We start from the raw sequence: 236,882 nt of genomic DNA, 5'->3' as shown, positions 1-236,882 counted from the left end.
GGCTGTTGCAAGTACAAATATTTGGGTAAGTTACTAATTTACCTGTTTCATTTTTGTGACTCCCCTGAGTAGTGCTCAGGAGAACAAGGAGTTCTCAGACATTCAGAGCTGGCAGGCAGTTCAATGCAGGAGCCTGTGGATAAGATGTTACTTGGGTCCTGTAGTGCTGGGAATTATCTGAGGTATCCCAGCATGCTTGGAGGCCTCTAGGGCAACATGTGGCAACAATGAGACGGTTGGGAGGATTTTCTCCAAGTCAGCACCTGGCACTGCTTGAGGGACCACGTAGTGATGGATGCTAATCCTGGGTCATGTACATGCCATGCATGCACCCTAACCACTGCATTATCTCTGATTTCATTTCTCCTCACTTCTCTCATAATGGATTATTATCTAAGAATAAGGAGGTCAAGAAATAAGGAAAGGTTGTTATGCTGACCGTAACTGTATATCTTAAAGGAGTTTCAGGATATAATTACTAGAATTTATCTAGAGTAGATTTTATTATCATTTGTGTTCTTTTCTCTCAAAAGAGAACTGGCAAGGTAATTCATCCATAAATAACTATGAAGAAAATTTTCCTCATATCCCATAAATATAATTTGTTCCTGGAAAAAAGGCTAATGCAAAAATAGACAAAATAAGGAAGGTGGCAATTATGTGGTCTGGCTCATATCATCTTATGATTAACTTATGGTTTATGGGGAGAAAAGTTGAAAAGTCAGAGTGTGGGATGATGTTAGAAAAGGAACCAAGGTATCCACACTAATTGCGTGACCTTCCTTCCCAGTAAATTTTTTTAAAAATCACATTTAATTAATTATAACTTATTGTATTTTTAAATCCTGTTTACCAACAATTTGTGATTTGTGATTTGTAACATTCTGCCACTTGGACTTTTCTCTAGTTTATATCTCTTCAAGAATATTGCTTTAAAAGAAAACCTAAAAATGTAATTAATTTTCATCCTATTTTAGTGATTTGATGAGATGAAATGAAATTCAATGAAATCAAATTTCCGGTATTTCTTGGAGAAACTGGAGAGGCTCTCAGATTTGCTGTAGGGTTGTGGTTCTCAAACTACAGTATATATTAGATTGCTAAAACCTCAGAGTTTTGGGTGCAAGATGGGAAGATAGGGATTGCATTTCTAATAGATTGCCAGGTTTTGCTGCTATACTGGCTGGGTAGCAGTATTCTGATTTTAACAAAACTTACCTTACCACCTGTTTTTGATTATGAGCTAAGCAGTGCATTTTTAAATTTTTTCTTTCCTAAAACCCAACCCTCCCTACCCTGAAACTTAACCTAAATCATAACCCTTTTCAAACCTTACCAATTACCCTAAATTTAGCATTCACCTAATCCTCATTCATTTACAGTTTTGACCACAATCAAACCTAAACTTGAACCCAAACGTGAATCTTAACACTAGCTCTAATTCTAACCCTTATTCTAGCCTGGACCTTGATCTAGTGATTACCTAAATTTAATATTTGCTCTAAGTCTTTCATTTTAAACTTTGACCATTGCCAACTTAAACCAAAATCCTTAACCCTATTACTCAGCCTTACTCAAGGCCAGACCTAATCCTCTAACTACCCTTAAATATTCATCTATTTATAACTTTCAGTTTCAACTTCAACCATAATGACAATAATACCCTAACCCTGTCCCTAATACTGAAACTTGACCTAGCATAGGCATAACCCTACCGATTGCTCTAAATTTAACATTCACCCTGCTCCTATCTTTCATTTTCTGCTTCAATCATGGTCAAATGTAAACTCTAAACCTAACCTGTATCCTAATTCTAACCCTTAGTACTAGTCATTACTCAACCCTACCAAGTTAAGCAAAATTTAACATTTTCCCTAACTTTCACTTTCTCCTTCAACCATAGCCAAACTAAACCCTAACTCTAACCTGAACCAAAACCCTAATACTAACTCTTGTCCTAGCGTAGGCCTAATCCTACCTATTTACCCTAAATTTAACATTCACTCTATTGATCAGGGCATTCTTAGGGACTGATTTGCTGCTCAGCAGGGGAAATTGTAAAACCCACCCTTAAGAGGCAGGTACTGCTTTCTGGTGTCAAAGTTAGCTTATTACCCATGATGCCATGTTTTTATAATTTCAATTACAAAATTCTTGGATTATGACCAGGTGTGTTCGATATGCTAAAAATGGTAACAAGTCTCACAATGGAGACATTACTGGTGCCCGCTCGAGCAAATCGATGAACAACGGGATGACAGTGATACAGTGAACCATAAACATGAACATTTTATATAATTTTTCACCACAGGGTTTTTGACAAACTCTTGTTTGTTTCAGTCTTCTGCATAATTTTTCCCTAATAACAAATCTGTTTGTAACTCCCAACATGATCCAGATCAAAGTTTTCCAAAATTTCCTGGTACATGGTTTTGTTAATTTAGCAACATTGCAGTAATATTCTCACACCTTCTATGATGCCAAAGAAATACATAATGGTTCAGGTGACCAAGTCTTAGTTTGATCCAAATAACTAAAGAGTAGTAGTTATCCAATGAGATACTACTTCATGCCTGTGAAAATGGCACATATTGAAAAGTCTGGCAATAGCCAGTATTGGTGGGGTTGTGGTGAGAAAGGACCCCTCATCCACTGTTGCTGGAAATGTCATCCAGTTGAATAGCTATGGAAAGCAATATTGATATTTCTTTAAAAAAGTGGAATAGAACTCCCATATGATCAGCAATATCACTCCTTAGCATCAATCTTCCAAACACAAAAATGTTAATTTAAAAGGATATATGCACACCCATGTTCTGCACTTGATATATTAGCAGCACGTTAGTATAATAGCCAAGACATGGAAACAACCCAAATGCCCAACTACATATGAATGTTTGGAAAGTTGTGATATGTGTGCATAAAGATATATATATGTATATATATTGCATATCATGACCACAACTAGAGGCAATAGGATACTATGCAGAAAAAACAAAATCATGCAATTTGCAAAACCATGGATAGAAGTAGTGGATATCATGCTGAGTGCATCAGTCAGAGGAAAGGGACAGATACAGAATGGTTTCTCATGAGGAACTTGATACATGATGAGGTAGCAAAAAATATGTAAAGGCAACATAAGGGGAGAACTGATCCATATAATTGAGTTGTGGGGTCTGAAAGGGAGGGGGTTTGGAGTCCTTTGGGGAGAGAGACAACTACAATAGTGATGGACATGGTGTTGGAATTCTGGCCATGAGAAACCATCATTAATAGTATTGTATACAAAAGTAAAAAATAATTAGGTTAGGGCTGGAGAGAGAGTACAGTGCTGGCAGGTGCTCTGGTTTGGTTCCAGCACCCATGTGGTGCTCAGAGCACTGCCAGAATTGACCCTTTAGCACAGAGCCAGGAGTCATAGCCCTAAGTACTGCCAAGAATGGCCTTTAAACCAAATAAACTAAAAATCAGGGTGCCTTTTGTTGTTGTTGTTGCTGTTAAATATTAGGAGTTCTATATATGTTCTATATATATGGCAGAGAGTCTTTTGCCTGCACGCCTGGCTGTCTTCCCCGGGGCCCCTCGGAGGGGATGGGCTCCAGCTTCCCTCCCCACTCCAAGCAGAGCTCCCGGCAGCCGAAGACCACCGGAACCTAGCTACAGCCATGCTCGAGGGCCCTCTCCACACTTTCGGAATGACCTCACGCATGAAGGTACCGGCGGAGGAACCCAGGTGTGTGTAATCCCATCAAGGGCCAACATCCAGAGACTTAAAAGCAAGCTCCCAGAAGCAATATCTTGTAGCCTACTTCTCCCTCTGGGAGAAACTGGCAAGCTTCTGAGAGTTTCCTGCCTGATGCTGTGAACCTTACTTTACTCAATTATCCCAGGGATAACTGCTGTCCAGTTTTCTGCTATGTATGCCCCAGTATTGCATTTAATAATTCAACACAAATGATGGCAATATTTATATTTATTTTTGCAATAATTTGATAAAAATTATTTTTAGAAGGTTGGTAAGGAAGGTGTTATCATAAACATCTTTAAAACAAATATATTTTTCTATTTTTCATAAAGTTAAAATTACATGTCAAAACATTTAATCACTGAAATAACAAAAACAATATCAGAAGATTTGAGGTGTAAGAGAAAGATAACTACACCATTAAACTACTACACAGAACTAGAAAATTTACTCAGTAGTAAAGTATAAAAATCTACAATTATAAATATAAATTTGGTCCACAGAGACACAATATCAGTATTTACAGTATGAGATTATATCTATTTTAAGTGAATACTGCAGTTGTAAAATGTTGACTAATATAGGGAACAGCATTTTATTTACAATCTACTCTATTAAAAGTTATGTTCTAGCAAACCTGATGATGGTTACAAATACAACTAAAAATCTAACACTAAAACAAACACATTTTCTATTTGGAATTCCTAACACCTGTAAATTGTAAGGTTCTGTTAAAACCACTATGAAAAAAAAATATCACAATTCCATATTTTTAGAAACACTGTAAAATTCTATTCCTTTAGTTGAAACACAAAAAGTAAATTACAAGAAGTTTTTCCAAAAAAGGCACACATTGTTAATGATGTCAATTTGGCAGCAGAATTCTATGTCATGAAAGTTACAGTCGGGTGATGAGCAGTAAACATAACAGAAGAACTGAACTGACTTTGCAGTCTACTTTCTGGGAGGGGAAAACAATGTTCAGATATAGACTCCCCTTGACCCTTCTGGTGTTAAACTAAAGACTCTAGGCTTTCAGCTATATTTCCATCAGGCAACGCTGCACCATTACTGTCCAGAGAGGTGGATGGATTCTCTTCTTGCCTTGTACTCACCAGGCTGAGGACCGCTTTATAGAGAAACTGATACTGCTCCTAGAGAACACGGAATGGCAGGTTACATGCAGGAAGCTCAGCAAAGACATAGGTTGGTAACGAGAACTATTTTCAGTCACGCTGCTGTACTGTTTGTGGAAGGACATGTTGGAAATGTGTCATCTCAATGGAGGCTTATGATCTATAGTAAGGGCTTTTTTTTCCCCCATTAAATTAAAAATAACTTTCAATATTCATGGACCTAGAAAGCTGGTCCATATACATTTGCCAGTCATAACAATTTCATTCCTAATTCATTTATTTCATGGAATGAGAAGGTGATTGTGTGAAGAATTCTGCTACCAATTTATCAACCTTTCAGGGTTAAGTACCTGTAACCTCACTCTTCTCAAGTTGTCATTCTCCTGTGTCAGGTTGTTAGGAAATCCACTGGGTTTGTCTCTCTCTGGAAATGTCTCAGGAAGGACTGCAGGAACTGCACGGGGACTTGGGCAGAATGCAGCCTCCTTTTACATCTGTTCACCAAGCGTATTTCACTTTCTACCAGGCGGATGCGTTTTGTCATGTGCTTTGCCTTGAGTAAACACGAGCATGTGGCTTTACTATGGTTTCAGAGTAGAGACACACGGGAGGGTCAAGATATTTTTTTTTCCCCTTACAATTTGGTTTGTGGTGAGTGGGGGGAGGTAGTTGCTGAGAAAGTGAGCACACGCTTGATACAGCTCACTGGGTCTGAATGAGACATTTAGCAGGGGCTCCTGCACAATGTAAGTGTTCTGTGACAGAACGTGTCATATAAAGTGCATGTTTACATTCTGGCCAGATGGCCCTGGCTGGAGCTTTGAAGATAGATAACGTGTAAGATTCTCATACACACAGAACAGGACACTCGGAAGTGACCCTCTGACTACAGCATCTACTGAAACTTTTCTCATGAGGATATTTGAACTAAGTTTTTGTTTTCTTTCTAGGCTTTGATTCTACAACAAAAAGAATTCTAGTTATATTCATGACTTTTTATCTCTCCAGATGTGCTTGTACTCTTGATTGTATAAACCCCTCTCTCTCTCTCTTTCTCTCTCTCTCTCTTTTTTTTTTTTACTTTTTAGCTCACACCCAGCAATGCACAGGGGTTACTCCTGGCTCATATACTCAGAAATTACTCCTGGCTGTGCTCGGGGGACCATATGGGATGCTGGGAATTGAACCCGGGTTGGCCATGTGCAAGGCAAACGCCCTACCCACTGTGCTATTGCTCCAGCCCCTCCCTTTTAATAAAGTGCTCCCATATTAACTATTTGTTAACTTCAGAAATTGAACTGTTTTGAAAAAATGTGAACACAGATCTTTGAACTCAGTCTTTTGATTATTTTCCAGGGCTAGAGTGAATAGCTATGAATATAATTGAATTAAGTCAGATGGTGTGGTACTTCTACTGAAGAGATATTTTAGTACACATTAAATTTAAAAGCTCTTAGTATCAATTTTTGAAGATAAAGTTTGAGTGCTTATTGTTCAAGTTCTATGAGTTGTGGGAAAAAACTTGCAATTCAGCTTGAAGATTGCAACCAACAGTTAACAGTTGATAACTGTTTTTGAGTGCATGATACAATTAACTTGGTATCCTCTAGGATGGGAGTGGTACTCTAAAAGAGAAAGGTTTTACTCTCTGCCTTGTTACTTACAATGTCCGCAAAGACTCCTGGCCTCATCAAATTGATCATCTTGGCTACCTGGTAAACATCCATAGAATTTTCTTTTTCTAGTTGGTGCATAAGGGTCGTCAGAGCACAGAAAGTTCCCGCAGTCACTCCTCCGTGTCTTGAAACAAAGGAAAAGGAGGAAGATTCCATTCAGAGGCCTCGAACATTCACATGTGGAGCTTCCAGAACATGTAGCTTTACTGCTTAAACACTTGGTAGTAAGAATTTTTTAGTGTGTGTGTGTGTGTGTGTGTGTGTGAGGAAGTCGTTGGCCATACCAAATAGTTCTCAGGGCTTATTCCTGCCTCTTTGCTTAGAGATCATTCCTGACAGCACTCTGGGGACCTATATGGGATGTTGGGGATCAAACTCTGGTGCCTTACCCTTTGTCTTATTTTATTTATTTTTTTTGGTCACACCCTGCAATGCACAGGGGTTACTCCTGGCTCTGCACTCAGGAATTACTCCTGTTGATAGTAATGGGGACCATATGGGATGCTGGGAATCGAACCTGGGTTGGCTGTGTGTACAAGGCAAATGCCCTACCCACTGTGCCCTTTGTACTATCTTGCTGGTCCCAGAATACAGACATTTTAAAATGTATCACTTCTTTTTTGTGCATAAGACTATGCTTTGATTTGAGACATTAGCAAGTGCTCATGTTAGTAGTATCAGGATACTTTATATAAGTATAATATTTACATGTACAGTTATTACTTTTCTAGGGAAGGGGCTTCCAAGTGGTGCTTGGAGAGCTCAGGGGCCCCTCCCAGAGACTCTCAGGCATTCCGAACGGTGATTTAATGCAAAGGCCTGAGGATGGGGCTCCTCAATACTTGTGATGCTGGGAATTAGCTGGAACACCCCAGTGACAGTTGGGGACCTCCAGGGTTACAACCAGTGAAGCTTGGGGGACCACTGGTGCTGGGTACCATATAAGAGTCAGCCACATGTAAGACTTGTGCCTTAATCACTGTACTGTCTCTCTGTCTCCTACATTTGTGATTTTAATATGACGAAAGAGACTAACAATAAATCAAAATAAGCTGAATGAGGTTATACCATATGTGATATCATATGTATCATATATCATACATATATAAATCCAGTTTCCATTTTAGTTGGTTCATAGTAAAATATTAAATGAATTATTGGGTATAAATTCTAATTTCCAGTAAAAGTATCTCAATTTTACTCTTTCAGAAAGTTGTAATTGAGATATGTATCTCTGGTTACATCTGGAAAAATTCAAGTGAAACTAACCCATCTTGCAAAGTGTTCTCAGCAGATAATGCAAAGCACAGGTTGTAATGATGCCTAACCTTCTGACTGAAATAGAGACCTCAAGAGAAATGGAAAAACTGTTCTGTTAACCTTGTCGGAAGGAATAATCCACTCTGACTGAAACACCACAATTGGTTCAATGCTTTCTATTAGTATAAGCACTGTAGCACTGTTGTCCTATTGTTCATTGATTTGCTCAAGCAGCCACCAGTAACGTCTCCATTGTGAGACTTGTTGTTTCTGTTTTTGGCATATAGAATACAACACGGGTAGCTTGACAGGCTCTGCTGTGCAGGCAGGATACTCTTGGTAGCTTGCCAGGCACTCCAAGAGGGACGGAGGAATCGAACCTGGATCGGCTGCGTGCAAGGCAAACGCCCTACCTGCTGTGCTATCACTCCAAAGATAATAGATATCTACATAAATTGAGAGCACTCAGGAAAGAAATGGTTGAAAGTGTGAAACTTACTCATCATGAACAATCATGGGTCCATCCCTGCTGGCAGCTTCTTCTTTGATAATACTTATAAGTTCAAAAGTTTTACTAATGGGGCTATCTGGATTGGGCCATTTGGGACACTGAAAATGTCTCACTTCGAGTACATAGTCATCCTAATAGAAAAAAAAGGAAAAAAGATTTTTAAAGAGTCATATTTGTGGGTGATGGTTTGTTGTTAGTGTAGTATTTGGGGAAAACTCAGCAATCACAGGTGAGTAATAAAACCAGGAAACATTGAGCAGCCTAGATAGATAGAGGACAATGCAATCCTTATTTAACAACCCTCCAAATAAGTCTTCTGTTTAGGTCTGTTCTGCCAATCAGACCAAAAACATAAAAACCAAAGATGAGTCTGAATTGCTAAATTCAAGCTTACAATAAGGTATCTTCAATATTGAAATGTTATGAAATAACATAGATGCCTTCAAATATCAGCATGACTCAATAGTAACCAAGGGAAGAAAGAAATTGCAAGATACCATGGGTAAAATGATGTCAATGGGTGCAGATCTAGGTTCAATCCTAGTTTCTAGTTCTGGTTGTCATCATTTCTTCTCTAGTCCTGTTTTTAGCAGTGCATGTGCGGGACCATGTAGTGCTGTGGATAGATCCTGGGTCTCCCACATGCAAAGCATGTGCTCCAATCCTCTTATCTATTTCTCCAGGTCCCTAACAGTGCTCAAGAGGTTCAGGGGACCCACCAATGATTCTCAATCAAAAGGGCTGCTGGTTAAATAAAAGATCTGAGGATGTGGCGTCAGGGATGCTTCAGGTCCTCTGGGACGGCACCAGGGCCTCACAGAGGCTGCACCTCAGGGAGCAGGTAGTGTCAGAGATAAAACCTAGGTTGGTGCAGGTGAGGCATGTCCAAACCACGACACTATCTTTTGATCTGATTGTGTAAGATTTCAAAAGTCAAAGCAACAAATAAGGTAAAAATGGATTATTTGGGTAATCAGCAATTTGAACGAAATAATAGAACTTTAAAAAAATATGTAGGAGAGTTCCCTAAATTAATGCACAATTAACGTGTTTAAGATCTTACCTGTGTAGCTTCTAAGATAAAATCTTGAATTATAAGTTTTTCTTCATTAGAAAGACATTTGTGTTCTTCAGTCATCAGAGTGACTTTAAAAGTCTCACAATTTATAGGCTCATCTTTATTTGGCCAGTAAACAAATTCGTCTTCTGCCTGGGGAATTAAAACACAAAGATTATGGAATTCAATAAAACGTATGTCAGAATGTGAAATAAACCTAATTGCCAGTCAAATTTCTCTTTGAACCTCAAAATTTTCCCTTCCTTAAAATTATGAGTCTTAAACCACACGATGTGTAGAATAAATCCTTATACTTAAGAAATTAAGCTATCATTGCAGCTAGAATGATAGTATAGTGCACAAAATGCTTGATTTGTATGTGGCCAACCCATGCTCAATCCCTGGCATCCCCAGTGGTCCCTCAAGCTCACCAGGTGTGAGCCCTGAGTACAGAACCAGGAGTAAGTCCTCAACACTGCCAAACCAGCCCCCCTTCCCACATACACAATAGGAAAAATAAAGAGACAAAGTTAAAGTAAAATAACCAAAATACAGAAGCAACACAATGTCTAATATTATAGATGAATTGATAAAGAAGTTATCATATATCCCCAATGAAATACAATGAAGCTGTAAGGAAAGATGAATTCTTGCATTTTGTTGAAACTGGGATGGAAATGGAAGGTATCATATTAAGAGACATGGGCCAGAGTGAGAAAAAACAGCACAGGATGATGTACCCTCACGTGTGTATACAGGGAACACAAGGGAATAGACACCAACTGACAACAAATCCTGGGTATTGGGGTACGAATGGAAAACTCCAGATTAGAGGGCAAGTAGGTGGAAGGGAGGTAACACAGGAACATGGGGAAGAGGGTCTTGGGTCCTTTGGTGGTGGTGAGATGACTAGAGATGCCAAGTCCATACAGGTCAACACCATTGGAAATACATGACCTTAATTATGTTAAATAAAGGGAAAAAACTGGGTTTTTTTATTTCCTTAATTTATCAATAACAATGGTAAGTTGTTCACTGAGTAGAGAAATTCAACTGCGAAAAGATCTTAGCAATTTTCAGTGCCTTTTGGAATATTCAGTGTAACTTGACAAACAAGAAATAAAACCCCAAATAAAGCTTATAATTAAACTACACAAAAGAAATCTTTAATGATGTTCTGGAGGTCAGGGAAATAGCTTAGGGGTCAGGGGTCAGGGGTCAGGGTCTAAATTATTATTATTATTTTTTTTGCATTTTTACTTGGCGATGCACAGGGGTTACTCCTGGCTCACGCACTCAGAAATTACTCCTGGCAGTGCTCGGAGGACCACATGGGATGCTGGGAATTGAACCTGGGTCGACTACATGCAAGGCAAAAGCCCTCCCGCTGTGCTATTGCTCCAGCCCCCAGGGTCTAATTTTGATCCCTGACACTTCCAAGTTCAGGGAGGTGGTCCCGGAGGCCCCCAACCAGTATCAGCACGAACCTGGTGATACCCAATCACGGTGTGGCCCAAGTAGTGCCACATCATGAGTTCCTAGCACTGAATTATTCAGCCTGGTTAATAGAAACTGCTGGGGGTGAGCATTGCGTGGGTACACCCCCCACCAAAAAATTTATGGATTTCCTTCAATAGAGGAACTATCAAATTTTATTTTTTTTAAGTAAACAGAGACATAAAATCTGACTCTCATTCATGATTTAAAATCTGATTTTCTTTTTTTTTTTTGCTTTTTGGGTCACACCTAGCACTGCACAGGGGTCACTCCTGGCTCATGCACTCAGGAATCACTCCTGGTGGTGCTCAGGGGACCATATAGGATGCTGGGATTTGAACCGGGGTCGGCCGCGTGCAAGGCAAACGCCCTACCCACTGTGCTATCACTCCAGACCCTAAAATCTGATATTTCCTTCCTTTTTTGAAGGGTGAGTTTGGGCCACACCTAGTGATGCTCAGGGCTAGTCCTGATGATGGACGAGGGACGAGGAAATGTTGAGGATAGAATCTGTGACTCTGACACATAAAGCCTGCATTAGAGTCCTTTGAACTCTCTCTCTGGACCATCATTTTTCCTTATGCAGTCGCACAAGACACAGAAATTTATTAATTTATACCTACTTTTGTATTTTTACTGGCAGTCTAATTCAAACCAAGTCCAGTAGTACATAAGACCTAACTTTAATGACATTATCTTATTAGCTGATTTAAAAAATTTTTTTAATTAAAATTTAAAATTTTAATTAAATTAAAATTTTAAATTTTAATTAAAATTATCTTATTAGCTGATTAAAAAATTTTTTTTAATTAAAAAATTTTTTTTAAATAAAAAAAATTTTTTTTAATTAGTGAGTCACAGTGAGGGTACAGTTACAGATTCACACATTTTCGTGCTTGTTTTTCCCTCATACAATGTTTGAGAGCCCATCCCACCACCAGTGTCCATTCTCCACCACCAATGAACCCAGTATCCCTCCCACCCCCCAATCTCATCTCCCCCACCCCACCCTGCCTCTGTGGCAGGGCATTCCAATTTGTTCTCTCTCTCTCTCTCTCTCTCTCTCTCTCTCTCCTTTTGGGTGTTGTGTTTTGCAATAGGGGTATTGAGTGGCCATCATGTTTAGTCACTAGTCCACTTTCTAGCTGATTTATTTTTATTAATTTGCATGCTGAACATTTTGCTAAAAACAGCTTTTTGGTCTTTTTTTTTGTTACTTTCTCCTATAAGGAAAGTAACAAAAATGATCCGAGAGACTTACCATGTTTTGACCATCTGGAAGCATAACTACCAGCTGGGCATTATGGTCCCATATCATTCTCCAGAAATCTTTGATGGTATGGAGAAGGGGATGCTGGGTTATGATGAATTCATTGCTCTGATAATAGCCCTACAAAACCAAGAGAATAGAGAACAGATTCCTGATGTATGACTTTAATCACTGAAAGAACACCTAGAAGTAAATGAACCATAAACCAGCAGTGTCTTTAGATTATGTCAATATCTATAAATAACAATGTGATGACTCCATAGGAGCGTTATGGGATACTTTCTACATGCCAGAGACAACACAGACTTAGCTTTCCATCATCTATTCCTCACAACAGTACTATGAGAACGTAACTGGGATCCTGATACTTTAGATGATAAAACTGAGAATTGCAAAATTAAGTGTTGTGCCCAAGTTTACATAGCTAGCAGCTCTCGTAGGTTTACCAAAATGGAATGTGGACATGTCTTCATCTCTAGAGTATGTGGACATCTAGAGATTGTATTTTTCATTTTCTTTTTATTTTATTTTATTTTATTTTATTTTTCATTTTCTATGTCTCCTGATAGCAGAGTGCCAAAGTCTACACCTATTATCAATCAAACACCTTGGGTGTCTAGACCCCCTCCCACCTCTACAGAAGTTTCAGGATGCACCTTGCAGATTTGTTGCGGAAACCTGGAAGTTGGGACCATTGGAATAATCATGATTTCCATGTTACTGCTTACTGAAATCAGGACTAAGTTAGCTCCTTTGCCCTAGGGTCATTCAGTTCTCTTTCCTATGCTCCATAATCTCAATTTAAGTGATGTGTATTTTTAGATGACATTATCATTAAGTCTCTCAGTTTCTCCTATAGATATTCTTTCTGGGTTAGAAGGATGAAATACTTTTGGCCTGGAAATTAGAACCTGTATAACTAAAGTCAAACACCATGATTGGTTGACACAAAACACAGCAGTGGCAAAAGAATTCATCCTCCCACAGAAAACCTAAATACAGAAGAAAGGTATTGTATCTTTAGAAATCCAGATCCCCAGATGAATGCAGTTCACTGGGTGAGAACTGTAGGTCAAGTCTGAAATGTCAAAGTCAGAGAATCTGGGCGTGTTGCAGCTGATATATCTTCCTTAGGAAATGAAACGGATCCTCTTAGATTGTATGTTTTGTATGGTGCTTCCCAACATCCTCAGCTACTACTTCCAGCAGCCAATTCTGCCTTTGTTTCTGGTAACACACGGTGGTGGGCAGATTTCTCTGTGACTCCTTGCACGTACCATAATATAGGAAGCATTGATGTAGTCTGCGCCTTCCCCACTCAGAGATGAAATGCCAACTCTTGATCTTTCCACTGGAACACATCATAGAACATTCTTTGTAAATAATCATGTGTACAGACTGCCCCTCCCCCATTCCCTCTGCCCCTCAAACTGATGTCTCAAGTTAAGCATGATCCTAAGCCTCCTTTTTCATATGTATTTTGAATAATTAATAAGAGCCATTGGGGTTTAAGGGTTGTTTTAAATGGTCACATAATTTAAAATAATTTGATAAAATGTCACAGTACTGCTTGTGTTCCAAGATGTGCAAATAGCGCCAGATTGTTCCCAGGGTTTTGAATGAGTGAAGGTCTTTTGAGGACTGGGAGAGCTCAACAGGGTGGTATGGATTTCAGGAGACACAGGTTCAGTGATTGGCACCCCATGGTTCCTTGAGCATCACCATTAATAATCCTCAAGTACTGACTTGGAATTAGACTCTGAGCACTGCAGGTTGTGACCCTCAAACAAACACACAAACGAAAAGGTTGTTTGGGAGGGTGGGGAGGTAGCATAAGGTACTGGAGCTAAAAGCCTTGAATGTGCTAGGTTCAATTTCTGGCACAACACGGTCCCACAACATGGCTGAAGTGACTCAGTGAGGTCCCAAAGAACCTCACTGGGCCGAGGGCTGAGTATTGCCTAGAGTGGCCTTTGGGTTCTTTGTGCACTGTTTAGGAGGCCTCCCTACAAGTAGGAAAATATTTGTTTTTTCCCCAAGATTCAGCCTGACCTACCCGGGATGATGGAAGAAGTTCTGTTCTTTTCCCTGTTGCACTGCTTTAGTGCTGTCGAGTAGTCGCTCTGTTGTATATTTGATTGACTCAGGAGCTGAGAGAAGGAGGGAGAAAGTACAGATCATTTCATTCAAGTCACTCAAATTACTCCAACACTCAGATGCACACACACGACTCATGGCATGATACTTAACAGAAATATATTTGGCTTGTGTCTGGAAATTGCTTCAGTAAATCTTTGGTCTTGGAATATAGAACCAAGGATCCAACAGTGGGTCAGTGGAGGGGGGGAGGAAAGAGACCAGACAAAAAGAGAAGAAGGGACAGCAGTGGAGGATCATGGGAACTTGAAGGTTTGGAAGAGTAGTAACTCAACTGAACATTTTATATATATATATATATATATATGTATTTAGCATTGTCATCCTGTTGTTCATCGATTTGCTTGAGCAGGCACCAGTGATGTCTCCATTGTGAGACTTGTTGTTACTGTTTTTGGCATATCAAATATGCCACGGGTAGGTTTCCAGGCTCTGCCGTGTGGGCGAGAGCTTGCTGGGCTCTCCAAGAGTGATGAAGGAATCGAACCCAGGTTGACCACGTGCAAGGCAAACAAGGCTGTGCTATTACTCCAGTTCTTTATGTATATGTATAATGATTATTGAAAATTTATACATAAATTATTAAAATTATAGACAAAATCATTCAAAATTTATATGTAAATTATTCAAAATTTATATATAAATAATTGAAAATTATACATCTATTTGGGGAAAGTTATCCCAGCAGTCTAGTATTAATGCTTTATATTTACCCTGTTTCTAGAATTCAAACCACACATTTTTCTTCCCTTAAAGTGTTCCCTTATGATTTAAGCAGCATGGCTAAGTATAAAATTTATGTCTTCCTGTTGGCAGGCTTTGAATTCCCCATTTATCATTCATATTTATCTTACTCCCTCCAAAACACAAAGCTGTTGACCGAGAAGGCAAAGATATGGGAGGGGTCTCGCAGTGATTAATAGTCTATGCTGTAGTAAAGAAGGAAAAAACAGGGTGGAGGAGAAGTTTGCAATTTCGAAGTTGTTAACACTCCTGGGTTTTTCTAGGATGTTTTGAATTCTTGCCATACAATCTTACTGCAGTAGAGACCCGCTTCTTTGCGATCCTGGGAATTCTAAGAGGTTAAAGCAGAAATAGTGTTGAGCAAAAGAATTCTGCCTTCATTTGTCTGGAAAGCCACATCTCTGCTACTCCCTCTCACTCAGCGGCTGCTTCCAAAACAACTCTCTATATTCTTTGCTCTCTGTTATTTTTTCTAACTGATGCCAGAGAGCTGGTTTGAGAAAGGTACGGTATTGGGGGTGAGGGGTGGGGGTGGGGGACAAGTTTTCCTCTTTTGTTCATTGCGTTGCAAAAAGGTGAGTGGGAGAGACTGTGGTTGAAAAAGTTATTGTTCCATTGTGGCCTATTGGGGTCCAGAACCTTCAAGTGAGACCAATTTTTTTCCTTCCAAAGAGTAGCATAATAGCCTGGAGTCATAGCAACTCTTGGTGAAGAAGTGTCTTTTTTCAAAATAATAATAATTAAAAAACAACTCTTACATAATCTGTATTCTAAGTTTGGCGCGTTCTTTCTGTTGTACTACATGCCTTCCTTTCTGGGCCAAGTTTGCATTTACAGAAGTTAATCCAAGGTTTCTGAGAACTTTTCTGCCTGTGACTCAAAACTGAATTTTTCCTTGGAATTTACTGTGCAGCTCTGCGACCTATTGTGCAGAACAGCACAAAGCCACTATGCCAACAGCACTCTCCACTCACCCTCAAGGCCCTGTTGACTCAAAAGAAAATATTCTGGAACATTTGATTCTATGGAGGTAGCCAAGAGACTGTCAGGAGAGCTCACCTTGAATTGCTTCTCCAGCTTTGTCTTGCCCGTTGGCCCAGGAATGAGGAGTGCATTGACGTAGGCATGAATGTGAGTCTCCGGCACCTCCGTTTCTTTACTAAGGATGGCCTCAACCAGTGCATCGTGAATGAAGACATACTGTTCCTGGCAAAACACAATCACAACAAGAGACAGGAGTTCAGAATCAAGAAGTATAGATGTGGATATGTATATACATATATGCATCTATTTATATATAGTCACCTTTTTATATAGACATCAATTTATATATATTCACAAACATACAAAACATATGCACGTGATATATAAATAAACATATATCTGCGTGTATATATATATATATAAACATATATACATACTTATATATGGTCCCCTGAGCACTGCCAGGAGTGATTCCTGAGAGCAAAGCCAGGAGTAAACCTTGAGCATCACCGGTTTTGACCCCAAAAGACCAAAAATAAAAAGGGCATCATTTATGTGGTACAGATGATGAATCAACAATTCCCTGGTTAAACTACATCCCTCAAAATATAAGTTGAAGCCTCCCAGAATCTCAGAGTGGGACCTTATTTGTAAGCAGTGTGGTTGCAGATGTAATTTGCTAAGACATGGTAGTGTCTGGTGTTGTACCAGAGAAAGCAAATTTGGATATAGACACACAGGGAATACACCCATGTAAGTTACTCGACTTAGCACAATGCTCTCAAGATTTGGCCTGGCTTCTAGACTTTACTAAAGACAACCAAGGTCTATTGCTTTAATCTATTTGACTGGTTTAAAGTAAATTATTATAGGAGTCCCATTAGACTAATAAATGGTAATTCAAGCTGTGACTTATGCAGCTTTAGCATTTGGATGACTTTTCCAATTTTCAGATTAAAAAACAATCCTTTCGGCATACCTCAGTTTGAACCAAATAATTTCTCTGTGAACGAATGTGTTTCAAAAATCCAAAAATGTTGACAGTTCCTTCATGTTGAAGTTGTTGCAACATGCTGTCTAGCACAATATATGTGCCTGTTCGTCCAACTCCAGCGCTGAAGAAAATACAAACAATAATTTCAATGTCAAGAATACGTTACATTTGAAGATAGTTACTACTGGCTTCTTTGTCTATTAAAATAATCTCCTTCTCCAAACAAATGAGCCAAAGAAGTATTTTAACTCAAAACGATAAGCAGTATAATCACTAATCATAATGCTTCAAATTACAAATATAAGTTAAAAAAATGTTCTATAGGTCAAACTGCAAAACAACTTTCCAACTGGACTATTACAGTTTCGACAATTATAGTTATTATTCACAATAAATGATACAATGACAATATTATGTGGCGGAGCACAACAAATAACCATTTAATTGGAAGAAAATGAAAGCCTCAGCATCACCAAACTCTGAAAAGAAAAGGTCCCTGGGTCTGTACTGCCGAGAAACATGTTTGTAAAGGTTTCCACGTTAATGGGGGAAAGAATTTGATAAAACGTTCAGCTGAAAATATCATTGCGGTGAGGAATAAAGCATAACTTCAGTCATTTCTAAAGGACCATTATCTCTAGTCTTCTTCAAAGCAGCTACCGGAGAGACAGAATTCAGAGCCAGGGATTCTTTTCAAATGCTCTGACAAGTAGGAAGTGCTAGAGTGGAAAATTAGCACCTGCTCCGCACAATACCCTGCTCCTTCTCTATTTGCTAAGAAACAATCTCTGACCTTCAGAGCTATTTTTCTTGCATCTTCCTGTTTCCCTCGGCTTGTCGTCAGACTAACATGAAAAAAAAACCTCAAGATGGGTCTCTCAAACTTTGTCTGAGAAGTCCTGATATAGGTAATTAGAATGTGTCAGATAAGCTGCATGTCAAATAAAACCCTTGACTTCTGCAACCATCCAGGCGCTTCTTCGATAAAATACTGCACACAGGAATGATTTTTAGTTCTGTGTCTGTAAAGCGGAGGCAATTTTCTTCTTTCTTTGATATATTGTTATTTCTATTCGTCCTCCTCATTTTGGAAATTAAAGGACCGAGACAATAATGAATGGACGACACAGACAATATCAGAGCATTAGGAAAATGTCGAGAAAATGGGGATGGGATTTTGAATTTCTCCCAGTGCCTCACAGTATGTATGCTTTGATTTCTCTAATACAAATATAATAACCCTTTAATTGACTGCCAACTCCCAGGAACAAGGCTTATGTCTCAAGCAGTTTTATTTCATGATTTTAAAAATGTAATGAATATTTGTTTAATGACAAAACCTAGTTCCGCCTGTCTCACAGTTAAAACCAGAGATTCAAAATAACAATCAAATTGACAATAAAAATCTTTTAAAAAATAAAACCTCCAGTGTTTCATAATATTCATAAATCCAATTCTGAGCCGGGCACACTCACTTCCTGATGACTAATACTCAGGAGTGTTAGTTATTTCACGTCTCTCATTCCACGGAATTGCTCCCATTTTGAAAAGTCTTTGATTTCATTTTTATTAGAAGAGTCAATTGTGTGGTTCCTAACAAGTCCCTAAGAGACTCACCTGCAGTGGACAACAACAGGTCCCACTGCATGGCGCTTGGCGTGGGAGGCCTTTCTCACAAAGGTCAGCACAGGCAGCGAGTACTCGGGGACGCCCATGTCAGGCCACTGAGTGTAGTGGTACTGTGTAATCACACGTCCACTGGACCTTCCTTTCTGGGAGCCCTGGAAAAGTTTAGAAAAGAGAAAAGTTAAGACACACACCCACACACAGACTTCTTAAATATGAACTCAGGATTCATAGCTGAGATCGTTCGGTCATAACTGAACATACAAAAAATGTTGTCATTTGTGATGGCTAATTTGTCTCGGGGTTTGGTCAAATACCCAACGCATCCGATGTTACTGTCAAGGTATTTTTGAGATGTGACGGATATTGTCAGTAGACTTGTTTGTAACATCTTAAGCTATAGCATGCAAGTAGGCAGCACCCAGTTAGTTCAAGGTCATAAGAAAAAAAGTATGAAAGCTTTCCTAGGGCTGGAGCAATAGTACAGCAGGTAGGGCATTTTCCTTGCATGTGCCAGTCTGGGTTCAATTCCTGGCATCCCATAAGGCCCCTGAGCATTACCAGGAGTAATTCCTGGTGCAGAGCCAGGAGTACCCCTGAGCATTGCTAGTGTGACTCTAAAACAAATACTTTTTTTGTCCTTTAGAAGGAATTTTCCTTAAGACTGAAACAGAAACCCTGTTTCTGATCTACTGTTCTGATTGGACAAAGATCTGCACCAACTGTTGTTTGACTATTAGGCTGCAGGCCAGCCTATGAATTCAGGATATGTAGCTCAAATAACCACCTCCATAAAAATCTCTGTCTCTGTGTTTCAGTCTCTCTCGCTCCCTCCGTCTGTCCCTATCTATCCCCAACCCCTCAGCTACTGCTGCTATTTCTCTGGAGAACAATGAGTAGAATATACCATTGCTCTGTTTGTGTTTCCCTTCTCTTATTTCAATCTCAAATATTTTTAATGAATATGCATCCATCACACAGGTTAGGAATTCTTGTTTGCTTATCACATCTACTGTAACAATTCAGCTCCCAAGCCAGGTGGTCATGGAAAGACTTGCAAGAAACCTTTGGGATTGAGGTAAAACTGTGATGTGAATAGTAAAGATTTTAGTTATATATATTTTACTCTGTCTTGTTTATATCACCCACTCACTAAAACAGGACCAGAAGTTTTTACTTAAACAACAATGCCCATATCTTGTGGACTTACCTTTTTAATTTTTGTGTTTCTTAGAGTAAAATACCTCACAGTATAATAGGCAAGCATTTGGACACTCTTCTGAGTGACCAGAAAGTTTCCATACTCTTCACTACCATCAACAGGCCAATACTGGTCACATTTTCTCTGCAAAAGAGAAAGGAAAGGTGCTATTTCCTTATTTCAAATGCTGTCTTGGAAATTTGTCAGGGTCTGAGAACAGAACAGTAAGAAACTCCCTTAATTTTCTAGGTTCTCCCCCCTCCTTTTTCAATATTAGTAACTATCACAGATTAGAGGAAACTATTCTCTCTCTCTCTCTCTCTCTCTCTCTCTCTCTCTCTTCTCTTTCTCTGCCTCTCTCTGCCTGTCTGTCTGTCTCTCTATCTCTGTCTCTGTCTCTGTCTCTGTCTCTCTCCACACACACATGTATTTATGAAGCGATAGCACAGCGGTAGGGCGTTCGCCTTTCACAGGGTCTACCCATGTTCGATTCCTCCATCCCTCTTGGAGAGCCCGGCAAGCTACCGAGAGTATCGCACCCGCACGGCAGAGCCTGGCAAGCTGGGCGTGGCATATTGGATATGTCAAAAACAGTAACAATAGGTCTCACAATGAGAGACGTTACTGGTACCCGCTCGAACAAATCGATGAGCAACGGGATGACAGTGACAGTGACATGAGTTTATTCACAGGGCAGGGCTGAAAGCAACTTGATATATTCTGGCCCAAATGTCCCTATATCAGATAAGGAAAGTGAGGTCAGATATAAGGAATCAATATGAGAATTCAGGTCCTGTGATTTAAGGATTTCATTATATGACACTTTTCAATGAGTCCCATTTAGCATTTTCCCACTGTGCAGAATGTATTTCATAAATAGCTTGATTTTCAATGAAAATGAATGTGAATATCCCTTTAGCACTCATACTTCTTTGACAGAATTTCTTACTTTAAAAAGTTTTCAAAAGCTTTGCTGCTTCCTAACACTTATGCTACAAAAAGCAATTAAAAGCACTGTAAGTCATTACTTTGAAAGATATGTAACAATTTTTTTCATACCCTTCCTTTCTCTACCAGGTTGGTTATCATGATAATAACTTCCACATTATGCTCCCATATCATTCTCCAGAAGTCTTCAGCTGTGGATTTCAGTGGTCCTTGGGCCGCAATGTAAGCTTTCGGCCTGTTGTACCCCTGCAGAGTCAAGTGACAAATAGTTCTTACTAACTGACTTATAGGTTACTTTTAACTGTATCACACTTTAGCTTTAATGACAGTACTTTTTTTAATAGAAAATAAAATCATAAAGTAAGCACACAGAGATGGAGAAAATAATACTAGCAAAGACAGAAACACTTCTTAACTTTTCAATTTTATACCAAGAAAAGTTCTCTTTCTCTGACATAAACATAATTCTCATCATCTTTAGTCTAAGTGCATTTAATACAAAGCTATTTTATATTCTTTCTATCTAGTCCTTAGTTACATTTCACGGAAATATGTTTGAAGACTTGGGCATAGTTGTCTGCAACCATTTGGAAACCTCTGGCATTAACTCCTCATGGTGTTTGGTGATACCATTGACTTGTTAACCAACATGCTTTATAGACATTGAACTGAATTCTTGACCTATGTAAAATGGAAGTATCATCCTTAAAATGGAGATGAGATCATTGGAGAGGAGCGAAGTGACTTTCAAGCTCCCATAACTAGTTGATGGCAGAACTAGGATTCAAAACCATTTCTAACTCTGAAGATCATGCCTTATCACATATATACATGTGGATTTCTTTCAGAATAATAAAGTGGTTGCCTAGAGCAAAACCACTGGATATTTGTATTTGGTACTCAAAGGTTTTAGGCACTAGTATATATGTAGCATAGCAGTATAGAAATTGCGATGTAATTTCCATAAAAATTTCAATTAAATCATGCTCACATCAACATAATTGGCGTTGATATAATCAGTCAGTTTGCCATCTTTTTCAGCAAGTTGTGCAAGCTTAACCCTACTATGATCATCTGTAACAAAAGAAAAAAAAAACATTTCACTATAGAAGGCACTACTTTTTAACACAGAGGTCATTTACAGAAAAATTTACCGAATACGATTTCAACTATCACAAAAATAAGTCACTTACTTTCATAGGCTTTGGTGGAATACAGATAAGAGCATGATAAAGTTACAGTTAACAAGAGCCTCTGTTTTGAAGAGGGTTTCCAACATAGAAGGTGTGAGAGGAATACATACACAGAAAATAATGCACAAGCATCAAATAGAAAGGTTCAAATGGTGAGGGGAACACAAAAGTTCCAAAGTGTTATTGATTTGGGATAACAAACATTTTTGGCTTGCTCTTCAAGCCTGTGTTCTTCCTTGAACAAGGATTTCGCTTGCTTCTCTCTCTATGCTTCTTTGCTTGCCTGTTTCCACTCTGGAGAAGCGTTTGTTCTCTCTTGAACACACACTTCTGCTTTTCTTCCCTTTCACGTCTTTCTAAGTAACTTTCAATAAAAACTACCTGCACTACACAACTAAACAAACATTTTCACAGAGGTGGGATCCTGAACTGGTTATCGATGAAGAGGTTCTACAGTAGGGCTGTGATACCCTAATAAAGGGATTTGCAACAGCCCTCACTGGTTAAGCTCCCATTAGAAAAGGGGTCTGGCTGTGATGGTGCCATTTCTTAGGACACCTTTGGATTCATCATGCAAACAACAACGCTCTGGTCAGCTTCTGACAGCATTCAATGCCTGCTAACTGTTTTAGACACTACCAATGTGCATCGTTGACAGAAACACTGCTTCCTTCTAGGTGTTCTCAAAATAGTTCACTATTTCCTTGACCCAAAGAAACCTACAAAACCATGAAAGTCTAGAGGTTCAAATCTTCGTGTTCACTTAAAGGTCACTTGGGAAATCCCGAAGGCCCATTCAAGGCCTGCATGTTTGAAGAACCACAGAGTAGCTGAAGAATGGGCGTTCTTCTCCAGAAGCAATGTATGCCATTCCATCTCTTATGATCATGGAGTGGGTAGGTGTGTCCAGGGTGCACAATGGGGACTGTGGCACAGCAGCAGCAGGGTACATACATTGCAGTTGTGAGCCCCTGTGTTTGACTGCCAGCACAGGAAAAGAAACAAAAAAGCACAGCAATGGCAAAGAAGTCAAGGATGGTTTAAGGTTATACTTACAGGCAACGATATTTATGTACCGGTTCTTGTGCTTATTGTCTGGATGGTTGGAGCTGTCTGCTGTAATACCTAAATCAACAGTACAGCTCTGCACTTCCTGTAAAAACATTGTAGGTATACTTTTAAAAAAATGCATCCTTTCAAATAAAGGGACTTAAATAGAATGATGAGGACAAAATAAAATAATTTATATAAAAAATTTAAATACGTTACAACTATGGTCTTGGCTAAAAGAAAATGCAGTGAAATAATGCCTTACCTGGTAAAACTCTTTCAGTGTCTAATGAGGGAATGAATGCCAAAAAAGTAAAGAAATCAAATTCCACAGCACACGACAAATGAGAAAAAAAAGCGTTCATATTAGGTTTACAATGGAAAACTATGATCATGCAATAAATACATTTGTCAAATACTAACAAAACAAGAACGTTTCAAACAGTTGCATGCAAATCAAAACATCTAACAATTTGGAATCTTACATTTATATGTAATAAAATAATAAAGGACAGAGATACAATAATACAAAATTCTTAAATTCAAATAAAAAAAACATGTTTGCTCACGCTTGTTGGATTTATTGATATCCAAATAAAATTTTCTTTGACCATTGAAGCACTATTTGAAACTATAAATTAGTGAGTTTTTTTTTGAATTTTTCTTTTGTTATTTTTTTCCAGAATACTTTGAAAGAGAAAAAGCTTCCTATTAGGTTGTTTATAACAATTAATCAAGGGCAGTAATGTTTAGACATTATAAATATTCTAAAGTTTTAGTAGATATATATAATTAGTTTTAACAAAATTTAGAAACAAAATGATACATTTTACCAATATTTTCTAATATTTAATTAGTAGATCACGTTTTTGAACATTGATGAATATGAAAACATTCTTTTTTTTTAATCAATCAATAGTACTTCTTTTCTGATATATTTTCTATATAAACATATTAGTTGGGATTTGTAATTATTTAGTTAAGATTATAAGAGGAAAGCCTTATAGTTTTTGAGAAAGTATATCACTCAAATATGATTCTGTTAATTAGCAAATGGCCCAATCTCTCTTCTCAGGTTTTTAAGACCCTTGTTTATAGAAAATCATTTTGGCTCTTGAATTACAAGCAAGTTAATACAAGAGCGACTTAAAAGGTTACAGCATTATTAGTTATTACTCCAATTTTTATGTTAATGAAAAGCTTGCTTAAATCATTGTAAGTTAAAATATTGGAATTACAACTTTTAAAATTGAAATGTGAGGTCATTTTATTAAATTCATTAATATGCACTGTTACATCATATAAAGATTTTAGTGTTGTGAAAAGCACAACTCTGCTTTGGCAATACCTACTAGCAACTTTATTAATATATTGTCCATTTAACCTTGGGAAATATTTAAATTGAGCCCCATCCTTGACATATTCTCTTGCTATTATGATTTTGTTTGATGTGTGCCTAATAGTTTTTGTATTAAACCACAAAGAGGGCTCCAGATTAGTTAAGAATAGATCATCTAGTCATTTTAGTCTGTAAGTCTACATATTATTTGACTTTACTTAGGCCTTTCCTAATGATTTCAAATCTATGATTTTCCCCTACTCTGTGTCTTGGTGGATGTGATTACAGGCAAGCAGTAATTAGAATCAGATGCAAGGAAATTTGTGGAACAATCCATCCAGGTCAGGGTCAAAGGTCAAAGTACTTCAAGAAGGAGACGCATAAAGTACTTGAGAAGCTTGGGCAAAGGAAATGGCAGAAAAGTCCTGAGCATCTTCATGCAGGGCAGGGCGAGCAGAGAGAGGGAAGGAACGGGAAGGCATGGATTTTAAAATCGCAGGCTTTGGGTAGAATTCCTGTCCTATACTTATTAGTTGTTAGTTAATTCAATGAAAGTGCTTTTCATCAGTAATCTGAGTAAAAATGAGAAATCATTTCCAGCTTGGGTGAAGGTTGTATAGTGGAAGAATTTAGTACAAAGATACAGCACATTAAAGAGTGCTCAATTACAGTTCCTATAGGTATTGTGGCTGCTGTTGCTAATTCTAAGTTTTTGGTACCCTCTATTGAAAAATCCATTTACCTTATAGTTCAGAAAGCCGCCTTAAATTTGTGGTGAATTTCCCTGATCCTTTTAAGGTATTCTATAAAATTAAATATTAATGCACTAACTTTAAACATTAAAGAGTAAAGAACTAGAAAATATTTCACAGATGGTGAATTTCATTTTTTTAAAAGAAATTTTCTTGAGAAATTGGGATTTCATCTTATGTATTTAAAATGTTATACAAATGCTTCAGCATTTACATTGAAATGCTTAAAACTAGGAGCTTAAGTGTAACTTTTATATGTGCTGAAAATCATGAGATTTAGTGGTTTAGTATATAACTTATATAATTTAGAAAATTAAAAAGAGTCAGGATTACTAATTCAGATTTCTTTTTAAAAAATACTGGGAATTCATATATCGGGAGAGAATAACACTTTTTAATTTTCCCACTAGTACAACCTGATATTTATAGTAAAAAACCAATTTTCTAAATTATATGATAAACAAAACATATTTTCTAAACACATAAATGATATGGATCTAATATTTTGGCTAGAAGTGAAAATGATTTCAATGACTATGTCAGAAAATAATCTACTGCTGAATTTTAAAAATTATATTCTACAGTCTATAATTAAATATCCTAATATCATACCTCAAATTCTTCAGTAAACCCACTACTTGCATGTAAATCTGCAACATGCTTTGGAAAGTGCTTTATTGGAATTGCTCCAACATCATCTAAGAGAATAAAAAAAAAACTAGGTTGGAAAGGATGTTTCAATGAAAAAAAAAGTGCCCATCACTTATAAGTACTTATAAAAGTGCCTTCTAAACAATCTCAAAGTTACAATTATTTCTATCATTTCTACTGACTCTCAGCTACTCAATAAAACAGTTAGCAACTACTAACTTTTTCAATATTTACTAGTAATAATAACCCTGCATATAGAAATCTGATTTGATCAGCAACCTTCCTTTCAGACTCTAAAAAGAAAATTAAATTTCAATGTTAATTCACAAATACCACCAAGACCTCACTTATCAATGGACTGTATCTCTTTCTTTTCTTGTGGTGCCAGGAGGATCAAACCCAGGGTCTCACATATGCAAGGCATGTGCTGGTCTAGGTTCCATCCTTGAACAGGTCTGTCTAGATGCACTGTCAGCACTGTCGTTCCATTGTTCATTGATTTGCTCAAGCGGGCACCAGTAATATCTCCATTGTGAGACTTTTTGTTACTGTTTTTGGCATATCGAGTACCCCATGGGTACCTTGCCAGGCTCTGCCGTGGGGGAGAGATAATCTCGGTAGCTTGCCGGGCTCTCAGGGAGGGACGAAGAAATCGAACCCGGGTCAGTCATGTGCAAGGAAAACGCCCCACCCGCTGTGTCATCGCTCCAGCCCATTAACATGGTTGGGAACTGTATATAAACTCTGGGGTAGAATACTGAACTAGTATATTTCCAATTGTATCGGGTCCATATTTGATAGTCCTATTTCAGTTTTTGAAACTGAAGTCTGCCTTACAAATAGATTTAAAAATATTTTTCCCTTGTCATAAAAAATAGAAAACATCTAGATATAGACTAATCATTAAAGATAATGTTGAAAACTTTTGGAACTTTTAATTTATAAAATTTCAAGAATTCTAACTTGAAGATATGCTATGTAAACAAAGTCATTGGATCTGTTAATTAATCACAAAGGGGCCAAATTATTTTAACTGTTCTGTCCCCTCCCCCTTGCCCTGAACACACAAAAAAAATCTTTCTTAGATTAAACATATTACTAGTTCACAGTATGCAATTTCACAAGTGATTTCTCTGACAAGGAAACATCAAACACATTTCACTAGAAACAAGTTATTTACATCAACAGATGTTCAACATCTAGGCCATTTAATATTTTAAAGCTTCAGTTACCAAGCATTAGCTGATTTAGAAAAAAATCAGAATCCATCTGTTCTCTCTCTTAGATGAGTGTACCTGAATACTAAAATTGAATTAGCCTGTAAGGCTGAATAAGCACTAAACAAAGGTGTAATTCTATCTTCACACCTTTAGAAGAATCTTGCCTTGAAGAAGCTTTTATGATTAGATAAGAAAACAGAAATAATTTGTCACATCTTAATCATTAGTTCTAGAAATGTCCTTCAGAGCCATCGATACTGTCCTGAGCAACTAATATTTTTTCACAAGTAAACTAACAATTTTTAATTTAGAGAATGGTATTTGGTGATTTATGAACTGATGAGACTATGATACATTAACTTTTCTTTCCACTTTCTGATCTTCCATGGAAATGTGAATATTTAGGTGAGCTAGAGTTCATCTCTGAGAGTCAAACAAGTGAATAGATAAACAACTTTGATGACTCCTTCTGAGAAGTGAAAACAAGCTATTTTGATTTTTCTGGACAAGATCTTGATTATGGATTATTTCAGTCATTGTTAGTAATTACCTATGTTCGGATTTGGATAATTTATGACTAACTTGCCTATCTACGCTGACAGGATGTGGAAGTATGTTAGAAAACGTGGGGAAGAATAATGCAACAGATTACTGTCAGTCTCAAATTTTTAAGTATGAAATGAGAAATTGTGTTGTTCTAATAAGTACAGAACTTTCATACAAATAAAAAAAAACAGTGGTGGTAAAGGACATAGAGGAAAAAAACAAAAAGCATTTTAATTATAAAGAGCATACCCACCTTTTCCCCCCTGAAATTTCATGTGGATAGCATGTAATATTCGGGCCCTCAGAAATAATTTATGCGATATCAGACAATGTTAAATTACACAGAAATGAATTTTTCCTTTTGTTTTCTATGTTTTGGTGAATTTCTGTATCTTTCTCTTTTTTCTCTAGTGAACCAGTAGCTCACAATTTCCTAGGTAGTTCCTTTATTGTTCTAAGTTTTTAATATGAAATGTTCAAAAATAATAATTGTTATTTTGATTATAATGTGAATTCTAGGGCCAAAGAATGCTTTTATCACAGTGACTCTGGAAACTTTTGAATGTTGTTAACCAGGTAAGTTCTGATAAAAATTTGTTGTCTTCTCAGGTCTTCAATTGTTCCACATTAAAATTTTTAAAAATTATTATTGAGGTAGCAGTTACATTAGTGTTAATGTTTATGCTCTTGGTGTATAAAGTTACCACATTTCCACCACCACCAAAGTGCCAATAACCACCCAAATACTGTTTGTGCCAACTTTAGTTTTCCCCAAACCTTCTTCCACCACTCTCCTCCCTTTCTCTCACCTAGTAACTTTGAACTTGGTAACCTCTGTTCTGATGTCAGAGTCCAAGGGCTTGTTTTCATTGGATATTGTTCATTCCCTTGTCTTGTTTATATACTACACTAGTGAGATCATGTGGCATTATTCTTTTTCCCTCTGACTTATTTTGCATAACACGATACCATCTAGTTCTACCCAAATTGTTTAACATTTTTACGTGGAGTCTTTTCAGCTTATCTTCAGGCTCACGTTTTACTTCTACCCCCATGATTTTAGAGATATTTCCCCTTCAAAAATAGGTAAGAAAACATAGACTCAGATGACTATCAAGGACCTAAATTTTTTTTTGTTTTTTTTCTCTTATCTACACTTACCACGCAGATTTAGTTTTCCGTTATTCAAATTTCCACTGAAAGTACTTACAACAGAATATGAAATTGGACTGAAATTCAGGAATGATAACTAATATTTTATTGCTACGATGTCCATATTATTTTACTGCATGATTTAAAATTATTATGCCAAATCATCTTTAAGACTGAGAACATTTAAAAATAATACAAAAAAGAATAAATACAGAATCCTGATAGGTGATGTAACAAATATTTTGAATAACAGGAATATTTACCAACCTGTATTATAACCCTCGCACAATGCTCTGATAAGAACAAACTTCCAGCATCGTGCTTTTTGTTCTCTGTCAGTCAGCTACTACTCATGGTCACACTTTAAGCTATTACCTGAAATTGGAAATATAGGTGTTGGAGGTGTGGATATTACTCGAGGAGATGTACTGTCTTCTAAATAAAAGTGTGCAGTCTGGAAGCATTTCCTGGAAGGAAAAATAAAGCAATTTATACTACTGGCTGCCATGAAGAGCAAGACAACTTCTGAGCTGCTTCAAAATTATGACTGAAATCTCAAGAAATGAAACATACTTGGAAATCCATATCCGTCTTACAAAGCACTAAATATTAAAGAACTTCATTTTTTTGCAAGCCTTCTAATTTTGTCTCTTTTGCCTGTCTCAGATGCATAAGGAGAGGATATGAGACACAGAGAAAGTAAAAATAGCATCTGAAGTTGCAATTAGTACCAGTTAGTAATTGGCTGAGATAGAACACCACAATACTAAGTTACTTTTTCATGGATGCAGTCTACCAATATGTCCAGACACCTTGGACAGGAGCAGAGTGAAAAACAAAGCACCTCTAAAGCGATCTGTAATCTAATATCGAAATGGTCATGCTGTATGGGTATGTTCTACTATTATTAGTCAAAGGTGTGAGGTTACACTCACACAGAAATGAAATTGCAAGGTGGTAACATTTTGATGGAAACAAGAAAGCAGGTCTATACTTACAGTATAATACAGCAGTGACAGAACTTGAGTGAGGAAATAATGAGTGTACCACTAAAAACGGGGGTGATTTTCTTCCCAACAGATGCTAGCTTTGTTGATGAGGGTTTTGAGAATGAATAGATTTGGAATCAATGACAACTATGACCTATAATTTCACCTGCATTTATTTTCATTCAGATAGTAAGAGTAACATCTGGTGAGAGCACACTACAAACTATTGAGAAGAGCAAAGAACCAACTGCTGCTAAACTAATGAAACCATCCTTAATTACAAAAATTTAGATAATTAAACCTGCTAATGACATGCTTTGATGTGGGTCACTTAATTTATTGGGAATTTTACTCCTGAGTGGTTCAGTTGCTAGAAAGAGCTGTTTGAATGAAAAGACCACTGTTGTTCTTCATTTAAAAGATTCAAGCTATGAGGCATTTATCCTAGCGAACTTTTAACATAACAGTGATTCTTGAGGCTGGGGAAACTGTTCGAAAGGCTAGAGCACATGCTTCTACCCAAGACTCTGAATTTGATCCTTGACACTGAATAACCCCTGAGCATCACTGAAAGTGCTTCCCAGCAGTCTCAGTGCTGCTGTATCGAAGCATCACTGCAGTGCCCAGGCACTGAAGCATTTGTCATGGATGGCTCACTAGAGCTGGCTATGCCTTCCAGCCCTTCTGAGCATTGCTTGGGTAGGGGGGAGGGAGAGGGGAAGAATATCCATAGTGTTCGTTCCTGCATCACCCATCTAGAAGGTAGACATTTTTTAGTAATCCATTTTCTGTGCAAAATTTTTGAGTGATTCCTTCTGGAAATAGTATGACACTCAATGATTTCAGCAAGGACTATATAAAAAACTCCCACGACCTAGTTCTGTTTTAGCTACCTCATCTTCCACAATGTCCTTCTTTATGTTCACATTGGTTATCTCTTTCTCACTCAAAGAAGCTCAGAATCCTGCTTCTTCCCACTTCCCTGTCCATCTATCTCCACCTCATCATTCTTCACATTGGGCTAATGCCACTGGCTATGGGTCAGTTTCCCTGACAAGTGCTAAAACATCTCCCCATTGCCCAAATGTACTTGTTCTGGTTCTTATGTGTGCTCTGTAGCACTGAACTCTATCTGAAATAACTTACTAATGTATTTGTCTTTCTTACATGTTTTGGTCCGGTTCTCTCTCATGAGAATGGAAGTCCCACAAAGTCAGGAAACTTGATCTTCATGGGTGACATGTTAGTCCTCACTGCTAAGAAGTATTCATCATATTGTAGGTACCCACCCCCTTCATTGATGCCTTAGATTTCTCTGCAATTATTGGAATAAAATGATGTCATCTAGTTATAAGCTTAATTTAAAGTAAACAAAATTCAAAGGCATGGGTGACTCTCAAAATGAAGCCCTCCCAATGAGGTTGCCCTGTCTTTAATAATCAAATCTCTATGACATAATAGAGAGAACCTAAGAATGCCTTTATGAGGTAACCATGCTAAATAAAATAAGTAAGGGAAGGAAGGGCAATTATGAAATGTTTGTAAAACATTTCATAAATAATATAAATAAGAATATACATTTATTTATATATAAATATATAAGAATATAATATAAAATTAATTTATATTCATTTCATAAGAATATAAATAGCTAAAGTAAGTGAACTTGCAAAGAGAAAAAAAATACCTAACTCCTCTTTTTTTTTTTTTTGCTTTTTGGGTCACACCCGGCGATGGTCAGGGGTTACTCCTGGCTCTGCACACAGGAATCACTCCTGGTGGTGCTCAGGGGACCATATGGGAGGCTGGGAATCGAACCCGGGTTGGCCGCATGCAAGGCAAACGCCTTCCCCGCTGTGCTGTCGCTCCAGACCCTACCTAACTCCTCTTCTCAGTGCTTACTGGAGGAAAAATGAGTTCATATTGAGAAGTGTTTTTTTGGTGGTGGATAACATCAGCATGTTGGTAGTGGACTATTAATCTATACCGTGAAATTCTATAATGTAAAGAAATGATAAATCAATTTTTAAAAAAAGAAAGAGGAATATTCAAAAAGGGAACAAGTAGATGGTTGAACAAAGAGAAGGGAGATGAGAGGCTACAAGAATCAGAGGATCATAGCTAAGATCAGAGTTTAAAATAAGTGAGGAAAGGGCAGACCAATGAAAAATGGGTAGAGGAAGGGTTACAAATTCATGATAAGGAAAGTATCCTGCTGAATGCAAGAAAGCAGACGGGAGCGAAACAACGAAGTTCAGCTTATCTCTGCACCACTGATGAAGTCCTGATATGCTGATGGCAAAACACCAGTTTTGATATTTGTTTAAAAAGATCATGGAACTAAAGTCCCTATGATTTTAATTATGCACTAATACAGCTGCGTATGCCCCAAATGGTTTCCCTTTGTTTCTCGGTGAGTCTTAGAGATGTAAAATGCTTAAAGGAACAGAGCTGTTCCAAGAATTTCACAGCATCTCTGAAATAAAAAAGCCCCCATTAAATACCTTCGTTGAAAAGACTCATTATGAATTATCTTTCAATTATGTTTGTATTGGTGCCACACCCAGTGGTGCTTGGGGGGCCATAAGGTGCCTGAGATTGAACTCATGACTAGTACATTCTCTGCCCGTCTCTACCCCTTGGTCTACCTTCCAGACCTGTCTGTCCTCTTTAGATTCCTTCTTATGCCAACTCAAACTGTTCCTTTTAAATATGTCTAAATAGTGCTCAGAGAGGACGCATTCTCTTCCACTGCTTTCCCCCCTACTGTTGATATCTTTCTCGCTGTGAATCGAAATCTATCCCCCTATTATGCTGATTGACAGAGTTGTTATTGACAAATTTTAATATTTTGGTGCCCTCTATCACTTAATTATTAAACTCTACCTGTGACCTCCACTCATTTTTTGGCTTTTCTCCTTAAGTTTCATTCCTCCAAGTATATAGATAAGTTGAGGATCCTTGGAACTCTCCTTTTCTATCTGGATTCAACATTTCTCCTCTTTTAAATAAAGGATTCCTGACCCAACACCCATGGACTAACATGCCAGGTAAACACTGTCCTTACAGACAGCTGTGCAGTGCCCTAACTGTGACAGAGCCTCTCATTTCCTTACCAGATGCAGTGCTCCATTTTCTCTATTTTTTATTTGCATGACACAAACTTTCATTCACATTCACCTTTATAAAGATTGTTTGAAGGGACTAGAGTGATAACATAGTGGTAGGCCTCTTGCCATGCATGCAGTCAGCAAGTTTGATCCCTGGCAACCTCTGTAGATCCCCCAACTCCCCCTAGGAGTGATCCTAGAGCACAGAGTCAGGAGTAAATCCTAAATACCATAGGGGGAAAGGGAGAGAGAGAGAGAGAGAGAGAGAGAGAGAGAGAGAGAGAGAGAGAGAGAGAGAGAGAGAGAGAAGAGAGAGAGAGAGAGAGATTAAACTAGGGGCTGAAAATGTACTGGGGTTAGGGTGCATACCTTACATGAAGCTGACCCCAGTTTGATCATGGCACTCATATGCAAACCCTGAGCATGAAGCCAAGAATAAGCCCTGAGCACTGCTGGTGTAGTCCAGTCCCCCCCCCCCACTAAGCCCTTTTTGCTGCCAAAAAAATGATAGATATCCAAGAGTGGACTTCAGTTTGTGGAAATTGTTCTGGTTCTGTCATTTTACTTTTAATTTCTTTATTCGTTGTTAGAGAAAATTATTTTGCCATATGTTTGCTTTGTGTTTATAGTCTCAAATATCTTTTTCTAAAATGGGGCCATGCCTTTTGATTTATATAAACCCAAGTTTAACAATAATGTCAGGATGATCACTGGTGCTAAGTTTGAATGACAAGACAGATCTTCAAGAGCAAGTAAGCCATACCTATCATAAATTAGTTACACATTATCTCTTATTTTTTCTTGCCTTTTGGGCCACACCTGGTAATGCTCAGGACTCACTCTGGCTTTCTGCTCAGGAATTACTCCTGGTGGGCCTCAGAGACCACTTGGGATGATGCTGGGGATAGAACTTTGGCTTACTGCATGCAGGTCCTACCTGCTGTACTATCATTCCAGCCCCTTGAGCTAATTCTTTTCAGTTGTCTAGTCAGTTACTTTTTGGTTTCAGAACATAAGTCATACCATATTGCTACTTCCTTGCACAAATACATTAAAAAATCCTACAGGGAAATATATAGAAACCTTGTAAGCAGAGGATACATTTTGGTGAAGTTCACCTCAAGGGTGTTTTATAGTACAGTCTTTCTGGAAGTGAGATTCTGCTGTTCAAAGGCAGCAGCATAGCAAAAGGCCTTTATTATAAGTTGGCAACTAACATCAATGACTTACAATCTGAATTTAAGATAAGAGAATTAATACTGTTTTTCTTTCAGCACGCCCACTCCTATACCCCAAAATCAAACAACTGTGTTTGTAGAAAGTTCTAACATTGGTCTTGATGGGTCACTATTTTCTTGTATATACCTTTGGTATCATTTAGGTTGTAACTTTGAAACAAGCACTCAACAATTTACCTACTGTCTTCCTTAAAAAGAACATTTTGAAGTCTTCCTTACTGAACAAAATTTTTCATCTTAGAAACTTATGATTTGGCTCATGTAAATTTACCTTAAAACATCTGGAAAATAATTTCCAGGCATATTATTTAATGTATGACAAGATTCAATATCCATAGTCCATCTGTTCTGTATAAGCAGTGAGTGTCTGCACGCTTTATGTGCTAAGTGTTGATAACTATGTCTCCTGCTAATTATCACTCAGCCATGAAGAAAAAAGTGATGACTGTTTTAAACTTGAAGACATAGGTCCTATCAATCAATGTTAATCTGATTATTTAATTTACACCTTCTCATCAAGTAAGTATTTAGAATTGAAAGCTAGAAATACGTAATTAATTCCATCTTTACATCCTCATACTCATATGAAGCAATATTCATCCTATATTGTTCATCGAATACACACAACACACGATGAAGAAGGTTTTATTGTAATGATAAAGATTATCTGAGAACCCTCTCCTCTAATGGAAGAAAGAAGGAACTCATTTTAATGCAGGTGACGTGCACCTAAGATCATTGAGCTAATGCCAATCAATACTGGGGAAGAGACTCAAATTTCAACATCTTGAATTTGTTCAGTCTTCGTGCTAGCACATGATTTTTCTCAAGGTTTGTACAAAACACAGGAGATGCATTAACTTTGGTAGATTAGACTCACATCACCAAAAGAGGATTTATTATATATATATATCATTTTAAAATCATATTTTCTCCCTCCTCCCAAATTAGGATAAACATGTTCAATATATAAACTTGGAAAAATTAATAAGGACCATGTCATTTTTAGGGCTCTTAATAGTATATATCATTAGATTATTCAGATATTTCCATAAAAAAACTAGAATTTCTAGAAAGGAATATTAATATGCTTCTATTTTTGGCTACATGTTATTTATAAATGTGGCTAAGCTAGAATTGAGTAAATCACACAAACTTTGAAAAAAGCACTGCCACTTAATTTTGTGGCTCAGTATATAAAAATTTTAGTGTGTTACTGATCTAAAACATTACTTTGTTGTTGTTGTTGGGTCACACCCAGCAATGCACAGAGGTTACCCCTGGCTCTGCACTCAGGAATCACCCCTGGCAGTGCTCAGGGGACCATATGGGATGCTGGGAATCGAACCCAGGATGGCCTCGTGCAAGGCAAACGCCCTACCCGCTGTGCTATTGTTCCAGCCCCTAAAACATTACATTTTGAAGTAAATTAATCTCATGGGTATATGTGAAGTCAGATAAGTTAAGTTTTGAAATGGACACATAACTGTAAAAATTTCATCAGTACATTTAATAGAAAAAATGAAAAAATATGTATTTAAGACTATCAGAGTACTCAAATATCAAACATAGCCTTTGTTTTCTTGGTACATAAAGTGCTACTCATGAAGAAAAAAATCATACTGGTAAATTTCACATTATTTTTTAAAAATTCTTTTTCTTGACACACTACATATGGTTCACCCACTATTAATAATGCAAAAACCACTTCAGATTATAATTTTTTCATGGAATATCAAGTCACTAAACTATTGCTTTCCAAATTTGTTGAATTTGACTGTGTAATAGAATAAAAGACTACTTATTTCACTCTTATGACTACAAGCACATATTTTAAAATTATTTTTAATTGAGATTCTATGGCTTAATATTGTTAATGGTTTCTCATGCACATAATTTCAACACCACACTATCTGAAATATTAATTATTCTAGCACATTATTTACTTAAAGGTAAAATTTTGTCCTGTTATTCACTGAATTTATTTATTTTGGGGATCCTACTCTGACAGCACCTTGGGAACCAGAGTGATGCTGGGGATTGAAGCAGGGTTGTTCATATGTAAGGTAACTGCATTCATCCCTGTATTATTCCTCTTGGACCTCCATTTTATTTAAAAATTGCTTAGCCACAATTGGCATTACTTTCAAAAATTAGTTCGACAGGAAAAATGTGATTAAGTGTAAAGAAGTATTCTGAACAAATATGATATCCATAACTAGTAAAAAGTTAAACCAACAAGCTCAGAAGGGAGTAGGGAAAAGGCAACATAAATTCTGGTTGACCAAATGCTTATAAATTATATGTTCATGTTACTCTAATGAGCATGGAATATTTTGCAAGAAGAGTCACTGGCAATCATAGGCATCAATGAGGAAAGAAACTACTGTCTTTGCATCTTAGGAACAAAACACCCCTAATATGTAGGGTAATAAATTAAAAATTTGATCTCTATCCTTGGAAAATTAAATCTGTTCTGTAAACCACAGTGCCATGAATACTGAATACTGCAAACATGGGGCCCAAACCACAATAGTTAAACTGAAAAATGTGCCCGTTAGGGAGGCAGGCTTGGGGGTGGGCAGAAAACTGGGGAACAAAGTTGGCTCTGGTGGCAGAATTGGTATTGGAATATTGGAGGCCTGATACTTTGTTATGAGTGCATTTATAAATCATGTTGTCGAAATAACCGTGTTTACTTAGAGCACATTTCAAAAAAAGAAAACTAAATGTGAAGTACAGTTGGTTACAAAAACATTCTATCTCAGTCAACAACAGGGCTTTGCGTCAATATCAAAGATGCATCAACTTGTTTGTTATCCTGCCCATGTGTCCCTTTCTGCAATACCCCCCACCTTTAGCTCCAGTTTCCTACCCAAGCAAACAGGATTTACTCCATCCATTCTGGCCTGAGTAGCAAGCTTCTTGTTCTTTGACCATCTTAGCAGTAGATGTCAGCTGTACTGTCATCTTTTTTTATGCATTTTTTTGCATATGCAATTTTTATGCAACACTGAACGAAAAATATTACTTTTGGGGGGAAATAGTTTTGTGCAAAATTTTCAAGAGAAATAGGTTCTCATCAATAAATACAAATTTCGTGTCAGCAATGATTAGTTTCTTCTTTCTTTCATGTTTAATATTTCCCTAGAGTAGTTAATTCAGTAATAGGCATATGGGAACAGTCAAATAAAAAAAGAGAAAAAAAGCTGGGTTTTTTTTTGGGGGGGGCGCATATTCTATGGTGCTCAGGGGCCACTCCGACGGGCTGCTGTGGTATTGTTCCTGATAGCACTTGTGGTACCATTTGGTGCTGGAGATCAAACCTGACCCTATTTATTGCATGCAAAATCTACACGTCAGCCTTTTGAGCTATCCCCCCAGCCCTAAAGAAGCAACTATTTTCAGTTAAATGATGGGCTATATTTTGGGTATTTTATCCTTAAGGAACATGATTATGAATTTTTAAGTCCCATACACTTTAATACAACTTCAAACCATTTAATAAAACTTTGTTATTATAACACCATAATAAAATTATATTTATGTTTTAATTGCTTGATTTTATTTTTATGTGTGGGTTACATTTTTAAATTTATTAATGCACAATTGATGTGCATCTTCTAGAAAATTCTGTTAAGCTATTAAAATCACTTTCTTACTATATTGAAACACAGAAGGAAAACTTTTGAAATTACAAGGGCTGTAGTATTTAGGCTGAGTTTAGATTTTTGTTACATTCATGATAATGTGTGAATATTAATTAGATTAATATGACAATAAAAACCTATAAAACTATACAAGATATTAGCTAAAGTCAAAAACTCTTTTATTTTTCCTTTGTTGAACTGAAAAGAACAATAAAATACTTATTTGTTTATTTTATACTCAGAAGTCCACCTCATAGTCACCTGTATAACTTAATGGTAGAAGTAAAATGAATTTTAAAGATGCATTAAAGACCCTTCAATTAAATAGAGACAAAAATCTGGGCTTTATGAATTACATTTCCAAAACAAACACTGAACTTACCTCCAGTAGATGAGAATACCCACAAGAACCACTAGACAGATAAAAGTCAGGGCTGACACGATCACAAGGGGTATAACTGCCTTCTTCTCGGATTCCAACCCCTCAGCTAGACCAATACGAGACTCATGGCTACTATTACTGGCCTCTGTAGTTGGAGAAAATTGAGAGAGTTGATATTTAAAGCTTAAGAACAAGTCAGTATTTTTCAACTAATTTCAACTTTCATTATTGCTGCTTACCTTTAAGCTTTTGACTCTTTGATGAAAAGAATGCCTATAATTATGAGGCAATTTAAGTAAAAACAGTTTAGCATATATGACAGGCAATAGGAACTATGAGGAACTAGAATATCCTAACAGGTACTGGTATATCAGTTGGGGATCCATAAAAATAAGTGAAAAGAGGGTCAAGGAGATAGCTTAACTTATAGAAAACATTCCTAGTATGTGAAAGACCCTGGGTTGGATCCAAGGTATCAACATCACACCCCTCTCTCTCACACATCTTTCCCCCATCTCCCCAGTTCACCCCCGACCTAGTACTTCCAAGTGCAGCACCACCAGTTCAAACATGCATAGCTAGGTGAGCTGAGCACTGGTGATGTGAGCCCTATGAATAAATTAGGATAGAATTTTAAAAGGGGAATGAAAAAAATAATTAAATCCTAGTCTTTAAAAATAATCAGGGAATTAAAATTAAGACCTAGTTTTTAAAAAAATAAGATAACCAGGGAAAACCATGCTACTTATTAAATCATCACATGCAATTTGGATTTTCCATAATTAATTAAAAACTTTCAAAAACCCTGCAAATGGGTAAATTAGTAAGACCAATTAATAATTTCACGTAGAGGAAAAAGTATAGCTCTTTGTGTTCAAGCTTTAATCCAGCAAACTACTGAAAATTGAAATAGAGTTTGTGTCTGAAATGTCATCTGTCCTCGTATTAATTTTTACAATCCAATGAACTATTTTGGCGTCTGTGTATATTATTGTTCTAGCACTTGCAAAAATCCTTGCAACTCTTGGAGCTCTTCTTCCAAGTTAAAGATTTCAGAACTGCATGGCAGCGGTCAGTGTCTGTTCACAGTCTTCTTCTTGCAGGTGTGTGTGGGCAGTGGGAAACCAAGACAATTTACCACTGAAACCGTTCTATGCAATATTCTGACTCTGCTGTAAAGTAAGTGCCCTTACCTACCTCCCTGCCGAAGTCTTGCAAGAAGTAAATTTTGGTTCCCCATCAGAATATACTTTGCTTTCTACACAATGGCACCTTTACTGATTTTATACTACAGGTAATATAAAGCAAAGGAAGTAAGTTTAGTTATAAGTATTTAAGATTAATAAATTTGAGAGTAGCACACATTGGTAAATATGTCAATAAATATACTTAGTTGCAGAAAAGTAAATATTAAAAAGAGCAGTTTTCTTCTGCAATGAGAAATAGTGCAGAAAGTACTGAGACAAAAATCCAAAAATCCAAGTCTATGGAGATGGCTCAAAGAGCTTGAGTGCATGGCCAGCAAGCAGGGGTCGAAAGTTCTATTCCCAGTTCCACATGTAATCTGAAACCACCAAGGTGGATCTGGTGGTCTTCAGTACTAGCTTGGCAGAGCTGCACTGGACAGAATATCACTGGGAGAGGCCCAAAGACCCCTGAACTTACTTGGGAGACAACCTTCCTCCACCCCATCTACCCCCCACCAAAAAAAAAAACCTAAGAAAACCTTGAGTGACTGAATTTAATCCAGTCACTCAAGATTTTATGTGATATTAAAGAGAAATACATATCGCCCAATTTTCCTGATGATTTTTCCTGATAATTATGAATACCCTTGCTATAGGAAAGTATAATTCAAAGGTATGAATAAATATCATCAAATTGTCTCAAAAGTGGAAATATTGTAAGTCAACTGATCCCTGAGGGGCAGTTACCATTCTTGTGAGAAAAGCCGAAGCTTCATATTCAGTATGCTAATCATATGCCCTGCCCTCTCTCCTTTCTCTCTCTCTCTCTCTCTCTCTCTCTCTCTCTCTCTTTCTCTCATTCATCTAGAAGCCTATGTAATCTGATGGTGCTTACACTGACAAGGTCTTTATGAAATTTTTGAAATATCTGTTTTTTTAATTTCTTTTTTTTTTCTTTTTGGGTCACACCCAGCAATGCACAGGGGTTACTCCTGGCTTTTCACTCAGGAATTACTCCTGGCGGTGCTTGGGGGACCATATGGGATGCCAGGGATCGAACCCAGGTTGGCCGTGTGCAAGGCAAACGCCCTGCCCGCTGTGCTATCACCCTGGCCCCTGTTTTTTAAATTTCTACCTTATTTTTTAATTTTTTAAATCTCTACCTCTTTTTTTTATTGTAATGTTGGTATCTAGTAGAGAGCTTGTGGGTAACAAAAGAAATAATTCACTTAAAATATTTCTATTAGCCAGAAGTTACAGAAGTTAGTTATTATTATTATTATTATTATTATTTAGTGTCAGTCATTTTTCCAATGTGGTCTCTAAGATAGTGGCTTCAGCCTCACCTCGAACTCACCAAACAACAATTTTAGGGCCACAGTCAAAATCAGCCCTCAACTACTTAGAATATTTATGAGTAAGGCTCAGTCCTCTGCATTAATAGGTGTAGCAGAATTCTATAGGTGATTCTGAGGCGCATTCAATCTTCAAGTCAGTGATGCATATCAATGTGTAAACAAAATGAGCTCAAATAAGTTTACAGGTCTTCAGACATCACAGTTACTATGGCAATATACATGTAAGTGTACATGTAGATACACATATGCCTCATTTGTATAGATATGTGTGTATACATATTAAATGTCTAATCACACATGTGATTTATCTGTAAGAATATAAACACAAAATATGTAAAAATAATCATATTAGTAACACTATATACATATTTTATACACATATGTGCATATAAGAGACTTTCCTCACAAATTCTCTAGGTCTGTGTTTAAAAGAAACTTATTCATTCAATAGTTAAGGGAAAACTCAATGGCAATTATATAATATAAAACCTATGCATTTTATTTGAGGCATTATATTACATGAAAGTATAGAAAATATAATTGCTACATATACTATAAGAAACAACTACTCATGTTGATTTTCACATTTATTAGTTGAGGCTAAAATATCTATTTTTGTATATGCTCAACTTTGTTATAAAACGATATAACAAGTCAACTCTATTGCAAAATGATAAAACAAGTATCTACTATTTAGAAAGTAAGCAACTAAGATTACTACTTAAGAATATATTTTGACATTAAGTATATTTAATTAAATTAAGTATAATTTTGAAAAATATATTAATATTATGTTTCTTATTGTCCTACTTCATGAAATTACAGTCTCTAAGAATTAATGTCTGTCTTCATGCCTTTGGGTCAAAGAATGTATATCTTTTTTCTAAAAATTCCTAAATTGTCATAATTGATGTTTGCATTATCTACATTATTTTGAAGAACATGTCATATAATTTCTAAATTCTAGAAGTACATAATAATTTTTTAAGCTTCAAAATTAGTCTACATTCACTTGGTAAGAAACCTTATTAACTGTTGAACAAAACAAAATACATACACAGTTTTACAGGAAGTTTAAAAAGAGAAGATTCCCCCTTTAATTTTTGTTTGATCTTATTTACTTCATGAATTATATTGCTACTTTATGATGCAAAATTTTATATTCATATGGCTTTCTTTTTATCAGTGGTTGGACATATTAAATAAACAAATCTAATTAGTTATTTGAAAAGAAAATGCTGAGTTTTATCTAGCAATTCTGGCTCTGGCATTTGTAGTACATGGCTTTCCATAATAACATAATTTAGCATATCAATGATGTTACTACCTAGTAAGGTAGAAAAAGGGATAATTCCAGATATTTCCCATGAATTGAACAAAATTTAAAACAGTAAAATTGAAGTCATATTAACAATTAATATATGAAGAATAATAATACTAATGGATAAAGAGAACTATGGACTCATTCATTCATTCATTCATTCTCACATATCAGAATTTAAGTATTTAAAATGCAATGCTAAATAGGTTTCAAGTCAGAATAAAAGAAAAATTCTGTCTAAATGTAAAAACTCTAGTGCTCTTACAATTAAGTAAAAATTTATGGCTAATTGAAAGTATAGAACCACAAAGAATAAAAAGCATCCTAATGAGATGTGTGTCTGTGTTATGAATTATACTACACTTGATCTTAGCCAAAAGACCGAGAAGTGATGTGCTATGACTTATAAGCATCCACTTTTATGCAGTAGTTGTATATGATGTTACAGTAACCTGTCTTGTGATCTACTGCTAAAATTTAAACATTTTTTATTATTAATCTTAAAAATGCCTAACATGTAATAAAAGCAAATTATACAATTTACAACTAATTCAATAAAATTAGGAAATTAGGTAGCATTTCATGGTCTTAATGATACTGAATTTCTGTTCTCTCCCTGTTGGCATTTAAAGAAAACATTTGTATTGTATCCACCATAAGTAACCTGCTCTAAGAAACATCTGGCCAATAAACTAATTTGCATAAAATCCATGAACAAAAAAATGCATTTCTATAGAAATGTTCTAATGTTTACATATTATAATACAATATCTATACATACTGCGCATACTAATACCCATTATTTAACTTCTTAGAAATGGAGTATAACAGTAAGCACAAAGTCAATGTATTTTGTTAGTTCACACTGCCCCCTTTAGGCAACATTAAGGTATGTTTAGGCAACAGTAAGGTAATCAAAGATCGTTCTTAAAATTTAAAACCTTAAAAATGATCATTAATTTTTAAAATATAACATCAGAACTATAAAAATATCTCCCAAAATTATGTGATTTAGCAAATTTTCTGATTCCTTTTTCAGATAGTTGGTCAAAGAGAGGTGTTTAATTATATTACTGCCAAACTATCATTCATTTTATAACTCAATAGAATTAGTTTTGAAACTGATTTTAGAGCATAAAATAATAGGAAAATTCTTTCAAAATACCATACTCTATAATACCACTTAAAAAGAGGCATATAAGAATGAATTATGCACAATCATTCTCTTATGTAGCTAAGAAGATGAAAAATGACAATAAAATAGACCATTTTGTTGAGAATTATGTCAGGGACTGAAACATACTGAGCATTCATTTAGAATAATGGATGAAATCATACTTTAAAATCTGTAAGTCAATTTGTTGAATATTTTGATAAAAACAAGGTGTTCCATTTTTTCAAGTTTCTCTCCATGTTTGTTTTTTTTTGATGAAGAAAACCACCACACTTCAACCTATCCTTTTGATTCATAACTAACCTGCTTCTGAAATGTTGAACACTTCTGAGTGCCTACTAGTAATAGTTGATGTGGAGGACTCTGAGGATCCCGGGATTAATTCTGAGTCCCCTGGTTCCAGGACCCCATTGGCATCTCTTTCATTAACTTCTGGAAAACTGAACTCTGTGGAAGTCTCGTTATCATTAAGGCTACCTGAGGTAGTTTGCCCTGATCCACTTTCTTCATCGCTTGTAACAATTTTTCCCCAGGCTTTAGATCGTGGGGTGAAAGGAAGCAGGCCAAGCCCAGTTTGAATATCATTTTCATCTTTCTCAACATTGTGGTACTGGTGTAGCGTATTGGTTGGTGATTTATCAGGACTGGCCATATCAGTCTGACTGTCTGAGGTGGTACCTGTTACTGTATTTTCTTCTTCAGAATTTTTAGGATATACAGATAAGACTGGGTCATTTTGATCCACAAGACTGTTTGCTTGGGTATCTGAGTCATTCATGACCTTTTCCGGTGGTTCTCTATTGGGGAGGCATGACATACACTTATTTACAGGTAAGCCATTGCCATCTCTGTCATTGTACCCATCATCACCATAATCATCATCACTATTGTCACCACCACCCCCTTCAGTGTCAGATCTGACTCCATGCATTGGCTCAGCTGTTTTAGAAGGAAACTGCCAGTTGGTTGTGCTCATGGAACTATCACTGTTGGGAGAAACAGTAGACATGGCAACATACACATTTCCTACAGGAACAGAATGATCAGTGGTTACAAGCGTTTCAGAAACAACTGTCGGGGTACCAGCAAATACCTCATCGGGAATAGAACCTTGGGTGGAGGTGAAAAGTTCATCAGAATATAAACGGTTATCAATACGTGTATTTGGTGGTACATTGATGGATAAAACGGGAGTAGCCAATCCATGCCTTCCTTTGGTTGGAAAAGCATGGTTAGTCTCCAAACTGGTGGACTGGAACAATTCATTATGACTGTACAACGAAGGCACCACTTGCTGGGAACTTTTGCTTTTAAACAAAACGGGTTCAGAATATTTCTCACTCGTGTAAGGAATTGTTACACTTTGATGCGAGGCAGCGAGCATAACAGAAGGCGATACAACAAACACCGGTACAGACGCAGAGCGAAGCATGTTTTCATTTGAAGCAGAATTTGATGCCATGAGATGCAATATCGGAGAACTAATTTGATCAACCTCGGAGGTTTCAACCAATGTTAGATCACTAGGCACAGTTGGAAGAGCAGTTTTAAGCAAGGTGTCAACACCAGAGGCCTGCAAGGAAGGTTGCAGCAAGACTTCAGTATTAAAAGAAGCTGAGGCCTCATAAAATAAAAGCTGAGTTGAAGGAGATAACATTTCTCTAGAAGCAGCGCTAGAGGAATTGGACTCTAAGCTTGTGCTAAGCACAGGTTTAACTGGCGTGCCACCAGATGTTTGTGAGACAGCCTGTGTATGCTGAACAGAAAAGAATTTTTCTGGAACGTGACTAATTTCGTGATCAAAAACCTTAGTGGCAGTATAAGGAAGAGTGCCGGGAGTTTTACCCCTGGTACTATCAAAGGAAACAGGGGATTCTTGGACAGATGCCTTCGACTTACTGATAGACTCATATAGGTCAGGCACAGCAGTGCTTTCAGAGTGGTAAATCGTCTCACTGAAAGAAGACATTTTCAGTTCCGTCTCACTTCCATAGATTATGTCACTTTTAGAAAGCGGCTTAATCTCATCACCAAATACAGAGGTTGTAAATTCAGTTATAGACATGGGTGAAGAAATATTAACTGCTGCCATATCATCTGTGTTGGGCAAAAGAAATTCACTGTCAGAGGAGCCTCCGGACCACTCCCCATCACCAGAGAGGCCAGGAGTCGGCTGCAGCAGTGAAGCGGAAGGCGTTATGAATGAAGCCTTGGGCACTGGCATGTGGCTAAGGCTGCTAAATATGGCACCCTGATGAGATACACCAGTAGGATCACGCACAGGTATCCCAGAACTGGAAGGAACAGTGACGAGAGGGTGAGAGCCCTCATCCTTAGACAACACATAAGAGGGTTTGGGCCCTGAAGATCGGGTATGCATCATGACATCACTGCTGGATGCTTCAACTTGAGAAAACATTAGCGTTTGATACAGGCTATGAGATTCACTACCACCGAACTCCAATGTCTCTGGAGCTGCACGCGCAGTGGTCTGATGAGACACCACATCAGAATATTGAGCAAGGCTGGGCTCTAAGAGCGCATCACCCCCAGCCATTGGCAGAGACGCATGCAAGGACACCTTATCACTCTCAATAGCTGCAGTGGCTTGCGGGAGGATTTGAGAAACTGTATACAGATGGTGAAACATTTCACTACTGAAGGAAGCAGAGGAAAATGGAAGCAGAGGTGCACCCTCAGAGGAAGACAGGATGGACTCAAATGACATATCGACACTGGGGAATACAGGCGCAGCATGCAAGGCCGAATCACTACTCGAAGCAGCAGGGGTAGTGTTGAGGATCTGATTGTCAAGCAACAGAGGGGTGACTAGAGGAAAGACTTCACTACTGTAGGAAGGTTGAAGAGGTGGCTCACCATTGTAGACTGGTTGAGTGGTCTGCGAATGTACCAGGTTGACCGTGGGAGCCAAATCATGCTGTCCAGAGGACGGAGTGAAAGCATGAGGGGTTACCTCTGTGGGGAAGTAGGTGAATGTTGAAAATGGTGGCATTTCCAGATCCGTGTCTGAGGGCCCCTGTGATACCAGTGGACCTGGGGAAGAGGATTCAGTGGTCTTCTCAGCTTCGTCAATATGTTTCTCAGTGTAATTAGTCTGGGGAAGTCTCTCTCTCCCCGAACCAGCATCGGGCTGTGTGGTCCCATCTATACTGCTGGGAAACCACACGTTTCCATCAGTGGAAGGATCCTTTAGAGAGTCTTCAGAGCCTGAAGAGGCTGAACCTTCTGAAGCATTTCTCGAAGATTCTGGTAAAAGGACATCATAGGTGATTGACTCTGGGTTTTCTGAGGAAAATACATACCCTTGGGATATAGTCTCAGAGCTGAAGGGGAGAGGAGATGTTACAGGACTAGCACCGGAAGAGTCTTCAGTTCCTGTATCCAGCTTGAAACTGGTCAATAAATTCTCTTCCCCACTGATATCAGTAGACACTTCCTGAGAGTCTGTTATGGAAACTGTCTCGAAAGACTCCACAGTCCCAGACAAATTCACCTGTGGGAACCTGATGACAGTTTTCGAGTTGTCATGTAAAGAGTCAGAAGTGCCCGCCAGCGTGGATGGTAGTGGTTTTGTCACAATCTGGAAAGTGGGGGAAACCTCTTTTTCTGGGGCAGATTCAGTGACAGGGGGAGACGTGGAACCTAAAGGTGCATTGGGGACATCTGCTTTTGCAGAGAAGTCACTTCCTCTTGTTGGCGATCGGTTTGTCTTGGCCTCGTTGGACTGAGTGCCTATGCGGTTGGAGTTTGTTGTGGCAGGAACCTGGGGTTCCTTTCTCCTTATCTGGTTGGTGGTAGCGTCTCCACCAGGGTTCACATCAGCATCTTCTTCCATGTCTTGCTCCTCTTCTTCCTCCTTCAAAGAGCAAACAAGATTTAATGAGACATAAGGACAGAAGAAAGTGTTAGTTTATTTTGAAGGTTTGGGGGTCACACCTGACAGTGCTCACAGCATACTCCTGGCTCTGTGCTCAGGGTCATTCCTGGAGTTGCTCAAGGGAATTATGTGGTTTTAGCAATCAAACTTGGGTTGACTATGTGCAAGGCATCCATCTTATTGCTAGACTAAACCTCTGACTCCTTAAGCAAACATTTTAAAGACAACCTTCAACATATGTGCCAAGTACTAGTTCCCCTTAGAGACACACTCTCTCATGAATACTTCATCACTAAGATGGTTATGAGACATCTGACTATAGGTCACCAAAGATGCATGGTTTCTGTTTACTGTTTTGTTCTATAACATCTTGCTTTATAACATGCCAAATCAAATGTTTAGAAAATGAAATGGTCAGAAGCATCAAGATATGACAATTTTTTTTCCATGTGGGGACCTAATTTTGTCAGTTTGTCAGTCGCATTGTAGGATCACTTGTCAGCCCCTTTAAGCTGGTGTCCCCAACAAACGACCTGGCATCTGAGCTGCTTAGGAGGAAGAGAGTGGTGTGGAATGCCTTCAAGAGTGTTGAAGAAGTTGTTAAGAGGACGAAGAACTTCCGGTTCTGGGTACATCTTTTCAACTCCACTGTTCTTCCTTCACTAACTTATGCCTGAGAGACCTGGGCCCTATGCAAACAGGATGAAAACACTATTTGTGTATCCCAAAGAGGAATCGAAAGATTCCTATGTTTGGAATATCACATTTCACTCAAGTGAGAGAAGGAATCTGGAGTTCCAATCTCCGTCGATGATCGAGAATCAGGGATGCTGTCTTGTTTGCCAAGGCGTCAAAAATCAGATGGGCTGGACATGTAATGTGATTTGGAAATGACCGCTGGACTAGAGCCGTTGCCGACTGGATTCCACGGGACATCAAAAGAATGTGTGGCCACCTACCTAGAGATGGTCAGACTTCTTTGTCAAGATCCTGAATGAATGGTTTAAGGCTCTTTGTGCTCCTGGAGTGAGCAGATGCTGTTTGACTACACTAGCATGCAACAGGGACGAATGGTGACATTACTGGTGCCCACTTGAGCAAATCGATGAGCAACGGGATGACAAGTGATACAAGTGACACAAGGTTACACTAACTTTCTTAGGAATTCTCATAAATACTTCTTTTATTATCTAATCCAGAGATTATTAGGGGTTTATGTTAGGCTCAGAGTTAGGGAATTTATGAACTTTTTTGTTAATCTAGATAATTACTTCATTTACAGATATCAATCCTGACATAATTCTTTGATAATTTTTCCCACTCTATTAAGATCTATTTTTCCATCATCTTCTTTTCAGTAGACAATCTTCCTTTAACAAAGAAATGGGAGTTAAAACCAGCCCTTTTTCTAAAAATATAGACAACTGGATCCACCCCTGCTCCTATCAATTTGTTCTTAAAGAGTTATTTCTTTACCTAGTTCCTGTATCTATGTTTTAATGCTGTTCTTTATCATCTTAGATATAATTTCTCTCTCTATATATATATATTGCTTTTTGGGCCACACCTGGCAATGCACAGGGGTTACTCCTGGCTCTGCACTCAGGAATTATCCCTGGCCGTGCTCAGGGGATCATATGGGATGCTGGGGATCAAACCCGGGTCGGCTGTGGGCAAGGCAAATGCCCTACCCGCTGTGCTATCACTCCAGCCCCATAATTTCTATATTTTTTAATTCTGCTCTCTATCATCTTATTAGAATAGGAACAGAATTACTTTTGTTTTGTGTTTTTAAAACTAGATGATTGATACTAGCATAAATAATCAGACCATTCCTATTTAAAAGAAATAAGGAACAATCTAATTCTACTGTAATCTTCATTCTACCACTTTTGTTCCCTTCATAGCTAATGTTTCAAAATGATATGTTATTTGTATTCACTGTGTGATTAAACAATTTATCATCTCCAATAATTATAGTTTCTCTTTTGCTTATATTCCCTAACAAAAATATTTTCTATCATTTTATAAACTGTGTAGATTTCTGTAATTTTTCTTCAAGCCTAGCACTACTTAACTTTTTTTTGGTGAAAGCAAAATAGCTCTGTTTTAAAAAACTTACTTAGAGAAATATTGTAAGATAAGAGACAGAGAAAGAGAGTGAGTGAGAGAGAGAAAGAGAGGGAGAGAGAGAGAGAGAGAGAGAGAGAGAGAGAGGTGTGTTCAAGAGACAAGGTGAACTCTCCAAAGAGGAAAAAGTCTCATTTTTTAATTCTGCTAGAACTTTGGCAAGAAATTTACACATAGTCACATGTATTCTTTTTATTTATTTTCTACTTAATTTAGAATTCAAGAGATTCATATATCTTACAGAATTTGATGAAACCAATAGTCCTTTCATTAATCCTTGCCAACTAATGCCTGTAAATCTCTAAGAGTTTATATCATCGAATGTCAGCATTTTATGAATATACGATCATGGTCTATGAATAGTTTATACATAGCTGAACCATAGCTATTTCAACATATACTGATATTTATTATTTTTTATGGATAAAAATCAGTATATGTTACCAACCATTTTTGATACTGGTTTGAGTCACAGCTACTATCTTTCACAACTAATGTCTATTAAAAATATAATGTACAGCCATTATCAAGCAGGAGATAATTTGTCTTTCAAATCTATGCATTTCTATCTGAAGAGGACATGAAGAATAGCATCAAGCAATTCATTTCTATACTTAGGATAAAAAAATTTACAGATTAATTTTAGGTATTTACTCACCTCCAACATTCACTTGTGCATGGAGAAATGGAAGTGATCAATGTGTTAAAGACTCAGTGAGTTTTCCCAATTCATATGCTAAAAATCTACTCCACAAAATGATGACAGATATTAGAGAATGGGGGACTTTGGGAGGTAATTAGAATTAGATGAGATACCCCGGGGTGGAGGGCTGCCTCATGATTTGAGATTAATGTTCATGAATGAATTCCCTACTTCTGCTCTATGTTCCGCCAAGTCACTACACGAAGAGAAAAGTTTGAAAGTTTGCAATTCAAACCAAAGTTTATAACAGAGCTTGGTTGTGCTTGTATCTTTTTCTTTCAATTTATATATTTTATTTATTTTATTTTATTGAATCATCATGAGACAGAGTTACAAAGCTTTCATGATTGAGTTTCAGTCACAAATGATCGAACACATATCCCTCCACCAGTGTATGTTTTTTCACCACCAATGTCCCCAGTATGCCTCCTGCCACCCTCCCCTTACCCTCCCTCTGCCTCTATGTCAGACAATTACCTTCTTACTTTCTCTCTACTTTGGGGTATTATGGTTTGCAATACAGATACTGAGAGGCCTTCACGTCTGGCCCTTTATCTAATTTCACGTCCTGGCATCTTGTGCCCAGGTTTTCAGTCTTTAGAACAGTGAGATGTAAATTTCTGCTGTTTATATGCCACTCAAGTTATGGTATTTTGTGAAAGCTGCTTGAATTTAAATACTAACAACTAAATTTAATTTACAGTGTAAGAATAATTTATTTTGCTTGTCTTTGATTTGATTCTGGTCATTGTTTCTAGGTATATACTTATCCAAAATAGTGTGCATGTGCACATGGATTTGTGTGCATGTGCATGCACATATGTGCAAACACACACAGGAAAAGATATCCTTAGCTAAATTTTGTGAATTTCCATTAATACCTGAACTGGGTATTTTGGTAAACAGTTCTTTAGAAGAGAGAATTGTCACAATATATAAATATGAAGGTAATTGAACACATAAACACATAAAATAATTAATATTTATTATTAATAATTACCTTAATTTCCAACTTAATCATACACACATATGAATATATTCATACTATCATGAATAATTGCTTTGGGGCTTAACTAAGCTCAGCTATGTGGGTCAGTATACTAGAATTCAGGATAAAATAGAGCGCTTTTTCTAGTTAAAAATTAAGACAATGTTAAAAGTGATAAATAGATATAAATATTCATTACAGAGGAAGTTTAATTAGCAAGAGAAATTATGTGTTAAATACCCCAAGCATAATAAGATTAATGGGCAAAAGAGTAAAATTTATATTTTGATTAAATGTATGTTATCTTTTGGTAACAGTTAAGAATGTTATAAAGAGAAAACAGCAATATTAAGACATTATTAGGTAGTAGAAAAATCTAAAAGCTGAAAATTTCAAATTATTGCAGTAGATCACCTTCTCATATTTTTTATTTCTGTTTTCCTTTTGTTGGGGAATGGGTACCTGGCTATGCTTAGACCTTACTCCTAGTTCTGTGCTGTGTTCACTACTGTCAGGCTTGGCATATCATTTGAGATGACAGGGATTGAACTTGAGTCATGCAAAACAAGTGCCCCATACAATGTACAATCTTTATTTTTATATTTTAAGTTCACTTTTTTTTTTATAGGCTGGAGCGATAGCACAGCGGGTACGGCATTTGTCTTGCACGTGGCTGATCTGGCTTTGATTCCTCCGCCCCTCTCAAAGAGCCTGGCAAAGCAACCAAGAATATCTTGCCCGCACAGCAGAGCGTGGCAAGCTCCCCGTGGTGTATTCGATATGCCAAAAACAGTAGCAATAAGTCTCACAATGAAGACGTTACTTGTGCCTGCTCAAGCAAATCGATGAGCAATGGGATGACAGTGACAGTGACAGAGTTTTTTTTTATTATCTTACCTTTATTTTTATATTTTAACTTTATTGTATTTTATTGGGGGCTGGAGTGATAGCACAGCGGTAGGGCATTCTCCTTTCACGTGGCCAACCCGTGTTCGATTCCTCCGCCCCTCTTGGAGAGCCTGGCAAGCTACCGAGAGTATTGCACCCGCACGGCAGAGCCTGGCAAGCTACCCATGGTGTATTGGATATGCCAGAAACAGTAACAATAAGTTTCACAATGAGAAATACTACTAGTGTCCGCTCAACAAATCAATGAGCAACGGGATGGCAGTGACAGCGTGTTTTATTATTGCCAAACCCTTTCTGTTATTATCTAGTCAAAGTGTCTTTCAGTTTCATAAAGGAATCTTGGCTATGCAGGATAGAACCGCCCATAAATCCCAGGAACTAGTTCCACAGTAAATAATACAACAAGAACTTTTACCAATGCATCTTATCCCTAATCAGCAATTCTAAATAGACTTTGAAATTTTAAAACATTGGAATCTTGGGACCTGAATAATAGTACAGTGGGTAGAGTGCTTGCCTTGCACACGGTCGATCCAAGTTTGATCCCTGGCATTCCACATGGTTTTCCAAACACTTCAGGAGTAATTCCTGAGTACAGAGTCAGGAATAACCCCAGAGCATCACCAGACTTCACTCCAGAACAACAACAACAATAAAACTCATCCCCCAAACAAACAAACAAAAAATCCAAATATTGGAATCTAAATAAAGGTTTGATACCTTGAATATTTCTTCAGTCCCAATTAATTCAGGAAAGAGGTCAAGTCCTGGAAAATTAAAAACAGTATTATTAAAAAGTTTAGTCTATGATTTCAGTCCTTTTTAAACCGTTGGATTAAAAAAAGAGGAAACAGATAAGAAAAGACTATTAGCAATGAAAATATAAAATTTATATAAAAATTTTAGTTTCAGTTTTCAACACAACAGAAACACTACAGAACACCACACTTTGTAACACACTATATGACACTGCACTCAAAATTTCATTTTTATTCCGCACTCCAACTCCCTTCCCTATCTCCACACCCAAGTGACTGAGCTAAGAAAGAAGGGGACAGTGAGGCTGATATGAGTACAAAAAAGCCAAATACATTTTTTTTAACCAATACAGACTTACCTGCATCCTTATTAGGATTAGACAAAAGCAAGTTAGGAAGATGCAGTGATTCTTTTGAGATTCACAGGGTTGATTTTCTTACTCGACTACTTCTTGCTTAAGTTCTGCTTTTCACTGTGCATCAAATAATTCTTTTTTGCCCTTAGTATTTGGGTCTGTGTCTATTTGTTCAAAGGATGCTGTACCAGGTAAAATACTAAGTGTTTTTCCATTAGTCTCTGCCTGGCTTGGCAGCTAGTAGGACTGAAGAGAAAGAATTTCCTGACTTCTCCCAAGAAATTCAGCAAATACAGTCTATGCAATGAACACAAAGCCAAGTTCATAGGCCTGTTTTTTTTCCCAACTTACCAGAATCAACATATTTACAATTCTTGTTAGTCCCTATACTAATACAAGAACTGTCAGGGAATGCTAGAAAAGACTAAGATCTCAGTCGCCTTCTCCAACAAGGAATCTAACCATGCAGCAAATTACGAAGAAGTCAAAAGAACATTTTTCTTACATTTCAGGTGCGGCCTAATATTAGAAAGACAGTGGCAGGATAACTGGAAGAGATTGAGTGTTTTTATAATAATGCTCCTATTCTTTAAATGATATTATTATTATTATTATTATTATTATTATTATTATTATTACTACGGATTGGAACCTTGGTCTCACACATGCAAAGACTGTGCTCTACAACCAAGACACATCCTTTGCTTTTTTGATTATTTTATAGATTCTTATTCAAGTGGCTAGAGAGATAGTACAGGGTTAAGGCTCATGCCTTAAACACTGGCAACCCTGGTTTTATTCCTGGCACTAAGTGGGCCCCCTGAGTATCACTGGAGGTCCATGAGTACCACCAGGTAGTCCAAGTAATCTCCGGCACCATAACTCAAATATTTACACTGAATAGCCAGCTCAGCAGGCTCCTACAATTTAAGAGCTCCCTGGAGCCCCCAAAAGATATCATTTGAAGATATCAAACTTCAAAGTTTATGCTTTTTAATATCACATTGATACCTCTGTTCTATTTTATGGCTCCATGTAGCCTAAAAGGAAATATATTATGTAGTAGAAATCTCTAAAACATAACTACCACCAAATTCTTCTCAACTGAGGCTTATTTTAAAACAGATTTTCTTGAATCCATGTTTATCAGAAAATTTCTAGGTATTAATGAACATAAAGCCATGAATAATATAGTTGTGGGCATGAATTTTATGCAGACTATAACAAGTAACATTTGTAAATGAGTTCAAATCTCAAAATGATTGGGGTTAAGTTAATAATGTTGCTATCTCAGTTACTTAAACTTTTATATTGATTATTTGTGCTATAAAAATTAAAATACTACAGGGCTGGAGCTATAGCATAGCGGGTAGGGCATTTGCCTTGCACTTGGCCAACCTGGGTTGACTCCCAGCATCCCATATGGTCCCCTGAGCACCGCCAAGAGTAATTCCTGAGTGCTGAGTCAGAAGTAACTCCTGTGCATTGCTGGGTGTAACCCAAAAAGCAAAATAAAATAAAATAAAATAAAATACTAGAAAAGCTATAGCACAGAGGGTAGGGCATTTGCCTTGCATGTGGCTGACCCAAGTTCTATTTCCCCATCCCTCTCAGAGAGGCTGGTAAGCTACCAAGAGTATCCCACTCGCACGGCAGAGCCTGACAAGCTACCTGTGGCGTATTCGATATGCCAAAAACCGTAACAACAAGTCTCACAATGGAGACAATACTGGTGCTCGCTTGAGCAAATTGATGAACAACGGGACGACAGTGCTACAGACAGAGCTACTAGAAAAAAACTGAAGTATTATTTTTTCACTTTGAGTTATTTTGTTTTCCTCTTAAAATTGATCATGAAGAGATTTGGAAACGCTAATGTAGATCATTAGTATTCTTTGTTTTTACTTTTTTGTCTTCATGAAGCTCTTTTCTCATCCTCTTTTTAATTTTTTTTGTATTTTATATCTTTCAATTGCCTGAAACAATAGAGTCTGTAGTTGGTTAAAAACAGACTCTTAAAACTTTAAAAATAGGATGAAAATAAACAGTGATAAATAAGAAACTAAACAACAATATTCTAAAAACTATAACCAGAAATGCCCATGTACATAAAAATCTTCAAATTCAATATGATCAACAATCCTTAATTTTATTGAAAATGTTTTTAAATTAACTATTTCCTTTTTTGTGGCCTTTAAAATTATTTTTGGTGAATAAGGAAAAACCAGACTTAACTACTTGTTAGTGATACATAAACTATAGTGTTGGTTTTTCTCTAATAAGAGACTATGGAAAAACATGATAACTCATATTTCTTACTATGAGATAAGAAGTTTTAAAATTTAAAAATTTTAAAAATTAAAAGAACTGCAATGATAACATAGTCTTACTTCACCCAATGTCTTACTTCTAATGGACAAAGATCATTTAGTTTTGTTAGGGTTGGGGTGGGTTACATATACTAAGCACATTGAAGACCGGTTTTCTTTTCTTTCAGGGGTTCCTGTTCTTTTGCATTTGGTTTCTTTCACCCAAGTATAAACAACTATGTTTCTTTATATGTTAAAAGACATGATTATTAATATCATTATTGACTTTTGAGCCACACCTAGTGGTAGTCAGGGCTTATTCTTAGCTCTGGGTCAAGAAATCACTTCTGATAGGGCTTGGGGAACCATATGTGGTGCCAGGGATTCAATTGGTTGAACTAACTGGAATAATATCCAATAATATTCTTTAGGAGAGCCTTGATCTCAGTTACCAATGAAATCCCCAGAACTGTTGAGAATGAGAAGAAAATATGAGAGCAAAGCCAAGTTGAGAACCTACACAAGCTTATGTAAGAAATGTGGCATAAGAAGGTTAAGAAGCTGATGATACCCATAGGCTGGGGTCTTCAACATGCGCCTTCCGACTAGCACCTGTGACTAAACAGCTGACCTGAAGTGGGTCATAAAAGCCCAGGCCCTTCAGGAAAACTCTGCAGTGGACTACATGACCAAGAGACACCTAGAGGGCTGGTGCAGTAGGCAGAGTCCTTTCCTTGAATGTGGCTGACCCACGTTCAATCCCTGACTTCCTATATGGTCCCCGAGTACCACCAGGAGTAATTCCAGAGTGCAGAGCCAGGAGTAATCCCTGAGTATTTCTTGGTGTGGTGCCAAGACCAAACCCAAACCAAACAAACAAAAAAAGAAAAAACACCTGGAAATCAAACCCTGAACACCCTGTCGTAATGGCACTGTAGCAGAAGGCAGAGGACACAGAGATGACAAGGATGCCAAGGACCTACGGGTCTGTTTGAGACCGCACTGCTCTCCCCTGGCTTCTCAGATCTGCTCTAATAGTATCTAATAGTCTCTTCTGGATGATCAAGCAGCCTGTGCACTGGAGATGATGTGACAGCAGAGGAGCCCAGGGCTACCTTTCCTCGGGTGGTTTTCCCCTTGATGATGATGAGGATGCACTGCACATAGAAGAAGTGACAAGATCTTTCGATCATGGACATGTACCCCATGGTTCTGTCTTCTGGCTATCTCTGCTCTGGAGTGGGTTATTTTTGCTTTGTTTTCCCAACCTTGTCTTTGCTATGGCAGGAGAGGGGATCTCAAGCTTTGTCTGCTCCCACATTTGTAAACAAGCTGGGATGTCCTGCATTGGTTTTTATGTATTTTGTTTGCAATTGAAGTTTATAAAATAAAGGTGAAGCAGTTTTATACATTTTTTTCTTTTAAAGAGTATCAGTGAGTTCCACTATTAATTAGTTTGCTGCTTGCCAAATGTACGAGTCTAATGTCCTATGTATTGTGGTACTCTCACGGCGGGGGGGGGGTACCCCAAGTATGGCACCTTCATAATGGTAAATATAAACCCAATGTGAAAGATCTTTATTCTAACTTCCTGTGAGATCATTAGAATGGGCTGAAATTCAGGGATTACCCAGGAATTCTTTAACCCCACTCCACGCCACCATATAACCCAGTAGTCTTTAGCTGAAATTCTTTCAGAGGATAAAAAATGACATAGTTGAAAAAGATTTAAAAAATAATTTTGGAAGACCAATTCTAACTTCATGGAGATTGCAAAGCCATGCTTGCAAAGCATTCAAAACCATGGCATTTGAAAGTCCTGCTGCAGTGACAGACTCAGTGTCGAATACTGAATACCACTTGATCTGATGTTTAGCCACTGGTCTGACTTGGACATTACTGATATAATAAATAATTCAGAAGTCATACTGGTTTACAGAATATCCTCACTTTATCAAAATAGATTTCAAAAAATGCTACCACAAAGTCTCATAGTGAAGATTGTCAAGGTTCTTCTTTTTTTTTTTTTGTCGATACTTAGATTTCACATTAGTGTAACAGCTGGACAAAAATTATCTGCTGATTCTGGTTTTGCTTTAGGAACACACATGTAATGTTATATATATATATATATATTTAAAGAATATGTCAGAACACATTAATATTCCATAACACAAAAAAGCAACACTGATACATGTTGGCATGCAAGGCATATTTAATTGCTTGAAAGTAAGCCAAGTTTCACAGTGCAAAAAGGAAAAGCAATGTAGATTTCAATCTTCTCAAGCTGTGATTTTAAGCATCATTATATAATAACAACACTACCATAGGATGGTACAGGCAAAGTAGGACATATGTATAGCGACTTAACAAAGACAACTGTTATACAACTGAAAAACACACAGTAACAGGCAAATGCATTGATCTAATTCATCATGCATTTAAATGTGTAACACACATATATATCAGGGTTCTAAAACCTTTAGATACATAATTATATTACAGCTTTTTAACTGTTGCAGAAAATAAAATTATTTTAGTTATGCCAAAAAATGTTTGTGACTTACTCCTTCATAAATATAATTTTCTACAAAGTAATTGAAAATGATAGATTTTTATTCTTAATCTTAAAATGCTTTTCTTAAAACCTTTAGTTCCTGCTGTGAATTTATGTATTTATTTAGAAACAAATTTTAAACAATATCTAATGGACAATAATTTATTATACTATTGTACACACATCCAATATAATTGAATAAGAAATAGATTAATAAAATTAGCAAAGATTAAGTGTGCATTTAGAATAATATGTTTTATTTGACAATTATCAGAAAATTTGAAATTTGTAATTGCAAAAAAGAGGGCAGTTGTTAATGAACTTTTTTACTTCTCATTTAACAAATAATACGATATTTAGAATTAACTTATACAAAATAATAACAAAATACTTCAGAATACATTATAACATTACTAAGTAATGGAATGATTATTAACAAGATGAAATGATGCTAACAAAAGGAAAGCAGAAAACTCGAAAGTCAATTATATTTATATTAGTCACATGAATCATAACATTACAAATTTTATAGGTACCCTGATGCTAAATCACAAAAAAATACTACTGTCAGGACTTCTACTATACTATATTTACCATAGAACAATATTTCAGATAATGCAAGTTCAACAATTAATTGCAAACATAGAGATTAAAATGCCATGCAGCAGTGAATGACAGAAAGGATTAATTCTAAGAAAACTAGTAGCTTTTAGTTGAAATGAAAAAACTCCCAATAGGCTAAATTATACTTTGTTGAAAGAAATTTTGATAGGAATAACTAAAGAATAATCTCTGCAAATTTTTAACCCTTGATTTTTCAGTGTATATTATAACAACACATCAAATCAACCAAACACATTATTGAAACATCATTTTGGACAAAATTCTTTATGAGACTAAGACATCCAGGAGAATTAGAATCTGTGTTACAAATTAGCATCTCATCATCATAATATTCAGTAGCATCCTCCTGACTCCTTGGATGAACAAAATTTAGTGTATGATATTCATTATCTGTACCAATGTAAATGTGCTACTTACGATACATGAATATTGAACTTTGTGCAAATATAAAAGGATTATATAGAAATCACTTTGATAGAAAATACGTGCTTGATCTTTTCTTTCATATGCAATAAATTTTCTCAAAAAATATTTAGAAAACTAAGAAAATGCATAACTATAAAACATAAAAGTAATTTTTTTGAGTAAAATGTCAAGTACAGATATTATAATAATATAACACAGCGGTTGGGCGTTCGCCTTTCACACGGCTGGAGTTCAATTCCTCCGCCCCTCTCTCGAGAGCCCGGCAAGCTACGAGAGTATGGAGCCCACTCGGCAGAGCCTGGCAAGCTACCCGTGCTTATTGGATATGACAAAAACAGTAACAATAAGTCTCTCAATGAGAGACGTTACTGGTGCCCGCTCGAACAAATCGATGAGCAACAGGATAAATAAATCAAGATGTTAATATTACATACTACTAAGAAAAAATATGCTACACATAATTTTGATCTTAAAATATACATTAGGAGTAAAGATTTTTAAAAACCATTACTTCATTGATTCACATCTGACACCGCCACCACGGTCAGTGCTGTACTGTTAAAATGTCACTGCTGGGGGCCGGAGCGATAGCATAGCGGGTAGGGCGTTTGCCTTGCACGCGGCCGACCCGGGTTCGATCCCCGGCATCCCATATGGTCCGCCAAGCACCGCCAGGAGTAATTCCTGAGTGCAAAGCCAGGAGTGACCCCTGAGCATCGCTGGGTGTGACCCAAAAAGCAAAAGAAAAAAAATAAATAAAAAATAAAAAAAAATGTCATTGCTAAAATGTACTGGGCCAGAGCAATAGTACACAAAGTAGGGCACCCGCCTTGTTCGGGGCCTTCCTGGGCTCCATCCCTGCCATCCCATATTGTCCCCCAGCCCTCCAGGAGTGATTCCTCAGTGTAGAGTCTGGTGTAACCACTTCGCAAAGCCAGGTGTGGCCCAAAACACAAAACAAAAACTCTAATAATAATAAAAAAATTTTTTAAAGTCATATAGTGATGATCAATAAGAGTAACATTAGCGAGGTCTAATAGTCAATGGAGGAACATAACAGAATATTATTGAAACCACAGACATTTAAGGTGACACTCAGTGCTCAGGGCTTACTCCTGGCTCTGCACTCTCAGAAATCACTCCTGGTGGGCTTGGGGGACCATGTGGGATGTTTGGGATCAAAACTGGGTCAGCTCTGTGCAAGGCAAATGCTCTAACTGCTGTATTATTGCTCCGGCCCTGATGATGCTCATTTTTAAAATAAGAATCAGAGTTCACATACTACTTAAAAATAACCTAATGTTGAAAAATAATCCTCTAAACAAGAAACAACAGGAAGTATCATATGCCCAACCACTAAGGGAGGTCATATAAAGTCAAATAATCATATTTCTATAATAATAATACTAGTACTATTCAGTAGCCACTGCTATTTTAATTTGGGAAATATCTTGGAAAGTTTATAGCCTATACTTTTGAGGGATACAACTTCTAACACTTACTGCTCTGATCTATATTACTTAATATAAAATATCAACTAATCAGAAAATGCCTCAGCAAAAACAAGCTCATATACAACTAAAGTTCTGTAATGTCTTATAGATTGAAAAAAATTATGACATTAATTTTTATTTATATATAAAGCTGGAATGTGCTTTAATAAATATAGTCTATAACTAATTATTTCCAGTAAAAGTGCTAAATGTTTTAGTAGGTTATCTTATGATGGGGATAATAGAAGACTATGGATGTTTATATAAACAATATATGTATATTTGCATATACAGACATAATTATCCATGTATATGTGTCAAAAATACATATATATGTGATTCTACTGTTAAAGCTACTTCTCCAACAAAAGGAAAACTTTAATTAAATTTGCATACTGTCAAATTTTGTTGGTCAACACTTTACTCAATTATTGCATATGCATTAAGATCAAAAGATTTCTCCAAAATACCAATGCATGCAAACAAGATATAATTTAATGAAACTTTTTGTTTTGAATGAAACAGTACTCAAACACCACATAAGAGGAAAACACTCTCCTACAACGACCAAACTAAGAAAAAAAAGTAAAAATATTTAAGATAAATTCTTGAGATGCTTTGTGTAAATATTTCAAAGTAACTCACTTGGTCCTAGGAACACGCATATACTTACTACATAATACTTTGGGGGCTGAAAGGGAAATAAACACAAATGAAACCAACTCTGAATTATGGGAAACATTTCTTAATATGAAGAGAGTGATTTTCACTTTGTGTTATGATAGATATTGCCACAAGTCTTACTATTATTATTCTGCAAATGGAGACTTGAGTATTTAAAAATGAATTTATTTATTGTCTTGCCCTGGAGTTCCTAAAAGAGAAATGGGTTCCATGCTTCACAAATTACCTGATGATTCAGATTGAAAAGGAGATGATTTTGTTTCTTGGTCAAAAGAATGTAAAGTTGGAAGAAAAGCACCAAAAGGACCCAGCAGTTAGACTCATCATCATTTAGTTAGTAGCATAGAGATGGATCTGGGGAACACTTACCAGGGTCATTGGAAGGCATGTCCACTATTAACTGGTCACTGTATTTTCCATATAAGCCATTTGTGCATATAGCTACTATTTGAAGAACGTAGCTCATATTGGGCAGTAAATTGTTGAGAATAGCACCCTAAAACGAGGATGTCAGTAATTACTACATTTATTTTACTTCTAGGAGTACTGAAATTGTTGCTCTCTGCTCTTAGGAAACATTTTCTCATTTGTCATTGGGAAGCATTTACATTTTATTCATCTAAGAAAACGTTTATGTGATGTTTTTAAGCTCCATTTGTGATAGTTGTGATTTGTGAATATGGAGAAAGTAGATACAGTTTTTTTTAAAAAGTCTTATTTAGCTTTACAAAGTTTCATTTGTAATTGGAACTAATCAAATACATTCATGGACTATGCCAAATTGAAAATTTACATGTATGACAAATAAATGTGTAACAACAAAGGAGAAAATATATATAATAAAAAAGAAAATCTATTGCCTTATCTTATATAATGAAATGTAGCTTATTCCTAAGAATTCTACAACTTTTTCATGCTATTCTATGCTCTGTTTTGGCAACTAAATGTAACTGTTGTTCAAATTTTACTTAGCATTTCTTGTAGTCAAAGCCACTACAACAGGTCAGTGTTTATTTGTAAACACAGTTTCCTCTAACTCACATCTGGGACTCAGGCTGTCAGAATGCCCAGTACAGAGTCTTTTGAGCTGCAGTGGGGGTTTACTTGAACCACACCCCAATAAGGCTTACTTCAACCATACCCCCCCTTGATGACTAATTCTCTCCTATCCTACTCTGATGCTTTTTCTTCCCCAAGGGAAAGTTGCATATAGTAAGGGATTGTTTTTAAGTTCTTACCTTGAAAAATAAACTAGAATTTGATCAATGTATAAAACATTTGGCCTTATAATTACCAAGTCTTGATAACCATCTGTCAGAAATTCATGCTTGGTTTGGTCTTCTCCTTCTAGCTGCTGGTAAAGAACTGCAAACTTCTCAATCATGGTTTCATAAACTACTCGAGGTCTCTCCCACGTCACCAGAAGGCTGGTATAATTCTCTGGATCAGCTTGGACATTTTCCGGTTCAGAACTACAAACTTTGGAGATTTAAAAATAAACAAACAAACAAACAAACAAACAAAACAAAACAGTTACTGATAGGCCTCTTAGCTTCCAGAATTTTAAATTTCTAACTTTTTATTTTTTTTTTTTTTGCTTTTTGGGTCACACCCAGCAATGCACAAAGGTTACTCCTGGCTCTGCACTCAGGAATCACCCCTGGCAGCTCAGGGGACCATATGGGATGCTGGGAATCGAACCCAAGTTGGCCGCCTGCAAGGCAAACACCCTACCCGCTGTGCTATTGCTCCAGCCACAAAATTTCTGACTTCTAAACCTCTGTTGTAATCTAATTCAATTGAAGAAATGAACAGCTATAATTTTGAACTGTTTAAGTTTCAGTTAATACCACTTCTATTATTTCAGGTCCTACCTGGAAAGGTCATGGTCAAACTTGATTCCTCCATTTGCAATGTCTGATATCTGACAAAGTAGCCTCCCTTGTTTTTAATATTTTATTTTGTTCTTCAAATATTATTCTAAGAAATGTATATTCTCTTATTGTTTGCAAAATGGGTCTTAATTTCTCAAACATAACATAAACAGAGGGCTAAAATGTTTTTAAAAACATGACCTTAAGGCACTTTTAAATTTAAATGACAGTATATTTTTTTTGTTAGAAAACCCTAAACATGATTAAAACTTCTCAGAAAAACATACGTGAACAAAGAAAGCTATCACTTCAGTAGTTTTCAAATATGCTAGAGGAGAAAAAAAAGTCTCACCTTGGAATAATAAATAAATGAAGCAATTAATTTCAGGGAATTAGAAAATCAGTTTATCCTCATCCTAAAAAGTTCTATTTCAAAAAGTCATTAGGGAGTTCAAGCCTATTCTGGGAACCATGCCAAAAATGGAATCTCATCAGAAAGAATACTCTATATCTTCTGCAATGTATTTTACACCGATAGTTTGGGCTGTGAAATAAAAATTATAAAGCTTCAAAATACTGTTAATGAGTCAATAATATAACAAATATAACCTCTTTGTAGACCAGAGAGATTAGAGAGGGGAAGAATTATAAGGTCAAAGATTAATTAACACGCTTCAAGAATCCAGGCTGAAGCAACAAAGCTCCCAAATGAGAGCGTGCAGTTGGCCCAGGGTAACTAATCATTGCTGCTGCAAAACTAGTTCAAGGACCCAATAAAAACAAGTCAGCAATAGCATCAGAATGAGTCAAAACTCTCATCTACACCAGTCTGTGGTTCATTTTATGAACACAAGGGGGCACCCTAAACTAACAATTGGCCTTGAAGTGAAAACTAAAATTTACCACAATTTAGCATTTGCAATGCTAAAACATGTATGCTGTACCAATAACGCTTTGTTCACTGCTGCAGAAAAATTTAAATATACATCTTAGATGTAAATGTATATGTGGTTATAGGAATTAAAGACAGGAATTTTCACTGTAGAAGCAAATGGGTGATTTGTTTTTTAATTGATTGAAGATTTTGCATGAGATGCTGCCTTGTGAATAAAAAGAAAATTCTTGTATTGTAAAACCCTTAAATTCTGCATAAGAAAATGTATTGAAGTATAAGGCATTGATTTGTTACTGTCTCATGACACTTCTACTAGTGTCCACCAGATGGCAAAAGATCATCAAATCATGAGCTCAAAATTGAGTTTTAGCACAGTCTACATCATCGGAGGCTCAGACGGCCCTATTCTTGAATGCAAATGAATTTTAGTCTTTTGAGAAGACAAAAGTAGATTTGTCGACCCCAAACCAAATCCACTTTCTAGAGAGTGGGAATAATTTAACGAGAACTGCATTCAAGTTTCATGCATGCAGAAAATAGAACAATTTTTTGGAGAGCAAAACAAAAACCAAAAATGTTTTACACTTCCAGTGGACAGCCCCTTCCTCTCTTCACTTATGTGAATTTACATGCAAGTGAATAAGTTTTATGCAGAATGTATGAGACTTGTGGAGAAAGCAGCAAGAGATTAATAAGCAAGGTGCAATCTTTGGAGGGAAAAAGAAACTGTGGACAACAAAAATGAAATAAAATAAAGTATCTGTGCAAACATGAACACTTTAGTTGTGACAAGGGTCTCAGCTCATGTTGAAAAGTGATGGAGACGGACAGCAGGAGAGAGAAGTCTACTTCTGCCTTTCTTGCTCTTCCTGTGTCAACGTTGAGCGAAGGGCATTTTGCCCTGAGGAAAATGGTCTGTCCTCAATTTCAAAGACCGAAAGTTAAAAAGTGGGTGGGAGAGAAAGGTGATGATTCTTGGAGAGTGTCAGAGAAAATATCACAATTTCCCAACGTGTCATTAGGCTGCACCCAGATATTTCCCACGAACTGGATATTTGGTACAGTTTCACACAGCTCAAGACAAGAGTGCTTTGTGAATGCCCACTGAAAAATCCACCACATCCTTGTTTGAGGTTTACACACACACACACACACACACACACACACACACACACACACACACACACATAGACACATAGAAAGAGAGAGAAAGGGAGAGAGAGAGAGAAACAAATACTTTGATAGTGACTATAAAAGAAGCTGGAAGATTTACAGATTCTGAAGGCAACTAATATTAAGGTTATGATTTGCCCTCAGGGAGGAACAGATCTAAAGTAATTAATGTAAAAGTCCCATAAATGTTAAAAGCAATATCTGGAAATAATCTGATAGTTTTGCACTTATAAATGATTACATCGTGCACTTTAGGTACACAGTCAGATGAAATCTTTCCAATCCTACCTGAATCAATCTTTTTTAGGAACTCACATAAACTTTATCCACACTTCAATTAGAGACATATAAACTCAGAAGTAAGTAATCATCAGAGTTGGTGGTTTTTTGTTGTTTCTGTTATATAGTTAGAGCACTGTGCTAATGCATATATGCCCTTAAGGAATGCTATTTCCAGCTACTGACCTTCAAGAAGGTGAAAGTACATCATAACATTTTCAGAAACTACATCGTAACATTTTCAGAAATTAGAGAAAATTACTCATAACTCAAATACACATTATGTTCTAAAATCTTCTTTCTATTCTACTGTCTTGAAAGTATCCTGTTTTATTAGTTTAAAAAGCCTTTATTAAATTTATTTCAGTTCTAGCAAATTAAATTTTACATGCAATTGTAAGATTATTTAGGGGGGAAAAAGAGCTTTCTGGGTGTAGGGTTAGCTCAGTGGCAAAAGTACCTGCCTTCCAACCACGAGGCTGATGATGAAAAGAGTATGATCCCCTGCATTGTCCGAGTGGCTCTACTATTTTGGAGCAATCACTAGGGTTCTGACCACATGTGTGGGTACCACAGTTAGGTGTTTGCAGCCTTTCATTCTTCATCACAACAAACATAAGAACAATAAAAAGGAAGGAAAGGGACTTAAAAAATATCTGATAAAATAAAAAACAAAGCCTAGTGTTGAGATTTCAACAGTACCAATTACTTCCATGATAACTTGCCTCTTGATATTATAATAAAAACATGTATTATAAGACATATACATAAGCCAAATGAAGTATATGTATATTGCATATATTATAGAAATACACACAATATTTGTACACACACTACAATTGATAAGAGTTATATTTGTGGGCACATTGTACTCTGTATTGCTTTGCAAATTTTCAGACCTTAGAAAAATGCTCTAAGGTGACTGTCATTGGTGGGGGGGAACATCCCAAGTAGTGGTCATTGGGGACTGGGAGAACTCTCGGTGATTCTTAACCAACTGGCTGGACAGTTCAGTGCTAGGGGCCAAGGATGCTACGATGCTGCTGAGGCACTGACATGTCTCTTAATCCCTCTACTATTTCCTGCCCCCTTTAAGCGACCATTTTAAACTCTACTTTTAAAATTGAAGAAAATTAGGCTTCCAGAAGACAAACAACCTAACAATTTATATATAACTTCCCCCCCCCCAGCGTTCAAAGTCTACTATTGGCCTCAGTTTTGAAACCAAGAATCTACTAAAACTTTTAAGTTATTTCCCACTGAGTTGTGGGAGGCGGGAGGCTTCTTAGTGGAGGCACCCACTCTGGGCACTGGGGGCTGCAGGAAGGTAAGGTCTGCCTCAAAGGCACAGGATGCAGTTGAACTCACTTGATAGTCATGCTATTATGCACAACTTCTTCATGATCTGAAATACAGCTTTTATTGATGACATGAGAATCAGATGGTTCTCTTAGAGTCTGTGATTCTTAGGAGAACCAGTGTTCATTCCATAATACCAAAATAACCAGCTTCCTAATACATGTAGGCCCCTTATAAAATTGCAAACATTGGCTGAGGATCTAGTGATATATGTGTCGATTCATAAGCATTTATTGTAACCTATCCACTAGTGCAAAGACAAGGATGTGGGCTGGAGTGACAGTATCGTGAGTAGGGTGCTTGCCTTGCAAGTAGGTGCTTGCCTTGCACACTACTGACCAGGCATCAATCCCAGGATTGATCCCTACTTTTTTTTTTTGCTTTTGGGTCACACCCAGCGATGCTCAGGGGTTACTCCTGGCTCTGCACTCGGGAATTACTCCTGGCAGCGCTCAGGGGACCACATGGGATGCTGGGAATCTAACCCCAGTCAGTCGAGTGCAAGGCAAACGCCCTCCCTGCAGTGCTATCACTCCAGCCCCCTGATCTCTATCTTTAAGAAGTTTTCATGGATACACAGATCTCACAAGGTCTTTTACAATCATTGGCAATGGATTCTGAAAATACATTTTCCTAAACTGTACTTATAGAGAGCATAATTCTGACAAATTTCATGACACTTCTTCTCCCTTGCTCAAAATAAGGATGTCAGCTAGTTATTATAGATAAATAAATGGCAAATAAACGTTCAAAACTAAAAAAACTTGTTTAACAAATTGTTATATACATGAATTACATGGAATGCTACATTAAAGATAAACTTGTATTACAGAGTAAAACAAAATGAAGATACACATTTATCAAATACTATCATTTCTCTAAAATAAAATGACATATTTATTTTATGAGTGAACATATTCCTGGACATCATCACAGAGGGAAATAAATATATATGCCTCTCAGAGAGCCCGGCAAGCTACCGAGAGTATCCCGACTGCACAGCAGAGCCTGGCAAGCTCCCCATGGTGTATTCAAGTGTGACCAGTAACAATAACAGCTCTCATTCCCCTGACCCTTAAAGAAGCCTCCAATTGTTGGGGAAGACGAGTGAGGAGAGGCCACTAAAATCTCAGGGCTGTGACGAATGGAGACGTTACTGGTGCCAGCTCGAGTAAATCAATGAACAACGGGATGACAGTGATACAGTGATATTTATTTTTGGTTTGGGGGCCATACTCGGTGGTGCTCAGGGTTTATTCTGAGCTTTTTACTCAGGGATCATCCCTAGAAGTGCTCAAGGGATTATATATGGCTCAGGAATTGAGCCCAGCGCAGCCACATGCAAGGCTAGCACTTTATCCACTGAACTATCATCTCCCTGGGCTAGAATATTATTTTTAATAATAGAGAAAATACAGAGAATTTTCACAAAATATCCATTACCATGATCTGAGTAGCTAAATTGAATAGGGTTTTTATTTTCTGTGATTAAATTTTCTAACAGTACTCATGTAATTAGAATTTTCCTGATTAAATTGAATAAGGATTAAATCCTGAACACAAGTGCAATCCTCAAATCTCATTCTTAAAGTCAGTTTCTGAAAGTAAAATGTAGATAGTAAACCAATTAAGGAAAAAATTCAATCACATGAATACGCATGAGGCAAAAAAAAAATAGTGTTTGATAAATGCAAATATGCATGAGGAAAAAGGCAAGAATTTAGTTGTAGTTTTTGAAGTTAGCAATACCTTTCTTTGAAAATTCCCTGTATTTGAAGTTATAGTTTTCATTATAACAATGTTTCCTCATTAATATAATGCATAGTGGAAAAAGTTTGGATTTTAATCTGAAGATTTTAGAATCAAAATGGCCTGGGATCAAATAGCAACTCCATCCCTTTATAGTTTTGAGAGCTTGGGTCAGCTTCCTATACCATATAAGTAGGAAATGGGCCAAGGTTATGGAGAAAATACTGAATCAGTATTGCCGATGCGTGATGAACATGCTGACTCACCTTCCGCCTGCTAACCACTACTGCAACTCCGTCTTTTATCTTTCACCACATAATTGCAAAAACAACAGTTACACATGCAATGAAAATGCTACAAATGGGTTTATACACCAGAGGACAACCATCAAGAATCACCTGCTATGAATCTTATTATAGGAATATGGATTCTTTTAGTCACTCGATGAAAATTTGCTGAATGAGAGGTTTAATTCAGCAACAGAGTCAGAAGGACAAAACAAGAGAAATCTAAGTTACTCCCTTCATGGGCTTCAGAATCCAAAGGGAAAGAAAATAATCTCAAAAGACCATGACCATACTATGGTCTTTGCCATGAAGTTAGGGGCCACAGATGGAGAACAATAGGGCGCATCACACAGGACTAGATGAGCATCGTTTTTCTTGTCCTCTATGGGTGTGGTACCTCTGCTGATGGCCCAGCCTGGGTCAGACTCAGTGGGCTGGAGTTAGAATTCTCCTGGGGATATCAGGGGAAACTCGGGGCATGAAGAACAAAGTGATATCAAGAAGAAGGAACAATGAAGAATACACCATGGAGAGGAAACAGCACGTTAAAATACAACTGGAGAATGTGACCTTGTCTCTTCTGAGGGCCTGGGAGAGGTGACTGTGAGGGAGGGAAGCTGGTGGAGGAAGCCCCATGGGATGTGCGTGTGATCACTCTGAGGTTTTAATAAAATGGACCTGGTGAAAGGACATGACAATAAGAATGATGTCTATTTGATTCGTTATTTAGTTTGTTATAATTTAGAAATGGAGATGGTAAAATTGAGCCTCCCTTTTTCCTAAATCAATTGTCTATTACTTACGAGAGAGGGTTTCTAGGATCTAGTACTGTTGGTAGAGACATAATTAAGTCTCCTCCCTTTGGGATAATTTAATTCAGAACTTAATGTCACATTAAACACAGCCATTCATCACTGGTGTCTTGGCACTGTATTTTTTTTTTTGTTTGTTAAATGCTTTTCCCAAATATCACATTAAAGTAATAAAACCTTGCCATTTTAAAGCCCACTTTTGAAAAGGGTATAACTATTAAATTAGAATAATACACAACTTCATAGTCATTTCAGGGCTGACAATCAAAGAAGACCACCTCCTTGAAAAGTTCTATGTCTCCAAAGCAAAGTTTTATGGCTTCAAAATTTCAGACTTGCCTGAATCAGTAAACCCTCTACAAACCAGAAAGGACCAGTTAATACAGACATTGAAGCCAACAGTATCTTCAAAGATGACACGCCACTGGCCAAGATAGGCCAGTGAAAACAGGGATAAATAAATGGGACTATCTTAAACTAAGAGGCTTCTGCACCTCAAAAGGAACAGTGACCAAAGTACAAAGACAGTCTACAGAATGGGAAAGGATATTCACCCAACACTCATCCAATAAGGGGTTGATATCAAGGATATGCAAGGCACTGGTTGAATTCCACAAGAAGAAAACTACCAACCTGATAAAAAAAATGGGGTGATGAAATAAACAGAAACTTTCTCAAAGAAGAAATCCAAATGGATCAGAGGCACATGAGAAAATGCTCTTCATCACTAATCATCAGGGAGATGCAGATCAAAACAACAATGAGATATCATCTCACACCACAGAGATGGCCCACATCAAAAACAACAAAAGCAACCAGTGTTGTCGCGGATGTGGGGAGAAAGGGACTCTCTTTCACTGCTGGTTGGAATGCCAACTGGTTCAGCCTTTTTGGAAAACAATATGGACGATTCTCAAAAAATTAGAAATTGAGCTCCCATTTGACCCAGCAATACCACTCCTGGGAATCCGAAGAGGCAAAAAGGTATAGCAGAAATCACATCTGCACTTGTATATTCATTGCAGAACTGTTTTCCAAAATCTGGAAAAAACTGGAGTGCCCCAAAACAGATGACTGGTTAAAGAAACCCTGGTACATCTACACAATGGAATACTATGCAGCCGTTAGAAAAGATGAAGTCAGGAAATTTGCATATAAGTGGATCAACATGGAAAGTATCATGTTGAGTGAAATGAGTCAGAAAGAAAGAGACAGACATAGAAAGATCACACTCATCTCTGGAATATAAAGTAGCAGAATAGAACACTAACACTCAAGAGTAGTAGACATAAGAACCAGGAGGTCTACCCCACAGCTTGGAAACTGCTGGGGGAAAAGGCAGCTGAGATAGAGAAGGGAACACGTAGTAGAGAATGTTGGGAGGACCCATTCGGGTTGAAAGCTGTGTGCCAAAAGTAGACTATAGACCGAACATGATGGCCATTCAATACCTCTATTGCAAACTACAACATTTAACAGGAGAGAGAACAAAAGGGAATGCCCTGCTGCAGAGGCAGGGTGGGGTGGTGGGGGTTGAGGTGGGGGTGGTGGGAGGGATACTGGGAACATTAGTGGAGGAGAATGGGCACTGGTGGAGGGATGTAAATGAAATGCAAGCATGAAAGTTCATAAGTTTGTAACTGTACCCCACAGTGATTCACTAATAAAATTTTTTTTTTAATAATCAGACTTGCCTGAATCAGTAAACCCTCTACAAACCACGAAGGACCAGTCAATAGATGCAATTCACTGTGTACATTTAAGAGTTTCTGACTGCGGAACCAGCTTCACAAAACACAGAAGTCACTAAGAAACTTTCCTCTGACTTATGCTGGCCAGGTTTGAGCAACTTAACTTATTTTGAGCAACGCATTTATAAGGGCATACTTATTTATATTCCACAAAGAAGAATCTGGGTGACAGATTTACCTTTTAAGTATTAGCAATGCATGGGGCTGGGTGTCTTTGCTGAGGTGACAGTATAGGGACACCCAGCCCTCACTTGCTCCTTGCCACTAAGCATTGCTGGATGTAGTCTTTAAGGATGCTACAAATCGTCGAGGTGGCTCTGGTGGTCCCCAACATTGTAGAGCCAGAGTAGCACTCTTGCTTTGAACTGCTCCTCCAGAGCACCCTTGGGAGGCCCTTCCACTGAGTATAAAGAAATCAGTGCACTTGGTTTGTGGGCACTAGGTTCTTCATTGGGAATTGCCAACAAAAAGCTAAGCTCTTTACAATGCTATCAAATGTCAAGATTTGGGTCAAATGTGATTCTCCCATGAAAGTTCCCTGATCACTAGTACCAGAGTGTAATGCTTCTAAGTTTTAGAAGCATGCCTGCATACCTCGACTTCTTACCCCATTCTCTCTTTTAATCACTCTTTATTTTTTCATTGTTTCTTGTTGGAAAATCCTCTAAAATTTTCTTGATGATATTACATTGCTCTGTAACTATTATTGTGCATTGTAAGAAAAAAATCACTTTCCGGGCCTGGAGCGATTGCACAGCGGGTAGGGCATTTGCCTTGCACGAAGCCGACCTGGGTTCGATTCCCAGCATCCCATATGGTCCCCCAGCACCCCCAGGAGTAATTCCTGAGTGTAGAGCCAGGAGTAAGTCCTGTGCATCGCTGGGTGTGACCCGAAAAGCAAAAAAAAAAAACACTTTCCTTAGAGTCTCAATATTTTTTATCTTCCAATGAGATGTTTCATGTGAGAAGAATAAAGTTTTGATTTACCATTTAAAACATATGGCAACTGAGATTCAGAGAAGTTAAAGAGTTTACTAAGCTATTAATCTAAGAATCAAAATATTTCTAGAAGTCTAAGGGCTGCACATTTTCTATTGCACTGCAATCGCTTTTGATAATTTTGAATCTGTAGAGTTGTGAGGAAATTATATTTTAGCACATACCTGCTTCATGAATCTCTTCCTTTCCAGTATATGAGGAGAACACCTGCCTAGAGAACTTATACTGTTGTTCTCGAAAATTATTTTGCACGTAGTCCATCAGCATGACATAACCCGATTGCTGCATAGTAAGAACTTCACAAAAAACCGCCAACTGGAAAGAAGAGGATTTAACAGAGAACTTAGCATATCTGTTGCAAAGGCATCATCAGGCGAGGCTTTAAGGTAATTCTTCAGTAAGTATTATAAAATAATTCTTTTTTAAATAGCTTCAAATAACTTCACTGACTTTCTAGAATTACCTGGCTTTCAGAGATGCTAACTGTATCTTTAAAAATAATCCAGTCCACAGTGTCGGTGCAGGGAGGAGAGGTCAGCGAGCCATTGTAAGTGTAGTACTTGTCAGTTGAGTTTGGCAGAAGGTTCAGCAATATAAATTGATCTAAGGCGGCCTGCTTCCCTAGAAAAGTAATAACATAACGTCTCATCTAGAGTCTCAATGCTGGAACGTAGCTGTTTAATTTTTATAGACAGTAAGACTTAAGCTTTGCTATAGCTTTGATTATAACCAAATTTCTCTTTTTTGGGGTGGAGGCATGATTTCGTTTTTTTGTTTATTTGTTTTGTTTTGGGTCACACCTGGAGCTGCTTAGGGTTGATGTCTGACCTTGTGGCTGGGGGCTGATCTAGGTGGTCTCAGGGAACCCTGATGAACTTAGGGCCAAACCCAAGCTGGCCCCATGCAAGGTATGTGCTTAGACTCCTAGGCCCTATAGGGACTTTGAAAGGAAGGAGGGATGGGAATTAATTAGGTACATGTAACAGCTTCTAGGGCATTTTAGAAATATAAACTATTAATTGAATTGGTGTCATTTAGATATAATCTAAATTTTTTTTTTATTTTTGGGTCATACCCAGTGATGCACAGGGATTACTCCTGGCTATGCACTCAGGAATTACTCCTGGCAGTGCTCAGGGGACCATATGGGATGCTGGGAATCGAACTCGGGTCAACCTCATGCAAGGCAAACACCCTACCTGCTGTGCTATCACTCCAGCCCCTTCTAAATCTATTTTTAATTTTTTTGAAAACTCAAGTTATAATTGGTTTTGTGAGTTATTTGTGAGTTAATTAGTTATTTTCCATAGTATATTTTCTCTTCCAGTATCAAAACTGGATGACTAGAATTCAGACTCTGCTTTCAGTGCTCAGAAACTTAGGAAAATGTTTGTCTTTAATTATACAATTGTGTCTCCATTTTATTTTATTTTATTTTTTTGCTTTTTTGAGGCCACAGTCAGCAATGCTCAGGGGCTACTCCTGGCTCTGCACTCAGAAATTGCTCCTAGCGGTGCTCGGGGGGCCTTATGGGATGCTGGGGATAGAACTTGGGCGTATGCAAGGCAAACACCCTCCCCACTGTACTGTAACTCCAGCCACTGTGTCTCCATTTTGATATGAGAATCTTTTGTGAATCATTTCCTTCCTATATTATGGACCATACATGTATATATTGTTTTTTCTGCTGATGACAAAATTTACATGAAAATATTATACAGATGATGACATTTTCAATTAAACAAAGAACCAAAGATGAACTCATTGCTAAATTAGACAGGGAGATATTTTGATATCAAAAGAATTAGAGAGCATAAAAGGAAAAACAGGTGAGACCTGAAGATGTTGGCAAACTACAGAATTTTTTCCAAATCAGAAAACAAATTAAATGGGGACAGAGTCCAGAAGCATAGAAAGAATCAGAAAAAAAGCTTATGATTTTTATTCCTTTATTTCATTATGGGTATGGATTTATGCCTTTTGGAGGTGAGAGCTATTCATATACATATCCTAAGTTTTTTCTCTCTTTGACATTCCAAGACATTTAATTTTTATTCAGGTGCCACTGGTCATAATACTTTTTATATATTTCAGGAGTCTAGTTTCATACTGTAAATGTATACAATAAACATATATGCAATATGCCACCCATCACCAAATTTCTAGTAGCATTTGCCACTATCGAGTTATTCCCCCTCACCATTCCTTACACTCACAGATTATTCACTTGCAGTTGTGCTTTTCAGATACTTGTTAAGGAATCAGAAAACTGGCCGGAGGTGGTTTTTGTGGTTTGTGAAAGCAAGTTTCATTTTAATGATCTCACTATTGCTAACACATGAGAATCACACCTGAGCACTGCTGCTCTATTTATAACCAGCCACTCAACTGCCCAACCTTACTCATGAACAAAAAAAATCATGATTAAATAATCAACCAGATCCCCCTTTACAAGAAGGAGTGAGCTGGGGGAGGAGATATGGGAGAGGTAGATATAGAAAGATAAAGACAGTACCATGGCAGGTTTAAGGAATAAGCCACTGAATACCTAAAACCCAATTTTATTCTATAGGCTGATGGCACTTGAGATGGGGCATGTTAAGTGACTGGAGGGCTGTTCAATGTGCAAATTTCTAGATATTTGTAATTAAATGAGTACTTTGACTCATTCTGTTTGGAACTCCTGTTTGAAAAAATCACTGATGACGTGACTTGGGGTGTATTTCTTCCTCTTCTAACAAAAAGATCACAACTAACAGTTCTCCCTTTCATGGACTTTGTCCAGTGTAGGGAATTAATGTGCTGCCTTTATGTCATAGCCTCTTGACCTTCTTTCACCACTCCATGAATAGAACAATGCCTAGGGGAGAGAAGAAAGGGTGGAAGGAAAGGGGGAAAAACATAAGAGGTTGGAAAGCTGGAAAAGGGTTTGTCTCTTGGAGAGGAATATTGGAAAGGAACAGTCAGCTCCCACTGTTCCAGAAGAGTTCAATTCGGCTGATGTCTGAAAGTGTTCTTTTCATGCCCATCATTCTCTGTGTAAAATATCAAATCTCAGCTATTGTTTGACTAATATCAAATACCCATTCAGATACATGGACCATTTTTATTTGTGTTCTTAAACACATAGCTGGTATAGTACAAAGGTCCCCAAACTTATTTTTGCCTTCTTTCCAAATAAAAAAATTTACTCAGCACCCCTTACTGGAAATGTACCATGGCAAAGTGAACAAATAGAAAGCTCCTCCTAATTGCATGCAAGGCTACTACCGCCCCACTTTGAAATGATCCAGATCCTCGATCCCAGAGCAGGATCCTACCCTTTCTTTGGGAAACACGGATGAGAGGGACAAGTTTTGTGGAGAAATTAGGATTTAATCTGCCTCTCAGACTTCACAACCGTATAGTCCCAGGTGCCCTGGTAATGAAGACAAGAGGGTGGGGGGAGGGGAGATGGATAGATAGATAGATAGATAGATAGATAGATAGATAGATAGATAGATAGATAGATAGATAGAGACAGAAACAGAGAAAGAGAGAGTGCACCAAAAGACTAAAAAAGGAAGGAATTCATATATGACTGACTTCTGAAATGTTTGGTCAGTTTGGGGCCCCACATATGACTGACTAAGATGAATCAATTTTAGGCCCAGATTTTTGTTTTCTATTAAAAAAATGAACTCTATAAGTCTTGCTTCTAATTTTAAATTTTCCAGCCAACCAGAAGGAATAATATTCATTTTAAAAATAATTCAGGGGGCAGAACAGGGCAATGTTTTTTTATGTGGGAACAAACAGGAATGACAGCTATATTAGTGTTATTGTCTGTAGTCAACGTTATCAAAAACATTTAGTGTATAAAGGAAAAGATTCACAAGGCAGTAGGTAGAACAATATCAGGACATAATGTTTCTTGTTCTGTGTAAATGTTCACCTTATTCTAAAAACCCTGTCATTTTGGCAAAGTAAAGGGAACTACATTTGTGAGAAAACTACCAGGGATTTTTTTTTTAAAATTTCGGTTTTGGGATGGGTGACACATGGCTGTGTTCAGGGCATACTCCTGTCTTTGTACTCAGGGAACCATATATAATGGGGGAATAGATTGGGTCGGCTGCATGCAAGGTGAGTGATCCCTAGGGGCCCCAGGAGTTAAACTTTAATTTCATTAATAACTCCTTGTATATGTTAGAACACATGTTTTATAAATCTTGTTTTTCTTTTTGTTTTTTGGGTCATGTCGAGTAGTGCTCATGTGGCCTTGTGATTCTGTACTCAGGAATCACACCTGGAGGGCTCTGGGGATCAAATGAGATGCAGGGGATCAAACATGTGTCGACTACATGTGACCTGTTGTGCTGCCACCCCATCCTCCCTAAAATAAGATTTTTATATATCTAATTGGCCTCAGACTATATTAATCCTTAAGATATACAGTAGAAAAAGAATAGACGAAATTTAAATGCATGAAGTGATTACATCTTTTTCAAGAATAAAGCTAGAAAACTATTTATATTTCCTGACTTTCACATGATGAAAAATGCATGAAAAAAATTTACCTGATGAGAAATTTGTAAATCATTAAGAGTGAAAAGTGAGATTGTTCCTTGAAAAATATTTTCCCTTTTGCTTATTGAAAATTTTTTTTTTGGTAAAATGTAAAAACCACATGATTCAAGGAAGATAATCCTAATATCTTACCAAAGAGACTAACACTCTCAATTCCATCAATAATTGTTTGGTAATCCAAATTTTCTTCCAGTCCAACCTGTTGAAGAAGAATGATATTCTAAAATTGAGCTAAAATATTTGCTTAACTATTCAATGTAATGTAAAGATTAGAATATTCCATTTTAAGCATTAAGTATAAAAAAATGTTCTCTAAATGCACACTTTCTTCCTAAAGGCAATGTAAAAGAAATAAATTATTTTCCACTAAGAGAAGTACATTTTAAACATTAAAATTCAAAATTACTGCTCTATCATTATGACGTTTTGAAGTACAAATAAGCAAACTTGTGCATTCACAAAACAATCTTGTCCACATAGAAGTAATATAAACAATCAATGAACACAAGAATCTTTTTTAAAATAGCAAAGGGTCAATAATGTTGAAAATGACCACATGCTTTTATTTTGCTTGTGAGCTCTTTAATTTCTTGGTAAGATTTTACATATTCAAAAGAGGAATTAATGAATCAATGAAAAGTCCTATATAATGATTACCTCAAATAAAATCGATAAAGCTCTTAACTTTCCTTTTCCTTTAACTGCGTCATCAAAACTCGAAAACTGGTCAGCATCAAAACAGTAGATTTGCATCTATAAAGGCAACAATATTGAATTTATTATATATAAAGACTTTACAAGTCAGAAGAGAACTCTAAGAAAATATTTCACCTTTTACCTATTTAGTAATTCAATTTGAAGAATTCTATAAACTGTATGAGTCTATGTTCTGTACACATTATTTTTATTTATTTATTTTTGATCCACAACTCATGGCTGCTTCTCCCAGAAGGGAGCATAAAATGAAGCCCCATAATCATGTCACCGGACCCCCGCACCAGACTGTTTCTACTCGGGGAGCCCCAGATGGGGGTGGTGAGAGCCCTCCCCGCCCCAAGGGACTCAGCCCTGACAGCCGACCTCCACTACCTAACCGCCACCATGATCCAGGCCGCTTTCCACACGCTTGGGCTGAGCCTCATGCAAGAGCAAAGTCCCAGGGAACCCAGGTAATTCGGAACTTTGTGATCTTGGACTCTGGGCTCAACGGGACCGGGACCAGAGATCCTCTGCCTGCTTCCTCCAATCTCAGTGGACCCAAGAGTCACACCCATAAGCCACCTCCTGACTGCACCAAATAATCTCCTCATCGGCCGCCCTCCAGAACTCAAGGCTGCTTCTCCTGAAAGGGAGCATAAAATGAGGCCCCCCATAACCATGTCACTGGACCTCACACCTGCCTGTTTCCACTTGGGGCACCCCAGAGGGGTGTGAGTGAGAGCCCTCCTCACCCCAAGGGACCCAGCCTCAGCAGCCAACCTCCACTACCCAACAACTGACACGCTCCAGGCCGCTTTCCACACGCTAAGGCCGAGCCTCATGCATGAGTGAACCTATTCCTGGACCATCATCATAGAGGGAAATATATATATACATACATATGCATATGTATGTATATATATTCACATACATATACATATATGTGCCTCTCAGAGAGCCTGGCAAGCTACAGAGAGCATCGTGCCCACACGGCAACACGGCAGATTCTGGCAAGCTCCCCGTGGCATATTCAATATGCCTAAAACAGTAACAATAACAGGTCTCATTCCCCTAACCCTGAAAGAGCCTCCAATTATTGGGAAAGATGAGTAAGGAGGGGCTGCTAAAATCTCAGGGCTGGGACGAATGGAGACATTACTGGTGCCCACTCAAGCAAATAGCTGAACAACGGGTTGACAGTGATACAGTGATTTTTCGTCTGTACCCTACTATGCTCAGGGATTACTCCTGACTCTGTGCTCAGGGATCACTCCTAGCTGGGCTAAGGAGCCGATTTGCAGGGATTGAAACTGGATTGGCAGCATTCAAGGCTACTACTGTCCTATTTTTGGTCCCTCTGTACATTTTTAAATGATTTTATCGATTATGTTTATATCACTATAATACAGTATTTATCATCCCTCAGGAAGAGAGGAGGGCTGGAGCAATAGTACAGTGGTTGGGCGTTTGCCTTTCACGTGGCCAACCCGAGTTCGATTCCTCCGCCCCTTTCGGAGAGCCCGGCAAGCTACGGAGAGTATTGAGCCCGTGCGCCAGAGCCTGGCAAGCTACCCGTGCATATTGGATATGCCAAAAACAGTAGCAATAAGTCTCTCAATGAGAGATGTTACTGGTGCCCGCTTCAACAAATCGATGAGCAACGGGATGACAGTGACAGTGACAGGAACAGAGGAAATACCAAGTTATATTTATCTACAATTGAAAACCCCAAGTTGTGATTATCCAAGAGGCACAAGTAATACTTTACTATCATATGTATTACCAGTATGCTTTGGAAGGAGCACACTGGGAATGCTCAGGGATCACTTCTAATGGGGTATGGGGGGCCATATGGGATGGAGGGAATTGAATCCCGTCAGCAGTGTGCAAGGCAAGCAGCCTACCTGCTCTGCTGTCTGCAGCCCCTACCAGTGTACTTTCAGTGATTTTGCTAGAATTCTTTCAAGCATAGTTTACTGTTTTTCTTAAATGGACATGGTTTTCTCGATGGTCCTCAGTTATCATCTTTAGACATTTATCATGTTGTTGTTTCCATTAATAGTGAAACCTCTAGGGTTCTGCGTCTACCAAAAATATATCAAAGAATCATAGGTCTGTCTTGTCTTTCTGCTGCAAGGCTATCCCGTGCTAATTTCTACTCTGCTATTTACCTCTTAACAGCCTCAACTCTCAATCAAAATTTGGCACTTCTCATGTCACGGGCTTGGGAATCAGACCACTCAGGCGCTTCTGAAGTCCAATTAAGGGCCGAGCAGAAAGCCTTTGAAACCGTTATGGAGCCATTGGGGCTGTGATCAGAGAAAGCGTGTATGAAGCAGAGGGCTGGCAGTCACACCTGACTGAGTGGTCACTGAAGGCCTTCCAGAGAGAGGATTTATTTCTAATCTAATCCATGATGAGTGAGAAGCTTAAAAGATGGCAGACCATAAGGCAGAAGAGACGGATCAAGGCAAGAAAGTCTGAGAAAAATGAGGAGTTGAATGTTAGTGGTGATTTCAACGGAGGTTCTGTGAGAAAAAAAAAAAAAAGAGCATGAGAGAGAAGGCTGGAGGGCCAGCGGGCACTTGAGGAAGGCCTGGAGGGTGATGTTGAAGACAATGAAAGGAAGTGGTTGAAATACAGGAAATGGGGATGGGTAGGAAGAGAAGGAGTAGGTGGGGAGAGATGAAGAGATTGTGAATGGAGCGAGGCATATTAGGTTAGAGACCTTTAATAACAAAAGCAAAAATGAATGATAACTTGAGCATTTTTTTTTTCTGACTCATCCTGTCTTTTTCAAGCAAAATTTAAAAGATCAGTTTGTGGGATGAGAGGACCAGAAAAAAAAAAGAAACGAATTGAGTTTGTCTTTCAGTTTTCCCTGTTTGCACAAATACAGAGAGAATTTTGAAAAGAACCAACAATGAACAATTTGTCTTAGGAATGATTTGAGGGCCCTTTGAATAGAAAAATATCCGAGGTTCAGAGTAAGAGCTTTTGTATCATTTATTTTGGTTCCAGGATTTGTATTATAATTTTAAGATTTTTTTCTTGAGATTCCTTTCCTGTTTATTTATAGTATCTTAATTGATAACTGCCTTAAACTGAGGAAATTAAGATTTAAAATGTTTGACAGAATGTATTTCTATTTCGATTTTTTATTGAGTAATATTGGTTTAGATGATTTCATATGTTTCAGAAATGTTTATTTCACACCTTATCAGAAGTAAGTTGGTATAACACAAACACCACACAAATGCTGAAATCCCTCTATAGAATCTCGTATTAGACACCCATTTCAACCCCTCCATCTCCGTTTCTGGAAAATTGAGTTCTCTACTCCGAACTCAAGGTTAGTTTTTGTTTTGTTTGTATTTTGTCCACATCCTGCAGTGCTCAGTGCTACTCCTCTCTGCTTATTTTTATACACACTGCTGAGCTTTATGATATATTTGATATATACTTATTGTCCTTTGATATTAGTTCTTGTCAGGTATATGACGTGCAAATATTTCCCCTGTTCAATAGGATGACTTTACATTTTATTCGGGAGTGAGGGAGAAGTGGGTCACATCCAGCTACACTCAAGGATTACTCCTGACTCTGCTCAGGGATCACCCACGGGTCGGGCTTAGAAGATCATATTTCTTCCAGAATTTGGGGGATACTATAAAATGCCAAGGATTGAATCAGGATTTGCCACATCTAAGGCAAGTACCCTCCCCCCCCCCCCCCCCCGCCCCATACTATCTCTCCAGCCCCTGACATTTTAATGCTGGTTTCTTTCTTATGCAAAAGCTTTTCAGTATGATGAATTCCTAGTTGTTAAATTTATTTTTTAGTTCCCTTTGCTGTAGGGTAAAGTCCCCCATAACACAGGTGAAGTACTACAATGAATAGTGGTTAAAGAAGGAAACTTATTTTTCTACCTGGTTTTAGAGAAAAACATTTTTAGTATTTTGCCATTGAGTATGCTGTTGGTTGAGGTTTCCACAAATAGCATTCTTTAGCTTTAGGAATGCTCCCCTATCTTGATTTCACTGACCATTTTTATCACAAAAAAGATACTGAATTTGTCTAATGTTTTTTTTCTGCATCTACTGATATGATCACATTTATTTTTCCTTTTTTGGTTTATGTGCTACATCTGGCTGTGTTCAGGACTCACATCCGACTCTGCCACTGAGGGCTCAATCCTGGTGGGACTTGACTCTCTAATAGGTTGGTGAAATTCCTCCCCATCCCCAATACACACTCACCTTTTTTTCTTTAATTTACTAGAATGTTGGAAATATTTATTTACTCACCAAGATTTTTGAAGATCTATGACACTCAGGATTACCAGGAAAAGGAAAATCAAACGTTGTTCTAATTTAGTTTAGTGTGAAAGGCACATAGCAATCAAGTAAAAATATAATTATGTGAATTATAAAATTTGAAATATAATTGAACCAAAATATATGCTAAATGAAATCTCATAAATTTAGAAAATGAAATAGTAATCAGTGGAACTATAGACTTGCCTCAAGTGGAAATTTCTGTCCTTCTAAACTGTGTTCTGATCCATCAGATGACATATTGCATTTTCCCCAGTGAAATATTATCTTGCTTGCTTTGAAGACCATTTCAGAAACCCCTCCACTGAGTCGGTAGTCATTTGTAAGATTAATTTCCACTAAAACAAAAACAAAATACATGAAAACAATGAAATTGTATCCATATTTCTGAAAATTAAAATGAACAATTTAAATTAAAGTTTCTATTATTAAAGATCAATTATGAAATTTATTTATTAGATAAATTAAAAGACTAAGTCTCTAATAAAGACTTCAAAACTGTTAATAAGATGGGATTACATATTGCATGTATTAAAACAATGACATATGTAATAAATATATTAATTCAAAACACACCTATTGCTGCTTATTACATGTCAGACACTGTGTAGAAAATTTTCTATCCACATCGGACTTTAAATTACTAAATTCATTGAATTATATTACCAAAATAAAGAAAATACAGAAAAATATCACCCATGATAAATCACCCCAATATGTCTACTACCATAATTTTGAAAATTTTCTGATTCTTTTCTTATGTGTTTTGTCTTTACAGAATTTTCTTATTTACATACAATTTTACTTAAAATATAATATTCAAATATAATGGTGCTTATGTTTTGTAATTATTTTGTCTATCATTTTTTTAATTGAAAAGTTTATACTATAGAATTTTGTATGAATTTTAAAGTTTCTCTCAAAAAATAGGCACTTATATGGTCATATTATTTTAAACTTTGTATGCATAAGGATAAATGATTTATTTTCTTATCATAGAATTATAGCTGTTCACTCTTTTCATATCCAAATATTAAATTTAGCATGAAGGCTGAGGAGACAAGATGAAGCAAATCTGTCTAATGAAAAAAGTTATTAAGTGACTACTCAGTGATGACATTTGTTTAATTAACTATATATTTCATTTTAAATGTAAACTCTCTTATTTAATGCATCATTATTATTATATTACCAGGGAACATGATATGATTGCACCTTTTTATGCAAAATATTATTTAAAATTTCAGTTTCCTCTTGTACATTGGTTTCTTATGCCTAGTTTCCCTCTACCAAATTCTGCTTTACTTAAATACAATATAAATGAAATTAATCTAAATATCTAGGTCTAATAAAATTAAAGTCATAAACAAAATGTAAATATATTACCTGTTTTGCCAGTATTATGAATGAACGTATTTTCCAAAGATGGTTTATCCCAACCCTGAAATTTTAGTTTCCGAAGATTCACATTTACTTGTGTAAGATCTTCATCAATATTGATAGGAGACTGTTTGGGGCTATTGCATGTTGGATATTTCTTTCCCCAGTTTTTTGGATTCAGTGCTCCTATAAAGGAAAATGTGGAAAGTTAGTCTCAAGCCACCAAACAAAGTCTAATGGCCTTGTTACAATATAGTTAACATATTACAAAAATAATAGTACAGCAATGTGAAAAATTGGGGTACCTTTGGTTTAATCCATAAAATATTATGCCTACATTAAGATTCCAAGTTTGAGTATAAGAAGTTTATGGATTCCCCACATCGAGTGCAGGATTGTACAGTGACTCCGTTTGGCCATGAAACGTCTTTCAAAGCATCAACATTCCTAATTGTCACAATAGACAATTTTTATCTGTCTTTGACTACAGTTTCATATCGAAAGGTGTCCAGATGACAGATATAAATTCCAACTTCCTTACCACTCCCCATTGGGTTTAGAATTTTGCCCCCCTCCATCACTGCTAAACGTTTTAGCTGAATTTCAATTTGTGTCATATTTTTATCATTAAAGCATAATCACCAGGCTTCTTGAAGTATCTTCTTCTTTACCCCCATTGTTCTTCTGGTGATAAAACTTACCAGGTTTTATTGCTTATTAATTTAGCACTGTAGCACTGTCATCCAGTTGCTCATCGATTTGTTCAGGTGGGCACCAGTAACATCTCTATTGTGAGACTTGTTGTTACTGTTTTTGGCATATCGAATACGCCACGGGGAGCTTGCCAGGCTCTGCCGGGCGGGCAGGATATTCTCCGTAGCTTGCCAGTGTATCCAAGAGGGACGGAGGAATAGAACCTGGGTCGGCTGCATGCAAGGCAAACACCTACCCACAATCTTGTTTATTAACAAGAATAATAAATCAGAGATTAGTTATAGACAGGTTTGCTTATTAAAAAGTGATAGGGGGTGTCCTTGGGACATTGGTGCAGGGAAGCAGCACATAGGACTTGGGTGTGGTACTGGAATACTGTATACATGTGATTATTTTTAACAGTATTATATATGTAAAATAGAAGTGGGGAAAAATAATTCCACCACTCCCCTACGTAAGGTGAATTCTTACTCTTCTTCAGTAAAAACAGTTGTCTAAACTGAACTGTCCTAGATTACCTTTATTTCATCCCAACTTGAAACCATAAGCAATTTCTCAAAACTCCATTTTACTTTACAGTGCTGAGAGCAGGTATGTTCTATTTTAAGGTATATTACAACACAAGTGTCTGGTCTTAAAGGTCTTAACCTATTCTATTGTTAAGTATAAGCACTCCTGCAGCCATCTTGTGAAAGAATAGGATGATATTCATTTTCAGATTCTAGCCTTTAAATTGAGTTTCCCTCCCCTCCCCAAGAAGAGCCCGGCAGCTGAAAACCTCCAGAACCCAGACACAGCCATGCTCAAGGCCACTCTCCACACCGTCAGACGAGCCTCACCCATGAAGGAACCGACAGAGGAACCCAGGTATGCAGGACCCCGGGACTGAGATCTCCAAGCCTGCTCGGATCGGGACTGGGCCTCCTCCGCCCAGATCCCCAGTTTTCCAGTAGCTTGGCAGTCACACCCACAAACTCTCCCTTCTCCCTGTGTAATCTCATCAATGACCAAGATCTAGAGATTATTAAACAAAGCTCCCAGAAGAGAGCAATACAGAATCTCGCACAGCAGAGAAATCTCTTTTTTAATTTTTTTTCCCGCATGGCAGAGCCTGGCAAGCTACCCATGACATATTTAATATGCCAAAAACAGTAACAACAACGTGCTCTTGGTGTTCCTGGAGTGAGTAGATGCCACTGGGCTACACTAGCACACAATAGGGACAAATGAAGATGTTGTTGGCGACTGCTCTAGCAAATCGATGAACAATGGGATGACAGTGATATAGTGATCCTTTCAAATGCTTCTCATTCAGAAGGTGAATATGGATAAGGCCATATTATATTTTACACTTTTTTTGTTGAGGGCATTTATATGTAAAACATACCCTGCATTAATCTGCACATCTTCCTTTTGTGATAAGGGAAACTTGTGGGATGACCCTCACACAAGTTCCCAAATGTGACAAATCTAACTTTGCATCAATTAGTTCAGAAAAAAATAGTTAGGTGACATCACAAAGTTGTCAGGAAAATTAGACAATTCATCACCTAGTGAGGATCCACGAAGATCACTAGGTGCTAAAAACTTTCTTTTGAAGTGTAGCTTTCTTCCTAGAAAATGTGGAGTCTAATATAGATTAAAATGGACAGTGACACACATTTTGACTTTTAGGTATGTCCTTAATGATACTAGTAATTATATATCAATTTCATCATAAAGAACATTGACAGGGGTGGGAGCAAGAAAACGCTGCTTACTTTTTAAATATCAATCAAGAGAAGTAGAGAGAAACAGCAGCATGAATTAATAAGGTCCTTTCTATCGCTTTCATTGTAAAATATAGTATATTCAATCCCAAGCATACCTAGATACAATTTTGTCTCCAATAACACTGCGTATGATTTACAAGGTCTGCATTTTCCAAGTATTTAATGATCAACTCTATGTGGGTTCTTACTTGGAATATTCTCCAACGGTTACCTGACCTTTGCCTTAAAACAGCTCTTCCTACAATGTTTGCCATCCCCTGAACTTAGAAGTCATTCTGATATGGGTTTCTTCTTCAGCAAGCCAACTGGGTCTACTTTCAAATTGGTATCCCGAATCAAATCATTTCTTATCTCCCCCATTTCCACCGTAGCCTACGCTACTGTCTTTGCTAGTTTAAGTCTTGCTATGTCACAAGCCACATCAACATCACCTAGATGATTATTGGGAATGTCAGACCCATACTGTGTAGCCCACCAGACCACAATCTCCATTTAACAAAAATCACCAGGAGAGTCATATATACACTGCATTTGATGAGCAAAACGTAGACAGCTCCAGGGCCAACCAAAGAAAAGTTGTTTGGTGAGTACAGAAACACAGATTTGTAAGATGAAAATTTTCTGGAGGTTCCACAATAACATGAACAAACATGACACATAAAAAGTGGTTCATATGGTGGATCTAAAGTGGGTAGGGAGTTTGCCTTGCATGAAGCTGCCTGTTCTTTGATCCCTGCATCCCATATGGTCCCTGGAGCCTGGCCAGGAGTGAATTCTTAGTGCAGAGCCAGGAGTAACCCCTGAGCATTGTTGGGTGTGACTCAAACAACAAAAACAACAAAAAAGGTTCAGATCTAAACTCTAGGTTGTGATTTTCTTAAACCATAGTAGAATAAAATGGTTACGATGGCTAAAAACAACAATTAAAGAAACAAAAATACTGGGGACCTGGAGATCAATTTTGCAATTGTCGGAAGTGAGCTCTGCCAACAACCTGCACTAGCTTGCAACAGGATCCTGGGCTTTAAATAAAAACACACCCTGTTGCTGCCTTGATTTTAAAGCTAAAGGACCTAGCTAAGTAGCCCCTCCTCTCCAACACTGGACTCACGGCAACTGTGATAATACACGGTGTTTTAAAAACACTCAATATGTGGTCATTTACTATCTAGCACAAGAAAATTAAAACACTCTAGTGGGTAAAGACATCTCTAAGATATATTCTAGATGGTATGCCACTCATTCTAAAACATTTTCACCTCAGAATAAACCATAAAGTTCTAACCATTATTGCGCTCTCTTGTGTGACATTAACATTAACCTCTTCCCTGATCTTCCTGCCAATCTGTCCTGAGTTCTCTACTCATTCTGCCTTCTTCTCTGTTCCTTGAGCATGCAATGTCTCAGGGCTTGGAACTTGCTGTCATGTCTTCCAGGAACGTTCCCTTCCAAGAAGGAGAGAAACTCTCATTTCCTTGCTTTTCTGAGATCTCTGCTCAATTGTACCTCACTAGAGAGGCATTTTGATCATCCCGTTTAAAATGTATTTTCTTTCCTCAGTCTCCTCTCTTCACTGGATTTTTTTAGTTCCTAAGTTATTAATTATGTTTATTTTATTTATTGATTCCAGACTCCAGAACCTAGAAAAGAAACTTGTATGTAGTAGATGTTTAATAAACATTTGTTGAGTGACTGAACCAGATAAATAAAGCATAAGATTTGTTTTATGAGTCTGAGTTCACAGATACTAACAGGAAATGGCAATGGTAAAAAAAATAAAGAAGACATGTTTCTAAGCTTGATGTGATGCCATATTTGACTTTTAAATGACCTTGAGTATTGCCTACTAAACTATTTCTGAAGAATACCAAGAATCATCTGATCTCCAAATCGTATATTGTCTGACATTTTAAGGAGCTGATCTTTGTCTGAAGCACATCATATGATTACACTGAGACACAGTTTTAAATACTAGATCATGGAGCCAAGTAGTTCATAGCTTTGAAAAGCTGTCCTGACTTTTTCAATTAAAAGGTAAAAGAAAACAAAAAAAATCAGAGGATTTTAAAAAATAGAAACATAACAAAATTTTTTAAAATATATGTATCTATATATATACATATACATATATATTTAACTTCATTTTGCAAGGGATATTTTTGTTTGTTTGGGGGTACAACTCAGTGATGCATAAGGCTTATTTGTGGCTCTCCACCCAGGAATTACTCCTTACAATGGTTGGGGGACCACATGGGGTGCCAGGGATTGAACCCAGCTCGGGTGTGTGCAAGGCCAGTTTCTACTCACTGTACTATCTAGCTCTCCAGCCCCAAATTTTGCAAAGGATTCTAGAAAATAGCATGTTTCAAACAATCTTACATAGAAAGTCAAGGGAAGTAAATTAATAAAGTGTTCAATTGTGCACAACGTTGAAATATACAGGGCTCTATTTTGTCTATCTTTAATAATGAAACACACATTTATCTATTGAACAACTTCAAATTCCCCAATTGTTGTTTTCTGTAATAAAATTGGAGACATCAGTCCATGAGGTGGTTAGAGACAGGCTGATGAACCTAAGGAAGCAGATGTAAGGAATTTATTTGAACCACATTATATACGCTTAAATGTTATTAGTGACTAATGTGAAGGGAGAATTAGGACACTCCTCAAAATTGCAACAGAAGATTATCAGGGCAAGTTTACCCATAAGAAAGCCTACAGAGTACAGTGTCAGCTCTAGAGAAGCAAGATAAATTTACTGCTTACTTATTCATCCATTCTTTCACCCATTTATTGACCCACCTGAATTAGTACCACTCCTATAAATTTCCTGTGTTTACCTCTATTGGAACACATAGCAGCCTGTACTTTGTTGGCTTATCTATTTCATGCATATCTTATTACCAAACTCTGAATCTGGCACAAGGTAAAAACAAATTAAATGCTTGTGAAACGGACTTTGTGCACCAAATGAATGCATTGACTATGTTTGCACGCTGCACTCTTTATTCCAAACAGAACGGAAAGCAATTCTAGGTCCTTTAAAAGATGCATGAATTTGGGGAGAGGGAGAGAGAGAGAGGGAGAGAGAGAGAGAGAGAGAGAGAGAGAGAGAGAGAGAGAGAGAGAGAGAGAGAGAGAGAGAGAGAGAGAGAGAAGAGAGAGAGAGAGAGAGAGAGAGAGTGAGTGTGGGTGGGTTTATTTTCTCCATCCCAAAAGCATTGGCATGTTAAATCTAAAGTAGGCAAATGCCCCCAAAAATAGACGGAATGAAAAAAAGGAAATGTGTATTTCAAAATTATACATTGTAGGACTTGAGGGAAGGAGGGAATCTTAACCTACAGAGAGAGAATGCAGAGAGTGTTTGATGTCCGCCATGGCAGAAAAGTGGAGGTCATGTTAGAGGAGCGAGCAGGCCCGCTGGGCCCAGAAGGGAAACAGAAAGGCAGTCTCTGATCAAGGCCCCTGGGAAGCTAGCGGGAGGCACAACGTTTTAGAGAAGTACAGAACTTGCAGCGCCTCATCAGAGCATAAGTGGCCAGGAATGTAGCTGGGCAGAACTGCAGAGGCCAAGGGATTAGTTTCAAGGCATCTTTTGTCTCCGACTTAAAAAAAAAAGACTAATTCCAGTACAAAGAACTTTCTAAATGGTAATTATTATTATTATTTTTATCTCTCTCCAAAATTCATGTTGAGGCCTAATTCTCAATGGACTACAAAGTGTTTGGAGGTGGGGCCTTTAGGAAGTGACTAAGTCCTAAGGGCAGAGCCCTCCTAAGGGAATTAGTACCTTTAGCAGATGCCCTAGGGGGATCACCTGGCCCATCCGTCAAGTGAGATTTGATAAGACAGTGGTCCTGGACGGTGTTCTCAACCTCGGGTCCATAGGCTGGTGCTGGTCCACAGGTGCAGAAAAAAAGGTGGAAACCCACTGCTTTCCACCTTGCTTATAACGTATGGCCCGGGAGGCAGAATAGGGGCTAAAGAATGCGATTCTAGGAAATCGCCCTCACTGGACTCCAAATCTGCTGGTGTCTTGATTTTGAACATTCATAAATTCCTGATAATTTCACTTTTGGTGGTGAGGATGGGGGCACATCTGGCAGTGCTCAGGACAACTACTGTTTCTGGGCCTAGGAGTCACTTCAGGTGGTATTTGGGACCATTCACAGTTCTAGAATTCAACAAAGGTTTCCTTATGCAAGGAAAGTGCCTTAACCCCTGCACTATCTCATTGGTTTCAATTTCTATTGTTTATAAGCCACTTGTCTATGTACGACATATTTTTTTTTCTTTTTGGGTCACACCCGGGCTTCCTCCTGGCTCTGCACTCAGGAATTACTCCTGGTGGTGCTTGGGAGACCATATGTGATGCTGGGAATCCAACCCAGGTCGGCCTCATGCAAGGCAAATGCCTTACCCTCTGTACTATCACTCCAGCCCCTATATATGGTAATTTTTTATGGCAGTCCAAACAGACTAAGATAATTGTAATTTCTTGGACTACAGTATGTTTCTTATATATAATTTCAGCTGCTTTTCGGAACCTGGCACCCAAGGATTAAGTAAATGTTTCTTGAATCAATTAGTGCCTTAATATGATTTTTGTAGTTTCTTACCAAAAGTGTCCAAAAAGCACACATCTTGATCAATTAGAATTTAAAATAGAAGTGCAATAATGAAGACATTCTGTGTGGGAAAATATTCTATCATTCTCTAACGAACATATCAATTGAGAAAAAGGTAATTTAAAAATGATTCACAGAAATATAAAAAAAAATCCCAACGTTGGCTTCATTTCAAAGTTACCAGAAATTAGTGCTCTTAAAAAGGTTTCAGGAATATATCCCAAGGATGCAAATAAGCACAGTAGAAATGACATCTGTATCTATATGTTCATTGTAGCACTGTTCACAATAACCAAAATCTGGAAACAACTCAAGTGCCCTAGAACAGATGACTGGTTAAAGAAACTTTGGTACACCTATACAATGGAATACTATGAAGCTGTTAGCAGAGATGAAGTCATGAAATTTGCTTATAAATGGATAGACATGGAGAGTATCATGCTAAGTAAAATGAGTCAGAAAGAGAGGGACAGGCATAGAAGGACTGCACTCATTTGTGGAGTATAGAATAACATCACATGAGGCTGACACCCAAGGACACTAGATACAAGGGCCAAGAGGATTGCTCCATAGCTGGAAGACTGCTTCATGGCGGGGGGCGGGGGCGGGTAAAGAAGGCAGGTGGAATAGAGAAAGGATCACTAAGAAAATGATGGCTGGAAGAATCAGTCGGGATGGAAGATGTGTGCCAAAAGTAGATAATGGACCAAACATGAAGGCCTCTCAGTGCCTGTGTTGCAAGCTATAATGCCCAAAAGTAGAGAGAGAGTATGGTCAATATTGTCTGCCATAAAGCAGGGGGAGAGTGGGAAAGAGGGGGGTATACCCGGGATATTGGTAGTGGGGAATGTGCACTGGTGGAGGGATGGTGGAGGGATTAGTATTTGATCATTGTGTGATTGTAACTTAAACATGAAAGCTTGTAACTATCTCATGATGATTCAATAAAATTAAAAAAAGTAAAAACATTTTTAAAAAAAAGGTTTCAGGAAAAAAATCAGGAGCTGAAAAAGATAGTATAGTAGGCATAACACTTGTTTTACACAGTCAACTCTGGATTCCATCCCTGTACCGCTTATGGTTCCCACCAGGAGTGATCCCTGAGTACAGAGTCAGTAGTAAGCTCTGAGCATAACTGGTTATAACTTCCTCCCCCCCCCAAAAAAAAAGTAAAAGAAAAAACTATAACAATAGACTAAGAATTGATCCTCAAATAACCAACATATTTCTAAAATATGTGCAGTTTTTAATCTTATTTGTATTATTTTTGGGCCATACCAATGATGCTCACAAATCACTCCTGGATGACTAGGGGACCATATGTCATGCTGGGGATCATGCTGGGAATCAAGCTAGGTCAGCGGCATGTAAGGCAAGTGCCCTAACAGCTGTACTATCACTCAGGCCCCTACTCTTAATGAATTTCTTTATTAGTGTGGGTGCTGATGTGAGTAAATGTTTGGCTATGTACATATTTAATATTAAAAGGTATATATAAATATGACATGTAAATATAGACTATAGGAATTATGGCAACATCTATTATTATTTGCTTTGAATGAACTCCAGATGCAATTTGTTGTATATCATAACTTTATTAATTACTATGGGTTTGCTTCATATTTGCCAAAAAATGTTTAAAATATTTAAATTCTAAAACCCTATTTACTGTGCATGATTTGACTCAGTTTTAATTTATTCACATCAAGAAGTGAAATAAATCGGGGCTGGAACGATAGCACAGAGGGTAGGGCATTTGCCTGGCACATAGCCAACCAGGGTTGAATTCCTAGCATCCCATATGGTCCCCTGAGCACCTCCAGGAGTAATTCCTGAGTGCATGAGCCAGGAGTAACCCCTGAGCATTGCTGGGTGTGGCCTAAAAAAGCAAAAAAAAAAAAAGAAGTGAAATAAATCACTGTTATTTTCAATGAAAACATAGCTTGAAATGGAGAATGCCAGTATAAAGGAAAGAATCATGTCCATGTGTTTCATGGACATTTTTCTGATGTAGCAGTCAATTGATTGAGCAAGTGGCTTCTTCAAAGATTAGGTAAGACTTCAAATTACTGAGTGCTAATCATTAAGTGATTTTATGTCATAGCAGTAAGCTTCATCATGTAAGCTGAAAACAAAGGAGAAAGGATATCTGAGATAACCATGTTGAAAGTAAATATGTAGCATATGATTACATGCACAAATCAACTTGCCTCTTTGTGCTTTGGGCTAAATAGAGTTTTAGGAGCTAGAATAAGCAGTTGGTGAGTATGCTTAATAGATGCTATTAGGATTCACTAGAAGCAGATCAAATGCAAATAATCATGGGACAAGAAACTAAATGTTTGACCAGGACTGCACTTTATTAGAGAGATACCTCAGTGGGATATATACATCAGGACAGCTGAAAATCTCTGAAAGACTGCCTGATATGTCCAACAGATAGAATTATATAAGTCAGTGGAGTTATCAATGTATTTAGTAAAATGCTAGAACAAATGTTCCTTCAGCATTATGTATAAGAAAATTAATCATTGGTATTCAGCATAGAGAAACTGAGAAAGATAAGACTGCATTGAAAACTGCTTCTTAAAATTTAGGATTTTTAAAGTTAGAAAAAAGAATCAATAACATTAATAGAATCTTCTGCACTATAAGTCAATCAAATTTTAAATCATATTCTGATCACAGTAAAATAAAATACAAAAAAGTTTAAAACATTCTAAGGACTTGGACATAAGAAATTATAATTAGAGATATGTATTCAAAACCCAATTATGTGTGACAGAAATAAATGAAATCAATAGCAGAATAAATAGAATGATTCACACATGGGTTACAATTAACCATTGTTTTCATCAGGAAATGAAATATGATAGATTTAATGTAGAATATACAAGTCTATCTTTTTATTTGTTAATAGTTGTACTTTAGATAACATGTTTATGATAGTGTGTTAATGCTTATGATCTTGATATAGTTACTACTGGAGTGATAGCACAGTGGGTAGGGCATTTGCCTTGCACACAGCCGACCTGGGTTCGATGCTTCCATCCCTCTCGGAGAGTCCAGCAAGCTACCAAGAGTATCCCACCCTCACGGTAGAGCCTGGCAAGCTACCCGTGGCGTTTTCAATACGCCAAACACAGTAACAACAAGTCTACGATGGAGAAATTATTGGTGCCTGCTCGAGTAAATCAAGCAAATCCATGAACAACAGGACTACAGTGCTACAGTGCTACATAGTTACTACGCCTCACTAGTATGGAAGGGATCCATACCTTCCTCCAATATCCTTATGTTAGCTCTAGTCCATCACTTCATTTTCCACCCTAATCTCCAACCCTAACCCAGGCTTAATAATACACTGTTGTTCAGCAAACAATGGGAAGAAAATCTGAGCAGACACTTCCTCAAAAGCAAAGAACCAAAAGGTTTGATCCATGGCATATGATGCCCTGAGCTCTGCCAGGAGTGATTCCTGAGCACTGGCCAAGGAATAAGCCCTGAGTACAGCTAGATATGACCTCCAAACCAAAACAAAGACCAGAAATCAATCCAAAATAAAATAACCCTAATGAGAAGTAAAGATTTAGTTAAAGCAAGAAATTGCCACTGTCATCCCATTGCTCATCGATTTGTTCGAGCAGGCACAGTAATGTCTCTCATTGAGAGACTTATTGTTATTGTTTTTGGCATATCCAATACACACGGGTAGCTTGCCAGGCTCTCCGAGAGGGTCGGAGGAATCGAACTCGGGTTGGCCGCATGAAAGACGAACGCCCAACCGCTGTGCTATCGCTCCAACTAAAATTGAGAACTTAAAGTGAGAAGACATTTGGAAAGTCTTAGAAATGTCTTAATGGACTTTGTTTGTTTGTTTGTTTTGCCAGGGTGGGGGAGCGCACTTGCAGTATTCAGGGTGACACCCAGCTCAGAGTTTGCTCCTGGCAGTGCTTGAGGGTCCATGCTGTGGCAAGTATTGAACCCAGGTTTTCTGGGCACAAATTATGTACTCACGGATTGCTCTTTGTAAGTTAGCAAGAGAGGTCAAGAATGAGCTTCAAAATCATGACTGAAAACTCCCTGAATGCATCCTTGAATGCATCTCTGAATAGCCATGTTGAGATGTACAAAAATAGATGAAAAGCTTGACTTTACCTTCAGTTTTGGACCAAAATAATTTAATATTAAAGTGGATATTTCAGATGAAATTCAGTAATAGACTGAAGAGCATTAACATGGAGGATGGAGGAGGAGACTGAAAGAAATGCAAAGATGCAAAGACTACAGAGATGACTGGTCTAGAGAGAACTGCAAATTTAGGAGGAAATGGCAGGATCATAGCTAGAGAATTTCAACAATGAGAGGTTATCCCAGCGGGGATGAAACACACAGCAGAGAGTCCATGGGGTCATGACTGAAGAGAAACTATTGAATTTGGTTGTGTTTTAATTCTGAACCCCAAATTACTATAATAAAACAATTTCAGTGAAATGATGGGCCTCGGATTCAGACAGTAAGTAAAAGAGTGAGTAGGAGGTAATATACTAGAATTTTTATAGTATTCTTTAAAAGTAGGCTGTGAAGGCTTTGAACTTGAGACAGCCGCAGGATACAGAGCCAGCCCCAGTCGGGCCCGTGCTCGGCTCCGGCCGGCCGGGTTTTCGGCCCGGGCGCCCATGCCCCTGCAGAGCCGGTGGGTGTGGAACAAGCGGGAACCAGAGACAGCTTTAGGAATTGGGGTTCCAGCAAGTGCCTGCACCCATGTATGGAGACTGTGGATTAAGCCTTTGCCCCACGCCGGCTAACGGAGGAAAGAACCTTCCTTCTTGGTCTCTCTCCCCTACGGGAGAAGGCGTGGAGTCCGACATTTTGTGGGTCCGTTGAGAAGGTACGAACTTGGTGGCGCGGGAAAAAAAAAAAAAAAAAAATGTGTGCTTTGAACTTGAGACAGCCGCAGGATACAGAGCCAGCCCCAGTCGGGCCCGTGCTCGGCTCCGGCCGGCCGGGTTTTCGGCCCGGGCGCCCATGCCCCTGCAGAGCTGGTGGGTGTGGAACAAGCGGGAACCAGAGACAGCTTTAGGAATTGGGGTTCCAGCAAGTGCCTGCACCCATGTATGGAGACTGTGGATTAAGCCTTTGCCCCACGCCGGCTAACGGAGGAAAGAACCTTCCTTCTTGGTCTCTCTCCCCTCCGGGAGAAGGCGTGGAGTCCGACATTTTGTGGGTCCGTTGAGAAGGTACGAACTTGGTGGCGCGGAAAAAAAAAAAAAAAAAATGTGTGCTTTGAACTTGAGACAGCCGCAGGATACAGAGCCAGCCCCAGTCGGGCCCGTGCTCGGCTCCAGCCGGCCGGGTTTTCGGCCTGGGCGCCCATGCCCCTGCAGAGCCGGTGGGTGTGGAACAAGCGGGAACCAGAGACAGCTTTAGGAATTGGGGTTCCAGCAAGTGCCTGCACCCATGTATGGAGACTGTGGATTAAGCCTTTGCCCCACGCCGGCTAACGGAGGAAAGAACCTTCCTTCTTGGTCTCTCTCCCCTCCGGGAGAAGACGTGGAGTCCGACATTTTGTGGGTCCGTTGAGAAGGTACGAACTTGGTGGCGCGGGAAAAAAAAAAAAAAAAAAAATGTGTGCTTTGAACTTGAGACAGCCGCAGGATACAGAGCCAGCCCCAGTCGGGCCCGTGCTCGGCTCCGGCCGGCCGGATTTTCGGCCCGGGCGCCCATGCCCCTGCAGAGCCGGTGGGTGTGGAACAAGCGGGAACCAGAGACAGCTTTAGGAATTGGGGTTCCAGCAAGTGCCTGCACCCATGTATGGAGACTGTGGATTAAGCCTTTGCCCCACGCCGGCTAACGGAGGAAATATGTAATTTCTGGCAGAATTTTCCCAGGACTTTATACAGAAATCCAAAACCGCGCGGACGCGGCCGCGTCCGCGCGACTTAACATTTATAATTGTCATCAATGTGAAAGGGTTCCATTTGAACAGGTCAGACTTGGGGGGGAAGCTCCAAATAATAACAGTAAGTTTTTGTTGAAATATTGAAGGTTCTTAATGTAACAGCCACCTCTGGACTATGAGCTAAGCAAAAGCCCCACGCTGGCCAACGTGGCGTGGAGTACACCATACTACGAGGCGCAGGAAGGGGGATGAGGGGGAAAAATTAAAAAAAAAAAAATGGAAAAGGAAAAAGAGAAAAAAAAGAGAGAGAGAGAGTTATGTCAACTATAGTGAGTTTTGTGTTGAATTATGGAATGTAATCAAGGTAAAGAAAAAATGAAGTGAAATTCATTAGTTATACAGTAGGGGGTAGGGGGTGGGGGCGGGGGGTAAACTGGGGTTCCTGGTGGTGGAATTTGGGCACTGGTGATGGGATGGGTGTTTGAATATTGTATAACTGACATATAAACCTGAGAACTTTGTAACTTTCCACATGGTGATTTAATAAAAATTTAAAAAAAAAAAAAAAAAGTAGGCTGTGAAGAGTAAGAGTGATAAGGTAGCATCTGGAGACAGATTTAGGGATGGGGAATAGGTTATTTTAAAGGATGGTTTAATTGCTTTTTTTTCTTTTTGGTCCATACTTGGCTCACAGGTTACTCCTGGCTCTGTATTCAGGAATCACTCCTGGAAGGCTTGGAGGATAATATGGGATGCCAGGGATTGAACCAAGGGTTGACCATGTGCAAGGCAAGTGCCCTACCTACTGTACCATCTCTCCAGTTCCTAAAGGATGGTTTTAAGACAGAGGTTTAGGCAGGACTGGACATTGAGAAGGCAGGGTCACCCTCAACGTGTCTAAGATTACTGGAGATCAAAGAAGTGAAGATACAGATTATGAATGAAGGATTGATAGCCTATGAAGGAAAGTGAAAAGAGAGAAAATTGAGGAATCATATATTGTTATTTACAAATTTAGATATGGGTAATAAGAAGGCTGAACTTCATACTGCAGGTCTTCAGCTATAGTGCAGAATGACATCGTGTGGAAGAAAATGAGATTTGGAAGCAGAACCAACTTCAGTTCAATTCAGCACTGGTGTTTACAGGACAATTCAATGGAACCACAGCAATCTCTCTGCAACTGGAATAACAATCTTGACTACAAGACAGCCATGAGGTAATATATGCAAACAGGTAGTATGAAACTTTCTCGATTTTCTCAGGAAAAACTAACAGCACAGTCTTTCATTGTGGGAGAGAGGCAGGAATGGGCTTGAGGGAAATAGCAAAATACAAGAGGCTGCAGAGAGAAAATAGTGAGTAAGGTGTAAGGCATTTGGCTTCCATCCTTGAAACCATATACAGTCCCTTAAGCACTTCCAGGAATGATCTGTGATCAAAGGTTGAAGAATAAGCTGGGCATGTCCCCACAAAAAAAATACACTAAATGATAAAATAGTGAACACTGAAGACTGATATTCCCTATAAGAGGGCCCATAAGCTAGAAGGGGCACCACAGATGTTTGTGTGCTTCTGTGTGAGTGCACTGTAGCACTGTAGCACTGTCATTCCATCGTTCATCGATTTGCTCAAGCAAGCACCAGTAACGTCTCCATTGTGAGATTTGTGGTTACAGTTTTTGGCATATCAAATATGCCACGGGTAGCTTGCCAGGCTCTGCCGTGCAGGTGGGATACTCTCGATACATTGCCGGGCTCTCCTAGGGGGATGGAGGAATTGAACCTGGGTTGGCCATATGCAAGGCAAACGCCCTACCCGCTGTGCTATGGCTCCAGTCCCTGTGTGACTGCATTTGGATGAATAAGCAAAGAGAAGAGGGAGTTGCAATGCTGCAGTGAAGGCCAGTAGATGGGAGTAGCGGAAGAATGAAGAGGTCCAGGAAACAGGGTGTAAAGACTTACACTGTCCCCATCTCAAATATGGAAAGGGACCGGAAAGGAAAGTTTAAAAAAAAATCATTGAACAGTTATATCGACGGCACCCCCTGTCACCTTTCATGTTTATAATGATAGATGAGAGCAAGGCGTCTTAGTCTGCGGTGGATCTACAGCTGTATCTTGATATCAGATATTTTACTCATCAACATCAGAAGTATCACTGCTGACATTGAGTAATTCCAGAACCCATGGTGAATACTTGTTGCTCGCTTACCCACTCTCCCCTAACAAATGCCACATCGGAAAGGAAGAAAGTACTCAGTGATTAGGTCACTGTGATTAATGCTATGACCTGTTTTTTTTCCAAATTGGTCCACTGTCTTTTAATATTCAAGACTGAGAAGAAAATGGGTTTGATTCATTACAGGACTTTTCTGTAACATTTGCTGTTAACTAACTGGCCATAGTAAAAGGCCATCAGACTGTTTATGGAATGATAAGAGAGAAGAAGAAGGAGATTTGTTTCCTTTGTTGCTGTGGTCTTGCTGTTATAGAGGAAAAACAGGACCTCACCAAGATCCAGAAACTACTCCAGACAGCAGAGCCCCGAAAATGGACTTAGAGTCATTGCCAGCCCCCACCCCCATACCAACATCAAATTTCCTCTTCTCCAATAACTGGATGAGCCCAACTGTTATGGCAAAGAAGCACCAGCACAGTGGGGAGCAATGCAGGTTTCCTGGGAGCAACAGCACCATGTATATACCCAGTACTTTATTGTCCACATACTACAGGGTATGGCTTGGACAAGTTTCCTACATTTGGCCAAGTTGGCCTAAGACTCAGTATTTTAATACTGAGACACAGATATAACCTGATACATACATACATACCTACATATTTTGCACTGTAGCACTGTTGCCTCATTGTTCATCGATTTGCTCGAGAGGGTACCAGTAACATCTCCATCGTGAGACTTCTTGTTTCTGTTTTTGGTATATCGAATACGCCATGGGGAGCTTGCCAGGCTCTGCCATGCGGGCAGGATACTCTAGGTAGCTTCCCGGGCTCTCCGAGAGGGACGGAGGAGTCAAACCCGTGTCGGCCACGTGCAAGGCATGCGTGCAAGCCCTACCCTCTGTGCTCTTGCTCCGGTTCATATCTTATACATACATAAATATGTATTTTATACACACATATTTTTATACATATTTATTTGTTTCACTTTGGGGCTACACTTATCAGGAACTTAGCAGGATCAATGGCCTCTCACTGCTCTGTACCTGAGGTCACCCCGCACTGTGGGACCTGAAGGACCATGTGGTACTGGGAACTAGAATCAGGACTCCTACACAGCATGCTCTCCAGCCCACTTAGCTCTCTTCCAGACCCTCGATGTTCATAAATTTTCCACAGAATTGTTTCCTTGCCTTGGTTAAAAAAGCATGATGCCTATATAACCAGAGACTGAGCTTACTTGAACATGAGACCATTGGTCTCTCCTTCCTAGACACACATCACAAAGTATCAGAATTTCTGGAGGCATAGGAATCATGGGAGGATTAAGGAAGATGATGTAAGAAAACACTTCAAATTCACTGTTGCAGTTAGAAATTCTGTATTTTTCATCCTCCGTATTCTGTCAAAACTCAATATAGTTTTCATTTGCTCACATATAAGGAATGTCTAGTATAAAATTGAATATAAGGGAGGTTGAGAGATAGTGCAGTGTTTATGGCACTTGCCTGAACATGGATGACTGGTGTCCATCACCGGCATCCCATACAGTTTCCCAAGCACCACCAGGGGTGATTTCCAACTGCAAAACCAGGAGTGACCCACTAAGCATTGCTGGGTGTGGTCTCAATGTTCACCCCCAAATAGAATATAAGTCTGGTATGAGTCAAAGATGAATAAGGTTGCTTTTTCAATGAAAGAACTCATGTTCGAGGCAATACCAAAGACATATCAATGGTTAGTAATACTAAAATCTAATATGTTTAACAGATTAATGCCAGCACTGCAAATTATAACTAGGTCACATTTAATTGTGAGTTACTAGTGATGTACATACTGGTAAAAATGTGTGTATATATATATATATATATGTATTTGTATGTATCAGTGGGGCTCGAGTGATAGCACAGCGGTAGGGCATTTGCCTTTCATGTGGCCGGTCATGTTTGATTCCTCCGCCCCTCTCGGAGAGCCCGGCAAACTACCGAGAGTATTGCGCCTGCAAGCTGAGCCTGTCAAACTACCCGTGGCGTATTGGACATGCCAAGAACAGTAACAATAAGTCTCACAAGGAGAGACATTACTGGTGCCGCTTGAACATATCTATGAGCAACGGGATAATAGTAACAGTGATATACCAGTGTGTTAATGGCCGGGACATACAGCAGTATTCTATTGACATTAGGAGCTGCATTGAACTACACGGGACCATGAAGAATTCCTGAATTCAAAAGGCCTGAAATATATCTTCAGTGACGGGCACGTGTTGTCAAATTAAAGGTGAGGAACAAAGCTAGGATTGCTGATCCTAGTGTAAGAAAAAAAGATAATTTGAAAAAGCAGCAAAAGTAGTATATGCTGATACATTTTGGAGAAGGCAGAGAAGGAAGTGGAAATGGAGCAGATTTTGAGGCTCTAAAAGTCAGAACAAGGGATTTGAACTTTTTTTTTTTCTTTTTGGATCACACCCAGCGATGCTCAGGGGTTACTCCTGGCTTTGCACTCAGGAATTGCTCCTGACAGTGCTTGGGAGACCATATGGGATGCCAGGGATGGAACCCAGGTCGGCCGCATGCAAGGCAAACGCCCTACCCGCTGTGCTATCGCTCCGGCCCCGGGATTTGAACTTTTGAGGTAATGCATTGAAGGAATGTGAGCAACAGGTGTCAGTCATTTCTAGGTTTTATAGAAATGACTTTAACTACAGGGTAGAACGGGTCGTTCAGTTAGAAATTTTAGCAATGATTTAGGTGAAGAATATCAAGGACCTAAAGTTGGAGAGAAGTGAGAGAGAAAGAGAGATTTGAGGGAGGAAAATAATCAGATCTGGGGATTTGATTAGCCATGGGGAACGGAATTCAGGGATAGCAAATGATGGTTTTATTGACTGAGGTAAGTGACTGATGATGATGGTGCCATTTGTCAGGAGGAAAGAGTTTCTATTTCCCCTGAGAGACAGATGCAAGTCATCCTCCTCAGTCATTCTACACATTAGCTGTCTGAGAACTTGGGTTCAACACTCAGCTCTCCTCAGAGAGTGCTCATATGTCAGTTGCGTAAAAGTGGTCAAACCAGATTCTTCTTTGGGTGAGTTTCTGTTATGGACATGCCAAAAACAGCACCATTGGATCCCTCAGTCCTCCAGGGCAAGATAGCTACTTTCAGGGAGCTAACATGATCCAAAAACTTTAGTGCAATGATACTGTACATGAAAAAAATCCAGCTCCTGCCTTACTATCTTTATTTTTGAAGAGATAATAGTGATTTCACCAGTAGCAACATAAAAAGTAATTTAACATTAGCAAATTCCTGAAACATGTAAGTTGAACAATAATATTCTGTGGCTCTTTATGACAAAGCTAGAAATATTCTTTGTAATCACAATAAAAAGAACTGGAATTGAAAACATAATTTTGCAAAGAATTAATGATCTCTTTGCATTTTGCATAAACTCTTCTTTTCTTCAGTCTAACTATTATATCATGGTTTGTCCAAACCAACTGAAAATTTTGGCGGCAGACACTCATAAGGATATCATTTGAGGGAAATGATGCCATCTAAATGTATTCTTCCTGAGTAATTTATCAAAAGCAGTCCAAAGGGATCTAAAATAACTTGTGACATATTTAAACAAATACAAAATATTAGCCAACTAAACCTAAAATGGTAAAATAAAAAATGTGTAAATGATTATTAAAACAGGTTTCTCTTTGTTTAGACAAATGTTTGGACTTGATTTTTAATACTTTAGTTGATTTCGCATTACAGTTCATTTTTAAATGTGTTATTAAACACACATGTAAGAATCAGTTTATCACTGAGTTTCCAGCCTTCCTGTTTTCTTAATGTCTACTTACTCTATAATTACTTTCAGTCAGCGAATGCCCATAAACGAAGCAGAAGCTTAAATTATGGCTCTTTAAATTTTTTCTTAATTTTCAGTGATGATGTTTGAATTAAGTCTTTCAATAAAAGAAATTCCGTACATGATAATTTATCAATCAAATAAAATGAACTGTTAATCAACTTACACTGTAAAGAGATTTATGCAACAGACCATTAAACTAGCAAGTGCTCCTACTCTTGTAGCAGATACACAGAAAGCAAAAAACTAGAGTGAAACTTTAAACTAAGATGTGGTGAGCTTTTTGTTGAAATATTGAATGTAATCAAAGTAAAGAAAAAGTAAAATGAAATTTATCAGCTACACAGGTAGGGTGGGGGGCTTAGAGGGTGAGGGGGCGGGGGGGGGAGGTTTACTGTAGTTCTTGATGGTGGAATATGTGCACTGGTGAAGGGATGGGTGTTCGAGCATTGTGTAACTGAGACTTAAGCCTGAAAGCTTTGTAACTTTCCACATGGTGATTCAATTAAAAAAAAAAAAGATGTGATGAGTTAGTGTGAACAAACTATCAATCTAAAGAAAGATAAAACATACTGTCACTGTCACTGTCATCCCGTTGCTCATCCATTTGCTCGAGTGGGCACCAATAACGTCTCCATTGTGAGACTTGTTGTTACTCTCTTTGGCATATCTAATACGACACGGGGAGCTTGCCAGGCTTTGCCATGTGGGCGGGACACTCTCGGTAGCTTGCCAGGCTCTTCCGGCTCTCTGAGAGGGACGGAGTGCAAGGCAAACACCCTAACCGCTGTGCTATTGCTCCAGTCCTATTTGAATTGTGATAAGTTGGTTCTTTGAGAGCGTTGCCTATTATACAAAATAAAAATATGATTAATTTATGTCTACTTTTCATCCAGACTAGTGGATGATTCTGTTAACAATCTTTTCAGTAATAATAAATTTAACTTCCAGAATTTAACTCAAAATAAGAGAAACAAAAGCAGATAAATAAATTTAACTCAAAATAGAAAAAAAAGAATATCTATGAAATTTAAAAGCTTCTGCACTGTGAAAAGAAAAGACATCTGGATGCAAAAGAGGGAATATTTTCCTATCCTATGCCTCATAAAGAGCTAATATCCAAGACATTGTAATATCTAAAATGTAAAAATCATGGCTAGAGAGGTCATATATGGGTAAGGTACTTGTCTTGCACATAGGCAATCCATGTTAGATTCCTTGCACCCTATACCGTCCCTTGTGCCCTACCAAGAGTGAGCCCAGAGTGCAGAGCCAGGAGTAAGCCCAGATCACCACTGGGCATGCCCCCCAAACAAAACAAAACTAAGAAATATTAAAAAACTCAACAGTGAAAAGTAAACAAGCTCATCAAAAAGTGTGGAAAACAACTGAAGGATACCTACAAATTTCACCAAAGGGTATCTACAAATGACCAAAAGTCATTTTAAAAAGGAGCTTCCTTTTGCTTACTATCAGGCAAATAAAAATGAAAATATCAATGGAAGCTCTCCTCTCATCTTTGAGAATAGCCTGTATCATAAGTATCAGATGTATAAAAGTTAATTAATAAGGTTGTGGATGGAAATGTATCCTCATACATGAGCTATCTGATCTCTCTGGCCCTAGGGTACAATGTTCTTTAAGGAACAAAATATATAAATTGCTATTATAACAATAAAACAACAGTAATTTATACTCATATGGTGAGTTCTTTGGGAAATATCATGTGCAAACTGTTGAAAGCAAAGGCTCTTAAGTTATCCTGATTTTCTGGGTAAAAATTCTGACCTATCACTTATCAGCTGACTGATTAATCATAGGTGACTTTCTTTATCTTGTGTTCCTCGGTATTTAGACCTACAAATATAGTTCACATCAAACTTGAACCCCAAAGTATTACTATGAGTCTGGAATAAACCGGGTATAAGGGAAACCATTAGCATAGTGTTTGGAACAAAGTAAGTGGTTTGGTTACAGCTTTCTCCACTATACAACAGCCCTCCCTTTTACTTTCTCAAGAAAACTATTTGATGTTCCGGGTGCTGCTTTATTCCTCATAGCGTAGCCTAAAACATCCACGCTACCTTCCACCGAACACAGAACTTGCTGGCTTCTTCATTTTCTTCATATTTCAGCTGAAAAGTCTTTTTTTGGTAAGTCCCTCTTCATTTTGACTGAGATATTTGTCTCTCATATCACTGTGTTTATTCTTCCCATTTCACTCTGCAATGCCTTGTGTATTTATTTGCTTTTCTCTTCCTTTCCATGATACAATGTAAGCTTACTCCAAGCAGGTCTTACCTGTTCTGCTAACTGTTGTCTCTACAAAGATGATTGCTGAATGAGTAAATTGGTTAAATAATAGTCTATTGATAAAATTATTATATTTGTTAATTTTTATGATTTATGTGAGTTGAGCTGGATGCTCTGTGAAGGCAGCAAAAAATATTTTCCAAATAACTAAAATACAAAGTAAAATATACTTTATAAATGTAAGGGGTTATAATAAATAAATAAATGAATAAATCCACTAAATAAGTCTCCTTAATAAATAAATAAATGAACAAATCCACTAAAGTAAGTTCTTGTAACATTTCTAAGCAGTTAAGGACAATTTGGTTCAGTGGAGCATGCACTGGATTTAATGTAGCATGCCCTGTATATTTCATGTGACCCACTTTGTCATATTAGGAAATTTTTGTATGCATACTACATGGAAACTCTTATTTGAAACCCATAAGGATAATGTTGCCTTTGCAGATTTGTTTGTTTGTATTTGACATCACACACAAAATTCTAAGAGAGGCTAAGTAACAAAAACTTTAAAAAGTTACAAAACAAATTCTCACTGCAATATCCGGATTCCATTTATTTTAGTTAGAATCCCTGGCAGCCTTGAATAAAAGACATTCATCACACTCAATGATGTATTCCTGAGGTCCTTGCAGTTCTTTTCTAATCCAAATGATTTTACTGAAAAAATCAAGCACAATTGAATTTTCTTTGTTTTTCAATTAAAATTAGTGGGTAATTCAAGAGTAGAAACTACTGTAATTGGATTTCTACTTTGCTAGGCATTTATTACAAAGCCATGGAATATTCTCTTTCCCCTTCTTTTATATCAATTAAATCTGCATGCATTCTCAATGTAGAAGAGCAACACATATCACTACACAGTAAAAGACTAAAAGGGTCCGTTTTAACCTTCCTCTCTACAAGCTTCTCTTTAAAAAGATATACGTCTTTAACTGATGATGTAGAACCTTAGAAGGCAATTTGAGGAGCTAGAGGGATATCAAAGCAGATAGGGTATTTGCCTTGTATACATTTGACCTGCTTTAATCTTTAGCATCCCATATGGTTCCCCAAGCACTGCTAGAAGTAATTCCTGAGTGCAGAGCCAGAAATAAACCCTGAACATTACTGAGTATGGCCTTTAAATACAAAAAAAGAAAACAAACAAAGACCAATTTGAAATTATGGACAATTACATGGTGCCTCTGTGTTGACAGTCTCATCTTCTTTCTTGCTTCCGATCCAAAGACCTTTCCACCATGACCTTATTCTGACATTTCAACCCAAGTAGCTCTCAGTGTGGACATGAATCACTCTGTGGAGAGAGTCACTTTCCCTGAGAGCTTTCCCAACCCCATGTGGGGACTGAGATCCCATACCAGGCAGGTCCGCCCATATAGAGATTTTTCTAAGGCGCTGAGTCCCTGTGGCAGGCCAGTGTCCCAAGGAATGCCCTCCTCACCTCACTGAACATCTGACACTCTTCCCTGATCAGTCTGTTTTGTAGGTGCACTTCTCACCAGGATTGCACCATGGCATTTGGCACTGCGCCACTATGCCACTATTGCTCCATTCCACTGACATTAACACTTATTTTGCTTGACTGCGTCGAAGGATTTTAAGACTGACAATATTCAAAAAGAAATGGAAGGGAAATTAAGGAAGAGGAAGAAGAGGGAAAATTCAATATTTTTACCCATGCTTTACATTTGCATCCCTTAGTGGGATTTTTTTCTGATTGCCTACATAATAAATGAAACTTTTTGTACATATGTCCATTGACTTGCTTAGAAATTAAGTCAATAAAGAAAATAAGTCTTGGAGATCACACCATGTTGGCACCAACATTTTTAATGCTGCATGGACATAACACACCTAACACATACACAAACATCTATGGAGTAGTTTTTCACTTTCCTACTCTTGGATATTGGAGCTAATTCCAATTTTTGTTATTTCAATCACAGCTCAAATTAGTATTCTGTATATCCAGACTTTCAATGTCGCAGTTATCTCAAAATATTAGAGTGGCAAATTGTAGAGAAACTTCAATGCCTTTGATTTATGAATTCTTGAAAGCTTCAAAACCATGAAATAACAGGAAAAATTTTCAAACTTTTCTGATGAAAGTGAAACTATTCTTTTATCTGCAATGATCTGAAGAGCCCAGAATAACTCACTGGTTAAAATCATCTCTCACAAATGGACTGATTCTATCTATAAAGGTAGTTTAAGTTAAACATCTTCCCTAAGAGGGCTCCCACGGAATTCAAGTGAAAGAGCAGTTGTCTGATAAATACCTGAAAATACTGAGCTGCCCCAGAGCAGATTCTGTGAATGTAGAAGCCAGCACTTGGATAAATTACCAGTAACTGGTAAATTGACTTGTGTAGAGGATGGTGGAAGACTGGGTGTGTGGGGCTTCTCTTAAAAGATGGGAAAAGATAACAAGAAAACTGTCATAGCACCGAAAGTTACACTTTATTTTCACTGAAAATAACTAATTTTTAAATGACATTGTTTCTATATTAATAACTTTATCATCTAAAAATAAATAATAAAAACCCAAATATAATTGATGAGTTATGAAATGAAATATAATTATAAGCCATCATTTTTCAGCCATGGTACCCAATGAAATATTGGGTAACCAGTTTCTTGAGTGCAACTCTAAGTGCTTTTTAGACCCAATTCCAATATAACATAAGAGAAATTATGTTGTCATATTTAATAAGTGTTGTGATACAAGCCTTCCTTTTCAGTTTTAAAGGTAATGCAGGATTTTTAATTAAAGGTAATTATGTCCTTGACAATGAAGTTTTGTTACCTATTCTTAATAGGTTTTAAAATAGAAACAGCTCTACTGTTTAAAAATAGTTTTACTCAAAATTTATTTCTTCTATCTACAAAGAAAATTGTATAAAAACATTATTAATTGTGTTATCTTGTAAAATTCAATGCATTGTGAGAAAAAGTTATTGAGGCAAACAGATGATGATATGTGGTTTGTTCATTTTGATTTTTAAGGGTTTGGGGCTACAGCCATCAATTCTCAGGGCTTGCTGCCAGCAGTGTTCAGGGTACTATGTGCTGAGGATTAAACTTGGTCCTTTCACATGCCAAACATGGGCTCCAGCCCACTGGTTTCCTTCTATAACCTTTGTTGAGCAAAAATGAAAGAATCATATTAGAATTCCATCAGTTGAGAAGGTAGGAATTGCTCACGGCATCATATGTGTAACTGGCTGCATGCAAGGCAAGCACTTTCTTTACCTGCTGTCGTATCTCTCCAGCCCCGACAGCACCACTTCTAAGGGAGACTCGTGAAACCTGTTCTCTAGCCTGATATGATTAGTCTCTTGCTCAAGACAGGGATTAAGGGTCATAGCAACTGACTTCAGGATTAGTATAGCACATAAACGGCGCCCACATTCCACAGGTTCTCATGAGGGAAGCTTTCTATTCTCGCAGATGACATTTTTCTGCATTATGTCCTCTGGGGAATAGGTACAAGGCCACTATGTCATCACTGCCTACAACATTTCTGGAGATTTAGGGTAGAGGAATGTTAAGAGCCTTCACTTCACTAAACAGTAAGTGTAACATTCAAGTTCCGGGCACACTTATAATCACAACATCTTTTCTAATATCTTGGATTCAAGGAAAAGCCCTTGATTCAATTTTCAGGACACTCAATAATGATCTCTGCTCATAATCAGAGAGCAATTTCCCACTCATAATCAGATAAGGGCATAATCAGATGTTCCTTGGTCTTCTCTGTCACTAGTCACCGAAGAGACTTGATCATCATCTTATTGAACCCACAGGGTTGGGAGGATTCAAAAGGTGCAGCGAGCAAAGGGAAGGTCACCAGTGGGGCATCAAGTCTGTGGAATTCCCTTGTGAGTTCCTACCTCCATGTGCTTAATGAAAAGCATTTGATCAAAATGGAAAGCTGCTTCTTATAAGCTGCTGTTTCCAGAAAAAAACATCTTGTCATGAAATAACCTACGAGGGACGTCCCCTGACAAACAAGGGAGAGAGAATTTCTTCTGTTTGCACTGGACATGGCTGGTGATGTCTGGCTTGGCACACTGCCTCCAGGGTGTGGAGGAAGGGAGGTACGGAATGCAGAGGAGGAGTGGCTATGCCTAGCTGCAGGTATTAGAGAGAGCTAGAACATGCTTGGTAGTGTTTTCAGAAGGCTCCATTCTTGACCACGTCATTGCTAGTCATGGTTTAATTGTGAGTTTTCATGTAACTTTAAGGTTCACTGTGAATGAACTCAGGCAAAGGTGTAGAAGTGTGAAGGTGAATGACATAAAATGAAAATTTAATAGAATTTTTTTACTTTGAAAATGTAAAAAAAATGCCTTAGATATTTTGAGGTGGTTTATGTATTTGAAGCCATGGCTTCAATCCCTGTATTCTGTTTAATACCCCCAGAGTATAAAAGACTAAGATGACAATAGCCCGACATTAATGAAATCGGAAAGCATCTCCATACAGTAGAGTTTCACAAATCACTGTGAGTCACTTCCTTTACCTGTACATGTCTGTTCCGAGTCCTTTATAATACTAGTTTCCACAAGGGAAACATAGTCTATGGTATTTTCTGCTACCAGGCAGGAAGTGCTTAATTAAGATGTGTCACTGTGAGGTTTCATTTTTATTTATTTTAGTCTTTGAACATTGATTTAGACCACATCTACTGTTCTTGAGGCTTCTTCCTGTCTCAGTGCTCAGGGATCACTCCTCCCTATGGTATATGATCCCTTGGTGCTGGGGATTGAACCCAAGAAGAATGTGTGCCAGGCAATTGTGCCAACTCCTGTACATTTGTTCCAATTTTCTCAGGGTGTCCTTTCTCGGGGTTTCCTGAGCAGTACTCCGGGCAGTAGGGGGCAGAGCCTGGCGATGCTCTGTCTGCTGGTGCAGGTCTGATGGGCGGGTTAGTACTCAGGTTTGGCAATGGTGCTCACACCCAAGGATGCTGGAGGCCACCACGGTTGCACTAATAGCGCTGGGTGAACAGGGGATGCAGAGTCAGGGATGGAAATCAAGGGCCCTGTCCAGACAAGGCATGTGCTTCTATTCCCCATAAAAGTTATTTCTATTACCACCGTAGCACTGTCATCCTGTTGTTCATCGATTTGCTCAAGCGGGCACCAGTAACATCTCTATTGTGAGACTTGTTACTGTTTTTGGCATATCGAATATGCCACGGGTAGCTTGCCAGGTTCTACTGTGCGGGCAGGATACTCTTGGTAGCTTGCTGGGTGCTCCAAGAAGGATGAAGGCATTGAACCCAGGCCGGTTGCATGCAAGGCAAACACCCTACCCACTGTGCTATTGCTCCAGAATAATGAAACCTGATAGATGAATTTTTTTTTATTTTTCTTTACAATTCATATGGACAATCTATTAAAAATTTTCAAACATGTCACTCAGGGTTAGAGACTAAATTCTAAGAAAACTACTACCCAATAATGGAAAAATGTAACTTTAACAGGTTGCTTTTATCCTGTGGAGCTGATATTGATAACTTAAGATGTGACAATGGTGGGTGGCCCAACGACAAACACAGAAGAAAGAAAGCTCTTACTAAATAGCAATCCAAACATAATTCTATCATATTTAAAATTTTTTAAAGGTCACTCTAAATTACATTACCAAGAGCCAAAATTTAGGAGAATATTATTTTTGCAAAAATTATGAGGTGTATAATGCTAGAATTGGGAAACTTAAAAACAATAGAAAAAAGAACAAGGGACAATGATAATATAAATTTTTTAACACTTGCCCCTTTACCAGTGCACATTGCCCAGCACCAATGTCCCCAGTACATATTTCTCACCACTAATGTCCCACCTCATCATTCTTGATATGAAATGCATGCTCTTTTGGAGCCCACTCAATAACAATGAGTTTTTAAGCAATTAAATAATGGTGGCGGGTGATATAGGAAGGGTCCTTTGGAGAGTGGTAAAGGGATATTGACACTTGGGAGGTATGTTTGGTAGGATAAACTTGTGCCCCTAAAACAACCTACTTCCAATTTTGCTCTTGTAAACTAACATCACCACTATGAATTAAAAAATGAATTAAATATATTTTTAAAAGTTTTAAGAGAGTTTTTTTTTTTCTGAAATTGCCAGAGAAAAATACGGTAAGAGTCTTGCATATATCTACTTGGCAAAGTTTAATATTTATCTGGCCAGCAGCTGTTTGCTGCTTAATTGCTTAACATTAGGAAATTGGAAAATGGTGTGATTATCTACTTAAGACCAAATATTAATTAGGATCAAATAAATATAGTCCCTTAGATCTCTGTGGTATCTAATCTATATAAACGCCTTGCAGTGATAACTCATGAATGATTAAACAAAGGCCAGATACCCTAGAATAATTTGCATCCTATGCCAGTACTTCATTTTCTACCTAATTTACTTTTGAAAACTGTTGATAGCATAAAAACATTTTTCCATAGGACTTGGACTTTAAACAAATGCTTCTTATGCATAAGGATGAAATATGAAATAGCTATGAAAGAAAGGAGATAGTGAGTTGCTTTTGAAATTATGTTTTGAAACATGATTTATCCAGACATGTACATTTTGGGTATAAAAGTTCATAAATAAAAATCCAGAACCTTCACCTCAAATCTACTCTAAAAGCCACATAAATATCCTAAACTGCCTTTCTGCATTATTTCCACAGAAATTAGGAAACAGTTATTCTGGTAAAAAAAAAAAATAGAGGGTGCTCTCAAAGACAAAATATTTTCTTTTCCGAAGAGAATGAATTATTTCAAGTTAGCAGAGAATCACTTAGAACATCGAGATCTAGAATGGGGAATCCATTGATCTACAGGTCTGTGACATTATTGATCATGCATGGAAAGATTTGAGCTCTGGGGTGGGTGACAGTTTGGAAACACATTCTGAAGGCATTCCAAGGCTATAGTAACCTATATAATTTTCCTGACTTTTAAAAAAGTATATACTTTCTGGTAAATGAGGTAGAAAATGTGACTGAGCTGCTAGTGCTTCAGACAATCAACCATGAGATATTGATTCACGGTGAGTTGAGAAAATGATCCCGAATTGTGAAATGAATGCAAAGTGAAATCACACTACAGCAGAGGGGAAAATCAAGTTGTGAGATACAATCAGTGCCCTCACTGGTATCCTGGTTCATTTGGGAGAAATATAAGTGTATAATGATAGGACCATTTTCCTAAGAGAATATATCCATTTACACATGAATGGCAATTGCCTACTGCTTAAGGAAAAAGAGAAGATTTATAAAGTAATTTTGACTTTTTTTTATCAGTAAGGAAGACTGCTTGATTTTGGATTTATTGTAATAGCATTATTTTGGGAAACAGATCAGCATAAGTACTTTCTGAAATGTTAAAAATCCTTCTGAAAGCTTTATTGGCCTTTCGTCAGTTTCATAACTCAGGATTTACCTTCCCGAAGCCCTGGAGAATCTTTATTTGTAAAGGGGTAAAGGGGAAGTATCAAGAAAGAGCTTGCCAACCTGCACCCCAATCTTCCATTTTCTGTGGCAATATGAGATATTAAATTCAGTGGACACATGCTTCAGTTTGTAGAGCTATATCTCTTGCCATAAAGATAAATCTAGGATATGCCAAGTGTGGCCAAAATCACAGTCAAGTCTTTACTTGAGGACTTTGTATTGTTTTCCTGAAAACATGTATGGCCTCGAGGTGCTGATAAGGGCAAGAGATTAACTCCTAGATTTGCAATCTCTTCCAGTTTGTCTCGATGTGTATCATATTTTTTCTTGATGCTTATTCCATAATAATACCTTTTTCTTGTTCTTCACCTGCATGAAGAGGATTTCTAGGTTGGAAGAAGATTTAGCTTTTACTTACATTTCCCCAACAGAAGACAGCAAGAGCTGTTATTGCTGGAGACAAAATTCCAGTATTAATGTATGATTTTCCTTAAAAGAGCATATTCCATTTATATTCTTTAGGATAATGGTGCTCTCTCTCCTCTCTTTCTCTCTCTCCCTCTCTCTCTCTCCCCCCTCTATCCTCTGCTTCATAGATTTAATAATATGGGGAATGGATTAGAAGGTGTCTAGAGATTTATACTCAAATCACCTCCACCTCAGAGTGGCTCTTCTTTTTTCCATTTGTTACCAGAAATTATTGTGTGAGTGCTGAATGATGTCGAAGGATGAAATTTCAGCCCATGTCCACAAGATCTACCTTAAGTCTCAGGTTGATGCTTCTTCCTGGAGACCATCGTTCCTGGGCCGGGCACCAGCGCTGCTTGCCTGGATCGTTTGCCTGCACCTCTGCTGCCATGACTCACGACATCCCTCCTGGGCATCTCCAACATCTTCCTCTTTGTATTTCCGAGTTTTTGAGAATGAGCTTCACGGTTCAGTTACCTGAGCGTTGGGGGTGGCTGCATTTGCAACTCGGAAGATTCAAAGTGAAGAGGAATCTGGCCATGTGGCCAGGTACATCAGCACAGAAACTGCAGTCTGCTCCACTTGGTGTCCTGCTTTGTGCTGTCCTCAGCTTCTGCTGCCGGCTTTGTTCCTCGGCTGTAACTATTTCCCAGAGGCTCCACGTCGCCTCTCTCTCGACTCGAGCTCCCTAGCTTACCCACTACTGATCTCAACTTTCCTCTAAATCGGTATGAGTTCTCTACCTTGCCCAAAGTATTGCATTCTTACCGTTTACATAATGAACCTGAACGTTATTGTTAGTGTTCTAGAGCTTTTCTTGGTAGGAAGTTTCCTGTACATTTTCCTGTTAGGAAGTTTTCTACAGTTTCTTAGAGGACTGAATGCCAGGGGTCAGAAGACACCTCTTAGTTCCTCCTCATTATAGTCATGAAAGGTCTGACAAGTTAAATAGTCTCTTACCTGGATGCTACATGGTAAAACTAGTGAATTCATAGGTTTCCTAGAGAGTCATGTACATGCAGATAGTCACCAAATAAAGGAAATAAAACTCAATTCTATCCATATCTGTACATATTTCAGAATCATTTTTTGAGTTTGTGCTTCAGTTGTGAAAGTATGGTTTGCATAATTAAAAAGTAGGAATATAACAAGTCATTTACATTTTTTTCATCTTTTTGCTCTTTGGAAATCTTTGAAGTTAGAATTAGCATAGAGAAAACATAGCAAAGCAGCTAAATAAGCATTACCTTTGGTTGGTCTTCACTGATTCATAAAATAGGAAGATGACAAAGTAAATTTGAAACAATACAATGATATTTTACCTACAATTTGGAAGCATTTAATAAATTTTGGTGATAGACAATCTGTGGCTTAATATTAGTGCTTTAAAAAGTTAACCATATATGGGAGGGAACTTGTGGACAGTGGTACTGGGAAATGTACACTGGTGGAGGGATGGGTGTTGGAATACTGTATGACTGAAATCCAATCATGAATAGCTTTGTAAGGGTATATCTCACAGTGATGCAATAAAAAAGTTTAAAAAAAAAGTTAACCGTGTAATAGTCTTTCTCTTGGTCTTCTCTTTCTTGCCAAAATATACAGTTCATGAAACAGAATACTCCAGTATAAATTTTTCAATGTAAGGGACTATTAACATGACGGTGATGTGGATAGACTCCAGACTCTATATGTTTACCTCTGCTCACTGATGAATACTTATTTCTATACAGTTTTGCTGCTAGATACCTGTAGCAACTATTCTCACTCATGATGCTTATGCTATAGCCATATTTTTGTTGTTGTTGTTGATGTTCTATACTAAGTGCTATACAAAAAAATTTAGAATTTTATATAATTTAACTGAACTCTTCCAGCCTCTATAATTTAAAAAAATCATATTTAGTACAGAACACATTTACAGGGATGATAACTCATAAATGGAAATTTAAAAATATACAGATGGTAGGAAGTACCTGTCTAAACTATGCATTCAAGCAAACCAACTCCTCCTAATCCTCTTGTGAGATTAGTAGAGACGTCCAGACTTGTTTAATCTGTTTGGACTTAAGTCAAGGCACTGTCAAATAATAATCACTTGGATTTGTAGTATACTTACTTAGAGAGGTTTCCTACAACAACGCAAAGCATTTATTTTATCCACGCAGAATTAAGTGGGGCATTATGAAAAACTTTTTAAAGACACGAAAGCTGAAATGCAGAGCAATGAAGAAAGCTGGTTGGTCTGCATGTAAGCATGTAAGTGACATCCCAAAAGTCTGACATTAGAAGCTCCGATCTGATTTTTGTGACATCCTTCTCCCCTCCCCCCCAGCTAACCACATAGAGATCTGACTCTAACTGATGAGAACAAAAAGTGGTGGTTTTCACAACAGCTAATTAGAGAGAGAAAACAGAAGGGAATGCCTTGCCACAGTGGCAGGGTGGGGTGGGGGGGAGATGGGATTGGGGAGGGTGGGAGGGACACTGGGTTTACGGGTGGTGGAGAATGGGCACTGGTGAAGGGATGGGTTCCCAAACTTTGTATGAGGGAAGTATAAGCACAAAAGTGTATAAATCTGTAACTGTACCCTCACGGTGATTCTCTAATTAAAAATAAATAAATTAAAAAAAAAAAGTGGTGGTTTTTCTCCAACTGCCTGGTGCTTACCTAAAGCTAATCCAAGTTTAAAACCTTTTGTTTCATTACTCATTTAAAAAAATGGCAGAATATAAACAGTATCTAGTAAGAGGTAAAAGAATTCTGCCTCTGATATCCTCTCAGAAACCCATTTTCAGGGGTACAAGATGCTGGGAATGTCCCTAAGCTTTGCTTCTATGTCCATTTAAATATATTTTTTATTACAGAGGTGGAAAATCCTGCACTGGTAATGCTTGAACTTTCTGTTTTCTTCTTCAGTGAAAATGTGAAATGAGTGATCTGTTTAATATTATGTGTGATGCATCATAGAGGGAAAATATTATGTTAAAAAGACATTTCTGGTTCTAGAAAAATTAAAGGCACGGGCAAGCCGGAAACCCCAGCTATTATTCTATATAATCCTTTTCCCTCCTTGAGTTATGCTTGTCCTATATTCTCTTAAGACAAATAAAACATTAAGCCTAACTGTATTAAAAAAATATATGCCAAACATCAAATCACACATACACAGTCTTATATTATGGCTCTTTGCCTTCCATGAATAGCATTTTCTACTTTAAATACTTTTTGGCATAGAAATGTTGGCATTTACTATGTAGACAGAATATTCCACTTAAAGAAATACAATCGGTTCTGTATTTAAGCCTCCCTTATTTGGAGAGTTCGGATGAAGTGTCCAATATAGTGATGTCTGTGACCCTATTTGTAGCCAATGACCCTTTAACCAAAACTTTAAAGGTGTCTCACTTTAAGAACACTTGACCACATATAAGTATAATAATTTTATTCAAGTGGCTTTCCACTATAGTGAAAATGAAACAACCATACTTTTTAAAGTCCAGAAAATAAAGAGTATTTTAATAGTGACTACTTCTAAAAGAGAGCTGAAAGATCTAAGAAATGAAACAGAAGAAAGGTCTTAACATTATCTGATAATTATGAGTTATGTGCTTATAGTTTTTAAAGAAAAAAGACTAAATGACTTAAAGTTTTTCTCCCCATGGAATTATGTCTGCTTAAATTTAAAAAAATAGGTAAAAAGAAGGAGGGTTTTCTGATACACTAAGTAAGATGAAGGTACTATGGGAAGGACTGAATTTTAGTGCTGACGTTCTCTGATTTACAGTTCACTGTGGAATGACAAAGAAGACTTGCTCACCTTCTTATAATAATTTTCAAATGGGATTGCTGACTGTATTACTAAACTTGTCATTTCATAGCATAATTATAGCGTACATACTGAATAGAAAAGTTGTTCTTAGTCTACAGAAGAATACACACACAACTGAAAGAAACTAATAGCTTCTCCTCCCCTTTCACTTCTGTTTCTCCACCCATCTGGAAGTCATCAAGGATTTGTCTTGTATCTTCACCTATTGTATTATGTAATCTTTTAGAAACAACCTAAGCTTATATGATTCTGATCATTCTTTGATGTGCTATATAATATTTTTAAGTGACTTTTGGTAAAACAATGAGTTCTTCTATAGAAAATATTAAGATGTTCTCAGTAATTTTTAATTAAAATTCAATTTTAATAAATAGTCAGGTTAGTTGCAGTGCCAGAATACCCTAGTATGATGTTCTAGGAACAGAGAATTTTCCATCCATAAAAAGCATCAAGGTAAATGAAATAATTTATTCTTTAAAACATTTTTTGGTAAGCTTCTGACTTCACCCATTCTATAACTTCAATTTTCCCCCACTCAATAGATCTTGAGTTTTGAGCAAGATGATTCTGCCTGATTATATAGTAACACTCTACACATAAAACCTAAAGGGACATAACCGCATATACCTGGGATTAAAATCTAAGTCTGGTAAATCTGATATCAATATATATTACACTATCAATTTACTAACAAATCTACTAGAATTTATTTTATATGGTGTGTTTTAATTACTGAATATCCATAGGAGATGTTAAAATAATGCATTATCAGAAAGTTTTACATATAAAAACAATAAAAAACAGCAGTTTATATTGAGCAGTTTAGTAGTTTTAAGTTGTTTACCTGTATAGGACCACCCAATTTCTTCAACAAGTTTTCTCTGTTGTCTATAGTATCCATAAGCCCAATCTATAAGAAAGAAAAAGCAAATGATAAATATGCAGAAAATGACGCTTTTAATCTAATTTACAGTATCTCCTCTCACTTCCACCACCTTTATAGATTTCATTATGCCTATTCTTGTATTTAGTATAAACTTGAAGGCACAGGTCAAGAATGCTAAAGTTCAGCCATTAAAAAAAAGCAAATATTCTGAGTAAAGTAGTCATAGCTTAGAAGGACTTATTTTGAAGATGAGAGTTAGAAAGGACAGTTTGTTCTATCTCCAGATCTTTCTGAACATTCTTTAAATTCCTTAAACTTAAAACCTGAAATCCTATTGACAAGATGCAGGAACACAAATATTTGGGTTTATAACAACTTTGTTTTGGGGGGGTGCATGCCCAGCTATGCTCATGGATTGATTACTCCTGGCTCTGCACTCAGGGATCACCCTTGGTGGGGTTCGGGGCACCATGATGGATGCTGGGGATAGAACCCAGGGCATGTGCAAGGCAAATGCCCTACCTCTTGTACTATGACTCCGGCCCCCCTTTATAAGGCTCTTATATTAAAATTCGGTGGCATTGATAAGGGGCATATAACCAAGTTTTAATTTTAATGCTTCTAGAAGAACCAGAGACTGCATGTTTTAAAATTCTAGTTCCCTAATCATGAAAAATCAAATGAAATAACTTGAAGTAATGGAAATTTAGAAGCATGTATATTGGGTGAGAGAAAGATTACATATTAGGTGGTATAGGTGAATTTCTCTCTTTGAGCACAGAGATGTTTGAGTACAGTAGTACAGCAGGAAATTTAGAGCATCATAAAAATATGATGTAGTTTTAGTTACAGAGAGTAGTTTTAGATCCAGAAAGAGGGCCCAGGGCTATCGAAAGGAAAATGAGTGGCAGTCACAGAGTCTCACTGCATAATTCAGTTTTCCTGGAGCCATGTGTGCACCCCAGGACATAGGGATGCTATGTTAACAATTAACACTATTATAAACATGTTAGCTAACCTCTGATAATAATTTGCAAAACCAAAACAAAATCTACTAATCTTCTCTGTCTCATTGGAGCTATAATTTGACTTTGTTTTGATTTCTTTCCTAGTCCCTACAGCTTTAGCCTTCATTGGTTGTCTAACTTTTGGTTCAGTGTAATTGTAGCTTGACAATGAATAAGCCTACTTTTCCCATGGCTGCTTAGGTTGCTACTACTTTGGGGGTATTAGGAATAATGTTTACATTAATATTAATATATATATTTATTTTCCCATTTGTAAAGGGAATATTTGTCTTTTAAATTACTTTCCCAGAGAGTGGTTCGATAGCATTTAAGGTTTAGTCTGGGGCAATTGTTTCTTTATGATCAAGAAATATGGCCCAAAGGATATTAGAAATGCCTTTGGAGGCCATTTTACTCAAACTTCAACAGTCTATCAAAAATTTTCCTAATTTGGGTAAGTTAATTGATGCCATGGTAATACGTGTGGGAATGATGTATCTGGGTAGCAGCACTGCACTGTAGTACCTTGGTCCCCATTGTTCATCGATTTGCTCAGGTGGGCACCAGTAACGTCTCCATTGTGAGATTTGTTGTTATTGTTTTTGGCAGTAAGTGACAAAATTGGAAAATTGAACACATGTTCCCACTGCTATAACACTCAGCCTTCACCAGTGTTAAGGATTCCTGATAATCCTCTCTCCTTAAATGTTTTACCCAAGCAGGACCCCTAGAAGAGAAACACACCTTTAAAAGAAACAAAATTTTAAAAAAAGATTTATTTGGACAAGTAAACTATATTGAATTAAATGTGTGCCTGATTTGCCCTATCTATCTTGCGATAGCACAGGGCGAGGTCGTTTGTCTTGCACACAGCAAACCCGGGTTCGATTCCTCTGTCCCTCTCAGAGACCCCGGCAAGTTATCGAGAGTTTCCTGCCCACATGGCAGAGCCTGGCAAGCTCCCCATGGTGTCTTTGATATGCCAAAGACAGTAACAACAAGTCTCACAATGGAGACGTTACTGGTGCCCGCTTGAGCAAATCGATGAGCAATAGGATGACTGTGATACTGATATTATGATCTTGCCCTGAAAGTATACAATGTCTTCAGGGATTAGATTTTTGTCCTCTTCTCCATGGCTCTAATATAAATACATCAGAGCATTTAAATGCATCTTTAAATGTAAGACTTTTTTGAGATACAAATGCAGCTTAGTGATTTTTAAACAAATACAGTACAAATCCTGCATTTAAGACATATTCCATCAAAGTAAATAGCAAGTCTTGTTTTAAAGATTTTTGTCTAGGAAATGGCATCAAAGTACCAGCAGGTTTTAGCTTTCTTTGTGGTGCTTTATCACTACACGGTGAGCATCTGTCCTTGGCTTTTAATTGCTTACTTTAAGAAAGCCCTTTGCAATCTGAGTCTCCCAGGTGTTGGTAAGGCTTTTCGAACTCTTTCTGCATTGTTCCCTTAATTGTTACTTCAAACAATCCGTTACACATTCATATGCTAATGACACAGTTCCTGGGCGTGAGAGAGTACCTCACTTTGAAAATTCTACTTAGAGGTCTGAGAGATGAGATCAGATAGCTCCAGTGAGCAAGGAAAAAGAAGCTAGGTTCACTTTTAAAAAACAACAACTTCTGATCACATTATATTCCTTGAAAAACAGTACAGCAACTGTAAACTACAATGTGTCAATTCTATTTGATGATGTATATGCAACCTACCAATTGCTCGCACGTTTTAAAATCAAAATAATAAAATGTAGACTTTTCATTCAAGTTTTGTGGATTTGGGTTTCATCCCTTTTGTGTTTTGATTTTCTATTAAAAGGTCTTTGCCAGGTCTGTTTGTGTATGAGTATTTCAGCATGGTAAAACTAAGAAATATATTTCAGTAATTAATTGTATACATGACAAATATACAACTAGAAGATATACATTAGTAATTTTTTTAAAAGTTAGGTAACTCTAAGTGGTTTTTTAAAATATTCCTTTATGAAATGACCTTTTGACCTACCACCAAAAATGAATTTTAGTTTGTATTATTTCAGGCAACCTTAAATATTTCTACTTTGATCTATGCCTTCTTACCTTCAGAGTCCTAAATATATGTAAATGTACACTCAACACCCCAAACAATAGAAAGAAAACTTTGATAACTTCCACATAGAAAAAGAGATTTAAAAGGCCACCATTGTCTCAAAGTTTTAACGTACCAACAAAATAAGAGTGTTCATTTTTACAATCATTTTACATATTTGAATTCTAAAAGTGCTTCTAGTTTTAGTCTTATCCAAAGTACAACTATCTCCTATCAACCAAATATTTATTACTTGCACCATATAATCTAGAGCAGTGCTCTGATAAAACACACATGAGTGTAAGTATGCACACTTACACATACCTTGATGTAATGAGGTAGTTAAAATGAATGATGGGGAAAGAAACAGGGTTGCCACAAAGAAAGAAACTTCCTGTAGAAAACAGCCACAGATATAAGTCTGAAAACTAGGGTTGTAAAACTACATTTCTCAAAATGGACATATCTGCCGCATTCAAAATAATTGGTATGGTGCTTCAGAGTAGGAAAAAAAAGATGTCAGCTGATGGTGGAAATCTGGACTGTGGAGAAGGAATCAAATTGTATCTGAAAGCCCTTGAGGAAGATATGACACTAGAAACTCAGGGTGGAGTTGAACTTTCCAAGCAGAGTTCGAGGAAGAATAGCAAGAAATGGGGAATCACAGAACCACAGGTTGGAGATGTCAGTTAGACACTGGGGTTGGGGCCTCCTAACTCATTAGGACTTGGTCACAGCTCGCAAGCATCACATAATTTTGACACATTTTTGCTTTCCTTTTGCTCTCTCCTGTCTGGATGCCTTTTGGACGTAGGAAGAAGCTGGGTCATCTGTCTTGCAGGTGCAGGGTTGCAACCTGCGTCTTTGGCACCACTCACATGGCGAGTGTGATTCCTTCTGGCACTGTGGCTGTTTGTCATTCCCACTGCCCCAACCAGAAGTGAGGGCACTGTGGCCAGATGTGTGTGAGCACTATAACGAAGTGTATGAACCTCTGGAGACTGCAACAACCACATCAAAGGAATCTGGTAGGTAAGAGTTGGCTGCATTGATGGGAGGGCTGAATGTATTTCATATAATAAATGTGTTTTAATGAGAAATATTAAAGAAGAGTAGGTAACACATAAGCAAACATTTCTAACTTGAGGAGGTTAGAGGGTAATAGGCATAAACAAAAATAAGAAGTTGGTGAGCCTGGAGTCAAGCTAGTGTCATTGGAATAACTAGCATCCATGAAATCATTTGACAGCCATATCTGTATAGATGTTTATATAAATGATGTACGTGACAGAGATATTGAGAATTGCCCCAGCCATCTCCATCTATTACTGGGGAAAAAAGTCAAAAGTCCCCTCTCAGAGACAAAAAGGAAATAATCAGAAATAGAATTTCCTAGGGGCTGGAGCAATAGCATTAGCCGGTAGGGCGTTTGCCTTGCACGCAGCCAACCCGGGTTCGGTTCGCAGCATCCCATATAGACCCCTGAGCGTTGCTTGTGGTAATTCCTGAGTGCAGAGCCAGGAGTAACCCCTGTGCATCACCAGGTGTGACCTAAAAAGCAATATATATATATATATATATACATATATAAGTATATATATACATACATACATATATATAATTTCTTTGAAGATAATCAGCTTTTGATTAAATAATCATTGTATCACTGTCATCCCATTGCTCATCTATTTGCTTGAGTTGGCACTAGTAACGTCTCCATTGTGAGACTTGTTGTTACTGTTTTTGGCATATGGAATACGCCGCGGGTAGCTTGCCAGGCTCTGTCGTGCAGACAGGAAACTCTCAGTAGCTTGCTGGGTGCTATGAGAGGGACGGAGGAATAGAACCCCGTTCAGCCACGTGTAAGGCAAACGCCCTACCCTCTGTGCTTTCGCTCTAGTCCTGATTAAATAATTCCTGGGTGAATGTGACACCTGGCCTTTTAAGTCCTAGGTACCTTGGGATACACTATTGAAAATGTCTATTTAAGGAGAAAGCTGAAGTTTATGATCCTAGTCATCTGAACCAAACCTTGATTAGCTAAGACAAATTTTTGAGTCAAAGTAAATCTGTCCATGAAAGTAGTGTTACATCTATAATATCATACACAACAGATTTTCTTTGCATGTCAGCTTCCTGTCATCCATTGTCAAGGATGGGTAAGTTTACTGTCAAATTGTCTTTTATAGAGTCTACTTTTACCTATATGGTATATATGCAAAGAGATAGTGAAAGTAATTTAGCTAATTATGGAAATTTAGATAACAGACTTGTTTAAGATTTGGTGCAGTATTATACTTACAGTCAATAAAGACATAATCAACTCTCTCCCCAAATACTGCTTTTTAAAATTTGTTTATATTACTTATCTTCAAAACCATTTGGTTTAATTTCACTTGTTTCCCATTGTTAGAAAGATCAATGTCACTGTTTTTCTTAACCCTCAAAGAAGATTTTAAAACAAAAGTAAATTTTATAAGTACTAAAAACTTAAAAGTACTCAGATTTAAACTATAAATTTATATAGGAGGAGGATACATTATTCATGTTGTCAAAGATAAGGAACTCAAAAAAAGAAAAACCCATGAGTAATGAAAGTTTAAATGACTTTTTTTTATTTAAGAGTGAGATTGAAGAGATAAAAAAAATTAATCCTACAGCATTTGAAAAAAGGTAAAATTATCAAGGAATATAGAAAGTGTGAATATAATGTATAATGCACTAAGTAAAAGAACAAATGAGTCATTTTTTCTATATGCCTGTTTTGGAAGTCAGGCCTCCAATTAAATAATTATTTCTCATCAGACTAAGAAAAAATTTCAAAGTGAGTAATTAAAGTTTATTGTTTTATATTCATGAGTATTGTGTCTGATTCCCCAGGGCTTATTTGTGTGTTAGCAATATCTACCAAGCCTATTTAAAACTTTTCAATGTAAGCCCAAAATACCCTCAGACTTGTATTGAAAAAAAAGCTAGTACTTTTTTTTATATTTAGATATATGTGTTTACCACTCGTGATTTACCTACAATCCCAAAGCTGAGGTATTTTCTCTTGAACTATAATTTTAATCTTTAAATCTTAGTACATGCCTGCTTTAGCTAATCGGAAAAATAAAAATAAGTGATTTTTAAAATCCTGTATAATCCAATCACATACAGATAACTTCTTAAGATTTTGTACTTGTACATGTTTTCTAGATTTTGTTATGAATATATGATAAATTTATACTTTATTTAAATGGAATTATATTTTTGTTATTAGATTATCAGATTTTTCTACATAATAATAAATGACTGGCATTGACAAGTTAATAATTTTTGTTTTTATAGCATCTCAATGTCTCATCTCATTGAAACATTATATATTTTGGACTATTTTACTTGTTTTGGGGCGGGGCGGTCATACAGTGGTGTTCAGGGTTTACTCCTGGCTCTGCGCTCAGGGGAACATACGTGATGCCTGGCATTGAATCCAGGTCAGTAGCATGCAAGGCAAGCAAGCCTAGTGTGCTCTCTTACTGGTCTATGGACAGTTTCTCTTAAACCACCAAATTCTAAAAAGAAATTCACTTTGGAAAGTGTTTTATTTATGTGGACTAAATTCTATCAGTGATAAAAGTTTACATCAAGCTAGTCTGAACTTTTTTTTTGAGGTTGAAAAAGTGTCTCTGAGCTTTCTTTTCTTTTTTTTTTAATTTTAATAGTGAATAACCATGAGACAAAGTTACAGACTTACATGCTTTTCATATAAACTTACATACAGGTTTTCATGCTTACGTTTCAGTCATACAATTATCGAGTACCCATCCCTCCACCAGTGCCCATTTTCCACTACCAATTAGTCTGAACTTTTATGTACACAAAGAAGGCTACCCATTCATGATAAATACTCTCAACAAAATAGGAGTTGAAGGAACTTTCCTCCATATAGTCAGTCATCTACCACAAGCCCACAGCAAACACTATTCTCAATAGGGAAAAACTAAAGAACTTCCCCTTAAGATCAGGCAAAATAAGGTTGCCCACTCTCTCCACTGCTATTCAATATAGTGCTGGAATTACTTGCTATAACAGTTAGATAAGAAAAAGATATAAAGAACATCCAGATTGGAAAGGAAGAAGTCAAGCCTTCACTATTTGCAGATGACATATTCACTATATCACTGTCATCCCATTTATCATCGATTTGCCTGAGTGGGTGTCAGTAAGGTCTCCATTCGTCCTAGCCCTGAGATTTTAGTAGCCTCTCTTTACTCATTTTTCCCAGTGGCGCTGCATGGGAAGTTCTTTCAGATTAAGGGGAATGAGACCCTTTCAAGCTTTCTTTTATTCGGATTGGGCCTCCTCCACCCAGATCCCCCAATTTTCTAGTAGCTTGGCAGCCACACCCACAAACTGTCCGGTGCAATCCTATCAATGGCCAAGATCCAGAAACTGTAAAACAAAGCTCCTAGAAATGTATGGCCACACAACCTCTTATAGCCTAGTTATCCCTCTCAGAGAACCTGGCAAGGTACCCAGAGCATCCTGCCTGCACGGCAGAGCCTGGAAAACTCTCCGTAGCATATTCGATATGCCAAATACAGATGACATATTATACTTAGGAAATCCTAAAGAATCTACAAAAAGATCCTTGAAACAATGGATTTGTTTAGCAAAATAGCAGGTTACAAAATCAATACCCAAAAGTCAATGGCTTTCCTATATGCAAATAATGAATGGCAATAAGAGTAAACAGCATATTTGTTCCCCTTTAACACCAAGAAAACACTAAAGTGGCACACTGATTATTGCTATATAGTCCTATAATTATAGTTGTGTAGTTTTATGTTAACATTGAATTTATTTAAATCAAAGAGAAAAACCCAATTGTTAAGAAAATTATAAATAATTTTCTATAACTACTAGAAAAAATAAAATAATATTAAAGTGGAAAGAGAGTTATCTAAATAAGTAAAACATAAAAGTTTATTTTAAAAATCACAGTCCATATAATGAAAACTAAATAGTACAATATTTGTTATGCATTATTATATACATTTGCATTATGACTTGTGAAATAATATACTCAATCACACTGCCTAACAATTAAAATAAAAATTCTATTGTGAAGTTTTATGCCTATGTGCTTTCATTGAAATTATAAGTAGAGGAAGAACATCTTCCATATTCTTCTATGATTAGGATTTCCAGGGATTTTCTGGGAAACTGCTACAATAAATTAACCACCTAGAGGAGACATTTACCACAAAAAGCGTAACACATTAAGGATGTTATGAATAAAGACGGGGCTGGAGTGATAGCACAGCGGGTAGGGCATTTGCCTTGCACGTGGTTGACCTGGGTTCAATTCCTTCATCCCTCTCGGAGATCCTGGCAAGCTACCGAGAGTATTCCACCCACATGGCAGAGCCTGGCAAGCTACCCATGGTATATTCGATATGCCAAAAACAGTAACAACAAGTCTCACAATGGAGACGTTACTGGTGCCCGCTCGAGCAAATAGATGAGCAACGGCATGGCAGTGATTCACAGTGATGCACAGTGATGAATAAAGAAAGATATGAACTATTATGAATATAGGAGAAGAATGTGAATAAATAAATGTACCAAGTATAGCTTAAAATGGGATCACTGAACTTGCAGAAACATATCAATTCTTTCCACTAATAGATGAAATCTTAATGGCATTTATTTTAATTGGTAAAATCAATCAAACATTCACATGAAAAAACAAATAAGAATTACTGCTGAGCATGTTAAATAAAGAAAGCAGTCGCAGGGCCAGGAGATAGTCCAGGCATGTGACCCAGAATCAATTCCCTCACCACCTGCTATTCTGAGCACTGCAATGCGCAGGCACTGGAGTTCTCAGCACCTCCAGAGTGGTCAGGGACCGGAGTGATAAAACAATGGATAGGGCATTTGCGGCCAACCCAGGTTTGATCCTAGGCATCCCATGTGGTCCTCCAGACACCGCCAGGAGTAATTCCTGAGTGCAGAGCCAGGAGTAATCTCTGAGCATCCCTGAAAGTGACTCAAAAAGAGCAAACAAACAAACAAACAAAAATAGTTCCACAAAAAAGCCCTTAATCATCAAGGCAATCAAGAATTGGGAAAAGATAGGAAGCCCCGAATTAATTTAGTTTTAAATTAAGTAATTATATACAAAGTATGTACAAAAATCACAGTAATCAAAACAGTGTGGTCTAGGTATAAAAATAGACAATCACATAAATGAAATTGAGAGCCCAGAAATAAACCTTCAGGCACTGTCCAATTAATTTATAAAATAAAAGAGCCCACGACATAAAATAAAATTCTCTTCAACAAATCATACAGTTGGCCAGCTACATGCAAAAAATGAACTGCACCACTTTTCACCCCAGACAAAAAGTTAACTCAAAACGAATTATAGAGCCAACTAAAAAACATATCCAAGATCATATAGCTACATATAACTAATATTCAATTATATTCAAAATAAATTTGAGCTTTTTATTTACATATTGATGGAAGTATGAACTGGTACAAACTTTCTGGAAAATAAGCAAGAGTTACCAAGATTCTTAAAGCAATTCAAATCCTTTGAAGCAGACACTCCATTTCAAAGAGTATATTTCAAAAGATTTAACAGAAATGAGAACAAAGTGGCATGTACCAAGATGCTTATAGCTTTGAAAACAAAGTGAACAAAGAGAAAATACGCTAATGTACAAAAAGTGGGTCGATTTTAACTTCTGTAATATTCATATTAAATAATGTCAACCATCAAAATGGAATTTCCAAATATTTATAGGTATAGAAATACACATGATATAGAAATTTTCACCCACCACAATATGTTTTCAAAAATATTATATATATTAAGAAATGTATATTTTTGTTTTTGTATTGAGATATTTTTCTATGAACTTATAATTTTTAAGTAATTATGAATTTATATTAAATATTTTAATGTTAAATTTTAAGAAATATAGACCATTCTAGAAGAATATCTCTAATTCTATAATCAATCTAGTTAGAAATCAATATGCAAATATTTTTTGGAGACCAGGTAAACAAAAGCCTTACGTTATTTTTTCATTGCTTCTTTTAAGTTTTACAATAAAAGCACTTTATCTACAACCGCCCACATGCTAGTATTAATGTTGTTTAAATTAAGTTTAGGGAAACATAGCCAAGTTTACACATGGTTGGCAATCTGAGCACATCAGCTGCCAAGAAATTTAAAAACAAGAGCCAGAGCAAAATAATCAATGCATCAAATCCACAGATCAACATCTGTCTGTGACGGTCAGAATGAGCAAATAGCTTACTTTGAGGTAAACATTGAAACAGCTTTATTTTAATTTATGCCTTAATTCTAAAACTGTAGCTATTATTCAGGTAAAATGAAGTCCACACACAGTATCTATCCATAACGTAGAAAAATCTGGCAACTTTATAAATTGGTATTCTATTCTGAAATATATGTTAATGATATATTAAAACTGTTGCCAGAATTTGCTTGGTTATGTAGTTATGACTGGGCAGTGCAGAACAATTTTTTTTTGATTATTTTCTTAGAGTATGTGCGTATTCAATATGCCAGTAACAACAAGTCTTACAATGGAGATGTTATTGGTGCCCGCTCAAACAAATTTTCTTAGAGTATTAATAAATATTCCTATTTTTCCTCATGTTTCATTTAGACATTTCCTTACTTGCTTATGGGGAAAAAGAAGCTTTCACTCATTGGGAGCATGTTCATTATAATAAACAGATGATACTATTTCAACTTTCAGCAGAGTGTAGGTGACTTAAAATATTTCATTTTCTCAGCATAGTTTATTAGCAAGCCAAATGCTATTAACTACATTGGCTATTACTAAGCCTACATTGGCAAGGCACTATTTCTTGGGCACTATGCTTCTTTTTGCTAAATGTTAGTGCCAGGATTCTAGACTCTCTTTAGTTGCAAATTTAGAGAAGTCCATGTTGTTATTCAAAAATCCAGAAATTGAGCTTTTATACAACCCACCAATATTACTTGTGGGACTATATCCTGAGGATCCCAAAATACACAGCAGAGATGCCATCTGCACTTCTATGTTCATTGTAACACTGTTCACCAATAACCAGAATCTAGAATCAACCCAAGTGCCGGAGAACAGATGACTAGTTAAAGAAACTATGGTACACCTACACAATGGAATATTATGCAGGTGTTAGGAAAAATAAAGTCATGAAAGTTGCTTATAGGTGGATGGATAGGTAGAGTGTCATGCTGAGTGAAATGAGTCAAAGGAGAGGGATAGACATAAAATGGCTGCACGAATTTGTGGGATATAAAAACAAATCATAATATAAGACTAATACCCAAGGATCTTAGGAACAGGGCCAAGAGGATTGGTCTATGGTTGGAAGCCTGCCTCAAGTGCTGGGGAGAAGGCAGCTGGGGCAGGTAGAGAAGGGACTACTATGATAAAGATAGTTGGAAATGATCGCTCTGAGTAAGAACTGAGTGCTGAAACTAGGTAAAGGAAGAAACCTGATAACCTCTCAGTATCTGTATTGCAAATCATAATGCCCAAAAGGGGGGGGGGAGAGGGAGAGAGCGAAAAAGAGAGAGAGACAGAGAGACAGAGAGAGAAAGTACCTGACATAGAGACAGGCTGGGGAGGAGGAGGGGGAAGAGGGGTAGTGGTAAGAAAACTGGGGACATCGATGATGATGGAAAATATACAAAATATACACTAGTGGAGGGATGGCTGTTGGAACATTGCATGATTGAAACCCAATCATAACAGCGCTGTGACTGTGATTCTCATGATAATTCAATCAAAAATAAAAAGTACAGGGTGGGCTAAAACATTTTAAATTGTTTATACAAAGTATGCTTAATTAGCTAAGCATATTGTTCGTATATTAACTTTTTGTTATTTCATTAGTAAAGCACAATGCAGAATAACATCAAGACATTTACGTAATGCACATAGCCCATAGCATGTGCCTGTCCAGTCACAAAATGACTCCTCTACTAAGTGCTGCATTCTGACTATGTACGTAAAGCACTTCTTAGTCTTAATGGTAAGTATAATCATCCAACATGTGGAAAACACAGACCCCTACAAATGTTCAACTGAGTTCCACAACAGCAATAAGAACACTAAAAACAAAATACTTAATTTAAATTAAACTCAATAGATCTAGTTTACCTAATTTTCTCATCACCTGACAAAGTGAACGTGCCTTAAGAAGCAAGACTTTTAGAACTTCTTTATTTCAGAAGACTTAATGCAGCTTAAGTATATTATTTATCTAAAAGTCCATACTCTTTATATTTTTAATGAAGTTGTTTTTTCTTTTTAAACCGCTTTTCCCACTAGAAATTTTGTGGAATTAAATACTTTGATGGTATCCTTAACTAGCTGGCTTTCAACTGTTCAGGAGCACTTATCTACATGAGTCACTGATTCTTTTAATTGGTGTAAAGAATAATTTTACATGTATTTCCTTATTAGTATAGATGTTTTATTGCCACTGGACTATCAAGTGATGATTGTTATTCATCATATTGTTTTGTTCTACTAAAATGTATCTAAAGAGAATGGAAATATTCAACTTCTATATGACTCAATTAATTGGTTTCATATAGGGTTTTTCTCTTCAGCAGTATCATTTTATTAGCTCAACTTTACTAGATACGTTACATCCTTTGAATCACTCCATCCCCACCCTACCCCAACCCTGCAATGCTTTAGTCTGTCGGGTTTCATACTTAGACTCCCATGTTTTTCTCACTTATATCTGTGCATTCTCTATGGAAGCTGGTGTCTCCTTGACAATCATCTTGAGAAATAGACTCTATGAAAGGAGTCAATTTAATTATGAATCCTTCAGGTTTTAAGTTGGTGACTTGTCCTGACCAATGACAGCACCATGCCTTAATATTTCATTGTTGCAACAACTTTTTACAAGTTTTGCTTAAAATCTGAAAGCTCGCTGCAGTAGCAGATGCTCAAAGATGCTCATTAGGTTGCCCGGATAACCCAGGTTTATTGCACTCAGAGGAACAATATCTAAAAAGCATTCCTGTTCTGTACATAATTAATGACCTTGGAGAATACAGCTCATTAGTTGCTTTTTATCCGCAGTCACAAACAGTTGGCTAAGCTTGTATATTATTTATTTTGGAGTAGTTAACTCAGTTGAAAACAAATGCAGTTTTTCTTCAGGTTTACTATGCCATTTGTGAGGATGTCAAGAGACTAAATAAGTTAATGCAGTGTTTTCAACCTGGACTACAACCAAGATTGCTGGCATTTTGCCTTCTGAGTTAGTGGGCCACTGGGACACCTTGAGATAATTAACATACTCCTGCAATGCCTAATGTGATAATCATGATGGTTCAATGAAAAAGAGCATCTTACAACAGACCAAGAGTAGCAGCTATACCCCACAAGGGGGGATAAAGTTGTTTTATAGGAAAGGACTTAGACCCTGAACACTAATAAAATGAAGATTATGAAGATGTATGATAACCAAGTAGAACTATCTATAATTTCTTTAATATTTTTAAAAGAACTGATACTTCACACTTTCCTTAAATGTTTCCTAGTAATTACATTACCAACAATGCTAGAATAGAAAATGTTTAATAATCTATCATATGCCTAGTCAAAGATACATTGATTTAGCTTTGGAAATCGAATTCCATAAGAACCAGTTGTGCTCAGTAAATGTTTATTGATTTCTTTGTTGTTTTTGTTGCTGTTATTTTGGCTTTTTGGGTCACATTCAGCGATGCTCAGGGGTTCTGCACTCAGGAATCACTCCTGACAGTGCTCAGGGAACCATATGGGATGCTGGGGACTGAACTCAGGTTGGATGCATGCAAGGCAAATGCCCTGCCCACTGTACTTTCCTCCGGCCCCTGATTCCTTACACTACTAAATGAAGGTGTCCCTGAACAGTTTAATTCTTAAAAAATATATTATAATCACCTTTTCCAGTTTAATTTTAAATAAAAATGGCCACAACTGGCAGTGCTCAAATCTTACTCCCAGCCTTGTGCTCAGAAATTACTCTTGGTGGTGCTTGGGGAACCATACGTACAAGGGACTGAATTGGTATCAGCTGCATACAAGATAAACAACTCAACATTTTCTATTGAAAATAATTGTTGACAATGTGATTAATAGCAACATTTCAAAATGATATGAATTCTTGATATGTTAAAAATATCAAAGAAATGTACGATTTTTCTTGCACTTCATTTAGTCTTAAATATAAAAAATAATGAAAAATAATATTTTACTTTGACTTGGCATATGGCTTAGTGGTCTCCAAGCAGAGCAGGGAAGCCTGGTGGTCAAGCAGACTCCGTTTATTGATTCTTACACAGGGGATTTTATACACACAATCTAGGGTGGGGGGACATTCCACACATGTATCACGTTTATCTCGTGGAGCTCAGTACAGTTGCTAGTTAATGATTTGTATTCCCCAATCTCAGGGCCAGGTTAACTAGCTCAGGTAAATGTTAGCTGTCACACCCCTCATCCTATTGTCTCCTCAACCAGAGAGCCTGTGTGTGGAGTGCAGGAGTGTGTGGAATGCAGGGCCCCTGGGCCCCTGTAACAGGGCCGGCTCTTGCTTTCAGGGGAAGGGGGTTTAGTCAAAGTCTCAGGCTGGCTGCTGAGACCCCAATAGAGGATAAGATAACATCTATATAAATAAGAATACTATAATGTTGATATCAGTTTACAAATTATCTTCTAGAATGAATAAAGGTTATTCAATGTATTGCTAAGGCAGGAGATGTTTAATTTCAATATGCTGCATACAAGATATTACCCATTTTTTTTTGTTCAAAATGGCTCTTGTATTGTTTACTACTCTGTGAGCAAGTCAATATTTAAGCCCATATCCACAAAACAGGCATGGGAATTATATCAAATATGCTCAGGATAAATCTCTATCGCTATTAGTACACAAACACACACACACAAACACACACACATTTCATCTTGCCAATCCCCATACTGAGCAATTTTATTGAGTTATTATCTCCTATGCAAAACAAACCTAATGAACAGACAAGGGAGAAAAGAGGGAGTGGTAAGTCATCATATATGAAGAGAATTTAGGAACATGTTCATGGAATTCTAATAAAATTTTAAAAATGCAGATGTTTAAACCTTTTTTTAATATAGTCTATTTTCATCTATAACATACTTAACCTATTTGACAGGATTCAAAGGAGCACTCTGCCAATAATGTGCGATTTTTAATCTAATTAAGCTGAAATAAATTCATGTTCACAGTTCGATAGTTGCAAAAATTGCTTTGAAGTAAATGAGTACACAGGATTCTTTTACCACAGAAATACCCTGAGTTTAGATTTAACACCCTCAAGATATATACAGGTATCATGAATCTAGAAGAAAGTAGTCATCTAGACTAACACAATAATGGACATAATACAGACCACTGCCTAATGTAAAGAAAACAGTCTGCGATGAAAAAATTCAAAAAGCATATGAAAAACTGAATAATTGAAGGAACTGACCAATAATTAAAAATCAGAAAGATAATTTCAAAGCTACTAATGATCTCTTTAATGATGTGGAAAAGGCACTTATTACTCAAGGAATATTTACAGAGCACTCATATCATTTATAAAATTAAATCATATTAAGATATCTTTAACAAGTTGAAAAGTTTATTTCTATTGTATCTTATTGATTTATTTTGGTTTTGGGGAACACTGGAGATGCTCAGGGGTTACTCCTGGCTCTACACTCAGGAATCATTCCTAATGGTGCTCACAAGACCATATGGGATGCTGGAGATCAAACTCAGATTGGCCCAGTACCAGAAAAATGCCTTACTTGCTGTACTATCGCTCCAGCCGCTTATTTTAGAATCAGTTTTAATTCAAAATTTTTTAAAATAAACAGTTTGTACTTGAAAACATGTCTTTTGATTACCTAAGAAAATTCAGGGCCAGAGATCTAAGACAGCTGGTAGGGCACGGGCACGTATTTGTATGTGCCAACCTGGGTTCAATCCCTAACATCCCATTTAGTCCCCTGAGGATCGCTGGAAGAGATTCCTGAGGACAGAGGCAGGAGTAACCTTTGAGTATTGCTGAAAACCAAAAACAAAAGAAAGAACAGAAAGAAATTAAGAAAGAAAGAAAATTTATTCAGAGTCCAGAGAGATAGCAGAATCATTAAGGGGGAATAACATCTGTGCACCACTGGGTGTGATCCAATCCCCCTATTCCAGTCCCAGATTTCATTCATCGGAACTGTGCATTCCATTACAATAGTGACAAATGCAACATGCATGTATAATTAATTTTAAAATTAGCAACTTTTTAGTCACAATAAAAAACCCCAAGCCAATAGAATGATCCATAAAGTTCTTTAACATGTCAAGATCACAGGCAAGTGAAGAAAATAGTGTCTATGAAATACAAATTAATATATCACTAAAAAAGAACTCATGAAATAGCTTATAAAAACTGTCAGCTCCTTCAATTTTAAATACTATTTCTGTACCTCAAATGTTTTGTACTTCAATGAAAGAAATGTTTCTCCTAAGAATAAAATTACCAGATTGTTCACTAGCATCAGAGCAAGGAATATTATTAAGTCAAGAAGATTGGCATTTTCCAATGAGACGCAAGTCAGACACCTTGAGATTAGGTACTTGCTTTCTACTCAAATACCTCAGGTAAGAAAATGGCTAGGGAACTCCTATTCCCCACAGATTAGGGGGTTTCTGGTGACAAGGTGTAGTGTTTCATATCTACATAACTACTGTTAATGGTAACACCATAGCCTTGACACACTTCTCCTACTTCTAAGAGAGCCCCTGACAGTACACAGTCTGATGTCTGAAGGGGTCTTATCTACCGTCTCTCCTGAGATGAATAATAAACAGCCTCATTTAGGACACATCTAGCAAGAATTAAATTAATTTGGTCAGCTCCTCACAGAATGCTGTCTTTGAATGCCTTTTCTAACAAATTATTTATGGATAACCTAGAAGTGCATTGGAATACAAGAAAAACCTGAGACACTGAGTGAAATGGATAAATCTCATTATCTTGTTGAAAGAAGGAAGAAGGAAGGAGGAGGAGGAGGAGGAGGAGGAGGAGGAGGAGGAGGAGGAGGAGGAGGAGGAGGAGGAGAAAAAATAACGAGGGTTTTTTATTCTAAGTCCAACACTTCAAGTATTTTCTTATTTCAATCAAAATTTTCTGATTTAAATAATAATTTTCATCTTGGTCTTTAAAATACCACTGGGCACTATTGTTTTTCGCAAAAAGAAAATAGATGATTTACAATTTTAACAAGCTCAGTTCTTTGAATTCAAGGCATGATTTGAGGATTTTTCACGAAAACAATTGATCCTTTTCATGGCTCAATTCCACTGTAACTTCCTGTGCACAGTTAAAATATTGCCATGGACACACGTTCCCCCGCCTTTCTCTCTCTGTCTGGGACTTCAGAAGTTTACATTTGGGGGCAAGAAAAAAGTGCAGAGGAGTCTTTTCTGTGCATGAAGCTCATTCGAGACCTTTAATTACGAATCGCTGTCTGAAACTTCTTTCTCACAGAGTCTCTTAATACTGCTTCTGCAACAAAGTTCTTCCTCTTATGACTCTCACAAGTCATTTTTCAGTCACACTTGTATAATAATAGTTGATATTTGTTTCCTGTGCTAGGCTGTGAGTATGAGAATCGAATGGTGCCTCTTGTTCAATTGTACTATCAGCACCTAAACAAGGCAAACGGCAGTAGGTCAATACTTGCTGGATGAACAAACTATGCATCTAGGATTTAATAACTCAAAAGAAATGTTCCCTGTGTCATTTTCCCTCTTGCTTGTCATCATTTTTCTAATCTGTCACACTGTTATTCTTTACTGAACTTGACCCAATGTTCTGACATAACCAAGAAAACAAAACACTTGGACTGCAAAATTTGTAAGTTGCTGCCTTTCAACTGACTTTTGGTGTGAGGGTGATGGAAATGGGGGTGTCAAGGATCACACACTTGGTTGCTGCTGTGTCAAGGGTCACACCATCCCATGTGGTGCCGGGGTTAGGACTCGGGTCTTCACATCTGCAAAATACATACTCTACCACGAAGCCATATACCCAGCCCCTGTCACCAAACTATATTTAAAATTTTTTTCTTAAATTTTTAAATTTGTTTTCACCTAACTTTAATCATTTCTCAGAGATCTCCTACCCTTATAAGGAACGGTGTTCCTACTCTATTCCACCTCCTACTTCCTCTAGGAGTCTTCTATTTCAATTTCTCTCCCTGAACTTCTTTTCTTGCAACTTTATAATATGTTCAGACATGAGATACTAAAAATTCCCCTTCCTTTAACCTGATTTACCAAATTCATGGAACAACTTTACTCCATTGTTCTTGCCTAGTGGCAATTGCCACTCTTCTTTGATGCATATCTGTCTCCCATTTGTCTGAGGTTCCCTTCAAAAGTCAAAATTAGTAAATCCTTTGATCCTACCAGCACAGAAAAACAGTACTCAAAAAATACTTTACATAATTGGTAAGAATTAATTGTTTTGACAATGCAGGAATGAAACGTCATTGAAATGCCATAATATTATAAGCCAATGATAAGTTAATAAAAATAATACAAAAATTAAAAGGATTGCAGATTTTATAATCATACACAAAGTTAAACACAGGATCAAGTTCACAAATATCTATTATTTTGTGTTGCCCAAACTTTACAGCTCTTAAAGAATAGTAAATAGGGACTAAATATTGACTACTAAATGCCAACTTTCCTTTTCACTATATTTAGACTCTTGCAGGATTGATGCATTTCTCAGATTTGTATGGCATTCTGTTCAGTTATTAAAATATTCAGGTATACTTAAGCTCTAGTTTTTATACTACTGGAACAATTCATCATGACTTTTTATTTCAACTATGACGTGAAAAGACTTTTATTTTTTACAAAAATAAGTCTATTTATTAACCTGACGATAGAACTTCCATGAATTCCCCCATGATAAATTCATCCTGTGCATATTTTCCATTGAGGAAAATATCATGACTGACCTGGTTGTCTGTGTGTCTGAAATATTAAATACCTTACTGAAATATTGAAGAGTTCACGAAAATGAAACGTAGCTCGGTGTGTGTGCATATAAGAAAAAAATGCCTGGGACTCAGCGCTCTTTCATACAAGGTGTGATATATGGTATAGCTCTCAAATCCAGAAAACTATGGTCAGGAACAAGAGATATGAGTATGTACTTGAGAAAATTATTGTGTTTACATTGCAAATCATCTGAGATTAGGACTTCTCCTTAGCAACTTCTCTTTGAAATGTTTTTTCACCAACCTCTGGCAGGGAGAATGCTTTGAAAAGCTTTTGACATCCATACTCTGCACTACCTCCTCCTGCTTATCTGCTTATCTGTGCTTTGGAAAGGGACCATGTTAAAGGATAAGAAACAGAATCAAAAGTAGTGGGCAGGACTCTTTACCTAGCTCCTTAGGGTGTGCATCAGAATTTATGCATGAATAGTAAATTTAAATACATTCAATATAGAAACATATGTTCTTAACAGAAAAGAAACACAATATTTATGCAACAGTTGTTGACAGTTATAGGAGAAGAAAAAAATGAACTTATGTATTTAGCTGGCTACCTATAATGCATAATTCTTTCATAATAAGGGTTTTCAAATATAGATGTACAATAAGAACACACACTCTTTTCTTAATTATCTCACTGCTTAAATACAACCAGGTCACAACTGTGTATTTAATTATTAAAATACCTTATTTTTTCCCCAACCAGACATTACAGATACTAGAAAAAACTGCCTTCTAAATTAAAACAAGAGATTATCATGATGCTTTTGAATAAAAGACTATTAGTGAATACATTAAAAAGGCTTTCAATAATCTTATATGTGATTTTTATATTCTCAAACCAAAAAAGTCCCTAACTTACACCAAAGCAACATATAAAATTTCTTGGAAAACTTTCTACAAATCCTTTAGTTCTTATTCTTAGCTAAGTTACTGTTCCATTAATCTTTTCTTTTTAAATACACAATCTATATTCACATCTTAATTTTATTTCTGCCTGGCTATGAATGTTGTTTACTTCTAATAACTAATAAGAAAATCCAAGCATTCTTCACTTTGAGGCATTTTTTTGTTTACATAATAAATGAAATGTTGGTTTATAAAATACTAGTTTCCCCCAAATGCTGGATAACATTGGGTTATCCTTGCTCCTTTTTCAGGGAGCTTAGGTTTATTGAGTTTCTCCCACAACAGTGCTCCTGTGGCATACCCAATTCCATTAAGCACTAATAATTCTATATTGCTTTTCTCTTTCCTTTATGTCATTTGCATGATTATTTAGCAAAGTCCTTTTTGTATAGACACAGGAAGACAGTTGATGCTATGCTTTGTAACATGGGAGTTAATTGACTCCAAATAATATTTACTCCTGGGCATCCATCATATTTATCTGACTTAAGCCTCAGTTGCCCTTACTTCCTAATACCCCCAAAACGAGTGTCCCAATGAAGGGATTGGAATTCCAGGACAATGAGGACGAGGATGAGGAACTACAACCAAAACTATGACAAGGATTGTGCTGTAAGGGGAGAGAGTGGACTATGTTGGGGAGGGGAGAGAAATAAACCAACTACCGACCAGCCTGGGGACCAGTCTCTTTTTCTCTGTTCCCCAGGTTCATTCGTCCATCCGTTGCTGTAGGCCGGCCAGGGGAGTGCTTTACGGCCACTGCATGCTCTTATTCCCCACGTGTACACATGCTTGTTCTTTTGAAACTCACATCCCAACACTTGATCAATTCTGTATTTGAAATCTATTCCAAATGAACTTATATCATTCACATACGTTTTATGGGGGGGATGGATGTTTGGGTCACACCTCGATACGTGCAGGGCTTCTCCTGGCTCTGTGCTCACAGGTCACTCTGATGGTGCTCAGGGGACCATACTCAGTGCCAGGGAATGAAAGATGGTTGGCTACATACAAGGCAGGCACCTTACCTCCTGTATACCTCTCTGATCCACCATCCCACTTATCTTGGTCATACACAGACTCAAACCAACATGTTGTCTATAAATCATGTCTGTAGTGGCTAATGTCTTTTGTTTGCCTGCCCCTCCACACTTTTTGCTCTTTCTATCATCAATCCTTCCTGAATTCAACCAATTGATCATTTAAGTGATATGTACCAAGCACAATTATGATCTGCCATGATCCATAAGTTAAACACAACAACCAATCTATTAACTAACCAGCCAAACAACATCAACAAACAACATCCTGTTTTTATAGCATTCTCATTTTAGTGACAGAAAGTAAGCAAGGAAAATAAATAGTAAGTCAATCGTGTAATAAGGTGATGAGTACCATGGAGGAGATGATAAGAAGTACAGGAGTAAAACAGGGTAGATGTTTTGCTCTCGATCTATATTTGTTGTTGTTTTGGACCATGTTCAGTGGTCCTCAGGGTTTATTCCTGCTCTGTGCTCAAGACCACTCCACATGGTCTAGAGATTCAGACTAGAGATGGCTACAGGCAAGCCAACTGTCTTACCCATTGTACTCTCTCTCACCCTTTTATCAATATTTTTAATCACAGAATGCATTATATAACTTAAATCTTTAACTCAAATTGCAAAAAAAAAAAATTGCGAAAAAAAACGATACCTGCCTCACATCACTCTACTTCTAATGTGAAGTTTCCTAGAGATCACATTTTCAATTCTTTTAGATATCTCATCTTCATTGTAACCCTGTAATTTTAGAAAATTTCCCATTGATTTCTTGATTTTCTAAGTTTTAGACATATTGCTGTATCGCTGTCATCCTATTGCTCATCGATTTGCTTGAGCGGCGGGCACCAGTAACATCTCCATTGTGAGACTTGTTACTGTTTTTGGTATATCGAATGCCCCACGGATAGCTTGCCAGGCTCTGCCATGTGGGTGAGATATTCTTGGTAGCTTACCGGGCTCTCCGAGAGGGGCGGAGGAATCGAACCCAAGTCGGCTGTGTGCGAGGCGAACGCCCGACCCACTGCGCTACGAACTTTTAATTATGATGCTTGAATGTTTTCCTTCTAAATTAAACAGCTGTTTCTTTCCCATGTTCTGATGGGGTAAATAAATGACGTAATACAGATTTGCTAGTTCCCGACACATACATGCACATCCCTCCTCCCTGAATTCGCTTAGGTTTAACCAGTGCATTACAGCCAGCTGCCTGGCTGAGGTTTCCAGGTTTTCCTTCCCTCTGAATGCTATCTCACAGTGTGCAATCACAGTTTACTGAATTCCACAAATCTGCTATTCCCCTTCTTAGGTGGAGCACTGAAGCGTATCCTGCAGCAGCTTCTGAGAAAAGGAAGGAGATGCAAGTTTCGAAATTTCCTGTGCTTGAAGCCATCTGCTCTATTTTTATAGTTATAGGTTGAAAATAAATTTTGTCCCTAATTTTCAAGGCATATATTTCTTTGTGCTATTCTCTAATTTCCAGTGTTGACATTAAGAAACATGATGTCTGTTCTATCTCATAATTTTGTTGCTTTTTTCTTATTTTTAGGTCACGCCTGGTGATGCTCAGGGCTTACTCTTGGCTCGTGCTAGTGGTGTTTGGGGATGAAACCTGGTCAGTTGCATGCAAGATGAGTACCTTACCTGCTGTACTATGTCTCTGGCTCTCGTTTTGTTTTTTTTTATCAAGTTATTTCCCCCCTCTTCTTTAAACTTTCAAAATTCTTTCACTATTTTACTATATTCGGTATTTTTAATTCTTCTAATAATATGCCTTTCTTTGAATATTTTGTCACTTACTATTGTGTTTTGTCTCTTCCACTCTAGATATTTGTGTTTTTCAATAATAGAATATCTTCTTGATATTTACTTTAGCATGTTTCTTTCACTCCTCACTCATTTTTTTCTAAAGTTCTTACAAATCAGATAGTTACTTTGGATTATAATCTACTTAACAATATTTTTCTCTTATTTACTATATTTTTTGATTTGTTTTACTTTTAGGAAAATTTTCTACCAAATATTTGATCATTTATTTCAACCAATGTCCTCTGAGTTTCATATATATGTATATATGTGTGTATATACACATATATATATGCTTGTTTTGATTGATTTTATGTGGCAGGCTTTGTGTAAATATCTGCTTATCTTTGACTGTCCTTTCCCATTTACAAAAAACATGTTAAAGTGCAGAGTAAAGGTATTTGGAGAATGGAATTTGCCAAAAGATATGTTTTCCTATTCAGTGAGTATAGCATTAGATTTTTTCCATGTGGAATTCCACATATTCACACTTGCTGTCCATGTACTTGAACTACTGGGACAAGAATACTAAAATGAGCCTTAAGGCTACCTGACCACCAGACTTCCTGTTATATTCTAATATTTTTGCTTTTTTTTCCCTTTTTTCTTTTTGGGTCACACCCAAAAATACACGGAGGTTACTCCTGGCTCTCAGGAATTACTCAGGAATTACTCCTGGCAGTCCTCAGGGTACCATATGGGATGCAGGGAATCGAACTCGGATTGGCCGCATGCAAGGCAAACACCCTACCCACTGTGCTATCGCTCCAGCTCTATTTTTACTCTTATAGCTAGCTGATCCTTACCCTTTGCTACTTATGGGTCTCCAATGCAAGATGTGAAAGGAAGATAAATTTTGATTTGCAAATAGAACTGACTGGAAATTAATAACTCATATTAAATATATAAACCAATCAGAAATGACAACAATACTGAAGCCTGTGTCTACTAAATAGCTTTCAAACCCCAAATAAATTTCCATGAAATTCTCAAACACTAAAGTATATTTTATAAAAATTTCAACTACAGATTTTTTTTTTTATTTATACAAAACCTTTTGTTTATAGTTTACCAATTCTTTCCATTTTTTCCCCTTAGAATTAGGGCTTGGGGTGGGGAGTGAGTCACACTAGTCCTGGTTTTGTGTACAGAAGTGGCATCTGGTGGTGCTCAGGGAACCACAGCTAGGGCCAGGGATTTGAGCTGGGGTCTGTAAAAAGCAAGGCAAGCACTTGAACCACTATACTGTCTCTGTTTCTTTGGCCCTGCACTTTGCCAATTCTATCCCAAACTCTGAGAGTCATTTCAAGGAAAGTCATACGTGTTTTCCTAGCCTAAAGACTCCTTCCTGGGAACAATTTTTCGTTCAAATGGCAATTTTGTGACCTATTTTTAAATCTCAATTTATTCAGGCCTCTAATTTTTAAGGAGAGTTTACCTGAAGTGTGGTCACTGGTAATTAGAGAGTAGTGAAAATAAAAGACAACCATCAGAGTAGTATAGGATACCATTTTAAAGCTCCACTAGAAAGGCTGAGTTAGAAATAAATCAGATGCAAAACTTAAAATGCAACAGAGACAGAAAAGGAACATAAATGTTGAAAACATGAATATTCTTAAAAGTGAAATGGATAAACCAAAAATACTGATGTTGTATAATTGATACATTTTTCTAATACAACCAAAAGATATTTGGTGAGACATTGCATTCATGATTCACAAATTCTGTTGTAAAAATATTGTAGAATTCTATAGAATGTTGAAACTTGAGTGGTTAGACATGAAAGACTGTGACCATGTGGTCAGATTATAATTAATTAAACGAAATCAATCTTTTTTTGTTTTTTACCAAAACCCAGAATATCCGTAACTTTTCCCCAGGCAAATGATTAATTATTCCGACTTTAAAACATATTAGCTTCTTCCTCTACAGATGGCCCCTTCAGTTAAGTGTGATATGACCTTAACCAAAGTTCCCACTCAGTGATGACATCACTATTTAACTTCTTCCTGTTGTATAACCCCAAACTGAATATCCATATTGATTATCACTCGGTGACTGAGAAGACATGAGAAAAGATGATTCAGCTTCACCTCAGTGCTTAGGCATCACTTCCACACAGTCCTGAGGACAGAACCAGGGTCAGTCACTTGAAAGGCAAGTGACTCTAGCCCCTAAATGTCATTTTTTAATGGTATAAAATCAATAGTTTCTTTAATATCAGGACGTGATTAACAAGAAAGCTACTCTACGAAGAATGTGAATTCAAAGAGTATCTTTGATGTGCTCTGGCATGGGTAGTTAAAACCTAAATCCCACTTCCCAAACCCACCCCTCCTCCTTCTCTGGAACTTGAGGGGAAAAATCAGCCACTCAAAAACCTTGAAATCAAAATTGTTGCCGAGTTAGGCACCCAACAAACAATGGCAATCTTGAACTTATCATATATCATAAACCATAATGCTTAATTGGAACTTAATTTCAACATCATGAAACTGGATCCCAAACACTGTTCTGTACCTCACACTATTATAGATGGAACTAAAAAGAAAACTGATTCATACTTTCCCCTTCATTTAACCTGCAGTGCGTTTATAAAAAATATGGAATTTTACATTTATACTGGCATAAAAATAAAAAATACAAGGTTGTATATAATAGTGATTAATATTTATTCACATGATTCCTTATATCTGAAATTTATGTTTGAATTCAAGAATTTACAAGACAGGAAATATCCCAGACTTAATCTTCAGTTTTGATATTGTATTTAGCCTGTCACAACCCCTGTGCTTTGGAATAATTGCATCCTTTAAGTGGAAACAGAATACTTTTAAAACTGCTATCAGCAGACTAACTTCTAAGAACAGAAATTCATGAATAAAATTAATTCCTCTCCACTGTCACTAAAACAAACAAAAAAAAAAACTCCCTTTAAGCATTAAAGTGAGGATAAGCATATTACCATGCTAGATAGACAATCTTAAACTCTACTGAAGAAGCAATGTCATCTGCAGTCAAGGTCCTTGTATCCTTTGTGCAGTGAGGAAAATCACTTCAACTGTAACCAGTACCTCTGGTAAAATTTGCCTAAAATCTAGTACAAATGGAGTACAAATTTGGGTAAGTTTTAAAAAGGGTACAAATGGAGAATAGAAAAAGAAAATATTAAGATGATCCAGAAATTCTATAGATATATTTATGATAGAAATATATGATGAAGTCTCCATGTTAAAAAAATTATTGGCTACTTAATGCATTTTTTTTAGGCAGACAAAGCTGTGCTTAATTTTTTTTTTCTTTTTGGATCACACCCGGCAATGCATAGGGGTTACTCCTGGCTCTGCACTCAGGAACTACACCTGGCGATGCTTAGGGGACCATATGGGATGCTGGGAATTGAATCCTGGTTGGCCGCGGGCAAGGCAAATGCCCTACCCTCTGTGCTATCGCTCCAGCCCCTGTGCTTAATTCTTAGAGTAGCACTGACATTAAAGTTATGCTTTTGATCAGATTATTATTAATTTTTAGAAACAAAATCATACATTCTGAAATTACAGAAGCTATTTCTTTCTAGTCTGAAAGTTTGTATAGCTATTCTTTTAAACTTATTGAAAAAAATATGAGTATAGAGGTTAGAAAGATAATACTGTATGTAAGGCACTTAATTGTCTTGCACACAGTCAACCCTGGTTTGATCCCCATCACATACAGTCCCTTGAATCCTGCCAGGATGAATCCCTATGCGTAGAGCCAGGAGTAAGCCATGAGCACTTCGGTATATGTACCCCTTTACTATCCCCCCAAGTTATGAGCACCTCTGTTTATAAAGGGCTGGAGCAATAGCATAGCGGGTAGGGCATTTGCCTTGCATGCTGCTGACAGGGGTTCAATTTCTCCATCCCTCTTGGAGAGCCCAGCAAGCTATCAAGAGTATACCACCCACATGGCAGAATCTGACATGCTCCCCGTGGTGTATTCTATACACCAAGAACAGTAACAAGTCTCACAATGGAGATGTTACTGGTGCGTGCCTGCTCAAGCAAATTGATGAACATCGGGACGACAGTGTTACAGTGCTGATAATAAAGCCCAATAAATTTTTGAAAATCAGAAACTAAAATACACTTCCTGCAATATGGGCATAGTGAGAAAAAGATTATTGTTATAATAAAATAATTGAATTGTTAAAATGCAAAATAATTATTCAAGTAACTATGGTGATCTAAAAACATGCTGATAACAAAACATTAACATACAAAACATGAGAATCCATTATTAACAATACTGTAAACCACAGAATCTCAATCAGTAAGAAACAGTAAACAGAAAATAAAAAATTTTCCCAAGAAAATCTTTCCTACTTATATTAGGAAGGAGTAAGTTTGATTCCTAAGATGAAATAATGCACAGAAAGAAGCATAATATTCATACTCAATGGTTTCTTAAATATTAACTTAAAAAACAGAACAAGTAAAATTGAAGAAAACATTTAATCCATAGTTGCTAAGAACTAATGTGAAATGTGTACAGGACATGTTGGAGTCTACACATTAAAAAACTTGCAGGTGGACTGTTGAGATAGTTCAGTGGGTAGGTCACTTGCCTTGCATGCGGCTGGCACAAGTTCAATCCCAGGTATGCCATATGGTCCTTTGAACACCTTGAGTAGTAATTTCTGAGTGTACAACCAGGAGGAACCCTGAGCATTACCAGGTGTGACCCAAACATCAATAACAATAAAGAAAATTGCAGGTATGTAGACATTAAGAGTTTGAAAAAAAAAGAAAATACAATTGAATGGAAAAATTCCTTCCAATATAATTTTGTTTTTCTTATCTTCTAATGAATATACTGGTGGCCTTCACTGAGAGATTCCCAAATCATTCCGCATCCAGATGGACATAGGTATAGGCAGTGCGTGTGCTTAATGTGTACTTCTGCCCTGGATGGGATAAAAAGGGGACTGGAGGGACAGGGAGGATGAGCCCAAGGCAGGGACCTTCTCAAGAAACTTACAACCAGATGACAGCTTTTCAAATAAACAATGTCAGGACTGGGGGATATTGAATTAGGATGCATGGCTGGCACCATTCCTGGCATCATAGGGTCCTCCCAGTATCATGAGATGCAGCCCTGGAGGCCTCCTGGGAATGGATGCCACTGTTCTCAGCACCATGGTCCTCCCAGCATCATGGGGTGCATCTTTACCAACCTTCCACACACCATAGGGTAGCCTTGGGCCAGTGCACTGAACTGATGGCCCATTTAGCTGAGAATCACCAATGGGGCCTTGGGCCTTTTAAACACCGCTTGGGAAGCCACACGTCAGAAACAAACAGTTAAAGAAGGTGGGTGACTGCTCATGGATTGGAAGAATTAATATTGTCAAAATGGCAATACTCCCCAAAGCATTGTACAAATTCGATGTGATCCCTATAGGGATACCCTTGGCATTCTTCAAAGAAATGGAGCAAGCACTCCTGAAATTCATATGGAACAATAAGCCCCCACGAATAGCTAAAGCAATTCTTGGGAAAAAGAAAATGGGAGGAGTCAACCTCCCCTACTTCAAACTATACTACAAAGTGATAGTAATTAAAACAGCATGGCACTGGAACAAAGGCAAAACTGCAGACCAATGGAACAGGGTTGAATACCCTGACACACACACCCAAATATATATCATCAAATCTTTGATAAGGGAGCAAGAAATGTGAAGTGGAGCAAAGAAATCATGTTTAACAAATTGTGCTGGCAAAACTGGACAGCTACATGCAAAACAATGGGCTTAGACCTACACCTATCACCATGTACAAAAGTCAGATCAAAATAGATTAAAGACCTCAACATCAGACCAGAATCCCTAAGGTACACTGAAGACAAAGCTGACACATCACTGGCCAAGCAAGTGTAAACAGAGATAAATAAATGGGACTATCTCAAACTAAGAAGTTTCTGCACCTCAAAAGAAACAGTGACCAAAATACAAAGACAATCTACAGAATGGGAAAGGATATTTACGCAGTATCCATCCAATAAAGGGTTGGTATCAAGGATATACAATGCACTGGTTGAACTCCACAAGAAGAAAACTGCCAACCCGATCAAAAAATGGGGTGATGAAATGAACAGAAACTTTCCCAAAGAAGAAATCCAAATGTCTGAGAGGCACATGAGAAAATGTTCAACATCACTAATCATCAGGGAGATGCAGATCAAAACAACAATGAGATATCATCTCACACCACAGAGACTGGCCCACATCCCAAAAAACAAAAGCAACCGGTGTTGGCATGGATGTGGGGAGAAAGAGACTCTCCTTCATTGCTGGTGGGAATGCTGACTGGTTCAGCTCTTTTGGAAAACAATATGGACAATTCTCAAAATATTAGAAATTGAGCTTCCATTTGCCCCAGCAATACCACTCCTGGGAATATATCCCGGAGAGGCAAAAAGGTATAGTAGAGATGACATCTGCATTTCTATGTTCATTGCAGCACTGTTTACAATAGCCACAATCTGGAAAAAACCAGAGTGCACAAAAATAGATGACTAGTTAAAGAAACTCTGGTACAGCTACACAATGGAATACTATGTAGCTGTTAGAAAGCATTAAGTCATGAAATTTGCATATAAGTGGATCAACATGGAAAGTATCATGCTGAGTGAAATGAGTCAGAAAGAAAGAGACAGACATAGAAAGATTGCACCCATATGTGGAATATAAAGTAGCTGAGAGGTACAAGCTTGCAATGATGCGATTTCTGGCAGATATTTCTCTGGACTTAGTTACTAAAATACTAAAATACAGAAATCCAAAACCATGCGGCCACTAGTGTGGCCACTCGACCTTACACCTCTTCATTCTCAGCAATGGAAAACAAATTATCAAATGCTTTTTTTTCAGCAGGTCCGACTTTAGGGGGGAGAAACTCCAAACAATAATAGTGAGTTTTTTGTTGAAATATTGCATGTAATCAAAGTAAAGTGAAAGTAAAGTGAAATTTATCAGTTACACAGGTGGGGTGGGGAGCTGGGGAGGTGGGGGGTATGGGGGAGGTATACTGTGATTCTTGGTGGTGGAATATGTGCACTGGTGAAGGGATGGGTATTCGAGCATTGTATAACTGAGACTTAAACCTGAAAGCTTTGTAACTTTCCACATGGTGATTCAATAAAAGAATAAATTAATTTAAAAAAAGAATTAGAAACTGCTGATACAACTTAAAAAAATTAAAAAAACAATGGAATACTATTCAGCTGTTAGAATGTTAGAAAAGGTGAAGTCATGAAATTTGCATATAAGTGGATCAACATGGAGAGTATCATGCTAAATGAAATGAGTCACAGAGAGAGGGACAGACATAGACTGACTGGCCAGTAGGATAGCTCCACAGCTTGGAAATCAGCCTCACATGTTGGCGGAATAGACAGCTGTGATAGAGAAGGGACTACTAAGAAAGTGATGCTTGGAGGGCTCCCTCAGGATGGGAGATGTGTGCTGAAAGTAAACGATGGACCAAACATGATGGCCACTTAGCACTTGTATTGCAAACCCTAACACACAAAAAGAGAGAGAGAGTAAAAGGAAATGTACCTGCCACAGAGGTGGGAGGTTGAGGAGGGGTGGATGGGGTGGGGGTGAAGGGAGAAATATAATCATTGTATGACTGAAACGTAAGCACAAAAGTTTGTAAGTCTGTAAAAAAAAAAAAAGGTGGGTGAACCTTTAGTGATGAGAACTGAAGTGTGAGGAAGATGGCAGTCTGGATCTTGTCTTCGATGTCAAGGACCCAGACAGGCTGGAAGACTCCAAAGCCGATGAAAGGAAAGCAAACATGGTCCAGAGACCAGTCAGCTTTTGGAACCCACCCGTGGAGGGCATTAACCAGAGAATGAGCAACAACCAACAAGAGGATTACTCGAGGATTATTCCTTTATTCCTTTCTTATTCTTCCTCTCAACCCTCAGCAGAGAAGATTGTTTAGGAAGAAAGAGGGAAAGTTAAGTGGCAGATTAGCCCCACATGATAAATCCCTGAGTTAGGATGTGGGTAGAGTGAGTTTGAATGAATATTTTTTTTTAAATAAAACTAGACTTTTAAAAACAAAAACCAGGAAGATAGAAAAGAAGAATTCAACCCAACTTAGGTGGACATATGGGTTGGGTGAGAAATAAAAAATTCTGTGTTTACATTTTCAGTAGAAACAGTATAACTCATAAATTAATATTCCTGGGGCTGGAGGGCTAGTACAGGAAGTTGGTGCTCACCTTGCATGCTGTCCATCCCAGTTTAGTACTGACACAGCCTATAAATATCCAGGCACAGAGAGGGATGATTCCTGAGCACTGCTGTGGGCGTGCCCTTCAAATAAACAAAAATTCTTGAGCTTGGAAGAGATTCCCAAGAGTCGGGGCACATGTTTCACATGCTGGAAGCTTGAATGCATCCTTAGCACGGCATGGTCCCCTGACTTAATAGTGGTAACCAGTCAGGAAATGGTCAAATAACCCTGAGCATTAGCAAGTGTGGCCCCCAGTGGAAAATAAACAGGATTTCTGTAATGTGTTTTAAAATTAAGTAGTCAAGTCCTCAAAGTGTGGAAATCAATTCCTTGAACCAGAAAAGCCTACAATAAAAGTAATCACTATCATTTTTTCATTGTTAAAAAATAAACATGACAAAACTTTTAAACTAAATGATATTTTACAACTGATTGGCTAAAAAACAGAGACTTGCAATTGCTAGCCAGTTGATACCAGGAAAACTGAATCTGCATTTTTATCAAATGCATTTATTTAAACATCACCATTAAATATGTTATATGATGCTTAACCACAGAGAACAGCTGCCCAACCTTAATTAAGTGATATTTTCATAACTGCACTGGACTAGTGCCAGTATGTACAATAATAGTATTCCACGGGAATGAAGACTGGACACTTACTCTCCTCTACATTCATAGCTCTCATTCCAGCTTCTGACACAAAATAAGAATTCCATATTGAATGGAAACTTAGAACATTCAAAACAGAGAACTGATGGTTGGTGTCTGTCACCTGTGCTTTTTCTCTCTTCTACATCAGTAATATATTTATTGATTTTTCTACACTATTCTACATGGATATAAAATCCAAAGAATTCTTTTTTTAAAGCCAATATTCTAAATTTTCTGCTTTGTTATGGGCATGAAAGAACGACACAGATATGTCAGAACACCCCATTATGGTAGGTGAAGAAAATTCACAATAGACAATAAATGAAAAAGAATTTTTTCTATTGTAAAAGACAGCTTTTAAAAAATCTTCTAAAACCATTTCGGTCATGAAAACAAGAACAGACGATCAATATTTTCTAAAAATACTCTCGTGCAATAAAATGTCAAATGGGCAATTATAAATAAGTCTGGTTTAGCATGGAAAATATTTCCTCCGTCAAATGTTATACTATTAAAAACACCTTTCTTAGGGGCTGGAGATCTAGTACAGGGCTTAAAGTACTTAGCTTGCATGAGGTCTACAAGTAGCTCAATCCCTGACATGCCAAACAGTCCCGCAAAAACACCAGGAGTGATCCCTGAGCACGGAGCACTGCACTGGACCAGTAAGCTCTAAGCACTGCCAGGTATAGCCCAAAACAAAAAAAAATTATCTTAGTAGTTATATAATTTCATTATATTCATATCATCTTTGGGAAGGGGGATTCTCAAGTGGCCATCAGGAAGCACATGGTTCCCAAGGCATCCTTGCCCACCAGGTAAAAGGTTCAATGCAAGGGTCCAGACTTGCAATACTGCTTGGGACTTGTGGCGCCAGGTATATCTGAGCAACTCCAGCAGCACTGGGGACCTTCAGCTGCTCCAGCAATGTGTAGGGGACCAGGGGGTTCAAGAATTGAACCTAGGTCAGTCCATGCTTGCCATGTGCCTAACCACTGCACTAACCAACTCCCAGCCTTCACTTAACCATTTTGTAAAAGAATTCTTCTACTAATCAGAAAAAAAAGGCAATTGTATTGTAGAATAAACATATAAAAATATTTTAGGATTCTTCTGTTTTCCCAACTATTAAGCACTTTAGCAAAACCACTTTTTGTGGGGGCAATATTTAAATTTTTCTTGTGTTAGATTGCTCAGGAACTTTATATTACATTGCCTCATTCCCTTTTTAGTTTTGTTTTCTTACTTAGGGAAGGCTGCATGAAAACAAGATTACTGGCACATGTGATGTTTTTATTTAAAATCTTTTGGCCTAAATTACTACTTTCGACTTTAAGAAAAGGGCACTAATACACGGAATCCAAGGCTGAATTCTGATTCACAGTGGTAAACACCAGAAACACAACTGAATATGCACAAAGGGATAAATACTACTGAGATCCTCCCTTGGGGACTGAGGGCCTGACACTTTATTCCAAGCTTTTCAGTGCTAGGGTTACATGACACAGGGCTAACGAAATACTACCCAATAATTCACCCAAATCTATAAATTAACAAAATAACACCTTTATGTTTGCTGTTACATTATACAAAATATGTAACCTCTTCACAAAGTTTGGGTGGCATGTGTCATCCAAAAAATTCAGTGGTCATGACCTTTTAAGCTCTGGTTCCATCCTCTTAATTTTGTATCCCAACTGCTGATTATAGTGTCCATCAAACACAATGTCTGACTCACGGTCTAATCATGTATTGCAATATACCCTTTGATCAATGCAAAGATGGAGAGCTGCCAGGAAGACATCTGGATGGACTGGTGGGTGGAGGGTAGGGGTTGTGGGAGAGACCCCCATCTGTATCCCACATGAGCTAATGTGTCAGGGCCACTTGTCACTGCTCTATGCAAACAGGTACCACGGCCCTCCAGAACCCGCCATCAGCAGTATTCAGATCCTCTTTGATGAGCTAGTCTCTCTGGCACCAAGTTCACCAAGGCGGACAATGGAAAGAGAACATATAAATACGTAAACAGTGATTTGACTTCACAGAAGAGGGAGTGAGCCATGTCAGGGCAGTGGAAAGGGTATCAGAAAAATGGTATCAATCTTCTGTCCTGGAAGTGCAAGGTCTCTATGGGCTCCGAGTTGCTAAGGCTTTGACCTGCATTCAGATCTATGACCATTTCTTTGGCATCTGGTTTCAGTTTACTTACCATGCCCAGCTCAGGTTTCTTACTTTCAGCTTCCAAGCTCAACTCTGAAAAGTAGATAGGATTCTTGACACCTGGATCTCAGGTTCCAATGCCTGTTTTATCCTGATGGCCTCAGGGAGTGGCTTTTTCACCTTTGGTCAGACTGCAGCCAGGACAATAATTTATGACTGTACTAAGAGTTTCTTCAGAAAACCTATCTGACTCTTTTCTAAGATTTCTACCGACCTGAAGAGTTACCCACTCAGGGACCAGAACAATAGTATAGAGGGTAGGGTGTTTGCCTTGCACAGGGCCAACCCGGGTTCAATCCTTAGCATCCCATATGGTCCCCCAAACACCACCAGGACTGATTCTTGAGAGTAGAACAAGGCGTAACCCTAAACATAGCTGGGCGTGGCCCAAAAAGCAAAAAAAAAAAAAAGCTATCCACTCAGAACACAGCTGTCATTGCTACTACAGTCACAGTCTTGAGTCACAAATGAGATTTCCCAGAATTTGCCTGCACTAGAATAAAATGCCTATTTTGTTTTAGCCCCCAACCCCAAGCTTGGGCTCCAATAATCAAAAAGATGTCCTCAATATATGTCCTTTATATAACATTGTGGATTTGACTTTGAAAGATCTTTCTTCTTAATTTTTAAGAAGAAAATTTCAAGGCACTGTGATTTACCGTATGTTAATAAAACAGATTCAGACATACAAAATTATTCCAATTCTATACCTGCCACAAGTGAATATCCCTCTACCAAGGTTCTAAAGTTCCCTTGAACCCCCTTGAACCCCCAGTCTCCTTCTCAAACTCTTTTTTAAAAAATTTCAATATTATAAAACAACAGAATGGGGGACTAACACCCAGGAATAGTAGCAATAAGTAACAGGAGATTTGCTTCATGGCTTGGAAGCCGGCCTCACACGTTGGGGGAAAAGGCAACTCAGATAGAGAAGGGAACACCAAATAAAGTGTGGTGGAGGATCCGCTCGGGATGGGAGAGGCGGGTTGAAAGCAGACTATAGATTGAACATGATAGCCACCCAATACCTCCACTGCAAACCACAACACCCAAAAGGATAGAGAGAACAAAAGGGAATGCCCTGTCACAGGGGTGGGGGGGGACAGGATGGTGGGGGGTGGGAGAGATCCTGGGGCAATCGGTGGAGAATGGACACTGGTGGAGGGATGGGTACTCGAGTATTGGATGACTGTAACAGAAGCACGAAACTCTGTAACTGTACCCTCCCGGTGACTCATTAATAAAATAAAATAGATAGATAGATAGATAGATAATAAAGTAAAATTTAAAAAAATATTATAGTTTTGGTCACATGCTTACAATAGTATTAGCTCCTGGCTTAGATGCGCAGTTACCTCACCTCTACATCTCCAAAGTTACAGGACCCTCAGTATCCTAAGTTACCTCTGCCTCATCATTCCTCGAACTCATTATTTCCTTTCCTTACTTTTTGACATCTCAGTTCTGTAATCCAAAGCCAAGGGTTTGCCAGTATTTAACACTTTCCTGTCCCTAGTCTTTTTTCATTACTCTCCCAGATTGAGTGAGATCATTCAGTGGTTTTCCTTCTATCTCTGGCTTACTTTGCTCAACATGACACCTACAGCGCCATGTTGCTGAGAACTGCATGCCTTCATCTCACTTTATGGCTGCATAGTATTCATTGTATGTATTTGTCACAAGTTCTTTACTCATATAGCTGTTGTTAACATTTGAATTGTTCCTATGTCCTGGCTACTACTGCATGCAGTGCTGCAAGGAATATAGGTGTGCTTATATCTTTTCCAAGTTTATGTTTTCTTATTTGGGGATAAATATCAAGAAATGGGATTTCCAGATCACATAAAAGCTCTATTCATACTTTTAAGAGAAGTTTCTATACTGTTTTCCATAGAGGCTGAACCAGACAACTTTCCCACCAACCGTCGATTACAGTTCTTTTCACCTTATCCTCGTCAATACAAATGATTTTTAGTATTTTTGATACATGCCATGCTCACTTGTATGAGATGGTATTTCATTAGTAATTCACCTAGAAATGGGGAGAGGAGATAAACGAATACTTCCACGAAAGGGACATAGGGCTGGCCAACTGACACGTAGAAACTGTTCACTCACTTCTTATTAGAGAAATGCAAATCAAAGATCTCGATTTTAAAAGTGCTCCACAACCTCAGAGTGGCTGGCACAGAGCTGGGGAGCTTCCCAGTCATACCTGGCTCTTGTCTAGGCCCAAATCATCAGCTCCCTGTTTTCCTAAATTCTTAAAATCTCCAGCCAGCCCCTAGTTCTCTGAGTTCATAGCTCCTAACCTCTGCTGTCTCAACTCTTAACTCCCAGCAAACTCCAAGATCAAATTTGTTGGGGAATGTAAAGACAGATTGAAAGAAACTAGATAATGTGCTTAAATAATCATTTCAAATGAAATACATGTTTTCTGTAACTTAAGAGAAAATAATAAAAAGAGAAAACAGTACAGAATGATCTCTCTCTCTTCTGTGTGATACAAAGACACATAATAAGGGCATAACAAATGGCCAAAAAAGCAAACAGGACAGACAAACTGATCTAAAGAACTGTGTTTACCACGTTGGGGTGATGGGCTGATGGGGTTGGAGATAGGCACTGAGACAGTGGTGGAAGGAAGCATACATGTTGGAGGAGGGTGTGTGTTGAAACGTATGCTTGAAACCCTATCACTAACAGTACTTCCAATAACACTTTCTTCAGAAAGAAAAAATCAATGTTCCAGGGGGCTGGAGCAATAGCACAGCAGGTAGGACGTTTGCTTTGCATGCAGCTGACCCAGGTTCGATTCCCAGCATCCCATACGGTCCCCCCGAGCACCGCCAGGAGTAATTCCTGAGTTCATGAGACAGGAGTAACCCCTGTACATTGCTCGGTGTGACTCAGAAAGCAAAACAAAAAAAAAACAATGTTCCCGATAATGTAAAAAATGCTATGATAGAGAAATTTATCTTTCATGTATTCAGAGTAATACAGAAAATAAGATGCAGAAAATGTATTGAGAGATCTGGAAAGCACATAAAAATCTATCTCTAAGTACTGGAATTTGGAGACATCTTGAGTCATGACTGAAAATAAATGTAACCAATTTGAATTGGGGCATGAATTGCAAGGACTAGTATTAATTTTAAAATAGAGGGAAACAGCAGAGATGTGCTTCCAGGACGATTGTTGCAATTGGATGAAAGTCATTAGCACTGACGGGCTTTTGGATCTGGGGAATTTTTAATATCCTGAATCTTGAAGGATAAGACAAGTTGAGAAGCAGAAGGAGGATAACCAGGCTTTTCTTAAGAAAATTGAAACATGGCAATAATCTGAGGCTTTACCAACTAGTAGACAGAAATATTAGACTGGGTCTGCTATTTCTTTCTGTAGTGTTACCTCATAGAATGCCTCACATATGTGCATCTTTAGCTGTTCTGTTCTGCACATTTTTCACTTCTCTCATATGTGCTCTCATTAATATTACCCCTGAAACTAATTAACCTGGACTAGTTAAAAGGGCCAATGAATACAAATATTCCTTTATAGCAGGTATACTGATTCTTAGAATAGTATGTACCTAATTCCTTATTTTTAATTAAAAAATATTAAAAACCTGCAATTTATAAATGTATTGATATTTGCACTTTAGGCATATAGTATTTCAACACCAATCCCACCAGTGCCAAAGTCCCTCCACCAGTTTTCCTATATTCCCTCCCATCCCTACCATCTCTACCATTAAAGCGTTTCAGTGGCTGCAAATTAGATCTCATGGTTTTGTTTTTTTTTTTGAGTTTGTGCTTTGGATATAAGGGTATAGCACTCACTCATGTCACCAGTTTAACTGAAGTCCTGCCTGCTCACCCAAAACTTCTGCTCTCCCTTGATTTCTTTCCTTCTCTATCCTTCTCCTCTCTAAACACTAGGGTCAGGTGTAATCCAGTCATACCCCTTTTAGAATGCCAATGCCCCTTTTAGAATGTACCTAATTTTAATGTATAAACCAGTGAAGAATTAACTCAGCAATACTGCCTGGTAAGACTTACTTACTCAAAGACAGGCATTTAATATTATTTTTTTCTCTACTATAAAGAATCGAGGTATAACAAATGAATTTTCCACTATTCTTCTTGAGAATAAAACCCGTACGTTTTGAAATTAAAACAGCACAGGTTACCATCAAACCTCAGTTTTTCCTGCTCTAGAAAATGTTCTGTGAGTATCATAGAAGTAATACCCATCAAATTATAATTTAGTATCATAAGATATAAGATAAGAAGACTTCCGAGTAATTTCCATAAGAACAGAGACATCATCTGAGATGAACATATCAGCACTGTGTTGAGATTGGAGTACATCCATGTCCTGCTTCTTTTGAGTTATTTCAGTTTTTAAAAGAAAACTATGCATAGAACATGAGCAAACTCATCCAATACTCTCCTGGCTAAAAGTCTGAGGGGAAGTGAGTGAAATTTACTAAAATTCAGTTAAGTTTCACTAGGCTGAAGTTAATGAGAGATACACACATTCTTAACTTTTTCCAAACGTCCTGTATTACAAAACAGATATTACAAAGTGGGTGTAAGAAGAGAAAGCAGCAAGAGGTAAAGAGGTGGACCAGAAGTAATATAAGGACTTTGGTGGAGGATATTAGGATATTAGGAGCTATGGTGGTGACAAGTTATGAAGCTGTACATAAAGGCCATTTAAGTTACGTTAACCACCATAACAATAAATATAAAAATAAAAAAAAAGCAGAAAGTAAATAAATGCTTTAACATTGATCACCAGTTTTTTGATGATATAACTGCACTAGATATATTACAAGAAAGTCTTGGGTATTCATTTTTATAGTTTGATTATATGAGTACGTCTATGATACACAGCCTATAGTTCATAAGGGAAGAAAGCAAGTGCTGTTTTCAGACTTGACTAAAATACTTGATCAAAATGCTGCATGTCTGCTAATTATACTTATTCTGGACTGGAGCAATAGCACAGTGGGTAGGTCGTTTGCACACGGCTGACCCTGGTTCAATTCCTCTGTCCCTCTTGGAGACGCCGGCAAGCTACTGAGAGTATCCCGCCTGCACAGCAGAGCCTGGCAAGCTACCCGTGGCATATTCGATATGCCAAAAACAGTAACAAGTCTCACAATGGAGGCACTACTGGTGTCTGCTTGAGCAAATCGATGAACAACAGGACAACAGTGCAGACATATTCCAAAGAGACTTTTTAAAATAAAATACAGCACACCAAAATAATTCAAAATTATAAATGCCAATACTAATTTAAAATATTACCTACAGCATAATAATACAAAATGAGCATATAATTCTGAAAATTAAGTGATGAAATACATGTAATATGTGCAGATATTTCTTAGTAAAACTATCAGTTTAAAAGAAAATTTGCACAGTGCATGTGAAAGGTGACAAATAGAAGAAATCAGAAAACATTTGCTAAGCCATTTGTTACATATGATGAATTTCATTTTTATTGAGAGTTACTTGACTGTCTGAAAGTTCAGTCTGTTGTGTTATTATTTTCTTAAACTTTTTGGCATATAGACTATGAGTTGTCAATTACTTTCTGTCCTTTCCTCAGAAGGCCAATATTACAAAGAAACTCAAATGATCTTTTAAGACAAAGATCCTGATTTCTGAGATCAAATTCATAAAAGTATAACAGTGTTGCAATAAAACAATTTTGTATATTAAGACTTTATTATAAGACATCTATAAAAATCTGTTCTCTACTGTAGTTCACACATACTATAAAATATCATCAATTTATATCTCTAAAAAATCATTGATATTTTGAGTGCAAGTTGACTGCATGAATTCTAGTAAGCTTATGTGATAATTCCACTGAACACTGTCAATCTTTAAGATATAGCTATTTTCTCACAATATTGGAATTCAAATAGCTGTTCCCCCAAATATATGATTATGACTGGACCACATCTATAAGATCTAAGTGGGGCCAACTAGAACTGAGAGAACATAGAGTGGAAGAATTTATTTTTTTAGACAGGTCTTATTTTTCTTGTCATATGTGTCATAAATCCCAAAACTAAGTATGCACCCTCTGATTTTGAAGAGTAATAGCATATAATTTCTACTGATTGATGTCTGAAAATAGCTAAATGCATTTAAATAAAGCAAATCATCTATCCACACAAATACTAGCACTCTAAATGCATTTCATTTCTGTTCTCCATATTCTTAGATAGAGATAGTTTTTTAATATTGGTGAAACTTTAGCAAAATCATGACACTTAAGCTTTCACTTTTAAAACATATTCACTTTCAATTAATAAATGTCCAAATTATTTTAAAAATAACATATGAGAAAAACTGAATATAAACAATAAAGTTTCCACCAAATTTAATAAAATATATCAAAATTCAAGGATGGGGAAATATAACATATATGCATGCTTAAGACAGAGTTCTAATAATTAAAAATTTAAAAAATATTTCAATAGGAAAATATAAGATTCATATGAATGGTAATTCATTAAAGAAATACAAATGAACACAAATGAAAGAGTATAACAACTATTGATCAATAAATAAATATATCCTAATGCAAAATTAAATAAATGTGGGTTTCCCCTCCTCCCCTTTCTAATATCTAACCATCCCTTCCCTTTCTAATATCTAACAGCAAAGGTCCATCATTACTACTTTCATAGAAGCATCAATTGGTACCCTTTCCAGAGAATACTTGACAATCTGAATCAGTCTTAGATTTATGCATACGTTTGTGAAAGGGATTTTTTCCCCCAAGAACATACCCTAAAGATAAGTTATTAGCAGGCTCTATGACCTGGACTTGGAAGTCAGACAGTTCTGGAGCTAAATTACATGGAAATCAACCATTTATTAGGCCTTTCGATGTGATGGCACTATTTAATAATCCCTTCTTACCTAGCCTTCAATGTTTCTAAGAGATCTACTTATTCCTTTTTACTTCCTCAGTTAATAGCTCAAATATATTTCAGCCCAGATTGTTAAATATTATTATACTAGCACTTGACAATTATTCCAAAAATATTGACTATCACTAAGAAGTTAAAATTACAGCAGAATAGATAGGGAAGCAGAAGAATGAACATTTTTGTGAGCAGCAGCATAAAATTGGTCAGAACATTTTTGATCAAGATCCTGTTTTGACTGTGGTTGTTAATTATTCCCTCAATAGCCACACAACCCTTCTTCTTCAGTAGCAAAGTGTTTATCTATGCACCTGTTGACCCAGAATAAATCTAAAATGTCCAGTTTTCTTGTGAACACATGGATAAGTGCTGCTAAAATGAAACCTCAACTTCTGTCTTATATCTTAAAGGCAAATGTAGGTCATGTTCCTTTTCCAATTTCCCTAGTTGTCACACAGATAAGCACACTAACATAGTCTTAAAACTTTTAGGTAAACTATGAGAAGATAAGAACATGAAAATGGTGGGAAAACAAGTTAAATAGATTTCAGGGTTTACTATTGTGGGATGCAAGCCTTCTCCTGAATAATAATTTGTACCTTTAAAAAATTATAGTTTATATGGATCTTTGATTTTGTAGGAGAGACATAACATTAATTTAGAAAGACAAGAAAAAGAAAACTAAGTTTGATTCTTGTTTGTTTGGTTCCACATTTAAAGACATTTCTTCCACATGCAACATTGTAATAAAGGATTTTAAAATGATGTTTAGTACAAACTATTTACTACATTTGGATTGGAGTGATAGCATAGCAGGTAGGCTGTTTGCCTTGCATGCGGCCGACTTGGGTTTGATTGCTTCGTCCCTTTAGTAGAGCCCAGAAAGCTACCGAGAGCATCCCACCTGCACGGCAGAGCCTGGCATAACCCGTGGCATATTCAATATGCCAAAAACAGTAACAAGAAGTCTCATGAAGGAGATGTTACTGGTGCCCGCTCAAGCAAATCGATGAACAACAGGACCACAGTGTGATGACAGTTCTATTTACTACATTTTAGATGAAAAGTACACATCACTGATTCATTTGTACGGGGAAATCTTAGTTTATTTTTTATTTTGCTTCTTTGAGGTTTAAAAAATGTTTTAACTGAATCATTGTGAGATACACATTTGCAAAGTTGTTCGTGACTTGATTTCTGTCATACAATGTTCCAACACACTTCCTTTCACCAGTGTCCATTTTCCACCACCAATGTCCCCGGTATCCCATCCACCAACCTTCCTCCGCCAGCTACCTTTATGACAGGCCCTTCTTTCTCCCTCTATGTTGCTCTCCTACTCTTTCTCTCTCAAGAAAAGAAGAGCAACCCCATTGAAAAATAATAAGAAGAAATGAACAGAAACTGCCTCAAAGAAAAAATATAAATCGTCAAACTTAAATTCGTCAAAGAGATGCAAATCAAAATAATGAGATATCATCTCATACCACAGAGAATGGAATGCCAACTGGTTCAGCCTTTCTGAAAAACAAGATGGCATTACTGTATCACTGTATCACTGTCATCCCATTGCTCATCGATTTGCTCAAGTGGGCACCAGTAATGTCTCCATTGTGAGACTTGTTGTTACTGTTTTTGGCATATTGAATATGCCACGGGGAGCTTGCCAGGCCCTGCCTTGCAGGCGAGATACTCTCGGTAGCTTGCTGGGCTCTCTGAGAGGGGTGGAGGAATCAAACCGGGTCAGCCACATGCAAGGCAAACGCCCTACCCCTTGTGCTATCGCTCCACCATCCATCATAATCTGATGGCATTTCTTGAAAAAAAAAAAAACCATTGAAATTGACTTTCCATATAATCCAGCAATACTACTTCTGGAAATATACCCTAGGGGCCAAAAATGCACAGCAGAAATGCTATCTGCACTTCCATGTTCATTGGAGTACGATAGCCAGAATCTGGAGACAACCATAGGTCCAGAGAACAGATGACTGAATAAAAAAAACTATGGTACATTTACACAATGGAATGCAACCCAGCCACCAGGAAAAGTGAAGTCAAGAAATTAGCTTATAAATGAATGAACATGAAGAGTATCAGGCTGAGTGAAATGAGTCAGAAGGAGACAGATGGACATAGAATGACTGTGCTCATTTTTGGGATGTGAAAATAAAATATTGTATGAATCTAATACCCAAGTACAGTAGAAACAGTGGCCCACAGGACTGGTCTACAGTTGGAAGTTTGCCACAAATACTTGGGGGGAGGGCATTTAGGATTGAGAAGGCACCACTGTGACAAAGAGAGTTGGAAATGATCACTGCGGATAAGAACTGAGTGCTGAAAGTATGTAAAGGGATAAGTACCTGCCTTTGATTGTTTGGTTTTGTTTTTGTTTTAACTTTCATTGATTTCAAGGCCATACATAGCAGTGCTCAGGTCTTACTCCTACCAATGTTCAGGGGACCATATGCAGAGCTGGGGGTTAAACCAGGAATAGTAGCATACAAGGCAAGTGTCCTTCCCCTGGGCTAGCTCACAAAGGTCCAAAGCAATATTAGTTTAAGACGTATACTTCTGGGGCCAGAGAGATGCTGCAGCAGGTAAGGTGCTAACCTTGCACATGGCTAACATGGGTTCAACCCTCACACATCAGTGCTCCAAGTGCCACAAGGAGTGATCCATAAGCACAGAGCCAGGAATAAACCTTGGTATGGCCTAAATACAATAAAATTAAAATAAATAAAATGTTTGCTTTGCTCTCTTTCTCTCATTCTCTCTTTCCCTCTTTCTCTCTCTCCCTCTTCTACCCATTTCTTTATCTGTGTGTGCGTGTGCGTGCTCATGCAACCACAAGCATGCACGTTTTATTAAAAACATTTCAGGAAAGCGGTGGAGAGAAAATACAATAATCAGGGTACTTGCCTTATATGCAGTTGACTTGGGTTCCATCCCTGACATCCCAGGGGTTCCCCTGAGCCTTCCAGGAGGGACCCCAAGGCATAAATCTAGAGTAAACCCTGAATACAGCTGGGTGTGGCCCCAAAACAAATTTTTTTCAGAAAAGAGGTAAATTCAAATGTGAAAAAAACATTGAACTTGGATGGAACTATGAATAAGATTCAATTTATACATTTTATGTACTGGATATTTCCTATGATTATACATAAGATACAATTGTTAAAATGATTTTTCAAATAACATGGAAGTCTACTAGAAAGAGAATGCTTTATGTGGTTAAATTTCAGCACATTTAAAAAAAAATCTTAAATTATTATTTTATTTTGTGGCAAATCTCAATTGCCTTATCAGAATGGACTGTTTTCTTGAGTCACTGAATAAAATTTACATATATATGAGAAATTATTGTTAAACATATAATTTCCTCACACTATTTTGTATATATAGGACAAATATTGCAGAGGTATGTTTTTAAATTATTTTTTATTATACTTTAGGTAGCATAGTTACAATGCAGAAATCTTTTGTTGGCTCAATGACTTTACTATAGTAAAATAAAAAGTCAGCTGAATATTGCGATAGTCATTTTATAATATATAGCTAAATCAGCATGCTGTATGTCTTAATTTTATATAATGATGCATGTTAAATATTTCTCAAGTAAAAATGGAAAAAATAAAAGTCACAAATAATTGTTGTGAAGTAAGCATACTGGATACTATAATTGTAAACACAGAATGTTTAATGCATTTGATAATTTTCACCAAGGAGTTAAGTCTGATATGCAGAGATAATGTCAACCAATCTGAAGTCTATTTCCCCTTTTTAGTCAGGAACTGTAATTTGAAGAAACCAGGATAATGCTTTACTCTCATCCTCTGTCTTCATTATTGTTTTTAAATTAGGGAGTCACACCCGGCAATGCACAGGGGCTAGTCCTGGCTCATGCACTCAGGAATTACTCCCGGCGGTGCTCAGGGGACCATATGGGATGCTGGGAATCAAACCCAGGTCTGCCGCATGCAAGGAAAACACCCTACCCGCTGTGCTATCACTCCAGCCCTTCTTGTCTTCATATTGTCCGAGTTAAATTTTAGTTTCTGACACACAAGAAGTGACCTTGGGTAGAGCTTCTCAGTCTTTTCTGAGTAACACCAAATGCCATGACAAGGAATGATACAGGTAACAGAGAAGCATAATCTAGCTGCGTGGTAGGGCTTCAAGAGATAATAATAATGTGATAGAATCTCTACTGTCATGAGAAATCCAAAGAACCAGTTTCTTCTTGACAATTTCAGAAAACAAAATAAAATAAAGCATCTTACCAGTGAAAACTAAAGAGGAATAAATAACATGACACAGAAAAAGACCAACTAGTTACAATGCAAAGACTAGACAATAAGCAAAACAATTAGGGTACATAAATATGAAAGAAATGACAAAAGATAAAGAAAAGATGTTTTTCAAAAACTAATTTTCAGATGTCACAGATTTGTTATGTGATTTTAAAGTTTTATTTAATGAAAAGCTACACAAAATGTCTAAAATAGTAACATATATATATATATAAGCAATGAAATTTCTTAAAAGGGTGAACACAGCTAAGACAAGTAAAACCAAATTGAGGGAGCTGGAGTGATAGCACAGCAGGTAGGGCATCTGCCTTGCACGCAGTTGACCCAGGTTCAATTCCCAACATCCCATATGGTACCCTGAGCACTGCCAGGAGTGATTCCTGAGTGCAGAGCCAAGAGTAACCCTGTGCATTGCCACGTGTGACCAAAAAAGCAAAAACAAACAAACAAACAAACAACAACAACAACAAAAACCAAACTGAGAAATCGCCTGTCTTGAGGCTGTTTCATTCACCTTTCACTGGACAAGCATTTACTGAACACCTAAACTATGTCAGACACTGCTAGGGATAGGGGACAGAAGGAAAAAAACACATAAATCCTCTAGGGACTGTATTCCAGTGGGTGGAGATAAAGAACAGACTGATTGAGAAAAATATATAAACAATTAAGTAGAGCAGGTCCTCGAAATCCATCCTTTAATTTAACCCTGTTTCATTATAATACTGAAAAAAAAATGAAACATCAAATCCCAGCTGATGGTAGAGAAAAGGTCACTGGAGGATTTGGTTAATGTCATTTCACTGGAAGCAGCTTCAAGAACATACCCACAATGTGAAGGGCAGGATTCTTGAAAGGAAGAAAACAAGAGGGAGAGGTAGGTAACAGTATCATAAGGTAGGTAATATTAAGAGGAGTACCAAACGTGGTGAGGAGGTGGGTCAAAAAATATGGGTGTTTTGGCCTAGATGTGATCCCAAGCAACTGCACACAAACGGCTCCCCCATTCTTGAGTGCCCATAATCCCAGAGGCCAACTAACTGCTTTCAGCACCCAGTGGCTTCTTGCAGAAATGCCTCTAGACTGTGAACTAAGCTACTGCCCCATGCTGCCCAGGGAGGGGAAAGGTTTTTCTCTCTTGGCCTTTCCTTTATCTGGCGGCACGGTGACCATCATCTTATAAGGCCCACTAAACAGAGGTATGAGCTTGCAGTGAGTTTTCTGTTGAAATACTGAATGTAATCAAAGTAAAGAGAAAGTAAAGTGAAAATCATCAGCCACACAGGCAGTGGGGGATGGGAGGTATACTGGAGTTTTTGGTGGTGGAACATGTGTACTGGTGAAGGGATGGGTGTTTGATCATTGTATGACTGAGACTTAAACCTGAAAGCTTTGAAGATTTTCACATGGTGATTCAATTAAAAAAAAAAGAGGGGTGTGTTTTATGCCAGAACTATGGAAAAATGGATCAAGAAGTTGTTGTATATGCACAAAATGGATTACTCTGCAGCTTTTTGAAAGGACAACATCATTCAATTTGCTGTGACATGCATAAAACTCGAGGATATTATGCTGAATGAAGTCAGTCAAAAGGAAAGGGATAGATATAAAAATGATCCCTCTCAAATATGGAATGTAAAGATAAACAGCAAAGGGTCAAAGACAACACATTAGGAAAACAACCATAAGAGTGAGTTTGTGGGGGCTAGGGGTTGAAAGGGAAAGGCCATGGGGACCTTGGGGAAAGGGAATTGGGTACACTGAGGATGAGTGTGGTATTAGGATTATGCAAACATGAAACTATCATTAACAGTATTGTTGATCACAATAAAGATTAATAAATAAATAATCTTTAAAGAATAATTAGTCATGATTAAAACATTTTAAAATAAAAAATAACATTTTAATAGAAAAAAAGGAGGGCATTTCAAAAGAAACAACAAAAATACAGGGTGGAGGGAAGTAAGGGAAGCAACTGGAGATATAGCAGGAGGCAAGATCATTCGGGGCTTGTCGAAAATTGGATATCTTTTTCATTTGTTTAAAATTAAACATGATACTAGGAACTGACATAATATAACTTAGATTTTACAAAATACCCACTGCTAATTTGTAAGGGAAAGCAGAAATACTTGCTGGGAAACCACAGTTTCAAGGAGGCCTGGACAGATGGTAGCTGGACTTATAGGTCATGCAAGAGTCTCTGGAGATACTCTGAAGTTCGTTGATATGTGGAACTCAGGTTGTGAGAGGAAAGGAAAGAAATCATAGTTGACATCAAGATTTTAGGACTGAGCAACTAAAAAGTTGAATTATCGATTACATATCTAAAGCAAACAGAAGAAGTTGGGGGTTGGAGTAAGAGAAGATCAGAAGATTGATCTTGAGCATGATGATTTTAAAAGGTGTATTCATTCTTACAGGTAGCTGAATATATAATTCTTGAATTCTGGTAAGAATTCTGGCTTAGAGAGAAAACTGTGAATCCACCCAGTCAAGAATGTAGGGACAAATAAATGACACTAATTGTGACCAGAGAGATCGTGTAAAGGTAAGGCACTTGCTTTACAAGTGGCCAACTCTGGTTGAATCACCAGCAGTACAAAATGTCTGGAGAGCACCACCAGCAGTGATCCCTGAGCACAATGAAAAGATAAAGCCCTCAGCACTGCAGAGCAAAGTATGCCCAAAACCCCTTGTAATATTAAAGCAACCCATGAATCAGTTAGGGGAATTCCAACATTTAGAATTTTCTTCCTAGAAAGAGAAGAAAGGGTGCTGGATTGATAGCACAGCTGGTAGGGCATTTGCCTTGCATACAGCAGACCTGGGTTCAATTCCAGCAACCCATACGGTCCCCCTGAGCATCACCAGGAGTAATTCCTGAGGGCAAGAGACAGTAGTAACCCATGTGCATCGCAGGGTGTGACCAAAAAATTTTTGAAAAAATTAAAAAAAAAAGAAAAGAGAAGAAACTAGCAAAAGTCAAGAATAAGCCAGAAAAGTTAAGCAGTAGCATGGGGGATGATGGGGTCACCAAGAAACCTGACAATTTCTTTAAAGTCAAGTTAAAAAAGACCTACAGAATAACTAAATGGTAACAATCAAATAAATTTGTAGATCAATAAAACAGGGACCAAAAACTAACTTGGAAAAAGCAAATTAAGGGTACTGGTGAGATGACAGGGTCAGTTTATTTCAGTGGTGGAAAAAAGAATCCTCTTTAGAGAGGCTTTGGGATCATTCAAGTAGGATAGAAAATGCAAAGTGTGTATTAGGACCTTTCTTTTTTCTGAAAACTCAGCTGTAAAAGGAAGAGGAGAAACGGGATATAAAGCATGAGCACTTCTTTTTGTTTTTAATTCAGTCACTGTGAATCGGCCATTCATATTTGGGTTTCAGGCATACAGTGTTCCAGCACAAATATTTTTACCAGAATTCACCACCCTCCACCAATGTCCCCAATTCCATCCCCCCTCCCCAGAGCCACCCCTGCCTGCCTTTATGACATCATCATCACCATCATCATCATCATCATCATCATCCCATTGATCGTCAAATTTCTTGAGTGGTCTCAGTAATATCTCCATTCATCCATGCCCTGAGATTTTAGAAGCCTCTCTCTACTCGTCCTTCCAACGATGCCATACTGGAGGCTCTTTCAGGGTCAGAGGAATGAGACCCAGCTTGTTACTGGTTTGGGCATATTAATACACCATGGGGACCTTGCCAGGCTCTCCCATGTGGGCAGGAAACTCCCAGTAGTTTGCCAGTTTCTCCCAGAGGGAGAAGTAGCCTATAAGATATTGGCTGCAAAGTGGCCTCGCACTTCCGGGAGCTGCTTGCTTTTAAGTTTCTGGATGCTGGCCATTGACAGGATTACATGACGCCGGGGCAGTCCCTGGTTGTGACCGCCTAGATACTGGAAAATGGGAAATCTGGGCGGAGGAGGCCCAGTCTCGATTCAAGCAGCCTTTGGAGGTCTCAGCCCCGGGTCCCACACACCTGGCTTCCTCTGCCGGTACTTTCATGTGTGAGGCCTGTCCAAACATGTGGAGAGGGGCCTCAAGCATAGCTGTAGCTAGGTTCCGGTGATATTTGGCCGCCAGGAGCTCTGCTTGGGGCTAGGAGGGAAGCTGGAGCCCATCCCCTCTGAGGGGACCCGGGGAAGACAGCCAGGCGTGCAAGCAAGAGACCAAGAACATTGGATAAGAATTTATAATCAAGAGACAGATTTTCAGGTTTATGAACAGGTTTATTAAATCTTCAATAAAAGGAAAAAAGGTATGAAGTGGGGCAAGGAAAGTCTCTTCAACAAGTGGTACTGGGAAAACATGACAAAAAATGAACTCAGAACTCTTTCAAATGCTAAGCACAAAAGTCAAATAAATTGGGGCAAAGACTTCAATATCAGACCTGAATCTATAGTTTACACTAAGGAAGATGTAGGCCAAACTCTCCATGACATTGAAGCTATAGGCCTCTTTAAGGAGTTAACATCATTAATCAAACAAAAATAAAGATAAACAAATGTAACTATATTAAATTAAAATCTTCTACTCCTTAATGGAAGCAATGCCTAAACTACAAAGATAACCCAATGACTGGGAGAAAATATTTGCCCAATTCATCTGATAAAGGATTTATAATACTATTGGTGATGATAATATTTACCAGAGCTTAATATCCAAAAGCACTGATAGAATTTTAAACGATTTCTTCCTTTAATATTAGAAATAGTAGCATGTTAGAAAAACCTATAGTTTTAATCACACTTTAGAATTTGTATTAGAAATATTAGGCTATTAAGTTGGAAGAAAATATCAATGCTTTAATTATTAAAAACTATAATGCACTTCCCACAAAAGGAACTCTGGGTTAAAGATGTGACTTGCAGATGTCACCATTTATGTAGTCTTACTTCAGGATAGGAAGTAGTGCTTTCTAGGTCACTCACAAACTTCTACATGCACCTCCTAATATATTGCCTTTCTGCTTTCACATGAGAGATGATTCTTTACAAAATAATTTTTAATAGTAAGCTTTTGCAAAAACCAACATAATTTCATAACTAATATTTTCTCAATAGGATAATAATCAATGACTGAATTTTCTAGAGAAGGTCTCACAATATGTATTTGAATCAGCTTTTTTTTTCTATGTTAGTATGGACTGGAGCAATAGCACAACGAGTAGGGCGTTTTCCTTGCACGCGGCCAACCTGGGTTCGATTCCTCCATCCCTTTCGGAGAGTCTGGCAAGCTACCAAGAGTATCCCGTCCACAAGGCAGAGCCTGGCAAGCTACCCATGGTGTATTGGATATGCCAAAAACAGTAACAACAAGTCTCATAATGGAGATGTTACTGGTGCCTGCTCAAGCAAATGGATGAACAACAGGAAGACAGTGCTACAGTGCTACTATTATTACTATTGTGAGTTTATGGTGCGAGGGATTGAACCTTCAAACTCACACATTCAAGGCAAGTGCTCTACTGCTCAGCAAAAGCCCTAACCCAAAGCTTTGTTCTAAATAATTAAAATAAAGTATTTTTAACAGCAGGATAAAAGTACTGTACCCATTAAAATTAATGTTAAATTAATCCAATTCTTCTCTATGCTTATAATTTTAAAACTTTCATAATTTCATTCATTATCTATATGAGTCTTAAAACCTGATTTTCTCAGTCTTATAGAAACTATAATTATTGGTAACAGCCATTTTCTAGTTTTTTGTCACATCAAATGTTACTTTCAGTTATTATATAAAAATAATGGATTCTAAATTTTTACTAATGTAGTTAACATTTCATCACACATCAATATTTCAATAGGCACTCTCTTTTTTGTGTCTTTTAACAAAAATATTAGCATGATAATTAGTTCCCTAAAATGCTTTGTTTTCTCTTAAAAATAAAGTGAACCTTAGTATTTAAATAATTTATGATATTCAAATAAGTGTGTGGCATTTATCAAATTATAACAGCTACAATTTATCCTGGACGTAGAAGAATAAACATTTATATTTTTTAGCATCCACCTCTTATTTAATATTAGTAACATTTATACTAATCTGATATTAATTACTCTAAGTGAATATGAATTTTTGTGAAATTTTTGCCCAAAATAAATTTTCCTGAATTGAATTGTATTTTCTTTCTTTTTTTTTTTTTAAATTAAAGCACTGTTATTAACAAAGTGATTCAGACTTGAGTTGTAGACATACAGTGTTCCAGCACTGATACCACTATCAGGGTCAACTTCCCTCCACCAATGGTCTCAGGTTCCTTGCCATACCCACCCTTACCACCCCCACCACCACCACCCACCACCCTGGCCTGCCTTCTTGACAGGCGCAGCTTTTTAAATTCAATTGTTAAAAGGTTTGGGTCTCATGATTTCAATGTTGTTGACTCTATGCTTTGTATAGTTGGCTCCGCTATTCCTTATCACCACCAATGTACTTGAATCCCCTTGAAATGCCCCCAGGTTTTTCTCATCTGTCTTTTCTCCCCTCTCCCTCCACTCTTATTCCTTTCCTTCTCCTCCCTGTGGTGTGGGGCAAGGGCGACCGGGGTGTCTCCCTTTTATTATTTTTAAAGGCATCTCCCCTTTAAACTGTTGCACTTCCTCACCTAGTTACTCTAGACACTACATACAAGTGATATCATTGTGTTTATTCTTCTCATTCTGGCTTTCTTCATTTAACATAATGTTTTCCAGTTCCATCCATGTTGCCACAAATTGCATGATTTCATCATTCCTAACAGCTTTGTTCACAGAATGGAAAAGTTATAGAAACATGTAAATAATTTATTTTGTCTCATAAATATGCAATAACTTTTACTGAGCACAACATGAACACCTACAGTATTTTATTAAGTATTTGTCCTCTCCTGGTAGACCTTACTTTTTTAGCAACCTATTTTCTTTTCATAGCATCTTCATGTTTTATGTGTTCCTTATGTATACTCTCTAGTCACATTATTATAAGGAAAGAATCTAAATTGGCAAAAAAAATGAGTACTGTAACAAAATTTCCTTTAAGACTCTACCCCTTAACCCTTAAGCGGGGCAAGGAGTAATGGGACTAAAATTGCAAGTCTCACATACTTTAAGACTAGAGGGGAAAGAATGCCGGCTCTCATCTGTCATACATGAATAGATCCAGAGGGCTTAGAGAAATCAGAGGCAAAAGCAATGTGCCTTCACTCATATGTGGTACATATAGAAACAAAAGAAACAAATGAACTAAATAAAATAAAATATACCTTTAAACTTTAGGACCAAAGTACTGGTTACCAGAATGGAAAGGGGAAGAAGGTAGGTAAATCAGGTCAAAATGGGTCAACTGTATAGTGAATGACCAGATTAGACTTTCAGGGATAATTTCAGGCTATACAGGCAGATGTTGACTTATAATGATGCACCCCTGAAATCTACACAGTGTCATAATGCAGTTGACTTGGTCATTTAAAAAAAGAACAAGGGCTTCCTTTTCCAAGGAAAAGAGCTTTAATGCTACAGATATAAAACATATGCTGCTAAAAATAAAAATATCCGTTCCATAACAAAAGACTGCCAGTAGAGTTACTAAAAGCAACAGGTAACCAGTGGTGGCAAAACAAAGTGCTTTCTCCACACTTGAGTCAAGCAGGATCTCAAGTATCACAGATCTTGTTTGGGGTTTAAAAGGAAAAAAGAAATGAATAAAAGGAGTAGCGGGAAATGCTCTTGGCTTGCACTGGTGGGGTGTTGGAGAGATGAGAGGTGTTAAGGGGGAAGTATCCGGTATCTTTTTGTTTAATTAAAAGCTGAGCTTGACAGAAAACATAGGGAAAACTTAAGCCATAGAAATGGTGCATCCGCTGTGCCGGCCAACAAGTAGATTCTCCCACCGCTAGTGAGAATAAAGAAACATACTTCCCTTTCTCTCCTGTTTCTGGCCACACTCATCTCCCTTCCCTTCTTCTGCATTCACTATTGTGCTCTATTCCAATCGCTTAATTTTCTTTCTTAAATGTCTGAATGCCAAGAGTAAAAGCCCTTAGAAAGCTGTCCATGTTCATGTGCCAATTTAGTTCAAAATCTATATAGGCTTTTGGACCTGTTGAAATGAGAATGTGATTTGATTGACCTACTTTCAGATTACCTTTCAAAATAAAAGGCACTGGGTGAATTTGAGGAAGAATTGCACTCTAATTTCGAATGCTGGAAATGGAACTTCAAGTTTCTTAGTCTGCTAAAGAGCATTTTAAAATGAGCTGAGGTAGTAGCAATGTTTAACAAGTTACTGGACAGAACCTCCCTCCCCCCGCTCCCATTATATTTTCTGTCATTGAAATTCTCCTCTCTGGGAAAATTTCATTCAGTGATGTATGCTACCACAAATTTTTACAGAACACCTCTTGCATGGAACACAGGTTTTTAGAGCTAGTTGCCATTACTTGAGACCAGCTTCCTTCAAGATCAAGAGCTGTGAAAACATTTAAAATATGGAAACAGGAGCGCACTGCCATGATGCATGACGGTTTCATCCTCTGCATCAGGAAAGAGTAGAAGGTTTCATAGAAGATACGAAAGAAAACTAGGAATTCAAGGGGATATTAGTTATCAAAGAAAAAGTAAATACTTAATCAGCATGAAGAAACACAGGTAGACACAGGTTTAGACCCAGTTGAATAGGTAGCCTGAATTTTGGTACTGAAGTGGCTTGAAGAGCTCTAGTAATTATATCCAATGTCAACAGTTAAATAGATAGTCCATCTAAGATGCAAATTTCTTAAAGCATTCCAATATTCATTGTTAAAAAAACTTGCAAAGGATATAGTAACTGTGGCATGGGCAAGCAAATATATAATACCTTTGGCCTAAAAGTGACCATATGTATTAAATGAACAATTTATACTTCCTAAGGACACAGATTAGTGAAAATTTCCATGGCAAAAGGAGATGCATTTGTTGCTGTTTTTCATGGTGTGTGTGCGTGTGTATGTGTTCATGTGTATGAGAGAGACAGAGAGAGAGGCAAAGAGAAAGACAGAGAGAAAATGAGAATACAAAAGAATTTTTCAGCTATGTTTTCAACTAGTTCCAACTATGCTTTTAGATGAGCTTTGAATAATATGAAAAGATTTTAATTGTTATTAAATGTCGTATCAAGATCCTGAGGGTTAATCAGTGGAATTTTAAATTCCATTCTATGAATCCTGAGTGGGAATGTATGTGAACATATGGTTTTTTCACTGAAGCTGCATACTCTGGCATACTAGATTGTAGCAGAATGCAATAAACAAGCATAATTACTTCCACACAAAATGTCTATATCAATCTTTTCTTGATGACCTATTTTCAGTGAGTTTTCTTCAGTGGTGCAATCACCCAAACAAATCTCCAGCAGATTATGTAGATTCAAAGGCTTGCATTCAGAGAGCCAGTTCTCCCCACTTATTTATAAGTGAAAACTCACTGCATGGATGTACACTTTCCATGCCAACATTAAGAGCAGATTCAGCCTGTCTCCCAGCAAAAGTATTTATATGCTTTGTTAGTAGCAAGACAATTTGAATAAATACCTTCTTACGTTCATTTGCCTGAATGCCATTGGGTCTGATACAAATTAATCTCTCATCATGCTTATAGAAATTATGTTTTTTTTAAATTGACAGATGCTTTAGTATCCTAATGCAAAACAATGAAAAAAGAAGAGCAGGGAGAAGGATCATCAGGAGGAGGGAGAGGAGGAAGTAGAAACAAAAAAGGAGGAAGACAACAAGAAGAAGCCATCCACTTGAAAGCCCCTGTCAAATAAGAATCTGGAATAATTTCTTATGATGCTTATAGCATCTGGGGGGAGGGGAGGACTTAGTACCAAATTCTGAACACATTAATGAGAAACAAAGAAGCATCTTGTCTTTTCTTTATTTCTTCTGCCACAAATACTAAATATCTAAAATGTAATGAAAGGCTAGGAACAAAATACATTGAAGTCACAGGCAAAACAAGAGAAGCATACTCTCTGATGAGATGACAATATTCAAGGTTTTTATTTTTTGTATTTAAATGGTTTAAGGGCAACATTTACCTGGCAGTCTCGGCTAATTAAAAGTGATAAGATTGTCTGTGCTTCTTTCCAAGAATACATGTTGCAGGCAGCATGTCTTCTAAGTCCAAAATTCTTGCCCCATTTTGATGCACTTTGGGCCAAGAATTATATGTCTCTCTATCAACCTATTCTATGGAATTTTATTTTTCATTTATTGATTCCCAATACTGTTATTGGTTTCCCGTGCAGATAATTCCAAACTCCACACCCATCACCAGTGTTCCCACCTCCCTTCCCCAAACACCGCATCCCCCAGCACCCCCCACCACTATCAATTCACTTGTGAGGATCAGTTCTCCCATTATGTTGCCATTGGCCCTCTAGGGCTACATTATTATGTATCTTTAGGTCCCACACAGGAGTGGAGATCATTTAGCAGCTATACCTTTCTGCTGGTCACAAAATAGCAACTGACACTGACCAAAATTAAGCCTCAAATTGGGAAAGACTTAACTGCGGAAATGAAAAAGATCATTTATTAGCAGCAGTGATTGAACGTCCAAAAGTGAATCAGTTACAGACAAAAAAGATGAAACAGAGTCAACAATTGTATTCCAGCTCTTCTTTGAGCAAGTAATCTGAAATGAATATTAAGGGCTAAGTAACACAGGCTTATTATTTTGTTTTTCTATACAGCCAAAGATGGCAAACACAAATAAGGCTCAGGTTGTTGAATAAAACAGTGAATGTTGTGTTGACAAAAGAAAAAATGGTATTAATTACAAGCTCAAAGAAACATTCTTTGACCAACACAAGACTGTGCTCAGGGTTCACTCCTGGCTCTGTATAGAGGGATCACTCCTGATGGTGCTTGGTGAACCATTTATAGTTCTGGGGGTCTAACCTGAGTCAGCCACTGCCTGCAAAAACAAATGTCTTACCCTGTACTGTCTCTCTAGCCCATGATAGAAATATTATAAAAGTAAAATTAAATTTTAATTTTGTTTCACACCATCTTTTGCGGGGGAGGAGTTAGGATACAACCTGGATTTGCTCAGGGCTGAGTCCTGGCTCTGAACTCATGAACTACTCCAAAAGTTGTTCAGGGACCATATGCCAAACCCAGAATTGAGCCTTGGTAGGCCACCTGCAATGCAAGCACCTTACTCCCTGTATTACCTGTATATCTCTATGGTTCCTCTGTTTAGCCACTTTACAACATTGCACAGGCAAATCTATCTCTAATACCAAACATTTAGTTCACTATCCTCCATTCTAGTAAGCATCTGCCAGTGGTTTATTTTATATCTGTAACTACTCAAAGAGGAAAAATGATGAAAACACAAACACAGTATTGAACAATAGATGCTCAATGAAAAGCTGGTGGATTGAATTCCAATGATTTCAGCTTGACTCCATCTTTGCAAGGGAACAAAGCCGTGATCATGCCACAGCAAAAGAAAGCCTTCCTATTAGTTCTATTTTGATTGAGGTACCCGCTGGTAGTATTTGAGAACTACACACTGCTTGGTGCTCGGGATCACTCCTGAGGGTGGGAGGGAATTATGCAGTACTGCGATTGAACCCAGACATGCTGCATGCAAAGCATGCATGCCTCTCCTTTGAGTCACTCCACCAGCTCTTCCTGTTCTTTCTTAATATTGGAGGTAGTAAAAAGTCAGAATGAAAATATTCAGGGTTATTCTTACTAATAAACTAATAAACTCCACCATCTCCCCAAAGATGATAATTATTTCATACTCAACGTAAAGGATGTTCAAATGCAGAGTTTCTGATCGATTTATTTGAAAGTATATATAAATATATATGCAGATTTATTTGTATAAATAATTTTCTATTAAATGTGATTTTCCCACTCAAAAATCTAGCAAAGGAATATTTATAGAAACAAAATAGTACTTATGGTAAATCCATTCAGCTTCTTAAGTAGACTAAAGCCTTGTATCCAACTCACATAACACAATGTATTTACACACTTGACAAATGCAACTTTATTACTTTCTTGAACTTATTAATAAACCGATTTACCATTTCACAGGCCCTAACATATACATATAGCATATTCTTAAAAATCCTATGGTATTTTTCATGAATCATACTTAAGATGGTGCTAAGAATCAGTTGAAAAACAAAATCTGGAATGCCTGCTCATCATTTACTTTCACTTCCATTATCTTTCATAAATTGTAAGTAAATGACATAGATATTAGTTTATACAACACAAAATGATAAACTTCATGCATTTTAAAATCATAGATATTAAAAGAAACTATTTGTAGCTGACAGAAATATCACAATAAAAATGTGCTCAATTTAGGAAGGGCAAATACAAAAATTCTGAAGGTGAATGATGTAAGTAGTTTTGATAAGAATTAATAAAATTAATCTGGCTCTGCAAATATACATAACTCTTTCCTAACCTTAGGGAAACAGCTTTTTTAAGTTATTATTAAGTCATTAATATGATCTTTAGTGAAATTGGAAAAATAGCCCGTTGAAAGCTTCACCATTAGTTATTGCTGCTCAAAACACTGAATTCAGCAATTAAGAGAGAAAGTTTAGTTTCAATATGTAAGTTGAGCCAGAGATATAGTACAGCATGGAGGGTGCTTGCCTTGCATGGGCCCACCCAGATTCAATCCTTTGCACTCAAAGTCCCCCCCAGGAGTGATGTCTGAGTACAGAGTCGTGAGTAAGCCTTGAAGACACTGTATATGGTCCCCAAACAAAAGCAAACACATAAAGCTATATGTCATTTGGAAACAAAATTAGGAGTTAACATACTTAAACAATTTGACACCAAGCAACCTCTCTCTATTTCGTTTGCTTCATTTCTTCCCTCCCAATTACAAATGTCTATAGAATTATATTTATTTTTTGCCTCCAATTTTCCTTTCTGAATATATCCCTAGTTTTATGTGGTATTTTCTATGTATTTATTTTTGAGGGAGAGAATTTTCTGGAAGCCCATCAATGTCTCATTACCCAGAGAAAGACACTAAATCCTATTAATTACACTGATGCATTTATGTATACCAGATGAGGTAATATATTTGAGAATATTTGTTAAATATTAAAATACATTAAAAGAGAATGGTATTATTATCCCTTCCTATGCTCTATCAAATTTCTACTGTTACTGCTGCAGGGTAATAAGCTTTTATCTTAACTTCCTGGTTCTCATTATCTCTCTGCTCAAAGACACCCTATCATTGCCAGAGCGTGTAATGAGTTTGCCTTGCATGTAGTCCACCTAGGTTTGTTTCCCACCATTATGATACCCTGAGCACTGCCAGAAGGAATTCCTGAGTGCGGAGCCAGGAGTAACCCCTGTGCATCAGCAGGTATGTCCCCATCTTCCCCAAAAAAAGATATGAAATTTGAGTTAACTTCCTATTTGATCTACTGAAATCATCTTATGCTCTCAAAACTTATTCATAGTTCTCCACTACGCATTGGAAAAATTTATTAGGAATCTAATATATACTACGGATACTTTCCCACTCTTGCACACCTTTCTCAACATTTTCCTGTCTCCCAGTACCACATTCTCAGTTCCTTTTTATGCTTCTCTGACATTTCTTTTGCCTTCAATACCATTCCCCTCCCACTGAAAGGGTAGAAGTCCTTTCATCTGAAGGGATAAGTACTGACTGTCTAGGGTCTACCTCCAATTTCGTCTCCTACTAGTGACCTTCACGAAGGGGAGTTCAGCCTACATTCACATACAACTCATGCTTCTGTAGATCACCTGAAGGTTACTTATGTATGGACCTTTCTCTCTTAAAAAGGCTTGGCAAACCACCAGGAAAATATACTTTCAGGATAATATTTATCACAAAGATGATCAACTATTGAATTGTGCTGTGTCATCACTATAAATAGATCAGAACACTAAAATGATTATATGAACCATTTAAAACATTTAATTGTTATATTTTAAGTAGTTTTACTATTATATTAATAACATAACTATTCTCTCTTAAACTAACCTTGTTAGATATACATGATAACCTTTCAGCATCTATATCGCAAACAATAATGCCTAAAATGAGAGAGAAAGAGAAAAAGAGAGAGAGAAAAGAGAGTTGCCTGCCATAGAGGCACTGAGGTGGGAGTGGCTTGAAAAAGTGGGAGGGAAAAAAGGGGACACTGGTGTTGGAAAATTAGACTGGTGAAGGAATGGTTGTTGAAACATTGTATGACTGAAATGCAATCATGAACAATTTTGTAATGCTCTATCTCATGGTAATTAAAAAAAATTAAATTAAAAAATTAAAAAATAAACTAAGCCTGTTAGTGCCTTTCAAGTATAATTAAAACAAATACCCTAGACCTACATAAATAGAATGTTACTTTTTTAAGTACACACAAACAGGGTGCTAAAATAAAGACTGTAACTAAATCTTACATGCAAGAGATAATATAAAACAATCATTCTCATTCTAACAAATTACATCTTGAAAAAAATAAATGAGAGAAGAGAAAACAATATTGAAAGCAAAAGGAAGGGGACGAAAACAAAAGATATTATGTGCCTGTGTCCTCATGAATGCACTTGGGATCACCATCTAGAAAACTGATTCAGTTACTTCCTCACCTGGGGTAGACTTGAATCTCTGGACCAACTCCAAGGCCATCTGGCCTCTTGAAGTTCCTCTGGTTTGCAACTATGAGGTCAACCTCTATAGTCTATACACCTCCTTCTAGGGTTACTTTGAAACTAAAACTGCCCTAAGAAGAGAAGAAAAGGATGGGATGATTTCCAAGGCCTTTGTCTCATGTCAAAGTTTTGTTTGGGGATAGCCTGAAACCTGCTAATACCTCACCTTTAGAAAAATGAACTCAAGTTTAATAGGATCACGAGGTCAGCCTCAATCTGTATTTCCAAAGTACAGTTTTACTCTGTCATCATCTAGGGACAATAATGAAAATATCTATGTTTGAGCTGCACATCCACACACGGATGTCATAGAAGGTTTAGTTCAGATATCAATAAGATTTAAAAATGTCTTAGGCATGGTGTGCTGAAGAGATAGTACAGTGGGTAAGGCAGCTGCCTTGCTCATGGCCAAACGGGGTTCTATTCCTGGCATTCTATATGGTCCCCGATTCCCCACCAGGAGTAATTTCTGAGTGTAGAATCAGGAGTAGCCACTGAGCATTGCTGGGATACCCCCCAAAACTATATTTTTAGGTGTATGGTACTTCCATAATTCCATAAAAAATACTAAAGATAAGTTAGCTTATTTATTTCTCATAGTTGTTGAATCTTGAGAAGCCCAAGATCTAGGGGCTAGTAGATCCCCTGAGAGAGGGCTCACATACTAACTTGTAGAAGGCTTCTGTCTTTGTGTTCAAAGGTATTAGAAAATAGTTTCCTTCTCTTCTCTTTAGGACACAAATCCCATCAGGAAACTCCATTCTTATGACCTCCAATAAAACTGATTATTTCCCAAAGTTCCCATCTCCAAACACCATAAAACTGAGGGTAGGAGGACTTCAACATAAGAATGCTGACAGGACACAAACACAGTTCATGCACCCATGAATTTCACAGTACTAAGTTCTAAGCAGCTAGGATTGGGAAGCATTGACCTAAAATCCATGGTTATCAAACTTTTGGGTGAATAAACAACGTGTCAGTGATAATGCTTGGGTAATTATATGTTCTGATAGACAGACCAAGATTCTGCAAAACATTGTTCCTGCACTTGATAGTACAGTGGGTAGGGCTTTTGCCTTGATGCAGTGAACCGGGTTCAATCCCTGGCATCTCTTGTTGTCCTCGGAGCCCACCAGGATTGATCCCTGTGTGTACAGGCAGGATTAAGCCCAGAGCACTGCTGGGTATGTGCCCTGTCCACCACCAAATCAATAAATGTCAGAATGCAGGAGGAGTAAAATTAAAACTTTGATTACAAAAATATTTTTTAATTTGATACTAACAATGGAAAAACAGCATTCTTTTTTTGGTTCCTTTGTTTTTGGTATTGAGTCTCACCCAGAAGTGCTCTTGCCTTACTCCGGGCTCTGCATTCAGGGATCACTCCTGGTGGTGCTCAGGGAACCTTATGGGATGCTAGGGATTGAACCCAGGTAAGATGCATGCAAAAAAAGCACCTTCCCCACTGTATCATTGCTCGAGCCAGCAATTTGCAATTTGAAGCACATCAGCAGGATTCTGATGGTGACCACCATCTTGCTGAAATAGGTCATTTCAAATAGGAACATTAAAAAGAAATTTCTACTCGAGGCACTTGATGGGTACATTCAGATAAAATGAAGGTGCATCTTTAGGTAAATAAGTTAGTGATTCAGGACTGAAGAAATAAGTAGTTCAGTCAATGATAGTGAAATAGTAGAAAAAAATCATGGAGTTGCTGTTAATGGAAAAGTCACTGAGACTGTATCTCTAAAAGTAGTGAGGTGCCTCTGTAGTTACCATCATGAATATTTAACAGAAAATCCTTCTTTCCTACTAATTAATAAATTAATCTTCCCAATTATATAAGGACTGTATTTCCAAGGAAGCTTGTAAAATATTTATCTCTAGTCAATTGATTCATGCTCATTGAACCAGAACAGAAAGTTCACATTACTAAGACCTTGAATAATTGAATTTACTTTAATATCTGGGTGCAAATATCAGAAATAAAAAAAAGACATCCTTCCCCTTTTCACATACGAGAATCAAATATTTGCTGAACATCTGATATGTGCAGGACTAAGCTAGTCACAGTACATATCTCTGGAATTAATGAAAAAACCACAGTTTTTTTTTGCTTTTTGGGTCACACCCTAAAGTGCACAGTGGTTATTTCTGGCTCTGCACTCAGGAATCACTCCTGGAGATGCTCGGGGGACCATATAGGATGCTGGAAATCAAACCTGGGTCGGCTGCGTGCAAGGCAAACGTCCTACCCTCTGGACTACCCCTCCAGCCTCAAAAAACCAGATTACAAAAGCATAACAGAACTATACTTCCTGTCACTTACCTTGAGTTTGGAACTGCTTTGGGTCAACATTATCCTTTGCAGCTTATACAAAACTTCCTCCAATGCAATGACTTTCAACTAGACTCAGTATCCAGCACCCTTTATCCCCCCTGCTGTCTCCTCCCTAGAAGGTGAATGCACACATGCACACACATGTACACCCACCTTCAGAGACAGAGACTCTAACAGTGCCAGGACTACCTTGGACATACTCAAGTTTTACTATGTTAACTCATCAATAATTAGATGTTCATTCAAAATTGCTCCTGCCACTCCCCATAGAATATGAATTATGGGGGCTTATCTTTTTTATATGCATATATTATAGTGTCTGTATCTAGATGACTCATTTCTGGGAGAATCCAGGAAAGGAAAGTTCTAGTATCTGAAGGATCATTAAAGATGAACAGGTCAAGATAAATGCTGCTCTCACTCTTCAAATGAATCCAAAGACAGGCAGGCTAGAGAAAATCCAGCTGATCTCATCAGCAAAGAGCTACTGCTGTCTAAGAAGCTTCACAGTACTCTCTTTCTCTGATCTGATGCATTAATGATTTATTAAATATGCACTATAGCTGCTAAGTTCAAGAATTCTTAAATCAAAGATGAATGAAATATAGTCTTTGCCCTCAAGGAGTTGATCTAGGGAAGAAGAGAGACAGATACAGCGCAGAAAAAAAATGTAATAAACATGAGAACAAATTGCAGGAAACGTGCTGTGGAAACAGAACTTTATTCCTGACTACAAGCTAATCTCCTTCCTTCAATCCCCAATTACAAAGGCCACAGAGTGATCCCTAAATTTTCTTTACCAATTGCAGCTCTATGTACCGTGACCAGTATGTCCCCATACATGACTGACATAAGTCAGGAGAAAAATAACCTACGCGCATCAGCATTTCAGAGAATGACTTCAGACGCTACTCTGGTTCAATGGACAGCACTTAAATTTTCATCAATAGGACCAGTTAATACTTTATTGAATGTTTTTGGTTTTTGTTTTGTTTTTTAGTCAAAGCCAGTGCCATCCAACAGGTGTTTGACAAAGACAGAAACGCTTCACATCTGCACTGCTGCACGAGGCATTCACTACATGAGGCTACTGAGTACACAAAACATGGCTAGTGTGGTTGTGCACTCAATTATTTCAGTTTAGTAATTTAAAAATCCATAGCCACATATGCCTAAGGGCTAAACTATTGGGTATCACAGTTCCAAAACATAAGTGTTTTAAGCGTTAAAGCGTTTCAGGATTGTTCAATATGGCATAGTTTCCTTTAGTGCCTACAGAGCATGTTATACAAGCCTTTGGGGAATTGCAAACAAGAGAAAAATTGGTTTCCTTTAAAACGGAAGACTTGGTTAGAGATTACTCCCAATCACACATTATATGTTTAAAGCGGAGTGGGAAGAGTACAGGAAGTAGGGCATTTGCTTCCCACACAATCAACCCAGGTTTGTTCCTGGCATTCCATATGGTTCCTAGAGCACTGCTAGGAGTAATTCTTGAGTACAGAGCCAGGAGTAACCACTGAGAATCAAGGGGTGTTATTCCCAAATGAAACAAAACAGAACAAAAAGTTAAAAGCACAATAGAAACATATATATTTCTTTTTGGGTCACACCCCTTGATGTACAGGGGTTACTCCTGGCTCATGCACTCAGGAATTACTTCTGGTGGTGTTCGGGGGACCATATGGGATGCTGGGAATCGACCCAGGTAGGACTCGTGCAAGGCAAATGCCCTACCCGCTTTGCTATCACTCTAGCCCCATATATATGTATTTTTTAAACTGACTCTGACTCTTCCCATAAGCTCTTACCCTGAGCTGCCAGGGCAGGTGATGCGTGACTCTGTGGCCAGCAATGCTCAGGAAACCATGTTGTGCCAGGGATGGAACTGGGGAGAGCTGCATGCAAGCACCTTACACCTGTCATTCTGAATTACTTGTATGTAAGATATTTATAACACTAGTACATTATTGGGGAAAAAACATAACTGTTTCTAAATGAAGAAAGGATCTTAAAAAGTGATATTAAGAGGCTAGGTGGGGTTGTGGATCAGTGGTATAATAGATGACCTGCATGCATGGAATCTGGGTTCAATTTCTTTTTTTTTTCTTTTTTGGGTCCCACCGGCAATACACAAGGGTTACTCCTGGCTCATGTACTCAGGAATTACTCCTGGCGGTGCTCAGGGGACCATATGGGATGTTGGGAATTGAACTCGGGTTGGTCGCATGCAAGGCAAATGCCCTACCTGCTGTGCTATCGCTCCAGCCCCTGTGTTCAATTTCTTGAACTGAAGTAAAAAAATAAGATTAAAGGCTTTCAATGTGTTAAATAGGTTTTCAATGAGTTAAATAGGTTGGACAGCAGACATTCTGAGTATTGGGACTTTGTATATTTATGTAGTGTTTAATTCTTAGTATCGAGCAGATATCAGGAACTTTGTAAACATTAGTAAAAGAGAAATTAAATTATATAGGTGGAAATGTTTTTTTAACTGTATCTCTGTAATTGATACATGACCATATGCACTCGTCCAAACTTTCCTACCCTAGAAAAGTCAAATCATGTCTTAATGTGTTTAAGGGTAAATGTAATATAGGCTTGGAAAGGTGAAGTCATGAATGGGAAATTTGCATGAAAGCAAATGACAATGCAGCACTGCATCTTCTAGAAAACACAACAGCCAAAATATCACTTGGGAATGAAATAAGGAAGCGACCCAAGTTTGGACATCAGAAGGAATACAGGGTTGGAACAGGTGTTATCCTAGCAAACCATTTGATTTTTCTGTGCCCAAGTTTCTTCAGCAGTAAAATGTGTAAAACTGAAAGAGCTAATTACCAGAAAAGGGTCTGGAGAGGTTGAAATAAGAAAAGACAGAGAAGCAGTTCAGTATTGTGTGTGCATCCAGCTAACAATGACTAGATGGCAGGTGAGTGGGAATAAAATATAAACTCATCTTCTCTTTTGCACCCTTCCTTTGATGCCCTTTGGTCCTGAATGAGAAGTTTCCACTGCTGTACTACAGTCTGAACTCATGAGAAATGGGTGGTTAAGCAAAGCTTCCAGTTAGAAATCACTCAAATATTTCTAGAGTAAAGAAAATGGGAAAATATAGCTCATGCTTTAAAAACATACATGAAATTTTACCTGAAGCAAAATTCCTACACCATAAAAAATTTAAAGCAACTTCCCAAATCTCTAGTGCAGACATGAAAACATAAGTCACTTCATCAATGAAACGATTTATCCTGGCAAACCTCCCTGAATGAAAGCAACAATAGTCTACATAAAAGGGAAAGAGAAGGTGAAATAAAGATTTGTTTTTCTGTAAAGAAAAAGTCATTAATTTTCTGAATGGAAGTTAGTAATTATTTCTGGAAGAAATACGATTATTTTCTGTTCCTGATTAAAATTGTTTTCAGAGACTAAACAGATCCAACTGAGAGTGACAACATAGTGGATCCTACCAACTCCATACTCAGGAAAAATTAATTTGTTCAGTAGAGTTGGATGTAATTGGTAGTTAATATACCCTTAGAATAGCAAGGCACAACTAAAAAGCTCAGCATCTGATTCATTACATATTTAACAATAATATTTAGACAACTGAATTTAGTATACATTGCAGGGTTATAACTCACTTAATTAAAAGATCCTAAATTCTCATTAGTTGAAAGAAACTATTCCTTAAAAGTTCTTACAACACCTACCTCTCCTCTATGAGTCATAGTTAAGCCTACTTACAGAAAAGCCTTTGCAAGTTGTTCCCATTACCTGTTCAGTGGGTCGAGATTAAATAATAACGAGAGCTGTGCAGTCATTATATTAGTTCTCCACCTAGCAGAAAACCTCACAATTATTTTAGAGAAGGTTCAAGTATACTTATGGAATTATCATGGAGTCATCTTTAATTTCTGCCTCTCTCATTAAGATTCACCTTAAGGTTGTTTTTTTCTAGGGGAGAGTGGAGATGGGGCCACACCCGGCAGTGCTCTGGGGTTAGTCCTGGATCTTGTACTCAAGAATGAGTCCTGGTGGTGCTTGGAGAACCATATGGGATGCTGAGGTTTCAACCCAGGTCAGACACAGGCAAAGCAAATGCGCAAAGCAATACATTATGGCTCAGGCTCCCAAGAGTCTCCTTAAGTTAAGTCATGTTAAATGTATATGACTCATGTGATTTTAAAAATACTGTCAGGGGTCAGAAATCAAGTTCACAGAAAAATCTCATTAACTATCTAGAAAGTCCTAAGATTTCGATGTCAAACTAGCTCAGTAGCTGTCAGAGTGGGAACTGGGGACTGTAGCATCAGCAAATTCTGGAAATGTACATGACAGGGAGAATCTCAGGCTCCACCCCATGCCTACTAAATCAGAAACTCTTGGGAGTGGACCCCACAATCTGTGTTTTAACAAGTTCTCCAGATGATTCTGACATAGAGTGGAGTAAATTTTGAGGACTGTGACCTAGGTAATTCTGGCCAAAGCAGATAGGCTGAAGATCAACCTTGATATAATCTTCCAGGTTGATGGACTGAATTATTTAATGTCTCCACTCAGGAAAACAAAAGGAAACAAAATAAAACAAGTGTGATGTTTCTTTTTTATTCCCTAATGATACCCAAAAGCAATTTGATGAGATGATTTGTTTCAACTAGAAATAATCTGATGAAAAGTTTCTCAAGAGATGGGAGAGCAGGTGGGGTTCTTGACTTGCCCTAGGCTGACCTGGGTTTGATCCCGGGCATCCCATAAGGTCCCCGAGCTCACCAGGAGTGATCCCTGAGTGGAAAGTCAAGTCCTAGTTAATTACTGGGATAATAGTTAGAATGGTGGCATTAGGAGTGACTGTTTGGGAGCTGTCATCCTGCACAGCAAGAGTGTCAGAAAGGACAGAGTACTCCTGAGCATTTATTTAATGTGGCAGTTCACTTCATTGACTCCAAAGGACACTGAAGACAGTTAATAAATATGTTCATGAGAACCACAGTAAATGTCACGGGAAAAATAATTGAAGTAGAGGTGAAGTTTTTCTTTGTAGAAATAAATATATAGAGTAAATATAGTTTTGCCCCTGTATTTCAAATGTGCAATGCCAAGATCAAACAGGACATTCATCACATTTGAGGTTGCCAAGCCCCACATATTAACCCAGAGGCAGCAGTGTAAGAGACCTACCTTGTTAATATGGGCAGGGGTACAAGAATAGTTACCTTTAGGACACACATTATGTTCAAACATACAAGTATATTTATTTGTATCATCTCATAAGCTTGCAATACTCAGAAATCATTTAATTCTATACAGTTAAACTTCATATCAGGCATTAAAAATGTACAGCAAACCAAAAATCTATATAACCAAAACCAGCAGACTGAAAATAATACTTTTTTTAGAAAAGTGTATACATTGTATGATCTTAGAAGGGAATATCATTTTGCCCCGAAAAGGAATGAAGTGCCGATTCATGTGGAACATGAATGAATCTTGAAAACATTATGCAAAGTGAATAAAATCAGGCACATATTATAGGATTCTACTGATATGAAATGCTCAGAACTGGTAAATCTATAGAAAAGATTAAAGAATGGCTATTAATGGAGTTGCTTTGGAGTATAACCAAAAGGTTGTGTAATTAGACAATTTTGATGGCTGTAATCCTTGACAGTATACTAAAAACACTTTTAAAACGGTAAGTTGCATGATATGTAAATTGTTTTTCAATATACTCAGGGAATATGGCTTGCACAACATACAAAGCAATATCCTAGATCAAGTTCCATACTGTAGTGAGATTTACTTTAAAGAAAAATCCAAGAATCAAGAGGACTGGCTGTTTTGCTAAACTAGATCGCTAATAGAAAAGAAATTTAAAAACTGTGTATTTGGTGGCTATAGCCACTTTACAAAACACCCTTTTCCCCAATTTCTTATGGTTTTAGAGAAAATCATGGGACCAGATTCCCACACACATCTTAAGTGTCAACCATGAATTTCATATCACCTCTGAGCACTTCAATTAAACCATATTTATATTGCATTTCTCTTCTTTAGACCATGAAAAGAATTTATCTTTGCAAAGGTTGCTGTACCAAAAGCAGCACCATCTATTGGATGAAGATATGGGTTTCTCTATTATAAAATTTCAAATTTAAAAATGGGGGCTGGGGGTTGGATAGACATGGAGAGTATCATGCTGAATGAAGTGAGTCAGAAGCAGAAGGACAGAGAATAATTCACGAGATATGAAAAATAATAGGATAAGACTAATATCCAAAGTTGAAAGGAAGGCCAAGAGGACTGGTCTATGGGTCTATGATAGGAAGCTTGCCACAAGTAGGGGTGGGAGTGGTAGGGTGGGAAGGGGTGCAGTCAGGACAGAGAAGGGACTGCTATGACAATGATAGTTGGAAATAATCACCCTGGACAAGAAATGAATGGTGAAAGGAGGTAAAGTGATATGCATGAAAACCTTTCAGTAACAGTATTGTAACCACAATGCCTAAAAGGAAAAAAGAATGGGCGGGGAGAGAAAGAGAGAGAGAGAAATAAAGAGAGAGAAAAATAGAGAGAGAGATGTCTGCCATAGAGGTAGGCAGGGGATGGGGAGCGTGGGAAATTGGGGAATTGGTGGTGGAACGTGTACACTGGTGAAGGGATGAGTGTTGGAACATTGTATGACTGAAACCCAGTCGGGAACAACTTTGTAGCAGTGTATCACCAGATCATCCCTTAACCCCTGCTTAGGGGTTGGGGTTACTCGAGGTTCTGCACTCAGAAATTACTCCTGGCAGTGCTTGGGGGACGATATGGGATGCCGGGGATCGAACCAGGGTTGGCCGTGTACAAGACAAAAGCCCTATCCACTGTACCATCTCTCCAGTCCCCAGATGATTCTTAAAAAGTTTATTTTTTTCTTATCTGGAGGACCCTGTAGCTGAACCGGGCTAAATGTACTCCAAACAGATTTCGAAGCTCTCAAGTCTATTATACTCCAACCTAATAGAAAATCTTCATGAAGGAAAAAAAAAGCATCAATTTAATAAAAGCAAAAATCCAATATTACAATGCCTCTGGGAAAGAAATGACTGGAACACTTGCATCTGCAACTCAAGTAAATGATGTAACTAGCTTTGTCAGAAATCAGTCTCAGGACTTAAATGTGTAGCCTGAAACACGGGTGGATGAAAGAGGAATCGTGGGTGAAGGGATCAACCTGCAGCCTAGCTCTAACTTTGGCAGCTTTGCTAGAAACGCCCCTAGAAATTGTGATTGAAACTTTTCTTTCTTTTCTTTTCTTTTTTTTTTTTTTTTAAGTAACTGCCCAGACTTGGCTGTGACTAAATTTAAAGTACCGAAAAACACTGACAGTCAGGTTGGTGCTTGCTCCTGTCACTACGTTTCCGCGGTGTGCGGGCGTCTCTGTGTAATTCGCATCAGCCACGTGCATTTTCCATCTAAGCGCACAATACTCGGAGCATGAAATTAGCAGCAAAAGTGCGGTTTTACAGCGAGGAGCCCCGCACCTGGTTTATATTTCAGAATGTATTTTCCTTCTCTTGTGCATTTAAAAGGGGGGGGGAGGCTTTCCACACGAGAGTGAGGGGGGGGGGAGACGAGAAGGAAAAAAAGAGGAGAGAGAGGAGAAAGAGAGGAGAGAGGAGAGGAGAGGAGAAAGAGAGAGGAAAGAGAGAGGAGAGAGGAGAGGAGGGGGGGCGGCGGGGGACAGCGACCCTGAAAGCCCAAACTCACTGGGGGGCGGCCCGAGCTCGGCTCCCCGCGGCGGTGAGACGCTGGTGGAGGCGCGGTGGAGCAGGGGGACTTGGGGAGTCCTTTTCTCCCCCCGCCGCCGCCGCCAACACCCACCGCGCCCCACTGAGGCACCCCTGCGTACACAGCCCCCTTTACCGGCTCTACCGGTGGGCGCCAACGACCTCCGGGATGTGTCCCCAAAGATCCCAGAGAGGTGATCCCCATGCCGACGTGCGCTCCTCACTCACCCAGACGGCACAAGCAGAGCAGCTGCACCCAGGGCAGGAAGCGCTGCGGGAGGAGCATTTTCCAGACGACGGGTCCCGGGTCCCCCGCCGCGCGGCTGCTGGGCTCCTCGGGATGGAGAGGGCAGAGGGGGCACGGAGGAGAGGTTTGCTCCCGCGCCGTCCAGGGTACAGACTGATGGAGAGAGAGAGGTGGGATGGGGAGGGAGGGGGCGTGCAGCGGGGGCGGGGGGGGGGGGGCGGGAAGGCAGAGATAGAGAGACACAGTGAGAGAGAGAGACAGGGAGAGACTGAGAGTGACAGAGCTAGGGAGAAGAAGGGAAAAGAGGAGGAGAGACAGAGAGACAGAGACAGAGAGACAGGGAGAGATAGGGAGAAGAAATGAGAGGAGGAGGAGGAGGAGGAGAGAGACAGAGAGAACGGGAGAGATAGGTAGAAAAGAGAGAGCGCGGGAGAAATGGGGGGAGAGGAGGGAGAGGAGAGGAGAGAGAGAGAGAGAAAGAGAGAGAGAGAAGAGAGAGAGAGAGAGAGAGAGAGAGAGAGAGAGAGAGAGAGAGAGAGAGAGAGAGAGAGAGCACAGAGACAGAGACAGAGACAGAGACAGAGACAAAGAGAGAGCGTGCGATCGCCGGATGGAGTGGAGCCGGGCTGCGGGGAGCGAGCCGGGCGCCGGCGGTGGTCCCGGGGGTCGCGGGCGGCAGCCGCGGTGTGAGCGGCGGGCGCGGCGGCGCGGTGCCGGGTGCCGGGTGCGCGCTCGGGCCGTGCGCGCCGCGGCGGGGCGGGGGCGGCGGGCCCGGGGTCGCGCGCAGGGGGCCTCGGCGGGGAGGGAGGGGACGCGGCCCGCGCGCCTGCTGGGTCGCCGCGGAGCGTTCAGGGAGCGACTCCCCGCCCCCCCAACTCCCCCCTCCTCCCCGCGCCCCGCCTCCCGCCAGTCCCCGCCGGGGGCTTGAGCGGGTGGAAGGCGCAAGGTTTTAGGAGACGATGTCTCTGCCAGAAGATCCCAGCCGCCACCCATTGATTGCCCGAAGCACCCAGAGAATCGCACCTTTGGGGTCCTCCCCCACCTCCCCTCCTCTCCCCCCCCCCCCCCCGAGAACGTGCTTCACTTTATTGTTTTCCTCCCGGGGATGCTCAGTGGAGCACTTCCCATCGGAACGTGGGAGGGGAGCGCCGGGCTTAAGCTGGGCTTCCTCACTCCCTTCTCTTCCCTTTCTCCAAATCACCCCGAGGGGTCCCGCTTGCTACCTCTCAGGCCGTCGTCCAGTAGGACCTGGTCCCTTCCTCCCAGACGCCAGACTGTCCCGCGGGGCACAGCTGCTGGGCGAACTTTTCCATCCGCGGTGTCTTCCCAGTCCCAGGCCCCAGTGCACGCTGGCTCAGGGTCGCTCAGAACGTCATTCTGCTCGTTGGCCGAAGGATCAGCGAAGGGAACTGAATTCCCTGCCTCCAGCGCCCCGGAGAGCTGGCCGGGCCGGGCGCTGCACAGGTTCAGAGGGCGGTTTCCCAAACTGTGCCGTGCTCTTGCTGCTAGGGAGATTGCTTATATTTTCATAACTCCAACTCCTAGCACGGTAGCAAAATAATCAGTAGGTGTCCCCAGACTTTTTGTTGAATTGATTGAGACCGAAAGAAAAGAGAAAGAGGCAGCTGGGACCTCACTCTCGCCTGTCCAGAGAACACATTCGGATTTTCAAGAGCCCTGGGCTATTGGTTACATTTTCCGACTTTTCTGAGACCCCATATGGAACCTTTTAGGAGTCCATTCTTAAGGCACAGGAATTTAAGTTACAGAATTATCCCTTGTATTCTTAGCAGCCATTTGATGCAAGCTATCTGTACAATGTGTACTGTGTTCTGTTCTTGTGTCAAAAATAGTATTTTAGCTTTAAAAATTGTGAAGAAAACTTAACTGCTTACAAAATTGGCTTCGGAGTGTATTTCAAGTGTTACTACCAGCTCACACTAATATCCAGAGTCTGAAACAAGACTAAATGTGCAGCGCTAATGATGAAGCTTGCAATGCATCATCGCCGTAATAAATTTTGGATCTATCTGAAAACTTATTCAGAAATGCATGTAAATATTAAGAAAGTTAACTTGACCTTGTTCACCCCATGAATAGAAATAGAAATGTGTCTATTATAAGAATTATAATGGGGCTTGATGATTACTCATGTAAGTTTCCATTTAAGAAAAACATTTTTCCTAGTATAAGCTAGAAATGCACTGAAAGACCAGAGTATGGACACAGAGACATTGTCCAGAGAGGGTAGTTAACCAAGTATTAACAGAGAAAAATTGATATCCAAGAGGGTGATGACAAGAGTCAAAGAAGTAAATACCACATCCTGTAAAACCAGCATGGATTAAACTGGAGCAGATGAAGTGGATCAAACTATGAAAGACATTGATTTCCTAGGGGAGGAGCTTGCACTGAAATATTAAGCAAGAAGGAACCACAAATGGAATGTACAAAGCCTTTCAACTGTTTCGATGAAGTCTGATTGTTTCAGGATGTGTGTGGCCGAGATCTAAAATTTTGCCTAATAAACTATTACAACAATAGCAACAAACTTCATTCTAATTCCACTCTTACTTGTCCCTCACATGACACTAGTGAGTCTTTTGAGTTAGAGCGTTAAGATACGGTCCTACTTTAAAAAATCGATGGGGGCAGTGATGACAAGTGGGTACTGGGAACTCTGCTATTTAGTTTTTATAGCTAAGATTATTGCTATTCACTTAGAAAGGGGCAAAAGACATCTTAAGGGAGTCCTCAAGTGATTGCTGAGTTTTGAACTGACAATTTTTGCGGGATGGCAATCAATTCTTTTTGACTGAGTGACAGCAAGGGCGACAGATTAGGAGGGAAAACCAGCCCACATGTATTTTTTTTTAATTTTTTATTGTGGAAAGTTACAAAGTTACAAAGTTTTCAGGTTTAAATCTCAGTTATACAATGCTCGAACACCCATCCCTTCACCAGTGCTCATATTCCACCACCAAGAATCCCAGTATAGCTCCACCCCGCCCCCTCACACCCCAAACACCCCCACGCCCCTAGCTCCCCAACCCTAAGAGCCCACATGTATTTAATCATCCTGGGAAGGGTGTTGGAGTTGGAGGCTTGGAAAATTCACGTCCTTGGAAAATAGGTCATTCATTGCTATAGCCCAGATGTGAACAAAGAGAAGGCATCAGAAGGGCGGGCATCAGAACATAATGTGTTTCCTCATTTCATAATTTCATAGGTGTCATAGTCTCTTCTGAGCCTTGTTACACCTGATCAATATACAATAATCTTAATGGACTAAAGTTACAATCCTATAAAAAAACATATGGCTACAGAGTCCCTGCCTATTATCTATCTGACATCATGATCATCTAGATTATTTAAAAAATTTTTATCTTTTAGTGCCAGAAAGACAGCACAGCAAGTAAGGTAGTTGCTTTGAACACAGCCAATTTGGGCTCAATTTTTAATTTGCCACACTGTATATATGGTCCCCTGAACACCACCAGGAGTGATCCTGAGCACAAAGCTAGGATTAAGCCCTGAGCACTGCTGGGTGTGGCCCAACCTGTATCCATTATGTATCGTGCATTGCTTCAGGAATTAAACCATTCAAGGATGAACAGCCCCCTCCCTACCATAAAGAAATTCAAAATGTATTTGACAAGAAAGCCATCTCAACATTTCCCACTACTACAAAATGTCTTTGCAAAGGATTGCCAGTTACATTTGAATAGTAGGTAAACAATGTATAAAATGATTTTAATTCACTTCAATGTACTACATTTAATAAACAATATTCAATACAAATATTAAATTTTAGTGTGAGATAATTTTATTGTATCATATTGGGGGCATATTTAAAATTTCAAAATATTCATTGATTATCAGAAATTCAAATTAGAATTGATGTCCTGTATATTTATTTATTTGTGAAATCTGAAAATCTCACTTCAGTGTGTCTGGAAATTGTCTAACTAGGAATATCAGCCTGGTCTTTCATGATGCTGATATGTCCACAGTTTTCCATGTTTTTTGCATTCTACAGATTATTGCCAAAGTGCCTGTAAAATGAATCAAAAGACAGCAGATGGGGGAAGGGGGGTGTTTTTGCTGCTGAATCTGTCTGACTCCTAAATTCAGTGGAAGTGCTAGGATAGTGCAGAGTATTTTGTAGTCACTGAATAAAACATGAAATTAAAGGGGAAGTAAAGTATCTCTTCCTCATATGTTGCTGTTTGACTCACATTGCTCATTTTTATACATTGCAATTGAAAACTATAATTGAGCAGAAGTCATTATTTAAGTCATTTAAGCAGAGAAGGTAATCACAATTACCTTAAAGTAAAGTACAATATTATTTTTGTAATTATAAGATGTTTCTCAAAGGTAGATCACAGTTTATGTAAAACCATGTAGTTTTACACAGAATAAATTTATTTTGTGTTTTCTACCTGTTAAATGGTGTACAAATTGTATTGAAATAGTGAAACTTACACAATACTATAAACATTTTTAGTAAGATTTGAAAAGTAAAGACTGAGTAATATTACTTCCTGCAGCTTAGCCAAACACTTGAACTTTCCCCAATAAATATTCTACCTAAAAAAACAAGTCATTTTGACCTTCCCCATCTCTGCATCTTTGTTTTGAATGATCTGGCCCTTGGAGTTTAGTTAGAAGGCTTATTACTTCTTTGTCCCCAATATGAAACACAGAACAGGAGAGATGGTCTTCATTGATGGCTTTACCATGTAGTCTAGTACTCTGAATCCATTGAAAGAATCATCCCAAAAAACAATGAACATTTCTGTTGTAAGAACATTTGAGGAGCTCAAATAAACCAGCATCTCATAATATGTCTGGGTGTATTAAGAGAATCACAAGCTGAGCTATATTACAATAACTTTAAATCACTTAGGAAAGAGAGAGAGGAAGACGTTAGAAGAGGAAAAATATCCCATGCTCATGGATGGGAAGAATCAATATTATTCTTGAGTCTAATAACCTAAATTATTGTATAGATTCAATGCAAGCCCCACCCAAATTCAGATGACATTCTTCCAGAGTCTAGAGAAAAATCTAATAACGTTTGTATGGAATCAGGAAAGACTCAGAATAGCCAGAACCATACTGAAAAATAAGAAATTGGGACATTTAATTTACTTATTTGGAACTGTATTATAAAGCTATAGTGATCAAAACTGCATGGTACTAGAATAAAGATAAACCCTCCAATTAATGAGTCAGAATCGAATATTCCAATAACAAAAACCCCTTATATATGGGCAATTAGTTTTCAACAAAGGAGTTGAGAACAACAAATAAAGAGAGTCTCCAACAAATGGTGCTGGGAAAACTCTATAACTGCATGTAAGAAACTAAAACTGGACCCATATCTTATACCTCTCACAAGTCAACTCAAGTGGTTCAAAGACCTTGAGATATGACCAGAAGCTATAAAGTACATTGAGGAAAACATAAGCAGAACACTTCAAGATTTGGACTCAAAGTCCCTTTGATGATCTGATACCACTGGCAAAGGCAACAACAACAAAAATAAGCAAATGGATCTAAGTAAAGCTAAAGAGCTTCTGCATGGCAAAAACAGAATATGGGCTAAAACTAAAAGACAGAAAATTGAATGGGAAACAATATTTGCATTAAATACATCAAATAAAGGTATGACATCCAGGATATGCAAAGTATTCACATAGATCAGCAAAAAGAAATTCAAAAACCCTATCAACAAATGTGGAGAGAAAATGAATAGACACTTTTCAGAGAAAGACAGGTGGATGATCAGTAGGCGCATGAAAAAATATTCAGCATCACTTATCATCAGAGAAATTCAAATCAAGACAATGAGACACCACCCCACACCAGTGAGAATGGCAACATATCAAAAATAGTTGGAACAATCTGTGTTGGGGGTATGGTGAAAAAGGAATTCTTTTCCACTACTGGCAGAATGTTGTCTGGCACAATCCCTATGGAAAACAATATGGAGAGTTCTCAGTAAACCTAGAACTGAACTGCCATATGATCTAGCAATTCCACATCAGGGCATCTATCCCCAGAAAGTAAAACACTCTCTCAAAAGATCATATGCACACCTTTATTGCACTCTGTACAATAGCTAAGATATGGAATTAACCTAAGTGTCCAATGACAGATGAATGGATTCTGAAGATGTGGTATATATACTGGAATACTATGTAGTATATGTACTGGAATATATATAATGGAATACTATGCAGCTGCTAGAAATAATGAAATCATGTTGTAATTTGATCCAACCTGGTTGGAACTGGAAGATACCATGTTGAGTGAAGTAAGTCAGAAGAAGAAAGACAAACACAGGATGTTCTCACTTATCTATGGAATATAGAATACTGGATGAGGAAATGTACTGATATAAAAGGGGAATGCTTGGAGAATCCTTGACCCCATGTTTAGAGAGGAGACAGAACAGAAAGAAAATAACTCAAAAAGGGAAGAAGAGAATAAGAAGTAATGGGTTAATAGTCATCAGGCCTTCAGTTATATCAATGATATGGATGAGGGGTATAACCATAAACCCAAAACACAGATTCCACAGAACTGAAAACATGAGATCTAAGCAGCAACCATTGAGACATTGTAGTGCTCCTGTTAAGTTGACAGGACGGGGTGGAGTTGGAAGTTGGGATGAGGAGGGAATCTGGGAAAACTGGTGGAGAGAAGTTGACACTGGTGGAGGACTCAGTGTTGAATTATTTTATGGGATAATTATTATTATTATTATTAAAATTATTATCAGTAACTTAGTAAATCTTGGCTTTTTTAGAAAAATTTTAAGAAAAAGATGAATCACTAACTTTACTTTATAGCTGTACTTTATCACTAGCTGTACTAACTTTTTAATAGTATACATAATCCATCTCCTTCATTGTGCTGGTCATAAGCTACTGACCAATATATCACTGTCACTGTCATCCCGTTGCTCATCAATTTGTTCGAACGGGCACCAGTAACATCTCCATTGTGAGACTTGTTGTTACTGTTTTTGGCATATCGAATACACCACAGGTAGCTTGCTAGGCTCTGCCATGCTGGCAAGATACTCTCGGTAGCTTGCCAGACTCTCCGAGAGGGGCAGAGGAATTGAACCTGGGTCATCCTCGTGCAAGGCAAATGCCCTACCCTCTGTGCTATCGCTCCAGCCAACTGATATATCAACATCTATATATCCCATTTCATTCCTCTACCCTGATACCATCTCTATGATGAAATGGCAGAAGAATCAGTGTATTTTTCCCAACTGCATGCTCTCAACATCATTATCTAAATATTTTTCAAGGGAATGCAAATTGCATTACAAAGAATTTAGGTTTATTGCTCCTTTCATTTCCTTGAAATTCAATGTAAAAAATATCCCTCTCTTCATTCTGCCATAGATAAGCATGAGGTTCAAATAAAATCTTCCTCAAGTTTAACTGACTAATTAATTTGGAGGGAGGGGGTTATACTGGCTATGCTCAGGCCTTTTACCTGGCTCTGTGCACAAAGAACACTCTTGTTTGGTTTTGGAGGACCAGATGAGGGCCAGAGATCAAACTTGGATTGGATATTGAGAGCAGAAGCCTAACTTACTTTACAGTCTCTGAGCCCTCAAACCTAATTTAAAAATCAGTATTTGCCTGTTTCTAGACCTTTGAAAAAATGCCCTGTACAGTGGTAGAGTAAAAATCAAATGTGTAAAACAAAACAAACACTCTATAAATCAGAGAATCACGACTGGGTTTGGTCATAAGAAGGAGTAGCTCAATTTCTAGTGCATAAACATTTTCGATAAGTGGAAATTTAGCTGTTTCCAACCTAGTCAAAAATAACCGATGATCCATTACAACGTTATAACCTAGTATGTTCACCTTTATTTATAGCCAATATATCATCCCTCTGTAACTGCCTCCATTTGATTTTAGGGACCTGGAATAAATCTTCTTCCTTTACTTGCAGAAAGAACTTCAGCTTTCTTCCAATTTCAGATAATGAGATTTTCCTTCTTTTGATAAATGCTCATTCTTTTGAGCTTGATCTGAACACACTGGCTCTTCTGGGACCAATAGTTCATCATTTCTTAGAATCCTTACCCATACAGTCTTCTCACCAAACTAATTTTTTTTAAATGTTTCTCTTGACCTCCATATTTCAACACATTATAGCACTGCGTGTATCTTTCTTCATTATTTTCTTCTAAGAAGAGATTTAAATGGTTATTTTCTTATCTTTACATTTTTATGGCCTCCCAATTTCCCTTCAAACATTATAATATTAGCTTTCTGTCTTTCTTATTCCTTCATTAGTGGTTTTTGAATTTTACCCAAAGTTAACCGCTTTCATCTATTTATAACAACTACAAAACATTTATTTATTTTTTATTTTTTAACAACTAGAAAACATTTAAATATAAACTCTGAAGTATTATCACTGATAAGTTTGCAATATGTCAGAGTTTATCCAGTACTTGCATGTTTACATAAAAGTAGTCTTTTTGTTGTTGCTGCTGTTGTTGCCTTTTTGGGTCACACCTGGAGATGCACAGGGGTTACTCCTGGCTTTGCACTCAGGAATTACTCCTGTTGGTGTGCAGGGAACCATATGGGGATGCTGGGAATCGAACCTGGGTCAGCCACCTGCAAGGCAAACACTCTACTCCTGTGCTATTGCTCCAGCCCCAAAAGTGGTATTATTTTATTTCATTAATATAATTTTTTGGTTTGGGGATGCAGTTCATGTTGCTCAAGGCTTACTCCTGACTTTGCATTCAGAGATCACTCCTGATGGGGTTTGGGCACCATGTGGGAAGGCAGGGATTGAATCTGGGTTGACTGCAAGCAAGGCAAACACCTTTTTTTTTCTTTTTTGGGTCATACCCGGTGCCTCAAAGCAGAGAAATAGGTAAAGTAAAATAATTATACAATCAGGAAAAAAGATGCAATAACAAAGAAGGTAAAACATTTATCACTTGGGAGGGGCCAGAGCAATCGTACAGTAGATATGGTGCTTACCTTGCATGCAGCTGACCCAGGTTTAATTTCTGTTGCTGCATATGGTCTCCTGAAGCCTCTAGGACTAATCCCTGAGTGTAAATCAAAGAGCAAACTCTGAGTACTATACAGTGTGACCCCCAAACAAAAACAACCCCCGAAACCTATTTGTGACTTGATTAGACAAAAAGTTAATTATTTTTCATGCAAAGTCTATTTGCGATTGAAGTTATTCTCTAGAGTAACTATATTAACTATAGTTATTTGAACTATTGGCATCTTCTTTTGACATCAATAAGTTTAGGGAAAGAGGATTCTGTTAGGTCTTATGATATCAACTTAAATATCTCCATGCAGATATCAATTTGATTAGCTCCATGCAGATATTGTAGATGTCACGTTAGGTCTGGCCAATTGGATTTAGGATATACCTAGAATGAAAGAAGAAATGAATATTAGTGAAGGGTGATGCAGTTTTCTCCTAGACCTAATAGAAACAGAGAGTGAACTGAAAGGATGTGAAAAAACTCAGTCAAAATGGTATTTCATTGTGACATGATGGCTTGACCATTACCTTTGCTATATTTTTTTAGATTTTGAATTCTAGAAAGTATCCTAAAGTCTTTCTAAAAATATATATGAATCTTGTTGTGAGAGTTTAAACAACTCACACAATGTTAATCCATATTCTCTATCTTTGCTTCAGCACTGAAGGTTTTCGTAGGAGGCTGAAGAGGGTGGATGAATAAGACAAAAGGTACTAAATATGACATCAAGGCAAATAGTTTTATTCCAAAAGAAAATCACTTCTATGATTATTTCTTACTTTCTTCACCTTTGAAAAGAAAAAAATTATTATATTTATATGCTTTAACATCATAAAGACATATGAACTCAGTACTTATATTTATCATAGCATCAGTCATTTTATCACTGCTTAGAAAATAAAAAAATGATTATAACATCCCTGAGATCCTGGCAAGCTACCCGTGGCGTACTCAATAAGCCAAAAATAGTAACAACAAGTCACACAATGGAGACGTTACTAGTGCCCACTTGAGCAAATCGATGAACAATGGGACAACAGTGCTACAGTGCTACCACTTTTAACTTCAACAACATCTCCTTCATTCTGTCACTGTCACTGTCATCCCATTGCTCATCGATTTGCTCGAGTGGGCACCAGTAATGTCTCTCATTGTGAGACTTATTGTTACTGTTTTTGGCATATCATACACCACAGGTAGCTTTCCAGGCTCTGTCTGCAGGCTCTGTACTCTTGGTAGCTTTCTGGGCTCTCTGAGGGGGCGGAGGAATCAAACACGGGTTGGCCACATGAAAGGCGAACGCACTACAACTGTGCTATTGCTCCAGCCCTCCATTCTAATGTGGGAAACAGATTTTTAAGGAACTATTATGGAAAGCAGGAAAAGAGCCCAAGGAAAGAACATGGTTCTTCAGCTCAGCTAAGGGACACGATGCTCTGTGATATTCTTTCTAACCAACGTTAATTTGGGTAACATGCAAATTGAATTAGCCTTCTAGATTTTCATGAATTTGCAAGAGATTATTGAAGAATATAAACTAACAGAGATAAAATGAGTCACTTTTTTGTTTACTATATTTCCTTAATAATTGTGTTGAAAACTAATTTTCCCAACTCTTAATTGCTTCTTGGGCAGAATCTCTGTAGTTTTCTTATTAAAACTGACAGAAATCAAGTCTACAAAGATTAATATTGCATAGATTCAAAGCTCTTCTTTAGGGATAGACAGACTCAAATGGCTTTGTTAGAGTATTGTTTTCAGAAGATTCCCACCCCAAAATCTTAAAGCTGTGACTCCTCTGTGTTTAGGACAGAGAAAGAATAAATGGCAAATATCTCCTCACACTGATGAAATAATCCTTTTTCTTACTAATATTTATTGGAATTGCTCTTGATTGACTGCCTACATGCTTTGCTGGGCAATTAAATTCTAATTCCTGGATACTTTTGAGTTTCTCTGTTATCACAGTCACAGTCATCCTGCTGCTCATAGATTTGCTCGAGTGGGCACCAGTAACGTTTCATTGTGAAACTTATTGTTACTGATTTTGGCATATTGAATACACCATGGGTAGCTTGCCAGGCTCTACTGTGCAGGCATGATACTCTCGGTAGCTTGCCAGGCTCTCTGAGAGGGGCAGAAGAATTGAACACAGGTCGACCGAGTGCAAGGCGAAGGCCCTACAGCTATGCTATCGCTCCACATTCTAAATTGCTTCTTTCACAGTGATTTCCCCCTCTCCCCTTTTAAATTTGCAACTTCTGGTCTACTAAACAAATGCGTGTAGTAGTTACTCTATAGTTACCAGTAGGAAGTTCTTTGAGGTGAAGTACAAGTTGAAGTTCAGCTATCTTCCAAGCTGTCCCTTACATTGCTAGTTGCATTGAGTAGAATAGTGCTCCCTCTTGAGTTTCCACATTTTAATCCCTGGAATCATGAATAGTTCATGCTACATGATAAGGAGAAATAAGGTAGCAGACAGAATTAATTTTGGTAACAGTTTACCTTACATGAATCTGTCTCTGATTATCCAGGTGTATACAATATAATTATAAAGGTCCTTAAAAGCAAAAAGAAGGGTTGAAGAGAAAGTACATGTTAAGGCACATGCCATGCATTTAGTTGACTCAGATATGATTCCTGGCACCACATGGTCCCCAGAGCATCACCAGGTGAAACCCTGGAACCTTCTAAACACTTCCCAATAAAAGGCATTTTTTGCATTGACCCTCATATCTGGTTGACCGAGAACTTGCTTGGAAGAAACCAGACCTCCCGAGCGCACGTTGGGGGTTGGAGGTGGAGGCCATCCACCCCCGCACAAAAAGCGAAAGAGTGAGATTTTGTCAGCATTGTGTTCTGGGAGAAAGAACCACTCATTGGTGGCTTTGAAGATGAAAGTTAAGTCTTTCCATTATTATATAAATCATTACCTATGGAATTAAATAATTTGTTTATTTTCCACAAATACATTATGATTACACTTCAAAAACTCTAACCAAATGCATAAGTAATATAAAATCTATTAATACTTTCAGACATCATGGAACTTCTACTTTATTTCTTGTGTGTGTGGGGAACACTGGTATAAACTTCTGTGTTAATCTATTTTAACTAACTTTAATCAATTTGCTTCTAGACCACCGAAAACCAAATTTCTCCGTGACTTTCTTTCATGATCTTCCTGGGGCTTCATATCTCCAGTAACTTCTGCCAGATTTGTTTCAAGAGTTTATAATTGAAAATGTGTGCATCAAAGGTAAGTTCTGAGGACTTTATATATCTAATGACATCCCTACCATTACTGTAGAATTGATTTTGACTAGGAGTTGAGTTATAGAATAAAAATAATTGTTGCTTAGAATTTTAAAATTTCTGGTTTACTTTCTTCTGATCATCAATGATTTGATGATAATTCCAAAGTCACTCACATTCTAGATGACATTTCATGTCCCTTTTCTCTGTCTTCCTAAAGTTCAAACCCTTTAATTTTTATTGCTTTTTTTTGGAATTCAAAAATAATGTGCTTTCTCTTAGTGCAGATATCTTTGGAGCCTATTGTCATTGCACTTAAAGTACACAATTTATGCATTTTTATTCTTCTATTATTAAAATACTTTGAAATATTTCTATAATGATTTCCATGATTTCATTTTCTTTCATTTTTCTGGTCTCATTATGTAAATATTGAAACTACTGGATTGTCCCTCTGGAATAAGTAAATGTTTGTGTTCCCTTTTCCCAATTTATAGATGAAAATCTAGTCCTTATGATAATGTGTTTGAAGGTGGAACGTTTAGAAGGTGATTAGGTCATGAGGGTAGCGTTTCATGAATGAAACTGGAGCCCGTATAAAGGAAGGACTGATGAAGTCAAGCACTTCCCCTTTCCTCTTTTCCCAACAATGAAATCTGCTGTCACCTAGATTTCAGTATCTCCAGGCTTTGAAATTTTTTACTATTTATAAACCATTTACTTTATACTATTTTTATACAGTAATCCCAAAATAGACTAAGGTACCTTCAAATTTCCCCTCTGATATTTTATTCACTGTTTTTCTTTGTTTCCCAGAAGGTTTTTTTCTCTGTTCTATTCTAACATGTCAATTGATTTTATTGGTTTCATCACCATTTTTAATTCTCAAGAGACTTTTCATTCCTAAGTGTATTTTAAAATTATTATCAGTCTCTTGTTCTACAAAAATTTCCTTTTAACATCTATATTACCAACTCCAGATGCTAAAGCCTTACTTCTCTATCAGATTGAGGGAGGTATAGTATTCCAACTGTGGAAAATCAGTGGAGATATTTAGAACTCTAGCTTCTTAAACACTTCCAGTCAATTGGATATTTCAAAGCCTAGGTTTCTTTCTTTTTTCTTTTTTTTTTTTTTGCTTTTTGGGTCACATCTGGTGATGCACAAGGGTTACTCCTGGCTCTGTACTCAGGAATTACTCCTGGCGGTGCTCAGGGAACCATATGGGATGCTGGGAATCAAACCCAGGTTGGCCGCGTGCAAGGCAAAAGCCCTACCCGCTGTGCTATCGCTTCAGCCTCTAGGTTTCTTTTTAGCTCCAAAAGCACCTGGTGTTTTCAATACTGAATGTTTTCAGAGATCAGTAGTACACCTTAGATTAACTGGCTTTCACATGTCTAGTTTAGGACTGAGTTCTCAGGGCTCATTAGTTAAGATTCATATTCATTTTCAAATTCTTACTTTTTTCCCCATTTGCCTGACTTTGTGATTATTAATATTATTTGGTTTGGGGCCCACGCCCAGCAGTGATAGGGCTTCCTCCGGACTCTGCACATAGTATTCATTCCTGGCAGGGCTTGGGGAGGGGAGGCTCTATGGAGTGCTGGTGATCAAAGCAAGACGAGTGTCCTGCCAGCTGTACTATCTCTCCAGTCTGTGAGCTTGTAATGCTTTCTTTCCTTTTTCTTTTGATAGCAGTCCCCTAAAAGTCTCTTCATTGTTAAGCAAGGCCTTTAAAAGGAGCAAGATTAAAGGTAAATTTATATGCACAATATACTATACTTAACATGTTTAACTGGAATGGCACTATACCACTTATTTATCAATGACTCAACTAGAAATCCCTCTCCATTAATCACTTGATTTGGGTCCAAAAAAAATAAATAAAGGCATGGTTCAAAGAAACAAAATGTCCTATCAGAAATATTGTACTCCCTAGAGAACTATACATTTTCCACTTAATGGGTCATTCTAGAGCTGCTTCCACATCCACACCTGGTAGAAAATGTTAAGGATTTCTCCTATCCCACCCCTTTTTTGAGGCATGTCTTTAAAATGCAGAAGTTAATTTTTGGCTTTGGGTCTTAGCTGAAATTATGAAGTTATGCAGAAAAGTCCTCGATGATATTATTTACTGAGTTGTTTATTACTTATTTCCTAAGAAAAGTTTTCTCCCAAGTTAAATAATAGAGCTGATCTGAGGGACTATACAGTTGATAACTATTTTATTTAAATTTCTTTCACTTCTGTCTTATGATTATCCATATCCTGGTCCTCAAACATAAAAGTATGAACAGATTTTTTTCTTGTTTTTGTGCTACCCCAAACTTATGCCAGAATTCAAATGCTAATTATTCAGCGTCAGGAATGCATAAGCTATCCTTGATGAAGATACAGTTGGAGATATCTCATAACATTGGTTCTGTGTGGTTAAAAAAAGTCTGAAATTAGAATTTAAAGAAAAAAATTCTTTTAAAAGCCTATCACTAAAAGCAAATAGATCAAAAATATTCTGAAGCATTTAAATTTTTCTCTTACATTTTAAAAATACTTAATGGCTTAAAATAACCTGAAATCCAATTCTCCTCCCTGAGCACACACAAAGGGACATAGACACACAAACACATATAGATCACAGATTCTTAGGAAGGAGGTTAATGTGATCATACCCAGTGATTAACAACTCTACAGTACCTTCTTCCCTTTTAGCATTCTCTCTTCATTCAAAGAACTTACCTTGTATAAAAAATCATTTTAATTCCCTGACATTGTTCCTTTTGTTATTCTGAAGTAGATTTAAATATTCTTTATTTTTTTAACGAGACGGAAGAGAATTATTACAATTATTACTCTCTTAATGTCTCCACACCAGGTCTTCACTTTTCATTTATTTATTAGTGGTTCTGGGTCCCCAGTAGTGTTCAGACTATTCCTGACACTGGTTTCTCACATTCTTCATCATCATCATCATCATCATCATCATCATCATCATCATCATCATCATCATCATCATCATCATCATCTTTTCGTTGATCATTGAATTTCTTGAGCGGTCTCAGTAACGTCTCCATTTGTCCTAGCCCTGAGATTTTAGAAGCCTCTCTGCTCATCCTTTCCAATGATGCCGCATTGGAGGCTCTTTCAGGGTCAGGAGAATGAGACCTATCATTGTTACTGGTTTTGGCATATGAATATGCCATGGGGAGTTTGCGAGGCTCTCCCATGTGGGCATGAAACTCTCAGTAGCTTGCCAGACTTTCCCAGAGGGAGAACTAGGCTATTAGATGTGTCGCTTCTGGGAGCTTGGTTTTAATGTCTCTGGATGTTGGCCATTGGTGGGATTACATGGCACCAGTGGAGGTCCCTGGGTGTGACCTCCTAGCCACTGGAAGATGGGGAATCCAGGTGGAAGAGGCCCAGTCCTGATCCGAGCAGGCTGGGAGGTCTCAGTCCTGGGTCCCACACACCTCGGTTCCTCTGACGGTTCCTTCATGTGTAAGGCTCGTCCAAACTTGTGGAGAGGGGCCTTGAGCATGGCTGTGACTCTGGAGGTCTTCAGCCAAGGTCTTCAAAACTGGGGACCACTCAATCCCGTGGATCACCTGCATAGAACTGTGTCCAGTCTCTTCCAGCCCCAGGTCTTTTACTTTTAATTTCCCCACCTCTTTTGTTCTTTATGAGAATCTGGGTTCTGATCTTCAATAAGAACAAAACAAGACAAAACAACCTCCCCCAGCTCTATCACTTCTATCCCTTTAGCTAATTTTCACCATTACATTTGGCCTTATAAGTTCATTACGGGTGTTAAGATGGTGCAAGAAAAATTTCCTCACCCTATCTATCTTGTACATGTCCATTAATATTATTTTACAGGGCCAAAGAGCTGGCTGAGTGGTCTGAGTGCATGTTTGTTATACAAAAGACCCAGGTTCAATCTCTGAATACTGCTGGGAGTTACCCACAAGCACAGAGCCAGGACGAGTCCCTGAGCACTGCTAGCCCCAAACCAAAATAAAATAAACAGCATCACTTTCTATTTTAGCTTATGGTAGCTAATCTTGTGGTTAAATTAGGAGAGTAGACTAAAATTGTAAAGTTCTGCCATAAATCAATCATATTAGAGTACTTAACAAGGTGAAACTTCAATATTAATTTTCTGGGATGATGCTATGTTTTATAGGCAACCTGTTCAGAGTAATATAATAGGAAGAAGTGCTGGCTTTGCCTGAAATTGAGCCATGCTGCCTAGAGCAAAAGGCAAGAATGAACTTGAGCAGAGTGGTACCAAATGATAAATGTTTTTTCCTCCTGTGAAGTAGCCAGTGTTTTATAGCTAATGCATAGTGTATGTTTTAAAACACAGAGAATCGCCTTCACTCTTTTCAGTCATTTGCTTGAAGTTTGAGCTTGGACTGATAACCTACTTAAGCTACGACCAAGGTTATTTCCTTGGTAAATTATTGTATTATCTAGCTTACAGGATTCTAGAGAGCATAAAATTTTGTAGATGTTCTTTGTGAATATTCCAGTGCAACTTAAGTGTTACAAATGTTTTATATTTTCTGTAAACTAGACAGTGTTGCAGGATTATCTAATAAGGTATTTAATATAACATATATTCAATCAGTAGTGACTCTTTTATTTCATCCAACGAGTGTCCTGCCAGCAATCAGCAATTTTAAAATATCAATGACATTCCAACACAACATACACAATTTTGGTGGAGAAGGAGCATTGAATTGTTTGAAATATATATGATCTAATGCTTCAAGTATTATAATGTCTATAAAATAGTAACTATTAACATGGGATATATGTCACACATGGTTTTTCTCCCTCCCAAAATAAGACTAAGCAGAATAAAATTTACATGAGAAGAGTTAAGTGATCATCACAAAATAAAGTTCAACACTTTGTAGGACTAGGAAAGAAACTTAAAAGTCTACTTTTATATATTTCAATTACAATTATTTGGTAGATGGTCAAATAAAATTTAATTGACCATCTACCAAGTTACTAATTAACCTATCTTCACAGTAATAAAACCAAACTAAAAGTTTAATTTATTGATCTCAAGACTCATTATTTTTATTTAAGAATCTTTTTCAGGCTCAAAATATTGATTCCTACAACATTAGGATGCATTATTACTTTAGAAAGACTGTAGATTTTATATTGGTCACAGAAAAAATATTCTGTTATATAGCAATTTATTCCAAAATGCCATATCTAGAAATTATGCTACCTAAAAATCTTGTGGATTCAACACCTCATAACCTTCTTTAGGTATTGAATTGCTAAACTTATGCTGAATAAAATCAGTTACTGACTTCTTAACAACAGTAAGATTCTGTGGATTACCTGAATGAACAGGTATTCCAATCCTACTTAGCAAGGAAAAGATATAAAGCTAAAAATATGCATTTTCCAGGCTCTTTGAAGCTAGAATTGTACTCATTAGAGGACCCAAGTCAGTTCACGATGAATGAGCTCTAGCCAAGCACTAGGGTACCCTTCCTCCTGGATCAGAAGGATATATTGAACACTCCTCCTTCCAATGCTGCAGATTTGTTATTGAATCAGAAGCAGTATTCTTTTATGCTTTGAAATTTATACTTAGTCATTAAAAATTAATGTTTATATTGATAATGTTGGATTCAATGACTAACCCAAAATTTTATAAAAGATATTTGTACAGTGGACTTTTTATTGATTTTGTCCAATGTTTTACTCTTATAAATAATGTTGCTGTGGAAATCTGAATGCAGAAATTTACCCCTTGGTTTTCTCCTGAGGTCACATTAATAGAGATAAAATTATGAGCTTAAGGGTATACTCACTTTTATAGAACTATGTTACAGACACGTTTTTAAAGGGTCCTTCCTCCCTCCCTCCCTCCCTCCCTCCCTCCCTCCCTCCCTCCTTCCTTCCTTCCTTCCTTCCTTCCTTCCTTCCTTCCTTCCTTCCTTCCTTCCTTCCTTCCTTCCTTCCTTCCTTCCTTCCTTCTTTCCTTCCTTTTTTCCTTCCTCCCTCTTTCCCTCCCTCCCTCCTCCCTCCCTCCCTCCCTCCCTCCCTCCTTCCTTCCCTCCCTCCCTCCCTCCTTCCTTCCCTCCCTCCCTCCCTTCTTCCTTCTTTCCCTCCCTCCCTCCCTCCCTACCTCCCTCCTTCCTTCCTTCCTTCCTTCCTTCCTTCCTTCCTTCCTTCCTTCCTTCCTTCCTTCCTTCCTTCTTTCCTTCCTTTTTTTCTTCCTCCCTCTTTCCCTCCCTCCCTCCTCCCTCCCTCCCTCTTTCCCTCCCTCCCTCCCTCCCTCCCTCCCTCCCTTCCTTCCTTCCTTCCTTCCTTCCTTCCTTCCTTCCTTCCTTCCTTCCTTCCTTCCTTCCTTCATTCTTCCCTTCCTTCTTCCTCCCTCTTTCCCTCCCTCCCTCTTTCCCTCCCTCCCTCCCTCCCTTCTTTCCTTCCTTCCTTCCTTCCTTCCTTCCTTCCTTCCTTCCTTCCTTCCTTCCTCCTTCCCTCCTTCCTCCTTCCTTCCCTCCCTCCCTCCCTCCCTCCCTCCCTTCCTTCCTTCCTTCCTTCCTTCCTTCCTTCCTTCCTTCCTTCCTTCCTTCCTTCCTTCCTTCCTCCCTCCCTCCCTTCCTTCTTTGCCTCCCTCCCTTCCTCCCTCCCTTCCTCCCTTCCTTCCTCCCTCCCTCCCTTCCTTCCTTCTTTCCCTCCCTCCCTTCCTCCCTCCCTCCCTCCCTTCCTCCCTCCCTCCTTCCCTTCCTTCCTTCCTTCCTTCCTTCCTTCCTTCCTTCCTTCCTTCCTTCCTTCCTTCCTTCCTTCCTTCCTTCCTTCCTTCCTTCCTTCCTTCCTTCCTTCCTTCCTTCCTTCCTTCTTTCATCGAATCACTGTGATATATAGAATTACAAAGTTGTTGATAATTGAGTTTCAATCATCCATTGTTCCAACACCCATTCCTTCACCAGTGTACCTTTCCCACAACCAATGTCCCCAGTTTCCCTCTTCCACACTTCCCCTGCCCCTGCCCTGCCCTGGCAGGCTCCCTTTTTGGCAGACACTTCTCTCTCTCTCTCTCTCTCTCTCTCTCTCTCTCTCTCTCTTTCTCTATCTCTCTCAAATTTTCCTTTAAGTTAAAGACTTTTTCCGAATAAAAAACAATTTTCTTTTAGATAAAGAGCTCTTTCTGAGTAAAAGACAGAAAAATGTGTTTTGTACAAACTGGGAGAAACAAAATGGTTTCTTGATACTAGGGTGCAATTATTCTTATTTCATCCAAAGCCTTTAGGCTGATGAAACTCTTCCTCATAGACGGATACCAATCAAAAGTTGGGATACCAAGCCGCAGAGATAGTATGGCACGTAGGGAATTTGCCTTGCAAGCAATTGATCGCAGGTTCGATCCTCAGTATTCCATATGATCTCCAAAGCACCACCAGAAGTGATTTCCGAGTACAGAGCCTGGAGGAACCCCTGAGCATCGTCGGGCATGGGCCCCCAAAGCAAACAAAAGACGTTGGGATAGAATTAAGGATTGAAGCTTAGAGAACACTTCTGGGTGGAGTAAAAGAACAGAAGAGAACTTGTGTTCTATACAACCCCAGAGAATAAAAAATGGTATCTAAGGATGTGGTTCACAAGTAACACTTATAAAATTAGACATGGTTACAACATAATTAATTACAGAATATAACATCCTTAGAAAATTACAAAAATTGTGAAATTTCCTCCTATTTTAAGGCAGCGCACTTTGTGAATGTTTCTCAGTAATGTTCAGGAAAACAAATAAAATGAATTGGCATGTATTTGTAATTGGGAACTAAGAATGAAGGAGCCTGTTGGTACTGTAGGCCAGGGGCCTGCTGGAGGAGCACAATTAAAGGACAGCTGCTTAATGAGGTGATTGTTTCTTTCCCGTCCTCTTGTGAGTCTGCAATCCAGTGCCTCAGTCAAGCAGGTTTGGTAATTCAGATTTGAGCCCTGCAATCAGCCAAACAGTACCATCTTCCTAAGGAGTATGCCCAACCAGACTAAAATCCATTAACAATACTTTTTGTTCACACAAGTGTTCTCCACAAGTGCTATTTTATGTTTCTCTACGTGAGATTTTTTTGGCAGAGCAAAAATATCTCCACTAATATTTGTCATTGGGAAAATAAACAAATATAACCATAATATGTCTTAACTCACACAAAAGACCTAGTAGCAGATGAAAAACCTAAGAAATCGAGAAAGAAATGTTTGCAGAGGCATTAACTCCATTGAAACATTATAAATTACCTACTTTGTACCCTATTCAACATACTCTGGGTCTGGTGAAGAAGGATGTTACCAGGAATTATGTCTAAAAGAAATAAAATGCTCTAATCAAAGGAATACTAGTTTATACCAGCAAGTTGTACATTAAAGGGAATGTATATTAGAGCAAATATACATTAGAGGAAATATTCGTGTGTCTATTGCATTTTTGTCTCTGTAAATCTAGAGTAGAAGTGTGAGAACACTAATGTAAATGTTCACACATATAAACATTGAGACTTTAGCTACAGTTCTTATAATGCTTTAATAACAGTGATGGTGGGAAATACTTAAGAGTGTGCCCTTTTTTTCTAATGGATTTTTTTTTTGCTCTTTGGGTTACACCCAGCAACACACAGGGATTACTCCTGGCTCTGTACTCAGGAATTACTCCTGGCAGTGCTGGGGAACCATATGGGATGCTGGGGATCAAACCTGGGTTGGCCGAATGCAAGGCAAATGCCCTACCCACTGTGCTATAGCTCCAGCCCCATTAAAAAATTTTTTTAAAATAATTAAGTACCCTGTGGGGCAAGAGTCTATAGCATATAGGATGCTTGCCTTGCATGCTGCCAACCTGGGTTTGATCCTGGCATCATATCTGATCCCTCAAGCTCCTCTAGGAGTGACCTTTGAGAAAAGAAGAAGGAGGAATAATTCCTGTGCATCTCTAAGTGTGGCCCCCAAATTAAACAAAGCAAAAAATCACTAAACCCTATATGCCGTCATTTAGGGTAGGTTAGTTGCAAAGTATAAAGAGGTAGGTCATAATATGAAAAAGAACAAGTTTAATATATGTTAAAATAATCCTAGAATAAATTTCATAGTGCTGACTAGTCAAATCTAATGAAGAACTGAATGTCATAAATTTATATAGTAAATTTATAAATATAAACTAAAACACAATACATGATGTGGCTGGAGTAATAGCACAGCGGATAGTGCATTTGCCTTGCACACATAGACCAGGGTTCGATTATAATATGATAATAAATTATTATATAAAATAAACTAATTTTATTTTTCATATATTTTGATGTCTTTCTTCTTTAGATCTCTGAGAGAGATCAGAAGAGAACAGAGGAGACCAGAGGAGAGACTACAGAGAGTCCGAGAAAGAGACAGAGAGAAGAGACAGAAAGGCACACACAGAAGCAGAGCACAGAGGAGATAGGGAGAGAAGGAGAGCCAGCCAGAGGAGGCAGAAAAAGAGAGTCCGGGAGTTGTCTGAGCAAGGAGCAGTCACAGTCAGAGTCCAGGAGATCAGAGTCAATGTCCAGGTAAGAAGCAGAGAACAAGAAGAAGTGTCAGAATCCAGAAAGTCATAGAGAGTCAGAGTCAGAATCAGAGGATCTGGGGTCTAGAAATGAGGGGCTAGGAAGGAAGAATGAGTGAGATGGGAGAGACTAGAGGTTGAATAAATGACAACTAATGACCAACCAGTTTGATCCTCATTGTGTCTCTGCCTGCCCACAGCCAACAGCCATCTGGATTCGGTTCATATACAGTGTCTCCAGAGCACTGAATGCGAGCAAGGAGAGGGAGAAAGAGAGAGAGAGAGAGAGAGAGAGAGAGAGAGAGAGAGAGAGAGAGAGAGAGAGAGAGGAGAGGGGAAGAGGGGGAGAGAAGGAATGAGAGGAAGAGGGGGAGAGAGGGAGAGAAGGGAAGAGAGAGGGGGGGGGAAAAAGAGGGAGAGAAAGATAGAGAGAGAGAGAGCAAGCTGCCCAGAGAGCCCGAGAACACACATCACCCTTCTGTGCGTGCGCTTGTAATTTTTACACAAAACAATGGAATATTTGACTACCTAGTTCTGCACAAACAAGCCTCAAATCAGAAATACAGAAACAAGAACACAATGACCCCAAAGAAGGAAGAAGCACATTTTGATGGGGCTCAGGGAAAAATTAATTTTTAAGAAAGGCAGAATCATAGGAGAAATAAAAGCTTAACAAAGGGCACTAAGGTAGGGAGGTAACTGGCCAAGAGACTGAAAATAATATTGTGAAAAAAGTGAAACAGTTCTGAGAAAAAGAGGTTGAAATAGGAAACAGGCAAAGGGAGCTACACACAAGTATATTTGTTGTCCTAAAGAATAAGCCTCAAATAGTGCTTCAGATGTAATATTTAAAATTAAAATCCAAAGGAAATGTTTCAAAAATAAAATAAAATCTGAATCAAGGATCACTGAGCACTGTGGAAGATGACTTATATATCTTAGAAATATCCTGGTAAAACCTTTAGACTTTAAGTGTAAGGTAGGGGTGTGTGTGTGTGTGTGTGTGTGTGTGTGCGTTTTCTATAGGATTTTCAGAGGAAAAGAGAAAAAAGAAAACTGCAAGCCAAGGCCACACTGAGTCCACATTTTTACTAGTTTTTGTCTCTTTGTTTTTGTTTTGTTTTTGTTTTTTTGGTTGGATTGGGTGGCATGCAGGCTGTACTCAGGGCTTGTTCCTAGCTTTGTGTTCAAGAATCATTCCTGGTGATGCTTCAAGGACTGTTTGTGGTGCTAGGGACTGGACCAGGTTCTGCTGCATGCAAGGCAATTGCCTCAGCCTTTGAACTATCTCTGCAGCCCCAAGTCAGCATTTTTAATAAGCTTGAGAGAGAAAGTGCAAACTAAGTTTATTGTGTCCAACTATATTGTTCTTGAACTATCAAAATCATACCAAGATAGTTCTGATTGTGTGATGGAACCTATAGAATACTAAACATAGATTCCAACCTTTGAATTTGGACCAGGGGTCAAGATAGTAACATTAGGTTGAATTCAATTGACCACCCATTTAAAAGGCAAAGTTTATTGATATACAGCTCTACTTGTTTACTTAGAGATTCCTTATGGTAGTTTTGTTCTATGATGATAAAGTTGCTTGCTATGATAGAGATGGAATAACTTGCAAAGCATAAAATGTTCAATCATTAGTCATAACTTAGAGAAATTGTTTTACCAAGCTTTGACTTAAAGGGTTGATATAGTAAAAGAATAAATGAGGTCGCTTTGAAGAACTTATAGTGAATATTTCATTTTTCAACACAATCTCAGAGCAGACTGAGAGTGGCATCATAGGTTGAAGAGTAAATTGCAAATGTCATATATTGTAAGGAATAGAAGGCATGTAGCTAAAAAGTAAGAAGATAGAAATGTAAAAACTAAATAAAATAATTAACTTATTATATATGAGCAAGGCTGGAGTGATAGCACAGTGGGTGGGCCGTTTGCTTTGCAAACTGGTGCCCGATCAAGCAAAATCGATGAACAATGGGGCAGCAATGCAACAGACAGTGTTATATGAGCATTAAATGACATGCTTAATTTTGACCAAATATTAAATTAATATGAGCAAATATTAATAAGTTTTTCCTACTTATTAAAAATAAAAAACCTTGGGCTGGAGAGATAGTACAGTGGGTAAGGTGTTTGCATTGCATGTGGCCCACCCAGGTTCGATCCTAAGCATCCCATATGGTCCCCTGAGCAATACCAGGATAGTGCAGAGCCAAAAGGAACCTCTGAGCATTGCCAGTTGTGGCCCAAAAACTGTAGCACTGTAGCACTGTTGTCCCGTTGTTCATCGATTTGCTTGAGCAGGCACCAGTAACATCTCCATTGTGAGACTTGTTGTTACTGTTTTTGGCATATCGAATATGCCAGCCTCTGCCGTGAGGGAGGGATACTCTCAGTACCTTGCTGGGCTCTCCGAGAGGGTTGGAGCAATTGAACCTGGGTCAGCCACATACAAGGCAAATGCCCTACCCGCTGTGCAAGCGATAGCCCGAAAACTTAAAAAAAAAAGAAAAGAAAAAAAAAGAAACTTAATTGTATACACACAGAATTGAATTTTTGTTGTTGTTTTTTCTGTTTGGAGGTCACACCTGGCATTGTTCAGAGTGTTATTCCTGGGTCAGCACTCAAGGATCACTCCAAATGGTGCTCAGGGGACCACATGGGATGCTGAGGATGGAACCTACATTCACCGCATGCAAGGCAAACGCCCAAACTACTATACTGTCACTTCGACCGCAGCATACTCAGACATTTTGATGTATAAAGACATAGTTTTAAAATGAAGAGATCAATTTTAAGTAATATAAAAGGATAGACAAACACCAGTTCAGTGGATAAAGAAGAAAGCAACCTTTCTACCCAATAGATTCCATGGCAAAAAAAAAAAGCATTAAATGAAGTATAGGATACTTTATAAAGTTACTTTCACATTTCACATTAAGGATATAATACATTTGGATAATTATGCACCAGCTGCCTTTATTAAAAAAGTACAGGATTACAAGAACTAGAAAAAAATCCTAATAATAGAGAACTTCAAAATAACTTTTAAAGTATAAGATAGATCAAATTAGTAAAATACAGGTAAAAGCATAAACCCTAAAATACACAATTTATATGCTAGTTTTTGGATATTTTATATATATATGTTTATATGCAATATATGTAACTTCATGTATATTTAATATATACTATAATTATATAATTGTATAGATCACTGTATCATTGTCATCATTGTCATCCCATTGCTCATTGATTTGCTCAAGCAGGCACCAGTAATGTCTCTATTATGAGACTTGTTGTTACTATTTTGGCATATCTAATACACCACGGGTAGCTTGCCAGGCTCTGCCGTGCAGGCGGGATACTCTCGGTAGCTTACCAGGCTCTCCAAGAATGGCAGAGGAATCGAACCTGGGTCAGTCACATGCAAGGCAAACGCCCTACCTGCTGTGCTATTGCTCCAGCCCAAGTACATAATATGTATTTTATATCTTACAATATAAAAAAAGATGCAAACAATAAAACATGAGTATGTTCATATTATAATGTAATACTTATGTTTGGATTGGAGCAATAGTGCATCGGGTAAGGCATTTGGCTTGCATGCGGTGAACCCGGGTTTGATTCCTCCATCCCTCTCAGAAAGCCCAGCAAGCTACTGAGAGTATCCCGCCTGCACGGCAGAGCCTGGCAAGCTACCCGTGGCGTATTTAATATGCCAAAAACAGTAATTACAGGTCTCACAATGGAGACATTACTGGTGCCAACTCGAGTAAATTGATGAACAACGGGACAACAGTGCTACAGTGCTATATTTTGATAAGTATGAGAAATTGGCAATAATATGCAACCTGGTATCAGGGATCAAATCTGGGCCTAGTGCATGCATAGTACTTGTCTGACCTCTGAGCTATCTCCCAGCCCTGATATTATATTCTTTATTAAATAACCATTGTTTATTTTAACAAAATCAATTTGGGAAATGATCAGTTAACTCTATTAACTTGATTCCGTTCAAAATTATTATCAAATTGTTGAATTCAGTTTTTTAATTTTTAAATTGTCTAAAATATCTATTAAAACAGATAAGGTCATCAGTAAAGTAAAAGGCAGTATTCCTTCTAATTCATTAGTTGAAAAATAAGATAAACTTTTAGACTATTCTTAATTTAAATGGCTTTATCATATAGAGCTTCATTTTAAAAGAAATGACATAAATTAAAAACAATACTTAAGAAGGAATTGTATTGCTTCAAATATTAATTACCCTTAAATTTTTCCATTTATTTTTGGAGTTGCTATTATTGAGACTTTAATTACTTAGAATAAGAAATGAGATGAACAAAATTAAGCTTTAGTGGAGTCATCCTATGCTGAAAGTGCATTTTGTGGCTTGTGTCAATTATGACTCATTATACTAACTTGCTTTTGAGAAAAATTAAGGAACATGCCAAATATGGCAATGAATCAGTGTGGATTGGGCTATCATTGCATTTTCAAAACTTTCTAAACCTTCTGTAACAGCCTACACAATATCTCACAAAATGACAAAATAACTCATTATGCCATATTTTAGAGATATCTTCTGCCTTTAAATACAAAATTGTACTTATTCATATTTTATTAGTAAAACAGAAACCAAATTTTTATAAATATTATAGTATAAAGAGAGAAAGCGTTGTTTTTAATTCTATACACCATGGTAGGGTACAAATTAATTCCCCCAAATAGGAGGCAATTATTTTGCCATGTTTCTCCATAGATATTCACACTACAAAGCCTGCTCTCCTAGGAATGATACTAATCAAAAGTATAGCAAACCATTCTCCTGGGTGGAGTGAAAGGAAACGAGTTCTGAAATGCTCCATGAACAAAAGAGGGAGAGAGAGAAAACAAGTTTTAAAATGATCTATAAAAATAGCTTAGAACAATAGCTGAGAAAATAGCTTAGCTTATAAAAATCTGTTGCTGCATAACATATTACCCCCATTTAACAGCTTTAACAATTAACTCAACCCTTTCATGTAGTTCCTAAATTGAAGATTAAGAATCCAGAGATGACTTTGTTGGGTGACTGTGACTTAGGATCTGACTCGGGTGATCACAGTCAATATCTTGGCTGGAGCTCCTGTCTCTAAAATTTTTAACAGTCTGGAATATCTGCTTCCAAGTTCATTCACACAGAATCGGTAGAAAGCATAGTTCCTCCTTATGCTCCTGTCATGACTTTCACCAGTGTAAGTGATCCAATATGGACGCTGCCTAATTTTGTCAACTATCCTGAGAATTGGCACACTTTCACTAATGCCACAATCAATTAATCATTCAGCTTAATTCTGGAATAATGTAAAAATGTGACAATGGAAGGATGTAACTCATGCTTGGTAGCCCCCAAGTAAATAAAATAATAAAAATTAAAAATAAAATGTAGATAATTATGTATAAACACACAGTCACACATATGTATGAGATTCGATATATAAAGATGGTGATATTTATAACCTGTGTTTATTTTTATCTGTACTAGAAGTTGAGCTGTTGGTGACCAGTATTAAAGTAAAATGTGGCATGTAGAGTTTTTAGAAGAAATCATAATATATTTATTTGTCATATCAGAAATTATTTGTCAATTCAGGATTCTCAAAGCCTCACACATGCTTAAAAATTATATGATCATTTATATTATAATAAATAAAAGTGAGAAATATATGCCACAGTATTTAAAATATTTCTTATGGTTATTAAAATGATACACAAACTTTCTTCAAATCTGTCATAAAATAGCAGGACACTCAATAGAATATTGGGTAAAATGCATAAACATATTTGTAAAGACCAGGTAACCTGGAAAGCCAGAGTTCTCGGTTAAAAGCTAAGGGGAAAAAATAGTTGTAAGAACATGAAAATTTTCCTTAAGTCAGGCACAAGAAGGCAGAGGAGAGACATTGATCCTTGACCCAGGATGTAGCTGTGGACCTTTGAGCAGGTAGGAGAGTGGGCAAGGAGGCCTGATTGCAGTGTGCTAGGGAGGAGAGTGGGGTAAAGGAACCAGAAGCATGAGTGTAGAGCCCTGCTCAGAATTTTAGAAGCAGCAGGAGAAAAGAGCATGTCACAAGAGATGTGACAAATGGTAGTTTTGACTTTTGCATTTTGATGACAGAAACAATTACACTTACAAAAAATTGTAAATGAAACAGAAGTCAATGATAAAAAAGAAACAAAAAAATTTAAAAGGAATGGATAATTAATGAAGCAAGAATCAGGAGAAGATGGGATAATTTTGAAGTTCCAATTATAAGTTAAAACAGAAACCAATCGATGGTTAAACCCACAAAGACAGAACTAAACACATGTTCCTGCCATGTTCTCAGAGTCCCACCTCCCTGGTCCCTTTTGCTTATTTATCACCAGGACTGTTTATAAGCCTTTCAGCCCAGCATCTGACAGCCCCCATGGAGGGCAGAGTCTCCTGGGAATGAATGAAAGTCCTCCAGTGCTCAGCATCTGCCAAGCTCAGGAGAGTAGGTTTTATTAGAGACACTAAGCTGTCAAGCAAAAGGATACCCTTTAAGAGAACAAAACATATTTGGGATTCTCAGAATTCTACAAGCAGCCCCTTTCTCCTACTTGCACCCAAATTCGGTAAAAGGGAGATGGGTAAAATAAGTTGAACCATATGTTCACAGGTATTAGAGATGGAAGCTTTAAGGGCAAAATATTAGTGGGTCTGGATGTTTGATCTCAGGAAATATTTTCTAAATTATTGAAAAAATTGCCTTAATTTCATCATGAGGGTTCTGTACTTTCTGCAATAGAAAATACATGAAGATAATTACTACTATTTTGCATGCATGATTTCAAAACATTTGGTTTAATTTATTGATTTATATTTCTTTACTTATTTTTGGCTTAGGGCCTTATCCAAATGGTGGTCATGGGTAACTCCTGGATCTATGCTTAGTGGTCACCCCATTCAGTCCGCAAGGAATCATATGATGGAGGGATTGAACCTGGGAATCTGGCATGCAAAGCATATACTAAGTCTGTTGAACTGTCTCTCCAGCCTTCATTGGGTCAGTTAAAAAAACATCATGGTCCCATTTCGATTGCATGACTGATTTTACATACAGGAAAAAGGACCAAGTAGGCCAGAGATGGACAGGGCATCTTGATCTCTAAGAGTTAGCTATGATAATACATTTGTTATTTTTTTAAATTTTATTTTGTTTTTGAATTAAGCAGATAGGAAGACTGAAGTTAAGCTTATCTAGCCTCGTTTTTCTTGCTACTTGTGATGGTTACATATATAACATATCAATGGGGTGTAGGAGTGGGGATGTGTTGGGAGTTGGGAGTGGGGCAGGTCTGATATTCTCCTGCTATCATATTTGTCCTCTCAGCTCCTTGGTTTCTATATTTCCGCTATAAAACAGAAGGAAAGCAGTAAAGAATGAAATTAGCAAAGGCACATAATCAAGAAGTAATTTAAAAGCAAATAATAATCACACAAAAGCTACTAAGACTCATCATTGAAGAAACTCAACACAATAAACCTAAGGAATAATGAGGGGAAAAAACATGTAAAATCATAAAAAGCAGCTAAAAATGAAATAAAATGATTGTCTAACCAGTAAGAGTTCCTTGAATTCAGGAGTATGAGGCCTACTTACAAGGAAATTATAGTCATAAAAGGCTAATAAGGCTCATTTTTGAAAAGGTCTACACAACAAACTAAGAAATAATGAGGAAAGCCATGTACAATCACTATAAAGTGGTTAAAAATGAAAAAAAATAGAAGTCTAACTGATCAGAGTTCTTGAGAAATCACTACAATCCAGACAAGAGGCATCCAAAGAGACATTCAATTCTAAAATGATTGACAAAGTACCTGTTTTTAATCTCCATTTAAGAACACTACTTTATTTTTAACAATAGCAAGATTTAATAGAATTATAATATCTTGAGGGGTGTGTGTGTGTGTGTGTGTGTGTGTGTGTGTGTGTGTGTGTGTGCGCGCGCGCACGCATGTATGCGCACGCTTCCTACCCAGAAAAGCTCAAAGCTTACTCCTCTTGGCTCTGTGCTTAAGAATCACTCCTGGTAGAGTCCAAGGGAGCAGTGATGGTACTGGGATTGAATTAGGGCCACCCACCTGCAAAGCAAGTCCCTTAACCCTCTGTACTATCTATTTATTAGTGCACTGTATTTATTTCTCTAGACACTATAAACAATGTTGATATTTTGCAATGATTGTTATAATTTCTTATTAACAAACTTTACCTCCCCCTCCAATATAATATTTTTAATTTCAAAAACGTTGACTATACATTGCCAATGTCAGAAGATATTTCAAAATCTTAGCCATATAATAAATTATAAATGATATTTAAAGCTACATTAAGAAAAATTTAAAACTAAAACACATAACATCTAACTCCAAAGAAAGATCGGTAGAAGCTAGATGCCCCTGATCCACAAAAAATATTATAGCAAAGCAAAAACCAGATATTCATAGAATCATAAATTTTGGGAGTTAGGAAACAGAGGGCTGGATTCAACTCCTGTTGTTAAATAAGATAAGGCATGGGTTTGAAGATGAGCTAGGAGCTGAGAACCAGCTTACTATATAAAGTTCACAAATTTAAAAATTAAATTTAAATTTTTCTACCTTATAAGAAGAGTTTTACGGTGAGTTCTTATTTTTATGTAAGATAAATCAGTTACTGTAGTTATAAAGATCTTTTGAGAAAAGAGGAAATGAGTTCAATTATATAGTCTAAACTAGGGTAACTTTCAACAAAAGAAAATTATCAAATCCTTTCTTCCTTCTTTCCTCTTTTTCATTCTTTTATTTTCCTACTAATAGCTCCTATTTCTGAGTGACAGTTAGAATCCAGATTCAGTTCTTACGTGACACAAGTTTAAACATGATTCATGATTAAAATAAAAAATAGAGAAAGTAATACGTGGTACACAGCAACTGAAGAAACAGCAAGTGTGGCCCCAATAGAAGATAAGAAACCAAAAGGAAATAAAACAGAAACTGGTATTTGGATTAGAAAAAAAATGATCTATGGAAATTTCCATAATTCAAGTTCTATAAAATTCTCTTTTTCTTCACACACACACACGCACACACACATACACGCACGCACACACACACGCACACACACACATACACACACTCACCAGTGAGTGAAAAAATCACAATTTAGAACTGCTTGCTATAGAGGAAAACTGCTACAGAGAGTTATAAAATTTAAAAAGATATGACTTTTACCGCAAGAACCAGAAATACCAGAGCAATTCAAAACGATCCATGTAGCATTGACAGAGGTAGATTTCACAGAAGTTCCTGCGACTCTGCCCTTTGGGGTCAATCCCTTTGTATACCTGCAGAGAAATAAACGCTGTGGCAAATGGGGACACGTATAGAGATGTGGTTGTGAACCTAGAGCAGAGCAAGCCAACTGGGACACTGGCTGGATTTGTGGATGATTCTACTGTAGTATAGTCCGACGACAGATGATACGCAGATCACAGCTGCAGTGATCGGTGGAATCAAATCTTCACACTCTCGTTCAAGCCTTTGATCACTGACAATACAGAGAGTTGCCCCAAGATGCAGAATTCCAACATTCTCAGTGAGGAGGGTCTCTCTGACAGAGTTTGCCTTTCACATGGGCACTACATCCTTACCACAAGTGATCCTTAAGCACAGAGCCAGGAGTAGGCCTTAGCATTGCTGGTTATGGACATGGAACCTAAAATAACCAAAACAAAAAAAAACAACTTTATTTGGGATGAGCACAAAAGTGATGAATACAGATATATGTTCACTTGGAAAAATTAATTTTATGGCTTATTCTGAGTTTTGATAATTAAAACTCCTCTTGAATCAGCAGTATTTTAAGGGACAGTCTCTTGTCACTTTTCTTTTTTTCTCTCTCTTTTTTTGTTCTTGCTTTGTGTTTCTTGTTTTCTGGGCTACATATAGTTCAGGGGTTACTCCTGGCTTTGTGCTCAGGGATCACTCCCGACACTGCTTGGGGAACCACATGAGGTGCTGAAAATCAAAGCTGAGCTACCCACTGTGCTATCTCTATGACCTCTCCTAGAACTTTCTGTGGTCACATTTCATTCACCAGAATTTACAGAAAAGGTTGGTTTTATTACAATAGTTGTAAGTTGTACATATATATATATATATATATTTATCACACGGTGGATTCCTACTTGCACAAATAATGAAATGAAAGGTGATTCAAATAAGTGGAAAAAAAATTTCAATATGGTGCTCTGCCAGATAAAACTTTATTTAATGTTTTTCACTCACAAAAAGAAAATGGTTTCACGATGATAGTTAACATTTGAGGTGCTTTACTCACATCTATTATTGTCCGTATCACTGCTCTCCAGTAGGATTCTTTGTGATGATTAAATTTTTTTACATCTGATCATCCAGTATGATAGTTTCCAGCCACAAGTGACTAAATTCCTTGAAATAGGGCTAGAAAACACACACATAAAATATTGTAAGTTATTTTAAAGTAAGTATAAGTAACCACAGGAGATTAATAATACTCTGTTCGCTGATATAAGTGTATAAGTAGAATGATTATAGAAGTGTTTTTTAAAACAAGTTTCACTGAAGCCCTGATGCCTGTTAACTCGTTACATCAATAAAATTTTAATGAAGACTATTTAAATGGCCCTCAGTAGTAAAGAATATAAAACAATTAACAAGCAATTCAAAAAGCCCTGGTATGTACAAAATAAAATAATCTCATTGTAGAAATTACTTAGATGTAATTATAAAAATATTCAAGTTGTCCAGGACTAGAGAGATCTTGTTTTTAAAATTTCAGTGAAAAAGAGGAGCAGTTACTCATAGGTTGGACGAAGAAATGTTTTCTATATTTGCACTGATATGTGGTACATGGCATGAAAGCAAAAGACTTTATTTCTAATATCTAAAATAATTATGGAGCACAGTTAGAATTAGAAACAGTTTTCACTGACACAATAAGTGACATCAGAGGCACCAGAAAAAAGAAAAAGCTTTATCTGTGTACAATCTCAATACAGCTTTACAAAGCTCATCTGGGTCATGGAAAGGTGAATTATTCCATTGAATTATAATTATAATTTGGTGAAGAAATTGAAATGAAAGATTTGGGTTGCTGTTTGATTATTGAATAAAGCATTATTATAAAATAATTTTATTATCTGCTTTAGTTTTTTGCCAAAACTCTAAATGTTAGAATCAATAATAGAACAGGCAACTCTTCAGGCTTTATTTAATTTTCTTTACCATAGCTTCTTAAATTAATTACAGATTATAACTCAGCACACTTAAAAGGAAAGCAATATTTTAGTAGCATCTTCTAGTGCATGAACTTGCATATGATATTCATATGACCAATTTCTATAAATAAAAATTAAAAATAAAAAGGCAATATAGTGAGCAGAGCAAATTACTAAAAATGTAACTATTTGGAAAATTAATCTGAACAAGTTTCTGACAGAATACTAGATAGAAAGATGTAAAAATGCACAAGATAAGCTGAGAAAGACAAGTTAACAAACTTTCTTCAAATATGCACCCAAATTCATATTCAGTACAATTTTCTTGGATGCAGACAAAATAATAGGGTGTAATAATTCAGCAATTCAGAACAGAAGATAGAATACACTTCTATAAATTAGTCAGTAGAAAAAAGGTAGAGAAAAAAATCTTCTTTCCTTCTATGTCTGTCTCCTCTCTTAAAACTGGGGTCAAGGTTGTTCTAAGCATCCCCCTTTGTTACATTTTCTCATCCAGTAGTCTATATTCCTCAGATAAGTGAGGTCATCCTGTGATTTGTATTTCTTCTCCTAGTTTCAGTTATACCAGTGATATGAGTGAGGATATAACCATAGACCCCTGTAGGATTACATAGCCTCAGGTAGTTTAGGTTTATTGGGTTACTCCTGTTACAGTGCTCCCGTTCCTCTTTGTTTATTTGTAACTTCTTTCTTAGTGTTCTTTTGACTTGTAGATATTGTTTTTCTCTTCTTCTTGAGTCCTTTGCATACTTTATTCAGAGCCATGTCCTTTTTATATGGACACAGGAAGACTTAGCAAATGCCATCCTTTTGTAACCTGGGAGTCATTTGACTCTACATGATATTTCCCTCCTGGGAATCTGTTCTCTCGACCTAAGCCTCAGCTGCCCTTACTTCCTAGCACCCCCAAAAGCAGAGTCCAGCTGAGAGATGAGATGGACAAGCGGTGAGTTGTGTGCTACCCTGGCATTGAGATGGGCCTGGAGAAAGTGCCTAATGCTTAACTATAAGAGCTTGGTCATGGACAAATGCTGTCATGATCCAAAAGTAATGATGAGACTAGGACCCTGCTAAGGATAGGAAAGACTGATCTGGCCTGAGCACTGTAGTCTGAGATCGAGATGGCCCCAGGAGAGCAATTCTATAAGCTTTAATGCATTTCTTATTGTGTCCATACAAAATGATTAATATTATGAATGCTTATATGTTTGCTGGATTAGGAGAGGAGAAACACACTCATGGGACTCCGCCCTTGGGTGGATCCTCCTGCTGAAAGAGAATCAGTCCTAGGAGAATCATCCCCTGAGGGAAAGGAACCTTACCGCTATTGATGTTGACCACACCTATGGGTACACCCAACCCCCTCATGCTGGGGGGATTCAAAAGAGTGGTTGAGGGGCCAGATCCAGAGATCCTGAGAGAGATTGAGAGCCGGGAGAGAAGCAGAGAGAGAGAATGAAATAAACTGATCGAGCTACCAATTTGGCCTTCTTCCTTCGGTCGCCTGCCCTAGACCGACAGCACACACAGCGGTTCCAGAGCACCGAACGTGGGCAGTGAGACAGAGCCACCCGGAGAGCCCGCGAGTGCACACGCCCCTCAGTGTGCTTTAATTTTTTACAGACCCCAAACACATATTCAACAGAACTAAAAATATGAGATCTAAACAGCAACCACTGAGGCTTTGTCATGTGCCTGTTATTTTTAAAAGGTTATAAAATAACCTTTAGTATAGCTATCTATACATAGCAATGAATGATATGGATTATAGAATAATTTGAACACTTTAGCACTGTAGCATTGTCATCCTGTTGCTCATCTACTTGCTCGAGCAGGCACCAGTAACGTCTCCATTGTGAGACCTGTTGTTACTGGCATATCGAATATGCCACGGGTAGCTTGCCAAGCTCTACTGTTAGGGCAGGATACTCTCAGTAGTTTGCCAGGCTTTCTGAGAGGGAAGGAGGAATTGAACTCGGGTTGGCCACGTGCAAGGCAAACGCCTTACCCGCTGTGCTACTGCTCCAGTTCAATTTGGACACAAGTTTAAGAAAATATAATATAAAGCCCACAAAAATAAGCAATATGATTTTAAAATATCAAAAAAAACCCTGAAAATAATATGACACTTGAAACTGCAAAGTAGTCCTTAAAATTTTTTTTAGAATTAAACAAAGAGAAGGGAAGGATAAAAAGAGAGGTTATGACATTTGAATTTTAGACTGAAAAAATGGTAAAACAACTAATTGGGGGTCCTGAAGGGCGTGTATGCAAGAAAGTGGGAAGAGGCATTTGAAGAAACAGTGGCTGAGAATGCCCAGAACTGAGAAGTGATACAAATTACCAGATTCAGAAAGCATTTCACATTGGATAGGGTAAAAGAAGAATAAATCCAATTCAATCCATATTTAGCAAACTGAGAGAAGATAGCAAAAATAATGGGAGTAAAAAGACAGTATGTCAATAATTCAGTGTCAGTAACCCCCACCACTAGCCTCTACAAAGCAACAATAAAAGGATAAAGTACTATCCAAAATCGATTCAGAGAAGAACTGTCAACTTAGAATGATCTACTCAGCAAATGTTGCTTCAGGATTGAGAAAGACACCTGTAAGAAAATAGAAGCAGGCAGGATTTATTACAAATATTTTAAGAGGAAGTATTATAGAAAAAAGGAAAAAAATGCCTATGTCAGTTAGGAGGTGAGAGAGATAACTCAATTCCCTGTGTTGCATACAATCCTTCCAGCACTGCCAAGAATGACCCCAAAGCACAGGGAATATGAGAGTAGATCTTGAACAACACAGAGTGGCCCCCCCAAAACAACCAAACAAACAAAACTCACACTGAAGAGAGTCTAAGATGCAGATAATGATGGAAAGCTGAGAATTTTTTTTAATAACATATGAGTTGTTTAGAGACTGCTAAAATCTCAGGGCTAGGATAAATGAAGATGTTACTGGGCCCACTTGAGCAAAATGCATACCTCTCAGAGAGCGGGGCAAGCTACTGAGAGTATCCCGCCCGCACGGGCACAGCCTGGCAAGCTACCCGTGGTGTATTTGATATTCCCAAAACAGTAATGATAGGTCTCATTTCCCTGACCCTGAAAGAGCCTCCAATCATTGGGAAAGACGAGTAAGGAGAGGCTGCTAAAATCTCAGGGCTGAGAAGAATAGAGATGTTACTGGTGCCTGCTGGAATAAATTGACAAACAACGGGATGACAGTGATACAGTGATGAGTTGTTCATAAATTATTCACTTGGATCACTTGTCATCCCACTGCTCATCAATTTGCCTGAGCAGGCGCCAGTAAAGTCTTCATTCGTCCCTGTCGTATGCTAGTGTAGCCCAATGTCGCTTGCTCACTCCAGGTGGATAAGGGAGGAATAGGGTGGGGGGCCAGTTACTGTAGATAAGGGAGGAGTAGAAAGGTTCACCGACCTCGATGGTTCACCGACTCATCATGGCAAGGGGGCAGCAATGGCACCAACCAGCAAAGAGCGCACCACGAGGTGCTACCCAGAGATGCAGGCAGGCGCAGGCAGGGCTGGACTCCTTGCATCGACCGTGTCAATCTGGCCAGTACTTTCTGTATGTGAGCAACACGTCCATGCACAAGGTGTGTGGCATGTTCGTCAGTGTGCAGATCGGTACAACATGCCATCCGTGTGACAGAGCCTGGCAAGCTACCCATGGCGTATTTGTTATGCCAAAAACAGTAACAAAAATGGGCCTCATTCATAAATTTTTAACCAAAATAATGTCAAATTTTTTCAGGTAAGAAACAGCAGGTTAAAAAAAACCTCTGAACAATGTGTTATAATTGTGTTAGATGTATTTTTAAGGCATTGTGCTATCAGTCTGTTTCCTACATTTTCAGTGAATATTAAAATTATGCTCAGTCCATTAAAATGCATGCATTTTTCCAGAATACGCAATATAGAGTATTGAACAACCAAATGTGGAATGGGAGGGAGAAAAACACAATTTTAAAATGCCACTTGACAAAAATGTAGACAATAAGTGACGGTTCAAACGGTATGTTAGTAAGTGTACAAAGAAGGTTAAATGTGTCATTAGAAATAAATACAAATGGATTAAACTTCACTCTACCTACCACAGAGCTATAATAGAGAACAGAACATACATATCAAACATGAAATATAAAACTGTATTCAACTTTCTACCTGTATATTTGATATGTTTTCTGTTGTATTATATATTTTATATATAATTTATTTTATATGTAACATAAATAAAAATACATGTCAAATATACAAGGAGAAAGTTGAACATATTTTAAAAGTCCTTTGAAAGATGCCCATGTAATTTCAAGCATTTCCTTTTATCTTCCACAAACCATTTAAAGGTAATTAAAGAAACACTTCAAGTACAAAAACTACAAATCTCCCCTCCCCTTTCTTGCTTCTCTGCTCCTCTCCCCCATCCCCTCTCCTATATCCTTTCCTTCCCTCCTTACCTCTTCCCCTCCTTCCATCCTTACCATTTTTCCCTCCTTCCCATTTTCCCTCCTTCCCTCCCTCCCTCCCTCCCTCCCTCCTTCCTTCCCTCCCTCCCTCCCTCCCTCCCTCCCTCCCTCCCTCCCTCCTTCCTTCCTTCCTTCCTTCCTTCCTTCCTTCCTTCCTTCCTTCCTTCCTTCCTTCCTTCCTTCCTTCCTTCCTTCCTTCCTTCCTTCCTTCCTTCCTCCCTTCCTCCTTTCCTTCTTTCTTCCCTTCCTTCCTTCCTCCCTTCCTTCTTTCTTCCCTTTCTTCCTTCCTCCCTCCTTACCACCCTTCCTCCCTTTCTCCCTTTTTAACTCTTGCAAAGTTAACATGATACCTGCTGTACTATCTCTTTGGATCCCAAACTCTACTTGATAATTTTAAACCTCTGATATCTCTGATCAGTTGTTATGAAATCAGGTATATTTGCGAACCCCTCCTTGGGTTTGAGAATTTGCTATTGCTTTAGTTACCATCATACGTTTCTCAGAAAGGATACAACCTAAGAACAAACAAAACTGGGCTGGAGTAATAGTATATAGTATGTTGGGTTCTTGCCTTGCACACAACAACCCAGGTTTGATTTCTGGCACCACCCAGGTCCTCCAAGATTGATCTCTGAGCACAGAGCCAGGAGTCAGCCCTTGAGAATTGCTGGATGTGGCCCATAAAACAAAGAACAAACAAATAAAAAGAACAAATAGAGGAACCCGAGCAAGTTACAGAGCAGAGACATGGAGCTCCCACATGCTTTTCAGGTACATTACCTTCCCAGACCTCTGTGCTTTTACCAACCCACAACCCCCCTGAAACCTTTCTTTGAGGATTTGTTTTTGAGGTTCCATTATATAGGCATAATTGAGTAAATCACTGACCATTAATAACTAGTCAGTCTCTAATACCTCCTCTCTCCCTGAAGGTAAGCATCAAGGCCAAAGCTCCAGCCTTCTGGCCACCTGGTTGGTTTCTTTTCAACCACCTCCACCATCTAAGAGTCACATCAGTAGTATAAAATAAAACATAATTGGGAGTGAGTTATTATAAGTAACACAAGAGGCCCTACCCTTTTATCACTCAGGAAATTTCAAGAATCTTAGGAGATTTGTGCTAGAACCTAGTGGCAGAGATCACTAATTTCTTATTATTTCACAGAGAGCTAAAAATTAAATTAAATTAAATATTAAATGAGAGAATGCCTTTTCATATTAAAGATTAACCTAATGACAGAGGGTAGAATAGGTGGAAGGTAGAGATAATAAACATACAATATTAAAAAATGTAGACTTCAGAAGGTATTCTATAAATCAATATATATAGGGGACCAGAGGATGTCCTACAGCAGGACAGTGCTTGCCTTACAGTCAGCTAACCCATGTTTAATCCTCAGCACTACATATGTGTCCTTGAGCCTCACTTGGAGTTCTGAAACACAGAGTCAGGAGTAACCCCTAAACACAGCCAGGTGTGGCCCCTCCGGTCATAAAACCCCCAAATGAAATTAATTAATATGTGCATACATTAGAATGCACCATTAATCTTAATTATATTCATTTTAAGAGCACCCTTGATATAATCATTACAAAAGATGCTAAATCTTTAAAATAAAGGTACATATATTGCAATATGTCAGGCTTAATTATACTCACTTCAAAAGCAAATTTGATATAATCCTTTCCAAAGGTGCTAAATGTTTTTGTAATATAAACAAATCAGTAAACGTGACTGCCTTTTTCCAGTATCCAAATACAATCTGTTTTGTGGGTAAAACTTATTATTTTGTTGTACCACGAACACATCTGCTGTTAATTTATATAAAGCTGGGTATATTTAGTTTACAAAGATGACATTTAGTTTAAATGTCAGAAATAGTCCCTAGTCATTCCATGATATTCCTCTAAAGTGTTTTTTGACCCCCTGGCTCTGTCCACAACACGTAGACCCCATGGCAGAAAAAAAAATTCACTGAATTTAGCTTTAGTTGAAATTTTTTTTTAAAATGGCAGAAAACTATTTGTAGGAAAGATCTTATAAAAACTATGGCTATCTTTTGTGGGTTGGACATAGTTTTGAAGAATATAAATAGAAACAAAAAAATTTCCAAAGCACTTCTTACAGCTAGGAAAGACAAAGTTTTTCATAGAAAACTAACTGATGGTTCCATGCTATTAAACTACATTATTTTCTTTGGGTTCGTGGATTTGTGGATTTGTTATTCTGTTAAAACATCAAATATGATTTGGGTTGCATATTTTGAGATAGTTTCTTGTCCTATATTTGAGGAAAGCCATCTTACTCTAACCATCATTTTTATATTAAAAGATGATGAATCATATTCTCCTCTTGTTCACACTTTTTGCTAGGCAGATGAAATGTTTTGCAAATTTAGAACATAGACACCATCTGGCTTTGGTGTACATAATTCATATACTGAAAGGCAGTGTTGTTACATGGCTAAGAGGAAATAAGTTGGAGTCTAAAAGTCTTTCCTTTGTTACAGACTGTATAGGATATGGGTTCATTACTTTCTATCTCTGGGTTTCATTTTTATCCTCTGTAAAGTGATGAGAGCAAAACTCAGAGTAACGGTATGGACTAAAGAATAGGTGTGCAAAAAGCTACTATCTTAAAAAATACACACATCTTTTAGAATTATACATAAACTTATCATTGTCTGTTTTTCTTTTTATATAAAATTGATTTAATCACTAATCTGTTAAGAAATGATGGAGGATTATTTAGGTGAAACGAATTTAAATGCTTAGTTAACTGTTACCTTTCAGAGCGTTGCAAAATGGGGCAAAAGGCAGGGAGCTTTTATAAGATAAATGAAGCGAGGAAGGAATCAAAAGAGAAAAAAAGGAGAAAATAACTGATTGGCAAGACTCATTTAATCAACTTTTGGAGGTAAGAAAATAATTGAGTTGGTTTGGCATTTGGGAATTGTTAGACTCTGGACAAGTAAAGTATTTAAAAGGACAGGAAATCGATCTAAATTACAGTCTTCAATGCGGCATCCCAGGAAATGATGACTCCACCTTGGAAATAGAAAATTATTTCAATAGATCAAAACCCATTTCTATAAAGAGAAAATTTTTCCTGCAGGACTGGAGAGATAGTGCAGCGGGTAGGGCATTTGTTTTGCATGCATCTGTCCCGGGTTTGATTTCTCCCTCCCTCCTGGAAAGCCCGGCCAACTACCGAGAGTATCCTGCTTGCATGGCAGAGCCTGGCAAGCTCCGAGGTGAATTCGATATGACAAAAACCGTAACAACAAGTCTCACAATTGAGACGTTACTGGTGCCCGCTCAAGCAAATTGATGAACAATGGGATGACAGTGATACAGTGCTAATATTTATGAACTGTTGCTAGTTCATATGATGGCCATTGTAGGGCAAGTGCAACACATGCTAATGTTTACTTGATGTTGGAGACAAACACCTAAGGAAATGGAAAGTGGTGTTTCCACTGAAAATGTTTTTTAAAAGGGCTGGAGAGATAGCATAGTAGGTGAGGCACTTGCTTGCATGCACCCAACCTGTGTTCTATCCCTGGTGACCAATATGGTCCCCAGAGTCCTGGTAGAAAGGGTCCTTGCCAGAAAATAAGCTCTAAGCACAGTTGTGATCCCTGAGTACAGCCAGGAGTAAGGTTTGATTGATAGCCTCCCCTAAAAAAAAAGAAAAATAATTGAAAAATTGTACTTCATTTACCAAATATTTAGTGATGTAGTAGGCACCAGACAAATGGAAAGGCCTCCATGCTCTTCCATTTTCAACTATATATGTCAGAAACAACAGACAAAACTGAGAAGAGTAGTAAGTTATAGTTTCAATGTTGAGATAATTTTGTAGTTTTGTGTGCTATTTATATATATTTTAATTTTTTTAATTTTTTAATTTTTTATTTTTTTAAATTAATGTGTCACCGTGAGGGTGGGTGCAGTTACAGTTTTGTGCCTGTGTTAAATTATATAATACTTGAGTACCCATCCCTCCACCAGTGCCCATTCTCCTCCACCAATGGCCCCAGTGTCCTTCCCTCCTTCATGCTGCCTCCCCCCCCCACCCACCCTGTGACAGGGAATTCCTTATTGTTCTCTCTCCTTTTGGGTGTTATGGTTTGCAATGAGATACTGGATGGCTATCGTGTTCAATCTATAGTCTGCTTTCAACCCGCCTCTCCCATCCTGAGTGGATCCTCCACTAAACTTTAGTTGGTGTTCCCTTCTCTATCTGAGCTGCCCTTTCTCCCAGCATGTGAGGTCAGCTGCCAAGCTGTGGAGCAGGCCTCTTGGTACTTATTGCTACTATTCTTGAGTGTTAGTCTCCCATTCTGTTGTTTTATATTCTGTAAATGAATGCAATCTTTCTGTGTCTGTCTCTTTCTTTCTGACTCATTTCAGTTAGCATGATATTTTCCATGTTGATACACTTATATGCAAAGTTTATGACTTCATCCTTTCTGACAGCTGCATAGTATTCCATTGTGTATGAAATATGGAATATGGAATATGTAAGAAACAAGTACCAAATTTTCTTTAACCAGTCAACTGTTCTCAGGCATTCAGGTTTTTTCCAGATTCTGACTATTGTAAACAGTGCTGCAATGGACATACAGGTGCAGATGTCATTTCGACTGTACTTTTTTTGACTCTCCGGGATATATTTCCAGAGTGGTATTGCTGGGTCAAATGGGAGCTCAATTTCTAAGGAAGACAAGGTCGGCAAAACCCTCCACGATATTAAAGGCAACAGTATCTTCAAAGATGACACACAACTGAGCAACCAAGCAGAAACAGAGATAAACAAATAGGATTATATTAAACTAAGAAGCTTCTGCACTGCAAAAGATAGTGACTAGAATACAAAAGCAATCTACAGAATGTGAAAGGATATTCACCCAATACCCATCTGATAACTGGTTGATATCAAGGGTATACAAGGCACTGGTTGACCTCTACAAGAAGAAAACACACAACCCCATCAAAAATGGGGCGAAGAAATGAACAGAAACTTTCTCAAGGAAGAAATATGAATGGCTAAAAGGCACATGAAAAAATGCTCTTCATCACTAATCATCAGGGAGATGCAGATCAAAACAACTATGAGATACCATCTCACACCACGGAGACTGGCTCACATCCAAAAGAACAAAAGCAACCGCTGTTGGCATGGATGTGGGGAGAAAGGAACCCTCCTACACTGCTGGTGGGAATGCCGACTGGTTCAGCCATTTTGGAAAACAGTGTGGTCACTTCTCAAAAAATTAGAAATTGTGTGTTATATGTTGGAGAAAGAGGGGAACTTTTACACAGTACTCAGAAGGCCTGAATCTGGACCTGGTGGTGCTCAAAGATCCTCAAAAGTGTTTTGGGGTCATTAGGGACTCAGTAATGTGGGATATGTACAAAAGGCTGTACCCTAGTATTGGGGAACTATATGGTGCTGGGGATCAAACTGGGACCCTAGCCCTTGCAAGGCACATGTTCCAGTACTTTGAGGGTTCTCCACTACCCACTTCTTGCTACACTTTAAAGGTGATATTTTTGTATAACAAATTCTATTTCTACTTTTAAATTCACTGTCTCAGTTCCCTCTCCAGTTTTTATTCTGGGCAAATCAGTCACTACTTTGGTAATATTCTTTCTTGACAATCGTAGAAGTAATGATGATATAAGAAGTGATGATATAGCTTGTCTAAATACAAAATCCTAGAATTATTCATTAATGATGAGCTATACACAAAGAGCTATATAGTATCTGTATATCTAGTATCTGTAATAATAGACATACAACATAAGCCACACATACAATTTCAGATATTCTAACAGTTTTATTTTTAAGAAGTCAAAATAAGGTGGTGGGAAATGCATCCTGGTGAAGGGATGGGTTTTGGAACATTGTATGACTGACTGAAACTCAATCATGAACAACTTTGTAAATGTGTATTTCATTGTGGTTCAACTAAAAAATGAAGTCAAAATAAATAAGTAAAATTAATTTCAGTAACATATTTTATTAATCTACAGTCAAGTGAATTCAAATGGACTGAAGCAATAGCACGGTGGGTAGAGCGTTTGCTTTGCACGCAGTCAACCCAGGTTCGATTCCTCCGTCCCTCTCAGAGAACCTGGCAAGGTACCAAGAGTATCCCGCCCACATGGCAAAGCCTGTCAAGCTACCCATGGCATTTTCAATATGCCAATAACAGTAACAAGTCTCACAATGGAGACGTTACTGGTGCCCGCTCAAGCAAACTGATGAACAACGGGACGACAGTGCAGAGTGCAGTTCTACAGTGCATATCTAAAGTTATTTTAACTTGTAATTAACAAAATAATCTTATTGAGATATTTTAATTCTTTTCTCATGTAATGGCTCCAAAATCTAGTACATGGGTACTTGTTTTATATTCACATTGCAAGTGAACTCAGGCAAGTTATTGGAGTTAGGTGCTAACTAGCCTGTTATGGTGTTCCAAATCTGTTTAGAATAACAGAAGCTTATTCTAAACAGATTTAGGAAAAAAATTGGGATTGCACATGAAAGATCATTTCCTTTGAGAATTTATGGGTTTTGATGGCTCTTAATTGGAAACAACTTTCTAAAATATAAGTTTTTTATTAATATTTATTGTTAATAATAGTTATTAACAACTAATAATAGTTGTTAATAATATTAACAAAATGGTTAAAGGATAATTAAAAGAAGATATAACTAGTTTATAGTATTTAAAAGTCAAAATGTGACCTCCTGAGATCCAGAGCACTAGGACCCAAAATCAGAATGGACATGTAATTTCCAGTCGAAGTTGATCAGGTGAGGAAGTTCATCTCTGAGGTCTGAGCCAATTTAACAAACCTCCCTTTAAAATAAGCATCACTGTCTTGAAATATCTGAAGTCTCAAAATGAACAATACACATGCTTCTTGTTTTAGAAAACAATTCTTCTAAATGTTAAAAACAATTTTTTTTAATTTAAATCTATTGGAAGAATCTCATGTCTATCGAGAACTGACTTCTTTTATTTCCACCCCGAGGAAAAGGCTCAAAGTACGCAATTTCCTCATTCTGTAATTATAATTCTTGTGTCTCAACTGCCTTCTGGAAAGAACCCCCACCTAAATGTTAGGAAGTCATTAAGAATTCATCTCCATTCAATCTTTCACATCTCTGCCAAGATTGCTAGGAGAGCCAAACAGCTCTTAGTTGTTGTAGCTCTGGCCCAAGTTGCACAGGCAGGCTTATACTGACACTCTTTCTCATGACGGAGCCTGAGTTTTCTGAATTGCTCTCAGATTTACTTTTGCTGAGTTCTATTGGACTCATTGCAAAAAGCGGCAAGAAAGAATAATCAAAACGGAAAGACATGAAGAATGGCTCTAGGGCTCTAGTACAACCACATGACTTTCATAATTCTTAATAACTATCTTGGTCACAATTTGTAATTTATTGTCAGCTGGGACTTGATTTTTTAAACAATATATTTTATAAATTAATTTTTTCTAAATTTCTATTTTAGAATTTTATAAATATGGACCATGCACAGCAGATAGGGAGTTTGCCTTGCATGCAGCCGACCAGGGTTCGATTCCTCTGCCCCTCTTGGAGAGCCTGGCAAGTTACCGAGAGTATCTTGCCCGCACAGCAGAGCCTGGCAAGCAACCCATGGTGTATTTGATATGCAAAAACAGTAACAACAAGTCTCACAATGGAGATGTTACTGGTGCCCCCTCAAGCAAATCGATATGCAATGGGATGACAGTGACAGTGATAAACAAGGAAGCAAGGAATCAAGAAATAGAACAATTGGAGGATAACTTGTTTCTCATTAATATGATATAAGATAACAAATAAAGAAAGCGAGAGAATCAGTTTGTTAGTCAGCATAATATTAAATAATTGGTACTGAGGTATAATATAGGGACAGAATAAAGAGCAATGACTGTGTTTTCTAAGACCTTGAAGAAATTGTACCTATGACTATAAATATTTTAAGATATAACCCTAAGATTCTTCTTTACGCTTAAATAAAGCAAATGTTAATATGAGTGTAGAAATTTCACCTTTAAAATGTAACAAGAAAGGGGTAAAGGAGATGCCTCAATAATGCTAGTTCATGTGCCTTGCATGGGCTAGACTCATGTAATATTTGTCCTTTAAGTGTATCATCAAGTCACATATACTTTAGTGATAGATGATCTAAAGGTCTATTCTTTTTATATAGACCTTTAGACCAAAAAGTTTACTATATTACAGAATATTATTTAATTTTTCTAATGTCTCAGCATGAAAAGAACTTGAAAAATTGCCAAAGAGGTCATAGAGATAATATAGACTTAAATTTTTCACTTTAAAGGACTGAAAAATTAATATCCAAAGGACAGTGGAGAGCCCTTGCACATGCAAAATATGTTTCAATATACCATCTTTTGAATACCTCATCGTTTCTTACATGTCAAAAATAAATTGATTGTACCTTCCTCTGTATCAGAACCTAGACATTGATTATTAAATTGCACGAATTTATTAAAGAGAAGGTCAAAACATAGAGTAATGGATTTAAAATTATATTTTCTTGGTTTATTTAAAAAGACAAACAATGAGTCATGGAATAAAGAAGACATATTTAGCACACATTAAAAAATAAAAGTAAAAATGAAATAAAAGACAAACATACGTGTATATACTGAAGCATATTTATACATATATGCATACATATATATGTATATAGATGCAAAACTTTCCCTATACATAAGTATAATTGCATCAAATAGCAAGTGGAACGCTTAGTACCTAATGAGGCCACTTTTTTTATTATGTGGATTACTTGAAAAATTACCGTGTGTCTCTCTTATGTGATTTCCATGAAATCAGCATTCAGGAAGCCTGGCTTCCTGGCAAACAAGAGAACATTCAGCTCATATGTGAGGGAAGAGACCTCTCCAGTGAGAAGGGAGGGCAGAAAGTGGGAAAAGTAGCAAATTTGGTACAAAGAAGCAAAGAATGGTGATTCATAAGGAGGGTGAGAGAGTGAAGCCCGCCTCTACGCCTGCCGCAGTATAGATTCTTCAACTGGCACTTAGTTGGCAAATCAGCCACAAGGGCACTAACCTTGGCAGCTTTACAGAGGTACCCTTTATGTGAAGAAGAACTGTTCTTCAACAACGTCTTCAATATGCTGGCCACAAAATCCCCTTTTAACCCCCCTCACCCTAGAAAAAAAGAGGGAAATGCGTATTTTATTTTTCCATTCTCTTCTTTACTCCTTGTTACGAGGACCTCATAGTTACTCATTGTGGAAAGATTTCTAAGTGTTATTCAAAGCCATCAGAGACAATTAATTATGTGACACAATCCCAAAGGTTTTTAATAGTTCACTGTCCTTTCCTTCCAATGCGGGCCCATAAACTAGCTCGTCGTCCATAGTAACCATTTTGGTGTGGTCTCATTCCAAATGTGGCACTCTCTTTGTTACCTTTTGTCATAGTGGCACTTTTCACCTAAACACATTACACATGTGACCATGGTAGTGGCCTTCTTGTTTCCATTTATATGACAACAATCATCTGTCATTTGTGATTGTCAATGTTCATGTGTACTGTCACTTGGAGGTGTGAAAATACATATGGCATTTTGTGTTTGAGAAAGAGAAAATCCTTATTCAAGAAGGCAGAAGGACATTTTCAATACTGAGTTATACATATTACTATAGTGGTATAAAATAAAAATGAAAATCTAAACTTGACTTTTGAGATGATAAGAAATGTTAAAAACTGTCCCAATTCTGGAGGCGGGGGTGGGAATACAGAAAGAGTCTGACATGGCCCTGTATGCACACAGGGCCACCAGCTGAGGCTGGTGAATCCATTCAGAAATTTCAAGTCATAGCTCCTTTAGGAATAATGTGCTATTGTGCCTGCTAACTCCCTCTCAGAAAGGGCTATTTCCCTTACAGCTGGCATCAGGCTTAGTGATGAATCACTTGCCTCTTTATATTTTTGCTCTTCTTATTTTGTTGGAGATTACTAGCCATGATTGATGGCTTCATGCAACTGGCAGAAGCATACAGAATCTGCTTGAGAGAAAAACAACAGGTAAAAAGAAGGCAACACTACACTTCTGCCTTAGGTTTACAGCTAGACGCATCAGTTACGCTTGCCCTGAGTGGTCATTTAATTTTCTGTTCTTTATTTCAGATATTATGGTCTTTACTCTACTAGCCAGATCATGCTATTAGTCAAGGAAAAAGGGCTTCTCCATAGTCATTTTTATGGTTTAAATAGTTTAGAAAATATTTATAAAAAAGGCTGGTTGTGAGTTCATTTTTAAAGTGAATTTTTGGATTTCAAAACAAAAGTACATAATAAGTTCATACATATAGCATTTAATGCTTTTTTTGCTCTCATAATTATCATAATTTTAATCATTGCTAGTCATTATTAGTCATCCTCAGTCTTTTATTCTAAATTTAACTCCTCAGAGATTAAGTATAACTCTATCTTCATTTCATTATTCCTATCACCTAGAACTTATTAGTTGCTTGATAAGTATGGAAAAGTATTGAATAAGTGATCAATGCAAGAATATGTAAATGAAACTTTAAGTATAAGGTTTTATTAAATTACATATATTTTACCCCAAATTAGTCATATTTATATATTGCTTTAAAAATATGAGAAGTGGGAAGAGCCTAGCATGCTACCTACCTGTGGCATATTCGATATGCCAAAAACAGTAACAACAAGTCTCACAATGGAGATGTTACTGGTGCCTGCTTGAGCAAGAACACTAAGGAGGAAAGAAAGTGATGTTGAAGAAGAAGAAATTTATTGTTTTTTTGGTTCTTTTTTTTTACTCTAAATTTGGTTGATTAGAGCAGTCTATAATGCAGAGATAGAGTTTGAAGAAACACTTGAAGACAGAAGAGTGGTGGAATACTTTGCTGGACTGAGCAATTTAGGATGAATCTGTGAAACACAAAACTTTAGAAGCAGAGCACTGACCCATGGAATTTGTAGGAAATTATGCTGGAAAAAGAAAGAGTAGGGTCATCCTATTAATAGATTGTATATAAGTTCAGAAGATTTTTATTCTGATTAGTCAGAAAGAGAACCAGTGAGTCTCCAGCAAGCTACATAATCAGTGGAGGGCACTGGGAAGAATAATTTAGAATAATAGAAAAGATAGGCTGGGTTGGTAAGAAGGAATTGATGAATTAGGATCATCAGATAGGAGGTAATAAGCATATGAAGCATGATGAACGAAGAATATTTGTATTTAGAAAATGGATGACGTTGAAGTTTTAACATTAATTAGTAAGTTAGTGATGATACTTCTATGAGATGTATGAAAAATGAAACTGTATTTGGATGACAAAGTGATATATTTAGTCTTGAAGCTGGTGGGCTCTGACAGGTGGCTTATATGAGGTGGAGAGGAGAGAGATGGACAGTCTCTCTC

The 236,882-nt window shown here is 37.8% G+C and overlaps 1 protein-coding gene and 1 non-coding gene across 6 annotated transcripts; one reads left to right on the top strand and one right to left on the bottom strand.

The window, feature by feature from the left end:
* Window positions 1–3,958: 3,958 nt before the first annotated feature.
* PTPRZ1 (protein tyrosine phosphatase receptor type Z1) lies at window positions 3,959–189,079 on the bottom strand. 5 transcript variants are annotated; one of them, XM_055124220.1, is made up of 32 exons: window positions 188,904–189,074; window positions 187,662–187,833; window positions 117,106–117,171; window positions 83,126–83,305; window positions 81,926–82,077; window positions 77,361–77,456; window positions 76,836–76,902; window positions 72,598–72,755; window positions 72,299–72,449; window positions 62,251–62,435; window positions 61,326–61,452; window positions 52,470–52,516; window positions 45,999–46,998; window positions 43,425–45,218; window positions 38,082–38,226; window positions 29,088–29,179; window positions 25,756–25,841; window positions 23,318–23,338; window positions 23,059–23,155; window positions 21,801–21,883; window positions 20,921–21,055; window positions 19,871–20,005; window positions 18,652–18,815; window positions 17,020–17,155; window positions 16,116–16,262; window positions 14,212–14,305; window positions 13,433–13,506; window positions 12,147–12,275; window positions 9,395–9,541; window positions 8,320–8,462; window positions 6,549–6,684; window positions 3,959–4,902 (listed from the first exon to the last, which is right to left on the bottom strand). In XM_055124220.1, exons 2-32 carry the CDS (start codon window positions 187,717–187,719, stop codon window positions 4,762–4,764), a joined length of 6,186 nt encoding a protein of 2,061 aa, XP_054980195.1. In that variant the 5' UTR covers window positions 187,720–187,833; window positions 188,904–189,074; the 3' UTR covers window positions 3,959–4,761. The 5 variants fall into 5 exon arrangements, with proteins under 5 accessions (XP_054980195.1, XP_054980193.1, XP_054980196.1 ...); XM_055124218.1 differs by having other exon boundaries at window positions 43,425–46,998; window positions 188,904–189,078; XM_055124221.1 differs by lacking the exon at window positions 43,425–45,218 and having other exon boundaries at window positions 188,904–189,060.
* On the top strand, window positions 22,534–22,599 carry LOC129401518 (small nucleolar RNA SNORD58). The gene has a single exon (XR_008628400.1). It is a non-coding gene; the product is annotated as a small nucleolar RNA SNORD58 (small nucleolar RNA).
* Window positions 189,080–236,882: the final 47,803 nt, after the last annotated feature.

This window comes from Sorex araneus, chromosome 1 (genome assembly GCF_027595985.1).
Source record: "Sorex araneus isolate mSorAra2 chromosome 1, mSorAra2.pri, whole genome shotgun sequence".
Lineage (NCBI taxonomy): Eukaryota > Metazoa > Chordata > Mammalia > Eulipotyphla > Soricidae > Sorex > Sorex araneus.
Note: the sequence above shows the minus strand (reverse complement) of the source record. Positions and strands in the feature narration are given on the sequence as shown.

What these genes read in the sequence shown, in the direction of transcription:
- PTPRZ1 (XM_055124218.1), bottom strand. Translation starts at nt 187,719, where the DNA reads ATGCTCCTCCCGCAGCGCTTCCTGCCCTGGGTGCAGCTGCTCTGCTTG. An exon ending in GACAGAAATTTCCACTTGAG is followed by an intron (nt 77,457 to 81,925) that starts GCAAGTCTATAG and finishes TTGCCTTTATAG; the next exon opens with ATGCAAATCTACTGTTTTGA. An exon ending in CCCATGATTGTTCATGATGA is followed by an intron (nt 6,685 to 8,319) that starts GTAAGTTTCACA and finishes CTTTGTTTCAAG; the next exon opens with ACACGGAGGAGTGACTGCGG.